Source organism: Diabrotica undecimpunctata, chromosome 6 (assembly GCF_040954645.1).
Source record: "Diabrotica undecimpunctata isolate CICGRU chromosome 6, icDiaUnde3, whole genome shotgun sequence".
Lineage (NCBI taxonomy): Eukaryota > Metazoa > Arthropoda > Insecta > Coleoptera > Chrysomelidae > Diabrotica > Diabrotica undecimpunctata.
This window is the reverse complement of record NC_092808.1, coordinates 11,687,857-11,957,782: the sequence shown is the minus strand read 5'-3', so window position 1 is coordinate 11,957,782 and position 269,926 is coordinate 11,687,857. Positions and strand designations below refer to the sequence as shown.

Sequence of the window (269,926 nt, the reverse complement as noted above, 5' to 3'; positions counted from 1 at the left end):
TCGTTCTCAAGTTGATATATAAAAAATAATATACAGATACTGACATTGTTTTGTTGACCATAGGAAGTAAGATTTATTGCAATCTCATCTCTAGAGTATATTTATTATAATGCTATAAAACTAATTTTTTGGTTATTTTTTAGCATTAATAGCAATACAAATAAACAAGTGAGTAAATAAGTAATACACTTGATTGTTACTGAAAATTGTACAAATAATATGGACAAAGCTTATAACAATAAGACAAGAAAGAAGAAAAAAAAAATCAAAATAAGAATCGTTTGTACTTTTAAATAAAAAAAAACAATAAAATTCTTCCAAACTTAAACATAAAAAATACTACCCAATTAAGAACCTACAAACTTCGTAAAATGTACTTAACAAAAAATGAAAATTAGGAAAGCAGATTAATGAATTAAGGGCTCAAATATTCTACCTCCTTCTGCTAAACAGTAACCAAATCTATCTTAAAGATTTCTCCTCATATTTTGGAGTAGGGCTAGTGTAATGCTTGCAGAGAACTGAAGTATTTTTGCCCTTAATTCGACTAGGTTTGGGGCCCTTTCAAACTAATGCCTATAAATGTTTTCTTTAAGAAAACCGCAAAAAAAAGAAATTGTTAGGCGCTAAGTCACAGGATCTAGAGGGCCATTTAATTGTACCACGTGTACTTATCAGTCGATCAGGAAACGATTGATTGAGAAAGTAAATAGTTGCTCTAGAGTTGTGAGCCGAACACCCATCCTGTTCGAAACAAGCCTCCCGAAAATTAACGGGAAGGCGTCGAACTGCCGGAATGATCTCATTCTGTAAAAGTTGTAAATATTTGGGTCCGATTATGGTTTCCATCGATAAAAAATGGACTGACAATATGGTCGCCTAACATCCCTGTCCAAACATTTAACTTTTGCGGATGCTGCGTTCGCACTACAACACTGAAGTGCTTATTTTTCCGAGAATAATACCTTGCAACGGAGGGATTGTATTTGTTATGTAATGAAAATGAAGATTCGTCAGAAAATAAAATATTTTTAAAAAGTGTACATTTTCATTCTGTTTATCTAACATAATTTCACAAAACTCCATCCGCCTAAAGTTATCTTCCGAAAACAGTTCTTGAGTTGGTTGTATCTTAAAACAGTGATACCCATTCCTTTTGAGAACCCGCTGGACAGTTCGAGCATTCACGTTAACTTCCCTAGCAATTTGTACACTATTGCAGGCTTCACTAGCTTCCTCAAAAGCACAAATATCAATATCTCTGTTTTGACGCTCCTCATCGACAGGTCTAACACGTGGTTTATTACCTTCATGACACTTTTTACAACTGTTTACACATACCGAAGTTTGAAAATTTTTAATGGTATTTTTAACTGTTGTAACATTTGGGGGATCTATTTTCGAGTACCATGTTACAAGTTGCATTTTTCTTAGACGGTATACAACGTAATAGGCATTTTATTAATTATTTGTTTATTCTCTCAGAACTTCGTTTGAAATTTTTAATGTCAATGTGAAAATAATTACGACAATTCGTACCTACTGTGAAATAAATATAGAGATGGAAACGTGTAACGTGTCACAGCGATTGCCATTGGTCAATAAAACAACGTCATGATCTGTATAAACTTATAATAGATATATATGTATTTATATTATGTATATTACGGTATATTGTAAGGTTACTACACCTGTCTCGATTTTTCGAGTCACGATAAATAGGATTTCGGACCCGTGCTAAACATCATACCGAGCGATAAGAAGTATTAATTTTAATACCTTGATTAAAAAATCTGAAAACTAAATTTTGCAAGAGAATTTTTTTGTTAATCATTTTTGTTGTCATTTATCCTTACTGTAGATTTGTCCTCTTTGCTACATTGTATTAAAAAAGTTTTTATTTTAATGTATCTATAAAAAGTTATTTAAATATATTCTCGTCTTGATTTGCATATCAAAGGAACTATCCAGACCAGTTTCCCGTTCCCACTTGATTGTAAAATGTCTACCTTCGCGTAACTTCTTCCCACTCATCAAGTAACTGTAAACACTTAAACCTCAATCCGTACGCTAAGATGTACTTAGAGTCACGTAAGAGGTAACGTAACCACCAACCCCTATCTGCTTTACTGCGATATTATTTGCATCAAAACTATGTTATAAGGTAGCAAAGTTTGAATTTAACAACTTTTTCATTGATATTTGTCTAAAAATGTTCATTTAATAAGTTTAAACAATTAGAAAAGTTGTTTTGAATATAATTTACTGATTTTATTGGAAATGAATTACAATTTTAAAATATGTTTATTTTTCGATTATGTTTCGATTTCAACTTCAGTAAAATGATGAGTTTGTAATTATTCTATCGGCAGATAAGGTTAACAATAGAGAAAAGTGCCTAAAACCGGACACACATTTTGTTTTTCAGTTAATGTGTATGAAAAAAAGCAAAAAAAATATTTTAAAAGTATATACTATTTAATTTATAATGTTTTAAATCATTTATATTCAACTTTCATTAATAATAATTAAAAATTAATATAAACAATATGTATTTTACAAATTCTTGCGTTTGGTGAATTCGGAAAATAGTTGCTAAAAGTGGAAAGGCTTAAAAATTATGAATAAAGTTGTACCAATAATTGGAAAAAGGTATTAAATAAGAGAAAACATAATCTATTTTCTAAATATAAGAATATTGTAAAAATTTCAGAAGTTTTGGTTTCCAATATAATACATAAAATATACAAAAGTATTTTGGACAACGACAAAAATCGCACATGTATGCATCATTATCAGCCCCAGCACAATCCATATGGGTCCACAACGAACACATAAAGCATTAGTTTCTGCTGTCGAAAAAAGTCTCCTGTCGCGGTTGCTTTTGAAACCTTGAGCAAGTTCTTGCTGTTTAGTTTTCATAGCTTCCTTAGCTTTTTTAGATTCCTTCAAAGTTAATCTAAAAGGCGAATATGTGATGCACTGATCTGCCCTGATGATTCGGGTCAAACTCTCCATTAACTTTTGATTCATCCATCGTCATAACACATTTTTCACTGATAGTATTGAAAGCTTCCCTATAAAGCATTGATTATCTGCTGTTTTTTGCTTCTTTAATATATTCAGCATTAGAAAACAGCTCCTTGTTCAGTAGATATATTACTGTGGCTTTAAACCCATTGATTACATAATTAGCTCCATTACGTCAAAAGCTGTAAGTGACCGTTCATTACTTCTTAACCACTGCCTGATTTCCTCACTGTAATAGATTTTAAGAAAGTCCATGAAACTTTTGACCAAAGGTTCAATTTTGTATGAGAAGTGAGGTGGTATCGCCACAATGGTAACATGGGTGGCATTTTGCGGGTGGCTATAATGGCCATCTAAGAGTAACAGCACATATTTCTCCTCTGTGGGATGAACAAAGTCAATAAAGTGCTTAAACCATTGAGTAAAGGAGTTAATGTGAATCCATCCTGAAGGATGCACTGCAAAAATTGTTCCTGATGGAGCTCCTTTTTTCAATTGCTCACTCATATTTTTTCTCGGAAAATTACTAAAGGAGGGACGAATGAGCCAGGGGAATTCATACAAGTAACAATCATTATAAAATGCCCACGATCTCCTGATGTCAGGGCATTAACCTATCTTTTACTTTTAAGGGCTATAACTTGCAATAACTGGGTATTTTAAAATGCACCACGCTAATCCCGCTCTCGTCTACGTTATAGATTCTGTCAGGAGTAAATCCATTTTTAACGTACAAATCCTCCAGAAATTGATGAAATATCTGCGTATTTTCTTTATTGAACCCAAGAGCCCTGATATAAGATGTTGCAATGGGCTTTCTTTCTGACAGTTTTGTTTGGTGCCGGTTAAGAAGTAGATTGATCCATTTTTCACCAGCTACTTCTTCTTTGAATGGATGATTAATGCCATTTTTTTGGGCCAATTCTTCTTAAATCACTACTAGTGAGCTCAAAAAATGATGCTTTCATACACAACAATATTTAACTAGCTCTTCTTCCTGATTTTCGCCCAATATTCTAGGTCTGTCCCTTTCTATTTGTGCTGCTTCGATAGGCGTACTGTACTTAACTTTGCTTAATCTAATCAGTGTTGTCTTCACACCGTTTTTTTATTTCGAACTGCATCAACAGCCTGAGTCATTTTAGACGCACTCCACTTTCTCTGTTTTACCATCTCCATTTAATTGATTTTGAATCTGTAACAAAATTGCAGATCATAGAAGTGTGTACACTTATAACAGATGTTTTAATACAACGTAAAACTTTCCATACAATTAACACACGTTCAGGATAATTGATAAGCTATACGTGACGTAGCTGGCTTGTGCGCTTCACCACTGAGTATTGGTCACCATAACTCTAATATACAATTTGCATCCATTACCGCATCGATTCAAATTAAAACGTACCAAAAAGGCTAGGGGTCCGCTTTAGGAGGAGGGGTCCGGATTTGGGTACTTTCCTCTAATCATCAGTCAATCATTCTTTTCCACTGCTGAAAATAGCTGCTCCATCCTCTTTATATCGTTGCTCCATCTGGTTGCTGATCTACCTCTACTTTTTTTGTCTTCACTGAGTCTCCGCTTAGACTATATTATCTGGCCATTTATTATGACCTACATTATCAGAACTAGCACTTTGAAAATCCTATAATCGGCACGCCCACTTTATGCGCAGCAAAATGACCGGATATTGTCATAGTAATAGAAGTAAACTCGACCTGTAAAATACGTATTAAAACTCTTCTCCCTTTTTGGTGAACTTATATTTTATTAAGAAGGAAAAGACAGTCAAGATTTGATTTCACGTACAGGGTGCTTGCGCATCCGCTTATACGTATTTCGGCCCAATAGGCCTTATCAGAACGGCTTTCGCAATCGCTCTGAACGTGAAATAAATCTTTTCTGACTTAGGAAGCAACTCTAACATGGCTTCGTATAGACACAATGTAGCGACATCTGATAATAAAATTTCGGTTTCGAAAATTAGCCTACGATTTTATTATCAGATGTCGCTACATTGCGTCTATACGAAGCCATGTTAGAGTTGTTTCCTAAGACAGAAAAGATTTATTTCACGTTCAGAGCGGTTGCGAAAGCCGTTCTGATGAGGCCTATTGGACCGAAATACGTATAAGCGGATGCGCAAGCGCCCTGTACGTGAAATCAAATCTTAACTGCGTTTTCCTTTTTATTTCGATATACTCTGTACGAGTACTAGAAACCAATTAGCTCAAGAATTTTGCTTAGTTGAGGAGATATGTTGTGGAATGCAATTTTTAGATTCCCCATGTCTCTCTTAACATCTTTATCAACGTCTTTTTTGCCTTGCAATTCTTAGAAGGCACAGATTAAAGCGGAATTCTTGAATTTGGTTTCGAAAATTAGTCTACGATTTTAATATTTTATTATTTTTTATCTCGGATACATTTAATTTGATTAAATAGCTATTTGTATAACAAGGGAGCAGAGTGCTACTTTTCCTCCCGAGAATGAAGTTTATTGAGAAGGGTGGAAAAGACAGTTTACACCCATGTTATAAATATGATTTTTTCACCTCCCTCAAATAACAAGTCATTTTTTAATTTTTAAATAATTTATTTATATAACTAACAAAATTCATTAGAAAACTAAAACTTATGTTTAATTTGTGGTTGTTCAATTATTTATATTAATGTTAATGTGCAATTTTAAGCAGTGATTATTTGAATAGCACTAGAAGTGAGAGCTGGAACTAACGTAGCTTTCGTGATATTTTCACTAATACTGTTATTGTACACTTGGTATCCCCGAAAGTACTCAATTTGCCTGATTACAATCTACTTCTTTAACTTCATTGACTTCCATAATTCGGTCCGAAATTTTTCGCTTTTTTGTAAGATATTGCTCTACATACCCTTCAGCGATATTCTTAGACTTACAACCTCCATTAAAGAATATTTTCTCCAGAATTTGCAAGTAAACTATAGACTACTTTGCAAGTAGACACCACGAGTAGAATAAGGGTCTCTCAAACCAGACAGACACACTGCGCATGCGTCAACATAGACCAGACCTAGCGTCGGTAAGCATTGGATCTGCATTACCGGCCAACGTATAACTTAGCATGGTTCCGAACCTTTTAGTCATGACCGAAACCATTTCAATTCTTTTAATTATATTTTAACTGTTTAATATTTTAATTTCTGTTAACCATTTTTTATTCTTATATTATTTTTAATTGATTATTTTTTTTAAATTAAAGAAAAAGTCTTTCAGAGGAAGGATTTGAACCCGTATGAAATATTTACTAGACCAGCATACTGCACGCGACACCACGAGCTATTAATGTTATGCGCTATTATAGGCCCGGTATAATAATTTATGGCATTAGGCAGTTTTAAAAATTCTCAAATTTTTGTAGGAATTTTAGCGATAGAATTTTTTTCAACCAGTAGTTTGACATACATTTATATGAAAATACATTTTCCTGCTCTATAGCTGACAAATAAACCTCACTGATCCATTTTAGGCAGTAACGATATATATTTCTTATAAATGTCAATATAATTAGTGTCATTCCCCGGTGAAGCATTTATTACAAACGTTCTTTGCATATTTGTAATAGTATTTGGTATATTTACTATTAAAATTGAACCTTTATCTTTAACATATGTAGCGACCATTTTAACGAGCTCGTCACACCTTCATGCTCGTGAAATTCCGAAAATGAAGAGAACCTAAAAACAAAGAAAAAATATTTGGTGATGCTGGGATTATAACTTGCACCTACAACGCAATATTTAACAGTGAGCGGCGCATCTACTCGTTGAGCTACCTGCACCCATATGTCAATTTTGTGGAATTATGAATGTTTCTGCGGAATTTCTAATACAATATTTGCGTTATTTTTGTAATATAATTATTTAGTTCTTGGTACATTGTCTTCCTAGGGAGAAAAAGTACGATTTTGCCTTCTACAATGATGTCAGGAAATGTATACTTTGGATAGAGGTAGGTGGAAAAATCTTTTGCTTTCTTTGATGGCTTTTTCATACTTCTTTGTTTCAGCTTCCCTAGTATCAAGTTAATCGTATAGATTTGTTTGTATACGCTTCCTCTTTAGCTTTTTACTACTGTTACTTTCGCTTCATTTTTTGCAACTGTATAGTTTTGAAGATTAAATCCTGGAACGATGGAGAAAAAGTTATTTGTATTCATGTATAATAAATAAAATTTTATTCTCTAAACAAATTAAATATTATTTTATAAAATCTAAAAATACTAAATTGTGTGACTGTATACGACCCAGTCTGAACATTTTACTGTGAATTAAACATCCAGTATATTGGGGACTGACTCCCTAATTTCACCTTTATTGTGTGTTGTCTCCTAACTTCGCTTCCATCTAAACAATGTTGATTACAATTAATGTGCTTGGTAAAAAATGCGGGAATGCATTCCAGTTGACCCACAGTCTTTGACCTCAATGGTAGCCGCAGATAGCTCATTCAGTTTTATTTAGGAGCATGAACGTCGATTATATTTTTTAACACAGTTGTGTTTTATTTTTTTACAGTTACAAGATGAAAAAATAAAGGAAAAAAAATGCAGATGAAATTATAAAATTGATATTTCCTTGCTTCACGAACACTAAAAAAGAATAGATAAAAGATGACAGAACATAGATAGATAGTATTACTAAAATAGCCAAAAGAGAATTCCAAAAAAATTTTTATTTTATGTCGATTCTTTAGAATCTATCGAGAAAAGGGGAAGAGTTAAAAACAATGCTACAAAGGGAAAGAAAGAAGATATCAAGAAAGAATATGAAATGGAAAATAAATAATATATTCTAGTTGGTACAGCAAACTTCTATTCGTTCCGCTTTGGAATTAAATAATGTGACAAAGTTCAATAACCAAAAGCTAACAGAAAACAAATAAAAAAATGGTTATTTTTGCGGTGCGTAAATATACAATAATGAGGTTCCTCGACGCACGAACACACGATCTGTAGGTGACAAAACATGGAAACTCCAAGTTAGTTCCACAAACTTAAAACGATTGGCATTACAATTTGTTTATCGTCATTGCAAAAGTCAAACGCACAGGAAACTGTAAAATAAGGTGCTTTTATGTAGGTGGAATGACAACAGCATAGTTACTTTAGCATCGAATTACCATAAAATGACGCCAGATTATCAAGCAAACAGATACTCCTTTGCCAAAGCAAAAAAACACAAAGCAAAAAACAATTAACACAACCACATCTTATTCGGACTTACACCAAAAATATGGGAGGAACTAATCGGATGGATCAAAATGTTGCCTATTACAGAACAAATATAAGATCCAAGAAATGGTATTGGTCTTTATTTATCTGAGGTCTTGATGTCCAAATGCTTGACTAATTTACCGTAGAATCAGAAACATTATCCCTGAACAACCCAAAATGTATTTGCTGGAGTTTCGTCAAAATATAGCCAAAGCCTTGTTGACGATGTTCGGAACACATCCAAGAAGACCTGGTCCATCTCAATTTTCCATAAATAACATTACACAATACATATGTTCGATTCGACAACATCGGCCATCCTTATTTTTACCCAAGAGAAACGAACCCGATGCGTCCTTTGTCACTCAGTAACAAGTGTTTGCCATGTGTTTTGGCAAACACACCTTAACTGTTTCGAAACCCAATTCAGATTTCTGCCTTAACCTGAGCCTTCTAAAAATTGCAAGGCAAAACAAACGTTGATAAAGATGTTACTAGAGACATGGGGAATCTAAAATTTACATTCCACGACATGTCTCCTCAACTAAGCAGAAATCCTTAGCGAATTGGTTTCTTGTACTCATACAGAGTAGATCCGAATAAAATGAAAAAGACAGTCAAGATTTGATTTCACGTACAAAGTGTCTATGTATTTGTTTATACGTATTTCGCCCTAATAGGGCTCATCCGAAAAGCTATTCATACGCTTTCTCAACGTGAAAAATAAATCTTTTCTGTCTTTAAGAAGCAACACCAAAATGGCTTCGAAATGGACGCAATAGCGACATCTGATAATAAATCCGTAAAGTAGTTTCGAAACACAATTCAGATTTCTGCCTTAATTTGAGCCTTCTAAAAATAGCAAGGCAAAACAGACGTAAACAAACAAACAAAAGTAAAGGTCTTCACTTTTCATATTGTCATTATTTATACCCGTAGAATTACCATATCCTCATAATTTTATGCTATTAAAAAACAATAACTCCTGTGATGAATAATAGGAACAACTTTAAAATAATTTGATCGATCGAGCTGAAATTTTGAGTGTTTGTTAAGCACTTCAGGGCTCTCCTTTTGTCCTTTTTTTTGTGCTGACTAGTTCTTTAATTTTAGTTTATCGTTATTGTTTAGTTTTCAGTTACGAATATATTTTTTAAATTTACATAACTGCGTTTAGTCACTTGTAATAATGACTATTTATCTAAAATATTTAAAGTAATGAACAGTGTGCTTTGAAATTGAGTCTAAACGCGATAAATGCAAATATTGTCTTTCCATACCGGACGACATCGGTTCCCCTCATTATCCCTCCGGACTTCACTGCCTGCGCTTAATTGTTTATTGTCTGTTTTTGGCAGCACTGCTCGACGCTTGCTTGTCTCTAGCGTCGTTCTACGTGTTTTGTTAACCAACAAAATAGTTTAATCTTAGCAGTCTGGGCATGGGTATAGCGATAATGCGGCAAATAATAGTCAGAATGTTGCGAGATTGTTCGCATATTTCGGATGAATGTGTGGAAGGCCGTCGAGGTGGGTTAGAAGAATATTAGGGCATCTTATTCAGGATTTCCTGATTTACGATAATATATGGCAGCTATTCAAATTCTACGCAGTTTTTAATGGTAAGAAAACTTTGATGATTCATGTTCGAAAGTTGTCATCTTCTCCTGGCGTTAAACGCTTTGTGAGTTTTGAAATGCAATGTTCTTTTATTCTGGGATGTCGGTTACTTTTTTTCTCCACTACCTGACGTTCATGGCTGATGGTTTACGGTCCTCCTTTATATCGTCCATCCATCTTTTAAGGACCTTCTTTTTGTATTTCCATGGGGCTTCCATTTATGGATTACTTTTACCGCTCAATTTTGTGACACTCTTTCTAAGTAACCAAGTCAGCTTAGTTTTTGGAAATTTATAAATCTATCAATATCTGCAGTGCTCAAGAGATATGCAATATGCTTGTAAAGTGTATTATGCTCCAACATAAAACTATTCATAAGCAGACTTGGATCTCTAATGGCAACTCTACACGGAACCAATTTTACCACGTAATTGTTGATGCTAGACATGGGAGCAATGTTCAGGATGTAAGATGATTCAGGAGAGTAGATGGGAATACAGAACATTTCTGGGTGAGAACATTAATTAATTTGAGAATAATATCACAAAAGCTTAAAACAAACGAAACATTGGGATAACAGGAAATGAAGCAAGATCTAGATATTGTAGACCAGAGCAAAAATGTCGATAGGCTGTAGGAACAAAGGACAAAATCAATTACAGATACAACAGAACTAGTAAGAAAAAAAAGCAAGACGAGAACAAAGAATTTTTTGATAAAGATTGGCAAGATAGACAGAAAAAACGAAACTCTCTTTTTCAACAATAAACAACAAAAAGTAAAGGAAACTATACAATATCATGACGAGAAATAAAAAAACGAAAGGTTTCTTTTTTTCTATAATAGAATATAAAACTGGTTGATAAAGGGGTAGAATGCGAAAACATGGAGTTGATCCAGTTTACTCCAATTAGATTCCAGAATGGATTGTCGAGCAACTTATGATGAGAATATTAAACTAATCTAGATAATTGCCCATGGAGAGAGAAGTTACTAAATTCAAACTTATTCATACAAATCTTCAAGTCGATACAAGCGAAGAACGTCCATAATGAAATTACGGGATATCGCTGTAGTGGATTAGTAGAGAGATATTTAGTAGAAACCCTAGAGATATTAACTAATGTGAGTAATATTTCAGTTGTAATTGTAAATGTCAAGTATAAAGTTGATTTTAATTTTTGTAAATAAGTTTTTTTCGATATCTTCTATAATAACGGATAAATACCTCGAATTACTATTGCAGAATCCTGTATAATACTCAAGTAACCTCATCTTCTAAAAATTCTCACAAACATATAGGTAAAATCCCCATTGACCAACTTTTCTATGTTATGTTTTCCAACTTTTTGGAGTTCAATATAAAGTTGAGCTCCGAATTATTAGAAAAACTTTAATGGCTCCACCAACGGTTCTCAACGTTGAATATACCCAACGACATTATTTTTACAAATTTGTTGTCAACAGAAGTTTCGAGTAGTTTGAATTGTGTTTCAAGTTTTGGGGGTAAGGTAGAGGAAAGTGGAATGTTCGGTTAAAGTGTGCCGTGGACGAAAATTTGAAGTTAAAGAAGTCCAACTATATAATATGTATATATATATATATATATGTGTATGTATATATATATATATATATATATATATATATATATATATATATATATTGTTATGATGTTTTGTTTGTGTATAGATTTATGAGCAATGAGTGTTTTTAAATAACATAAATATAGGGTTTTTATCGCGGTTCTCAAAGAATTAGTTTGTAAGCACTTTTTGAAATTATCTTTATTATAATTATTATGAAACACACATATATATCTAATATAGACAATGTAAATTTTAAATAATCTATCTTTAAATTGAAATTCTTATGGCACTAATTAAATTATACAGACTATGTAAATTTAAAACAAACTATCTTTAAATTGAAATTCTTATGACACTAATTAAATTATATTAACAAAATTTGGTACCTTTCTGTCACTGAATGCCTAAATGAAACTGTTTTCCAAAATAAAGATTTTAATCACCACTCAATGTCTTCGTTGTCAGCCTCAGTTATCCTTCTTTTTGTAAACTTGCATTGCCAAATACACCACAATGTTTTAATTATCAGCTTCCACCATTTTAAAATATTTTTCTTCTTACTAGCATTTATAAATCGGTAAATATTCTTCTTTCTTCTTTTTTTATTTGCTTTTTGTTTATTCTTCTTTCTAATAATCTAATACTCTCTTTCAATCTCCACTCACCATATACATTATATAATTTTAATCTTCAACTAATACTCTCTTCCAATCTCCAATCACCATATACATAATATAATTTTTAATCTTCAATTAATACTCCCTTTCCAACCTCCAATCACCATATACATAATATAATTTTTAATCTTCAATTAGTACTCTCCTAATTCTATTTCTTAATCTTCATCTAATATACTGGATCACTGTAATACATAATATAATTTTTAATCTTCAATTAGTACTCTCTTAATTCTGTTTCTTAATCTTCATCTAATATACTGGATCACTGATAACTGGGTATCTTGACTGAACGACTGAACTATACTAACTGATTATATTGAACATACTGACTATCTTGAATCCAAATCACATCGTATTTATATGATTTTAATGTTCACGAATATTCTTGAAAGAAAATATATTTGAATCCTTCTATTTCATAGACATTACAATGTTCGCGAAGATTCTACTGCGAACAAAGGTTAAATTCTTTCTATTGACATCTTATTTTAGAGTTCTAGATAATTCTTTACTCTTCTATCGAGAATTTTATGCAAATTTAGGCTTTTCAGATCAGAATATAAACTTATATATAAATTACATCTTAAATTTATAAATAACAATATTTTTTAATCCATAATTATATATAAAAGTTCCTACAACCAAACCCACTCCAGTGTATATTTGGTTGCCTACAAAGATGGTGCACTCAAATATATTTATAATATCATATTTATTAAAATAACCAAATACATTGCAAATTAAAAAACTTTTTAAACTTATTGTTACAATAAATATACTGGCCTAACTTTTATGACTAATTATTCTGTTTTATTGTAGAAATTTCGGTGGAAGTCTAGATTCAAATTATGGTGAATTCTCCAACTTGATGTTCTCGACTATTCCAGTATATCAGGATTTCGTATATAAATACAACATTTTTATATGGAGAGACAGTTAATACTCAAGACCCGCGCTCGCGAATTTGTACGTACGGATATAATAAATTATTGTCAGATAAGTTAATATAAATAAAGAAATAAATTAAATCCGTAAGTGTTATAAATATTGAACCTTTTAATAAATTCACAACAAATGGTGTCAGAGTGAGATCGAACATAAATTAGACTTATAATAATAATACAAGTGAATATAAAATAAATTGTGAAAATGACGACGATTTATGAGCTGACAGTGACTACTTTAAGAAGACATCTAGAAGACAGAGAATTAGCTTCTACCGGAAAAAAGGCTGAGTTAGTCCAACGACTAAAGAACGCTTTGCTAGAAGAAGGACTAGATCCAGAGACTTATATATTTGAAGACAAACATGATGCTGTCATCTCGTCGATTTCGAAATTAGAGAACAAAGTCTCTGGCGATATTTCGAAAGTTTCCGGCGACATCGCTTCTTTAGAAAGCAAAGTCACTTCTGAGATGTCTGCCCTGGACGATAGAATATCTTCGTTAAAAAACCAAGTTGCTGCCGATATGTTAGCCTTCGAAGAAAAGATTAAAGAGATGGAAAGGAAGATGGAAGAAACAGGGACAGCAGAGAGAGGTAACAATCCGATTACAGTGGAGATAAAAGAAGACGAGACGAAATTTAAGTTGGAGACACGGCCGAAATTTGAAGGAAGTGGAGGTTCTATTCATGTTAAAGTCCCAACTTTCGACGGAAAATCATCATGGAACAACTACATGAAACAGTTCGAATCAGCCGCAAGAGCAAATGGATGGTCTGAAAAAGAAAAGGCTGTAAACCTGACTATCGCTCTTCGAGGAGATGCCTTAGATGTGCTTCAGACCATAGCCGTAGAGGAGACCGATGATTTCGAACAACTGAAGAAGAGGTTAAATATGCGATATGGCCACGAACATTTGGAGCATGTATATCAGTCACAGCTTAAAAATCGTAGACAGAAGAAAGATGAGGCTCTTCAAGAATATGAGGTAGATATTGCCAGATTAGTACGATATGCTTATCCAACAGCTCCCGAAGACATGATGGAAAAATTGGCCGTTCAAACGTTTATTGATGGTCTTCGTGATCATGAAATGCAGAGAACACTGCGATTAGCTCGTCACAAGACGCTGGTTGATGTCCTATCCGCCGCCCTCGAATATGAGTCAGCTACGCAGGCCTCTGGCGGTTACAGTAAAGTTAGGACTGTAAAAGAGGAAGAAGATGAAGATAAACTTGACCAGCTCTTTAATTTGATGAAAAGCATGACATGCAAGAAAAAGAAGACCATAAAATCAAGAAACTCACCATCAGGAAAACCAGAACGAGTCAACCCTAGGGAGGCAGCTTCGACCCGGAACTCTTCCAAAGACCCTCTTATACTAATAGCTTCTTTGAAATGTCGTGAAGATAGTGTATATGTAGATGGAGACATAAATGGTAAAAAGCATACGTTGTTGGTGGATACCGGAGCGACCAGAACCATTATACGCCCGACAGTTCTAAACAGCCGAAAGAAACTGTTACCAACGAGGTTGCGACTTGGGACCGCTACAGGTGAAAATGCCAACATTCATGGAGAAATCCAGGTACAATTGGGAATTGGGGCAGAAAAGTTTGTCCATACTGTTATAGTTGCTGACATCGAAGAGGATGTTATATTAGGAATGGACGTAATGAATATGCATGGATTCCAATTGGATTTTAAGAATAAGGTAATCAAAGTTGGCAACGAGGAGGTATTTCTCCATCCACATAATGACAACACTGTGCAAGCAGCCATTACAGAAGATACAGTCGTGCCTGCGAGAAGCGAAACGATCATAGTAGCGCGACTACAGGGAATTGTAGACGAAGGGAGACCTGTTATGATGGAGCCTTGGAACCACGACGATGAGGTTGGTCGTGGAATCATAATTGGAAAGGAATTGGTGACTTCGGCTAAAGAAATTCCTGTGAGACTTATCAATGTCAACGACTACCCAGTGACCATAAAGAAAGAGACAAAAGTAGGAACTTGTGTACCTGTGACATCCATAATCCGTCAGGCGACAACATCTGATAATTCCAACGACAAATTCGACCAAATGGTTGCAGTTGCAGGACAGTCTCTAAATCAGATGGAGAAAAGAAAATTAAGGGAATTTCTGCGGCAGTATCGTGATATTTTCGTACCGAAAGGAGGAAAGACGGGAAGAACTACCGTTGTTAAGCATAAAATTGATACTGGTAATGCTAAGCCAATTCGTCAAACAGCTCGACGATTACCACAGGCGAAGAGAGAGGAAGCTGAAACGATTGTTCAGGAAATGAAGAAAGACGGGGTGATAGAACCTTCTACGAGTCCATGGGTCTCTCCGGTGGTCCTGGTTAAGAAGAAAGACGGAACGACGAGGTTCTGTGTGGATTACCGTTTGCTGAACAACGTTACCAAGAAAGATAGTTATCCTCTGCCTCGGATCGATGACACATTGGACACATTGGCTGGAAGTAAATTGTTTTCTACTTTAGATTTGAAGTCTGGATACTGGCAGGTAGAAATGGACCCAGTCGATAAAGAAAAGACAGCCTTCACCACAGGATCTGGATTGTGGCAATTCAACGTTATGCCATTTGGACTTTGTAATGCTCCTGCGACATTTGAGAGGCTTATGGAAAATGTGTTGAGAGGGTTATCTTGGAAAACATGCCTGGTTTATTTAGATGACATAATCGTCTTGGGGGAGACATTCGAAGATCATTTGAGGAATTTAGAAAACGTTTTTAATCGACTTAAAGCTGCCCAATTGATGCTAAACCCCAAGAAGTGCCAGCTATTTCAAGGTAAAGTCAATTATCTGGGTCATATAGTCAGTAAAGAAGGAGTGGCCGTGGATAAAGGAAAAATCGATTCCATTAAGGAATGGCCAAAACCAACTGACAAACATCAAGTGAGAAGTTTTCTTGGACTATGTACTTACTACCGGAGGTTTATTAAGAAGTTTGCAGATATCGCTAAGCCATTAACGCGACTTACGGAGGAAGCAAGAGATTACCGCTGGGATACAGACTGCCAAAATGCCTTTGAGACCTTGAAAAAGCATTTAATAACAGCACCAATTTTAGGGTATCCACTGCCAGAAGGAGAGTTCATCTTAGATACAGATGCAAGTAATGTGGGAATTGGAGGAGTGCTGTCTCAGATTCAAGGAGGACAGGAACGAGTCCTCGGATATTTTAGTAAAGTTCTTTCAAAACCTGAGCGGAATTATTGCGTCACGAGGAGAGAACTTCTAGCAGTAGTTAAATCAGTAGAGCACTTCTATCAATACCTCTATGGCAGAAAGTTTCTAATCCGAACCGACCATGCCGCCCTTAAGTGGTTGATGCAGTTTAAGAATCCAGAGGGTCAGATAGCCAGGTGGATCGAACGACTCCAAGAATACGATTTTAAGATTGGGCACCGAGCCGGAGTTAGCCACAGAAACGCTGATTCTCTTTCCAGAAGGCCATGCCCAGCAGAGTGTCCCCACTGCAACAAAACGGAATCCAAGGAAGCAGCAGTGCTAAGAACGACGATTGTCAACGACGACTGGACGCCTACTAAGATAAGGGAAGAACAAGAGAGAGATCCAGTTATACAGAAAATCCGAAAATGGAAAGAGGAAAACCGTCGACCACCTTGGCAGGAAATATCAAACCTATGCTCAGTAGTTAAGACGTATTGGGCCCAGTGGGACTCATTTATCATCGAAGATGGCTTGCTTAAACGAGTCCTGGAAAATGATGACGGTTCAGAGAAGAGAAGACAGTTGGTGATCCCAAAGAGCAGAATAGCCGAAGTACTTCGTCAGTTACACGACAGTCCATCGGGAGGGCATTTTGGTGTAAGGAAAACCCTTCAGCGAATTCGGGAACGGTTTTATTGGATGAACAGTTCCGACGACGTAAAAGACTGGTGTAAGAAATGTACTATTTGTGCTACGAGTAACGGGCCTCACCGGAAAAGGAGAGCTCCTATGAGACAATATAATGTTGGAAGCCCGTTTGAAAGAATAGCTTTGGACATTGCAGGGCCATTTCCAGAAAGTGAAAATGGGGGCAAGTACATGTTGGTAGTAATGGATTACTTCACTAAGTGGGTCGAGATTTACGCACTTCCAGACCAGAAGGCCGCCACCGTTGCAGATAAGTTGATCCAAGAATATATCAGCCGATTTGGAGTGCCTTTGGAGATCCATAGTGATCAAGGCAGGAACTTCGAAAGTGATCTATTCCAAGGAATATGTGATAGACTAGGCATGAAGAAAACAAGAACTACCGCGTATCATCCGCAATCGGATGGTATGGTAGAACGAATGAATAGGACAGTTGGCAAGTATTTGACAAAGATGGTGTCCGATCATCAGCGAGACTGGGACCAATACCTTCCGTTCTTCACAATGGCCTACAGATCTGCTGTTAACGAATCAACAGGCCAGACACCAGCCAAAGTCCTATTCGGACGCGAAATGCGACTACCTTGTGATCTAGAATTTGGGTGTCGACCTGGAGAAGATGTAGCAGGTGAAGATTATGTGATCGAATTACGAAGAAGAATGGACGATGTACATGAGTTGGTCCGTTCCCACCTTCAGATCGCTAGCGACCGAATGAAGAAACGGTACGATACACAAGCCGAAAAGGGTTGCTTTAAGAAGAACGACAAAGTATGGCTGTATAATCCCAAGAAGCGAATAGGTTGTTCTCCCAAACTGCAGCAGTTTTGGGAAGGTCCATACCTCATCATGGAGAAGATCAACGATGTCATCTACCGAATAAGCAAGATTCCGAGGGGAAAGCCGATGATAGTACACCATAACCGGTTGGCATCTTTCGAAGGTGACCACGACGTAGATGAAGAAGTGGAAGTAAACCAAGTCCAAGATGTGTTTGACCTCACGTTTGAGGAATTCATGGGTGCCTATGGAGGTACCGGTAAAGCAAGACATGGTGTTACCACTGAAGAAAAGCAAGATCTACTCGCGCTCCCCGATGACTACTCGCTGGCCCTTACCATCCCGGCCAGTATCAAAGACGCACCAGGGTTGGCATCCGTCTTTCGAAGGAAGTTTGGTCGAGTTGCAGAACTTCAATGCCAGGTGCCAGCTCCCGGTAAAACCTTGAAACTCCAAGATGCATCACGTTACCTTTTCTACCTGGTAACAAAAGACACTGCCCGTGACCAACCTACCTACCGAGATGTATGGGAAGCCTTACTTCAATTGAGAGAGCACGTACTAGAGTCCGACGTGCAAAAGTTAGCCATGCCAAAGTTGGAGTGCCGCCAATTAGATTGGAGGGTTATCCGAAATATGGTGGAGGAGATCTTTAAAGACACCGAAGTCCAGGTGTTAGTCTGTTGCAATCCGCATAGTTACTGGTGCGGAGAGAAAACCGTCCCTTGTCATTTTTATACAACTGGAAGTTGTAAAAGAGGGTCCAGTTGCCGATACCAGCATACAGTTCCGGTTCCAGTCCCGACAAGGTTCCAGGAGGAACCATCTTTTAAGAGGGGGCAATGTTACAATAAATATACTGGCCTAACTTTTATGACTAATTATTCTGTTTTATTGTAGAAATTTCGGTGGAAGTCTAGATTCAAATTATGGTGAATTCTCCAACTTGATGTTCTCGACTATTCCAGTATATCAGGATTTCGTATATAAATACAACATTTTTATATGGAGAGACAGTTAATACTCAAGACCCGCGCTCGCGAATTTGTACGTACGGATATAATAAATTATTGTCAGATAAGTTAATATAAATAAAGAAATAAATTAAATCCGTAAGTGTTATAAATATTGAACCTTTTAATAAATTCACAACATTATTATTATTATTATTGCAAATTGCTTATTGCTTATTGCAAAGTAAAAAACTTTTTAAACTTATTATTATTCTAATTTCTTAAGAATGCCCTCATATAAATACTTTTTATAATATTCTCTAGTATATAACTTATAAATTATTTCTTTAAACACTACCTTTGTTTCTCCTATATTTAATATTATCTCAATATATAAATATATATATATATATATATATATATATATATATATATATATATACTTTTTTATTTCCTGGGTTTGTCGGTCTGTTGTAAATAAAAAGTACGATAAAACAGATCATACAATCACAAAATTTTACCAAAATATTTATTGGAAGTTGAAAATGTAAACATTTGGACACAAGAATCAAAACCAAGATATGCAGATGCAGATCCGATAGAACACCTAAGGAAACACAAAAAAAAACACATGACAATGATTAAAACTATTTAATTAACATAAGAAAAATATTTAATTAAATGTAGGAGAGGTGGATTATGTAGAGAACGGCTGACCAAAGAAAATTGATGAAATAAGGCTTGGACCATATAAGATATTAAAAAAGATTTACAATTCAATCTTTAAAATCGACAAAGCAAGTAGAAATACCAAATAAAACCGCCTACAGGTCATTAAACTAATTTTAGTGTGAGAAGATAATATGCACTGAACAATTATTAATTCTATGTAAATTTGTCATTCTACAGGAGAAGGGTTAAGAGGAAGAGAGGAGATGTAAAGAAAATCAATATTCAATGTTTAATAATTCACTAATATCTTGCTAAATACAAATTGACCTAAATTATTCAACATTTGATGAATCAATTATATAGAACCATGTAGAAAATGCAGTTAAGATTTAATTTCACGTATAGTTCCCCTGTATATTCACTTATACGTATTTAGTTCTTACAGGACTCATCAGAGCGACTGATTAAGAAGCCCTGAACGTAAAATTAAATCTTTTCTATCAAAGGAAGTAACAATGAAATAATTACTATTTTAATGGGAATAAGCCACAATTAAAGTTTAAAAGAAGTTTATGGACGTTTCAATTTCCACTTCGGAAATCGTTATTAAAATAGAAACATTAATAAAGTGATTAAATCACACACTACAAAGCTCTTGAGATCCAAATACGGGGACATGGGAGAATGGAAAGTTCGCAGGTGATACCTATTATTTTCTCTCATACTAGTGTCATTTCGATGAACCTGCTGGAGAATATCAGACACCTGAGTTTTAGTTAAAATCTCTATAAGACCATGCGAAAAGCTCACAACGTCTAGATGTGTAGATGAAAGTCTAGATGAAAGAGCCCCTCCAGAGCCCAATTTTTTTATAACCATAACTTTCTGGAAAATATAAACATACATGGATACATGTATGTTTATACATGTATACAGGATACATGTAAACGTTTTGACTTCAGTAAAACTAAACATTAAGTTCAAAAATGTTTCCATACTGCTCCAAATTGCAAAATTGCAATGTTAAATTCAAGTTACCCGGTAATATATTTTATTAAGCTTAACATTGTTGGACTAAAAAATACCTCATCGATGTATTTACCAGGTGTACTTATACCCAAATTAATATGTCAGATTTTTTTCAATAGTTGGTTTTGTTCAGTATAATAAAGTCTTTTAAGTAGATGTTTCTTAACAGTTTGGATATTACAGGGGGCAGTAATATATGTATGAATGAAGAATGGATGTGTAAATAATAATATTGCGGATGAGAATAAGAAGAAAGCTTTTAAGATTTTTTTATTTTGACTGCATATTTTCTATACATACTGCTTTAAATATACAACTTTCGTTATCTTTGGTAACATTTATTCTTAGTGGAAAAATCACGAATATCCTGGACAGTCTAAGAGGAAGGAATAAAACATCCAATGTTTGCTTTCCATTACTCAAAACTAAAGAGCAAATAGAGGAAAAGGTAATACGGAAAGACACATATCGGTAGTCCTAATATACAAGTGTAACACGTGGTGAACAGCATTCGGGTGTAAAGGTATCGATCTTTAAAGTACATATGGTTTCGGCGATAGAACTGGAGCCAATCGTTACTTTTCATGACTCGATTCCCTAATATTTCTTCTATTGCTTCAGATAAAAGTCTGAAGTTTGAAACTAGGAAAGGCTAACAAAATTTTTTAATACTTTATTAGTATCACATAAATAGTATAGTATATTTAGTATATTTAGCTCACATAAATATACTCATATTAAAAAAAAGACTGTGAAAGAGGTAGCAGCTCACTAGGCATCCAGAAGATAAATCAATGCAGACTACTCGAAAGAAAACTGACCCAACATAAAGACAATGGAATCAAAAAATATTTAAAGAACCCCTCACCTCCAAAAAAACTTAAACACAACGAACAAATGAATATGCCAATCAGGAAACAAAATGGCACTTGGGCTAAAACTGACATAGATAAAGCAAATCATCTATGCGAGGTATTTCAACCACATTAGAGGAACGTCTCAATTGAAGAAGAGCATGCTATTCATGAAGTCGTAAATGCACCATATCAAATGGCTCCACCTATTAAATTTTTTAATAAATCGGAAATCAAAGAAATAATTAATAATCTGGAAATTAAAAACTCACCTGGATATGATTTAATAATATCTAGTTTAGTACTAAAAAATCTACCCAACGAAGACGTAAGTTTAATTACTTAAATATTTAATTCAATATTAAAAACAGGTTATTTTCCACACCAATGGAAAGTTGCTCAAATTGTTCTTATTTCAAAGTATCTTCATATCGCCCAATTAGCTTGTTGCCTATTATATCCAAAGTATTTGGACGGCTTTTTCTGAGAAGACTGGAGCTTATTTTATATGACAGTAATGTTTTACTGAATTATCAATTTGATTTATAAGCTGTAGTAAATTCAAGATCATGTAGAACATCTAACTGAAAGAAGGAATATAACTCATTGTTGAAGGCATTAAGGCAATTATAGAAGGTATAGAAAAATAAGAGTTGGGATAGAATGGCTGCTCTTGAAGCTAAGAAAGGTTCAAAGACTTGCTTGCTTCAGCATCACGAGCGCTATGAGAAGCACTAAAACTGCAGCAACGAAAATCCATATCATAGTAAAACTAGAAGCAAAAATAAGTTTATGTAAACAGTACGAAAACGTAGGCAATATTTCAGTTAGATGAAATTAGACCCATTGGTTCCAAGATTGAGAATCAAAATACCTTTCAAGGTAGAGCTAACAACAAGAGAGGTATGGAATGACCTCAGAAGACCAGAAATCTGGTGGCTACAACTGGTACACAGATGGATCAAAAGCGGAGGACGGTTCGGAAGCAGGAGTATATATAGTGGTGATAGGAACTAGCTCAGTTCAGTCCCACTCAGAGAGATAAAATCTGCATTTCAGGCAGAGATCTATGCAATCCTGCAAGTATAAACAATATGAGGGATTATGGTTGCTTGGGAGCTTTTGCCAATCCAAGCAATAGTGTAAAGTGAGTGCCCAGTCATCAAGGAATCGACGAATGAATTTGTCAGAAGAGGATCAACAACAAGATACTTAGATCCACAACCCATTCTGGATGTACCGAAAAAGCACAATCAGAAACCGAATAAGAGGCTGGAGTCACGGAAGAACACAAAGAATACTGGAACAAATTCAAATAGATACTCATGGGAAAAGTTTCATAACTCAGACCTATGAAAAGAGAGCTGCAGAATTACTCAAACTGAACAGGAAGCAGCTCAAAATCATGAAAGCGTTACTAACTGACATGCGGCAGTAAATACGATGAGACTGAGCGAAGATGCAAGTGTGTTTGTCCTTACACCTTGTCCTGATGCCTTTGTTTCGGGCACCAGTCATAGGTTCACTTTGTTTACTTATTTGAAGGACACTTAGAAAACTGAGACAAATGAAAGTTTTGAAAAGAACGTTTTAACAAGTCTATTTAAACAATTACAACAATGTATTTTGGACGCCGATAACTTGCTTACGATAGCTGATTTATGAAATTTAGTTGGAATTTATGTGCATAAAACTAGATAACTTCTCGGTGATGCAATATTGACACGAACTGAGTAAACTTATTAATATACCGACTGTGTTAAACCTTCTGAGGTGCGGCTAGCGCGGACAGGAGCCTAGGTCTCATCCAATGCTGGATTCGAACTGATTCCAACTACCTTGAATCACTACGCTCGTAAATCGTTTCTTAAAATTCAGAAATCCCCCCCCTCTGACCCTCGACGCATATAAAGGATATGTTTACATTTAAAATACCTTCGACTTTCCTTTCATTGGTAAAATTACCCGAGAAGGGTATTTTGCAACTTTCGTTAATTTTGGGAATTTTCGAATGACTCAAATCGATACTTTGGAAATCATTAATCCCTTCAATGTTATGATTCTTTGACGATTTTAGAAGCTTATGTCTAGAAAGTTATTTGAATGCAAGTTATCGGCGCCGTACAGATTATTAGATGGTACAAAAGAATTTTATAAATCTAAACTAATATACAGTGTGATATAATGATACGATATAAAATTAAATAAAAATATTAAATATTGTTGTTACGCAACAGAGGCTATTCAACGGAGATCTAATCTGCAGCTTATAAAACAAAAAGACTCACACACTCAAACATATTTTGTGAGACTGCGAGGCACTGGATTGCAGAAGACAAGCAGTATATTATGGAGTCTGCAAACCAAGTCCAAATATATATGGTACCGACCGAAAAAAAGACCTCTACACATCTTATGGTGGCTAAAAACATTCTGCAGTGGGTGTCGTAAAGGATTATTTAAGTTAAGTACAATAAGCCTGAAGGCTACAGCATTACCGAAGAATAAATTTCAGACGATTTCCAAATGAAAAAAGCCCGGATTAAGGAAAAAGCGATTAACACAAAGAGTTTAGGAATTTCGGGAGCAGAAATCGTGAGAAACTTGGACAAAAAAATGTGTCAGGACAGGGACAGACGAAAAAGAAGTCAAGAAAAGGAGCGAGAAGATATATGCTATGCAACCGTGTATTTGTATAGTAAATTCGAGACAATTACATTTAGTGTATTCGATTCATAATTTCGGTACAGTTTCTATTAACAGATTCGTTCAACTTTGACTCACCTCTAATCTTTAGTCTCGGTAAGGCACATCGGCCGAGTCTTGGTATTGGAAAGCACCTATGTATATGTAGCAAAAAACAAATGGCAAATAACACAGCGGACGTCTTAGATTGCCCGCTCTTTTCAATATTAGTTCGGGATGTTTTTGAATTCGAAATCGGGGAGGGGAGCGAATACCGAGGCAGGTTTGAAAAACTAATAATTCTGGATAACACGAGCCTAGCGTTTGAGAAGTACATTTGGCTACGAAAATAGTATCATTTATATTGAACCATACATTTAGTTCCTTTTGTCTGTGACAAACAATTGTACTGTCTTCAAGTAATAAATATTTTTGTATTTTAATCAAATATCTCAATGCATATACTTGGTAAACAACTTACTTAAAATCATTTCTTAAAGAATCTTGTATGTAGTATTCTCAAGAAATGTTTTAAAAAGTGGCTCATTATGCATATTAGCCGGTGCTACTTGCAGAATTTCGCACGTGGTGTTTTAGGTAGGGCGAAAGATGTAGAACCAAGTCAATTTTTTGGAATCTGTCCCGAATTTTGGAATCGATGCCAAGAACCGCTATTTTATGACGCTACCCATCTTGTGGCTTTAGTTCGGTGACGCTGGTCTCAGCATTTTACTGTAGAGTAGAGAACAAAGTAATACAATTCCAGTATTGAAGCTTCGCTTCAAAAAGTGGCTATCTTGGCTTCTAAAGGTAGTAGGACCCCTTTTTTTAAGTTGTGTGTTTTAACCAGCTTTCTGAATATTTTTTGCGATATAATTTGAACTAAATTCTCTGGAGTTATTCTAAATTCATAAGAAAATGAGACCCAAGATAGATATAAAACTACTAAAAGAAAATAACATCCAGAAAAAAGTAAAAACAGAGAATAATAAGAATTTTGCGCAAAATAGTTGACAGACACTATTAGAGGCATAGAAGAACAGTGGAACGAAATGAAGACATCTATTACCATAATTTCGCATAAATATCTAAAATCAAAAGGAGAAAAGAAGCAAGAATGGATGACAGATAAAATATTGCAGATAATGGAAAAGCGAAGAAAATTAAAAGTTAGAAATGACAACGAATACAAAAAGTTGCTTAAGACTATACTAAAGGAGATAAAAGGAGCAAAAGAAGCATGGCTGACGAAGAAATGTACGGAAATTGAAACACTACAACGCAAACATGACGATTTCCATATGCACAAAAAAATTGAAAGTGGTACAGAACACCAGAAAACAACGCAATACATGCATAGTTGTAGACAATGAAGGCCAGATTTTGACTACCGTTGAAGATAAGCAGTACTGCTCTACGGAGTCTAAACACGACCTGATTGGATATAAATAACCAGTATTGCTTGCAATGTAAAAATTCTAAGCAAGTGGGACCGTTCCTTACTCACGGACCGGAATGGGAAAAACTACGAAAATCTGTAGAAGTGGCGTTGCAATCGATTGTTAGTGAACAACAAGCTAGCATTGATAAAACTAATTCTGATTTTTTACAAAGAATAATCTCTATTATAAATTAACAGGAAGAATTGACCGCAAATTTTTAAACTGAAATATATAAATGGACCTTAGAATGTCTTTGTTCAGTGGCTCTAAATAGAAAATTAGGATTTCTGATTCCGTATGGTGTCGCTCCTGCTTCTGATCCAGGTAGGCTTTTGGACGGGATATTTGGGGCCACCGCCACTATCAAGAGACCAGAGTATGGTTTCTACTTCTGGAAATTTATAGAGACACCTTCATGGAAAAATCTTGTTATAAATGTAATTTTTTTTAACTTTTTTCCACAGGTTATTAATATAAGTACATCTTAACATAAAAAATAAGCCACGGATCATTGAGATACATTCAGTGAAATTATCTGGACCGACCTTAAAAATTAGCTTTAAAAAAATCTTATAAAAAAAATTAAATTTCGCAAAAACTTTTCAACCGATTTGATCCATCTTTTGCACGCAATTCAAAGAGGATAAGACCCTTAAGTTCAGGTACATTTAAACAAATTTTAATCAATAGTAAAGACGTTATTAAAAATATTCAAAAACAGCGAGTTTGTTGTTGATTTTGCAATAACTTTTTGTTTATTAACTGATTTTAATTTAGCATATCTCATTTTGTGTCTCTTGTTATGAGACACAAAACCATAACAAATGTTATTTTTAACTTGATTGGTCTATTTTACATGTGTACCTACAATTTCCATTTATATCTTATACTTTTGTTTTACTTCTTCTTCTTGCAGTACCGTCTCCTATCGGAGGTTGGCTACCATCACAGTAATCTTCACTTTGTTGGCTGCAGCTCTGAACAACTGTATTGAACTGCACCCATACCACTCCCTTAAATTTCGCAACCAGGAAATCCTCCTACGTCCCACATTTCTCTTTCCCGAGATTTTTCCTTGGATTATGAGTCTAAGCAGAGAGTACTTTTCTCCTCTCATTATGTGGCCCAGATATTCCAGTTTTTTCGTTTGTATGGTTTTTATGACTTCGCATTCCTTCCCCATCTTCAGCAGAACATCTTGATTTGTTACTCTTTCTGTCCATGGTATTTTCCACATTCTCCTGTAACACCACATCTCGAATGCCTCAATGTTTTTAATGTTTATCTTTTTCAGTGTCCAGGCTTCCATGCCGTACAGCAGAACGGAGAAAACATAGCAGCTTAACATTCTCGTTCTTAAGTTTATATTTATGTCCCGGCTGCATAGGAACTTTTTCATTTTGACAAACGATTGTCTCGCTATCTCTATTCGCCTCTTGATTTCTCTTGTCTGGTGATTAGTATCAGTGAAGCAAACCCCTAAATATTTGTAGGACGTAACTCTTTCAACTGGCTGATTATTTATGGTTAAATTCACATTGGTTTATAGCTTCTTTGTTACAATCATGAATTTAGTCTTTTTGATGTTCAGTTTTAGACCATATTTTTTGGTATGGGTGTTTATGTTTTCCATCAAAAACTGTAAATTTGCTAGGTTATCTGTTACTATTAGCGTGTTATCAGCGTATCGTATATTGTTAATTAACTCTCCGTTAATGTGCATACCAATGTTTTACTCTAGGAGCGCTTCCTGACATATTGTTTCGCTATATATATATTGAATAATAGTGGAGAAAGCACACTACCCTAACGCACACCTCGACGAATCTCAATTTCTTCGGTTAACTCATTATCAACTTTGATTTTTGCTGTTTGTCCCCAGTACAACCTGGATATGATGTTAATGTCGGGACTGTCGATGTTTTTGCTTCTTATAATTTCATACAGCTTTTGGTGTCTGACTTTATCGAAGGCCTTCTCAAAATCTATGAAACCTACGTAGAGGTCTTGGTTTACATCCAAACATCTTTGCATTAACACACTCAGACCAAACAAAGCCTCCCGTGTTCCCAGTCTACCTCTGAATCCAAACTGTGTGGCGCTTATGTCCTCTTCTAATTTATTAAATATTCTTTTGTGAATTATTTTTAAAAATACTTTTAGTGTGTGGCTCATCAATGCTATAGTTCTGTGGTCTGAACACTCTCTGGCGTTATTCGTCTTCGGGATTGTGACAAAAGTAGAGGAGAGCCATTTCTTTGGTATGATGCATGTTCTATAAATTGTGTTAAAGAGGTTCACCATTATTTCAAGTGCGTCGTCGTCTATTAGTTTCAACAATTCTAGTTTTACTTCTAGTATTGCTAAAATATTAGTTTAAAAAGTTGTTCATTTATACTCTTGCATTGCAATATATAATTTTTAGTTTTTTGCTTTCCTTTATCATGGTCCATGTTGATTGCAACAAGTTTTCTCGATTTTTTCTTTTGCTGTCATTTCTTGGTTATTTCGTTTTTTGCATCCCATTTTTTAATTTTTAAAAGTTTCTTTGCTTATCTCCATCCTTCTTTATCCTCCACTTTTGCATTGTTTCGAATATATTTCCATATTTCTCATTCTTTGACTGTTTTAGATTTATAAAAATATATTTATTAAACAATTCCTTAAATATACGAAAATCAAATATCTACAACAGAAACGTATTTTCATTTTATTTTATACGCCAATCACAAAACATTTCATATATTATAACCGAGAACTGGCAAATTCCCGCAAACTTCCATTCATGGGAATCCTCCAAATCCTGGATAAAAAGTGCATCTGTCCGGCAATCAGAAGTGAGGTAATGAAAGTTTAAAGGTACATCGAAAATGCTTTCATTCCTGCCATTCTATATCGACTGGCATTCATCTAACGCTGCGTTGTCATGGCGACCAGCAGCACTCACGTTCGGTACAGTCGACCGCAAAACGTTGCCTCAGTTAAAACTGTTACCACACTTTTACTTTTGAGATTTACTGCAAAATTATGACTAGATGAGTTTTCTTTTGTTAGTTAACGTGACGCCAAAAATCGATAGTATGATAAATTAAAGGATTACGCTACAATGGACGTTTGAGTGTGTGGTAGTAGAGATTTCTGGAAAAATTATCGCATTTCTGTATTTTTAAGTATAATAAATAAAATATTAAGGTGAACTGGGGTAAATCTCAAGTAGAATTTGTAAAGTTTTTTTAATCTTTTATTTTAATGTATAGATTATTTCAATAGAAAGAGGACAAGATGCTGGAGGAGATTAACTTGATCTAAAATCATCATTTTCTTTTATCAAAATATTTTTACAATGCCAAGACAAGTAATTACATATTTATCAAGGAAAAATCAAAGTAAACAATCAAATACTACTAATAGTATCCGATTTAAGCCCAATAATTGCACACAATATTCTAGAAACAGAATTACAGAAACTGGGTGTTAAACTTATGTCTCCCATATTGTTCGTTAGAATTGGCACATCTCGTCCCGAATTTCAACACGTATTACGTTTCTAAAACCAGAAAGAGAAGTACGAGAATTCTACCAAGAGATCAAACAGCTAATGAAGATCACAAAGAAAAATGATGTAAACATTATTATGGGAGATTTTAATGCCAACGTAGGTGAAGGGCGGACCGAAAACGTAGTAGGAAACTTTGGTTTGGGCCAAAGAAATGATAGAGGAGAATTACTGGTCCAATTTTGCCAAGAAGAAAATCTAATGATCGCAAACACCTGGTTTAAACAACCAAAACGAAGATTATATACATGGAAAGCACCTGGCGATAATCAAAACCGCATAATAAGAAACCAGATTGATTATATATTAATTAACAAACGTTATAGAAATGGAATCAGGGGAGTTAAAACATATCCTGGGGCGGACATCGGTTCCGACCACAATCCTGTTGTTGGTAAAATTTCAATTAAACTAGAGAAAATCAAATACAGAGAGAAGATAAAACCTAGCCTCGAAAAACTTAAAGATCCAATAGTACAGGCAGAAATAGAGAAAACACTCAATGATACACTCAAAGAAAAGTTCAATGAAGCACCCACAGAAGCAGAAGAAACAATATTTGGCACATCAACGTCAGAAAAACAAAGAATGCCCAGAAAATCATCCGAAACAAAATCAAGAAAGCCAAAGAAGAATGGATGAGCAGCAACTGTGAGGAGCTCGGAGATTTACTAAAAAAGCATGACTACATTAATGCATACAAAAAGATTAAGGGAGTCACAAATATGAAGAAAAAAATCACTACAACTTTAGTAGATGATAACAACCAAATAGTATCTAGTCCAGAAAATGTAGAAGATATCTGGGAAAAATACATCAAAGATCGGTTTGATGACGAGAGAACAGAACCACAAATGAATATAGTACAAGAAACAATACTTGATATATTAACATCGGAAGTTACAAAAACAATCAATACGGCAAAGCCACGGAGAGCCTCAGGTCCAGATGAAATATACGTAGAGATGATAAAGCTTATCAATGAAGAAAATCTTCAGACGTTAACACTATTATTTAACAAAATATATACCACTGGAATCTTAGCAGAAGACTGGTTTAGATCGACATTTATACCTATACCCAAGAAAAATAAAGCAAATAGATGCTCACAATTCATATGAGCCATTTTCTGAAAATTTTACTCAAAATTGTACATCAACGAATATACAGAGAATGCGAAAGAAACCTGAGCGACAATCAATTTGGATACGAGGGAAGCATTATTTGGCCTCCAGATATTACTACAAAAATGCCGAGATCAGCGAAAAGACGTGTTTCTCTGTTTTATCGACTACGAAAAACGTTTGATCGAGGAAAACACACAGAACTCATAGAAACACAACATGGTATAGACCATAACACTGTAGCACTTATTAAAAAACTATATTGGGATCAAATGGCGTCGATCAAAATAGACAATCGTCTGACAGCAGAATTGCCAATAAAAAGAGGAGTTCGTCAGGGCTGTGTACTTTCTCCACTGTTATCCAATATATATATATTCCGAAAAGAGCTTTCAAAATGCCCTCGAAAATATTGAAGAAGGAATAAAAATCAACAGAGAATACGTAAACAACATAAGATACGCAGACGATACCGTCATTATTGCAGACAGTGCTGGGGATTTACAACGAGTTTTGAATGTCATAACCAGAGAGGGAGATAGCTTGGGACTAAATATAAACACAAATAAAACAAAAGTAATGGCTGTTACACGTGCACCAAATGTCGACATTAATATTTGTATCTATAACAAACATATAGAACCAGTACAAAGATTCCAGTATCTTGGTTGCTGGATAACAAACGATCTTGGCCACGAGGTCGAAATACGTGCTCGTACAGAATATGCTAGGTCCGCGTTTCAACGAATGAAAAAATTCCTAATAAACTCTACGTTATCGTTAGATATCCGATACCAATTTGTAAAAACGTTTATTTATTCCATATTTCCATACGGAGTGGAAACATGGACTCTCAGAATTACAAGTATAAGGCGTATAGAAGCCTTTGAGATGTGGGTTTTTCGAAGGATGCTGAAGATCTCTTGGACAGAGCACGTGACCAACAAGGAGGTGCTAAGAAGAATAGGTACTGGGAGAGAACTCCTAAATATTGTAAAAAAACAGAAAAACGAGTTATCTAGGACATATTTACAGAGGAGAAAAATACAACTTCCTACGACTTATAATGGAAGGGAAAGTGGAAGGAAGAAGAGGTCCAGGAAGAAGAAAATGCTCCTGGTTGAAGAATGTAAGAGACTGGACAGGCATGGACACACATTCGATACTAAGAACAGCTCAAGATAGAGAGCAATTTGCTGTAGTTATAGCCAACCTTCATTAATGGAGAAGGCACCTTAAGAAGAAGATTACGTTTCTGCAGACAGGTATATTATTGCACTTTTAGTCGATCTAATATTTCCTAAAGACTTATTAATTGGTTATGACAATAGAAACAATAGAATTTTGATATCTATACCAACATTAAACAAATTTTGTGATCCATTAAATGCTGAATTCTGGTGTTGAAATTAAAAATACTCATTTTCTGATAATTGCACTTTATCTATCTTGGAGGGACAGTTGGGGACATTAACATAAATATGGAAGTAAACACAGGGCATGTTTGTGAAATTTCTTAATCATGTACGGCTTAAAATATTTCATAAAATCGCCCACAAGTGCTTCACTTACTTAAATCTTTTGCCTTGATATTATATTTACTAATATTAATGAACTCAATTTAAATACAGGTATCTACGATCCTGTATGTTTGCTATTATAAGTAGTAGTTTAAAAAATGTGTCTACAATTATAGAACTAGAAAAACCTACCTGCCTACTTAACAAAATATGGTTGACTGAGTGTTTCCAAAGACTTGGAATAATGTTTACACAATACCTTTTCTTAAACCTGGTAAACCACGTTCATACCCATACTCTTACCGTCCAGTATTGTTGTTGTAGGATGTACAATATGCAAAGTACTTAAAAAATAATGAATCAACGAAAGCCTTGTTCGGATACTCAAGCAAAAATCTTTTCTATCTAACAAACCAAGTGAATTTCGTAAAGATAGATCAACTCTAGACAACTTACTTGATCTTGATTCCGAAATACATGAAGCTTTTAGCAAATAATCAAAGCTGCGCAGCGTTATTCTTTGATATTACCAGAGCATCTGATACGGTTTGGCGTCATGGAATAGTTAAAACTTTACAGAAATTAGGTGTACAAGGATGGCCTTAAGCATGGCCTTATCAAAGCAGTCCAAAGTCTGTATAATGGAACGACTGCAAAAATTAAAACTGGATCAAGGATATCTGAGGAATTTAAGGTCACGAAAGGACTAAAGCAGGGTTGCTGTATTTCGCCTACCCTTTTCAAAATTTATCTGCACTCAAGATGTGGAAAAGAAAATGTAATGGCATGGGAATCCCTCTCAACGACGAGACTACACTGTACACCTTATGTTTCGCTGATGACCAAATACTGATTGCTCAGGATCATGACGACTTGAGTTACATGACTCGGAAGCTAATAGAAGAATATAACAAATGGGGTCTCGAAGTCAACATTAAGAAAACTGAAACCACGTGTATTGGAGGGACAAAGCAGTCCATTATATTAGACGATGGGGTAGAAATTAGACACTGTGATGAATACAAGTACCTGAGTATGAAGATAACTCACGATGGAACACTCAAAAGACAGAAACATACAGGGTAGAAAAGCCATATCCATGAATGGCATTCTCTGGGACCAAACAATATCTAAAGCGAACAAACAACTCATATACAATACCATACTTAAAAGTGTAATCACATATGGCAGTGAAGTTTGGCCAATGAAACAAAGAACAGAGAAACTGTTACTATAATAGCAACAGAAATGGACTTCTGGAGAAGAGCAGCAGGCAAATCAAGAAGAGATCGGATACCAAATGAGAGAATACGAGAAATGATGGGAGTCAAGCATACAATAGTGGATGACATAAAAACAAAACAGTTAATATGGTACGGCCATGTACAGAGAATGCCAGATGACAGGAATCCGAAACAGATTTTGACGTGGACACCACAAGGAAGAAGAAAAAGAGAAAGGCCGAGAAGAAGCTAGAGAGGGAATTGAAAAAGAACTAGAGGAAAGAGAAATCCCTCCAGGCCTATGGTTAAATAGAGAAGAATGGCGGTTAGGAGTCGGAAGGCATCGGAGAACGCTGTGAACCGATAGTAGTAGTAGGTGTACAAGGAAATATTCAAAACTATATCACTGATTTTTTTTAAAATCCAAGCTGTTAATTTAAATGTAGACTATTTTATTTCTAAAACAAGAATATGGTTGGTGCCATATTCTTGTTTTAGAAATATAAGAGGTGCCCCTCAAGAATCATCTATTAGTGTTCATCTTTTTCTTGTGATCTATAGCTGAAAGTTTCTGGTTTACTGTGTTTTTAACCTCTATCTGTTTAGGCAAACCATTCAAAAGTTTGGTTCTTTGTTAATTTTTTTAATCGAAAATTAAAATTTTCCACGACAGGGTTGTGGTCCGATCTAACGTCAGTACCAGTACTGAAATGAGATTCATTGTTAACACAATTAATCTCATTTAAAAATCTGTTTCGGATGAGAATAGAGTATTTGGTTTCTGACGATATTTAATTTACCATACTGCGCTGACTACCAGGTGTAGCCTACAGAGTGGAAGTTTAATCCAAGTGTTCGTTATGGAGAAACTTTTTTCTTTTCAGAATTTTACTAAAGTACCGCGGTCATTGCGTTCTTCCAATCCATACTCACCAATAAAATGTTCCACTCTGCCTTTTACTATCTTTACGTTAAAATCACCTAGTACTATAGTTGGCTCATTTTTCTCAGTTTATTTAAGAATTTACTAATATTAAACATTAAAATTAAGAAATCCTGAAACCGAATAAAAACGTTTTCCGCCAGAAATGTTTTTGTGAAAATTCGAACTTGAGCACTATTCATATTTTTTATATTTTTGCTTTGAAAAGTTAATGAAATTTATTCAAAAGTGTTAAGTTTAGTTTTTTACTTTCAGTTGTACGTAATCTCGAAAACGGTACAAGTAAATTGTTTGTGTATCTTGCGTCATAACCTTGAAAACCCGCATGGTTTGGAAACGTATGTAAATTCTTATGAATTAGTAATTTGGACCCCACGATGTACACACAAGGCAAAGGAAGTATTTTATATTTAATAAATAAATTCTTGCGAGGAGCGCCTCGTCCGTTTTGCTCCGCACATTTTCTGGAAATAAAAAAACTTTATGAACGGTAGTACTTTTACTATTAATGAGGGTATGATAGATGGTTGAAAAACATTTTACTTTCTCCAAAGTATTTTCATATCTGCCTTAGAATATGAGTTGTTGAAATAGTTTTGAGCAGAGTTTATCAACATGATCAATCCAGATTAATAACTTTGCTGACAGATTTATTTGCCCATTTATGAAAACTAAATAAAATATTATGTTGGAGCGTAAACCTGCACAATCTTTATTCTGCTTTGTAAATTTTCGCTTTAAGATCATGTATGTAATCGTGTCCGACATGATATTAATTGTTTGAATGTGTGATTTCCTCTTCTTATTGATTAATAAACCTACTCCGCCATTTCAATCATATATTCAACAATACCAGATATTCGACCAAAATTCCAACGATATCAGTAATTAGGCAGCATCGGTTCGGGACCAAAATCGGTAATTTTTCCATGTAAATCTCCATAAGAAAATCTAAGGTCCATTTTGGTCATTTTTTTCTCATTTCGTGGTGGAGGTAAAACGGCTCATCGGATCGTGTGAGGCATCATCGGAAAGGGGAGGGGGTAACGAATATGTTAACACAAAAACAAAGATGGCGGCATTGCCAAAAGGACATTAAGCTTGTAACGTCTAAACGGCTCAATGTTCAACAATGTGCAAGGTATCGATAAAAAGGGAGGTGGTAACATGTTAAAACAAAAATCAGACGCAAAGACAATGCCAAAATGGCACTATATCGTTTCTCTGTTGTTATTAGTCAGATTACTAAAATAAAAGAGGAGGTGATATCCAATACATTAACACAAAAAACAGATCGAAAGACATTGCCATTGCTCTCTCAACTTTGAAGGTTCTAAAAGGTATATGAGGGGTAGCTGATGAAAAATCCGTGAAGACGTACAGCTGATTTTGCTTTGATTTTGTTTTAAATAATCTTAAAAAGCCAAAAAGTCGTGTTTTTTGGCATATAAAACGTGTCTTATAGCCAAGACGTTGCAAATTTTGCCAGCGCGCTTCAATTTGAAGCTCCAATCTAAAATAAACGGAGCTCGACAGTTCTCCCCTCCACTTTTCCTTGGTGGTATTTTACGAGTACCGCCATTTTAACGAGATGTAACTTTTATGTCTTCACTGTATATGCGATCTATAAGTATTACAAAATTTAGATGTTCAGTTATAATCCTTTCAATTTTCGGCTTTTCTCTCTCTATTGTTCTTTCCACAATACTGAGGATCGTGATTTCTTCCAATATTTCTAATAATTTCATATAAGTGTGTGGCATAAACAATATCAAATTTATTATAAATATTTTTAAGCTAAACAGTCAGCCCCTTTTCAAACTGTTTTGTAATAAAAAAATTAATAAAATGTTTTTAAATATAACCTAAAACTGAATCTTGTTATCAGTTAAGTAAGTTGTTCAATTTGTTTATCCCGGAGAGCGATCATTTACTTGCCCAAACAGTCTAGAGGTATTTTTTATTTATATGACAATGGATTTTTTGAGGCTTCCTTTGTAAGGTATTTTACAAGAATCTCAAGATTTTAACTTAAAAAACAGATTAAAAAAATCTTTGACATTTTTCATGTCATACACGTGTAGGTAGGCTCAATGAAAAGCTGGTGAAAAAACACATTTTTGAAAAAAAAATAGAACCTTCTATGACCAATAGGAAACCAAATAGCATTTTTTTTCTTAAAACCATATTTCCAGTGTTCATTACCATTAATAGTTGAAACTTGAACAAATTGTAAAAGAAGATCTAAATATTATGATCCAACTGACAGATTGCATACTCAATAGAGAAGTACAAACTTATAACCCGTTAAAATGATGGTACTCGTAAATCATCGCCACTGAAATGTGAAGGAGGGAACTGTCCGCTGCAATGTCTCCTTTTTTTTCTTGTTATTGGTCATAGAAGGTTTTTTTTTTGAAAGTGTGCTTTTTCACCAGCCTTTTGTTGAGCCTATTTACAACCGTGGGACATTCAAATAGCTGTATAAGATTTTTTTAGCTTTTTTTCTTCATTGACTGAGGTAATTGTACGGTTTATAAAATTTTAACATTCATTTAATTTTCGCACACTGTAATGTTAAAATTTTTATGTAATCTCTGGCAATGTTCTTGGTACTCGAGACAAATTAATTCAATAAAAAAGTCTATATTGGTATTAAATTATGTTCTATGCTATTTTTTAGTAAGCTTCTTAAGTTTTGATTATCAAATTAGAGGATGATTTCTGATCTAGCAGAACAAGTACGATTTTGTTTTAGTTTTTTTAATGTTTATTAATGATTATTTAAATCATTAGTTTAAAAATTTATAATATAAACGAATTTCTGTGCGAATACTTTCTTTATTCGAATATTTAGACATTATTTTAAACTGACATAACACGTGTGGTAGACGTCTTCGAATATCACGAAATCGCCTGGCACTTGCGTTTTCAGATTTGTTCATATCCACAGGGAGAAAGTTACGCACAATAGATAAATCTAAACAGTGTTTAACAAGGAAATCAAAAGGAAACGTCGAACAACAGAACAGAAACGGACCAACTGACGGACAGGCAGACGTCAGAACAACAAGACCCATCAGTGGAAAACCGTTATCTTTGACAAGCATGATCTCTACCTTATCGACCGTGCCACGACGTCCATTCAAACGCGTAATTCAATAAGACGGTGGCTATTGTACCGGTGACGGGTCGAAATAACACCTTGGGGAGAACGATTGTGTTTGCTCCGAGGAGGAAAATTGAGAAAATGATCTAATAAATGCAAATTTAGTTACTTGATTATCTCGTCATTAAACGCAAATGAGTATTTTCAATTTAAATAATTGAATTATATATATATATATATATATATATATATATATATATATATATATATATATATATATATATATATATATATATATATATATATATATATATATATATATATATATATATATATTATGATCTGTCCTTTTTGCTTTTTTATTTATTTAATTTCTTTAATTAATTATTTAATTAATTATCTAAGTATCGCAAAATTATACATAAAAAAATAATCTCAGGGTGCCTTTTTATTATACAAAAAAAAAATAAATCAGCTTAGGTTATACTTATCTTTTCTCGTGGCTTCCAGTATCTCTTAGTTGTTCCTTATCGGGATAAAATAGGAAAAGGAAATAAATAGAAATAACATAAAAAAACATATACAAATATCTTTTATTATCAAAAGAAATAATATGAAGATTTATCAAATAAATTCCATGGGCTTAACTGTCCCAATGAAAATTGTACAACATAAAATAATTTTAATCTACCAAGTATTTATTGGTTTGTTTTTTATAACATTGATAAAACAACGTAAACAAGAAATTTGGATATTCGTAAAATAATTACATTTCCTATGAAAATTTTGAAAAATTGGAATCTTTGTTCATATGTTTTTGTACTCAAAAATTATAAAATTCTGAATATTATAAAAAAAACTTTTTAAATTTATTAAGCAATATTAATAATTATCCTTTGACGAGAAAATTTTTTTTTATAAAATTTATGGTATTTTAAAATAGCGATTGTTTTTGACTTCGGATGGTATAGAGTCTTTTATTTGAAACATACAAAAATTCTGTCAAAAAAAATAATTGACTGACCTTTTAATTCACACACGACGATGTCTTCTTTCGACCAAAACAGCTCCCTCTTGTTGATTATGTTAGGCTACCAATCAAAGCGTTCTCCGTTCTAAGTATCCTACTATCAGCATGCCAGCAACTCTTTTTCCAAAACACGAACAGGCCTCTTTTACCAGTACTCGTTCAACAAACTCCAAAATTCTCTCCTCTCTTTCATATACTAACAATCTCCTGAGACCCAAGTATTTTTTTACTTGGTGGTAAAATTTTTAATAGTTATAGTTCTTGTGACTTACTTACTTGGACTTTATAGAATCAAAGAGGTATTCGACTTCTCAACTTTGACCTATCTCTCGTTCCACCTTTCAGCCAACCACTTCTCACTATTCACAAACTGGTACTTCCTTCTTAACTGACTACCCAAAACATTACTTGCTTCATTCGGATGCCTATTACATAATAATTCTTTTCTAATCCAAACTTTCAAACATTCACTCTCTTTCATCCCCATTCCAAACTCGCTAACCAATCAAAAATTACTATATCCCGCCTCTCATTTTACATTAGAAAAACCCAAGCATCGCTTCTAAACAAATTTCTTTGAAAATGATAACGGTTTTATCCTATACTTTCTAAATACCAAAACTACCTGGTGGCTTTTACCTTTCCAGCGAAACAAAACAAAAGGCTTTTAAAATATAATATCTACAAATACCGGGAAACAATTGTCTATTCACATTTAAATATTTACTAATGTTTTTCAGTCCTTCAGGGTAAAACTCATTATGGATAAATCCACTGCTTAAAACTAACGTATAACAAATATTTACAAATCGATATACAATGCGTTGCAAATTTATGTGCCCGCGTTCTATATCCAAATAAAATTTTTATTCTATCTTTGATTGATAAAATGAAACATAACGATATATATATATATATATATATATATATATATATATATATATATATATATATATATATATATATATATATATATATAAAAGTGATTATTTAGACCAAATTTTTGTTTTCTAAGTACTCAATATTTCGCCATTTATTTAATAGCTTTCTCAGGAGTACACTGTAAAACAATTAAATATACTTAAAAACACTAACAGAAACTAAAAGATTTCACAAATAAAAACTGACATTAAAATATGTAAAATAATGCATATTAAGATAAAATTGTCTTTTAACAAATAAGTAAATTACTCCAAATCTAAAAAATAACAATAAAAGAAATGTTAGAAAAATGATATTTCTTTTATTAATTATTAAGGTTAGTTGTTATTAAAGTGACTGTTAATCTATCCGGCTATCCCAAACAGATTTTAAAAAAACTAATTTACAGCAGTAATTTCTATAAAGGTCCCGTCCATGATTCTAAGAACAAATCAATCAAATATCAAAACCTCCCTTTAATAATGGTCTAACTCATTCTGTCATATCCATATTCAAAGATGTTCCTAATATCCGTCTTCTTCTTCTTCTCTTTCTTCTCTCTCTTTGTAATCAATTCTGCTTGTTCATTGACTGATTAATACCTCAATGGAAAGTTGTCACTGCATCCTTTGTGCGATCGTTCGATACTTCTTCTGCCGATTTTATCTCAGTATTAATGTGTCTATTTCGTCATATAGTGTTATTAAGGCATCCTGCCAGTCTATTTGCTTCTTGTACTTGATCTCTCACTTCTTTGTCCAGGTCTCCATAGCTAGACAGTGTAATTCCAAGGTATTTTATTTCCATTATTTGTTCAATACTGATCCCATCAATTTCTATTTTATATCTGGTTGGTTCTTTGCTGACTAATATTGTTTTAGTTTTCTGAGATGAGATTGCCATATTAAATTCTTTTGCTTTTATATTTAATCTGTGAACCAGTCTTTGCAGACTAACTTCATCTTGGGCTATCAATATTGCGTCGTCTGCGTAACAGAGTATTTTTATTTCTTTGTTTCCCATTCTGTATCCTCTTCCTTTGTTAACGCTTTTGATGATTTCATCCATGATCAAATTAAAAAGCATGGGGCTCAATGAATCCCCTTGTTTTATTCCGTTGTCTTTTTCTGTAGGTTCTGTAAGTTGTCCATCTATTCTGACTTCCATTTTGTTGTTTTGGTAGATGTTTTCGATAGTTTTTATAATATTTAGGAGAACTTCTCTATTATACAGAAAATGGATTACATCTTTCAGTCTTAATCTGTCAAAAGCTTTCTTTAGGTCAATCAGACACAGAAATGCTGGTCTAATATACTCTAGTGATTTCTCAGTAATTTGCTTTATAACGAATATTTCATCTGTACACGATCTTCTACTACGAAAACCCTGTTGTTCATCTGCTGAACTTATCCTCTGATTTATTAGCACTTGTAAAAGTTTTAGCGTAGTATTTATAACAAGTTATATAAGCCTAATATCTATATGGAATATTTCGAAGCAACAGCCATGTCCTCATCAAATCTCAAACCCACCTGCTGGTTACGGTACGTTCACGACACTTTTGTCATTTGGCCCCATGGTTAAGACACATTACATCTCTTCCTCTCCCATTTGAATGGAATACATCCCAGTATTTAATTTACGATGGAAATTGAGCCCGAAGATTCTTTGCCATTCCTGGATGTTCTTATTCAGAAATATCCACCTCATAGTTTTTCCTATCCCGTGTACCGGAAACCCACCCATACAAACCGTTATCTTAATGCAAAGTCACATCATCACCCCGCCCAATTCAATTCATTATCAACACTCTTCTTTTCCGTTCCAGAAGACTTAGAGACGACAATCACAGATCATCTGAAATCAATTCAATAAAGCAAGCACTCTTACAAAACGGCTAGCATAAAACACAAATCAGTAGGAGCATTCAAAAATATCTAAACCTGATTCTATAAAAAAGAAACCTTGCCGTCTGGTCAAAATCTTTCTACCTTTTATCAAAGTTGTCACTGACAAGATCAGTAAAACTCTTAACCCTCTTAACATCAACACCATCTTCACAACTCCCAAAAGACCCAATCCCCAATGAAGACCATGGTGTCTACGAGATACCTTGTTCGAGTTGCTTACGTACATACATAGGACAGACAAACCGACGAATCCACAACCGTATTTACGAACATTCCATATCTGTAAAACATTCTCTCCTTATTGATTACCTGAATATAACCAAGTCTTGAATTACGCTAAATGATATTAGGTTATTAGCAAAGATTTTCGATAGGAAACTTAGAAAAAACAACATATTACATATGAAAAATATGCCAAAATGAAATTAATCATATGAAAACTCTCTCTAATAAAAACTATGGAGCGAACTTTAACTGCTTAATCCATGCTTACACTCATGAGTTTACAAATTCCGATACCAAATACCTATTTCCACTTCATAAAAATTCCTACTCCTTGAACAATAAGCATTCCTTAATCCGACACATCCTAAATATTTTTAGAAAGAACAATACTTCCTACACCTTAATAAAAAATATCTTTATCAACAAACTTACAAAATTTTCTAACTTCCACCACGTATACACAGACTCCTCTAAAACAACTACTGGAGTTGTAGCAGCTCTCGTTACTTCAGATATTACAGTAGAATATAAAGTACCATTTTTAAGCTGTGTATATACTGGCGACCTATATGGCATCTATCAACCTTTGACTCATATCTACTTCAGTAATATAATCAAATGCTCTTATTATTACCGCGTTCCATCAATACAACTTTACACAACACATCCAATTGCTCTCATCATTAAAAAATAACCTAGCTACTATACAGAACAGCAACCATATTACACAATTTTTGTGGGTTTACTTAAACATTGGCCTACCAGAAAATGAAAAAGCTGATCGCATACTTTGATTTCATTATATTTTCAGGATGTTTTAGAATGTGATCGAGGTATTCCAGCCTGTGTCTGTTTATTATATTGACCAGTTGTGTTATTTGGTTCAGCCGTCAAAAAACCTCCTCAAAAGTACGTTACTCAATTTTACAAAAGCAGCTCGGCCTTGTTCTATTCTGCTTTTAATTTCTACTGTTGGATCCCAACCTCGCGTTGAATTAAAACTTCGCAAAGTTAAAAAATCTGTAAAACCTTGGAAATATCAATTTTCCAACAGAGCTCATTAAGTTGGTGTTACTCGACTTCGCCCCTCGTCGGGACATACCCGACTTACATTCTATATAACATAATAACATATAATTCTTCTTCTTCACGTGCCATATCAGAATTATCCCACGTTGGCGATCACCATTGCGAAGGCTTCTTAATCTTCTGCAATATGGAATAATTGTCCTGCATTTGATATCTGAATCCATTCACGAATGATTTTTAACCAAGAAATTGTTTTCTTCCTACACCTCTACGGCCCTCTATTTTGCCTTTAAGGATGAGTTGTAATATTTTATATCGACTTCCCCCTACTATATGTCCCAGATAAGACATTTTTCGATGTTTAACAGTCTTTAGGAGTTCTCTATCTTTGTTGACGCTCCTTAGTACTTCTTCATTAGTTTTCCTTGCTGTCCAAGGTATCTTCAGCATTCGTTTATGAACCCACATTTCCAATGCTTCAATTTTGTTCATGATCGATACTTTTAGCGTCCACACTTCTGCACTATACAAAACTACGGACCAAACATAGCACTTAACGATTTTTTGTCTTAGTTCTAAACTGAGATGATTATTGCATAGAAATTACTTCATTTTCATAAAAGTAGTTTTAGTCATTGCTATTCTACGTTTTATTTCTATGTCTGGATCTAGTTGGTCCGTTATCACAGTTCCCAAATATGTCATTTTGTGAACTTTCTCAACTTTGACTCCATTTAATTGAAGCTTTGCATCGGGATGTGGGTCACGACTAAACAACAAAAATTTGGTTTTGTTTGAGTTTATTTTAATGCCCATTTCCTCTCCTACTTCGTGAATACTATCAAGCAAAATTTGGAGACCTTCAATATTATCTGACAGAATTACTGTATCGTCTGCATACCTAATCACATTAAGTAGTTCTTCGTTGATTTTTATTTCATATGGTTGTCTCTCTAGTGCCTTTTTAAATAACTGATCCGAGTAACCATTGAACAATGTTGGCGACAAAATGCAACCTTGTCTGACTCCTCGTTGTATGGAGATTTCATCGGTGTAGATATCTCCAATTTTTACGATAGCAGTTTGATTCCTGTACAAATTTTTAATGACACGAATATCCTTTGCGTCTAATTCTTTTGTGAAGTATTCTCAGGAAAATTTTAAGAGTGTGGCTCATTAGGCTAATTAATCTATATTCTGAGCATTTTCTCGCATTGTGTTTTTTAGGTATGTTTCGGTTTTACTACTTTTATGTTAGCATCCTCTATTAGTTTCAGCAACTCAGTTGGTGTATCATCTGGACCACAAGCTTTTCTAATTTTAGCATTATTTATAGCGTGTTCTACATCGCATTTTATAAATTCTGGGCCGTTATTACAGTTTTGGTAGAATTCGGCAATATTATTTTTGTCATCTTCAAACAACTCTGATATATACAGCTGCCATTCTTTTCTTATTTCGGGCTCATTTACAACAATTTTGTTATTATTGTCAACGAGTACAGAGGGATCTCGTTTTTTAAATATGTTACTCATTTCTTTTTATTTTTTGTGTACATTAAATAAGTTAATCCTTTTAAATTAATCCTTTTTTATTCTTTTCTGCAGGTGTCTATATTCTGTTTCACATATAAATAGTCACACTAATTCCACTTTATGTGAAAGCTGTAATGTTCCACTCAGTGTTATGCATGCCCTTGTATAGTGTCCACAATACCAGTTGGAAAGACAAAACACCAACCACATCATCTGATCAACAAGTGAAATCTTACAAATGTAAAATTGAGCATTGGGTCAAATTTCTTAAAGACATTATTATATCAAACGAAATTAGATATTTATAAGTAAAATATCTCTCATGTATGTATATATGTCGCTAATTATCTCAAAGGTTGAAGCGACTATGTTTGTAAAATAAAAAAAAGGAATATCTTAGGGAGGGTTCTATTAATGACATTCTTTATTTCAGTATATTACTCTAAATTGACTCTAGTACTGCTATTGATTCAGTTAATGTTGTTTACTTTAATTTATTTATTTGAGAAAGATCTAAACATTAATTCAAAGAAGCTAACTGCAAGATAAATAGGGGATTTATTCGAATCACTTTGGCACCGCAGTCGGGGGAATTATCGAGACAAACTGTACACATTAGCACAGATGATACGATATAGAAATTGAAGATCTGTGTGGGGAGCACAAAACGAATGAAATAACGTGCATGAAACACCGCCGGATCGTTATACCATACCACCGCAACATAATCAAAGACTTGTCACTACTACAAAAGAAGAAGGATCTCAGCAGGCTAATAACAAAGCAGCATCGCTGACGTTCAGGATATTAAAAAACGCGTCCTCATCATTTCGAGCTCGCTTCAGGTTATGACGGGGAATTGGGAGGGCGAGTTGTGAAGGTCCCGTTGGCATACATTCCACATGCGTCTCAGAAATGACGTACGAAACACTAGAAACCCCTGGACGGGAATCCATGTGGAAAATCACGATATACAGAATGTCATATTAAAAACAATGCTAAATACACAGCGACTATATTAGTAGTTTTATTTAAACGTTTCGTCATTCATACAATAAGCAAAGATGTTCATAATTTTATAAAAATTCATTACAATACGAGTATTACCCAAAAGTGTAATGATTTAAGGCCTGAACATTCCAATTAACAAAACTAGCGTGGTATTACATGAGTATTATTGAAGTAAAAGTTTAACCAACATCTTAGTTAAAAAAGTTCAGAATCTGGTTAAATACAACATCTGTGCACCTTTCCGCGCTGCTGCAGATAAGATAAAGATTGCCGTGATGATCGCCAACATTCGTAACGGATAGGCACATCAAGAAGAAGATTGAAGTATAAGGATCATGTTTTTAGAAATCATTCATCATCATCATCATCCAGCCCTTTGCGTCCATTGTTGGGCATAGGCCTCCCTCATTTTTATCCATTGTGCTCTATCTTGAGCACTTTTCATCCAATTTCTTGACATTTTCTTGAGATCGTCAGTCCAACGAGTAGGAGGCCTTCCTCTACTTCTTTTGTCCAAGCCTCCACTCAAACAATCTCTTCGTCCCTCTTTCATCACTGATTCAGGCGACGTGTCATGCCCAGTTCCATTTCAGTGTGGCAATTCGGGAAACTACATCGGTAACTTCTGTTCTTCATCTTAAGTCTTCATTTCTAACTCGATCATGAGGCGATATACTCAGCATTGAGCTTTTCATTTTCCTCTGAACTATTTGCAGCGTTTTGGAAGAAGAAGTTAAAGATGTCTTTGAGTTTTCCATAGACTCCCCATGCTAGGTTTATTCTTCTTCGTAGTTCGCATATTTGCTTATCTCTTGTGATCTTTATTTCGTGTCCAAGGTATATGTATTTTTCCACCAGCTCTACTTCGTTGTCTCCAATATCGATATTTTCGCTAGGTACTAGGTTTGTCAGGAATTTTGTTTTGGAGATGTTTATTGTTCAGGCCTTTCTCATATGTTCTTATATGTTTTTACAAGCATATTCTATGCCAACGACCTAGCTATATTAGTAACAAGTGACATGTATTGGGAAATCATAGACACTGTAAATGACTGCTTGAGTAAAGTAAATAGGTGGATGACGAATAACGACCTGGAACTTGCAGGCAACAAGACCGAAGCAGTCACCCTGAAAGCCACGAGAGCCGGGCCAGATTTGATATTCCATTTAGGTAGTGATGAGCTTAAATCAACAAACTGTGCTAAATATCTAGGCATTGATTTAGACAGAGATCTATGCTTCACGAAACATCTTTCGAGAGTGGTTAAGAAGGCTTACGAACAGACAGCAGCCATCCAGAGAATAATACCCAATATAGGTGGGCCTAGCAGCAACAAGAGAAGATTGTACCTACACGTTGTACAATTGACCCTCCTATATGGAACATCTGTCTGGATAGATGTACTGAGATATCAAAAGTCCAAAGATATGATCAATAGAGCACAGAGGAAACCCCTTCTCAAAGTTACAAGTGCGCACCAAACCACTTCTACCCTGGCCCTACAGACAATCGCTGGTACGCTCCCCATTTACCTCTTAGCCAAAGAACGGCATATGTTATATGATAACCGGAACGGTCACTTACCCCAGGTAAGAGCGGCCGTACGAGAGCAACTACTAGTAGAATGGCAGAGGGAATGGGAGACACAGACTACAAAAGCTCAATGGACCAAAACGCTAATCCTGATGTGGTGGCTTGGTACAGCTGTAAGTTTAAACGAGTAAATTATTATTTTACACAATTTCTGACCGGACATGAATCTTTTAGGTCTTACACATAATCTATCAAGAAAACCAACGATGGCATATGCTCTACATGCGGCGAAAGGGACGACGCTGAGCATTGCATCTTCTGGTGTAATGTTTTCGACCCCGAACAAAATAGACTTCGTAACAGGATAGGGTTGACAACGCCCAACAACATTATACAGATAGCTATGATCAACAAAGAGAACTTCGAAATCATAATAGACCACATACCGGAGATTATGAAAAGAAACACCATGCTTGAAAGGGCTGAACAAGCCGGGTGAGGGAGGTTTTTCTCGGACTACACAAGGGGATACCTTCAAATAAATTTATCTTTACCTCACTTTTTTCTGCTTTGAATATATCTATAGTAGGTACACCTGTTACCTACAAACAACCTTTTTTCCTAATTCTCTTCGATTTAATACACACAGAGCAGCTACACCGGATATATACGTCACATATATATTAGAATAATAATTAAATAGACAGCAATAGTAAAAATTACCTACGCATATCTACTCCATACAACTGTTAATGTACTTTCCCCCCATTCAGTACTCAGCGACAAGAACTCCTTTAGTGCGAAAACTACAGTAGAAAACTAATCTGTCCTAATCTTGTTCCGGTAGGAACAGGCTTCCATATCGACAGGTAACTAGAGACACTAAGGGTGTAGACTTTTCTCTTTGTTTCATCTTCCTCTAATTCTTCATTCTATAATAACATCAGTTTTCCGAACCCCTTTCCCGTTTTCCTTCCGAAAAGGAATCAGACCCTCCCCTAGATGTGTGCCGTTATTAGGTATACATCGTAGCACAAGTCCTAAGACCTTCTACAAGAACACCCTTCCAGACTGCGCGGGATGTCCCCATGTTTCGTTCTCTAATGAGCTCGTCCGGGGATATTCAGCGTCAAGGAGGGGGTGGTTTTAGTTGGTAGGCGACCTAACAGGGGCGCACGATGGGGATCCGGATTCCGTGTGAACTCTGTGCCGTTCTCGTGTGGTCCTGCCTTCTGGTTGAATCCAACAGTAATATGAACACCTTCCTAGTCGGTTTCGAACCTTTTCACCTCATTCCAAAAAAAAAGTTAATACGTTTGGTTGTCTCTTGTGTTCTTTATTTCATGTGCAAGGTACATGTATTTTTCCACCAGCTCTACTTCGTTGTATCCAATATCGATATTTCCGCTAGGTACTAGGTTTGTCAGGAATTTTGTTTTGGAGATGTTTATTGTCCAGGCCTTTCTCTTCCCAGTTAAGTTTTTACAAGCATATTCTAGTACTGTGGTAAACAGTTTAGGTGATAAGTTATCACCCTGTCGGACTCCTCTGCTGATTGGGATATGATCAGTGTTTTTATGTAGTTTCACCGACATAGTTGCGTTCTTGTATGTATTGTAAATTAACCTTGTATATCGATAGTTAATGAGCATGCTTGTAGTGCTTTCAGGATTATAATGCATGTATAAAAAATCATTAATTTCATTAAATTATGTGAACATTAAACAATATATTGATTATAAGTTTAGATTAACTGAAAGATGTGTGTCACAAAAATATTAGATGTTTGTTATTCTTGTCATCCCTTGAGTATATTTCCCTTCTCTCTTATCTCAGCCTTGACCCATTCACTTCAAAATATAGGCTTCTTTTAATTATTTTTAAATCTTTCTGTTTGGTGTTGTTTGGGTCTAGTTTTTCCAGCGACTCTTTGGATAACGTCTCCCCATCTCCTATAGGGAATTTCCACCCTTCTTTTGGCTGTTGGGCTATGCGACCCGCCCATTGCCACGTTAATTTGGCCACTCTTTTATAAAATGTCATTCTTAAAAGGGTTGTACTCCCAATTTCTTTATTTTTGGTGTTTCAATACCGTATATAAGGACTGAGTAGATACAAAGCTGATAAACTTTTCATTTTAGTTTAATTAATTTTAATTTAATTTAATGACGGTGTCAGATTTTATGTATCCAGATCAGTTGTAAAGAGGAAGTGTTCCATATGGGACGCCTTGAGTCATTTCTTCGTTTACGAGGGAATATTATTGCTGGAAGAATTAATTGGCCCGCAGCATTTATACAGAGAACAAAGGTGACACTGGATCTCCTTTCACTGCTTGTTTGAGTGCCCTGTATGAGTTAAAATTTTGGGCAACCTGCTAGGGACCGTCTGGACACCAGATTCAACCATATTATATATTCTCGCAGGATTGATGTTATTTTTATTTTGTATTTCATCATGGGGAACAGCGAAAAATATGGGTTGCTGTAATTAATTCTACAAGGGAAAGAAGAAGAAAAATGAGGACCAGGAAGACCAGGATTTCCTGACTGAAAAATCTACGTACGTGGTTCAGCACAACCATAAATCTTTTCAGGGCAGCAGTTTGCAGATTGCCGTGATACAGATGGGCACTACAAGAAGAATGAAATTTCATCGAAAAGGGGAAAAAATTAAAGCCTCCCGCTCTGGTGGCTGAGGTAGCCTCAGAAGTTCTAAAAGAAATTTCTGAATGTCTCTTTAGAAAATCTTTAAACGAAGCCGTTCCAGCTGACTTTTTGTTTTCAGAAAACCTGTATTTAATACCGTTCCTCTCTGCAAGCTCGTAGACTATTTCACAAATGTTTTTTTTTTTCGCCATATCAAATAGTTGGTCTTCCATCTCTAAAACACATTCCTTTAAGTAAGTCTCCAATTATTTGGGAAATATTGTAGTGAATCGACCAACGCTATTCGAATAATCTGTTGCCTAAAAGAAAGTACCAATACTGTTCTAACATCGAATAAAGTAGTGTACATTTAGTTCACATACTAACACACTATGATTTTCGGCCCTTTTTTGTGTATTTAAGAACTGCAACCATTATTTCTGTAAAGATGATATACTCACATTTGATTATTATAGAAAATATTCTTCTATAACTCACTTTATTTGGTTGGCTAAGCAAGCTTAAAATGGTCCCCGGAGTCATTTTGCCTCAACATGGAGGAACGATTTTACCTCAAAATCTGAATAAATATAAAAACTAATTTACATAAGTGACTTCTGATAATTAGAGAAATTCTAACATATTTGAAATAAACAGAAAAATGCCTTTTTAAACTACATTAAAAAAATCTACCTACTTTAATTAAAACGCCTAAAAATACATTTTTTGTAAGCACGAAATTAGCAATATTACATGTGTTTGTATATGCTATATTAAAACTAGCCTATAATGCTTCGCAAATCTTCACAGCTTCTTACATAAGTGGCACTAGTAGTACTGAATATAATAAAGAAAGCTAAACGACGCGACGGTTTGATGAAAATTATGAGAAATATATTGAGGGACCATTTTACCCGACTTTCAATCTATAGTCAGATAATTAAAAGCATCAGATGAGAAAAGCGATGAGGCTGATAAGTGTTATTTTCTTTTGACATTGGCTAGTTCAAGAAAAGGATGTCAAAAAGCGAATTTGACAGTATATTAAATGAAGAATTTGACAGAAAACCAGTTGAGCTAATGAAGACAGTAACAATAATGATCACAAAAATAACAAATGAGAAGGTTGTTCAAGTACTTCAAAAGATAAAAAAAGGTAAAGCAGTTGGGCCAGATGATATTCCTAGGAAAGAGTGGACAGCTTTAGTAGAGACAGGATCAATTTGGCAACAGGTTTATTTAAAGAATTATGTGAATGAGACAAATGCCTGACGAATTACATGAGGGCCTAGTGCTTAATACATATTTATTCTCATGGAAAAATATTTTCAAGGAAGTCGACGAAGGCATCGAAACAAAGACAAAGAGAGTGATGATGAACCATCGTATTTATTAGATATTATTCTTAAGAATATACTAAGTGGGGCTTATCAATTAATCCATCAAAAACAGAGTACGTAGTAGTGGGAGGTGAAGGAAAGCACTTAGAACTAGGAAGCAAACAAATTCAAAATACTGATAGCTATAAATATCTCGCTGTAAACATTACAAACAATGGTCGGAATACAAACGAAATAGCTACTAGAATTGGTCGAGGAAATTCAGCAATACGTCAACTGAATAGTATACTTTGGAACAACCACATCACCCGAAACACAAAAATTAGGATATACAAAAGTATCATAGAAAGCATTGCTACATATGGTTCAGAGCTTTGGGTAATAAATAAAAATGACGCTTCCAAAATAAAAGCAATGGAAATGAATTATTGGAGAAGATGTTGCCAACTCACTAGAAGAGATAGAGTAAGGAATACTGAAATCAGAGAGCGTATGGGCATAGACATTGACGTCCTGGAAACTATAGAACGCAAAATGCTGAAATGGTATGGCCATGTAGAAAGGATGAATGATCAACGATGGCCAAAGAGAATGTTACAGTGGATCCCCACCAACCGCAGGAAAAAGGGAAGACCAAGAAGATCGTGGAAACAAGAAGTAAAAGGTGCAATGGAAGATAGGGGTCTACAAGTAGATGACTGGAACGATCGCAGGCGTTGGAAGCTAGGTTGCGAGAAACGGCGGCAGCTGTAATAAACTCGTTATATATATATATATATATATATATATATATATATATATATATATATATATATATATATATATATATATATTCTTCAGGGTCGCATTAAAAGTGGAAATTAGTTGCCATCCTACAAATATATTTTCCGATATTCTAGCGAAAGCCGCTATCACCTTGACGAATATTAACGGCTTGTTACTCGGCCAGAAGTTGCTTTACAAGGTTTCAAACTGACGGTTAGTTACATCCAAGACGACTTCTGAATGCAGTATGTCATTGTTCTCCGTGATGTCTTGTTTATTTCTAGCTTTAGATGTACTTTCTAGATGTCATCATCATCAGTGGCATTACAGCTCGTTATGAGCCAAAGCTTTCTTCAAAACAATCTTCCATTCGCCCCTGTCTCTGGCAACTCTTCTCCATACTTTAACTCCAATGGATTTTAGATCATCCTCTGTGTTATCTTGATATCTAAGTTTGGGTCTTCCTCTGGCTCGTCTTCCCACTGGTCCTCTTCGGTCGAAAATGTTTCTGATCGTTGCATCTTCATCTCGCTTAGTTACATGTCCTATCCATCGAAGGCGTGCTAATTTAATACATTTTACAACGTCAGATTCCCCAAAACTTCTGTATAACTCAAAGTTTTAGCGCCTACGCCACAAACCCTGTTCTTGGACTCCTCCATATATTTTCCTTAGAATTTTTCTCTCGAAACGTTTAAGCAATTCTTGGTCGTTCTGTGTTAGTGACCACATTTCTGACCCGTATGTTAACACTGGTCTTATTAGTGTTTTATATATGGTAACTTTAATTTTTCTGGGTAGTTTTGGGGCCATCTGCTTCCTCAAGCCATAATAGCTTGTATTTCTAGATGTACTGTATATTTATTGCCATTTCTCGATTTTTATTAATTTTTAATAATTTCCTGTCAATGAAACAAACGCTCAATCTCAGTCAGAAACTAAAAATACTTTTAGACAAAGAATAGTTACTGCATAACTTGAATTAAACACTTATTTTGTCATATTTCTCTCACTTAAACGACTTAGATAGATAAACCCCATCGTTTTACGTTACTGACTAAAAACTGACAGGTCTAATGATAAATTATAGTCCCAAAACCGATCCATTACGAAGAATAAATCCATTCGGATAAAATTCTACAAATATTGTTTTTAAATTTATCGATTTCAGATTAGTAACGATGGCCGAATATACCGGAGAAAATGAGCAGTAGAACTTCAGAAAACTGTTTTGAAAAAGTTTGAATGTTGAAAAGAAAATTCCAATTACAGCTAGTTACGAAGTTATATCAAAAGAAACTGAAAAGAACTTTAAAAGGTTGTTATTTACCGTTATTTTTAAACTTATTTATTCAAATTTTATTTTATTTTTTTTATAATTAAGAAGATGTATAAATTTAATACTTTTCAAATACTTACAGCTAGAGTTATATTATGGTATAATTTCACTATTTGAGAGAGTGATTCATCGTTTAAAGGCGCAGAAACGCGAAAAGACGTATGAAAACCCAGTGACGTACACTTACTTTTATTTTAACGTTAATTATATTTTATTTTTCAAATATTAATGTTCGAAATAGGCCACAATATATTTATTTACAAGTTTTTACTGACGTTTCGATCTCTATATCCAAAGGCCGCTTTAAAAGATATAAATGATAGTTATATTTATTTTATTTGTTTATTATTATGTATTTTTAAAATCTTATATTGTTTATTTTCTTTTTTTTTTTCTATCTTTAAAAACGGAATAGAGATCGAAACGTCAGTATATTAAACATGTAAATAGATATATTGTGGCTTATTTCCAACCTTCTCCCTAAAAATACAGAATGCCACAAACAAGAAGCTATAGAAAAATAAATATATCTGTCATTTGTATGTTTGAAAACGCTCTCTTTATAGAGATCGAAACGTCCGTAAATTAAATATTTGAATAAATATATTGTGTCTTATTCCCAGCATTATTTCTAAAAATACAGAACGACAAGCGAAAAGCCATAGAAAATAAATATTACTATCATTTGTATAATTGAAAACGGTCTCTGGATATAGAGATCGAAACGTGAATAAATAAACATATGAATAAATATTTTGTGGCTCATTCCCTACATTCCCCTAAAAATACAGACTGCCACAAACAAAAAGCTATAAAAAACAAATAATTTTGTAGAAAGTTTACTGATACCAACCGGCTGTCGCGGAAGTTACGCTAAAACGTCTTTTGACGTGACCCGTCCTTAAAGAGTTACACAATGAAATTTTTTTAAAACAAATTTTAAGACAGTTTCCACACCACCCCAGAGGTATGTCTTGTGGCGCGTTACTTTTTTTAAATGGGTGTTCGCCAAGAGCCATATTGTCTTATTAAATAAAATGAACAAAACACTTAAACAGTATAAAACAAAACAAAATAAAATCTTATAAAACAAAATAAAATTCTATAAAAACAAAATAAAAATAATGTTTGAGTAACAAAATATTGTACTATTCTATTTAAACACAAACACTATACACACTTACTATGTTCTTCTCGTTTTTTTTTGTTTTTGGTTTTTTTATGCTGATGTTCTTATTAAACTATTAGAAAATATTATTCCCTACCTAAATCTGAAGATCGAGTGCTGCTATCGCTGTCATTATCTTCACCACCTGGTGTTATTATGATTGGCTCTAGTAAAACTTCGATATGAGTGTCAAGTTCCCACATACGATGTTCTTCTTTAATTATGTGGCATATACATTTAGCCCATTTCTCTGGAGTTACATGGAGGATTGCTTGAATCAAAAGTTTCTTAATTTCGTTTAATTTGAACGTTTTGTTATTGCGTGCTACTTCTCCTTTCACTTGCGCCCAGATAAGTTTAATGGGATTAAGTTCGCAATGATAAGGTGGTAGACGCAGAACTTTGACACCATAATCTTTTGCAGTTTCATCTACAGCATATTTAAGATATTCACTTTTCCTTAACCGTGTAATGTCAAGTAGCTAAATTTTGAGCATTGATTCTTCGTATGCAATCCCCTTTTCTGTAAACCATTCTTGAATCCTCCCTTTCAATTTCTTTCATAATCACCTGAAGAAAACCATCATCAAGAAACCCTGTATCACTTCCTATATGGGTGATGATTAAACGCCGTCCCTTACCTGATGTAGCTTTTAATCCTGTAGATCAGCCTTCTATAAATGCTTCACGTTTACTTTTGACATTTAAATCTTGCCAAACTTTTTCAACTGTATGACCTTCGTTAATCCAGGTTTCATCCAAATAACATATTTTGCGCCCAGTGCTGCGAATTTTGCGTATTTCTTCTAAATATTTTTTTCTACACACAATAATTTTATTTTTTTCTAATAGCATACTTTTTCTGTTGAGTTTTACATATCGAAAGTTCATTTCGCGCATGGTCCTGATTAAGACTCTACGAGATATCTTGGGTAAGGAGTCATCGTTTTCGAGCTCTTGAGAAATATTTTTCAGTGTTGGAATTTCACTCCGAAAATAAAATGAATGAATTTTTCGACGTATAATCTTCCTTGCCTCGTCATCCAAAACAATGCTTTTCCTACCTCTAGTTTTACCTTTTTCTTGCTTTTTATTTTCCGATGTATTTTTAAGTATACGATAAATATAGCTAACGGATACTTTTGTTAAACTGATACAAATGTCGAATTAAATGTTAGCTTGGCTAACATTTAATGCCATTTTTCTGCCGACAATTCCTTCATAAACGTTTCGTATCCATTACCTTCTCTTCGGACGTTAACATTTTCCGTCTCTTTTGCGGCTTTTCATTTTTGGAATCAACATCAAAATTTTGCTGTCTTCTCTTGGAACAACTCGGTTTTTCGTCCAACTCCAATAAAACTCAAACCAAATAATCACAGAATATAACTAAAAATTTACTACAAAACGACAAACTATAACACTCGTATTATCAATAACACGTTTTATCAATAACACAAACTTATGGCATAAAATGTATTCACAAAATGCAACACATGCCCTACCCTCAGAAACGCCAATGTAAATGAACTATTGTTGATGGGCACTTGCTCGACAAAAACTAGTTTTACGGCTTTTTGTGGGTCGGAATTGAAACGGAGTTCCGTCACTAATTCCAAAGTTGCCAAAAGATTGAAAAATATTGTTTTAAAATATCGATTTTTATTTTATAAATTTAAATATGTAACAAAACGGAACATATAAATAAAATTTATTTAATTACAATTTTGTGCTTAATTTTTACTATTGAAAAAATCATGTTTTTTGGTATTTTTATGACGGTAATAATCGCTGCGTGGAAGAATACAGGTTTTGTATGACCATAATTACTACTTGTGAACAAGAATTGGCTACACTGTACGACAACTCTTGGTCAGTTTTTCTATAGAGAAGCACAAATAAATATACTACTTATATATTGTGTAATTTCTTATGAGAAAAAGCAAATTGCAATTGAGAAAACGGGTAGTTTTCGAGGGCCGCTGTGTACATTTAAATTTGAGGATATTCAGCGTTTAAACGATGAATCACTCTCCCAAATAGTGAAATTCTACTATAGATACTGTTTACACAGTTCTATAGTACGTCCACTCTTTCTTTTCCCGTGCGTCATGAGTTCATGAGTCCCGTGCTTTCAAATAAGTTAAATCAAAATATTAAATGAAACGTACGTCGGTACAAGAAAGGTAGGAAATCGTATGATTTCTCTTGTTGTTATTAGATAGCTTTGTTACGTCTGTAAATAGTTATTTCGATAATTATTGGCCTACGACGGAATAGATTTTGTTTCGATTCAGAGCAGTGGCATATACCGCTCCGATGAGACCTAAAGAGGTCGAAATACGTATAAGCGGCTTGCCGCTGCCCTGTATCGAAACAAAAATCTAATACCGTCATTATATTTTAACTTAATTTTCCCAAAAATACTTATGTGGTAAAAATACAGCTCTAACCAAACTTTACATTCACAATATTGTTCTGAAGCTATTTTCTTGTGGCATTTTAAAGTAATTACTATTTAAATGGGAATAAGCCACAATTAACGTAAGTTTATTGACGTTTCAATTTCCACTCTCGAAATCATTCTCAAAATACAAACCTTATTTTGTTTGTATTTTGAGAGCGATTTCCGAAGTGGAAATTGAAACGTCAATAAACTTACTTTAATTGTGGCTTATTCCCATTTAAATAGTAATTAATTGACATTCACGTCAAACAATGATTGTCGGGCCATTCGGCGTGATAACTGGGGTACTACCATCCATACATTTATACGATTCCTTGGCCTATTTCCGTTAAGATGTTTTTCGATAGCTCTATATTATTTTCAAAGCAAAATGTTTGCAATATCACAAATAATATTAAAAAGTACATCCCTTACAAGCCTATTTCTTTATTAACTCAAAAAAAGGTCCAAAAAATCATTAAATTATATTCCACGATCACAAAAGAATGCCGAGATATTTAAAATGTCGGAAAAATAACCCTTATTAATCTAATCTCACTTTTCACTCCGAATCCGTAAAATAACAATTTTACTTAATTAAACGCACTTACTTTCTGGATTGTTATCTTTGCTTGAGTGCGAAAATTCCTTAGAGTCCCTATTAGAACAAGAATTTTACATTTAGGTCAGTTTTTTCTTTGCAGACGTTTCAGAGAGACGACAGTGTTTCACGAATTTGCTTGATAATATTTGTCAACCGGCTCGAATGAAAGGGAATCGAAACGAAATTGCCAATAATAAAGTGTAATTAAAATATCTGGGAAAACAATGATCGAATACGCATAAGTTTTTTTAGAATTAACTTAACTAACACGTAAAAAAAAATAGGAACATTTTATAGCTAAAGAATGTCTGTTGAAGCATATTTTTAAATTATTATGATGGTTTAAGGTTAGTAATTAAACGTTAAATATAAATAAATAAATCTCCTCCCTAAGGATAGAAAATGGTATTACCCACCAAATGAACACAGTTAACAAAGACACTTTCTTTTTATCATCGGTATTTCACTTATGGGAACTTGAACAATGCTTTAAATTAAAAAGCAATAAATCTCTTGGTATGGATAACATCTCATACAGTCTGTTACATAAAATGCCCTTGACACATAAAAAAACTCTATTACAGTTATTCGATTTGGACCACCGTGGCCGGTCTCAGCTTTCGTGGAGGAGGAGCTCTGAACTGAGTAGGGGCTCTTCTGTACTTCACGGAAGACAGACTGGGCGGGGTATATCCTCAACCTCGACACGGCACGTCCCATATGGCTGATAGGGAAAGTTCCTGCAGATATGCAGGACAGGTACGAATAAGGCATTGCCAAATAAGTACCCGCGGATCAACTGAGGATATGACATTAGGCAGCAGTAATGTCATTACTGGATTAAGGCTGTGGGAAGTAAAAATCCTGTAGACTTAATTCCAGATACTTACAGGCGTCACTTACATTATGAGTTAAGCGGCTGTGATACTGCGATCTTAGGGCACTCTTTTGTCCTGGAGTTTGAGAAATCGGCTTCGAAGGCGGAGGAACTAAGACTTTTAGTGAACGGCATAAGGATGCAGAAGGCAAGGAGAAGTCACTGCATTAAAGACTTCTTGTAAGTATATCTAGTACAATTATCATGGTGATAAAAAACTTTAAGATTCCGACTACTGATCATGAAAATCGGAATTCAAGATCCGGCTTCTTCTTCTTCTTTTCGTGCCACTCCTAGCGGAGATTGGAAATCATCATGGCCACTGCGACTTTGTTAGCAGCGCGCCTAAAAAGTTCAATCGAACTACACCCGAACCATTCACGTAGATTACGAAGCCAAGATCCGGCAGGGAAGGTAAATCTAGCTCAAACCGTGAGGCCTTCCAGGTCGTTATCAAGAGAAATCCTCACGAACCAAACTACATTCTAGATGATGGATCTCTAGGAGTATTGCGAACAGCCATAAAGATAGGTACATGGAACGTTAGAACAATGTACGAGGCGGGAAAAATCTATAATGCCATTCAAGAAATGGAAAGACTCTCGATTAATATTATGGGAATAAGCGAAATGCGCTGGACAGATACGGGATACCGAGTTATCAAAGATCACAAAATATTCTACTCAGGAAATGTTAAGAACGAACATATAAATGGAGTGGGCCTAATTATGAATAATAAAATCGCCAATTGTGTCAGTCACTTTGTACCTGTATCAGAAAGGATGCTCTTGGTTCAGCTAAACACAACTCCCATAAAAACAAACATTATTCAAGTATACGCTCCTACAACGGACGCCCCAGAAGAAATCATAGAAGAATTTTACAATGACCTTACTAATATTGTCAAAAAGATTCGGAAAAACGAAATAATACTAATAATAAGAGACTTTAATGCCAAAGTTGGCAAAGGACAAAGTGGAAATTTAGTGGGATCCTTTGATCTAGGGGAACTTAATGAACGCGGAGACCGTTTGATTGAATTTGCAACTGAAGAACAGCTCGTAGTGACAAACACCTTTTATGATCTTCCTCCAAGACGACTATATACGTGGAAATCTCCCCAGGATACTCCAGATCACACAGTACGAAATTAAATAGACTATATTCTTATTAACACACGATTTAGAAACTCTATAACATCTGTTAAAGTGTACCCGGGATCCGACATAAATTCGGACCACAATCTACTTATCGCCAAAATGAAGCTTAGTTTAAAGAAAGTTCAAAGACCAAAAATTATGAAGTACGATATTAACCAACTGAAAAATAAAACAGTTAAGGAAAAGGTACAAAAACGCCTAAAAGAAAAAACGTGGGCTCGTACAGAAAAACCATGGGCTCGTACAGAAATTTGCACAAAGTAAGTCAAGAAATAACAGAGAAATACTTAAAACCTGAAAGAACAAATAAAAAGGAATGGATGACGGAGGATATTCTATGTATGATGGAAGACAGAAGAAACGCTAAAGATAATAAGAATTACTACAACAACATAAATAACGAAGTAAAAAGGGCTATTAAAATAGCAAAAGAAAATTGGTTTAGCTCGAAGTGTATAGAGATAGAGTCATTACAACAAAAACATGATTCATTTAACCTCCATAAAAATATTAAAGAAGTGGCAGGCTTATATAAATACAAGAACACTGGATTCCTGACAGATAATCAGGGAAACATAGTACTGGAAATAGAGCATAAAAGGGATATTTGGATTAAATACGTGGAAAAAACTTTTGAAGATATACGAAGTAACACTGGTATTATAACAAACACCAATTGCGAATCTGGACCACCATTTACAGTCGAAGAAGTAAAATATGCCATCAAAAGCACCAAAGATGGTAAAGCAGTAGGCCCTGATAATTTTCACTCAGAATTCTTAAAACTTATGGACTATGATGGCATAAAATGGTTGACAAATATATTTAACAATATATATAATACAGGCATAATTCCCCAAAAATGGTTAGTGTCAACTTTTATAAATCTTCCAAAAAAACCCAATGCGAGAAAGTGCGAAGACTATAGAATTATAAGCCTTATGAGCCATTTACTTAAAACATTTCTAAAGGTCATTCACAAAAGAATTAATTTATACAAAATGTGAGGAACAACTAACAAGAACACAATTCGGATTTCGTGATGCTCTGGGAACACGGGAGGCCCTTTTTGCTGTACAGGTGCTATTTCAGAGATGCAGGGATGTGAATTGTGACATATACGTATGCTTTATAGATTACCAGAAGGCATTTGACAGAGTAAAATATGACAAATTAATGACTCTAATGCAAGAAATTGGAATTGACAACAAAGATCTTAGAATTATCAGAAACATTTACTGCAATCAAACGGCCAAAATCAAAATAGAAGACCAGTTAACTGATAAAATTGCAATAGAACGTGGAGTACGACAGGGCTGTATTTTGTCTCCATTATTGTTCAATATTTATTCTGAATATTTAAGGAAGCTAGACGGTTGTGCGAAAGGAATACTAATAAACGGGGAATGGTTGAATAACATTAGATATGCAGATGACACTATAGTTTTTGCCGATAATCTGAATGACTTACTGATATTAACAAATCGCATAACAGAAGTCAGCAACAGATACGGACTAGCTCTTAACATAAAGAAAACCAAATTTATGACAATTAGTAAAAAACCAATACTAAACGCTCAACTTACAATCAACCAACAGAATATCGAAAGAGTCGAGCAATATACATATCTAGGCACCAATTTAAATAGCCAATGGGACCACTCAACAGAAATTAAACAGCGAATAATAAAAGCAAAAGCAGCATTCGTTAGAATGAGAACCATTTTCAACAGTCGAGACATATCATTAAAAACAAATGCCGTCTATTGAACTGCTACATATTCACAGTTCTGCTCTACGGAATGGAAGCGTGGACACTGACTGTTGCATCTATGAATCGGCTCGAAGCTTTCGACATGTGGTGTTATAGGCGCATCTTACGTATATCCTGGGTTGACAGAGTTACTAATGTGTAGGTCCTGCGTAGAATGGGGAAAGAATGTGAAATTCTCATGACCGTCAAAACTAAAAAGTTGGAATATCTAGGACATGTAATGAGAAATCAAGAACGTTACGGCCTTCTCCAGCTGATTATCCAAGGGAAGGTAAATGGTAAGAGAGGACCGGGAGTAAGACGCATTTCCTGGCTTCAAAATTTACGAAAGTGGTATAACACGACTACCACTGAACTGTTCCGCGCTGCAATAAACAAAGTAAAGATAGCCGTGATTATCGCCAACATCCGGAACGGATAGGCACTTTAAGAAGAAAGATTTGGACCAACAAAACCCTTTATCCAGTAATGTGGAGAGAGTATATCGTAATACCTATTAAAAAAATCTGGAAAATCAGATGGCAAAGCAAGCTTGTATAGACCTATAGCTTTAGTTTCACATTTATTTAAAACTCGTAGATATTAATAAAGATTATGCTTAAATATTATCTGGAAAAGGAAAAAATTCTACCCGATTCACAACATTCCTTCAGAAAGGGTAGATCTTCACTAGAACCTCTTACAATACTAGTAAATATTGTCTACTTAGGATTTACTCAATTTACTTTTGGACTTGTATGATAACGTCCATTTAAATATACTGGAAGAGAAGCTCATCAATATTAGGCTACCACCTTCTTTCCCCAATTTCATTAAATCAGTTTACTTAAATCTTTGTTACCACAAGGTAGTATTCTGGGTCCAATCCTTTACTGTCTCTATACAATAGATTAGAGAATATTTCACAAAAATCCAAAATTGTTCAATACGCCCATGACATCGTAATTTATCCCAGTAAAAAAACAGAATACAAAATATTACACTGTAAAACCAATACCCGTATATTCACTAGAAATAGAAACATCTTACAGTAACAAATAACCATAGATATAGAAACCATAGTTAGAGAATATAAATTATGTATTTAATAATATAATAATAATAATAATAATTGTCTGTGGGAGTTTTTTGTCAGTTATTCTATCAGGGTATTCTGGGTATTCTTAGAACCGATACCCAGAGGGTAGCAGGGATACCTGTCGTGGAACAAAAACTGACACCTGGCAGTAGGTATAAAATGCACACCGACGAAAATGGAGTTAAATAGTTTGTGTCTAAGGTCGCTGCCTGGGGATCGCCAGGGCACGTCTGGAGCTGGCGCTGGACGTGACAGCATGCGGGATGTCGGAGGCAAGGTGCTGAGGAGGCGGGCCACTGTCATACAATCAGCTACAGCCCAACAACAACAAGAACAACCACAAGCCAAACAATACCAAGAGCTCGACTCGCTGAAGGTGCTGCACTGGAATATCAGCCGGCGCTCACCTAAGCTTTTCGATCGAGGCAGCGCATGAAATGGACTGCGTCCATAAATGAAAATATTTTGCGCTTCTTTTACCAAGTGACAAACCTCGGTCAAGAGACGATCGGGTATCAACAAAATCTTTATGCCGAATTTTGCAGGGAGTACAAAGAAATTCAAGTAACTGAACAACGAGTTGCTGATCAATACCGGGTAATTATAAGAAACAATCTGATCCCAAAGACTAGACGCAATACCATCAGAAGCGAAGTCGAACGGGAAATTAATCACCAAGAGGTAAATGTGGATCAAATCCCTAGTGAAATACATTAGCAGATTCTTGAGCTTGCCATACAAGAAACTCAACCTAATAATGCACAACAGGACAATAAGGAGTTATGCGATACCCTGGTAAGCGAAATGGCACTTGCTATACAAGAGTTTAATGGAACAACTCCACTTAGCAGACCACCGCTACCAAAAATAAACTCTTCTAAAAAACCAGTTGTTATCTCAATTATTTCTGTATGTTCGGATATTTCTTCCATTTTGATCTATTGCAATTTACATCTATCCTCAGTCAGTAAGACCTTATAATGGTGTTTCACTGTTTCAGATCTATTAACTGAAAGTTAGATTTTTCCATTCTTTCCCTCCGGAGAGACTTTATCACCTTCCACCCTTGCCCGACTCTTGTTCCACCCATATACCTATCTATCTCTGCACATCTTCGATCCCACATCTCATTTTTACTTTTCACTACTTCTCTTTTTACATCTCGATTTAGTTTTTTATATATCTTGTAATCTTCTTCCTTTCTCGTTGACATCCATTTCTGATAAGCAGTTTTCTTCTTGTTTACTAACATTTGCATATTCTCCGACCACCATTCTTGATTTTTTCTTTCATGTTTGTCTTTACATCCCAAAGCTTCACTTGCAACCTCATGAATGCATTTTTTAAGTTGCTGGTATAAATCTTCCGCTGATATATTTTCTTGATCCACATCACGAAATATACCAACTTGATTGAGTTGGTATAATTCGAAATTAAATCTTTTGCGCCACTGCTCTTGATCGTTTATAGCTCCAAATATTTTGCAGACTATCTTAAACTCGAATATTCCCAGAAGTCTTTCATCCTTCTGCGTTAGAGTCCATGTTTCCATCCCGTATGTGAGGACCGGTCTTAGCAGTGTTTTGTATATAATAATTTTAGTTTTTCTTTGGATATTTCTTGAGTGGAATTGTTTTTGGAGTCCATAGTATGCCTTATTGGTAAGGTTTATTCGTTTTTTAATTTCTTCGCTTGTTTTATTGGTAGTAGTCACTAGCGAGCCAAGGTATGTGAAACTGTCAACACGTTCAAAGATATGACTTCCAAATGCTGTTTCCCGTTCCTCATTGGCTATAGGATCCTTAGTAACCAACATGTATTTGGTTTTGCTGCCTGTTTCGCCGCTGTTTTCAATTCTAAGAAATATTGCTCAACATATCGCTTGCTACGTCTTATTATATCAATATCATTAGCGTATGCTAAGATTTGTATCGAACTATTGTCAATAGGAGGCAAGTCAGGGCATCCCCTTGTTTGAGTCCATCCAGTGCCGGATTAAGGGGGGGGGGGCTATGGGGCTATTAGCCCCTGGTGGTAAATTTTGAGAGGCGGTACGTCGCTCCTATCACGTTTTAATTCTATATGTAGATATTTCTAATTTATGGGGTTGATTTTCTAAAATAGCATGGTAATAAAACTTCGTCTCGTCACCGATGAGGTCCGTACCTGCGGTAGCAGGTCGCACACAAACATGTTTCATGTTTCCGGGAAATCGGCTAGCTCCACTGCGAACATCTTAAAATTTTATTTCAAGAAATTCATTAAGTATGAGAAAGATCGATGATTCTCTGCGGCAACAGATTGAACATGAGACCACATATTAGCGAAACATATTACAAAGAGTCGTTAGTGTCATAAAATTCTTAGCTAGTAGGGGAATACCTTTTAGAGGAACCGAAGAAAAATTTGGTTCTACTAGCAATGGCAACTACCTTGGATTACTAGAGTTGTTGGCGGAATACCTCTTTTAAAAGAACATATTGAAAAATATGCTTCAAAAGGCTGTGGTTCAGTATCTTATTTATCAAAAACGATTTGTTTTGAATTTTGCAAGTGCTTTTGGGCCACATATTAGAAGAAATTGTAAAACAAATTTATTGTGGCAAATATTATTGAATCAGTGTTGACTCTACGCCTGATATAACACGTACAGATCAACTGACATTCATTATTTTGTATTGGTCGGACACCGCAACACCTGTCGAGAGGCTCATACAGTTTTTAGGCAACACTGGCCACAAAGCCGAAGATATGGAAGCCAACATTGTAAAAATTTTGTCCAACCTGAATATAAATATCGAAGACTGCAGGGGACAATCGTATGACAATGCGAATAACATGTCTGTCGTTTATAGCGGTCTCCAAGCTAACTAAGAATATTCTTATCGTTGATGGTTACTAATGCAACTGGTGGAAGATCATTTTCCACTTTAAAAAAGGTCAAAAATTATTTGAGAAATACGATGAGGGAGGAAACATTAAATTCGTTCGCTGTTTTAAATATTAATAATGATCTGCTTACAAAATTAGATTTTAATAAAATCATCGACCTGTTTGCAAGTAGGAAGTCCAGGAAAATTTGTTTGTAAATAATTATGTTAATTTACTTTATAAGTTGTGAGTTTGTGTCGTTGTGGCTTTTTTGTATATTTGTAATAAATTACCTAATAATATTAAAATAGTTTTACTGAATTGTTAACCTAAGACCTACTGGAGAGTGACGGTATAGTATGACTTAGCCCCCGGAAGTACATGAACTAAATCCGGTACTGAGTCCATCCTTTATCTCAAAGGATCGAGAATTCTCTCCCTGTATCCTAACGCTGGTTGGTATGGTACTGTTCTTTTGACACTATCATATGTGGCCTTAAAGTCGACGAATAGGTGATGGGTTTCAATGTTAAATTCTAATCTTTTCTCGAGGATCTGTCTTATTAAATGAATTTGGTAAATTGTTGGTTTTTCTGGAGTAAATGCGGCCTGGTATTTTCCAACTATGCCAACTGTGTAAACTTGTAGCCTTTCGTAGAGAATATTTGCTAGTATTTCGTAAGCTCTACCTCACCTCCACCAAAAGAGACGCTGCTATACTTATGTAAGACAGAGACACAACAAACAACGAAAAAAAAAAAAGATGGTTTCGTCACTTAGCTCTACAGACTGCTTCTTCTCTATTCATATTCCGGTACTTTATACGTAAATAGTTGTATTATTCTAATTTTTCATGATTTCTATATGACCTAGCCACTGTAATTTTCTCATTTTTATAACTTACTGATTTTGAGGCTTACAATATTTTACAATAAAATAAGTAAGTCTTAAGGTATTTATATTTTTAATTAAATTTAATTCTTAATAACACTCTAACTTTGAGATTGATCAAAAACCGTATAAATCGTGATCAGAATATAAAACAACCCCTATCGATGGGTGGTAACCAGTAATTTATCGTAGATGCACCATTCCTAATCCAGTCTGGTAACGTGAACACCGAGACCTAATCCGAGGTGAAGGTTATCGCACACTGTCCTCATTTATCCTAACGACCGGCAAGACGCGACAGAGACTGCATTTCACTACTCCACAAGTTGCCTGTATTCCAGGAAGTTCCAGAGACGCGCAAACTTTCCACTAACGATTTTTTTGTACGAGAGATTACATATTCGGTTTGGTAGAAATAGGAGTAGGATAGTAGCAAGAGATAATAAAATACGAAATTATTTTAAGTCAGTAGCAAAAACGGTATATGTCTATATAATTATCTTTTAATTCCTGGGTTTGTCGGTTGTTATAAATAAACACTTAATTATTGCTAAAATACATAAATATGGCAGGTACTTCAAAATACTAGTGGTTCAGGGTCGTATCATATCTGCCAATGGTGCATTTAAAAAACAACCCAATTTATTAAATTATGATACATATTGGAAAGATCTTTGATATCAGTCATACTATTGATATAATTTTGAAATTTTTTGTGTGAATCATCTCCAAGATGCACCTTTTGTTCTTTTTCCAAAATCTGTATATTTTCAAAATCAAAAGAATGACTATTTTCTAGAGAATGCTTGGCTAAGACTGTAGTGATTAGTTTTTTGGTTTGTACATTATGTTTGTGTGCAACAACTCTTTTATGTAGATACTGATATGTTTGTCCAATATATGTTGAATTGCAGTTACATAGTACACAGGTTACTTACCATATGTGTCCATATAATAAAAATGATGCCAACTTCTTTGATGCTCTGTTGTTCCTATTATACCCGGTTCACAATTTGTTGATAGCTCACTACAAGTTTAACCCTAATTAGAAAACTGAAATACAGAGAGGATAAGTAATACGATATAATAGTAAAAACCAACCTAAAACTGACGGTTTAAGACGTTTTCGACTAACCCACCTTATATCTGAAGGAATACAATACCTTATAATCCTATTACGGGGGTATTTTGAATGGTTAGATATGAACGACCAGTGTCGTAGAGTATATGATTGAAACATTTATTTGAACTAAATAAATATATTTTTTAAATTGTACTTATGTAAATTGTATTTTTTAATAAAACTTATTTATTTTATTCAAAAATAAAAAGTTTCTTGCCATTTGTAAAAGATACATTTATTTAATTAAGGAAAAAGGCGCCAAATGTCGCCTGGCAAAATTTCCAATGTGTTTTAAATGTATCCATTATTTTCGAATCCGGAGAAAACTAATAAATATTTTTGAAAAATTTAAACGCAGAATGAAAGATTACATTATTACTCAGGGCAGAAAGTCCCTGAAAACTTCTACAGTGTTTATTTTAATATGTTATGTAACAGGGGTGAAAATAAAAGAGAAAATATAGTATAATTTTTAATTGAAAATATTGCATGCAAAAGAAACTTTTTATTTATTCTAAAAAATATTTCATTCTGCTTTTAAATTTTTCAAAAATGCTTTTTAGTTTTCTCAGGATTTGAAAAAAAAATGGATACATTTAAAACACATTGAACATTTTGACAGGCGACATTTTGCGCCTTTCCTCTTTAATACCTTACGATTACAACTACTATTACTTACCTTATATAATTACGATTAGAAAACTATTCAAATTCAAAATAAATAGGATCAACTTCGGAATCCGAGTCGTCTTGAGGGTTAATAATTAGGTTAATAATCTCTACGGTCGCATCAATTATGTTATCAAGATCCCACATTTTTTGTTCTTCTTCTATTACATGTCTCACTGCATCTTTCCAGTTTTGTTTTGTAATATGTTATAAAGACTCGTATAACAATTCACGTACAACTTGTATTTTATATGACGTATTTTTTCTAGCCACATAACTTTTCATTTGTGCTCAAATGAGTTCAATTGGATTTATTTCGCAGTGGTAGAGTGGAAGTCTAAAGACTGTGATGTTTCGCCCTTTCCGCCATTTTGTCAACTACGTTGAACGTTGAACTACGTATTTCTTGAACTTAGATTTGTGTTGCCGGGCAATTTTTAAAAGTTCTGCTTTTACCATTCCATCTTCGTAAGGCAGATACTTATTCCGCAGCCAGTCAAGAATATCCTGTTTCTTCCACGCATTCGTTAGAAGTCTTTCTACTAGTCGTGAATGATAAGGTGCATTATCTAATACTATAATTGAATTTGGTGGTATGTGTTCAATCATTTGCTCAAAATACTCTTCGAAAACATCAGCTGTCATCTCCTCGTGATAGTCTTTTGTGCTTTTGGAATGAAATTCCAACAAACCATGCTTAACAAATCCTTTTTCACTGCCAATGTGAGAAATTATTAATCTACTGCCTTTACCAGAAGGTGGGGAGATACCAGTAGACCAACCTTCCATAAAGGCTTGCCTGGAGCTTAATATATTTTTATCTGACCAAATTTGAGTTTACCCACGTTTCATCCTGGTAGAAGATGGGCCTTTCTTCAGCCCGGAATTTTCGTATGAATCTTAGATAATTTCTTCTCCAACATCATCTTCTCCTCCCGGTCAATCAAAAGTGATTTTCGGTCTGATTTCTCCCACCGGAAATTTAATTCTTTTAAAACTTGCCACAATTTAGTTCGTCCGATATGAGGCAAATCCGGGTCGTCTCTAACTTCTTGTAAAATTTTGTTTAGGTTTGGTATTTCTTTTTTGAAAAAAAATCCATGAATTTTACTTCGAATACCATTTTTGGCAAATTCATCAATTTCAATAGACTTTTTCCCTCTCTTTAAGTGTTCGTTTGTGTTTAGGTTAGCTATACCGTGTTTTTTTCTTTCTGATAGAAACCTATATAAAGTTGACTCTCCTACGCCAGTCATGTTGGCACAACTTTCGACTATGTTGCGAACAGTGTTTGTGGGATTCTGAGAAACCAGAGCATCGTGAACATTCAGGACAGTAGTCTTCTCTCTTGGTGAATAGACAGACTTGCTGACTGTACGCAACAGTACCGGTGTAAAACTTGATGATGAAGCCATCACAAACAATCCAACAAAACGAGCACGAGCGAAAGGTACGTATATGTTCGTAGGTATATGGAATAAAAAATCACTCACGCACTGCATATAATTCGCAAAAGAAATATTCGAGACGCTAATTACTGCCGTAGACGCGGAAACACCGACGAGCCGTAAATTACATGCGATCAAAAACGTACTAAACAAAAAAATTGTTTTCGTTCGTAATAACTTCACTCTTTCAAGTTAAGTTTCGAATATAATTATATTATTAAAAATCTGGGGAATTCCATCTTAATTATCTTGCAACGAATAGTACCTTCGGATATGAATTCCAGGTTTTCTAGTAAAGTGATTAAACGCGAAGATTAGTATTAAAATATCCAAAGAGATAAGGTATTCTTATTTACAAAATTGTTAATGGTTAAATTCTTATTTTTATTAATATAATATAATAACCAACATTAGTCGTGAAAGTTTTAATTGTTTTTTTGCTAAATATATTAGTATTTAAATATTATCAATATTATATATAACAGTATTAAAACATTATATTATTATTTAATGAATAAACACCTTAGGAACGCCTATGATTTACGACCGTTTTATGAGTTTGAGGCATATTTCGTGCTCTCAACAATTTGTGAACGAAGAATAGTCAAGTTTCTATTTCCTGTTTAAAAAGAGTTTCTATTACCGGTGATTAATTGATAAAAGAAATGAAATTTAAATCGATAGGAATATTTTTGGTAAAATATGAAGGTTAAGAAACTGACAAAGGCCACCAGAAGGCCTTTCAATTTATCCAAATGCATTAAATGTTGAGATCATTAAGCCCCTTGCGAAAAACAGCAACATGATACAATAGATAAACCATGTATTGCTCCGTTTTTATGCATCTTTCTCATCTTTTTACCTTGCTTGCATTTTATTAGCATTTCGCAAGGGAATTGCTGAATTTCATTAAAAGATTGTTTAAAATCTATTGTTTCCTAATCTATTAGTCAAATAGTCATTAATATACATTTCAAAATTCTGTAATAGACACACAAAAAAAATATAGCTCATGATAATGATAACCTACACTATATGATTAGAAAACTAAAGGAGCAAAAATCACGGTGTGGATTAAACAGTGGCACATAAAAACTAATAAAACCATCGAATAACCTTGAAAATAATAAAATAATTTAGCCATAACGTTTAACCATTTTTAAAATGATAACAAAGATTAGGAAAGGAATAGGCAATAAAGAAAAACTATTGGTTGTCTTAATAGTGTTGTTCATTTTTTTATCTACCAAACACAACACTCTATGTTTCGCTGTATCAATTCCTATAATTATCGACCTCAATTTCAAATCCAGTTACCTTAGCCAACCCTTAGTACTAACTCCTACTTCAACTATAACTCCACTATCAAAAAACAGACATTTTTTGGACAATGAAAAATAAAATCGTTTGCTTAACTGTTGGCTCCCCTCTGATTTTTGTTCCCGTTTAGAACCGACGTTATCCTCTTCTGATTTCAAATTGGTCCTCCTGAATGATTCTTCTTCCTTCTGCATGTTTTGTCAGTCTTCTCTAGATGATCGTCTCCAGTATTTTGCCTATTGTTGCCAGTAGTAATATTGGTCTGTAGCTTTCCGGTCTTCTTCCGTCCTTCTTTGGTTTTAGTAGAGAGATGATCTTTGCACGTTTCCAGTTGTTCGGAAAATGTGTTTTTCCAGGCAGAATTTGAAGATACAGTAGAGTTGCAATACTATTTTCTTTGGTAGTTCCTTGAGAGCTATGTTGTGCATTACTTAGGTATCTGGAGCTTTGCTTCCTTTTAATCTTCTAATGATTTGAGCAACTTCTGTTGGATTGATGTAGTCTTCTTCCTCTACTAAAAATTCGTTTTTTCCTTTCATCCTTTGGTATTCTGTGTTGACTTCCTCAATGGTTCTTGCATTCGACATGTTTTGGTTTTGCCTGTGTGTTGCTGCCATTCTTTTTGCAATTGCATTCACTTTTTCCTGGGTTATCGAAGTGTGTCCCCTCGTCATCTATTATTTGCGGCATCTTCTGTTTTCCTCTTCGTTTGGCCTTCAGCATTTTCCATACGTTTCCCGGTTTTTTTCTGCTTTCCGGATGTTGTTGAGCCACTTGTTTTCTGTGAGACTTCTAAGTCTTATTTTTATTTCTTTGGATAGTTCATCTCCGTAATCCTGGTACTCCTGCCTTCGTGTCCTTTGGAATGATCTTCTGGTCCTCTTGCCTCATTTCGAGTCATTTTACCTCATGGACCATGGTTTAAAACGGTCCCTTTAGAGCTTTTCAAAAATAATGTTATTTTTCTGTTAATTGCAGATTTAAATATAATTTTTTCACAGAAATATATTCTGCTATACCCCTCTTATTGTTTAATTAGATTTTACTTAATTATTTCGTTTTTTGTTATTTTGAGCCTAAAACAATGTTACAGAGGGATCTTTGCATTTCAGGGATAATAGCTTTCTTTTTAAATAATAGTTTTGGAAAAACACTCTTCCTTTCTAAAACGCTCTCTAATGAAATACATTTAAAGTTATTAAATTATGGTGGGTTCTATTTCGCATATTTTTTCTACATCTGATGCATTTATTTGATTTTCTTCAACTTCTTCTGTTATTTCATTTTTTACAATCTACCCTTTTTTGTTTCAATAGGAGTAGAACTCTGAACTTCCAATTTGATTGCTGAACTTGTTTGAATTTAGGTAGTTTAACTAGGAGGGATTGTGATCTGATTTAATATCAGATCCAGCATAATTCACGTCAACGTCACCATATATATATTTTATACGTATTTCACAACGCAAAATTTCAAAAATCTCACTTTTCAACGAATCATCCTTGTTTATGTCAAAACATTTCAACTTAACCTTATCAAAATTAAATAGACATTAATTTTGACCCATATCTAATGTTCCTTATCGTAATTCGATATATCGGTTTAGCGTTTTTGAGAAATGTTTAAACGACGATAAAGTTCATACATTTAAATTAATTTTAATCATGGCATTCAAACTATTAAAAGAAACCTTCGGTTTTTACAAAAAACCAACAATATTGTTAATTTATTTGGTTAGTTGGTTAGATGTGTTTGTGTCATTAAGTCGTTAGAAAACCATTAAATAATTGTACAAAGAAGAAGTAATACAGTGAGTGTTTTGTTATTCGTGTATTTGTTAAATAAGTGTAGGAAATTGGGGCACAAAGTTATTACGTATTCTTATTGGAAGACCCATTTTATCGTAAGTTTAACATGTATATTATTGCTAATTAAGTAGCAAATTGAACACTTTTTGACATATTTTGATATAGTTATAAGTTTAATAGGAAAAAACTACTATAATTACATGGTAAGTTTAGCATTTCAACGCCTAAAATTAAAATTAACTTTTTCAACTTAAAATTTTAAATTGAACCACGGAAGACACCTTCTTCTTCTTTATGTATCATCTCTAAGAAAGTTGGTAGTCGTTACGAAAATTCCTATTTATGATTCAAATGTTCTAAAAAATCAAGGTAATTGTATTTAAAAAAAAAGTACATTTGACATTGCAAGATTTTTGATTTATTATTTTTTTACTTAACTGACCTAGCCTTATTTTAGCCTCGATTTAAATTGTTCAACAAGGAAATTGGTGTTCTTTATCAACTTTGCCTTCCCTATATTTATTATTAGCATTATTATTTGATGTGTACCCATCTTGGTGTTCAAAATTTTATTTTCTTTTTCTGTGTTTCACAATACCGCGAAATTTATGACCACCCTCCCAATTTACTCTCTGTATTCTTTATATCTTTGTATTATATCTTTCTGCGGTGTTCAACGTTTCGTCCCGAAGAAGAATACGCAGAATATCTATGATTTCAGCAGTCTTATCTTTAAGCCATTTTTGCCTTAATGTATTTCTTGATTGTCATATTATGGTTTCAAATTTTTCCATGTTTTTAGAATTTTCCCTACTTATTGGCAGATCTTTATATCTTTAGATTTGTTCTTCATGTTTCTGTTGTCTAGTGTCTTCATGTTGTAACTAACAATATGGCTAAATTAATGGAAATCTGGAAAAACCATTAAAAACTCGTCGACGATGTTCAAAAAAACCATTAAATATTTGTCAGAAGCTTGGTTTCTGAGATGACATATTCGGTGGTATCTGTGAAAACGGTACTTGGAGAAGTAGCTACAACTATGACGTATACCACAAATCTAAACAAATATCTGGTGGTAAAGACGTGGTACCTCTCATAAAAATAGAAAGAATAAGATCTAGCAAGGACACCTAGTAAGATCATAACAGTGTCAACCCTGCTAGAAAACAATCCTCGTGTCACAGCCTTCAAAGTAATCCAAAACTTAGATGGAGGAATGGTTTGAAAGGTTGTGACGATAGGGTTGAACGACGAAATAGACTTGGGAGGATCGCGGATCCATTTTAGGGCTGTAACACCATTGTTGGTGATAATTGTTGGGTAAATTTATTTTATAGCTTTCGGTTTGTTTACCTGTTATTCACATCAGTATCAATGTAAACATATCTTGTGGTTTTATCAACACGAAAAAACTGGTTGAGAGTAATGGCATATTTTTATTTGAAGAGCTCCAACCTAAACCAGATCAAAGCTGGCTTCAATGCTACTGGAATCCAATCGTTCCGAACCTGGTTGAGTCGCACCATTTTGAATGTATGTTTCTTGTGTTCTGAGACTAATGCATCTTTTGAAGTATCTCTGAATTCTGAGCAGTCATTTTTACAGGTTTCTGCAATGCCCTTTATGTCGGTTTTTACTTCTTTATTATGGTCTTCAATGGCTTGAACTTTCAGGCCAAATATATAACTTTTTTTAAATATTTCATGATTATCAAATCGGTTTGAATTTTGCTCCATTCTTATCACACCTTATTTATATGATTGTTTTTTGACTATTTATTATTTTCTGCTTAGCTCCGCTATTTTTTAATTGTTGCTTCCTGTTTTTCTGGTAGGTAAAGCATAAATATTCTTTCTTCCAACTAATTCTAAGGTTTTTCCTGACATTGTTCTTTTGTATTTTACACGTGTGCATTTTTTTTCTATGTGCTGAATGTCTATCTTCTAATATTTATGAGTTTTCCTTGTTTATCACTTTCATCTGAAACTCTTCCGCATTATTTACCCTTAGCTGCTTTATCTTATGTATTTTTCCAATTGTGTATAGTTTGACCCTGCAGTTGATTTTTAGCAGCTTATGATCTAATCCACAGTGTGCTCCAGTCATAGCTTATACGTTTATTAGTGAGATTTTCCATCTTTTTCGCACTAGTGTGTAGTCGAGTTAAGTTGTATCTGAAGCATCTGTTGAAAAGAAACTAATCTTTAATTCTTTGAGTTTGACAAACAAGGTAAACGTTGAAAAATGAACGACCTATGCCCGTATTGGATTTAGGACAAGTGTAACCTGGTTATAAAAATCGACCGGATTTTAGCCAGAAGTTTGACTAAAGTGTCTACTGCAAGACATTTTGATTGCGTCGATGTGAAGAAAAAACGCGTTATTTTGTTTTGTTTGTTTGTTATTTGGTGGGGACAATAACTGGATACAAGAAGGTGTACGTGATTTTAAATATCTAGCTTTCTAGATTCATATCTTTCCAAAGCTTAGATTTATTGTCGGGATAAAACGTCGTCCCATAGCTTCCAGTAAGCTTCGATTTGCGGTACACCTAATTAGCTATCGAAGAAGTCTCCTAACTTCTTGTTGCTATACATATAAGTATATACGTACATATACAGGTCCCTGTTAGCTGATCAGGCGTGTTCTATAGCTTAGATATATTGTTGGGATAAAAAGTTATTTCGTCCAATTGCGTCCGGTAAGCTTCAGTACTAAACCGCTGGAAGGAGTGTCGTGGTCATCGTGATGTCGTGTATTGTCCGTCTTCAAAGATCTCTGTCTCTGGTCATTTCTTTTAACTCATGCATAGGTCTTTTGCACATTCAGGTAATTTGGTCGATTCGTCTTGTTGGGGTTCTTCCTCGTGATCTTCGACTTTTTACCTTTCCTTGGCTTAAGGATAATAAGGATAAGCCTTTCCATGTTTTCTGTGTCTGTCCCCTCATAACATGTCCAAATTATTTTAATTGTTTGAGATGGACTTTGCTGGCAAGTCGTTTGTTGATCGATTTGTCACATTAAAATTTCTTTGTTTGTAAACGTCACTGTACATATGATAAACACAAACTTGTTTTAGTGTTTATTGGTTTAAACTAGTTTGTTTTTATTTTGCATTATCGGACTTAAAAAATTATGTTACTTACATTTTCAGAATTTATATATTTAAATAAATATAAACATTTCTTAAAATCATTGTTTATTGAATAACACGTAGGAATAAAAACAGTTTGTATAAATATGTGGGTATTTTGGAGATATTGAAAAATGCCAAAGATCGCAATATTACGAGAATATAAGATTAAGGTTGTGTACTATCAGCAAGCATGCATGGAACTAAAATATAAAAATAAAAAATAAAAAAAATTTATTGTTCTAATAACATATGCATTGCACAGATATTTATAAAACATTTCAGTCTTCGTTTCTATTTCTGCCAACGTTTTGGCAGAATGGATTTATTTCGCTTTTCTTAACCGTTCTTTACCGCACATTGTAATTTAACACTTTGCCTGTTCCTTTTCCCCTTCAGAATGATGGCTTCGGTTTTCTCTGCCGCAAGTTTCAGTCTGTGCTGCGTCATCTATTTCTTTACGACGCGGCCTTCGTTCCGAACCCGGTATTTGAGATCTGGCTCATCCCGGGCCACTACCTGTACAGCGAAGTCATCCGCGAATGCAAAGAGGATTGTACCCTCTCCGTATTCACAGTGTATAACCCCGTCATATGCCAGGTTCCATAGCGTCGTACCCAAGACAGATCCCTGGGGTATCCCGGCCGTCACGCCCAAGATCGTGCCCTTTTTCACCGTAATCCTTCTCGCGGACAGATACTCCGCCACCACATTCATCAGGTAACCAGGACATTCTATCTCCTCCATTACCTTGATTACCTCGTTCCCTGCAGCTTATTGAATGCATTCTTAACATCAAACAACAGCAGGGCCGCCCAGCGATGATCATCCCCTCTGTTGCGCAATGCTTCGAGTACACTCATGATTGCATCAATCGTGCTTTTCCCTTTACAAAAACCAAATTGCCTCCGAGATAAACCACCTGACCTTTCAATCACGTCGTCTAATCTTACTCGCAACATACTTTCATACAGCTTACTGATGCATGGAAGAAGACAGATGGGGCGATACTTTTCCCTAGCCTTGGGGAGCAGTATTAACCTCAATGTCCTCCAAGGCTCAGGAAAGGTTTGTGCTTCCAGCAGTGCATTCATGTGTTCAAGAGGCCACGCAGGCTCCGCCCGTCCTAGACCCTTCACCGCCTCAGGTGGTATCTGATCCAGTCCGGGGGACCTACGCGTCTTGAGTGAACCCAATGCCTCGACAAGTTCATCTATGGTAAAGGGTGCAGCCCGATCAACTCCTTCATCTTTCCATACACCATTCCATCTGCCGTCCGGAAAGAGCTAAGGTACCTAAGTAAGCAAAATACATTCTTACGCATAACAAAATGAACAGAACTCTGACTGCCATCTTTTGGTGATTTGCGCAAACTGAACAAAACGTTCACAGAAATATTTTTCAAGCATTTATTCCAGTTTGGTTAAATATGATGGATTTATGTCAGTTTGCTTGGTCTTAAAATGGGATTTAATGCATTTTTGTTTGGTTTTGAATTATTCATAAAGGAATATATATTGGATTTAAAGCGCATTGCCTGAAATGAATAGTTCACAATGTAGATTGAACTAAACCAAGTACTTTGTAGTCTTTACTTAAAAAACGTCTAAAACTTAATTTATTGCTTTTTGCTATTTAGTTCCTCATATATTTAGTAAACGTTTCGTTCATATTTGCATACAATATATGCTCCAAGACCTATTTATTTAATATTGATTGTTAGCTACAATAGACGGGTCCTTGAGTCGAGTGCATGGGTGGTTAAGCATCCGTTTATATTGAACCTAACCTAATATTGATTGTATTTTTCAGAATTGCAGTAGAAAAAAAATTGACCAGAATGATATTAAAAATAATTTTATCCTGTTCCATTCTCAACGTTGTGTGGTGTATTTCCCGCCATCCAATCCTTATTGTAATTTCCTACGACGCATTCAGATATAATCTATTTGACACCAAACTACTGCCAAATATGGAAAGTCTGAGGAAAGCAGGAACTTACGCAGACTACATGGTAAACATATTTCCTACAAAAACGTTCCCCAATCATTTCTCAATAGCTACTGGAGTATTTGCGGAAACGCATGGAGTGATTGGAGCCAGTTATTTTGACTCAGCTACACAGAAGGTTGTAAAAAAAGGTGCAGAAATGTTTCATTATAATGAAGATGTTGTGCCAATTTGGGTAAGTCATTGTCTATGAGGACAAGATAAACAATCCTTTGGTCTTTAGTTTTATTCACAAAATACATTTATTTCTCAATGTTTTAACAATATTTTTTGAAGCAAGAGACTAATTCGCTACTTCATACAGCAGAAAATATTATTTTCCCGGAAAATCCTTAAATATAGGAAGTACATAATAAGTACATAAAGCAGATAATGGGTTACATAGGTCTTGTATTTTCAAAAAATAAATTTCATATGAAATTATAGTACTCCAAGAGAAAATTCACACTAAATTTAAAGTAAATTCAAGCAATGTTACCGGACTTAAAGAGTTTTGAATACCGCGCGGTCAATTTCAAAAAATTTAAACGCGTTTTTCTCTAATGTTTTTTAAGGAATTGACCGATTTTGCTGAAACTCTGCGCAGATCATCTTTATAGTAATGTTTCATGATTGAACGAAGGGATTTTTAATTGGTGGACTCGTTCTTTTTTTATACGAAAAAAATATTGAGAATTTATTTCAAAACTTAAAATTTTATATTTTTTTTCTCAACTTCTTCGTTCAATCACGAGTCATTGTTTCTTTGAGCAGTATTTGGTAGGTTGCTAACCTTGCCAATCATCCTCCACATTTTATCCGGGCTTGAAACCGGCTGTGGTAACCGCAGAGCTACTCAATCCACCCTGCAATCACAGCAGTCAGTGTTCATCCTGAAATACTTCACAACCAAGAGAGCGGCTCCAACACAAACAAAAATCAAAGTCGAAGGACTAAATACGGAATCCATAGAACACTTATACAGGAAAGAATAATCCCGAATGGAATTCATTCGCACTATTCCCATGTAGCGCAGTAAACCTAGAAACTGTGCAATTTCCTTTCGTCGCGTCATCGGACACATCGATGATGAATATGGTGTCCGCTCGTTTTGAACGTCTCCGGGGGGCCATGGCGGATACCGGTGACCGCTCTATTTTTTTAAAAAGCTGTTGAAAAATGCGGATTAGATGTTAAAATTTTGTTTAATATTGCCTTGGTCCAGGGGAACATAACTAAACATAACTAAAGAGAATCTAACAATTAGTGAACAATGGGAAGTGTAAAAATTACATTAAAGACGCAGCAAATAACATTCTAGTGCCGCAAAGACTACCACCACGCAATGAGTGGTTCGATGCTGAGTGCGAGGACATTACAAGAAGAAAGAACAATGCATATAAACTGATGCAGCAAAGAAGAACCCGAGAAAAAGAACAAAAATATAAAGATCTCAGAAGAGAAGAGAAGTACATCCATCGAAGGAAAAAGCGAACTTATGAAAATGGAATATTAGAAAAACTTGAGTCATTAAAAAAGGAAAATCAAACAAGAAAATTCTATAAAAATCTAAATAAAGCAAGAAAAGAATTTAAACCAAGGATCAGACTATGTAAGGATAAGGAGGGGCATATACTCAATACAAAAGAAGAAGTATTGAAAAGGTGGGTGGGACACTATAAAGAACTACTTACTATCGAAGTAGAAGATCCAAATCAACTACCCCCAGGAGCAAACAACAATACACCATTGGAGCCTCCATCAATTCAGGAAGTACGGGATGCAATAAAACACCTAAAAAATAATAAATCTCCAGGAAGTGATGGTATACCCGCGGAACTTCATAAATGTGGAGGTGCTACTCTGACTAATCATATATATATATATATATATATATATATATATATATATATATATATATATATATATATATATATATAAAATCATACTGAGAGCCTGGCATGAGGAACAAATCCCAGAAGAGTGGTGTATTGGGATCGTTTGCCCGCAACACAAAAAGGGCGATGAATTAGAATGCAGAAACTATAGGGGAATAACCCTCCTTAATACAGAATACAAAATATTTTCGAGTATTTTATATGGTCGCCTGAGTGCATATCGCACATCAAAGTGGTTTTAGGCCTGGTCGATCAACAACAGACCAGATCTTTGTGCTAAGGCAAATACTGGAAAAAACCAGAATTCAATATCGACACATACCATCTTTTCGTAGACATGTTGGGCTGCGACAGGGAGATGCGCTGGCGTGTCTCCTTTTCAACATAGCTCTGGAAAAGGCGGTCAGCGATGCCCAAATAGACAAGAGAGGAAACATTTTTAATAAATCATCCCAAATTTTGGCATATGCAGATGATGTCGACCTAGTTGCCCGCACAACACGCAAGCTAGAAGAAATGTATACCACCTTGTCAACCGCCTCAAAAAATATGGGCCTACAAATAAATGAAGATAAAACTAAGATAATGGCATCAACACCCAACAATAGAGCCAGAAACATCGGCCATCAATTCATGGTTGATAATTCTACCTTTGAAGTGGTGGACAAATTCACATACTTAGGGTCCCTGATCACCAAGGAGAACGTCATGACGGAAGAAATCAAGCGAAGAATAATCCTAGCAAACAAATGCTATTTTGGACTGAGTAGACATATGAGAAGCAGAAACTTAAGCCAAAAAAACAAAAATAACCATATACAAAACCCTTATACAACCAGTGTTGACATATGGATAGGAGACATGGACCATTTCCAAGGCAGATGAAAATCTCCTGCTTATATTTGAACGAAGGTTCCCGAGAAGAATATTCGGTGGCATCTGTGAAAATGGTGTTTGGAACAGGAGGTACAACTACGAGATATATCACAGATATAAACATATGTTTGGTGGTAAAGACATAGTATCCTTTATAAAAATAGGAAGACTAAGATGGGCAGGACATCTGGCAAGATCACCTCCTAGAAGAATCTTTATGTCGCAATCTGTGGGAAGTAGAAGTAGGGGTAGGCCAAAACTCAGATGGAGGGATGGTGTAGATGGGGATGGTAGACAAATAGGCGCAGCAAACTGGCAACAGTTGGCAATGGATAGAACTGACTGGCGTAATAGACTTGGGAAGATCAAGGCTCTTTTATAGGGCTGTAGCACCAATGATGATGATAATATGTATATTAAATCTTGATATAATATTATAACAAACTTGAGTTTTTTAATTAATTTCTAGTGCTTCCAAAACATATGTCCTTCATAAAATAATAAAATTTTTTAATTCGAAAAAACAGTTAAGTAGTTACTTATCTCCATTTATTTCTTTTCTCACTCTTTTAGCGATGGAATGAAGCACAAGGAGACGGTAGATATTCTGCCTCATTTATGTGGCCAGGTTCGGATTTTCCTTACCAAGGTAAAGACATAACGTACAACCAAAAATTCACCAGAAATTTCACACATGCTCAAAAAGTCGATAAGGTAAGCATTTTTATTATGTACCTATTCTTTTATTATCGAATATATTTCACATCTGAAATAATTTATGAAACTCCTCTAAAATTGCAAATTTTAGGTGATATCTTGGTTAACTGATCCAGTGAAACCTGCAAATTTAGTTATGCTATATGTTGAAGGAATTGATTATCCATCACATGTCTATGGTTCAAATTCAACACAGTTCATGGAGGAATTAAAAAAATTAGACACTCTCACAAAATATATTGAGGTACTCATTTCATACATAACTAGTTTTTTATTAAAAAAATTAAATTAAGATTTTTACTTGTACTCATATTCCTTGACCAAACACATTGATACTAATGTTTTGATTGTTCTAATCTTTCGTTTACTTAATCTCATTTACATACTTCTTCGTCAGCTATTTGCTTAGTAAATTTAACATCGTCAGATTTTACCTCCTTTTTTCTTCTTAAGTTCTAATCTTTGATTGTTGCCTTATTAATTTCTTTATTTAGATCTTGCATAATAAAGATCTGCTCGCTTATTAATATTTTTTTTTATTTGCGGCTTTTTTTACATCGCTTGTTATTTAAAATCAGATCTTTTTAGACAATAAGTCTAATGTGACATGATGTCTGGTACTTGTAATCCACTTCTTCTTCTTCTTCACTGGCTTTACAACTCGGGGTGAGTCTTCGCTGCATTAACTATCGTCCTCCATCTTCTACGATCTTGCGCTTCTATTTCCCATTGTTGTACCCCAATTCTAGTTAAATCAGCTTCAACATCATCCTTTCTTTTTTTTCTCGGTCTGCCTACTGATCTTCTACTATCTGGTCTTTCAAAAAACACTGTCTTTAACAGTCTATCATCCTCTGATCGTACCATGTCACCTGCCCATCGGTTTGCCTTGATATGTCTATGTTTTCAGTTCCATACAGAGTCACCAAGTCCGCATTGCGGCGTCTTGTCCAATCTCCTGTGAATTCATCTCTTTGAGAGCCAAAAATTATCTGAGATCTGAATTATCTCTTGGTCTTGGATTTTTGGTTACTACCATCTACCATGCCATATTTCGTCTTTTCTTTATTTATTTGGAGACCCCGACTACCTGTTTCCTCCTCGAGCTGTGAAAACACCTCTCTCACGTCTCTTGTAGAATGCGTGACTGCATCTATATCATCAGCAAGGGCCAGCAACAGTTTTGATCCTTAATCAGCAAATACTCCTATTAGCTCAGACGATATTTTACTTATTCCATATTCTAAAGCAAAATTGAACAGCAACGGTGACAAGGGGTCCCCCTGCCCAAGTCCTAAATTTGTACCAAATGGCATTGATGTTCTGCTTCCTATCTGTACTTGCGCATTTGAGTCTGTCACGCACATTTGCGCTAATTCAACTAATTTTCTTGGTATTCTAAAGTATAATTATACTTTTTATGGAATCATATGCTTGCTGGAAATCTATGAAAATTTAATGCACATCGCGGTTGAATTCCCAGTTTTTCTCTAATATTTGTCGGATGGTAAATATCTTATCTACAGTTGACCTTCTAGCACGAAAGCCGCATTGGTGGTCGCCTAGAATATCTTCCAAATATGGTGTGAGTCTCTTTAGTAAGATTGAAACTTGTAATCCACTAGTTCTCTAGTTTCTTTATCTTTATATGATGATTTTTGTAGGAACAATTAGTAAAACACAATTTATCAGAAAAAGCTAATGTGGTGCATCTAAGCGATCACGGTATATTAAGTGTACCAGTTTCTAAAGTAATTAACATAACCCAGTATATGAAATCAGGGACATATACCCTGCTGGGATCTAGCCCTATCTTTCAAATCTATCCAAAGAAAGGTAAGTGCAATATTTTGTTATAACAGTACAAGTAAAAGATGTATAAAGAAAGTAAAAATGGGTGTAAAATGACGTGGTACATCCAACTAAGGCGAAAATTTCTACGTAATTCTTTTCCGTTTTGTAATTTCCTGGTCTCTTGTGCTTAGAGACTTTATATTCCAAGTACCGATGTGAAGTATATTTCTCGTTTTCCATAAACTCGTTGTCCTCTTTCTCGTGTTATTCGTAACGAAATCATTCCAATTCCGAGGCATAATCGTGATTCTATGAGCTCTATGGTGTTAAAGTCTATCAGTAGGGTGCTAAATAACAATTAAAGTATATGAAGGAACAAAATCAGTACAAATAAATAGACACGTGAGACAGAGAGACACAATATCACCGAAACTTTTCAATCAGGCTCTGGAAGATATTTTTAAAAGATTATAATGGGAAGAAAAAGGTATAAAAATTTGTCGACAACGATTGAACCATCTAAGGTATGCTGATGACATCGCATTGATTACCGATAAAAATGAAGAATTATTTAAAATAATAAAAGAACTGGACGTAGAAGCTGGAAAGATAGGCCTTAATATGAATTACAGCAAGACCATAACAAATACAGATGGAGACATCACAATGAAGATCGGACAAGATGAAATAGAACAAGTTCAGGATTATATATATATCTGGGCCAAACTATAAAACTTCACTAAGAAAACCAAACAGCAGAGATAAAAGGACGAGTTAGACTGGTATGGGCGGCATTTGGCAAACTAAGCTACATTCTTAAAAACAAAAGATATCCACATCATCTTAAGACCAAAGTATACAATCAATGCGTACTCCCTGTTCTCACTTATGGTTCCCGAACGTGGACATTTACAAAAGCAAACATGGACAAAATCATAAAAACCCAAAGAGCAATGGAAAGACAAATGTTGCACATAAGACTAATAGATAAAAAGAAAAACGAGTGGATAAGAGAGAAAACAAAAGTGAGGGATGTTAGATAAGAAGTTGCAAAATTGAAATGGAGATTTGTCAGACACAATATAAGACAAAAAAAAGACCGATGGAACAAAATTCTTATAAGTTGGAGACCGTGGGAATATAAACGAAGCAGCGAAAGGTCCGAAATGAGATGGACAGATGATATCAAGAAGCACGTGGGCTCTAGATGGATGACTGTAGCGACAGACAGAGAAGAATGGAAAAGGGTTGGGGAGGCCTATGTCCAAAGATGGACAGAAGAAGACTAATTAGATAGATAGATTAATGAGATTGTAAAATAAAGAGGCTCGATAAACAATATAATATATTGGATATATTATTGAGAGGACTTGAAATATTTATATTATAAATTTTTGATAATAATTCTCTGGTGGAACTCTGCATTAAACTTGTAATTAATTAATATTTTAATAACTAAATTAAGGCACCTGTTCATATAATTTATGGCGTTTAAATCATATAATCAATAAAATGGTGGACGAGCGCCATTTTGTAGAAAATAATACCTCATTTGGAAGCTTATTTTGAAATAGTTTTAAATAACACTTACCCAATTACAATTTCTTGAAAGGCATTAAAAATACACTGATTTTATGAACAGCATTTATTAGTAGGTATATTATTACCCACATTATCTTTTAGGTTTTGAACTAGAATTATACAATTCATTGAAGGAGGGTTCCCGACAAAACGGACATTTTAAGGTTTATAGAAAAAGGAGTTTTCCCAGACGATGGCATTATAAAAATAATACACGAACACCTGATATCCTTGTGATGGCCGATGTTGGATATGGATTGGAAGATTTAATAATTGACGCTCGCAAATACGGCCGAAGACATAATTTAACTTGTAAGTATAAATTCCTTATTAGAGTTTGTTGACTATATTACATTTCATCAATTTTATTTTTTATTCAATTATTCATAATCATCTCTCTCTATCTATCTAAATCAGCTTCAATAGCATAGGACATAAGCATCCAGTATTTTTTCTATTCTTCTTTTTTTGTTGCTCCACCTCGAGCGTAAGAATTTTTTAGGTGGCTTGCCCATCTTGGTCTTATTTATGATCTTTCTTGTCTTCTTCTGTTTTCCCAAAATACCTCTGTATGATTAGATTATTCACAATCTAACAAGACTCCAAATCTTAACTAGTTTTTACTTAATAAAGTTGGTAAATTTTGGGCCACCGGTTTCAAGGCTTACAATATTTGCCACATCATCAAGCCCCAGTACGTTAGTCTTAATTGTATTAAAAACTACAAGATATCAGATACAGGAAAGCTCTATAAACTAAGGTATTCCTGAGAATCACTTTCCACCTTAAGGTCTGTATTCCTTAATGAGTACAATAACAATAATCAGAAATAGCCGAGTTAAAACGACCGGATCCATCTTCAACAATATGCATCAATGTCTGGCCTTCGATGATGATCTTACTATTCTAACGAAAACAAGAAAATAATTAGAAATGTTATAAAAGATTAGAAAAGGAGGCAAAATATTTTGACCCAGAAATAAACCAGGAAAAGTAAAAGTACATGATACTCGGAAATATAGAGCAAAAAGAAGAGGGACAGTTTACTTTCATATCTAATGAATCACAGGGAATATAATTTCGAATGTAATTCATTTTAAGTCCATTTTATGGAAGAGAATTTTCGAAGAGAAGATTACGAAGAGAAAGTTCAAGAAAAATGGGAACTGAATGCCAGATTGGCAAATGGAAATAAAAAGATGGAGAGCCTAAGACCACTGATGAAATCCAAATACGTATCGAGATCAACAAAGTGGGGGACATATAAAACGGTAAACTCTGAAGGCCCTCAGTGAAGTATGGTAGTGAAGTATGGACAATAAAAAAAGCAAATACAAAGAAATTGGAAAGATGACAAAGGAAAATGCTCAGAGTTACATATGGAGGTAAAAATACGGTAGAAAGTTGGATTTGACGAACAAACAGGCCGCTAGAGGAACTGTTTAACGAACCCATCATCAGTCGCTTCATAAAGGCACAGAGAGTGAGATGGATGGGACACGTGATAAGGAAAGGAAAAGGATGCCAAAATGATTCTAAAATAAGGCCCAATCACGAAAAGAAGAAAAGGACTACCCAGACAAAGATGGTTTGATAGCCTACAGGAAGAGCTCAGAAAAGAGAGAAATGATAGTTGGGAAGAAAGAGTAACAACAGGGATGAATGGAGGATAATAGTACGTCAATTTAATTGGCAAGAAGCATAATTTCACAAGAAGCCACCCCACTTAATATACGTTTTTTAATATTATATGAGTATGATCGTTGATTGAATAACCCAAATGAGTTATTCAATCAACGGTATTATATTCTGTAATTATATTTTAGCCGTAGCCACCAAAGCCTGTTGAACTTTGAAAATAAATAAAACGTGGAACTTACATACCGCTATGCAAGCGGATGATCTAGAACAAGAACTTAAAAAGTTGTAGAGAATCTCACAAGACATACAAGAGAAATTCCTTAAATCACCAAAAATGAAAAATTTTAAATATGATAAGCTGAAAGTTCAAAGATAATAGTGTCACAGACACTCTTAAGCATTCCTTATGTGAACCGGATGATTAATTTTGACGTTATACGTAGAATTGGGAAAGAATGGGAGATCTTTGATACCATCAAAGAGCACTAATAAGAATCATCATTATCATCAGACCATTTTAAGTTTACTGCAGGACATAGGCCTCCCTTGTTTGTATCCATAGTGCACGGTCTTGTGCAATATGGATCCAATTTTCTTCATCTTGAAAGATGAGGAAAAATATGAAGAAAGATGATTAATAACAATATTTGTTATTTAGGACGTTGTTTAGGACAAGGTTTTTTGGAAGAAGAGGACCAAGGAAAAGAGGTCTTTCTTGGCTTCAAAATCTAAGAAGAACTTAGAAAAGAACAGGAAATATAGACTAGATGTTTTTAAGTATGTGTATCTTTTACGTACAAGTTTTCCACTATTATTAACTTTTGTCACCTTCCCATAATTTTCCTTTCAATATAAAATATATTTAATTTCTCTATTCCTTTTAATACATCTCTAGATCTGTTTCAGCTTCTTGGATTTTCTAAAGTTTCTTGCTTTGTTTATTTGTTGATAGTATTTTTAATTTTGACGTACTCAACCCGCACATCAATAAAAGAGTCCAAAAAGCCAATGATTATGTCTAGCAAACATTTCTTGTAAATCAAAGATTTTATGTTTTAATTATTTAAAATTATTTTCTTTACCTCGTCATCTATTAATGAATTAGCAAAGTTTTGTATGGCGATCTTAAAAGCTTACAGTTGTCACGATCTCGCATAGAAATTGAGATACTGGCCAATAGAGGGCACCATTAAAAAAATTAAGAGTAGCTGCAGTAAAATGTAAAAATTTATCAATTTAAAAAAAAAAAAAACAAATATCTCCGTTATAATATTTAAGTTTTTACTAGATTTAATGAAACTATTATACGTTGCCAAAGTACAATAATTATATGATTTCAAATCAATAAGCAATTTAAGCTTAACATTTCAGTGGTTGTGTGTAGAGGGCGCTTTTAACAATCTTAAATCATTTAATTTCTTAGTTTTTAATACGTCGCGGTAATAATGGATAAAAAATCTGGAAGATTCTTCAAAATATCTGTAACTGTGTCGGATCAAATAGTCCTAATACAAATAAAAGCTTAGATCCTGAACATAATTGTAATCATTAGCTCAGCAGCAGCAGAGAGTTAACACAAACTAGTACGTACTAGCAAAAATAAGAATGAAAATAACACCAAAACATTTTCTACAGGAAATCGCCGAGAGAAATTTCAATGTAGAATCACTGTGGAACGACTCTACAAGAGAAATGTACCAAAGGAGCCTGGCACAGATGATACAGCTGAAACAAATAGACGACATAGGTTTAAACAGGATATAAACAGGAGCTGGGCAAAAATTAAAAACAACATTGAAGAAGCAGTAACAGAAGTTCTAAGAAAACGCAAAGTCATACTGAACAAAAGAAACAACAACAATACACCATGGTTCAGAAAATAAATAAAAGAGACATGTAAAGAGAAACGAGAAGCCTACACGAAGTATAAGACATCAAATACTCCAAAATCCCGAGACACCTATAGAAGAACACAGTTTTCCCTTGTCCTCTCCAATGATTTTTTTCGCGTTTGAATTTCTCCTGGGGGGTGAATATTTAAAAGGATTTATAAGTACTTGGTAGGAAGTAGATCTCTCTTATACCGGAATCATATGAGAGTATCTACCAATTGCAAGCATGTAGAGATAGACAGTTAATATCAAAATTAGGCAGATGACAGTTTTCATGCAAAACTAGTTATATGTTTAAAATTAAAAATTTCGTTATTTATTCCTCTGAATTAATAATTTACTACACTTCTTTTTAGTAACAAATAGTACCGAGTTTGGAGTCCATGGTTATGATAACATAGTAGAAGCTATGAGGCCGTTCTTTATGGCTAGAGGACGAAGAATCAAGAAACAGCATCAAGTTCCACCGTTCCGGTCTGTTGATTTGTATAACCTATTTACACAAATTCTGGAAATACCCAAAAGACCGACGAATGGATCAATGTGGCACATTGTAGATATTCTCCGTGATTCAGCATTGCAAAAAGAAACCAACGAAAATAAAAATGTTAGCTAAGACAAAAATATGTATTTTTTTTAAATAAAATCTAAAAATATTGATTCGTTTTTGTCTTTTAAATTCTTTGTAAATGTCTTTTGATATATCTTTTTGATGTCACTATTATTAATCTTCATGTGAGTTATTCGAACCCAGTTTTGCTTTTCTATTGCCTTACAACAATCCTTACCAAACCTATCCTTGGGCATTTTTCATTTGTCTGTTGGTACTTGCGATTACTAATCCAATAGGGATAGCATTGACCTTGCATGGCAAGCTGCCCCAAATTTTAATATTCTAACCTTTAGGAGGGGGCAAATGGTATTGTAAATTTAAAAGCACGACTGAATTCCGTCGTTGCGTCAGCTGCCATCTTGATTTTAAAGAAGAACGGTTTTGCTCAATACCTCCACCATGTTTCACGTTCGACAAAAATGGTAACCACTGAAATCGTAGCAAATGCAATTTCCTACAATTTATTATTTACGTTCATCACAATCAATTTAACGGAGCAAGACACCCTGGCATCTTTCGGCCGAGTAACATACTAGAAGACCCCAGGGTAGTGCCGGATTAACCGTGGTCTGGTTAAACCCTTAACCACCGTTCCAGAGTAGTGGTTTTACCATTCAATAAACAACTAAAATCCATATATTAACCGTCACCTTAAAAGAAGAAAAACTATATTATATTAAGGAAAAGCTTATAAATAACTATACCTATTATAAACCATAAAAAAACTGTTTAAGAACTGCCTATTACCAAAAGAATCCAAAAGAACGAAAATATTTCCGTGAGGCCATGAACTAATTTTGGTAGTCATCGGTTCTTGGTTCTCGAGAAAAAGAAAAAAGATTTCTGATCCTGGTTCAATTTTCTCCTCTACCCTCCTGCTCCTTCAATTTTTCCTAACAATTCTAAGTCTCCAGTAATTGAGCATGAAATTAGCGTACTAAGTTTTCGAAGATATTTAATGTTTTTTACTATATTTTATTTTATTGGCAATATGAGGTATCAGAATTAAAATAATTCTAAAATTACCGCTGTTTATGTAAGAACTTTTAATATTAATTTTATTTTAATTCACTAATAATTGTGAAAATAGACAATTTCTAAGCAGTTAGCTGTGCTGTGATGACGTCACTTGTGACGTCCGTTGAGCTTTCCATAATTTCCAAAGGAAACTGTGTATAACAGCGTGACATTATAAAAGAGAATGATGTTCTCGTTTTTATTACGAATTTTGTTATTACATACACCACTTTCGTGTGTTTTCCTTAGTTTGCATTGGGTTAAAAAATAAAACGCCCATACCAATAAACTTTTATTTTCAAGTAATAAATTTATATATTACCACAAGACGCATTTTACTAGAGATTCGTCAAATTTTAATGCACAGCAGGATCTATTATCTCTTAATATTAAATGTTTTTCGTTGCGCTTTTTAACTCCCAAACATATAATTGAATCGCTCGTTTCAAAAACGACTTAAGTAACTTTTTTACGAAATTAATTTTTTACCTCGAAACGCCTCTATATTAGAAAGCGTATGTTCCCAAAAAAAAATTACACAACTGCCATTTATTCTTACAAAAATAACGCCACATCCTGTGCTATGCTCATTAGGATGGGTCACTTGTATATGGGAAAAAATGTGTGCAATATTGTTTTGTAATACTTATAAAAGAGTGCTAAATGTAATGCTAATTTGACAGTGAAAAATTTATTTTAATTGAAAATTATCTTCTGCCTCCGGATTGACCTTGAAATATCAGAATTATGTGGAAAATCATTCATTTATTGTAAACGCGTAAAAAAATATGTGAAAGTTATCAACTTCTAATAGTGCTAAAATGGCACGGTTTTGTACCTAAAACTCACCTTTAAAAGTTTTTAGTTGTTCGATGTTATCTTCTGCCTCCGGTTTGACATTGACAAAATTTGATGATATTAACAAAAACGGAGTAAACAATTAAAACCAAAATTTCAAAGAAAATGTGTGTATTAATACAAAAAAGACAGATATTCAAAGAGATACTATAACTAAGTAGAAGCAAAATCCTTTTTGCTATCAAACTGCGGCATTACTCTGCGAGACTCCAACTTCGCCTTAATTAAGCCTTCTCGTTCCGATTTTGTACACAACGTAGTGGATGCTTCTGTTACAGTCTTCACAACTCTCTCTACTGCTTGAGTGTGGCAAGGTAGACGTAAAAACGACAATTCACTTTCCCCTGCTTTTGCAATGAAGGAATTAAGACTTTCATCAGATACTTTTCTTAGTAGTGGGGGTTCAGGTATTTCTTGTTGCCAGTCAATTAGATCATAATAACATTGTGCATCAAAGTTTATAGTTGAAACTTCGAATAACCCGATTATGTTGTGTTTTACTTTACGAGCCTTCAAAATACGACGTGCAGCTAGTTCCCTAATATGCTTTTGATGATCAGTTAACATTGCCAATAATAAATTTTCCGGATGCGCGAAATAACTATTTCTTTGTATCACAGGATCAATTATGGCTTTCAGTTCAGGTGAGAGGTATCTTGACATTGAAATTAAGGCCCATAAGTGTCGTGCTCCATCTTTACATGTGGGATGAGTCTTAATACGAAACCAAGTTGGAGCATAAACTTTCACAATATAAGTGGCTAAAATAACTAGGTTTTCTGAAGGAACCTTTGTCGAAGCATATAGACGAAGAATGCGATTAGCACGAGTCAACCATCTTGCATGGGACATTTTTCCTGGTGATTTATTGGCCAAGTGTTCCGGAAATTCTCCAGTCATAATCGCAGACACAATTCTATGTAGATATAATTGATCAGTACTTAAATCTTTCACTGTTACTGAGGGTAAATTACCACTAATTTTTTGAAATTCAACAATAGGATTTTTTGCACAAGTTTCTAAAGCCTTCCTCATTGTACCTGAAAAAGTCTGTGGTCCCTCTGTAGTGCCGTCAATAAATTGAAACAAATGTCGAAGTGGCAACTCGTTCATATGCAACAAACAAATTATCCACTGTAGGGGTTTATTTAACCGCGTTTCAAGTAAACTTACAATGCCACCATTTTTTCCAGTGTTCACGTTTGTTCCATCACAACCAACAGCTATTAAATCGTCAAGAGACATTCCCTCCATTCGATAATAATTAGCTAACGAATTTTCTATCGCTTTGGACGTACCAGAAGATGGAACAATATAACCCAAGAACTGGGAATCTGGTTCTTTTATAAGCGAAATATGCTCTTCTTGAATAACGTCTCGGTAGTTTTTGCCTCCTTGTTTTCTGATTACATACGTTTTATCTTTTCGTCCATCGAAGTATAGCGCATGTACTTGTCAAAATTTTCTCCTGCGATATAAGATTTTTTCTAGTTTTCTTTCTTTCCCTTCGTAACTTGCTCTTATCAATCACTGGCACATTAGATTTGGTGTCATGCAAAACTGCTGAAGCAATGGCTGCCGTGGCCCTATCAGACACCCCATATCGGTCACAAGTTTTGGATAATGTAGAATAATGAATAGTTTTTGCAGTTTTTTTCTTAAATAATTGTAATGGAGTCGCAATATTTACAGAAGTGGGTTTAAAATCAGAACACACAGATTCATCTGAAGATGACGTTGAAACATCGAGTGTAGACTGGTAGGAAGTTCCGGGCTCATATATGCTTTTTTTCTTTTTAGACAAGGCTTTTTCATTTGTCGCTTTTCTTTTCACAGTTTTTTACATTTGTTTTGTAGCAACGAAATATCAAATAGAATTTTGCTGTTGTGACGAAAATCTTCTAACTTTTTCGTTGGAACATTAGGATGTGATTTAAGTATGTTCTGGCACTTTAAGTGATAAGTTTTTAAGATTTGTGTTACTCTTGTATTTGAAACAATTGGAATATTTGTTTTTGCCCATCTTTCTCGAATTTTTATTGTCACAATGTCTGCTATTTCACAAAAAACAGGCTCTTTTTTAGTACCTTTTTTCGATTTCAGTTGATGTCTTGTCCAGTAGTAAAATTTCATCACGTCTTCATAAGTAGGAAGCATATTGTCTTTCATCTCACCGATTGCACCAAACAACGGACTTTCTAACGCTTTTCGAGTACGTTCCATTTCAGCGAAAACGAAAACAGATATACATAAAACAACGACTCCTCTGATAAGCAGCAGCTACACTAACTCACTGACTGCGTTGACGACCGAACACAAAGCAAATGCTGTCTAAATTTCAAGACGACGATGGAGGGAGGTTGAGAGAGGGAGAGTCTCGCGCTGATGCATTCATTTCAGTACAGTTGTGAACAAAACATCACTTTTGTTTGGTTTTGGGAATGCTCTCCAAGGTCTTAACTTTGCACAGATCTATACAAAGTGTAGTGGAGAAAAATTAAAAGCTGTATAAAACACCTTGAAACAAATTTTCATAAGCTCTCATTTTAGCACTGTTTTTCTTGATTTTGTGAATACTGAATGTTATCCCGGAGGCAGACGATAGTATTCAATTATTACAAAATTTTATAGGGGTTATAAATCAACAGGTACCATCGTTTTATCACTATTAGAACTGACGGATAGTACAACATTTTTTTCTCTCACTTTTTTATTAGTACACTGTTTTTCCCAATTTTTTGAATATTGAACGTCGCTCCGGAGGCAGATAATGATATCCAATTGTTTCCAAATGTTATAGAAGATTATAAAACAACAGGTACCATCGTTTTATCACTATTAGAACTGACGGATAGTACAACATTTTTTTCTCTCACTTTTTTATTAGTACACTGTTTTTCCCAATTTTTTGAATATTGAACGTCGCTCCGGAGGCAGATAATGATATCCAATTGTTTCCAAATTTTATAGAAGATTATAAAACAACAGGTAACATCATTTTATCACTATTAGAACTGACAAATAAAAAAAATATTTTTTTGACCCATCCTAATGCTCATGGCAAAAAAAACACCATAAGTCATTGATTATGTAGTTCTTACGCCGAATATTTTTGTGTAAGAGTGGTTATGGAGCGGGATCGCCGGTCGATAATATGACACAACGCCATTTTTGAAAGCCTTGTATTAGTTTACTGAGAACCGTTCGTAGATATCGAACCTGCGTTGTGGTGACGTATGTTTTAGTGTTTTAGAAACGAGCAATTTAATTATTCTAAGCTTAAACATGCTTAAAATAAATTTCTTGTTGAAATTATTGCGATGTAAATTGCCTCCAACTATTTAACACGATAGAAACTACAATAAAATTGACTAAACTCCAAAAACGAAATATTGGTTACATGTATTGTAAGTTTCTTACAAGTGCGTCGAATCTATCAAGGAGTTTCTTACGTTACTATTTCGCAACTACACCAATTTATTTATCTGTATAATTCGGATGCCATCGAAAGCATCGTTCAGTGAAGTCTTATATGCCTCTTCAAATGACTTCTTCTCACAAATCCTTTGTCACAAGTGCTGCATTTATATGGCCGTTCCCCGGCATGCATCATCTCGTGGATCTTTAGCGAATGGTTCGTTCTGAAAGCTTTAGTACATTGTGTGCATTCGAATGGCTTGACACCCCTGAAAAATTACAAACAATATAAAATTGTACTTAAAACAAGACGTTTACAATGATAAATTACATACAACCATCAAAAAAGTAATTAGAGTAGTCTATGGAATATACCTTATACTGACAGGAAACTGTTTCATCAAAATCCGTAATAATACACAGGGTATTATAAAGTAAGTTTTAGTCAATTTCCGGTATTCCGGTCCAAAAAAGCACGATTCGTCTCAGTACTGTCTTATAGACATATAATTTTGCTTTTCTTGAATCATTCTTTGATGTAAGTATCTTATCTAACGCCCCAATCATCGAATTATCAGGATATTTGACGAAGAGTTGACCGTAACTCCTCCGGAAGTTGCAGGAACCACAAATAAAGTGACGTTAACCATATTGCTCGAAATGAGTAGACCCTTGTATTAAAGAACTTGGTCCGAATTGATTGTGTGGTGCAATAAAATAAATATCATACCTAATTCGGAATCCTAGTAAATCTAGACAATCTAAGTCGCTCATTTATCTCAATAATGATTGAATATGGCATTAAAACTTGTTTCTAAGCAAAAATCAATACCAATTTGTCAGGTCTATTACTTACTTGTGTATGTTCAGATGATGCTGCAGCGTGGCGTTAACAGTAAACTTTTTATCACATAGATTGCAGCTAAACGGTTTCTCTCCGGTGTGGCTCAAAAGATGAACCTTCAGGTATGCTTCTGAATGAACCTCTTTACCGCATTCTGGACAAAGGCATCTAAAAATGAACAATGTAGCAATGTTAACAAAGGCATTTCATAAATAGTTATTGTTGTACGCCCTTCCTTGAGTGCTTAATTTTTTCTAAGAACGAGAAAATGCGCAAAATTAAATGCATTTAAATGTCTAAAATTTAAAAAGCACAGGAATTCAACAAAATCAGATCCAGTAGAAGAAGAAAACCAATTGGGAAAACTATCCTGCCCTACATAAAGGGTACGACAGATAAAATCTGCAGAGTTATAAGGAAAAACAAAATGGAAACTATATTTAACACCGACAAGAAAATCTCAACCATATTACCAAGATATAAGTCAAGGAATATACACCATTCTTTGTGAAGACTGCGACAAATCGTACATCGGGCAGACCAATAAAAGAATACAGGTTAGACGAGAAGAACATCGAAATGCCATCGAAAGAAAAGACGCCATTCCTAAAACAACATGTCATAAGCTTCTTCTTCTTCCTGCTTGTATGTAGTCTTTAAAGCCTGTTTCTTCTTTAATATTAGCCTCCTAAATTGTTTAAATTATCGCACCATCTTTTTCTTGATATTGTTCTGAAGCTATTTTCTTGTGGGATTTTAAAGTAATTAATATTTAAATGGGAATAAGCCACAATTAAAGGTTAAAGTAAGTTTATTGACGTTTGAATTTCCACTTCGGAAATCGTTCTCAAAATACAAACATTAGTTTAGAACAATAACAAAAAGCCAAGAAGACTATTGATAGCCAAGACTAGCTATCGATAGTCGAGCTCAAGTTATTACTAAAGATTTATTCGGTAGATGCATTAGAATAAGCGATTCAGAAAATATTGAAGCCAACACGTATACTACAGGTGGTAAAAAAGTCTCGTCAATGCTACGAAAATTACCCAATCCAACAGAAAAATTAAATCATTGCCTGCTAAGAAAAAGGGAACAAAAAAACAATAATTTTGGTTCTGCAAATTATGCAAGGAAGACAGAATGGTTGATATGAGACTATGTAGCGTATGTAGCACTTATGTCCACGAAAAGTGCATTGGTCTCACAGCCAAAGTCAAAATTGATACATTCTATTTTATTGTTTTATGTGTTAAGTTTCATAGTTAGAGATACAAATTTACTTATTGTAGAGTGGCCATACTGCCGACACCATGTTGGTAATATGGCCAATAGCAGTATTTTTTTAATTACGTCATAAATATTGTATTTTTATCAATTTTTGAAATATAAACAAATATACGAGGCATGTTTTTTGAGTAAGTACCGTTTTGCGATTCCGCCGCCGCAGCGCTACGGTCGGCGTTCCGCGCATGAGCGCTGGTTACCTACATCTCTTGTCTACGCACTGACGCCATTACAGTCTGATTCTTCATTGTATACTTGTTTACCCCAGTGTTTAAGATGCCTCCAACAATCGTGAGTCACGCTGATTGTGAAGTACGGGCTGTTATAAGATTTCTTAGTGCTAAAGGCGTAAAACCGATCGATATTCATCGTAAGATCGTTGAAGTTTACGAACAAACATTATGAGTGATGACATGGTAAGGAAAAAGGAGAGAGCATTTAAAGATGGCCGCACAAATGTGCATGATGAAGAATGGAGTGGGCGTCCTTCGGTCGTTAATGAAAATTTGGTGCAGAAAGTGGACGAAAAGGTGAGAGAAAACAGACGCTTTACAATTTCATCATTGTCCGACTGCTTTCCTCAGTATTCTCGTAGTGTTTTGTACCGCATTGTTACCGAGAACTTGAATTACCGGAAATTGTGTTCACGTTGGGTTCCAAAAATGTTGACGGATTTGCACAAAACCCAACGTTTAGGCAGTGCATTGACTTTCCTTGAGCGGTACCACAGTGAAGGTGAAGATTTTTTAGACCAAATTGTTACTGGTAACGAAACGTGGGTGGCCTACGTCACACCAGAATCGAAACAACAATCCATGGAATGGCGACATTCATCATCACCCAAAAGAGTGAAGTTTAAGCAAACAATTTCTGCCGGAAAATCATGTGCACAGTTTTTTGGGACAGAAAAGGAGTATTGCTAGTGGAGTTTCTGCCTCGTAATGAGACAATCAATGCATCGTCTTATTAGAACAAAAGACGTGGCAAGTTGAGTAAGGGTATCGTTTTGCTGCATGACAATGCCCATCAACATGTGGCTAATCACACCAAAGATCTCATCAAATCATTTAAATGGGAAACTCTAGATCATCCTCCATAAAGCCCTGATCTGGCGCCCAGCGACTACCATTTGTTCCAGCACTTGAAGAAACACCTGGGCGGTCAGCGCCTTCAAGACGATAACGAAGTCAAAACATTTGTGATGCAGTGGTTAACAAGTCAGGCGGCAGAATTTTATCAGGAGGGTATTCAAAAACTGGTGCCACGTTATGACAAGTGCCTCAACATTCACGAAAATTATGTAAAAAAGTAGATTAAGGTACAGGCTTTCCTGTAAAAATAAAATTATTGCCATATCTTTGCACGTCTTTTTTTAATTCCAAAACGGTACTTACTTAAAAAACACGCCTCGTATATTCAACCTTATATCAAAATATATATTTAGATAACTCATATAACTGTGATAACAGTTACTTTTTAAAAGACTTATATTTGGTCACAAATACAGACAAATGTTCTTCTTCTTCTTCACGTGCCATCTCCACGACGGAGGTTGGCAATCATCATGGCTATTCTGATCTTAGATGCTGCTGCTCTGAATAGTTCAATTGATGTGCATCCGTACCATTCCCTCAAGTTACGCAACCATGAGATTCTTCTTCTTCCTACACTTCTCTTGCCCAGTATTTTCCCTTGTATAATCAATTGAAGTAGGTTGTATCTCTCATTACGCATAACATGCCCCAGGTATTGCAGCTTTCGTGTCTTGATGGTTTCCAATACTTCCATTCTTTCGTTGATTCTTCTCATGACTTCGTTGTTTGTTACATGCTCGGTCCATGATATCTTCAGGATTCTTCTATACACCCGCATTTCAAATGCTTCTAACTTTTTAGCAGTCGACGCGTTAAGTGTCCATGCTTCTATCCCATAAAGCAGAGTCGAGAAAATATAACACCTTGCCAGCCTAACTCTTTAAGTCCAATTTTGTCCACCAAATGTTCTTAAGGTGGCCATATTAAGTGCACATACCTTAGTTCAAATAATTCAACCACTGAATTCAATGTAGATTCACAGAATCTAAAAATATTCCATCAAAACATAATAAATGATTAAAATGAATTCAAAATAGAATGTGCTATAGTAACAGAAAGAAACGACAATATTCATTTTAGGTATTTTCTTCCTATAATCAATTTCAAAGACTCTCTAATGCGTTTCTTCACGTTTTCTCGGTTGATATGAGAACCATTTTCTCCAACAAAACTTTTGATGTTGAATTCTGAATATGTCTTGTAGATTTGGTTGCGCTAATGACTTGGCGCACAAAACTAAAGGATCATTTTTTTATAAATATTTATTTCTATCCAATGACCTCCTACATGACTTTTAACATAATGTCATAAAGAAAACTCTACCATCGATGATAAAAACATACAAAAAAGTATATAATCTTGTTTATGATTAGAAACTGTATGGTACATATTTAAAGATATTCTAAAAATTAACTTACTTTTTAGCCTCTTTTTTCCAACGTCCTTTGTCCCCCATCAGGTAGTAACGTAAGTGTTTTCTTAGATACTCTCTGTCTTTGAATCTACGTCCGCAATGGAAACATAGATGTGGATCTACACCTTCTTCGTGACATCGAATGTGGTCAGTTAGTTTTTCTTTTCGCGTAAATGTTTTTCCGCAAAGATTACACTAAATTATAAAATATAAATGTATATAATATTATAACTTTTCAAACAACTACTACAAATTTATCTTTCAATGTTCATTACTAAGGAGAGATTTTTAGATAAACACATTACTTACTTGGTATGGTCTTTCCTTTGTATGAACTAGTTTGTGTCTGCTTAATGCTTGTCTTTGTGTAAATCCTGACCCACAAATTTGACATGTGTACGGTTTTATATTATCATGGATTGCCATATGATTTCTTAAATATTCTCTTCGCTTAAACTCTTTACCGCACAAATTGCATAAGCAGAGCTCCATTCTAAAATAATTAAGAGCATATATATATATATATATATATATATATATATATATATATATATATATATATATATAAGTTATGAATATTGACATTGAGAAAATCTGCAATCAAAATCTCAATGTGTTTCACTTGTTTTGAACAAAACTGATGTACATCAAAGTCTACAATTTTGCTAATACTCTTTAATCTAATACAGGTAAGTCGAAACACAAATTCATTAACCCACAGACCACTACTGTCCTTTTAAAAGGCAATCGATCTATTTCCTTTAAATTGATAACTTAAAATCCACAAGGAATCTACGTTCCTGTATTTGGCTGTATACCATATATTAAAAAAATTTATTAAAATCCTTTGTAAAAGGTATATATTTTTAAAAACCCAAACGGGCTATTTTAGACAAAACGTTTTCGGAATCCATCATTCCATCATCAGTGTCTAGGAGTACATGAATGTAGCCACTAAATACATGGGTAAAAACCCGTTAACAAATAATTAGTTACATTTGTTTTACATTATATTGTATAAATTATTAGGATGTTAAAGTTACCGTTGGATTAGGTAACATGGTGACATATGACTCCACGTTGAAGTTGCAAGTCCTGAGACGGTGTGTCTACGAGGACTTAATGGAAGCAACTCTTTCAGTTGCTTCCATTAAGTCCTCGTAGACACACCGTCTCAGGACTTGCAACTTCAACGTGGAGTCATATGTCACCATGTTACCTAATCCAACGGTAACTTTAACATCCTAATAATTTATACAATATAATGTAAAACAAATGTAACTAATTATTTGTTAACGGGTTTTTACCCATGTATTTAGTGGCTACATTCATGTACTCCTAGACACTGATGATGGAATGATGGATTCCGAAAACGTTTTGTCTAAAATAGCCCGTTTGGGTTTTTAAAAATATATACCTTTTACAAAGGATTTTAATAAATTTTGATAACTTAAACTTACCGTTGACAGATGGCGCCTGTGGGGTTTATTGTCAAACATATCGATCAAGATATTTCATCAGTTGCTGGCTTTAAAAGTTTGTTTAAGTACCGGCATAGCAGTGTTTTGTTTTGTTTTTTAATTAAACGTGGATGTTGATAATTGGAGGTAAGTTTTTTTTAATTACAAATCAAATGTGAGCGTTTTACATGATTTGCTAGTCATTGCTTTACTTACGTGTAATTATAGTGGAAATAATGCGAGTTTTTTAGAGTTTTTTGTTACTTTCTTGTGTACGGCCATTTTTGTTTTGTTCTTTTAAAAGGACAGTAGTAATAAGCACTACAAAATGGTTATTTTTTTATAGGAAACCGTTAAAATTACATGAGTTAATTGCAGAACTTGAGACAGAATAAGATTCCAACGCCTCCTGATGGTATAATTATTTTTCCTCCAGACAATGAAAATGATAATATAGCAGATTGCGATTCAGGAGACGAGGATATCACAACGATAGACCATTTACCAGGAAGCCAGCTGAGAAATGACGTGGAGATTATTTTCGACAATTAAGATCAGAGTGCAGAAGAATCGGATTCCGACGACGACGATGTACCTCTTGCCACACTACGCAAAGAAGAAACAAAACCTTCGATTATTCTCGAAAAACCAGGATCTGCACAATGGCTTATAGGTGATCTGTACCAGCACCCTAAAGATGTTTAGTGGAAACCAGAAATCGGATCTAAACAAAATCGCACGCCATTACAGCCCTACAGGCTATTTTTTGACGACAACCTATTCAATATGATAACAACATATACAAATACATACGCGGCACAAAAAAACTTGACTAGTGATGTTACAGATAATGCAATTAGGTGTTTTGTGGGTGTGCTTACTTTGAGTGGCTATGTGGTGTTACCAAAAAGATATATGTATTGGGAATCGTGATGATAGTCAGAATGAAAAAGTCACTGGAGCTCTATCGAGAGATAGATTTTCCCATATAATGAAAATTCTTCATGTGTGCGATAATAATAGTTTGGACAAAACAGAAAAGTCTGCTAAAATACGGCCATTATATGATGCATTGAATAAAAATTTTTAAATCACGCCTTTCGAACAAGAACATAGCCTAGATGAAGCTATGGTACCATATTTTGGAAGGCACCCTAGGAAACAGTTTATATGAAACAAATCCATTCGTTGGGGTTATAAGTCTTGAATAGGTACTCTCCATCTAGGATGTACTGTATGGTTTACACCGTATCAAGGCAATTCGGTGCAAATACTTCAATCATGCTTGCCAAAAAAGAGATTCCACCTTTTTTTTGATAAATTTTTCGCATCCATGCATCTACTAAATGAGTTAAAAACTACAGGTCTTTTCGGTATAGGTACAATAAGGGACAATAGAACACTAAAATGCTCCCTATTCGCTCCAACAGCTATGAAAAAAAAAGGAAAGGGGAACTTACGATTACAGATTAGATAAAAACAGAGGAATTGTGGTTTGTCGCTGGCACGACAATAGTATCGTCACAAATGCATTTAACTTTTGTTCAGTAAAACCACATCACCTAGTCAAACGGTTTTCTCATAAGGAGAAGAGACACATTTTTGTTTCTCAACCAAATATGATAAAGCAATACAATTCTTTTATGGGTGGCGTAGACCGCTGTGACCAAAACATTAGTCTTTACCGGATCTCTATAACAGGGAAAAAATGGTACTTTCCGCTAATAGTACATGGAATTGACATGGCTATTCAAAACGCGTAGCAATTGGACCAAATAGACGGAGGAAGCCTTATTCAGCTTAAATTTAGAAGGCAAATAGCTTGCAACCTTCTGGAAACCTATAAAAAAGATACCAAACGCGGCCCAACAAGACGGAATCCCAACACGGTCTTACATTCAAGATATGATTTAATTGTTTATTAAGAAAAACAATCTCGTTGCTGACTTTGCAAGAAAAAAGTTTTAATTTTTGTGCGAAAAATGTATAATACCCTTACACGATAAACAATGTTTTAAAGATTTCCATACTTTGTAATTATTTTTGTATTAATAAAGTTTTACTTTCTAATATATACTGCTTCTTACTGCTGTTCTTTTAAAAGATCCTGACATATTTTTACAGCTAATGCAAAAAATATTATTTTAGTATTTTTTGTTAAATAAAACACATTTCCTTATATTTCCTTTAATAAAGATGATATTAAAAAAAAATAGTTTCAGTAATATGTGAGTTTTGCTCAGTATATTTAAATGCAATACCCTGTATTTTATATCACCATCATAAACTTATACTTTTAATTTATAGATATTTTAAATTGCAGTAGAAAAAAGAATCACAAAAATTGGTTACCCTGTATATAGATTGTTCATATTAAAGAAAAAGATGCAAAATACTAATTTAGGGAAAATAACAAAACAAGAAAGTACTTACCTTTTCTTCTTTACTTTGGGAACATCTGCTTTCACCTCTTCCTGTGGCTCCGTAGACACTTCCACTTCCTTCTTCGGCTCATCTTCGACATTTATAGCTTCATTTTCATCATTTACCCCTGGTGCTGCCGGTACTACCGCTGCAGATTCAGCTGCCGTTTGATTATCGTCAAAATAGATCATTTTATCCCGCTCAGTTATTATAGAAGAATGCTCTTTTGTAGTTACTTTCGGATGAACTTTTTTGATGTGTTGAATTATTTGATTTTTTCTGACAAATAATTTACTACACAAATTGCACTGGAAGGGTTTTTCGCCTAAAAAAATTTTAACACATTTTTAGTTTAGTATCTTTTCTACAAACGGGTGATTGATTATTGTGAGGAAGCTCAGTAGATCTGTTATAGTGAAATATACACAAAAAAAAGTTATTTATAAAAAATTGTAGATAGCTTTAAACTCTGTATTTTAAAATTAGTTACAATCTTACAGGGTTTTTCATAACGGCGTGCCAGATCAAAGTTAAATATTTTTTAAATGGAGCATCTTATATTTTATTCTAAATTTGAAATCTTCGTTTTTAATCACAGCAATATTATATGAAAATCGTATTAAGTTGAGTAATGGATAGTGATATAAAATACATGATGATCCATATACAATTACCAAGAAAATGATATGTAATTGCATTTTGACTTACATTGGATTCTATGTAATGAATATTATCAAAATAAATCATTTTTATAATTTTTGACTATTATTAAAAACTATGCTTGCAATAAATCATTGTTCCCATAAAAAAATTAATTATACAGGGAGTTAAACTTGATATGATATTCATGTAATATTGGTTACAACTCTATATTGCCATGATAAAGAACTGAAGCAGATTTCAAATTCAAAATAAGATACATGGTGTTCCATTAAAAAACAACTTTGATCTGGCACACTGTTATAAAACTTATATCCTGTAAGACTGTAACTAATTTTAAAATTTGGAGTTTAAAGCTACAGATTTTAACAGATCTACTGAGCTTCTTCATACTAATCAATGACCCTGTATATAAAAATTTATAGTATCTTATATTTACCCTACTTTGCTCAATATTACAAAGTAGAATAATAATTTCATTATATAGAAGGGCCAGAAGTTTTACCCATTTGGATTTCCTCTATTGATTTATGTCGAAGATCAAAAATGTTAAAACATATTATTTTTATAAAAAGTAAAATGATTATTTAAATAAATGATCTATTACAAATGCCATATTGTATTGTATTGTACAGTTAATAATATTTACCTGTGTGTGTTAACATATGCCTATCAAGGGTTGATTTCTGGGTAAACTTCTTATCACATCCTTTACACTCATATGGCTTGATCCCCAGATGTATTTTCATATGCCTCCCCAATGCCCCATACCTTGAAAATTTTTTGCCACATGTTTCACAGCGACAATTCTCTACCCTTGATTTACTTGAATTTCCGTTTTTTACGGATTTCCTCGATTTTGATGGTCTGCAAATATTAAATTCATCAAAATAATCAATGCAATTCTGTCAATATTATTATTGATTTTTGATCAAGAAAGCGAAAAGATCTTTCAAATATTGCTAATATTTATGTTACAGGAAAAAACAATACAAGGTGCATCAAACTAAAGTGATGGCAAAAATTAAGTCATGAGATAAATATACCACATTCATCTTGAGCATTAGCAGTTCAATAAGTAGCAGGATCTGATAGTTGGGTAATCGACAAATGGCAAACTACTAAAAATATCAATCAACTCAAAATTAACGGAAAAGCATTGATAAAGAAAAACTGATACCGTAAGAAAGATAAAGCTCCTATAGCTACTGTTAACATAACGTCCTGTATATGTGTTCATAGCTTGTACATTGATAGACGTATTAATATCCAAGAAGAACAGTTTTTGTTTGGTGCAGATGTAAAAGAAAACCATTGCAGAACTAGAAATAATAAGAGACTATCTTAGAGAATCATATTCAGCATGATGTTCCTTTGTAATTATCTCTGGAAAAGAACACCATGAGCCCCCTCCAACTACTTTCTGTCACCAGTTTCATTACCAAAAAGAAAAGACAAATCCATTAGGAAATTGATTATTGTTACATTATGCTTTACAACTGGACAATTAATGTATTCCAGTCAAAAATATTAAATGGAGAGAAGAAAATATAACCTTGGAAGCAACAAAAATTACTTTTCAAAAATAACAGTTGAGAATGTTCTCCAAAGCATTAAAAGTTATAACACCTATATTTAAATCTGGTAATGCTGGTATCGTTGAGAACTATAGGCCTATATCTGTCATCTATTCAATGGCTAAGATATTCAAGAATGTGCTTTATAACAATATTTTGAATTATTTGGAGATAGGTTCTGCACAGAACAACATGGTTTTTTACCAGGGAAGTCCACTGTGTCAAATTTGTGTGTTTTTACAAGTTTTGCAGCAGGGGCCATAAATAATAAAACTCAGCTGGATGTACCAAAGCTTTTGATAAGATTGATCACTCTATACTTATTGAAAAGCTAAGCAAATTTGATTTTGATTCAGAAGCATGTATGTTTATGAGATCATATCTTTCTGATAGGTTAAATCAAGTTAAAGTGGAGAACAGTTTATCTAAGCCATTTATGTCAACATCAGGTGTACTACAAGGTAGCAACTTGGGTCCTCTTCTGTTCGTTATATTTATTAATGATTTGCCTCATTGTGTGAAGTTTTCAACAAGCGATTGTAAGATTTTTCAAAAAATTTCAACTCTGCAGGAATCTGAAATGCTGCAATGTGAGCTGAACTCAGTAAGTCAATGGTTCGATGATAACAAAATGTTTCTAAACTTCGAAATGTCATGTTTTTACTATCACTCGAAAAACGCAATACATGCAGAACCAATACAACATTTCTAGCACTGTACTTGGAAGAAAGAACCCTTGCAAAGAAATTGGAGTAATGCTTCAACAAAATTTGAGATTTAATGAACATTATTTGATCATCATCGGAAAGGCATACAGAACTCTTGGCTTCATAATTCGTAATTCAAAATTTTTTAAAAGATTTGAAACTCTAATATCATTATACAATGCACTGGTAAGACCTCACTTGGAATATGCCACTATTATATGGGCACCACAAGCCTAATACAATGTTGATTAGATTGAAAAGGTTCCTTATGTCAGAAAGTTTGGTATCTATCAATGCATGATTTCCTATAATGCTATGTTAACTTGTTTTAAAGTTCAGCGACTGAATAATAGGAGAAATTTTCATTCATATACTAAGATATTCGAGAATGTGCTTTATAACAATATTTTGAATTACTTTATTATATTAAAATAGATAACAAATGGCTGTTTTCAACTAATAAGACTGATTGTTCACCAATAAATAAAATGTTAGAAGAATGTAACCATGTGATAATTAACTGTGATATAGTCTTAAATTATTCTGTGAAACAAATAAAAGTTGCTTTTGAAACAAATTTCTAGTCTGCAAAAGTTGTTGTCTTAAAATTTAATTTAGTTGTATAGTGTTTTTTACTTGTTTTTATTCTGTCTAGGTCTAGTTTTTAATATAGTTTAGTTTTTAGCAGTAGTAAGCACTCTTTTAATGTAATAACAATCATTTTGTGTTTTAAAGGAGGTTAAAAAAACACCCTTAAAGCAAATAATTTAAGAAAAATGTGTATATGTGCCAATTATGTACTTTAAAAAAATACTGTTATGCACAGGTGTACTGTGTCCTATACACAAAAAGGGAGACATGATGGTGTGTGATAATTATAGAGGCATCACTCTACTCAATATGGCATATAAAGTGTTGTCCAACGTATTGTACAAAAGACTCCTCCCCTACGCCGAACAAATAGTGGGAGGATATCAGTGCGGTTTCCGTCCTAATAAATCAACAACGGACCAGATATTTACAGTAAGGCAGATCCTTGAAAAAACCCTAGAGTTCGGCGTCGACACCCACCACATATTTGTTGACTTCAAAGCCGCATACGACTCCGTTAATAGAAATAAACTTCTACTTGCTATGGTAGAATTTCGCATTCCATTTGATCTTGTCCGGTTAACTGAACTTACACTCACAGGTGCAGAGAGCATGGTAAAAATCCAAAACGATCTCTCAAGACCCTTCCATTGCAAAAATGGACTAAGACAGGGTGATGGACTATCGTGTCTCTTATTTAACCTGGCATTAGAAAAAATAATTCGAGAGTCGCAGATTACTACGAATGGTACTATCTTTAACAAATCAGTACAAATTGTCGGATACGCAGATGACATAGACATCATAGGTAGGTCCACAGAATCTCTGACTGAAGCATTTCGGTCGTTAAGAGCATCTGCACACAGAATGGGACTAAATATAAATGTTCAAAAGACCAAATATATGTGTTGCACTAGGTCAAGCAACCCGACACCTACACGAATAATAATTGATGACCTAGAACTGGAAGGTGTTGACACCTTCATATACTTTGGGTCGCTGCTAACCAAAGATAACAACGTCAGTGAAGAAATAAAAAGAAGAATAGTGCTCGCCAATAAGTGTTATTATCGATATATATATATATATATATATATATATATATATATATATATATATATATATATATATATATATATATATATATATATATATATATATATATATATATATATAATCGATATATAATCGATATTTTTACCTCTACCAAAAAACAACAATCCCAAATCATGTAATGATTATAGATTGATAAGCCTAATGTGCCACCCTTTAAAGATTCTCTTGAAAATTGTTCAAAACCGAATTTATAAGAAATGTGAGGAGCAGATAGATGAAACTCAGTTTGGCTTCAGAGGAGGCATGGGTACAAGAGAAGCATTATTTGCGTTGACGGTACTCTTGCAGAAATGTCGGGAATATAACAAGAGTACATATGTATGCTTCATAGACTTTAGGAAGGCCTTTGACCGAGTGCAGCATATGAAGTTAATAGATGAATTAAAAAACATCAATTTAGACAAAAAAGACATTGAGTTTATTAAGGCTATATACTGGAACCAGAAAGCAGTAGTAAAGGTGAATGATATAGAAACAAATAATATACCGATTGCGAGAGGGGTTAGGCAAGGATGCGTCTTGTCTCTGACGCTTTTCAATGTGTACTCACAGGTCATATTCAGAAAAGCCTTATGGGAAAGAAAAGAGGGAATAAGAATTGGTGGAGAAATCATAAACACCATGAGATTTGCAGATGACACGGTAATTATGGCTGAGAGTATAGAAGAACTACAAACTTTACTAGATGCAATAAATAGTGAATGCATTCAAATGGGACTTGACATCAACACAGATAAGACCAAATTTATGATAGTATCAAGGAGTCCAATAAATAATGAACAACTAACTCTTGGTGGACAGCAAATAGAGAGAGTGACAAAATATAAATATCTGGGAGCTTACATCAACACAGAATTAGATCCAGACCAAGAGATCCGGGTACGAATAGAAATGGCAAGGGCAGCGTTCTTAAAATTCAAACAATTGTTCTGTGACAAAAATCTGAATACTGCGCTGAGACTGAGGTATGTTGAATGTTACGTCTGGTCGCAACTATTGTACGGGGTAGAAACATGGACACTAAAAGCGCAAATAGTTAAAAAGATTGAAGCCTTTGAACTTTGGATATACCGGAGAATGTTGAGAATTCCATGGACTGCCAGGGTCACCAATGAGGAAGTGCTGAGAAGGATGGGTCGAGACAAAAAATTGTTGAGAACGATAAAAGTACGCAAGACTGCATACCTTGAACACATACTAAGAAATAATAAATATAGTCTTCTGCAGGTCATGGCAGAGTCGATGGCAAAAAGGGAATAGGTAGAAAGAGGAAGTCATGGCTGCGAAATATTCGAGACTGGACAAACATGACTGTAGACGAATTATTCCACGTTGCAAAAGACAGAGAAGCTTTTAAAAATGTGGTCGCCAACCTCCGTTAATGGGGACGGCATAGGAAGAAGAAGAATAAGTGTTACTATGGCTTAAGAAGACAGATGGCCTCAAAAATGCCTAGAAAAATTAAACTGACTGTATACAAAACACTAATAAGACCAGTGCTAACATATGGTTCAGAAACTTGGACACTAACACAGAATGACCAAGAATTGCTCAAACGTTTTGAGCGAAAAATACTAAGACGAATATATGGAGGCATAAAAGAACAAGGTTTGTGGCGCAGGTGTTACAATTTTGAGTTGTATAGAAGATTTGGAGAACCTGACGTTGTAAAATTCATTAAGGTAGCACGCCTCAGATGGATAGGTCATGTAATCAGACGAGAGGAAGATGCCATAGTCAGAAAAGTTTTTGACCGAAGAGGGCCGATAGGACAATGAAGAAGAGGAAGACTGAGACTTAGGTACCAAGACAACCAAGAAAATGATTTGAAGTCTATCGGAATTAGAGCATGGAGAAGAGTTGCCAGAGACAGGGGCGAATGGAGGATTGTTCTGAAGAAGGCTTTGGCTCATAAAGAGCTGTAACGCCACTAATGATGATGATGATGAAACAAATAAAAGTTGCTTTTGAAACAAATTTCTAGTCTGCAAAAGTTGTTGTCTTAAAATTTAATTTAGATGTATAGTGTTTTTTACTTGTTTTATTCTGTCTAGGTTTAGTTTTTAGTATAGTTTAGTTTTTAGCAGTAGTAAGCACTCTTTTAATGTAATAACAATCATTTTGTGTTTTAAAGGAGGTTAAAAAAACACCCTTAACGCAAATAATTTAAGAAAAATGTGTATATGCGCCAATTACTCAAAAAAAATACTTCACTTATATTGTAAAAAAAACTAAAGAATTTTTTATTTTCCCACTAATTTGTGAAATATAGACTTACTTAAATTCATCATCTTCATTGTCATCATCTTCAGTATCATCATATTTACCATCATCAGGAAAGTAATCATCATCACTTTCTTTTTCTTTGGTTGTTAACCATTTTTCTAAATATTGTAAACTACTTCTACAGGTCTGTATAAAGCTAGAGATGTCCTGGAGTTTGTTTGAACATTGCATACACACAAACTGAGGGAATCTATCTTCTTTTTCAAACTTAAAATATAATATAAAAATCAATAAATCATTCAAAATATAATTCAAAAATTGTGGTACAGAATATAGGCAACAGAATAGTGAGACAATAAGTGAAACTTAAATTGTATGTGATACTAAGGGAATGAATGTAATAAATCACTGTAACAGTCCACTCCGTAGATGTATGTATTTAATAGGTGTGCAGTTTATTAAGTACATTAATTTGTTATGAAAAGTTATAGAAGGAAGGCTTAAATACCTATCAATGATGAAAAACATAGCATAATAATAAAAATACATTTCTTCAAGAAATGCCTCCAAGAAGAAAAAGCCTTTGAAAAATTATATAAGAATTAAACTTAAGGTAGGAAAAGCATGATCAAAGGTCTTAACTACTCAACAAGATGAATTGTATATATCGACAGTGAAATTATTTAAGAAAAATAAAAGATTTCTTGGATCAAATTAAGAAATTACAATATAGCCAATTAATCAAATAGACCATGGGCTCATAGATGATAAACATATATTATGAAAGTATTAGAGATATTTGGAAGCATAAAAGAATTTAAAACGAAACAAGTAAAATCTACAAATAATAAAACAAACTATACTATACTATAATACAAAAGTGAAAAGATATAAAGGTATACTATTAGAGAATGACAATATTACTAAAACATTCAAAGAGCACATTGAAGGGAAATGTATAAGCCAAAAAATGGTAGGGGATATAGAAAGCAGATGAAAACAGCTCAAAAGAATTAGTATTATCAACACAGACTGGAAAGACTGTACAATATAAGTTGATGACAAAAATAACACCAGAATAAATAAGTAGTTTAACAATACACAATATTAAAGTAGAGAAGCATAAGGCTGAAAAACGAAATGAAAAAGATAAAAGTGATACTGATGGAACAAGGTTAACCACGGATTTTTACAATGAAATAAAAAGCAAAACAAATATGAAACTAATTAGATGTTAATAAAAATACCAAAAAAAATCAAATGTATTCAAAATACAGATAGACTAAAATGGATAAATACTCACAATAACCAACTGAGAGTCAAATAGCCTTTATATATTGCCCAAAAAGAGTTAAAATAACAGCAGGAAGCAAGTGCTCTATGATAAGAGCTAACAGAAGAAATAACTGAGAAAAACTTAATATAAGTTAAACAAACAGTGTTACTGCAATACATAGAAATACTTTTTGGATCAATTGCATAGCAAAAATTTAAAGTATTAGTTAATTTACCTTTAATTCAGTTAATTGGTTGTATATATCATACAAAGAGGACTTTAATTCTGCCTTTACATTATCTGAACCCAAACAAGCTCGACACAGAGTGGCTATATCCGTATTTTTCGGGATTTCTCTGGTATCCATATTTTACATCAGACAAAGAAGCTATTTAACTCAAACAAATACAATAGAAATTATTGTCGGCATATCATCTCATCATAAACAAATAAATAAGTTGTACATAAATATTTTGACAATAATTGTCAATTGCCGACTGACTGACAAATAATGACAATGACAAGTGGTACATAAACTAAATTATGTAACCAACAATACTGAATATGGTAGATAGGTCATTGGAAATTAAAATAATGGAAATTGAAACTTTACAACGACCAACAAAACCGACGTAATGCTATATATACAAATATTACAACCCTTAGAATGTAAAATCAAAACCATTTCCTATTAAAATAATTGACAAACTAAATTTGAACAAAAAGAAAAAATTGTGTAGTGTGGTTTTTAAGCCGTCGTCTTAAATTGTTTTTTCCTAACGTTTCGACTACAACTGCGGTTGCTTAAAAGCTTATTAAATGCTTTGTAACAGGCGTAACCTTCGGTCGATAATTGATGATCTATCTGGAGCATCTAGATACTCTATTTCTGTCCCAGGATCTATCAGTTGGTCCGAATCTATGTGGATTGGAGGTTGCTATGTTTACTACTTACTATGTGAGAAGACTTAGAACATTATAAATAGAAAGTCATAGAGCGAACAATTCGAGGAACTTTATTACCTAATATAATTGTAACAAACTTATGATTGATATAGGTAGGCGAAAGGGGGAGGGAATAATGGTCGCCTAAGCATTTTGGTTTATTTATACTGCTAGATAGCTTTAAAAACTATACTGTTGACGTAAATAAAACTTCAAACCTTCAAACTTTATTTACGAAAATTTTTTAAACAGAACAGAAAAACAATTAAAAAGGTTTTTCAGACTTCTGCTGGTTGCCATATTTACCCGCTGCCGAGGGGTAGAAGTGGCCACTGCCACTATTACCCCCATTTAAAAAATAATTAAATGCAGAAATCGCAAAATGTAAATTTTGCCTTCGAACCTGGTACAGTCTTTGTGTGCCCATTGGCCGCAAATGCTGCATTGGATCCAGAGTTCTCTGTTTTTACCGAATTCGCAACAAATTGTGCAAATATCTGTGTTAACGTCCCTATCACGGTTATCGTCATCATCCTCATCTCAGATGATATATGTTCTGTGTTCTTATACAATTTCTTTTTGAACTATTCGCGGAGGACTGGACTTTTCGATGCCTATTTTTCGTTTGGTTCCTTTGCTGGCTTTATTTCTCATTTGCTCTTCCTTCTTCCGCTGTTTTTCTTCTAGAAGTAACTTCATTGATGTTGATGTCATTATTTCGGAATATTGCTTCCTGTTGCTTTTGTGGTTGGATCTTTTATTTCCAACTGAGTCATCTTTAGAGCATCCTGGTAGTGGAATTATGTTAACAAAAGATACTTTAAATTTTTTGTCATGTGTCGAACTTTCTTTATTCCCCTTAACTTCCTTATTATTCTTCTCCTTTTCTAATCCACTTTTTTTCTCTTGGTCTAGTGCCTTTTTATCTTTTTCTTGTATGAATGATTCACCTGGAGCAAAGTCTTCATCGGTAAAATTTTCAGGATTATATGGAAATATTCCTGTATTCTCAAAATCTTTAATGGCTTTAACTGGTGTGGCTACGCGACCGTATGAATTTTTAAATATTTCAGCTATTTCAAATGTCGTGATACGTTTATGAGGATGACTTCGAAGATAATTGCCACATTCAATGTTATACGCTGATTTTAACGATGAGTAAAAAGCTACATCCAGCGGTTGGAGTCGATGCAATGTGTGCGGAGATATGGTTAACATAATAATTCCTCGTTCTTTACAGAAATTATATGTCTCTAATGTACAGTGGCTACTGTGATTGTCGACGATTAACAAAACTGGATCCTCTTTTGAAGGTTTTACAACACTGTAAAAATGCTGGAGCCATTCGAGAAATATTTGCTCATTTATCCACCCATTATCGGAGCAGCAGTAGACTGCACCAGGTGGCCCATTTTTCTTTAACTCTGGTTTCATCCTTTTGCGGGCATAAATAAACAAAGGTGGAATATATGTTCCTGAGGCTATATATGTTTTAACTTATACTCTGAAGAAATTTTCCAAAACACGCTCAATAATATCAAAGCGGGAGTTACCGTAACGTTGACGGAAAATTAATTAACAACTTACGATATGCAGACGACACTGTGATCATAGCAACGAGTATAGAAGATCTACAACATCTTATCGAAAGCTTAGGTATGAATAGTGCTGAGATGTGAATTATTATAAACGCTAGAAAAACGAAGTACATGCTAAAAAAATGCAATTTAAAAAGAATCGAGGCTTTCGAATTCTGGTTATACCGCAGAGTATAAAAAATATTATGGACTGATAGAAATACAAATAAAGAAGTACTGGAAAGGGTTGGTAAAGAAATAGAACTAATCACCACTATACAAACCAGAAAACGGAAATACCTAGGCCACGTGATGAGGGGACCAAAATATGAAATTTTGAGACTCATAATACAGGGAAAGATTCAAGGAAGAAGATCTGTTGGCCGAAGGCAGAACTCATGGTTGAAGAATCTACGTGATTGGTATCAATGCAGATCGATTGATTTCTTTAGAGCAAGTTCAAAAATAAAAATAGCCTTTATGATTGCCAACCTCCTTAGGGAGATGGCAATCTAAGAAGAGGGACCTACCTGGAACAACTTCGCAGAAATTTGGCTACGCTGACGACTGGGCCATTGCAGATATATAATAACATATATATTACAGAAACAATACTAACGAAACGAATGACCTTGCAGTTATGGGAGAATACTTTCGCAAATGGAGGCTATGGCCCAATGCAACGAAAACCGAAGTGTGCTGTTTCCATCTGAATGATGCCCAAGCCAACGAAAACTCTCTGTTTACTTTGAAAACAGACAGCTCACTCATAACTCAACACCAAAATATCTTGGAGTCAGCGGCGCACCCATGGGTTTTGGGTATTCCGACACTGTTACTCACAAATTTTAAGGACTCAAAATGGTGGTAGCATCATAAAAAAATTTCGGTGCCCAACCAAGCAAAACTCCCCCCCCCCCAGAGGAAAATTCTAGGTGCGCTACTGCTTGGAGTGACTCTGGACAGAACATTACGTTTTAAAGAATACCTACAAAGAACGGCAGCAAAACTGAAAAAGCGAAGTAATATAGTCCAAAAGCTATGTGGCACCACATGGGGGTCCTCAGCTTCCGTACTCTGATCATCTGCTCTCGGACTTGTATATTCGGCGACTGAATATGCTTCCCCCGTATGGCTCAATAGCAAACACACGAAGATTATTGACACCTAGTTAAACCAGACAATGCGAATGATCTCAGGTACAATTAGACCCACACCGAACTATTGGCTTCCCATTCTGAGTCACATTCAACCGCCGAAACTGCGAAGAAATTATTCTTTTCTAAGAGAATATCGAAAAATCGAGGCCTTCCATCAACTACTCATTCACCATGATAAGCTTGATATAGAAATAAACGGACTGCGCTCCAGATATCCTCGATTGCTAAGAGCCAACTTCTTACATCAGAAACATTTCAATCTCACCAACGCTTGGAGAAGACAATGGGAGAGCGACTCTCCACAGGAAGCACACCAAATGGTCCGTATCGATCAGAAACCGCCAGGCTTTGAACTGACCCGCAATACATGGACAACGCTAAACTGAATAAGAACAAGCAGCGGTAGATGTGCTGACAGCTTATATAGATGGGGAAAAGCCCTTACTCCTAAGTGCGAGTGTGGTGCGCAACGACAGACAATCCGTTAAATTGTTGAAGAATGCCCCCGAAGGCGATTCCCTGTAGTTTTCGATGAGTTCCTGAACGCGACCGAAAATGTTTTACATTATATTAATAATACATTAGATGTTCGTTTGTAATACTTCAGGTAACGTTTTATATTGATTTTTAATTATGTGTTCTTATTGTATGCCATACGATAAATAATAAATAAGTAGCAGCCGATTTCAACTACCATCATGTTACTTGCTAGTATAGGACTCTATTATAAAAATATTGAAAACAAAACTAGCGAGAAGCCATGGGTCCATGAATTATTAGCTAAAAAACTTGTATCGACACTATGTAGACTCAGATTCAGATTTCACCATGCCGAAAACCCCGAAAACCTCTTTAAATTAAAACTGATCACCAGATTATTCTTGCAACGAAATGGGGAGAATACAACATATGATATTGAGTTGTAAAAATATAGCTACTGATCAATGTGTTGACAAGATATAAAAATTTAAAGAAATCTTCTAATCAAGTAAAAATTTTAATGACCGAGGACATCGCACTTTACAATGCACTGTTTTAATACATATTGAGAATAAAATTGAATGTATAAATTAAGTATTCTTTTGTGTCTAATGTTTCCCCAATTTATTCGTGGAAATTTGCTGAGCATACATAAATTGTAGTTTGTCCTTTTGTGTTCAGAAGAACGTTTGTGATATAATATGCGTTTTTAAAAGTTCTCCTTGTTTATCCGACGTAAACTTTTCTTTTATGCACTCCGCTTTTTAACATTTCTTAGTAATTGCTTTGCTGTGTTTTCTATTTTTTAGATACTTATTCAAATTTTTATAGTAAAGCATTATTTAAAAATAGAAGTAGTAATATGCTACCGCTTCATAAGATCTACTATATTAACTCAATAATTAGTGGGTTTCAACTGCCCACATTTCAGATATTAAACGAGATGTTCCACATTTCGAGGCACATTGGCCTTGGCGGCGTTTCAAGCCTCACTAGCCATATAAATTTATGGAATTTACAAAAAAACACGAGATTATCTTTAAGCCACGAAGCTCTTTAAAACAGGTACTAGTACCTAATCGTGAGCCAGAAGCCGATGTATTCACTTTATACTGGCCATACTATAGTTCTTGTGAATCGTTAAATGTAGAGAACCCCACCTGTAATAGAGGTTGCATTTGGGGGAGAGCGGCACAAAATGATCAATAAGCAAATATTGGTGTATATATGTATGCTATAATAGCTGTAAGTGCCTAGTATACCAATGGTTTGGTTGCTAATTCTCAAACATACCTATTTCGTCTTATTATGGTTTCCTTTTTTGGTATTTCGGTGCCCCACACATCTATCGACAATCTAGACCGAGGAAATAAGATTTCTCTCGGGACTGTGACTAATACAGATATCTGACAATTTTTTTACTTATTATAGACCTATATAAAGAAAACCTATACGTTTTCCACATAAATGTCGGAGTCTTTTTTTAATTATTAACAATTTAGTGTAAATTCTTTTCCCATTTTTTGCTTGCCATTGAAAAGCTTAATATTTGCATTAAAATTAAAAACTAAAAAATTAACACCTTATCTTTTTAAAAGTTGTAAAATTAATTTGTTGCTTCGAAAACTGAAAAATAAGGCAACAACGTTATTTTTTTATACTATTGTAATAATCAACCTAGGCATTTGATATTCCGCCCAAAGTTGAATATTGTGGTTTTTAATAAACCCTCAAAATTTCAAATCCATCCATTAATTAGTTTAAAAGTTATTTTGTTTTTCTCAGAGATCTTTTTTGCAGTAACATTAGTCAGAAAATAATGAAGATACCTACAGTAATTCTACGAATAGCAAATGAAAGTTTAAGAGTTAAACTATCATTGGATATCAAAAAAATTTTGACATCGCAAAACCCTTTTATAAAATTACGATTATTTTTTATTTATAAACATTTAGAATAACTTTTATACTACTGCTCGCAGATAAAATCTTTTTTCATATTCGAAAAGCTGACATTTTTACACGAATTTTACACGAACTAATTAGGTTAGTTATTTTTTAAATTCACAGCTAATTTGTTAATAACAATTAAGGAATGTAATTTTCGGCAATCTTCAAAAGAATCTCAGTTTTTGTACAAAAAATTGTACAACCATTGCACTATAACATAATGGTCTGTGAATTGTCAAAAATATGGTTCAAATTAAGACTAATAGGGGCGAGTGAAGGAGGAATTCACAAATCTACGTGTTCAAAAAATGCAAACGCATCTTCAACCCACTAAAATTGTTTATATCCGCAGATCTACTCAACCGATTTTAATCTTTCTTTTTTTAATTTGTATGTACTCTTTGCGTACATATATTGGTAATTCATTGAAAGGTACAACAACAGCAGACATCAATATATTGAACAAACAAATAGTCAACACAATGCAACAGGCTCAAACTAAATATTGTCCGACAAGCAAAAAAGATGAAAAACTGAGTCAACCCACGAAAACCCTTATGGAACTAAGGCGACAAATGAAAGGAGATAACACTACACGCAAAGAAGCGATAAATCAAATAAATAAGACAATCACAAAGGCAATAAGAAAAGACATAAGAAACTACAATGTAGAAAAAACAAAACAGGCAGTAGAGCAAAATAAGAACATGAAAGTTTTGAAGAGGAGCGTACAAAAGGGGAAAATAGAAATTAACAAACTGAGAAACAGAACTGGAGAAGAAACAACGAACAGAGATGAAATATTAAGAATAGTCGAAGAGTTCTACACAGAGTTATATAGATCAAGGAAAAAAGATAACAATACGGAACCTCCAATTACACTAAAAACTGGGGTATTAAACCAAGGATCAGATTTAATGCCCGATATAACAAAATCAGAAATCAAAGAAGCCCTGAAGAAAATGAAAAACAATCGAACCCCGGGTGAAGACGGAATAGTATCAGAAGCACTAAAAATTGGAGGGGATGTATTACTCGAAAAAATTAAACAACTTTTCAATATCTGCCTTCACAGCGCCAATATTCCAACAGGCTGGAACAACGCTACTATGATTCTATTACACAAAGCAGGAGACAAAGCAAATTTAGAGAATTACAGACCGATTAGCCTCCTCAGTCATATATATATATATATATATATATATATATATATATATATATATATATATATATATATATATAAGTTGTTTACGCGAATACTAGTTAAGAGAATGGAAAGAAAATTAGAGACTTATCAACCAAGGGAACAGGCAGGATTCCGAAAAAGTTACGGAACAAATGACCATTTACAAAGTATAAAAACCCTAATAGAGAAAGCAATGAAATACAATAAACCTCTAGTTCTAATATTTATCGATTTTCACAAAGCCTTTGACACAGTTGAGCTGAGCAAAATATTACAGGCACTTAAAGAATGCAGGGTAGATTATAGATATACTAAATTATTATACAAAATATACCTGCAGGCAACAACCACTGTCAGATTACATACTAACAGTAATCGCATAAAAATATAACGGGGGGTTAGACAAGGAGACCCAATGTCACCTAAACTTTTTAATACGGTGCTAGAACATGCTTTTAAGAATTTGGATTGGATGACAAAGGGAATAAAAATAGATGGAGAATATCTAAACAACTTACGTTTCGCCGATGATATACTTATAATAGCTGAAGATCTAGGTATGGTAAGAGAGATGGTACAGGAACTCGTTGTGGCTACAGAAAGTGTAGGTTTAAATATAAATATCTCGAAAACAAAAATCATGACGAATTTGGTACCCAACCAGAACATTAGTATTGGTGGGAAAGAAATAGAACTCGTAGATAGATATAAATACCTGGGACATGAAATTATGATTGGCAGGGATAACCAGACTCATGAACTGAAGAGAAGAATCGGTCTTGGGTGGGCAGCATTTGGAAAACTGAGAGAAACTTTTAAAAGTGAGCTGCCCACATGCCTAAAGAGAAAGGTATTTGATCAGTGCGTCCTCCCAGTCTTGACGTACGGAGCAGAAACACTTACCTTAACAAAAGCAGCAGCTACCAAACTGAGAGTCATGCAGAAAAGAATGGAGCGGTCCATGTTAGGAATAACTCTGCGAGACAGAATAACCAACGAAGACATCAGGAGAAGCACCAGAGTGACTGACATCATCGAGAAGATAGCCAGACTAAAATGGAGATGGGCAGGACACATAGCCAGAATGACAGATGGGCGATGGACAAAGAGGTCATTGGAATGGAGGCCAAGGGAAGACAAGAGAAGCGTCGGTCGACCACCTACAAGATGGACTGACGATTTAAGAAGACTCAATAAAAACTGGATGAGAGCGGCGCAAGATAGACGGGGTTGGAAACATGAGGAAGAGGCCTATGTTCAGCAGTGGACTCTTGAGGCTGGTTGATGATGACTCTTTGCGTACATTACAAATATTTAATATGTTTATAAATTAATTAACTAATAAATAGTGTAATTTGTTTAAACGATTTATGAAAAAAAATCCCTAAAAATCAATATTTTTTGTAATACTATCTTTGTTAACTATAGGAAAAGTTAAAATACACTTTCTTTAATAAATTATCTTTAATAAGTAATTTATTATTACATATTACTTGTGTCAAATATACCTATCAAGTAAAAGGGTCTTTAAATTTCTAACACATATGTAATAGCTTATTTTTACTTAATATTAAGTAATATTAAATTATTTATTAAAGATAATTTATTAAATAAAGTGTGTTTTAGCTTTTCTTATATATAACAATGATAGTATTACAAAGAATATCGATTTTTGGGGGGAATATTTTTTATTAATTGTTTAAACAAATCACACTAGTTAATTAATTTATAAACAAATTACATATTTATGATGTACGCAAAGAGTACATACAATTAAAAAAAGAGATATTAAATTCGTTGAGTAGATCCGAAAATAGAAACAATTGTAGTAGTTTGTTCCCCCTCCACTCGCTACTATACGTCTTAATTTAAACCACATTTTTGACAATTCACACAGGATCCTGTTATAGTGCAATTGCTGTACAATCTTCTCTAACAGTCGTGTAATTTAAAGTTTAAGCGGTCTTCTTAGGTGAAAAATCCTATAGCATCTGTTGCCTTTATCAAGAAATCATTTTAGCTTGGAAAATGCCTCGAGTCTATTTTTATGGAGTTTGTAATCAACACGGCATTCATCATTCCGGTTATTTTCCAGTTTGATTTCACACTCACGACAATAATCACATGTCAGTCTTCGGTTTTTTGAACGTAAAATTAGTTTCTATGAAAAACTTGAAATAGGCTTTGTATTTTATGGTAAGATTATTTCCAGTAGTGTCCTTAAAAAATTTTTGAAACTGCTCAAAAATGTTCTTAATCGTTAGGTTTGGGTTGTCGAAGTACAATCTGTTTGTTTTTTCAGATGTGTAATGATTTGGTTTATGTGAAATAGATTTTAAATGCTCTATAGCCATAGAATAAACATCATTTGAAATTTGTCTTTGGTTTCCGTGTTTTTCAAAACAAACGCTTTTGATCTTGCGAAGTTATTTTTGCAAAACAGTTTTCTACACAACACGTGCGGATAACAGACAATACCTTAGTCTGTAACGTTTTTCCCTTAAATTTTGACACATACTCCTGTCCACTCCATCTCTTAGATTTTGCCACATTGTCTTTACAATGGTCTTTCTGAATAATTTTCTTTTTGGCACCGTTTGTCATCAATTCTGACAATCATATTGTCAGAAATTCACCACAACAGAGTTGATTTAGAGGCACAAATCTTTCTCAGCTGTGCCAACACTTCACTAAAAAAAATCGTAACGTAAAACCAACGTAAAAACCGTAATATCGTAGAAAAAATTGGTATACTGACAGAGAACAACATAAATAGTTCAACTCTTCTCCGGAAGAAGGGCCATAGGCCTATATGCCCTTATTCTATCTACTGTCTCAATAGGGATGTTCACAAATTTTTAAATATAGTTAAATTCAATTAAATTCAATAGATTATAAAATATATAAAAATATAGTAAACATAAAATTGTTTAAAAATATATATTTTTTAAGATAAATCAATTCTTAATTTTAATTTTTATGGAGGCTAGAAAAACGGCTTCTCGCAACGAGGCTACGGTGTGTGACGTCAGCAGTCGTATCGACAACTTGTTGTGTATACGTATTTACGAAGTGTAACCAGTTCTTTAAGTATTTATACGGTGATAATGAAGCCAAATAAGTGGTGTTTGCTACTTAGAGAGGGAAAAACTAGAAAAGGCAGTTATTAGAAAAGTTAGAAAAAAAAAAAACAAATGCAAATATCTGTAACTCGGAAGGAATCAACACTATGTTCATTTTTAAAACTTTATAGAAGAGCAGTTTTAAACTTTTTTTCACCAAAAAGTATTATTGCTGCAGCTCTTTATTAAGATATCGAAACAATATTTTACTAGAACATTCTGTTTATTTACATAATACATTTGTTATAATTAAAAACAAATTTGTTCCTGTGTTTTTTAACCCTTTTAACGGACATGGTGTTGTAGCCATCTAATAAAGTTATTGTACTGTAAGAATTAGTATGGGGTATTCAATAACAACTACAATCCTATTTGACTTTTACTAACAAAATTTATTTAACCATACAATTTACCTTTACAAATACAAATATGTATGTAAAAATGGCATTTTAGGTACAAACCACTCAGTCATCCTCAAGTAAGGCTCCTTCTGGATAGTCACTATTAGTATTACTAGTAGGTATGCTTTAAGTTTTGATAAAAATCATGGCAAAATGTAGGAACATTTCACAGTAATGTCAATAGATCGTTATACTTTTGTTGTGATATAAGTATTGGACTTTGTGATACCAGTTGCAAATCTTTTGGCAATGTAAGGTGTTGCCTTCGAAACCTAACAAGGTCAATCTCCTGGTTTTCGTCATGAAAATTACTTTTTAAAAACATAGTTCCAATGCTGTTTTGTTTAACTTGCAGTTAAACATAGTTTGACAGAAGAACTTGTTGTTTGTTAATGTCTCTTTTCTATTAATCAAAGGCGGATTTTAAGATGTTTTGATATCATACAAAGACCTTAAATTTTTAAATTCTTTTAGTTCCATAGTATGTACGGTATATTTCATTGAGGTTTGTCTGACTAACTGCTGCCAGTTCCAGGGCGTGTAAATAGAAATGTTAAGTTTTTTCTCTTTCGCTCTATCAGCGCATGGACAGTATCCGCCTCCATGTGGGTATTACTCTTTAGTAGAAACTTTTGGATGATAATTTTTACTTTTTTAAACAAGTATTAATGCTAACATTTTTATTCTGGCCGTAACATTTGTAAGACCGTAGTATGATTTCTTCTATGTTACTGTCAGGGATGACGGTATCTGACCATTTTAGTAATGCAGATCTTATTTCATTTCCACTACGAATAGTTTATCAGAACTTTTCTCTATATCAGACTGATCTTCGTTATCGCAACTCAAGGCATCTCTAATAATATGCTCTTCATTTAAAACATCATTGCTTGGTGTATTATTTGATTCTGAAATTAAACAAGGCGTATAATATTGGTTGTAAAAGATTTAATAATATTGCTAGTCTAAGGTTGGTATCAAATCACTACATTATCCTTTTGAGGTTATGTTTTTTAATAATTTAAAAATAATGAGCAAAAAGGTAGCTTACCTGTAAATGCAGTAGAAGAATTCGCAGAACTTTTTAGTAGGTACTTCAAGAATCTTTCTCATACGAGAATTATGGTTCATTGTTCTTATTATTAGTAACAAACCACTGTAAACACACCATAAATAGCAAAAGTATTATTATTACATCACTAACAGTCTACCTCTCATCATAGAGATATGCGCGGCGGTAATTCACATGCGTAGAGGGACAAAACATTAAGTCCACATGGTGTTTTATCCCTCTAAGTAAAAATGGACTTGGTGTTCTTTTAAAAGTCACTTTCTTTATCAGCAAATGGTTTAGTACCTAGTGCTCTATTCCTTTAAATAAAGTTATAAAAGTTAATTATTAGTCTGTAAAATTGTCAAAATTGAAAAAATGGACATAGTGTTGTAGAGTATCCCTCCGAGGTACAGATATAAAAACCTGTGGTTTGACAATTTTATGTGAATATGGTCTTAAATTGTTTGGAACTGTAATAAAAATCTTCTCAGAATTGTTTTTAGATGTATTTAGACACCCAGGAACAAAACACCACTTAATTGGCTTCATTATCAGTGATTAAATACTTAAAGAACTGGTCATACTTCGTAAATACGTATACAAAACAATTGATTTATCTTAAGAAATATATATTTTTAAACAATTTTATGTTTGCTATGTTTTTATATATGTTATAACCTATTGAATTTAACAATATTTAAAAATTAGTGAACATCCCTATTGAGAGTCCAAACTACCAAAAATAACGTTCAATAAACAATCTACCAAACACTCTACCAACACTATTAGGAAAAACCTGTCCAGTAAAAAACTTTAATTTAATTAAATTACCTAAGGTCAAGCAATATCCGAATCTAAACTTATTGTTAAGCTTTGTTTACTGAGTAACGCCGCTAATACCCTGTTGGTGGGTGCGGCAACTTTGCTTTAATAAAAAAAATAATAAAATAAGTGTATAAGCCGAATTATGATAGAAACATTAACTTTGGTGAATTAATAGAATGTAAATAATAATTAAAATTAAATTAATTTAAATTAAAATTAAAAAAATATCGGAAAAAAAGAAAATATAACTAAGTTTTTGGTCCCGCTTACCCCTACCGCAGGTATACTCGAGTAGTAACTTCTTGAACGTCCTCATGGTTCCGTTACTTGGTCAGTCTAGTGAAGAAGCCAGCGCTTCGTCATCTACTAGATATATGTGTGTTGTAAAGTGAAATCGTGTAAAATCCGGTCGATAATACAGACATATTTCCAAAAAGAAATAATCCCACAAACCAAAAAGACTTTCATTAGCTCGTAATAATCGGAACTCCTAATAGTGTTGAAGGATCTGAAGAAACAACAGTGACCTAATTTTTTTAAAACTCTGTGTATGTGTAAAAATCTCACGAGTCGATAATTCGAAGTTAATTATTGATGTAATCAACAGTTAGTTACTGTTTTTTTTAAACACGCTACATTGATCTTGACCAGTGATTTTTCAAATCTTCGTGTGAGTGTGGTAGGTCAACGCGGCATATTTTCCAAAAGTTGCCAACTCTAGACGTTGATAATGAGACTGGTGATAATCCCTTGACCTAGAACAATATGGCCTTTTCTTCTTTTTGGACTACAAGAAGACTGATACTGTGTGTGATTTGGTTACTCCAATGGGAACATACTAATGGTAAGTGTTTTGTAATTTTCCAAGACTTAACCAACAATCAGATGAATATATCAATAACAGGTAGATAACTTTTGACTTCCCCTCTTAAAACTCTTTTAAAACCTATGATTATATTACCATAAATAGCGTTCTAATGGTTCTCAATCTATAAATGTATTCTTGTATTCTTTACATATCGGCAGATGGATTTTGGTGTTCTTCCAAGGTTGTTATTGATCTTTCGACTTTGGTCCTTCATCATTCTCTATATCGCATTGCTCGAACCACACTTGCGAAGTTTGTATCTATTAGTTTTTCCATCGTGTCACTTCATCTGGTTTAGTGATTGCACTTTACCTCTCTTCCTCTCTGATTTTTTATGAACCATTAATCTTCAACGTGAGTTATAAGGAATATGGGCGAAAAGGGTAAATATTTTTCTTAATACAAACAACGAATGTAGATACATGTCTTTATTTGATGCAAAGCTAGAGATACGCCGGGGTTGTTAAACCTCTCAAATAGTGATATGTTTGTCCTTCTAATATTTGAAACATTCTTCTCCAACCCGACTTAAAGCCCGTAAACATAAATCTTGTAAAATAATTAAGCCAACTAATAAATCAATTAAATGAAATAATTGCATAGCCGTCGTATCAACATAGTTATGTTTATTTTTACTACAGGGAACTAAGCAAAAAAGACACCCTGTTCGGGACCGTGACTAATCCAGATATCTGGCAATTAAATTATTATAGGCTTATATAAAGAAAACCTATGTGTTTTCCGCATAAATTTCGGCGTATTTTTTTAATTATTAACAATTTAGTGCAAAATATGCCATTTTTTCCATTTTTTTGATTACCTTTCAAAAGCTTAATATTTAACGTAAAATTACAAAACTTTATCTTTTAATACATAAAAATCTGTAAAATGACGATTTCTAAAAGTTGTAAAATTAATTTGTTGCTTCAAAAACGACAAAATAAGGCAAAACCGTTATTTGTTAAAAACTAATGTAAAAATCAACCTAGGCATTTTTTATTCTGCTCAAAGTTGGGTATTGTGGTCCTTAACAAACCCTCAAAATTTCAGATCAATCCATTTATTAGTTTAAAAGTTATTCTATTTGTTTATCCCAGAGTGGGTTTTTTGCAGTAATATTCGTCAGAAAACAATGAATATACAGTAATTTAACGCATAGCAAATGAAAGTTTAAGTGGTAAACTATGTACACAAAAAAAAATTGAAAAAAATAATTTTTTACAACCCAAAATCCTTTTGTAAAATTACAGTTATTTTTGATTTATAAACATTTAGAATAACTTTTAAACAATTTCTCGAAGATGAAATCTTTTTTCATATTCGAAAAGCTGATATTTTTACACGAATTGAAAAAAAAAAAGTTGCTCTACGATAATTTGGAGCAAAGTTAGATTTTTTTTTAAATTCACAGCTAATTTGTTTTGTTAAAATTAAGGAACGCAATTTTCGGCATTTGGAAATAAAGGATTCGTAGTTTTTGTACAAAAACTTGTACAATCATTGCACTATAACATAATCCTGTGTGCATTGTCAAAAATATGGTTCAAATTAAGACCAATAGTGGCGAGTGGAGGGGGAACCCACAAATCTACACGCTCAAAAAATTAAAACGCATCTTCAAACTACTACAATTGAAGAGGTGGATTCCAAAAGGTCTTAAGTCAAAAAAGTAAATTTTTCAGGAACGAATTTTTTTTATGTTTAAGAATATAATTAAATGTTACTTTGGAATAGAATGAATAGTCATGTAATTTGCAGGTTCAAATTCTTGTTTCAAGACAATTGAAAGTAAGATTTGAACACAAAAATCATGGCTTTTAAGAAGATAAACATTTGGTTTTTTTTTCAAAACGACTTTAAGTCAGTGACTTAGCACTTTCGGAAAATTCATGACACAGACACTTCAGAGCTTGTTTTTAAGATCTCAGCGAAGGTTTAATAACTATTTAAGTAGGTACATAATTAAAAATTAATTTTTATTCATCCAAATCAATTATTCACATTTTTGTCAAAATTTGAAAAGTAAAGTTGAAAAATCTTTCAAATAAAAGGCTCTAGTTCATCATACACTACAGTTTTATTATCGTTGGAACCATTTTGCACATTGGTAAGTGCAGTATTATAAAAGTCTTTTGAACTTTCAGGTAATGAAATACATTTGAGAAGGTTTTCCACATATTTTTCCTTCTTGGTACTTACATGATTCACTAATGGCATAGACTTTACTGTATTGTATACTCCCAGCAAATTGCATCCTTTTTTTATAACTTTGAAAGTACTAGAATCACCACAGTAGGTATTTTTAGCTTCAATGTCTTTATTACTTTTATTTGAAAATGAAAAAACTCGTTGTTCACGCATCAAAAAGGGAGCTTCTTCAATAAAACTCGTTTTGCAGCATCCATGAAATCAAAAAGTTCCCAGTCTTTTCCTAAAACTTTAACTGTAACTGAAGATGCAAACACTTTGTAGTACTCCTCTGGTTCAACAATTGTTTGTTTTGCGAAAACTCCAAATTGCGTGGAATGGTAATACATTAGAACACACACCAACCTATATATCTTGGAGTAACTCTGGACCGGTCCCTCACCTACAGACATTGCATAAAAACGAGAGGGAAAGTAACAACTAGGAACAGCATACTCAGAGAGCTAACGAGAAGTTAATGGGGCGCACGTCCTGGTGTTTTAAGAACAATGGTACAGGCACTGTGTTTCTCAACTGCTGAATATGCGTGCCCCGTTTGGGGTAGATCTGCCCACAACAAACAAGTTGATACTGCGCTAAATAAGACATGCATGATAGTAACGGGGTGCATAAAACCAACGGCATTCTCAAATCTATATAAAGCAGCGGGTTTTGCAGAACCCTCAACACGCAGAGGCGTTGCAGAGCACGCAGAGAAAATTAAACAGATCGCGGACGAGCGGCATGACCTATACAAAGCTCGAACACCACGAAAGCGACTAAAATCTAGGAAAAGCATCCTTGGAACAGTGCAGAATAAACCGCCTGAGTATTTTCCTCTTTCCCAGGTTCAATGGACCAGCCAGTCCATAGACTTTAAAACGAGGAAAACTATGAATAGGATAAGAACGTGAGTCGCTCCAGTAAAATCAAACATGACAAAATGAGGAAAAATCAATCAAGATGATGTGAACTGTGACTGTGGAGAAAAACAGAATATGGAACATCTTCTTACATGCAGCTCGCCAACAAAGATGGAACCGACGTACCCCGATACTGGGCCGAAATTTTATGAATGACAGGTCCAGACACGATAAAGTAAAGTAAGTTCGTCTGTAAGATTTTGAAGAACTCTGAGTAAGATGCAAGTGACTTCTGTTCTTTTTGAGTCTGTTTCCAAGTTACTTTAATAATTTTATGAAATCAATCATTGATTAAGCTGTACTTGAATCTTATGGTTTTATCCTAGCTCCACCTCGCTATTCACGAGTATATTCTCCTGACTCTTTTAAAGCTTTTTTTATTGTTTCACCTCAAACAGTCAACATATCCAAAAACTCACAGCAAATAGATGCTGACAGCTGGAATCGCGCATGCGCAAACACTCAACAGGTGACTTAAGCCTGTTTGGAAAAGAACAAGGCATGACTAAAGCACTTTTGGAAAACATTACTGGTTTGTAATCTGTATAGTATACTTGACTTAAGCTGTTATGGCATCAATTGTTTTTCTAATGTTAGAAATGATGCTCTAGAATCAGATTAAACTAAAACCTCAAAATGTGAAAAAAAACGACTTAAACCCTTTTGGATTTCACTTCTTCAATTAGGAAAGTAAACGGTGACTTTTAAATAAGAGATATTTACAGGCATTGGTGTAGCAACATCATTATAATAGCCAATCTTCATAGGGTCTTACAGTCTGTAAGTTACAGAAGAGGATTTTTTTGTGGGAATTAACTTAAAAAATATTTTGAATGGTAATTAGTTTTATTGTACAACCTCGTATAGTAACAATAATAATAGAATGCCATTCCAGTTGATGAACATCAATAAAGTCGTCGTAAGAAAGTGTATCACGACTTACAATTTCCAATTACACAGCAAGCACACGTTCACGGATGTCATTTTGAATTTAACGAGAGAGAGTTATTTTGCAACTGTTAAGACATTAACAAATTAGCTGCGAATATGTTTAACAATATGCATTTGAAGGTATTTCCAAAAACCGTGCCCAATGAGGGATCCTAGAAAGTTTAATTAAGTAGTATTTCAGTTATTTGTTTATAGGAAATGGTATTTTTGTGAAAGCAACAATTCGCCTTCGAAATTACTAATTAAGAAAAGTTAATTATTATTTAAATATAGCTAATTTCGATACAAGTATATTTATTAACAATATGTAAATCGTTAAACAACAAACGGAATAACGGTTGGTGTTTTTTCTTAATGATTTACAAAATGATTACATTAGCCCAAGATAGGGAAGAGCCGCGAGTGAGTGAGATAAAAAATAAGTACAAGTAGGAGATGCAGATCTTTAGCAAATTCACCCATTAACATACAATTTGTTTTTCAAATTTCAAAATGTCATCTTCCTCCTCTATCCTTTATCCTTCTTAAATATATGGTGACGTTATGGTATTTGAAGAATGGTTGCTATCCATTCTTCTCTCTCCTGGGCGCGGTGTGCTGCCTCAGACAGAGAGTAACCGGTAGTGCACTTTATTTGGTCTGACCATCTGAGTGGCGATCTTTCTCGAGTGCTTTTACCATCTACCTTGCCTTCAACCACCAACCTCTTCATGCCTTTCGTCTGGTAATGTGTCCAAATGCCATAACTATCAGTAATATTGTTCTTAATATGGAAATATTCATAAAATTGTTTTATATATTTGCATTTTTGTAATTTGACTTGTCCTCTAAACAGATCACTATAAAACTAAGCGTCTGCATTGGATGCATCGTACGCATTAATTAAGGATTTATATACTGCGTCCACTGTAGCGGCAGCGATCGGATTTGCTGACGTGTGTATCGGCAATCGGATTGCCGATGCCACTTCATTCGGATTTTTGTAGTGATTGTATATACCTGCGGAAAGTGTTTGTGAGAATGGAGGAAAGCGATGAAGAACAAGTCATTATTGCTTGTTTGTTAGCAGAAGAGGAAGAAGAAAAAAGGAAATCTAGAAAAAGGAAGCATAATTTTTCGATATACAACATATTCAAGAAGAGATCGGAGCATAGAGAATATCACACGATATTTCCTGATTTGTTAAAGGATGACATCAAGTTCTGCCAATATTTTCGTATGTCTCAAGCTAAATTCACTTTTCTTGTTGATATCCTGAAACCATACTTACTGAGACAGAATACTACATACATGGATGCTATAGGACCAGAAGAAAGGCTTGCTGTGTGTTTAAGGTATTTATTGAAATTAAACATTATAGGTAATGGATTTTGACAAGAGCTATGAGCTTGTAAATAACAGGTAAACTTGTGTACTGTATCGGCATGGCTTATAGCTCTTGTCAAAATCCATTACTTTTAGATACAACATAGATCTTATTTAAAATGTAAATATATATATATATATATATATATATATATATATATATATATATATACAAGAATTTCCACAGTTTTCACTGTATTCCTTTACTCAACCGTTTTCTCCAATTTTTCCTGTTTAGCCAGTCCCCTTCCTGTAGGTTTCTTCTACTCATTGCTTCGTCCACTTCATCTCTGAAAGATCTTCGGGGTCTGCCTCTCTTTCTTCTTTCTATCGGGCTCCACTCTGTTATTCTATTTATCCACCGATTTTGGTCTGCTCTTCTGACATGTCCGTACCAGGTTAACCTCTTCTGTTCGATGTAGTCTATTATGTCGGAGTTCATTCCCATTCTCCTCTTAATCTCCATGTTATTTATTCTATCTCTTCTTGTTACTCTGCAGCTTCTCCTTAGGAATTCCATCTCTGTTGCTCTTATTTTGTTTTTGGTTTTCTTATTTATTGTCCAATTTTCACACCCATAAGTGAGGATACTTCTTGTCATGGTATTATATATTTTTTTCTTTGTTTTCATGCTGATGTTCTTATCCCATAGTACCGGGTTCAATTTTCGTATGCAGTCTCTTGTTTGTCCTAGTCTATTTTTTATATCTTCCTCCGTTGTTCCTTTGTTTGATATTATGAAACCTTAATACTTATACTTGTCTGTTCCTTTGATTTGTTTACCTTCGTCTATTTCCAGCTGTTTTATTTCTGTATTCTCCGTTGTAAGGTATTCAGTTTTCTTTAGGTTTATTTCCATCCCATTCTTTGTATATTCCTGCTCCAGTTTTCTCATCATAAAACTGAGGTCATCCTCGTCTTGTGCGATCACTATTTGGTCGTCGACAAAACTTAGCGTATATAGATATTCGTTCCTTACTGGTATACCCATTCCTTCGCACTTTCTTTTCCATGGTTTCAGGGTTTTTTCCAGGAATATTTTGAACAGGGTGGGGGATGTGGAGCAACCCTGTAGTAGTCCCTTTGTCGTCTTAAATGGACTGCATATTCTATTGCCCGTTTTGATAGCTACTTCGTTATTCTTGTAGAGTGCTTTTACCGCGTTTATTAATCTTCGTGGAACTTCGATGTCTTCCATTGCTTCCCATAGCTTGGTTCTAGGTATTGAGTCATATGCCTTCTTAAGATCAACAAAAGCCAGATGGACCGATCTATTTTTGGCCATTCTTTTTTCTATTAGTTGTTCGACCGTGTAAATGTGATCTAAGCATGCTTTCCCCGCTGTGAAACCTGCCTGGTCTTCTCCGATTTTATCTTGTATATATATTTCTAATTTTTCCTTTATGGTCTTTCCATACAGTCTGCCTATAGACGATATAACGCTGATTCCCCGATAGTTTTCGCAGTTTTTTCTATTTCCTTTCTTGTATATTGATGTCATATATGCTTGGGTCCATTCTGCCGGTAAGTCTTCTCCATTCAGTGCTCTCTCAAACATTTTATGTATCATACGGAATAACTTTTCCGATCCGTTTTTTATCAATTCATTTGGTATTCCACCGGGACCTTCTGCTTTTTTGTTCTTTAGAGTTTTGATCGTTCTTTTTACCTCAGCTAGGCTTAATTCGATTTCGTCATGTGTGTAGATTTCTATTCCGTCTATTTCTGATTGTTTGAATTCGGGGCGGTCTTCGGTTAGCAATTTTTTATAGTATTCTTGCCATTCGTTTTCTTTGATTTGACCGATCTTGATTTTCTCTGTCTTATTTCTTTGGAGCGACTTTCAGATGCGCCATGACTCTGAATTTCTCGTTCCTACTATGTGCTGTTCTATCTCTGTGCATGTTTTTTCCCATCTTTCATTTTTTTCTTTGCCACTTTTCTTTTCACTTCTTTATTTTTTTTTTCTGTATAGTTCCAAGTCCTCATAGTTTTTTGTGTTCAGGTATTTTATATGGAGTTCTTTTTTCTCTTTTATGCATGTTAGTGTGTCTTCGGTTAATTTCGTAATTTGGTGGGTGTATTTTTGGTCCACTTCTGCAAGAGCTTATAGGGCTGCTGTCTTCATGCAGGTTTTTATGTGTTCGTATGTTTGTTCTAATGATTCATACCGAAACTCTTCTAGCTTTTGGTCCAATCTTCGCTTATATAGGTCTTTTATTGAGTCTTCTTCTAATAAATTGATTTTGAATTTCTTTTCTTGTGTTGAGCACGTATTGACAGGTGTAGCTGGAGCCGTAACTTGCTCAGACTCTCCCTGGGTCGGTTTCTGTTGGGTCCATATAAAGGGGAATTCCATCCACGCGATTACTAGTTTGTGATCTGTGCCGCATTCTGCGCCTCGCTTTACTCTCACGTCTTTTATTTTTATCGAGCTTTCGATATGAATGTAAATATCTTATTTAAAATATCAATAGTGACCCATATTCAGCGAATTTGGATAAACTGCATGTAAACGTTTCATATTGTTGTTAAGTATGTTTCGCTATTCAGACAAGGAAACATCGTTTCATCCATGGGTAAAGCATTTCTTTAGGTGTAGATGAACGAAAAAACATTGGATACACACGTCGGCAAATCCGATCGCTGCCGATATAGTGGTCGCAGTATAAAATATTAATCCGATGCATACGATGCGTCCGATGCGTACGATGCGACCTATGGAAGCTTAGCTTAACGGGATATATACCGATGAAAGTTTCTTGTTGCGTTCTATGAGGGTAAAGTCTCTGTCACAGGGCAGAAAGCGGTGCCCACTAGTTAGAAACTTTTGCTCAATTTCGGTAAAGTATTTTCTAACAGTAGTAGTCGAAGTAATGTTATGACTTTCCAATTTTTATTTTGGCTGACACATCTATCTGACCAAATAACAAGTTTTCTTTCTTGGCCTGTATCAATCCGATTGAAGTTTTCAGTTATATAAAGTAGCAATGCTGATGCTATCTCAGTAGAGCCTCAATGGGCCATTACTTCGTTCCACAGAATCATTGTAGCGCAGTATGACTCCCCAACAGCGTAGTTATACGAAGAAATTTGTCGCTGGTAGAAGATTGATGAGTGAGTTAGATTAGGGCAAAAAAGAACTTGTTGCAAATCAGTACATAAAACGATATAATTAGCATTTACTTTTGCAATTTCAGTATCTTGTCTTAATGTTTTGTAACCTGCTTCCGCTCGCATATGATGAATTTTACTTTCAATTTCTATTTTCTTTCTTTCACATTCATCGCTAGCAGAAGAAAGTTTGATAAAGAGCTTGTCACAATATGAACAAGTATCGGATATGGGAAGTCTAAAACGCAATTGAATTTACTTTTAAATGTCGTGGTATGTTCGTAGAGAGATTTTTGTATCAGGATACATTTTTAAAAATAAATTGTACATTTTTGAGATGCTTAAATCAGCTGGGAGGCAACTTTTAGAAGAAGCATTTCTGCTACAATGATTTTCTTGCAGCAGAAATGACCTAATATCTTCGCATATTTTCTCTGCATCTATTATCATGAGTTTTTTGGGACGATTAGGATGTTTGCCACGTTGATCATTTAGATTTACTCCTGCTTTCATTTTATCAACAAGAGACTGTAGTCTTCTAGCGGTTATTGAAAATATTTAACATACCGTTGCTTTACACACCCTTATGTTTTCTACTGTATATTTCACTGTACACTGACGACGAGATGTTGCTTCCCCAACCCTTCTGTTTTTGGCTCTTGCAACGAAAGAGACTGTGATAAAAATTTGATTTGGCCATTGTAGTTCAGTTCTCTAAACGTTTTGAATAATTTTGTGTGATTATTCACGTGAGTTTAGATTACTTTACCTTACTTCATCTGGGCAACTTAGAGCTTCTTTGGATACTTCTCTAGACGAAACTTACGAATCACCAGTATTGTACATGTACATCTTAGTAAATTTGCTGTTATAACCTTGCATTTTGTCTTTGTTGGGAAAATTAACATGTTAAAATACTTATTTGGATTTGGAAATAACCGAGCCAACTCAAGTATAATACTGTTTTACATCTCCGTCGGAAAACCTGAAAACGTTGCCATAGGAATTGGATCCAAGAGGCACAAGATCGAAACAGACAGAAAATTCTGAGGTAGATCTATGTATGTCCAGCAGTGTACAAGCGAAGATTAAATAATAATGATAATGATGGCCACCCTAGTTGTCTAGTTTCAACCCTGTCTATAGTTGAATATACAGTTATTTTCCTCCTTCTAATATTTTCATTTCTTATATGATGGTTTTTGGATATACCACAGTCTCTCCTGAGATAATCCATTTCAACTATCGATTATAATCCTATCCTTTTTTAACAACTGAAAACATTTGACCCATAAATACTGATAGGCTCTATAAAGGTTTGATAAATTGTTCTTTTGGTTTTTTGTCTATCTTTAAACCATAGTAAAGAGTTCAGAATGTATATCGCTTTTATGCCTTGCTGTGTTCTATTATCCATGTCTTTCTTCGTAGTTCCTTCTTTGGATATTATACACACTTATTTTAATGTATCTCATATCTAACTCTGAATCTTCCTCATTAGTCCTTATTTTTAGATATTCCCTTTTTAACATATTCATTTGAAGATCCCACTCTTCGTATTCTATCTTTAATTTTCTGAACATGTAGTCCATGTTCTCGTCATCACCCGCTACAACTACTTGATAGATAACTAAAATAACACTACAATAATAATTAATAATTTTTTTGAATGAAACATCATGTATACTTTTAAATCTATGCTGTAATTTCAATCTGAAACTAACAATACTGGTCAAATAAATATGTCTTCATGATTACTTTAGATTTGTTAATATCATTTTTTATATCATCTCCAATCTTTCGAAGTTATCACCGTTATTTCGAATTCCTATTTCATTTCCACATACTATTTCATTTGTTGGTTAATCAGCATGTCGTAAGTACTTAGGAAACAGTGATACTAACAGCTGAAACAGAACTCAGTATGAGGGTATTGATTGAATAATAAAATTTAGAACAATTGATTAACGGCATTGTTAAACTTTTGATTGCCATATACCAGTGACAGTGAGTTTATATGTCTTGGACAGACACATACAAGTTGTACCTCTTCAGATTTTATACCGTAGTAACTGCATACCTTTTTTATTGTTTCGTAACTTTTGCTTTCGTTTACTTATTAAGTTTCAAATAATTAAGGTAATGGTATTGTTTGTCTTTGAATGGTAGTTTCCTGGTTATGCAATATAATATAAATGAAATCGACGATACTATCATAAGCTGTTTGCTACAAATAATCATGGACGACTATTCAAAAGCTATATATTGGGCAAGAAATATTATAATGCTGTTATTATAGTTTGTCCCAAACCCTTCTTTCAGTGCGTCATAGTGGATCGAATTCTCTCTAACACATTAAGCTAGAAGTGACAGAAAAAACGTAAGTCTGTGATAATTATATATAGAACTTAGAAAATTATTTATCGTAAAGCTAATTCTACTTACGGATGTATAATTGGTTATAGTTTAGAATACGCTAAATAGATATCCAATCAATGATGCGCATAAATATAATTTGACTCAGATTGTCTCGATCGTGACAATACTTTCACAATGTCAACCATCGAGTTAGAATCTATGAAGAAGCTATACTCCATTCGCTTAGCTCGGGCATATTTTGACAGATTCATTGTCGGAAACCTACAACACAACAATTCGTACTTCTCAGTATTAACAGCTCAAGTATCCTACAATTGCAGACTTCTCTCTTTAAAAAAAGAAGAATTATTCTAAATAGTGGAAGTGTATACTAAACCCATCAAATTTTGGGTAGTATATATTTAAAAAATATATTTTAGTTGTTATAATTTAACATAACTATTTATTATATGGTGCAGATAAATAAATATTGATTGTCGGTAATTCGCAAAGTTCTATTTTATTTACTATTTAGTTTGTTTACTATTAATATTGGCTATGAGTACGTGTGCTTGATTGTATAGTAATTTCCAGCCACTTTTAGTCTGTCAAAAAGTAACTAACTTCGCAAAAAAATAATTACTAAATTCACTAGACAGTTCGGACTGACTATATCGAATCGAGTATATGAGCATATTAACGTGTGTATTAAAAACGGCGTAGGTAGGCGTGGCTAACGATGATACCAATATGGCGGTGGGATCATAACCGGACTCAATAATATTAAAATTACTATAAAAATATGACTAGTTATTCAGAAGATTTAATCATAATCTAAAAAAGTGCAATACATTTTTAATAAACTATGATTTATTTATCCCGCGGTAAACACTAAAAACACAATATATTATACATAAAGCTAAATTAATACAGTCAAATACTATTAATTTATTCTCTGAAGTACGGGCCATTACTTTGTTTACATATTTGTATACTAACCTGTAGAACGTTATTCCTGAAGATTTTTTACTAACATTGCTTCTGCTACTGCAACTACGTTGAGGACAAAAAACCATTATTATGCACTATCACAATATATTATTACAGTTTCTATAAAAATATTATAAAACTAAAAATATTCGAAAAACAACAAACGTAAACAAACATATACGATCTGTCAAAAGTGTCAAAACAATCTTAACAATATGGCCGAAGTGAGGTCGTTTTTAGTCACGTGATGCCCTCTCCATAGATTCTAACTCTATGATGTCAACTGATAAAATGATAATTGTCATTCCAGGTTAATATTATCAGACATTTTACAGTGACAATTTAATTTTGTATTTATTGCCATAAAAATATTTTAAATATGCCGAGATATATCGAGAAAGAATAAAGACTAATATTAAAATTATTAAATTATTTTCAATTAGAAAAAGAGAGATTACGATCCTGCAACTGTTAAATTTAACTAAAATGTCATGCAATAATTCTCGACATTCTTAAAATCCTATATGACGTCAAAATTAGTGACGCACTGAAAGAAGGGTTTGGGACAGACTGTACATTGAATATTGTAATATAGTAATACCGGGTGTTGTCAACCTGAGATGTTTGATCAAATTATTTATATGAAGAATTAAATTTTAAATGTTTGTCTTTAATATTTAATAGTTTTGTTCAATCATTTAAATGCAACTTCCTTCTGCAACCCATATTCATTCACACTTGGATATATACCTCACTCAAAGTTCTCCAATGATTTCTGTCATGTGTTTTACGAATCTATTATTTACTGTTGTAGTTCGGATATCATCTACCCATTTTTTGTGAGAATTACCTCTATCTTCTCCTGATGCTTCAAAAACTACATGTCATACAACGTTTTTTCTAAAACCCGTAACGAAATGAAAAGTTCAGAAGACTATTATTCATTCCCTAAAACGAAAAAAATCTCCTGGCATAGACAACGATTTCCGTCGATCTGTTTAAGATAATTTCCAATTATGTTGTTGATCCGATAACTTGTTTAATAAATAAAATATTTGAATATGGTACATGTCCTGACAATTTCAAAAAAGCTGTAATTATACCAATATTTAAAAAAGTTGGTACAAAACTGAATATAAATGTACAGAAAGTTCGGAAAATACTGGAAAACCTGAAGAACAGAAAAGCAGCAGGTAAACACGGGATACCAAACGAATTACTGAAATCTTGTGGAGCAGCAATGACAGAACATAACATTAATTAATAAAATTATAAAACAGAATAAAATATAAAACACCGGAAGAATGGAGAACGGGGAACTAATTCTACTATTCAAAAAAGGAGATAAAAAACAACAAGGGAACTACAGAGGCATAAACTTTTTATTAAATACTACGATAAAACTTACAACTAAAATTTTACAAGTGCTAATAAATCAGAGGATGAGTTTAGCAGAGGAACAACAGGGTTTTCGTAGTGGAAGATCGTGTACAGATGCAATATTCGTTATAAAGCAAATTACGTTATAAAGCAATTAGAGTATAAGAGACCAGTGTTTCTGTGTCTGATTGACCTAAAGAAAGTGCTTGACAGAGTAAGACTAAAAGATGTAATCCATCTTCTGTATAAGAGAGAAGTTCCCCTAAATGTTATAAAAACTATCGAAAACATCTACCAAAACAACAAAATGGAAGTCAGAATAGATGGACAACTTAGAGAACCTATAGAAATAGGGAGCGGAATAAGACAAAAGTGTTAACAAAGGAAGAGGATACAGAATGGAAAACAAAGAAACAAAAATACTCTGTTACGCATACGACGCAATATTGATAGCCCAAGATGAAGATAGTTTACAAAGACTGGTTCACAGATGTAACATAAGAGCAAAAGAATTTAATATGACAATCTCATCTCAGAAAACTAAAACAATAGTAATCAACAAAGAACCAACCAGATGTAAAATAGAAATTGGTGGCATCAATATTGAACAAGTAATGGAAATAAAATACCAGGGAATTACACTGTCTAGCTATGGAGACCTGGTCAAAGAAGCGAGAGATCAAGTACAAAAAGCAAATAGACTGGCAGGATGCTTTAATAACACTATATGGCGAAACAGACACATTAACACTGAGATGAAGTCAAGATTTATAAGGCCAGTGTAAGACCAATAATCAAAGTAATCAATAAAATACAAGTGGCACAGATAGCGATGGAAAGGTCAATGCTGAATATATCCCTCAGAGACAGAGTATCAAATACAATAATTAGGAGAAAAACTGGTGTTACTGACGCAGTTCAAAGGATTACAACATTGAAATAGAACTGGGCGGAGCATGTTGCCAGATTAAAAGATGGAAGGTGGACGAAGAAAATTCTGGAATGGAGACCTAGACACGATGCTTATTGTAATCGAAGACGTCCTCCAACAAGGTGGTCAGATGACATCAAGCACATTCAGCACAACTGGATTCAAGGTGCTCAAGATAAAATGCATTGGAATTATTTACGGGAGGCCTATGTCCAGCAGTGGACTCAAAACGGCTGATGAAGACCAATAATAACATATGCCCCAGAAACAAGACCCGCCACAGCCACAACGTCAAGGCTACTGGAAACGGCAGACATGAGAGAACTGAGAAAAATTGCAGGAAATACGCTGAGAGATCGAAAGAGAAGTGAAGATATTAGAAGAAAATGTAACGTACAGTGTATAAATGAATGGACACAAAATAGAAAAAAATAATGGAATAACCACATAAGCAAAATGGAGAGACTCATGTTGTCAAAGTAGCCAGAGATAAGTCACCAATCAGTAGAAGAAGTATTGGACGACTGCGCAAAAGATGGAGTAAAAACCTTCCATAGAGGTATTCTTCTTCTTCTTCTTAGTCGTTGACCTGATGCAGGTATCGTGATATCATGAAGCTATTAGCTAAATTTCCCAATGTTCCTCCACGTTTTTCTATCTTCTGCCATTCTAGCACATTCTGACACTGGAGCGCCAATGGTAGCAACAATATGGTCCGTGTATCGTGTGGGAGATCTACCTCTATTTCTTTTGCCTTCTACTTTTCCCTGGATGGTAAGTTTTTCAAGACCATTTCTTCGAAGCACATGTCCAAAATAGCTTATTATTTGTTCTGATATTTGTGTTCTTAGTCTTTTCTTTATGTTTAGCTGGTCCAGTATGGATTTATTTGTTCTTCGGGCCACCCATGGTATTCTCAGCATTTGTCTCCAGCAGTACATCTCAAATACATCTATGTTCTTTTTGTCTTTCTCAGTAAGGGTCCAGCATTCCGATGCATAAGTAAAAACTGGAAAAACTAGACTTCTTACTAGTCTCATTTTTGTATCGGTAGTTATTTCATGGCTTTTCCAAATTTTTGTTAATTTTGCCATAGCGCTTTTTGCGATTGCTGACCGCCGCTTTATTTCTTCAGTACAGCCTCCTCTGTTGGTTATTAATGAGCCCAGGTACACAAATTTATCTACAACAGCGATATTGTTTATCATGACCAGATGATTTTGATTGTTGTTAGCTCTGTCAATTATCATGATTCTCGTTTTATCTCTGTTTATTTTAAGGCTCATCGTTAAGCTTACGTCTTCTATCCGTTGTAGCAGGTGAATCAATTCAGCTTCAGAACTAGCGAGGATAGTAGTATCATCTGCATATCTCAAGTTGCAAATCTTCTTCCCGCCAATGGTGATGCCACCGTTCCAGTCCTCAGTAGCTTTCCGCATTATCCATTCACCATAGATGTTAAATAGAATTGGGCTTATTATGCAGCCTTGTCTCACGCCCTTTGTGACCCTGAAACTATCGGTTAGTTCCCCATTTATTCTAACTATGGCATAATTGTTATTGTACAGGCTTTTAATTAGCAGTATCAGATGATTGGGGACTCCCATTTCAGACAAAACCTGCCACATTTTACTCCAGTTGAAAAAATCGAAAGCTCTACTATAATCTATGAAGCACAAATATGTTGTGATGTTGAATTCTCTGGATTTTTCTACAATCTGCCGTACGTTTAAAATTTGTTCTCTAGTACCACGTCCGGGGACGAAACCTGCTTGTTCCTCCGCAATGTTAGGTAGTAAAAAGGGCTTTATCCTCTCGAGAATTATGTGTAAGAGTGTCTTACTGCAATGCGCAATTAGAGCAATTGTGCGATAGTTGCTACATAAATCTTTCGCTCCCTTTTTATGTATGGGAATATATAGTGATTGTGTCCAGTCCTCAGGCCATTTACCTGTCTCCCACACTCTTTGACAAATTTGATGTATTATATCCACTCCAACGTCATCTAGGGCCCAAATCATTTCAATAGGTATGTTATCTGATACCATAGAGGTATTAATCCGCCAATAAACAAGTAGAATTGCTTATAAAGAGAAAGAAGAAGAAGAATTCTATTACATGATTTCTTATCATCCATTCTAGTTTTTTTAAAGACGTCTTTTAGGCCTAAACTAAATAGGTTTGTTGATTTATTGTTACGTTGTAAAAATCTTTGTTGTTCTTATTATACCGTTAATATTTTTATGTCTATGCTTTGATTAAAAATATGCCAAAACCTTTATAATACCCCAAGGTATTTCATTTGTATACTACAGCATGTAAAATATATTTCCGTCAATTATAGCTTCGTGTCACAGATAAAATGTTTTATATAATTATTTGATGTCGTCTCTGCTCAATGATTCATGTAAAATTCATTCATGTAACATAATTTTCCGATGATATCGTATTAAATATAAACGTCTTGCCTAATATTATTCCGAAAATATATTCTGCAATTCTATTAACCTTAAAACCGAATGATTCACTTCTACCAAAAGGATGTAGGAGTTCACTTTCTCTTGTATTGTTAAACGCATTCACCTTACACTCGGGTAAGAGTACCTGGAACTCGGTTATAGCGATTTGCAGTTTTAATAGGTAATAAAATATGAAGATAAGTAAAATTGATAATAAAATGTAGAAAATAACTTTTTTTTATTTATTTTAATAGATTTTAATTTTTTATATTCGCTGAAGTTTAGTAATAAAACTCTGGGATATTTTCAAAAGAAAAGAAACCGAAATACTAGTATTAGGAACATGAAAGTACGACCTGTAAATACATATCAAACGATATTGCGTAGGAAAGGTATCGGAGGAAACAAATAAGCAAACACAACAAACTCTCTAGGAAATATCTTGTCGAAAAATTGAAATACACCAAGATTTTTTGCGAAGGTCATTAGTTTCTAGATATGCTAAGTAGAGAGCTTTGTTTGATTTAAAGATTATAAGTCTATTCCTGTAAAAAAGCGGAAATTTAAAAAAATAATAAACGTGGGAACAAAGCTACAAAGTTATTTAATCGATGACTTAATCGTTGAGCCACTTCACGTTGCGTTAACCCTTCGTTGATCCACCTCACAATCTGTTGCGTTTGGACAATATCTAAACATCTTAAAGGCATAGTTTATAAGTAATTAATAAAAATACTTCACTATTTAAAACAACTGAACTGAAATTGTGTGAAAATTAAACAACGTACTTTTATTATTTATTTATTTTTTATATTTTAAACAAATTCAATAAATTATTATGTTTGCTCCTAACTCCACCTGTTAACGTATTAACAAAGCATAGGTACGCTGTTTACTTCTGACATACCTGTCAAATTTAGACGTGTATTTTAACTTAAGCTGAATTTTTATCACAAAGATTTCTTATTAGGTTAACTAGGTGGTTATGTACTCTCATATTTTCCATTATACTCCAGAGGGGATCTCATTTTATTGAATCAAAAGCCTTTGTGTAATCTACGAAACAGAGCAGCATTGGTATGTTGTGTTCTCTCGCATTTTCTATTATCAGTCTGGTGTTCAGTATCTGCCCTCGCGTTCAGAAGGATTTTCCTTGCATGAGGAATAAAGGTAATAGTTCTTTAATTGCTGCATACGGTTAGTGATCAATTTTTATGGATAGGTGTAAAGGTTGATTCGTACCACTCACCAGACCATTCACCTGTGATCCACATCATGTTGCACATATCCAGTATTACATCTACGCCAATCTTGCCCATTGCGTTTTGGTATGACATCGATCCCTGGGGAATTCTTGTGTCTTAGTTAGATGAGAGGCTTCTCTACTTCTACTCGTAAGATTATTAGTTCTGCCTCTCTGGCATAATATATTTAATATTGGCAAAACCAGGGATATCAATAGATGGTTGGAGCGTGGCACTGGCCCTGTTAGCTTCCTTGTATACCGTAGGGCCAAGGGATAGAAGCTACCATGCTCTAATCCCAAAGCCGCGGTATAAAAGAAGACTATGTTTTCGTTGGACAAATCTTGCGGGAAAAATAATATAATATTCTTCGATTAATTACGATGGGTAAACTCGAAGGACGTAGGGGAATTGGTGGAAAACATGTCTTGTGGTTGAAGAATTTTAAGGAATGGACCGGGATACAGAGAGTCAAACAACTGTTCAGAATATCTCAATATAGATATAGTCTTGCCGTATTAGTCGCCAACGTCAAGAGGACTTGATAAATCACGTTAGAAAGAAGAAGAAGCGAGGGAAATAGTAGAAGAAAGAATTTTAAATGGAAAGGAAATCAGTCGTATGGCATGAACAGAATTTTTGAGAAGCAAAAGTTAAGCAAAAACACAAAACTAAATTTGAACAGAACCTTAATAGCAGACTTTTTAAGTATGCTATACAAACAACGATAAATAAAAACGAGAAAGACATAAGTGCTATGAGGGTTATATATTGAAATACTCAACATAGCGACTGAAAAAATAGAAGCAGATAACCACAGCTGCAAAACACAGCAAATTATAATTAGAATAATCCACCTATAAAAAAATATAATTATACGCTAAGGCGTAAGCCATAATCACATGAGATTTCGAGGATGGGATTCCTTATAATGTTTTGGAATTGATCTAGCTCAATTTTTTAAAATTACTTTACAATCGAATGTTTACTAAATATAGTTCGCTTAATTTCCACTAGGAGGAACTACTGTTTCCTGGATTCCACTGTTCAAGGTCAATATGTGTGACTAATTTTCTTTATTGTTTGACCATTTTCTTCTTTACGTGTCATCTCCGCAACGGAGGCTGGCAATCATCATGGCTATTCTGATCTTAGATGCTGCCGCTCTTAATAGTTCAATTGATGTGCATCCGTACCATTCCCTCAAGTTACGCAACCATGAGGTTTTTCTCCTTCCTATACTTCTCTTGCCCTGGACTTTCCCTTGTATAATTAATTGAAGAGTGTAATTCATTTTTTTTTAGTACTCATTGTCATGATGATTGTACTAGAGATATCCAATTGGATCTTTAATGCAGTGGTTTCTCCTTGCCTTTTGCATCCTTATGCAGTTGACCATTTACTTGATTTATTCGCCTCTGGTGCTAATTTTTTAGCCAGGACAGAAGAATGCACTTACACTTACTAACTCATCCGCCCGAAGCCGTTGGTCAGTAAGTTGGTATTGCTTATACCGGCAATCGCTTAGTGGAATTTTCGCCATATCTGGCTACCCTCACTTAGTTTAGCCTCCAGACCAATGCAGTTGCCCGGGGTGTGGCACGTGGCACCATAAGTAAGAGTTAGTTGTCATATCCCTTACGCTCTCGAACATAAATGATTTTAAATATTGAGTTAAAATTTTAGGATAATGTTAGTTTATGCCTTGATAAGAAGTAAAATTTTTCGCATAATTTTTAAAGTGACATTTGACAGGATTCAAGGGCTAGCACAATTATGTCATACAGTAGCACACAGATAACTAGCACAATTGTAATAATGAAACCAATTTGAGAAAAATGAAACCAAGTTTATTGAATAAAGTTATTTGCAATGAAATTGAACAAAACAGTTTTGTTTGTTACTTAAACAAAGATAAACATCACACTTACTACACCTTATTCTTGATCTACTTTGACAGGTTTCTAGACGACATGTGTTAGGATTTTTTTGATTTTAATGAACAGGCCAATGATCAAACATATCATACCTTTTGTCACGACAGGGCATTAAAGCGTACTTAACCCTTTTGATACTGGATTCTTCTATGTTATCTTCATTGTCTCTTTCTGGTCTTCTGGTTTTTGTTCCTTCTTCTTCTTCCTATGCCGTCTCCATTAACGGAGGTTGGCGACCACATTTTTAAAAGCTTCTCTGTCTTTTGCAACGTGGAATAATTCGTCTACAGTCATGTTTGTCCAGTCTCGAATATTTTGCAGCCATGACTTCCTCTTTCTACCTATTCCCTTTTTGCCATCGACTCTACCCTGCATGATGACCTGCAGGAGTCTTGCGGGGTTTGCAGTCTTGCGTACTTTTATCGTTCTCAACAATTTTTTGTCCCGACTCATTCTCTCAGCACTTCCTCATTGGTGACCCTGGCAGTCCATGGGATTCTCAACATTCTCCGGTATATCCAAAGTTCAAAGGCTTCAATCTTTTTAACTACTGTTCCACAGATCAAAAATTCACCCAAATTTAACCGAAATTGTAGCAGGTCCAAGATATCTTTTGTTTTGTATTTATTGTTTTTACAATCTTTTCGATATTCCATCTAGCTGTTAACGATGGATAAATCAAATAAGTGAAGGATAGTTTTAAAAGTCCATTTACGAGTTTTAAAAAAGGTTCTGTAACATTCAATCATTTGATCGCATACATCGACACCTCCCAGCTTTTCATTAGTTACTTCGACATGTTTTTTTTCTTGTTTGTCCCATCTCTTGATGTTTTGTAAAGGTTTTACTCCAAAAGCCGTGGAAGCCATAATTACGGATTTATTATCTTTTCATTTTGTCAAGCATACCTTTTTGTCACTTCTTACGTATTCTTCTGACTAACCTCTTTTCATTTCTTTGTCTTTTTTAAATACACATCCCTTTGTTCCGTTTGGCATAATTGTTCCCGTTCCTTCTATTTTCAGTTCAAGCAATTTATCAAATAAGGACAAAGTCGAAAAATATCTATCAACGAAGACGCAACTTTCCGGAGGCAAGGTTTCTACTAGGCGAAGAACGACCGACGGTCCTAAACCGAGTTCTTTATTTTTCAGCGGAGTCAGAGAGTAGAAGTACTCTACGGAGGCACAGAAGTACTGTGCTACAAGATGTCGTCAAAACAAAATTTTTTAGGCCAATAGGTCTCGGCGCTTATTTTTAAAAAATTGTCGTATTGGAAATCGGCCCAAAAAGGCTATCATTTGTTCATCAACTGAAAATGACGTTCCATTTTAGTCTCTGAATTTCTAAACATCTTTTTCTTACTCTATCTTTTTTTTGTTGTTTTATCTCTTCAGTTACCGATAAATTATCTAAAACGTGAAAGTTTGTGCGTTATTTGTAAAATCTGTCTCGATTCATTACATCAGCTATGATTGGTAGTCGGTACTTTACACTCCAGTAAAGGTGTATTCTGGGAAACTTAAAACATCCCATGACCGCATGCATACCAAAAAATTGTTTGATTTCTTCGGGACAAATATCTGGTTTTATTTCCTTGCCAGTCTCTTGCAAATAGTATTGCGAAGTTAGTTTTGATCCCATTTCAAAAAAATCATCATCTGAATATCGACTGAAATAACCAAATGGACTCGTTGGAAAAAGGTCGTTGATATCATCAGTCCCATTGGATTTGTCCGAAATATTCTTGCTTGCGAATTAATCTTTGGTCCATTTTATGCCTACGGAAGGTAGATTTTTGCTCGTAGAAGGTTCAGTATTTTCCTCTTCGATGTTATTTTCCTCATCAGACTCTTCATTAGCGATGTTTGGCTCAAAATAATCATCATCATAGTCGCTTTCAATCTCTAAATCGGACCCACATTCATCTATCAGTTCATAAATTTTATCCGGATTAGTTCGTCCAAGTTAACCTTTCTTGTATCTCCTGCAACAAAAAACATAGCTGGTTCTGCCTGTTTTTTTTCTCGATTTTTAATGTGTTAACTCCCGAACCCCACAATTGTGATCTAGCGCCAAAAGTAACTCATAAGAACATAACCTTTAATACATTTAATCATTTTTGTACGAAACTTAGTGAAACTAAACCTATTTAAAGCAATAATACCTATCAAACATGTTTTAAACTGATTCTTAGTAAAACTTACTATTTTTTGCCATTGCAGTACACACAAGTCTAAATTATTACGAAATACGTCCGTTCATACTCTAATCACGTCAAAGAATGAGAAGGGACGAAGAGAGACGAACGGTACCGATTCAGCGTGACTACTCACACCTAGCACAGTCATGTCGTGCGGGAGCGATTAGACTCACACAAAAAACAGCATTTGGTTTAGACTCACACAATTGTAATATCATGGAGCATAAGGGTTATGAGGACCAGTTATCAAGAACCATCTCCCTCTATCGATGTGGTCGTTCCGATAAAAGGTGCTACCTCTATAACACAACTCTACACCCTGTTTGACCATCTTCTTCTTAGAGTGCCATATCCCTACGGAACGTCGGCGACTACCATGCTTATAATATTTTTATACTGATCTCGGTCTTGCGCTACGTGTAGCAATTGGTCCGCTGTCAAACCTGTCCACTGCCGCAAATTCCTCAACCAAGAGAGTTTCTTCCGTCCTATCCATTTCTTTCCTTCGATTTTACCGTTGAGAATTAACCGAAGGAACTCATATCTTGGTCCTCTGATTATATGTCCAAGATATTCTAGTTTACGCCTCTTAATAATATTTAATAGAGTTCGTTGATGTCTCATTCTTCGAAGAACTTCTTCGTTTCTGGTTCTGCTAGTCCATGGAATTTTAAGTATCCTTCGATACAACCACATCTCAAACGCCTCGATTTTATTCATGATATCGGCGTTTAAAGTCCAAGTTTCACATCCATACAAAAGTACAGACCACACGTAACATCTTATAAACTTTTCACGGATTTCCAAATTTAATGAGTTATTGGATAATAGAGGCTTGAATTTTTGAAATTAGTTTCTTGCCTGTTCAATTCTACATCGAATTTCGAAGGATGGATCTAGATTTTGGGTAATCCAACATCCAAGGTATTTGAATCTCTGAACTCTCTGCAGCGGTTGTTGGTTTAATATCAGTTGGGTTGCGCCGATATCCACTTTACTGGTCACCATGTATTTAGTTTTATCAATATTTATCGACAGTCCCCAATTTGTGCATTCCATGTCAACTCTATTGATTAGCTCCTGCAGATCGTCGATGTTTTCAGCTAGAATCACAGTATCGTCGGCGTACCGTATATTGTTAATTATATACGAAAATGGTTGCGTTTCGATTTAATTTGAGTTTCTTACCACTCCCTGACACGTGTTTCTGGGTCTTCCCGTCATCAGAGAGAGCTTGTAAGAAAACGCAATGTTACTCGACGCAATCTTACTCGACGCAATGAGTACAAGAAAGATGGTAATTTATATAAGTAAATTGTTGATGCATAGTGGAATATAAATATTCCCAGCATCGCTCTTAATGGCTTGATTAAGCGTGAGTATACAGTTTACTTTAATTGCTATCGACACATTTAACTTCATTTATTGTTAATTATTTCTCCTCCTATGATAATTCCTTTTTGATCTTTTAAAGCTTCCCTAAATAGATTCTCAGAATACACGTTAAAGAGGGTGGGAGATAGTATACAGCCTTGTCTTACGCCTCGTTCAATACTGATTGGCTTTAATTCTCTGTTGTTGGTATTAATAATGGCTGTTTGGTTGCAGTAAAGTTTGGCAATAAGTTTGATGTCTTTCTCATCTAGTTGGATGCTCTGCAAGGCGGTAATTAGTCTGGTATGCTGAACGCGATCAAATGCCTTTTCAAAATCAATGCAGCACATATATACGGGTTTTCTTACCTCCCAACATCGTTGAAGAAGTGTTTGCATAGAAAATAGTGCTTCTTTAGTTCCAAGGCATCTCCGGAACCCAAACTGCTCTTGACTAATTATTTCTTCGCACTTGTTGTTAATTCGATTTAGAAGAATATGCAACAGTATTTTAACGGCATGGCTCATTAAACTAATGAGTCTACAGTCGCTACATTTCTTAACGTTTGGTTTCTTAGGTAGAGGAATAAAGATCGATTTTAACCAGTCCGATGGAATTTCACTGGTATCATATATTTGATTGAAAAGTACAGTGAGTTCTTTTATGTTGTCATTTGAGAGTAATTTTAGCCATTTGCTGTATATTTGATCTGGTCCACTGGCTTTGTTGTTTTTGGCTTGGTGTATGGCTTTTTCCACTTCACCTTTTAAGATTGATGGTCCTGTATTTGCACTTAAGTTAGGTAGTGATCCTCGATCATCCTTAAATAATGCTTTAATGTAGTTTTCCCATTCCTCCATTACTTCGTCTTCTAGGGATAGTGCATGACCTTCATTATTCTTTAATGTTATGGGTGTATTTCTTTTGTGTACTGTAACTTCTTTTATTTTCTTATGTGTGTTAAATTCGTCATGTTTTCGTTGGAATTCTTCTAGTTCCTCACATTTTGCTTGCATCCATAACTCTTTGGCTTCCCTGATTTTTTTTTTCGAATCAGATTATGCTTTCGTTTATACTCGAGTTATTTCTATTTTTAAGCTGTCTTCTTTCGTCCATCATTTCGATTATTTCATCTGTCATCCATGCTTGCTTTTTATAATGGGTGACAGTTCCACTTTGCGTTGCTGTATCGATGATACCATTCTTTATGTTATCCCATCTTTCTTCGACTGTTGGTTTATTGTATACTTGTGTGATGTTGTCTCGAATTTTTTCGTTCATTGTCTCTTCAAAGTGATGTTTCAATTCTTCTTTTTTTAGTTTTTGTCTATCGTATTTCTTTGTAATGGAAGGATTTTTGATTGTCTTTAATTTTAGGTTGATTCTAGATGCCAGTAAATTGTGATCGGTGGCTGCGTCGGCACTTGGATATGTCTTAGTACATTTACATGAGTTTCGAAATCTATTGTTAATCATGATATAATCTATTTGGTTACGCATTACACTACCATGGCCATCTCTCGGTGATATCCATGTATAGAGACGTCTTTTTGGTTGTTTAAAACATGTGTTGGTGATAACAAAGTTTTCCTCTTGGCAGAACTCTACCAATCTATCACCTCTTTCGTTTCTTTCCCCAAGACCGAATCCTCCAGTAACTCCGGGAGTTATGTCTTCTCCTACTTTAGCGTTGAAGTCTCCCATTATTACACAAATTTCGTGTTTTTTTGTGTTATTTAGTGCTTGCTTTAATACATGGTAAAATTCATTAATTTCGTTGTCTGTACTGTTACTTGTAGGAGCGTATACTTGTATTAAGTTTATATTAATCTTACTTTTAATAGTTATCATCATTATTCGCTCTGAAAGAGGAACAAATTTGTCAACCAGATTTTCAAGTCGTTCCTCAAGAATTATAGGAACACCATTTTCATGAACGTCATCCGTTTTTCCGGAGTAATAAGTAATATAACCTCCACTTTTTACAGTTCCCGATCCGGTCCATCTAGCTTCGCTAATTCCAAGGACCTACTTGTTTGACCATAAGTTTACCAAATCTATTAATTTGGTTACCATTTTAGTAGTACACATTTTCATCTTCTTTAATTTTATTTCGTATATTTATTTTACGAGGAACAAAATTTTATAAAATATTAAACTACACACTTTCTATACTACTATACAAAAACTATTATAAGTAGACAGTTAATTAAAGAAACAAACAATTAAATACACTGTCTAAAGTCACGTATAAGAATGACCAAAAAGGTTAAAATTCATAATTAAAGAAGCAATAACCTTTAAACTTTTTTTAAATCGTCGACCAAATCAGTCGTTTTCCTAACGGACATTCACGCCGGACCTGAACCTCATACATATTAGCCTATTTCGGGTGTTATTAAAAACACTAACCTATGGGCACACCTATGGCACGTTTGTAACGGTACTAACGGTACCAAAAATAGTATCCGAATGTTACCTACGCTCTGCGATCTGCGATGGCATTCTTTCGAAGATTCTTAACGAGATATCGATACGATTTTATATTTTGTAGTATGTATTGTTGCGTAATATTGTTAACGAAATAAATAATTGTATGGATTGTTGTTTTCGTTAAATACTTATATTATACTAAAATTATAATTAAGATTATTTTTTTCTCTTGATTTTGTATGACTGTGGACCTTACGGTCCATTTGGTTGATTTCATTTTTGGAAAAAATCCTTTCATAAACCAGGTTTTTTTGGAATTCTTTCTTAATTTCTTTGTAATATTTACCTTTTTTAATGTCTTTATCTTTTTTCCACCTTGCTTTCCAAAGGTGCTTAAAAGATTGACTGCCAGTCTCTTTTTCCTTGCATTGCCAACGAGTCATTTGAGTACTCAGTCCAGAAGATAAGTTCAATTATTGAGCGCGTCACTCGGCTGGTACATTATATATGGAGAAAGTTTTGACCTCAGAAAACCGTTCCATGATTTTAGGCCGTAGCTACAATGTACGTTGTACATCGTATTATACTTTTTTTAAGGTTGTTTATCAAAGTGTAATAAAAACGCTTTCTTAGCTTAAATATTTATTTAACAAGCAAAACACTTTGTCCACACACGTGGAGTCTCCTTTGTGCTGTTTGTATTCCATGCTTGGTAATAATATCCCTATAGCATTGGCTGCAGCGGTTTCTTTTAAGACATTTTACTAAATTGTGTAAATTATTAGCAGGCATTACATAATCGTATTTAATGAGCATATCTTTGATAATTTCCTCTCTTTTAGTACATTTAGTAAAATATCAAAGGCAACTTTTTGGTACCATTTCAATGACCTTGAAAATGAATTATACGAATTCATTTGATCCGATACATCTATGAAGGATTTTAGTGCACTATATTCTACTACAACCTGCGGTTTAAGTTTGTCTTCTCTTCTTTGTATCACATTCATTTTTGGAAAAAATCCTTTTTTCAACCAGGTTTCTTAGGAATTGTACCTTTTTTAATGTTTATTTTATCTTTTTTCCACCTTGCTTTCCAAAGGTGTTTAATGTCCTTTGTTGTACATTCATATTTTGTGTCTTCAGATTGATATACGTCTCTTTTAGTTAAGACATTGGCTGTTTCATTGCCCAGTATTCCACAATGACTCTTATTTTAATGTCTTTTTTTTTGTTGTTTCAGCTTTGGAAGATATTTATTCGAACTCATTCATATCACCGAACTCAGCAAAATTTAATGCTGAAGATGATCAACTGCCAGCTATTCGAACTTCTGAAGCAAAGGATATCTTCGAAGAGACGTCTCGTGTTGCTAGATCGGCATTGAGAGACGAACCTTTAGATAAAGAGGACCACCAAGTTACTTCATCCGCTCATAGAGTTGCAAGATCTATGGACCACATTTTATCGAGTACAGCGATTGCAGATGATTATAATTTATATAAAAATGTAGACGAAGCTTTAGAAAGTAACGATGTGGAATTATCAGGAAGACTTGCTGGTTATATTCAACCTTCAAAAACGGTATGTATGCAAATTGTTTCGATATAATCGTTGTTTTTATTATTCAAAGCGTTTGTTGGCGAAACATATTCAGATTAAATAGTGGGTTGCCGATTTTATGAAAGCTTTCTCTTTTATTTCTTTGTTGATTGGCTTGTTTACGTTTTTTAATGTTTCGACATTTTTTGTATTGTCCTTTTTTATATAAAAATCAAGTACATTTTAATAGCATTATAAGAGAGTGGGATAAAATAATAGGGACAGGTAGGTATACAAATCAATCAACATGCACAAATAAGACCAATACTTTTTGTCGATTATTAGCTGATAATACAAAATCTTGAAAGTGAACTACAACGAACTATCAAGTGCGTAAGAATTTTAATGTAAAAATATCGATCAATTATACAAAGTAGTGGCGTTTGAACGTAAAGTGAGTAAAGTTATTTTCAGTTAACTTTAAATTAAAAATAAACCAACATGATAAAAACTATAAACCATAAAATACAATATAAAGAGACTACACGACGAAAGTATAAAATACTGTATTAGAATTGCCTAAATCAAAAACTGTGTAACAGTTATCTTACGTCTGATACCCATTCATATAACATAATCATAAATTAACGTATAAGGGAGAATCGGCATCTTTTAAATAAATGATTAGAGACAATAGAAATAAAACTTGGGATTCAAAATGCATTGAGACTGACTACTGAAGGGTCAAAATCAAGAGAAGCATGAAAAGTAGTAAAATCTGTGGAGGGGAGTGGTGTAAAAAACACGTAAAATGAACATTACACAGAAAAAAGAGAAAAGTAATCTACATTATCCCCTATATGTGTTCACGTTCAATGAGAATATATTAATGTAAAAGCAGACGTGATAGAAAAGCACTAAAATTCATGAAAATTAATAAGGCACCAGGGCCCAAATGTATAGCGGCAGAATTACTAAAGAATGGAATACCCAAGTTGACGTCCTATCTGAAAGAGTTATTTACGAGATATTTAAAGAGGAAAGAAATTCCAAGGAGTTTGAGAGAAGCATGGATTACGCCCATTCTATCATCTATCTCGTTCTATCTTTGTTGCCACTAATCTTTAAGTGTACACCAATGGGGAGAGTTTCTGCATGTAATAAGATGTTTTGTATTTTTTATTTCCTCACTGTCACCTTTTACATCATCGCCTATTTCCCCCCATTTTGCCATTTTATTGGAGATTTTAGGTTATAATCCAACCCCCAACCGGTCCAACATTGGACCAAACCAAGAGACTGGTGTAGAAACTACAGATGCGTCTCAGTGACCAGCATCTTTTGTCGACTATATGGAAAAATCTTTAAAAAATTTTATTGAAGAAGAGTATGTGCTGTATGAAATAAAACAAAAAGCAGGATTCCCAGCTGGTATATCATGTCTTGATCATATTTTTACTATAACTCAACTAACTGAAACAAAAAGAGAAACGAAATGGGAACCAAGAGATCTATCTCTTATTTGTTGATCTAACAAAAGCATACGATACAGTACAGTAAAAAACTATGCTAAGTCCTGGAAAATTCTGCAATAAATGTTCAGATTATTACAGCAGTAAAGCAACTGTACAAATAAGCCACATTAAAAATTAAAGTAGGAACAACCCAATCCATTGCAAAAAAGATTTTTTCTCTGGAATGGGCGTACAATAGAATGAGGAGAATACTTTGTATAAACAAGACGTAGAATAAATGGCTAAAATGTTATTTAAAGAATATGAAGAATGGGAATCAGAAAAATGGGAATACGTGCTTGGCAGGGGAAGGCGATGGATAAGGATGATTGGAGAGAAATTCTTGAGAAGGCAAGGACGCATGTAAAGCCAGAATGATGATGATGGTGAATGGGGTCTATAAGTGAATCGGTGAAAAATAGAATATATGTATGTGCGTTGGAAACCCAACAGGAAACTTTATCACAATTGAGACCACTGTAATTAATGCTTGTAGAGAGTATACATATTTAGGTACAACAATTAACCATAGCGAAAGCACTAAAAAAGCAACGAAACAAAGAATAGTAAGAGAAAAAAATGTTATAGAATGTCTAAATTCATTTCTGTTGTGCAAAGATATATTTCAAATTTTTAAAAATATCATACTGTATGAATGCGAAACATGGCTGCTAAACAAATCCCTAGAATGCCGCTTATTGTTCTTAAAAATGGACTTCTGGTGAATATCTTCAAGAAAATCAAGACTGGAAAAAATACCCAACGTTCCAATGTCCAAAGAATGGATAACAGACTACTTCCTAAGCAAATAATAAAATGGTACCAGTTGAAAAAAGGAAAAGAGGAAGACCTAAACGGACATGATTAGGAGACATTCAAAGAAAGGAATCAGAGACAACTTGTGGCTATCATTGTTCCTCGGATTAGTTAATTGGTTTAGCATTGTCGAAATATAATGAGTATTTGGCAGATTACCAGTCGAAATTAAGAATAATAGCGGTGAGAATTTGTAAAGCACTAGTCTAAATTAAAAATATTGTTTGTATGGAATATAAAGAAACTTTGCAGAGCACCGGTCGAAAATAAGACACTGAAGAAACGAGAAATACAAAAATTAACCAGAGATATTTAAGATAATTATAATAATCTTACCTAATTAAACAAGGGGGTCTCCTGACGAACAGAAGTGGTGTTACACCTTCTTTAGCTGTAGACGGGAAATGACTAGATCTGACAATTTAGCTGTATTTATAGTGTCAAAAAACTACCAAGATGAGTTAACGATTTTGGGGATTACGTTCAACTAAAGTTGAACAGAGTGGTCGAAAAGGTAACGGTGCTCTTTGCGACATTTTACAAGGGATTATTTAGAATATTTCAAAATAAATATCCGGGGCTAACGGAATGTTCTTATTACTGCAAAAACTTGCAAAGTCGTTATAAAAAATATTGTGAGAAATAATTGAATATATGGAATGTCTCACCAAATTATAAAAATATAGAGAAAATAAACAAAAATTGAAAAATTGAAGCTTTTTGACACAAGACTAAACACTGACACTTCGGAGAACAAACTTTAAAAATGAGAAGAAATTGCAAATGATTGGAAATAATAATTTGTAAATAACGTTACAAAAACCAAAGAAATAAAAAATGCGAATAAATAAGGTAACAATAGATACTGAATTTGGAAGATATGTAGATGTAGTCAAGTATATTGACACCCTTTTAAAGGTCGTTTTTTTAATAATTAAAAATGAATTACGTAACTTAAAAACTGCTTACAAGTTTTTAAAGATTCACTTAAAATTATAAAATTTCGTCACACAAACCGGCGCTGTTAACGAAGCATATGGGCAACTGTCTGGTCACGTTTTTAAATTATAAAATTATTCTATATTATACAGAATTTTTACAAACGCCATTCACAAATCAAAACCGTTATACTCTGGGACTCAAATTTTGTCCTTTGACATTGTAAATTTGTATCATAAAAGCAAATGTAATGTAAATTTTGCACATTTCGTTTGGCGCAAAGGACAGAAAACAATAATTAATAAATTATTTACACTGAAGTAAAACACTTCTAGTGAAAAATCATATATATTAAAAAAATTTTAAACGATGGTATACAGCCAACCACTGGGATTTTCTCTTTTATTAGTTAATAAATAAATATTTTTGTTCATGACCACCAGACTTACTTTACTTTTTCGTGTCTGGATCCGACTACAGTTTTTCTGCCCAATATCGGGCTACGTCTACACCCTTTGTCTTTGCGAGCCATAAATCATCGAGGGTGCACTGTGATGGGCAAAGTCTGCATACTCTCAGGTGCTTCACGTTATGTATTTCCCCACATTCACAAAGTGCGTCGCTGTCTGTCTTGATGCTCCATTTAATGAGGTTCTGTTTTACAGGGGCAACACCTGTGCGTATGCGATTGAGTGTCCGCCAGGTTCTCCAGTCCAGGTTCATTCCATTAGGTCGTTCTGGATGTAGGGGAAACAGTTCGGGTGGTTCAACGCTGACATTTCTCATAAACATTTTCCTTGATTTAAGTCGGCTGATTCCTGGCGGTTCGTCAAACCCGTATAATCGGTGCCTTTCATCGAAAGTTTGCCTGAACTTCTCCACATATTGTGAGGCGCGTCTACGGTCATCTGGTGATGCGAATGCAGCTACCCGGTACAGTAGGGGTAGAGGGGTAGGCTTCATACAACCGGTAATTATTCTACATGTTTCATTTAACGCCGTGGTGACTTGTTGGGCGTGTCTAGATCTACCCCAGACGGGACAAGCATATTCCCCTGTTGAGAAACATAAGGCCTCAGCTGTTGTCTTCAAGACCTGGGGGTTTGCACCTCACTTGCTCCCTACAAGTTTCCGGAGAAGGTTGTTTCTCGTAGAAACCTTTTGTCTTGTGCTCTGACAGTTGAATTTATACGTTAGTGACCGGTCTAGTATTACTTCAAGATATTTGGGCCTATCAGTATATTTCAAGCGTTGTCTCTCCCAAAAAACATTCAGTTTTACATGCGCCAGTTGGTTGTTGAGATGGAATGCACATACTTGGGTTTTAGTAGGGTTTGGCTTTAATGAGTTTTGTTTGTAGTAAGTTGACATCATGTTTGAAGCTTCTTCCATTGTCGACTCTACTTGTGTGACTGTTTTTCCCTTTACGGCTATACCAAGGTCGTCAGCGTAGACAAAACTCTCAGTCTGAGGGTGCATTGGTTGGTCGTTGATGTAGATGTTAAATAAGGACGGCGTCAGAACGCTTCCTTGAAGTAGGTCATTTTTTTGGGTTCTCCGTCTGCTCTTCTTTCCATTTAGCACAACGTAGAAACGTCTATTACACAACAGTGATCTAATGATATTTACCAGGTTATAGTCAAGCACAGTGTTTATCGTATCATAGGCCGCTGTGAGTTCTATCAAGGCTACTCCCACTATCTCTTTCTGCTCAAATCCCTCCTCTATGTATTCTATTAGGTTCAGCACTTGGCCTGTGCATGATTTACCTGGTCTGAAACCTGCTTGTTGTGGGTTTTGCATCTAATGTTTCCTGGATGCGGTTTAAAATGAGGCGTTCATACAATTTATACAAATGGCATAGCAGATATATCGGACGGTAGCTACTCGGTAGTTCAGGGTCTTTCCCAGGTTTCAGAAGGGCTACTACTTTTGATTTACGCCACAGTTTTGGAATCTGGTAGGTAGAGCGACAGATGTTAAATAGATCAAGCACCCATTTTCTCGCTTTTTGCCCGAGGTGTTTTATTTGCTCTGTTAGGATTTCGTCCACCCCAGGTGATTTTCCATTTTTCATACAGTCAATACCATTTTTGAGCTCTTCGATGGTAAATGGGTTTCGTAAGAGAGTTGTTTCCTGGGCTTGAGTTCTTATAATCTTTGGCGTTTTGCAACGATTGTTTGTTTTGCCATTCAGAAGCAGTTGGTGGACTATCTTATTTGGCGTTATTGCATATAGCTCTTTCATCTCTGTGGGATCACCATTTAGTTTTTTTATCATATTCCAAGCCTGCTTACTACTGTGCGTCATATCCATTTTATTTAAAGTCTCACTCCACCGTTGTTGTCTGGAGGCACTTAGTGTTTGCTGCAGTCTCTCCCCTATCTCTGCCGTAACTTCGCTAAATGGGTCTTTACTATATTCTTCGGAATATAGTAAAGACTTACTTACTTACTCTTACTATATTCTTCGGTGTACTTTGTCATAATGTCTTTTGCTTCATCGTTCAGACCAGATATATAATGTTGTTGACATCCTCTGAGTATGTGTTTACATGAGATTCGTTTTACAAGTTTGATGAACGCGTCATAGTTTTTGGGCATCGGGACTATATTTTTCACTTGTGTTTCCAATTCATCAGCAAATTTTTCCCAGTTCGCTTTTTTGAAATTAAACCTTCGTTTGAAAGGGATTTTGGGAGCTTTTATGGTGCTGTATACAGTTATTCCCCCGAGCCTATGTTGCGTCTTTGGTATAGGCTTATATACCTTCCTAACGCAACGGTCCTCTAAAGACATGCTGATGAAGGTGACGTCATGATTGTAACCTTTCTTCCATATTTTGCTCTGGAACGAATAGGGCAGTTTTGAGTCATGTAGAAGTGCCAGGTTGTTTTGTTCAGCCCACGATTCCACAAGATCTCCATTCTTATCAGTTGAAGCGTAGCCCCAATGGACATTATGACTATTAAAATCACCCAGAATGAATCTGGTTTTTTGAGAAGCGAAATTTTTTGGAGGGGAGAAAACAAAGTTTCTCCAGGGTGGTTTATACACAGATGTCACCGTGCAGGTCTTTATTTCGACGGTCAGAATTTCAATGTCGTTGTAGCATGTTTTTTCAGCTGATGTTACATCAATATCTCTTCTCACGAACATGGCGCTTCCATGTTTTGCACTTGAATGTTCAATGATAAGCTGCATTCCCTCAACGTTAGGTCTATGTGCTGATATGTCATGGTGAGTCTCTTGTATACATAATATATCACACTTGTGGATTTTATAGTTCAGACAAAATTTCCTGTTTATTACAAGTAATACCCTCAATGTTTATGACCATCAGAGTAGTACAGATACGGAAAAAATTATGGTAAGTATTACAAAATTAGTAAAAGATACTAGCATTATGTTTTCACTTCATAGAGAGAGATCAAAATTATATTTCCTCCTAGTCTCCCGATTAAAACCCGAATGTTTCTTATCGAATTTTTGTTTGTTTATTATATTTGTTTGTTTATTTGCCGTGGTTAGTTTCTTTTGCAAAAAATTAAATGTATTATTATTTCTGGTTAAACAATAACTTTTTTTAAAGAGAATCGAAGGACCACCAGCCAAGGGATGGAATGAAAAACAGATTAAACACTAACTAACACGCGTAAAAAAGTTTATAAAGGGGGAAGTAGATAACCCTCATTTAGTTAGAATTTAATTTGATAATTTATCCGAAAACTATAAAAAATACTGAGGAAAATGAGTTTGTATATGAGAGATTTGAACTCGCGTTAGCCCAATTGCAGAAATTAATTGAAAATTTGTCTACATCAAACAAAATAGTTGATAGTGTTTCAAATCTAAAGTTGCCTGATATTGTCGCCAAGGTAACCAATCACGACAAAGATTGTTATTTTGGCCGGCCAATCACAGCGCTCGTTATTAACTATGCTGTCATTGGCCTCTCGGCGGAAGATCGCTGCAATATCTCAAACACGATGTGTATAAAAGAGCAGTACATCTTCCGATCGGGATCCAGTCGTCATATACTACTAGCCCCGCTAGACCTTGTTGGCCTGGTGTGTTACCACGCTACTTTGAGTTTTATTATTTAACCAATATCCTACTATCGTCGAAGATGAATAAAAGCCCCGACGGGGACTTGTAATTGCTTTTCCGATCAGGGTTGAGCTGTAGGAAACTATAGGAAATACTGTTAGCGAAAGGTAGTGACACACACGAAGCAACGGGCAGTAAGAGGAGTCGATACGACCGGCATTCTTGTGCCTCTCCCGAGGAGAGAAAACGCGGCTACACAAAGTGAGAAGGCCGGCATCTCTGTGGAATTTGAGACATACACCACGCGTTGTTACCGATAAAAAAAAAGGAAAGCTAATTGTTGCACATTAAAAGGGAAAAGCCAGAGATGGTGAAGCCAATATTAGGAATTTTTAAGATTTACGGTTGAATAAAATTTAAAATTAATTAATCATTATTTTAATAAGGTTAAATAAAGGGAATGTAACCAATACAAAAGAAAATATAATATTTACTTGAAGTACTACAACGGAATAGGCTTAGCTCAAGAGAATGAGAGTAGTGCTCAGAGAGGAGGTTGGCACGTTTGCTTGCCTGTAGTAACCTAAGATAGTTAGATCAATCCTAAGATGATCTTGAGATGGGCGCCAGGGTGAATTTTGAATATCACACCAATTTGGGGTATATGTAGTTATATATTAACTGAACAATAGAAGATGATAGGAAACAAATAAAAATCAGAAATGCTTTATACACTATATTCGAATCTTATGTACTATCCCAACCCTATACTTATATACATTAACCAATTATTAAAATATATCCCCAAAATATATATTTACAAAAAAAAAGACAGTTACCTAGAAATATACCTAACCCCAAAATATAATTATATACAAAAATTTGGTCTACCCAGTTCTCTAACAATGAGATATAATGATCTGGGATTACAGTTTAGGATAACTCACTTGGAGTAAATAGTACATAATTAAAATATTAGAAAACAATTAAATACTTATACAAGTTGCAAAAAAGGCAGTTTAAAAATCTGAGACTAGTCAGTTAAGACCCCAGAACAATACATACATCAATTTGATATATGAGGGTATATACAAATTACCATAAAATTGGATAATATATCCTGACCACCTATAAAGTGTAATGTAAAATATTAATAAATAGATAAATTTAAAGTAAATAAGGAATAACAAAATTAAAGCAATTGAAAGGATTCAAATAGTTGAGGGTACTAACCAGGGATTGTGCACAAATCTGTTTCGTAACCCACTTAGGCTGAAGGCCTAAGTATCCGAGGATATAATATGTAATATATAAAAAATTTAAATTTGAATTATTAACAGCTTTAACTAGAAAGTAAATGTCCTTAGTAACCCTTCTGCTGGGAAGGCAGTTCCCTAATCCGCTGTCCAGGGTCCAGGTAGTGGATGGGCACAAGGAAATCGATTCTATTGTAAATCGATGTATAAAATTGTATTATAAATTGCCTACTTTTACGGCGGCGAATTAGTAGCTATGTAGGGATTCGGTTTCAGTATTTGAAAGATTTTGCTAACGTTCGAAGTGTTAGACTATTAACGATCGTATCGTTACAGCGTCAGACTTCTAACACAAATATTAAGTCATTGTAAGAATACTGTCTGTAAGAAAGCTCGAACTGTTAGAGAATTCTGATTGCCGGTGTCCCCTCACCCATCACAGAGGCTCGGCGAAGCTTCTTATACGTAGAGGCCGGAATTCCAAATTAACTCCTTGAAACGAAAATTGACTCTCAAAACTTGAGATCCTCTTCGAGAGCGGCGGTCGTAGAACGTCCAGAAACCCCAGAAAACCAGGAGGACGCTACGGCCGTACGACAATATTAATATAAGACCGTTTTTTGGAGATCCACAAGAATGGATGTCCTTTTTTGATTTATTTTCTTCGCTCTTATTGAACAATCCCAAATTAAAATCAGATAGTGAAAAGTTCTACTATCTCAAACGTTTACTTAGAGGGCAACCGCTTAGCTTAAAAGAGTCTCTACCTGACAAATCAAAACTTGAATGCCGCTATTTCCATGCTAAAAAATAATTTTGAAAATAAGAATAAGTTATTAAATTCCCTGTGTCAGACGTTACTGGATCAAAAGCAGATAAATAAATATAATGCTAGCGAAGTACGGAATTTCTATGTTACGAGTAAAAAAACACTGGATTTAATAAAAAATCTTAGACTATCTGCTCATGTTACCTTTGAGACGCTTCTCGTATTTTTGCTAGAGAAAAAACTGGACTTTCAAAGTCAAGGAGTTTTTGAAGGTAGGTTTTGACGAAGATATATTATTTGAATTTTTAAAAAAGCGCTATACGATACTGGAAAACTTGTGGATATGTTCGGCGGTAGCTCAAAACCTGGTAATAGTTTTACTAGAAACTCGCATAAAGATTCTCCTAAGGTAAACTTTCACGCGAATGTGTCTGATTCGACTGCGAGAAACATTAGTTCCAATGGTAAATATTGTAGTTATTGCAATAAACGATCGCATTCCACATACGTGTGTACAAAATTCTTAAAGTTATCGCTGCAAGAGAGACATGGATTTGTCAAATCAAAATCTCTTTTGATTCAAAAGCTTTAATTTTCTGTCAAATATGCATATCTTGTCGAGTTGCAAATATTTGTCTAGATGTCAGTCCTGTGGTAGGGATCATCATTCGCACATTCATTTATAAACTAATTCGCCACGAGTTGGAACTCAGCAGGGGGTTCAAAATGTATCACAAAATAATCAATCTTTGAGACACAATTGAAAAAGAATTAACGTTTCTACTAGGGACCCTCATTTGTCCAATCCTTCTCACACACAAAATAGTACCTTTCTTACTCAAAATTCGCCCGATACTTTATTGGTATCCGACACAACTACAGCTAGTAGTCAAGTTTGTTCATCTACAGGTACTACCAATTTATCCGCCCTGAGTAAAAATAATTGCCAAATCCTTTTACTTACCACTCAGGTAAAAGTATATTCATGAACGGGTAAACCATTTTCTGTCAAAATAATTGTAGATTCAGGAAGTCAGCAAAGTTTTATATCGAAAGACTTAGCAAATCAATTGCAGTATTTCACTAGGCCATAATCAATCCACGCTTCTAGAAACTGCATCCGGTCGAAGGACCAAATGTATGGTTAAACAATAAAAGAGAATCGAAGACCACCAGCCAAGGGCTGGAATAAGATTAAACACTAACTATATTTAATGCTAAGATTAAATAGCAATTTCTGATAGCTGTCCGGAAACTCTGTGTTATGGGATATTGCACTACACTTTTCACTGAGGCTAATTTCACTATTATATATAATTACAAGTAGAATTGCTTAGCAGAATGTCGTTTCTATGTTAATAGGGAACTACTGGCAACACTGATGGTTTGAATAAATGTAGCGTTTAAATTATAACTGCGGTTTTAGGAAACACTGATTACTATGAATAATTGGCTTAATAATATTTATGAATAATAATGCGATGCGAACTACTTAGTTACAAATATAATATATTAATAACCGTAGCGAATATTTTGCAAGCTAGCGATTTTAGCCTACGAGATTTTGCGACGGACTTCTGTGATGGTTTTTTCTTAACTAACTTAACTTAATCTGGTAATAACTAGATTATATAGGCAGGTAGCGGCGGGCTCTTACCTCAAGAAGTACCGTTAAATATCTTCCTTTATTCCTTCCAAGAATTACAATATCGGCATGGTATATCGAGTGAAACGAAATTTCACCAATTTCTACTTTGTTAATTTTTTGTTCAATAGAATATAAGTGAGTACGAAAATCCATACTACAAAATACGATAATTTGAACAAAGGCATACGATTTTCTGACTTCGTTTTTATAGGAAAAGGATTCTGTTACAACAGAGAGTTACAAAAAAACCGAAGAATTGTCGGGGGAATTAATAGGGACTCCGCACCAGGCACGGTCACTGCCTCTGCAGGAGTCCCAGCAAGTCAAACACAGTGCCGCGATGACATCGACGACGGCTTTTGCTACCCGATCCCTTCTGCCACCCAGCCAGGCACGACAGGCCAACCCTGATATCCAGGATATTATTACTGGGATTGTCAAACTGCTAAACGGTAAGTTTCATTACTATTTTAAAAAATGTTTCAGTGGTTCTTTTTTTATCTATTTTAGAAATAAACAAATTACTTTACTTCTAAAATGAAAATGTTATTTGTCAACTAGTATACATAAATTTCCAAGTTTATGTGTTGATTATAGAAAAACATTAAATCATTTCAATTACACCACTTTCAATCTGTTCAATTTTTTTTTAATTTGTGCGTTGAGATTTGTGCTTTTAAGTAATGTGTCTGATGAGTATTAAAATGCCATATTATGTAAATATGTAAAGTCTATGTCGTTATTTTTATAGAAAACCTTTTATTGTATACGAACAATACTATCACCTCTAGCAAAATCATAACTACTTATATACAGCTTCAAACTTTATGTAGCTCAATGTCATACCCAATTTTAAGCGTAGTAAGCTCCTTTGCATATGTCTGCGCTGTGTATAATTAAGTATACACAAATATATCCTATTTCTGCAGCTTTACAAACGATTCCAGTGAAATCACTTTATCACTTCGCACAGTACTCTTTTGGATCTGATTTTAACTAAAGATTCTCTAACAAAAGTCAGCCAAGCTAAATATTATTTGGTATCAGCAGTTGTTCATCCACTTCTTGGCATCATTGTAAGATCAAACTGTTTGGATCATCGCAACATCAAACATGTTCATCTTCTCTATCATCATGGCAATTCTGAGCTTGGTGGCTCCTGCCCGGAACAATCAAATATAACTGCAAGCGAATCATTCCCGAAGGTTTCTCAACCAAGATATTCTTCTCTTTCTTATGCTGCGCTTGCCTTTAATCTCTCCCTGCATAACCTCTTGTAACATTTGATTATTATCTCACATGTCCTAGGTATTGTAATTTTCGTATTTTAATAGTCAATATGTCAATTTTTTCATTGTTCATCCTGTTCATCATTCCTGTCGAAAAAACATAATTGGCCTTAACTTAGAAAGATTTTATAGGGATTTTAAATCTGCAAACGATCACGAAACTGCATCAATCATTTTAAGAACACTTTAAACGATGTTAATATTTTGTATTAAATTATTTTTCTTGATATTGATATTGTCGTAGGCGGCTAAATCCTTTAACACATTCAATAAACCGTTTAACAAATTAATACATACTATTAATTTGTTAGTAAATTTTGTTTTATATTTCAAAAATTATTTCTAATATTTTGTGTAGGTAATGTAAATGTTCAAGCGAATACTGGCCCAGGTATTGGCAGACCTCTAAGGCCTCTATCTACAAGAATTAATAATCGAGGTCCTCCTAGAATTACAGATATGCCGGCGCTTCCTCCAGATTTTGATGTACCAGCTCCGCTACCTCCTCCACCTCTTGGTAAGTAGACTATTTAAAAATTATAATAGTGTTAAAACAAACTTCAAATAAAAATTAAGTCATATGCTACTTTCCGCATATCTTATGCAAAACATTTATATTCATCTTAATTTGTTGCTACAAACATAAGATACTGTTTTTAATATTAAGTCAACTGAAATCAACCCAAATTTATAGGATATTTAGGAATTTAAATAGGTTTTAGGTTTATAAAACGACCATATCAAAGTACAACTGATGCCTCCAAAAGCGGAAATTGTGTAGCAGCTGCAACTATTTACCTAGGGAGCACCTCTGTCACCCGCCTTGCCAAGGAATGTAGCATATATACTGGAGAACTGCAACCAATCTCCAACTCACTGAACGAATATACCAGCAACGATATAAATTTTCTTATTATATCAGATTTTCTAAGTGCCTTAAATGGTATCAAACAGATGTATCCTACTCATGCCAATTTAGCACAAATAAAAGATAGGCTATACAATGCTCAAAAACGTGGTAGAAACATAACATTCTTATGGGTACCATCCCATGTTGGCATGAGGAGTAATGAAATTACAAATTTGGAGGACGATATTTAACTTATTAATGGATAAACAATATGAAAAAAGAATAAATAATCACAGAGGGATCTATATTCAGCAATAGCAGCAACTAGCTTATCATTTGAAGGAAAGAAGGAAAGAAAGAAGAAAGAAAGAAGGAAAGGAGAGATCATTGGTTATCAGAACTAAATACTGGAAAGATGGGCAGAAAATTGTTAAGACAGGCTAAAAGTAATATAGCTGGAAGATATGGAAGGCAACAGGAACAGAAATAAGCATGGCAATTAAAAAACTGAAAGAACACAAATTGCCCAAATCGAATTTTAAAAGTACAATTGATACAATAAATTGGACTAAATTGAAAGAATTAGAGCATCTTGGGAGAAGTTGTGGTTTATAAAAGGCAAATTTCTTTTGAGCGATGAGAAATCGACTGCTTTGGATACTCCTGTATATTCTCACGTATAGCAGCTATGATTTAGATCTTATGATTCGTCGACGTACATATATTAGTTAATTGTTCAGTGAAGAGAACTCATTATCAAACCTGTCCTTATCTATGAGTCAGAAACATGGAAGTTGACGAACGGTAATAAAAACCGCTTACCATGCTTCTTCTTTTTCCTCTTTATGAACAATTCTGCTTGTTCTATGGCGGTTGATTAATATCTCTATGGAGGTTGTCACCCCATCCTTTGCGCGGTCGTCCGATACTTCTTCTTTTTCTTCTGCTCACCCTCCTTAGAACGAAAAATTCTTAGACATATGTGCAAATGCTTCAGATCAAGAGAAAAAGAAAGGAAATAAATGCCCAGAAGAGCTTTCCTAAGAATACAAACCTCCTTTGTTAATGAGTTTAAACATATACTGCAATACTATATAGCATGGGACCATGGACATTGAAAATCAGTCCAATGTGACAACTGGAAAGTTTTCAGATGTGGATATTTGGCCATATGCTGAAGATTACTTATATATACTATGTCAAAAACGAAGAAGTTCTAAGACAGATGAAGATGGATCGAGAATTGCTAGATATAGTGAAAAAGACAAAAAAACAACTTTTATTGGCACGTACTTAAGCACAATATATTATTTACCTTATATAAAATAAATAATTGTTTATGCATTACTTCCTTATATACATGGTGTTGATTGCCTAGGGATTTCGAAATAAAAATGGTCATAACTTGTTAAATACTCTGTATAGTTGCAAAGCCCAATATTATAAGAACAAGAATTATGAGAGGAATGTAGATGTAAAAAAATATATCTCCTTCTTCTTATGCCGTCCCCATTAACGGAGGTTGGCGACCACATTTTTAAAAGTTTCTCTGTCTTTTGCAACGTGGAATAATTCGTCTACAGTCATGTTTGTCCAGTCTCGAATATTTAGCAGTCATGACTTCCCTTTTTGCCATCAACTCTACCCTGCATGATGACTTGCAGAAGACTATATTTATCATTTCTCAGTATGTGTCCAAGGTATGCAGTCTTGCGTACTTTTATTGTTCTCAACAATTTCTTGTCTCGACCCATCCTTCTCAGCACTTCCTCATTGGTGACCCTGGCAGTTCATGGAGTTCTCAACATTCTCCGGTATATCCAAAGTTCAAAGGCTTCAAAGCTTCTTAACTATTTGCGCTTTTAATGTCCATGTTTCTACCCGACACGTAACATTCAACAAACCTCAGTCTCAGCGCAGTATTCAGATTTTTGTCACAGAACAATTGCTTGAATTTTAAGAACGCTGCCCTTGCCATTTCTATTCGTACCCTGATCTCTTGGTCCGGATCTAATTCTGTGTTGATGTAAGCTCCCAAATATTTATATTTTGTCACTCTCTCTATTTGATGGCCACCAAGAGTTAGTTGTTCAAAAATATATAGAATGTCCCATTTAAAAAATTTTATATTTGCTATACCATGTAATTATTGACCGCTCTGTAGAATTCCACATATTTTTTAAGTATGGAGAATATCGTTGCCTACATTTTTTCTAAATAAGTTTTTTGGATATCTTGTACCACAATGGAATTATCTGCTATCTATAATATATATATATATATATATTATATTATATATGTATATATATATATCTATATATATATATATATATATATATATATATATATATATATATATTCTCTATTTTGTTTAAAATTTATATCTGGTGTTATGTTTTTGCCTACAGGTCAAAAACCACCGCCAATGTCGACAACTCGACTACCTACACCATATCCTTTCGACGTACCTAAGCCTAATATGTCCCCAATTCGTCCGTTTACCGGAAGTGGTACCAGCATTCCAATTTCGGACCTATCAATGAACAAACGCCCCGGTCTGTACCGTCCACCAACTGTTCCTCCCTGGAAACGACGCAGGCCACCTAATAAAAGAAGACCACCGATACCTCCATATAAACCTATGCCGCCATTTTCCACGGAAATGATTAGTTTGACTTCAGAGAAGCCCGCTGAGGATATCTTAACGTTGGATTTAGGATCTCATCTTTCGCCGAGTGGGGACGACAACGAATACTATCCTGAAGAATTGGAAGATAAAGGAAATTCAACAGATTTTCCCGAAGTAGAGACTGATGTTGTTCCTGACACAAGTGAAATTGACAAGGAAATAGCTGATTTTGAAAAGAATAAAGAAAAAGTAAAGAATGTAAGTATTACTAGATAAATAAATAACTCTTTTTATTGACCTAAATAAAATGGATTGTGGTATTCATTACATTAATTTCAAATAACTATTTTTTAGGTAACGAAATTAGACAAGTACACCAGCAAAACCACCATTGTAACTCCTACCGTTAATTCTGAGGCAAAAACCGAAGAAAGTGCTCAAAAAACAGAAGTACAACAACCAGATATCAAAACTTCTTCAACTACTATAGAGACATCGTCTTCCACTTTGTCTGAGACAGTACTATCTTTAATAGAACCAACCAGTACTTTGGTTGCACCTTTACCAACGGAAACTGTAGAAGAAACCATACTCAAATCTAATTCCAGTACCAGCGTACTCAATACTGATAATGCTGAAGATACTTCAATAGAATCTTCAATGAGCGAGATCGTAGACTCAACTAGAGATATTTTAGGAGAAAGCAGTACGTTGGCTAATACAGCAACCGAAACTTTACCAATAGTAACAACGATAACTTCTAGTACTTCAAATGTTGTTACAGTGGGCGCGTCAGCTACACCTGGTAAGATTATAGCTTTCAGTTAATTAATTCATCCGTTGATCTATTTGTTTAAATACAGTGCATAAATATTATGATATTATAAAGCACGTTTCGTTTGGCAGTTTTTATTCGAATCTAGAACAATTCTTTCAAAGTTCTTGACGCCTTATTTATCTCTGTAAAGTTGTATCTGTAGCTGAATATCTAAGGGTTTGATGTCACCTTTACGTCTCTTAGTACGTCTGATATCTCTGACGAGATTTTCTTCGAGCTAACTGTTTGAGTTTTTGTTTCATCTGCTCAAAACACTATGCACAACTGATTAAGCGATACATTGGTATCTCCGAAGACGATCGTGAGAATAAGATCTGCTGACAGAGCTTTATTTGTAATGCCCCCAATTTGTTAGTATCCAGTGCCGTTTTCTGACTGTTTCATTTTAATTTTTTTTCTACTAATTTACAGTTTGTTAGAATGATCTAGCAATTTAAATATTTTTATGTAAAACATGTGTCGACCAAATTAAAGATTATGACATGTTTTCATACTTATCATAAACACATTATTGATTTGTAAAATACTATTACTTAGTACCGTTTTTATTATAGCGTCTACTGTGAGCAATCAGTCTACATCATCTTCCGGTTTTCCCTACTACCCATACAGACCGAGACCAGGTATCGTTTTAGACGATACGGAATACAAGCCAGGTGGAATTAATCGACAGCCTATAATCACCAGACCGCCTATTGGACAAATCGGCGACATTTTTGATGTAACTGTTTCAGCTATTCAAGGACCGGGATCATCAGCTGGAGGAGGTCAAGGAAAACCCTATGTAATACCAGGTAAGAAAATGGTATATTAATAAGTAGAGCAAATATTAATATTTCAAAAAGATATATAAAGTAACCAAAGATATTTCACGTGCACTGTAAGTATACTACTTTTAACTATTTGCTGATCAAACCGATGATGTTTTATACTCCATATTCAATGTGATGGTTAGGTTATCATTTTAAAAGCATAAACTGCAGAGGGGTTTGCGATGAGAGACGAGTTCACTTCAATGGTAGCGTCTTAATTTATTCTAATCTGGGACATCATTCTAAGAACTTGTCCATTAACTTTACATTCTTTTTCAGTTATTTTAGAATCTTTAATGGCATATTTGCCATATTCAAAGTATCAGGTCGCCATTTTCTTATTAATTGACATTTGATTGTAGTTTTCAATGATTAAGAGTAATATACATAATTTTATATTCCTAATTTAACCTTTGACATCAGTTGAACTGATATATTTAAATATTTCACATTCAACAGTAAATACCCACTGTTTTACAAAAAAAAAAAGATAATCTTGTTACATGTACAATATTCTATCGACATAGGACGAAGAATCTCTTACATTAGGGCCTACATCGTCCTAAATTATTATTTAAAATACATATTTGTGCTGATTTCCCCCCAGGTGCATAAAAATTTAATTCACCATCAGTATCATCTGCATCAGAAATCATCTGGAATCCTAATATTTCGGGTATTTATTGACCCGGGAAACTAGTACCTAAGAATCCCTTGTCGAGGGTCACGAACGATGTCCACAACTACATCCTTAACGGAGAAGAAAGTCTTCACAACGGTTTGGAGGGCGAAACAACTGTCAGCTCCCTGGTTTTAGCGTGGGTATAAAATCAAACCTGAAAATCGGCAGCTGGTTTTTCAGTATTTGTATTGATGAATGTCACTTCATGGACGGCTGTCGTGGTCGTTGCCGTCCTTCCAAGACGTACAGTACCAAATGAACGCGCGCACACACATCGATCTTTGTCGACTGACCAGAGGACCAGTTGCGTTTTTTGAACGTAGTTGTGGATTAACAAACGTCATCGAATAAATGTTGTGTAGTGTGCGTGCAAAGCATCATCGATAAAAGTTCGATCGAACTTTTATCTAAGAAAGAGAAGTGATGTATACGATTAAAAGGAGAAAGTTAGAATATCTCGCACACATAATGAGAAACGGCACTAAATACAGATTACTGAAAATAATCCTTCAAGGCAAAGTATTCGGAAAGCGAGGAATTGGGGGAAGAAGAATATTATGGTTAAAAAACCTGAGGAAATGTTTCTCCACAACAAGAACTAATATATTTAAAGCAGCAGTTAATAAAATACCTAAGAAGAATTATTATGGCTGAGTAACTAAATGATGGCCCCAAGTACGGGCGAAGACTGAAGAATGAATAAGAGAACGACTTAATACTAAAATAGTACTACAATAAATATAATTAGACTGGTCCAACGAAGACTGTAGTAACTAATTTTTTATGTAATTGAGATAATTATAAAAATGTATTTACACTGTTACCAAAATTCATTAATCTATTAAATGGATGTTTTTATATCATTAAGTGATACTTTTAATAATGATCTTACAAGGGTAAAACAGATTTAAGACAGAATTGGTCATAAGTGACTTTTGAATAAGTTACTATAGTTTTCGATGGAGATATTTTTAAAGTAATAAATACCAGAATTATTTGTTTCTTAACTTTATTTATATAAAATGCTACATTTTTAAGAAGCTACTGATATAATTTGCAGTTTTATATTTTAATTCAATTTTCCTCATCCGACTCTTCTTCGCTTCAACTGAATCAACTTCGAGCTCGACTTTAGGAGGTACATAACTCTTTGAATTAAGATTTTTATAAAATCCATGGTACATTGTGGGTATTTTGCCGGTATTACACAGCCACAGTAATCCTTTTAGCTTTTTTTCTTCAATTGGTAATGGTGCATCATACAGTTTCGGTGAAAATTTGATAGTAGTGGAAGGCCGTCCTCTGCATTTTCGATTTAATTTTATGTCAAAACCTCTAAAACCATCATCGAATTCGTATTTAAACATTATAGAATTTTGGTGTTCATGCGAAAATTTTATTTCTCGTATTTTGCTAACTTTTATTGATTTCTTTTCGTTGTCAAGTTTCCAATTCTCGTTATCAGTCAGTTTTTTAAAATTAAAAAAATTATCTTGGGACATTTCCGTAACATCATAAACTCTTCCTGTAGTTTTAGCCATTCTAATTAATGTAACCCACTGTTCTGGCACATATACAACCGATTGCCTTTTCTTTGCATTTTCGATAACAGCATGCATACTGTCACCCTCGTTCTGAGTGTGGCCTTTTTCCAGAAATCTGTGAACAATATCAATATGAAAATGAGCAGCAGCAAAAGCAAACATCTAAAACACAAAACGATTCCTATTTTGTCCCCCACAGTTTTCTGAGTAGAATATTATCGTTTTAACACTTTGTTGTGCCTTGAGATCTAAAAATTTCCAGAGGCAACTGGCAATTTCATTTGGACCTCTTTTAGCCACCTGCTCGTGCCATACATAGCAGTAACCCTGATTATTTCCAACATCATAAACTGTAAAGTTATATGTAGAGTATTTGCTTTTGTAGTAAAAATCACTTACGTTAGACAAAGAGGTAGCTAAAACCTTTTGAAGGTCAAAGCAAGCCACACACAAGCTCTTATCATCTAGTGCAAGCTGTTTGTCTATGTCTTTTAAGTTTCTGATAACTTCTTTGTTTTTCATATGGGACTCATATTGTTCGAGCAATTTTGCTTTTTTAGCATCACTAGCCATATTAAAAACAGAACAAACAGAACACTGGTCCTTTTTTGGTTTAAAGAACCCAATATTGAACTGTTCATTGAAAATATCTCTATACTGGCGTGACGTGGCAGCTGTAGTAATGTTATTTTTTTCGCAATGCTCGTTGTACAATCGGTACATGTTCTGGATAGTTAGCCCTTCTTCAAGGTACATCTTCATCGTATTCTTACGGGTATAATGGGAAGGTACTACTACAGGAAACTGATTTATGTGATTCATGGGTCTGTTAGTGATCCAAGTTTCTGAAACGTTAGGGGTTTCCAAAAACATAGTTTTGCAAACACGTTGTTTTTCATTGCGAATGTAGAAGTAATATTCTCGAGAGTAATTTCTTCGAGACCGTTGTTCTGCAGTAATAGTTACTTGTTTTTTGGCAACCTGTCTCACATGACCAACAATAAAATCCCACTTTCTCGTATGATCTTTTAACTTCCAAAATTCATTGAAAAAAAGGTCTCTATCTTCTTTAGCTATTTTGGTAGCACATTTTAGTCTACATGTGTTTGCGCATGGTGCACCCATCTGTCTTCCTTTAATTTGAATACCTTTTCGATTTTCATGTTCAAGTCCCAGGTTTAGACTTGTTTTAGATTTTTCATCCGCCCACTTACTAACGTCTCTAATTCTTTTCCTACTTACTCTCTCTATATTGCCTCTGCTTCTTCTCTTTCTATTTGTGGTTGCTTCAGTTATATTCTTATTAGGTTCAATTATTACTTCAGGGATGTTTTTGTCTTCTGTCGGAATGTAATCTGGGTATCAGAGTCTACATAAAATGGTTCCTCATCGCTTTCCTTCTCAATTATTTCATTTTCATTCCTATTGGCTTCATTCTCTTCTAAGCTTACTAAAATTAAACAAAAATGAGGTAAATGCCTACGTAATATTTTTTCATGCGGAATTTAAACCAACCTGTAGAACATTCAGGATTAATATCAGTCTCGTGGTCACCAGGATCCTCATTCGCCTTTTTGTATTTGCTTTCTTCTACAATACTTTCAGCAATATGTTTACCTTAAAAAATAAGTAGGTTTTTACTTTGCTGTTATTATTTTAAATAAAGTTTATTATAAATTTACCTTCAAAAGAACGAATATTCGAAAATTCCAATATTAACTCACTTCTGGAACACATTATGGCAATTATAACAAAACTAAACTTTTGAACATAACCTTAAACTAACGCAGAATACCGTAGTAACTCATGTTACGATACCTATGCTATCGCCTCAGATAACAACGAAGACTATTGTAACTCAAGATACGATGATTTTCTACGGTTGTTTTTCATAAATCGGAGATACTATAAAACTCTTACAAGTAATATTGGTTGCATAACTACGTTTACTGAGATACGATTCTTTCCTGGGGAAGATATCATTATGTTTATTGTTTTGCGCTCGTAACTCAAAAAGTGGAAAAGTTGAGTTACTACAGTCTTCGTTGGACCAGTCGAATTGTATCAATTGTATCACATAAAATACTTAAATTAAATGTTGACAAATGCATGTGAATTTAAATTTTATTTTTGTCCTTAGTGGAAATTGAAAACGTCCATTCAGGTGACGTGATCACATCCTCGTCCGGATCAGAGGGCTTCGTTAGCATTGATGGTAAACGAACATACCTAAATCTATTCGGAGAATCGACATCCACTGGATTGCCAATTAAACCAACAGCCACTGTACCAGAAAGCAATCAAGTCACCGGTACGGGATACGCTGTAGCTGAAAACGAGAAAGTTCATAGACCAGGCTCTGTGGGTAAGCCCACACAGAGACGACCGATGTTTGGAAGACCAAGACCTAGCCAACCGCCTGTAAGGTAAGTCATTTAAGGAATTTGTTCAAGGTTTAATTTCTAGGTTTAATTCTCATTTAGATCGAGAAATTTTAAGATCAGTGAATATCAGGAGCTTATTTCAACTATTACATAGTTGTTACAAATATTGTTTTTTTTTAAATTTTAATATTTGTGTTCCTGTTTTAGGATCGATACTTGCATTGTCGGAGATGACTCCACCTGTGATGGCTCGCAGCACGAAATTTGTCGAACGGAATCAGGTGTAAGCGCCTGCCACTGCAGACCTGGTACTGCTAGACGTAAACACAGAGATCCATGTCGCAAAATAGTGTCTATATTGGTGTCGCTTAGAGTTGACAGATTGTATGATCGAAAAGTTGTGTGGGCAAGTGAATTGGGCGATCGAAGCAGTGATAGCTACCAACAGTTGTCTTTCGAAGCGGAAAGAGCTGTAAGTATCATAAACCTTAGATTTAGAAACTAATTTATAAGTTAGTACCAATAATTATATTCGAATGAGGTACTTCTAAAACATCGTTATTAACTCGTTATTAAGTACTAAAAAACTTGTTTGATTAAGTTTTTAAACTAAAACAAACAATCTTTTTGTTGTTTACAAAGTGAAAATGTTTTTCTTCTTAGACAATATTTTGTAGATTCGTGGATACATTAATTTTTTCTATTCTAGTTGGAATCTGCAATGTCGATGACTCCATTTAGCGATGAATTTCTAGCAGCAAAGGTAAACGGAATATACAGAGGTGAGAGGTCTCAAGGACAGGCTGGAGTGTTTGTCAACATCACGTTGCAATTGGACGAGAACGCTGATACTTCTAGACCTACAGTTAGAGGAGATATTCAGCGACATCTGTTAGGAGTTATACAAAGAAGAAGTAATAACGTAGGTGATAGTGCCTTGTGGGTGGATAGTCCACCGGGATCTGTCTCCAATTTACAAGGTATGTTTGTATTTTTTTTATATCACAATTCACGTCTCTACAACGTTGAAAGAGAACTTGTATTGCAACCAATGTATTTCTGAAGCCGAATTGTATTTTTCATGTGTTCTTCACACTTTCTATATATTGTTTTACGTGTAATTTTAAAAAAAGTTTTCAGGAGATGGCTCATAACAATTATTATATGATAGTCTTCACATTTTTTTGCATTGGGTTTTTTAGTTATTCTCATGAAATTTAATCTAAGCCACTGTTGGAGTATTTTTTCACTTTGGTTTATATTCTTGAAGATCATGGTAAGTCTTTTTACTGCGCCTGCGCCCCTAATTTTCAAAAATTCTGCCTAGAAATTATCTAGCCCTGCGGCTTTTTCCTCCGAAATGCTGTTTATATGATCTTCTACTTCAGTTTAGAGAATAGGTGGTCCGGTATCCTTATTTTTATTTTTTGAGATAGTGAAAATCCTATTGTCTTCAAATGTTGTTGTCACATAGTTCATACATGCTGTTTTTATTTCTTCAAGATTAACTATTGAATTTCTTTGAGCTTCTGTTAAGTGTTTCGGCCTTTTTGATTTATAGAGGCTCGCTGCTTCTTTGATGTTTTTGTGAAGGTTGAACGAATCCTGTTCACGTTCCAATACCTCGATTTCTTCTCACTGTTTTTTCAGAATTCTGTTTTTAGCTTCATAAAAAGCTTTTTTTAAGATTTACCAGACAATAACTTACAGTGTTTTTTGAAAATATACTTCAGTTACAGGATTTCGGTTTCAGAAACGTCAAAGAAACGTACGAGCACGTCAAACACAACATAAAAAAGGCGACATTAGATGCTTTGGGGAAACTTGAGAAAAGAAATACCCAACACAAAGTAAAAATAAACAAAGAAACCAAAAAATGTATTGACGAGAAGAAAATTCTATATATGAAAAGTATGAGCACACAAATCCTCAGAAGACACACAGAAGTACAAAGAGAAAAACATAGAAGTAAAACGAAGAAGGGCAAAAGAAAAGAATGAAGAATGGGAAGAAACATGTGCACAAATTGAACAATACATAGGAGGAACAAGGAATTCGGAATCCTGGAAAATACTGTAATCTTTAAGGAAGAATAACAACGAAAAGGTCCAAATACAATACATATCAGAAAAAGAGTGGGAAGACTACTATAAAGAACTATTCACAGAAAATCGCCCAGATTTCATAGAGACAAACACATAACAGGAACAACAACAAAATCAGAATGAAGAACAGATTGAGATAACATTAATCGAAGTAAACAATGCCATAAAGACTTTAAAGAACAAAAAATCAGGGTGACCAGGAGGAATCGTTAATGAACTAATTAAGTACGGAACGGACAAACTATACAGAATTATACATGAAATGTTCAGTAACGCTATAAACCTGAACGAAATACCAGATGAATGGTCCAAAGCATATATAACCTCGATACATAAAAAGGGAGATAAAAAGAAATGCGGGAACTACAGAGGCATCAGTGTGATAGCATGTATGGGCAGGTTATATGGAAAAATACTGAAAGAAAAATTGGAAAAATCTATCTCAAATAAAATCGGAGAAGATCAGGCGGGGTTCACGGTAGGAAGATCTTGCATAGACCACATTTATACACTCCAACAATTAATTGAAAAAAAAAAATGGCAAAAAATATACCAGTACACATGGCATTCATAGATTTAAAAAAAGGCATATGACACGGTCCCCAGATAACAACTATGGAACACGATGAAGAAAATCGGAATAACTCAGAGGTTAATAGAAGCCGTAAAAAATCTTTACAATAACAACAAGGTAAGAGTTAAAACCGGCAATAAATACTACAACGAATTTAAGACCACAAAAGGTTTATTGCAGGGATGCTCTACATCTCCGACACTGCTTAAGATATTCCTCGAACAAATCTTAAAACCATGGAAAAGGAAATGTGAAGGGATGGGAATACCAATCCGGGACAACTTCTTGTACACATTAAGCTTTGCAGATGACCAAGTGGTAACGGCTCAAGATGAAGAAGATATGTGCTATATGCCCCGAAAATTAGAAAAGGAATACAAAAAAATGGACTGGAAATAAATCTAGAAAAGACAGAATATTTAACAACAGAGCAAGAACCAGTGAGAAACTTGGAAATGGACGATAATAGGGAAATTAACGGCATTGACAAATTCAAATATTTAGGATTCATACTCTCAAAAAATGGAACAACCAAGCAAGAGATAACCAGCAGATTAGCACAGACAAGAACATGTATTAAACAAATCAACGGGGTACTGTGTGATAGACAGATTACCAGAAATACAAAGAAGAGAATTTATAACACCTTGGTAAACAGGTCCAAAATCACAGCAACTGAAATGGAGTTCATGAGAAGAAGCTGCAGAGTGACAAAAATGGATCGCATCAGAAATGAGGAGATAAAACGAAGAATGGCAGTAGAACAAGACATACTCAGCTACATCGAAGAAAAACGTTTAATTTGGTATGGACATGTGAGAAGAAGATCATACAAGGCGGATAGCAAAGATTTCGGATTGGAGCCCAATAGCAAGGAGGAAAAGAGGTAGACCCCGAAGATCATGGAGGGATGAAGTGGACGAGGCCATGGAAAGACGAGACCTTAGAGATGGAGAATGGCAAAACAGAAAGGACTGGAAACGTTGGCTGAAAGAAGGAAGGTGGCGACAGCTGTAAAAATCCTTATATAGATAGATAGATAGACTTTAAAATCCCCATCAATTTAAGGCCTAATTCGTCACATCCACATAAATACCGTCAGGTAGCATTTCTAAGCATAGTCTATAATCTTTTTGGAATACTGGGTATATGCTATCTAACAACACATACCAGTGGAACAAGCGGGAAAGGAATTCGAGCAAACCGCAGCTACACAGATCAAGTATTCGTGCTAACTGAGTACCTATGTGGAAATAGATTTATAAAAGGAACTAAAAACATCCATTATTTAGTTTATTTATCAACGGTATATGACAGACTACAATGACAAGGAATGATATATAAATTTATACGAGCTATGCCATGAATAAGAGCACTCATTTCTGATATTATATTTTGCCCTTGCATTATTGTTGTACTTCCAGATTTAACTAGGTATTTTTCTTATTTTTAGAGAATCTTACAATTTAATATGTACCTAAATTGAATTTAAATGTTCTTTTTTAGACCTGGACGAATGTTCTTCACCTGACTTACATGACTGTCACTCGCTAGCGAGATGTATAAATATTTTTGGAGGGTTTAAATGTGAGTGTCTTGAAGGATATAGAGACCCTTGGCTAGACAACAAACACCGAGCAGGCAGACACTGTGAGCAATGTTCTTCGCAACATTGTAACAATAGGGGAGAATGCAGGTATCAAAATGGGCAAGAGATGTGCACGTAAGTATAATTTATATAATTTTTATGTTTTATTTGGTTCTTGCAAATTTACACGTACAAAAAATAAACACTAGATAATAATAGACCAGCATTTCTATGTCTAATTGACCTAAAGAAAGCGTTTGATAGAGTAAGACTCAAAGATGTAATCGATCTTCTGTACAATAGAAAAGTTCCCATAAATATTATAAAAACTATTGAAAACATCTACCAAAACAATAAAATTGAAGTATAGAAATAGGCGGCAGAATAAGACAAGAGAATTAATTGAGCCCCATGCTCTTCATTTTCACCATGGATAAAATCATCAACTGAATGAATGGACACAAAATAGAAAAAAAGAATGGAATAACCACATAAGTAGACTGGAGGAGACCCGTGTCGTCAAATAGCAAAAGATAAGTCACCAATCGGCAAAAGAAGTATCGGACGATCGCGCAAAAGATTGAGTGACAACCTTCCACAGAGGTACAGCTTGTCAAATTTAGGGTGATACTTGACAAATTTGTCCACTTGCGTAGAAAATTAAGTGAGAACACATTCGGAGGAAAAGAGATACATAATGCGCTCGGTCTCTTCGCCTCGTTGGTATACTCCATACTACAAGTTTACAGAGAGTGGTCTCATTTATTAATGGAACTTCTATGATATGTCTATATTTTATGTTTTTTTGACGTTTCAATTTTTCCTTCGGAAATTTTTCTCAAAATACAAAATATTTTGTTTTGTTACTTGGTAAAAAAATTCTTCTAATAATTATATTTTATTTGACTCATTAATATTGACCATTCAGTTATGTTGAAGCGGCAGTTTTTTCGAACACTTCTATAAATCTTTCGTTCTGTAATTTAATAAGAGGAATATTGGCAGAGATGAAAGCTTTACATTTGCGTTACAGTAAACTGTATAAGAATAAAAGAACAGTAGTTAATCTTATACCTGGAACATACCGACGAAACAATTTATTACTTAATTTTTATACTAGAGTTGTCGTAATATTTTATTTTTTATTTGAAACTTATTTTAAACTAAAATTGTGGCTTATTTTCAATAAAAATAGTAAATTACATTATTATGCCACAAGAAAATAGCCTAAGAATAATTTTTATTTTAAATAAAAACACACACACACACACACACACACACACACACACACACACAAGCGTACAACCCAGCTCCTACAGAGATATGTGTTCCAATGGAATAGTGGGACCCACATGTCTGAAGATCAAACCGGTCACACTCCCTTCGAGTGGAACCTATCTGACCCACAAGCTATCCTTCCACCCCTCCCCCTCGCAGAGGAGACTGTACTCATTTTTTACTTTGGAGACCCTGTTTAATAGAACATCTTCCGTATATGGTTAAGCCACCTAATTTTAGGGGTAGCTGGAAGAGCTTTTCTCCCTTTGGATGACTAAAAACTGAATGACTACTTAGGACTCATGTTCCCTAAATGTGTTGTCCAGACAGTGGGCCATCGCCCATCGACCTGGGTCGATGTCTCGCTGTCCAAACTGTGTGTTTCGGTCACTCAGTCGTCGAATTGGCAAAATGAATTTTGTTCTCCTCGGCGACTGGGTGCCCAAAAGGCCTGTCCATCCGCCTACGTCTGTCGGTACGTGACCTCAATGCTCAGTTTACGCGTCCTTCAGAAAGGTGTTTCGGTGCCACTGGCGCTCAAACTCACTGATTAGTTTGATGTCTAATACTACTTTTAGATACAAATTACTTGACTACACAAGACACTTGAGATAATTTAATTTATAACTCACTACAAAAAAAAAACGATTAAAATAAAGTTCGTCTTCTGTCTCCGAACTACTATTTTCTAGAGAATCCACACTATCAGTGTCACTATCTTTCTGCAAATATATTATTAAATCGTCTACAATTAAGTCTAGAGCTGGTTCCTTTTCCATTTATTAACGCTCATAAGAAATAGCATGCTCGCAATATTTTTTCCACTCATCTTGGGAAAATTTGCAGAAAAACTCATCACAATATGTTTCAACATTTTTAAATTTAAAATTTACATTTTTATTTGCCACATATTGTTTTAGACCAGCCCACACTAACTCAATTGGATTTAAGTCCGGGTGGCAGGGTGGTAGTCTTAAGACGAGAGTGACCTGCATTATTCATAATCTGATCTATTTCATAAGTTTTATTTCTGGGTTTGTGCAAGAGGAATGAATATGAGTTTCATCCATGTAAATTATGGGCCGATTTTCTTCCCTATATTGTTTAATATTTCTGAGAAACTTCCTCCGGGGCACTTGTATATTGGGTTTTTCCATTAGGATTTTCCTGTTATTCTTCGCTTTCTTCCATCGAAATCCCATATCTCTCATCACTTTTCTCAAAGTTTCATGCGACCATGTATAAATATTTTCTTCATTAATTTTTTTTTGTAATATGTTGCAATGTAGAAACTCGTTTTTCCGTGACATAATTTATTATTATACGCCGAAGTTAACCTTTGTCAAAATCGCCCAAGTTGGATTTTGGAGCAGATCTCATTCTTTTGTTGCTATCCGTTTTATAGTGGCTATACTTACTCCCGTTGCTAAGGAAGCACGCTCTTGAACTTTTTTAAAATCTTATGCGGATTTTGCATCGCTTCTCTCTGCATAAAAATAATTACATTTACTATTACCTCCCTCGTCTGTCCAGACAAGACTTTGCCTTCTAATTTTGAATGAAAATCCATGTTTATAATTTAACATACTTAACAATAATTATTTACTTAAAAAGTCAAATCTATTGTAATACGATATTTCTTCAACACACAGTAACTTTAAACATAAGTAAAATAAAAAAAACTTTGTCGCAGACTATACAAGTACCTTGTACTTCGAAGGGCCAAGAAATAATAAGGACGAATTGTGTTGTGGTCGAATGCGCATCGTGGGTGGAGCCTAATTTCAAATCGGCCAAGTATCACGTTAAATTTGACAAGCAATATTAATACGCCAATGAACAAGCAGACTTGTATATAAAGAGGAAGAAGAAGAAAAAATAAAACGCTTGAAAATTATCAAAATATGAAAGTCGATATGCGTCTCAATATTCTAATAAGAACCACGTAGTGAGTTTATTTATTATTGCAATAGAGTTCTTATATTCCAGTATCCGTAATTCCTTTGATGGAGATATTAATGCATTATAAAACGAAGTAAATTTATTTTATTACTGTTTCACACTTGATTCTACATGTCTTAACTAAATAAATCGAGCAGAGGCGGTATTAAATATGTCATCCCACCAGTTAGACTATACAAGTGTTTTAATTAGTTATCGTAGTTAGAAGGCGGAACCATTTTCTTACTAATCGATTTTTAACTACTTCTATTTAATTTTATGATTTGTCACAGTTTTAGAAATACCTATCCGACTCTATGATTCACAAAGAATTTATTGGATATGAATGTGTAGAAGGTTTGGCCAGTTAGACTATACAAGTGTTTTAATTAGTTAACCTAGTTAGAACGCGGAACCATTTTCTTACTAATTAATTTTTTAGTAATTGAAGAGCTTCTTGCAAAATAGTGGTAAGCCACAAAATAATAAAACCGAGATATTGATATTTAAAGTTTTAAGAAAATCTAAAAAAAATTTGCTTTAAATGTAAAAACCTTAAAAAAAAGATGTTTATTCGAAAAAAATGTGGCTTAACATGTTCTTAAATTAAAAAAATCATAACACAAAAAAAATAAACTAAGTTATGTTTCTACAATTTCCCCTTCTTCATTCACATAGTCAGAAGCTTCGTTTAACTGATTATAAAAAGTATGGTAGACTGGCGGAATATAAGGTAACAAGCTTTTCATATTTTCCAGTTTATTTTTCGCAATTTTCAGAGGCTCGTTATATTTCTTGAGAATATTTGACAACTCTATTGTTACAGGTCTGCCTTTCCTTAAGATATTAACTTCTTGATAGTCTCCATTGACAGTATGTTTGACAAAAATTGACCCCACTTTTTCTGATTTAAATTGAAAGCTGTATATTTTTGCAAAATTTAAGCTCTGCTTGTCTGGAAAACGTGCATTTTTATTAATATTATTGAGAAGAGGTTCAAAACTGTAAAAATAATTTTGGGTCATCTAGGTAACAACAAAAGGATTCTTTTTATTTGCTTTTGTAATAATATCTACCCAACCTTCTGACGAATAAATAATGGGTGCACGGTTTCTCTGACGCTTCTCAATTTGAACAAAATCTTGGTCTGATGGCATAATAGAATGGCCACTAACCAGAAAGTGATGCGTTATTTGTTTAAATTTCTTTTCCCTGACTAACTGCAACCAAAAAGCTATTAACTGCCAATTGTTGTTCTGACCAGGACAGTTATCGGTAAAAACAACGAGTTCGTCATAATCTGACTTGTTCTTCAAAAATTTCAGATTTCAAACAGAAATAACCTCATCTGCTCCGCGCTTAGCTTGATCTTCGGTCCATAAGTACATGTGTCCTTTATCATTGGTACAGTCGTGAATCCCCAAGTTATAAAGCCACAGTTTTCTGCAGTAAAATGCAGGACCAGTGCTTAATTTTGGCAGCCACATACTTTGCTGTAAGTCAAACGAGATTACCAATTTTGATTTGTTTATAACACATTCGTTTTTTTCAGTTTTTAGCAAAGTTTGCATTGCGTCAGCTCGAGCAATATGTACGTTTAAGAAAGTAGTTAGCTCTTTTTCTTGTTCTTCGTTATTAACGTCTTTTGATGCCTGAATTTTAATAGTCGTCTCATCACAAGTCTTACACGTATCAGAACGAGGTAATTTAAACCCTATGTTATAATGAGTACAAAATATTTTTCTGTATGCACTTTCTTTAACTGGCGTAATATTCATTTCTCTACACCATGGCACATAAAAATCTGTACATAGTCCTGTAGTAGTACTATAGTCAGTTTTGACTGATTGAATCTGTTCCTCTGAATGTTTATTAGGTCTGTTTGTGTGCTTACCTCTCTTATTAGGAATACGAACCATAGCTCCGAGTGACTTCATTTTAAAAATATTTTCAATTCTTCCACGAGATTTTTGAAGACCATGAACACTTAGGAATTCAGTCTTGCATACTTTAATTTCCATCTCCCCTACATTAACCAAATATTCAGCGGTAAATTTTCTTCTAGAAATGTTGCGTTTTTGTTTTTTCTTATACGATCTATTCTTATTTTTTACTCTGATACACCCAAAGAGATATCTATTTTGAAGGTCGAATGAGCCCAAATCCCAAAATTTCTTAAATAAATGTTCATGATTACCTTGCAGTTTCTCCCTACATTTATTTTTACATTCACACGGTTCGCCAATTTCACGTGAACTAAAAATCGTCTTGGTTTTCTTCGAAGTATACTGCTGTCCAGAATTACGGCTTCTTTTTCTGTCATTTCGATCATAGTGTTCCTCATTTCTTTGTCTCCATCTTGGTTGGTTTTCTTTTCTCTGGATTTACCTCCTTATCTTCAAAAAGCCTTGGTATTGGTTCCTGCAATTCATCCTAAATTACAACAAAAAATGACTGCATTAGACTCTAGAATTTGCGAATATTTCAGAATTTTTATATCAACAACTCGATAAGCCACATGGCATACCATATTTTTCCATGTAATATACACGAAATATTTTTGTGCAAAAACATGATAAGCCAAAAAATCAGAAAAAAAAGCTTACCTCGCTAGATTGAGACGAAAAATCATCGCTACTGGGCCTAAAATCTTGCTACACTATCATCAATAAAATTTACATTTAAAGTGCTATTTTCGCTTAAAACCGCTCTTAATTCAGCACGTGCACCTGATGTCGACGCCATTTCGATGTGGCTTACCACGGTTTACGCGAAAAAGTGAACAGAAAAGGACGATTGCATAAACACGATTCATCAATAACTCCGCCATCTATTGCAATAATTACCAAATAATTTTTGTGTTGCATAACATAGGTTTCTTTAATACGTAATGCAATAAAATAGAATTCTGTAAAATTTTGGCTTACCATTATGTTGCAATAAGGTCTTCAATTGAACTGTCACAGTTTTAGAAATACCTATCCTACTCTATGATTCACAAAGAATTTATTAGGTATAAATGTGTAGAAGGTTTGGAGTGTGTTTTTTTTTTTCTTTTTGTAACCGTTAGATAGTCCTCACGTATATTATAAACAAGCGGCTCCAACCACTAGCAGAAAATATTATTGGAGAGTATCAGACGGGCTTCCGAAGGGAAATATCGACACTGGATCAAATATTTACAGATCTTGAGTAAAACATGGGAACATGACATTGATGTTCACAACGTGTTTTTAGACTTCAAACAGGCATACGACTCAGTCTAAAGGAATAAACTCTACAATATATTGACTTAATTGGCAATACCACACAAGCTAATTAGACTCATTAAAGCCACAATCGATGAAACTCAGGCATGTGTACGAATACAAAATCTCCAGACAGACTTTTTCAAAATTTTGCAAGGACTAAAGCAGAGAGATGGGCTGGCCCCAACTTCGTTGGCTGGCACTGAAGTATGCGGTTAGGCAAATGCAAACTGGACGAGAAAACCTACTGACCAACCGAACGGTTCAACTGGCTGCTTATGCCGATAATATTAATATTATGAGTAGAACATCAACAGGAGCACAGGAAACATACGCAGAGCTAAAAATGCAAACAAAAAGCTAGGTCTGGAAATTAACACAGAAAAAACAAAAATAATGATACAGACGAGAAGAAATATAGTACCACAAAACATTATACATGAAGATGACATTAAAACGGTTGGAAAGTTTACATACCTGGGAGTAGAAATATATGCCTACGGATCAGAAGATGAGAAATACGGAAGAGAAGGTATATATAGGTAATACGTAGGCAAACAGAGCCTCTATTTTGCCCTCTCCCATATATTTCGGTCTAAAAATGTCCACCGAAATACAAAGATGAGAATCTATAAAACCTTAATTCGACCAATAGCATGCTATGGCAGTGAAGTATGGGTTCTGAAAGAAACATCCAAAAGCAAACTCGACACATTCGAAAGGAAAGTACTGAGGAGAATACTAGGACCTGTGAGGGAAAATGGAATCTTCAGAAGTCGATACAACAACGAGCTTTATCAATTTTAAAAGGAAGCACCACTGTCAGACTTCATTAGAATACAAAGATTGCAATGAGCCGGACATGTGATAAAAATGGAAGATGATAGGCTACCAAAAAGAGCACTGAATGCTAGAATGCAGGGAAAGCTAAGAAAGCGCTGAGAAGACACAGTAAACAGCGACGCACAAGCCCTTTTAGGAGTCCGTGTATGGAGAAGACCAGCCACAGACAAGCAAGTGTGGAGGCAAAAAATAAAGGAGGTGAAGGCTCCATTTAGACTGTAGTGCCGTAGAAGAAGAAGAACCGTTAGGAAGTAACGGATCACTTTTTTTAGTTTAATTCGTGATATTTATTGTCTATTCTGCAGGCTAACGAAAATATTCTGCAGACCATTATAAAGGTCATTGTAGGGAGTTTGCAAAGAAACATAGAGTGTTCAAATAATTTTGTGGTCAATATTAATGTAATAATTTTCTTAATCTAATCCAAATAAAATTAAATTTGCAGATGTACAGGAAATTACTATGGAAGCCAATGCGAACTTGATGGTGAAGTATTAGGTGTTGCTATTGGAGCCAGTGTAGCTGCTATTATTATCATTGGATTGACTTTGGTCTGTTTAGTAATGTGGAGGTGAGAATTATTTTTATATAAATTTATATACTTTCATAAGCTACAACTATTTGAATGCATGGGAGATTAATGCTGTTGAGGATTCCTCTTCAGGACAAATTGTCTCAAAGTCACATTCTTTTTAATCCACTAAACGTCTCTCTATCTCTCTGATTGCCAACATTCCCACTGTCTCGCATGTATTTCATACGATATTTTCACATAATGTGTTACTACATACTTTAATTGTAACAAATATTTTTTTTAATATTATTTTTTTAGTCGTCGATGGAGCCGAGAACAAAAAGCAGCTGTTGGCAGCCCTGTATTCGGCTACATGGCTACCGCCAGTAACACTGCGAAAACACCAGTGGTTGGTGCACCTCCATATCAACTTACTTTAGAAGATAGGCTGAGATGGGCTCAAATTGCTGACGTTATGGCTCAAGCTAATCATTATGCGGTATGTATCAAACTAAAATATTGCATTTTATGTCCAGAATATCATCAGTTAAACAATATATTTATATACAGATTGTCCAAAAACGGTTTTTACAAAGGAAAAATAAAAATTCTGGTAATTACTATTTAAATGGGAATAAGCCACAATTAAAGGTTAAAGTACGATTATTGATGTTTCAATTTCCAGTTCGGAAATCGTTCTCAAAATACAAATATTAGTAAATTTACTAGTAAATTTTAAATTAGTAAGTTTACTAATGTTTCTATTTTGAGAACGATTTCCGAAGTGGAAATTGAAACGTCAATAAACGTACTTTAACCTTTAATCGTGGCTTATTCCCATTTAAATAGTAATTACTTTAACATGCCACAAGAAAATAGCTTCAGAACAATATTAAAAATTCTGAAAATCATTTCATGCCAATTTGACGTAAATCTAGGGTGTCACGCGGGACAAGGGACAGGATCTTGTCCCGTCCCGTCTCCCTCACTTTTCCATCTGTCCCGTCCCGCAGTTATTTTAGCTGTCTCGTCCCGTGTCCCGCAGGACGTCCGGCTATTTCGCGAAGCTAAAATTATATTTTCTAAATAAGTAAATATATACACTCGCGATCATAAAATCCGGGTCATCTTGAAAATTTCAAGTTTCTTAAATATTTTTGCCTCTGGTGCAGTAATAACCTTTTTTTTGGCTAATGTATTTTTTATTTCTCATCAATGTTTGATTTGAAAGAAAAAAAAATGGTTTTTTATTGTTTTTATTGAAAAAAACAGAAAACAAATCAAATTGTTGATAAAACAGACATACGAAAAGAAGAAATGGAAAATACAGAACGTGGTAAAAAATCAGTGAAATTTCAATGACCAATATCGTGTATTGCCTCCCCTTGCTCTAATAACCTCTTGCAGACGACGGGGCATACTCTCAAATTTTCTCCGGATTACATGTTGTGGTATGTTATTCCACTTTCTCACTAACAGATCCTTAAGCTCCTGTGCGTTGTTAGAAGGAGGTGTATGGGTTTGAATACGTTTTTTCAAATCACCTCAGAGATGTTCGATGGGATTCAGGTCCGGAGACCTAGCTGGCCAGGGTACCCTCGTAATTCCAACTTCGTCCAAGTATTACATACTGACCCTGGCAACGTGCGGTCGCACGTTGTCCTGCATAAAAACGGCGTTTTCTCCAAGCCCTGACATATTGGGCATAACATGTTCTTCCGGAATCTACGTAATGTACCTTCGTGCAGTTAGGGACCCATTTTCGATGAAGGGTAATTCTGTGTGGAAGTCGGAAGATATACCTCCCCAAGCCATGACCAAGCCTCCACCAAATGGCATTCTTGGAGAAATGCAAGCTTGTGAAAATCGTTCACCGGTTCTGCTCTAAACTCTTACACGTCCATCGGATCCAGTTAGGCAGAAACGGGATTCATCTGAGAATAACACTTTGCTACAATCGTTAATTCCCCAATGCGCGTATTGTCGAGCAAAAGCTAGTCGTGCAACTTGAGGCACCCGGCGAAGTGGCGGTCCTCTAGCCATTACCCGAAAAGATAGTCAAGAAGAACGAAGTCTTCTCCTGACTGTTGCAATGTTAACATTGCAATTTCGTACTTCCTGTAGGCAATTTCGATGCATAACCGCAGTTGAGGTCCGGTTTCGTAAAGCCTGAAACACAAGGAAACGGTCATCTCGTGCCCTGGTCGTTCTTCTTCGTTCAGAGCCAGGTCGTCTGGTTAGCAAACTCGTCTTCTGAAAGCGTTGAAGCACTCGTTGAACCGTAGAAAGGCTGACGCCAACAGTTCTTGCGACTTGCCGTTGAGTGTGACCTTTTTCCACAAGTGCAACAATTTGTGCCGTTTCAACAACAGTCAAAGGCATTTTTGTCAAAAAATAACTACTAATAAACACTAATGGTGGTAATAATAAACGTTTGTCCGTTGCATTTGAACAGAAAGTCGAAGTACAAACGAGATATTTAAAACAAGCGGAGTTACAGGTAGCGTTCATTTTGGGAAGTGTGCAATTTACCGCGAAATCGGCACTATTGGAATTCTTTGTTACAAAGGAAACCGCAACCATTCTCAGAAACATGTATTAGTTTGTATTTGTGTTATTATTATTTACGATAAAGCTCGTTAAAAATGAAATATCGGTGATTTTCAAGGTGACCCGGATTATATGATCGCGAGTGTATTTATAAGAATGGTATAAACACAAATTTAATATTTATATTTTTTTCTGAGTATATTTTGTTTTTAAAAATTGTCAACAATTATTAAACATTAAAATTATATTAATAGACCAATTTAATAATAACTTCTCTTTTTAAGAGTGGCACCTTTCCCTTATCCCGTATTTCTTTTTATTTATCATGTTCTCGGTAAGATTCAAAGGTATAATCATCTGGTGGTGTCGGGTGGCGGTTTATTAGGAGGACCTACACCAAAATCAAAACAATTTTTTTCATACCAGGCGTGCATCGCAATAAATCAAAAAGAATTGTCCAAAATATTTTAAATTTTTTTTTTATTTTATTAACTAGATTTCACCAATATAAATTGTTAAAAACAGAATACCTTTTAATTTTTATAAATATTTATACGTTGCAAACATAATGCAGATTACCAAATTATTCCAATAATAATAAAAGTGCAGTTTTTGCGGGACGTCTCGCGGGACAAAGCGACAGTCCCATCCCGCGTCCCAAACCGCAGCAAAAATCGCTGTCCCGTCCCGTGCTGCGGGACCAAATGTGAGACAAAGTGCGGGGCGGGACGTCCCGCATGCAAAATGTTTCCTAAGGGAGCTATACCTCTTTAATGATGGCAAGCTTACTTTGATTTGTTCCAAATGTCTTTAAAACAGTCTTTTAAGTAATAGCATTCTGTATATTTATTTAGTGAAATGTTTGACATGAATGCGGTCTTTTAATTGCAGTCATAACCTTGTCATTTATAACTTTTTGGTCTTAATTCTTAACTAAAATAATAATTGTATTAACGTCAAAGCAATTTACAAAGTAAAACACCGTGTCGTTCGGGACAGTGTTGTTAAGGTCCGGATTATTTCTTGAACGACTTATCACTAAACACAACATTATCCCCCACCACTAATTTATTTTTATTTTATTTAGCCTGAGCCTGGCCTAACAGCTCCGACTCGGCCGTCTTCGGCGTTGTTCGGTTATCCGAGTCTTCCAATGGGAGGTACCATGTCACATCATGGCCACGGCACACTGCCTCCAGTACCCTTGCCTAGGCTCACTCTACAGGCGCAAATGGCCGCTAGAGCTGCAAGCATTCACAGTGCAAGACACCAGGATAACTCCAGTTCTAGCGAAGAAGAAGACAAGGCTGATTTATTAGGTAGAAATTTCCATGTACCTAGACCGAAAAGTCGAAGTAATGCGTCCATAGCCGTAAGTATATTTGAAATAAAAAGTAATATTTGGAACATTAAAAAGTTTAATAATTATTTATGTAAGGGTACAGTGTTTATTAAATGCAAGTGGAAATTGTCTGCGTTAGGCAACGCATAAAGTGCAATAAACACTTCTGCATGAGTTGCATACAATATTTTTTCTATATAAATATATAAATAGTCCATTATTTAGTAAAATAAAATAAAGTAAATGTACGATTTGCAATTTTCAATACGAATATTTCTCTTTCTAGTTAATTTTTTTAATTTCTACTTCTTGGTTTGTGATTTATCTAAATGCACTAATACTGATTAATTGCACATTGACATTATCTTCGGGTTGAAATACTTATTTTCAACATTGAGTTCATTTGCAAGTTATCGCTCTACGTATTACTATAGTCTAATAAAAATGACATTAGTCGTCCAAAATCACCCCCCGTAAGTGGTGAAATGTAGCCGAAATCACGTGCCCATCATGAATTCTTGTAAATTTCGAAATCGATCATTGGCGTCGACAAGAAAAGTGTTTCCTTGCTGATTATTTTACATCGTAACAATAAAATATTATATTTCTGCTTGTAATACTAAAAATAATACATTAAGTCTAGTTTATAAAAGAAGTTTTCATGAATCATATTATTACAGATATAATCCTTTCTGCAATTGATTCTACCTATTCGGCAGGAAACAGAACGAAAGGCAATTATAAAGATTCGTTTATTTCTGAGAAAAATTTAATTCTGTTTAGGTAATCCATCTAATAGCTGAATTAATCAATGCCCTAACATTATGTAGAAATGGACACACAGGAAAATACACAACAGATGAATCAACAGCTGAATTAGCAGCTAAATCAACGATTTCTGCAACTACACAACGAAGCAAATACATTAATTCCAGAAGCATTTATAAAAAACTAAAAATTCCTCCAAAAGAAGAACTGAAATACAAACTAAACGTCTAATTTGCATGGTATGAAACAGGAATGGTAACAAAGTTCAACAAAATAAAAAAATTTGGTGCTTGAGAAATAACCAACTTTAAAGTTTTTTTAGGTCTGATTTCAAAAATGTTTTTTCTTCCATAGTAGTTTTTTGCAATCGATTGTATAATTTTAACTTCGTTCAAAAATATATAAACAAAGGCACCTGGAAATCAACAAACGGACTTACAGCAAGTATGATAGATTGTAGACACCAATTGAATGAAATAAAAGTCCCGAAGAGGAGCAAATGTGGATTCTGATCACTACTGGGTCGAAAAGTATGGTATAAAAGCAAATAGGTTCTAAACATGAACGATACTACTAGAAGGGCTTAAAGATAAAAACAAAAATAGAGAATATGAACAAAATATAAACACCAAATCGGAAAACAGATTTAAACATAAAAAAATGAAGTGTGGGAAGGGTGCTGAAACATCATGAAAGAAGCAGCTGAAAAATTACTAGAAAGAAAAACACAGAATATATTTACTGATGCAGCAGGGGAACAGAACTCGACAAACAGAGGACGAACATAAATAACGATGTAAAGAAGAAAAGAAAATCCACCGCAGAAAGAAGAGAGAAAATATAAACAAAGAATTTCAGGAACTAAGTAAGCCAACAAAAACAAGAATATTTAACCAGAAACTGAACAAAAGCAAAAAAAATCAAACAAAAGAGGTGAGTAGATAAGGAGAGGGTCATATATTGACAGAATAGCAAGAAAAACTAAGAGGATGAAGTTCCTAAATGCGACCAAGGAATGTTGTAAATTATATACTCCATTTTACGGTTATACTCCATAATAGAAGTATAGGTCATTCGCAAAACCACGTGTGTGTTTTACTTCACAAAATGACCACTTTTTCCCATTCCCAAACTTTAAAAAATGACTCGTACGGCTTCTTAAACTACTTTTTACGCAAACTGACGCATAGCAGTTCCTGCATCTCTTGCTAATGGGCTGGATTTTTTTGACCTAAATGACCAATGGGAACGTCACGTGGTCGATAAACCCGGTTCATTAAAAACAGATGCCAGCACTGGAGCACTGCTTTGCGTCAGTTTTCTCTGTCACACTCGGGGAACGGTAATGTATTGCAGCGATCAGTCTATTTGTATTAAATGTATATGACTGCTTATTAATGACTAACCTAAATAATATTTTATATTTTTTAGAATCAAAGTGGAATTTACTATGACGTCGACTATGATCAAAATGAGATTTACAAACAACCTGGTGGTGGTATTCCCCTCAGCACGTACAGCATGGGTAGACAACCGTTCTTCAGGAATTAAAAGCAAAAGTTATAATTTTATTGACAAACTGTTTGAATTTCTATCCATCTAAAAAATAATATTAGAGATTGTAAAAATAAATTATTGAAAGAAGAAAATCATATCTACTTATGTATTTGTTTAAGAAAATTTAAATACTTTAAAATATTATGTGTTTACTGGTTTTAGAACATTATCGATTAGAACAGTATCATTTTAAATAAAAGAAAAATATTGTTAAACTAAAATAAAACGAATAGTATTGTAGTTTTTAACTAAAACAGAAAAAACTTCCCTTTATTCTGTTTACAAGGTTTGTTATCGATTTTCTTCGTTTTCTTCCTCTTTACAAGCAATTTTGATTGTTCATTGGCGGAATAATACCTCTATGGAAGGTTGTCATTCCATCTTTTGCGCGGTCGTCAGATACTTCTTCTGCCGATTGGTAATTTATCTCTTGCTATTTTGTCCAAACGGGTCTCCCCCATTCTGCTTATATGGCTATTCCATTCTTCTTCTATTTAGTGTCAGTTCGTTTATACACTATACATTACATTTTCCTCTAATGTCTTAATTTATCTTATCGATTTTATTATGTAATATTCTGACATTCTTCTCTGGGGTATGGACAAACTCTATACTTCGTTCATTCTGCTTTTGTTAGAAATTAATTTTTCACCAATGACAAGCAAGCTCCGACATGACACACCCACTGATTAGTGCTACCTCGAGAATATTGAAAATGAACGTGGTATAGAAACGTTCTGGGAGGATTTATTCAAGCACGAATTACTCTTACTATAGCATTATAGCCATTCTATGATTGATTATTTCAACTTGAACATATTGATGGATGGTTCTTGTATGTTGAGACCGGGTATTGTCGTCCATATATACAAAATTATTACCAAAATCTTCTTTCTACCATTTATCATCAAAATGGAGAATTTTCTTGAAGGAATCTAACAGCAGTAACTGTAAAATGTCCGTCAGAGATAATATCTGCCCAAAACATGGTGCCATCTCTTGCAAAAAATGACACAGCATGTCGTCTCCAACTATCATTTATTAGACAAACCCTGGTTTCATCGGAAAACCTGACAATCCTTCAAAATTGTTATTGGAGTACAATAGAGTATAACGGAGTTTAAGGCACCGTGAGAGAATCCTCGACTTGGTTGATTTTAAAATTTATGGATTTAAATTAAAATTAAACTTAAAAAAATCAAAAATAATACTGATTTACTTTACGTGCATTGGAATTGAGATATGAATAACTTTGCCTTTCAGAAAAATATTTAAACCGGTGAACAAACGTTTGTAAGATCGTTAAAAAAGTATTTCTCTAATTTATTATTAATTAATTAAGAAAAATATTGTTTAGGTAAAAAGCTGTATTTATTTAAAGTACCTTAGTATTGACCAGTACTTGGGCATAAGATATAATGTATGACTTATATGCAAGACTTTAATATTTTTAGTATTTTGTTATTTAATGTTATTGTTAATTTATTAGTCGTTAATTATATTTGTTGTATATAGCACTAAGTGTATAAGCTGTAATACTATTATTTTAGATTTAGTTTTATACGTAAACATTTTGTAATAAAATTACGTTTATGGTATGTTGTTTTTTTTTCTCTGTTGTAGCCTCATAATTTTTGCTTGTGCTTAAGATATCACGATGAAAATGTTTACAATTAATAATCTGTTTGTATTATTAAAATTAATGATAAAAAATATATATAAACAATGCATCAAACTTACACACAGGTTAGTTTTGGGTGAAATCCAAATGCTTAAGGATAATTTATTAAATCCAGTACCGATTCGAACTTCGTACAATTAGGACGTTAATAATTTTGCTCCGTTTGTACACAGAACCAACCGGTTTTCGATTTATTTGGGTTTTTAGTTTAGGTGTTAGTAAATAAAAATATACATTTAAAGTTATACAGTTTTGTTTTAAAAGACTCCCCTAATGGGGGAGTCTAGTGACCCTAGGACTTGTGCGGGTGTGTTTTTGATAAACAAAGAGATCAGTGCAGTTGAAAACCAAATTCATATTAGTAACGTAGAAATGGACACGGATATAAACTCATTAAAAGGCAATCAAAACATGGGAGAAAAAACTTCTGATAAATCACACACAAACGAAACTCGTCTGTTCAATGTTTTGTCAGATAAGTATAATTTTAATATTGTTCATGTTTATATAGAAAGTATCAACAATGACAATCTAGGACGTTTACATCCCTTATCAATTGGCCATATCCTACATAAAAAATTAAAAGTGCCAAATATAATTGAAATAAAGAGTATTGGTAGAAATAGGATTAAAGTTATATTAAAAAATTTAAAGGATGCAAACGACTTAGTACAAAATTGTAATTTAAAAAATGATAATCTAAGAGCTTATATACCGAATCATCTTTTGGAAGTAAAGGGTGTTGTACGAGGTGTAGATACACAGTTTGATATGGATTACTTGTGTGAAAACATTGAATCGACAGCAAAAGTACTACAAATTAGGAGAATGCACCGCAGAGTAGAAGAAAATAATGAGATAAAATATAAACCTAAACAAATGATTATTGTCACATTCGAAGGAAATATTTTACCTGGACAAATATCTATTAACAGAGTCTTTTTTCCAGTTGAACAGTTTGTTGGTCGTGTAACACAATGTTACAATTGTTTGAAGTTTGGGCATGTATCCAAACAATGTAAAAGCACTTCTTCCTCATGCATTAACTGTGGTTCAGAAAAAAATCAAAATCACAAATGTGAACAAAAAGATAAATTCTGCATACATTGTAAAACCAGTGGACATGTATCTATAGATAAAAAATGCCCTTATTATGACAACCAAAAGAAAATTAAAAACATTATGTTTAATTATAAAGTTTCATACACTGAAGCAAAATCTTTTAGTGAGTCTTCTTTTGCCGGCTTTACAGGGAATAACAAATTCTCACTTCTGACTAACCTTGATGAAAATTTTCCTTCTTTAACTGCAAATCAACAATCTCGTTCATCCGAACCTATTTGGCCCAGAAAACATCGTTTACAAAATAATATGTCTCTAAGTCAACCTAGTACATCTAGGAATATAGATCATTTTGAAAGCACTAGAAAGAAACGTAAAGCAGGATCTCCTATCACGTTATCTCCCACTCAACCTCCTTTATTTCCTTTTCAATTTGGTCCATCTAAATCACTATCATCCAATCCACATAAAACAAATACTAATGATATCGAATTTATTAAAAATAACTTGTTTAAATCTTTATTTACATATTTTGATAATTTTTTTAATAAAATACAAACTATCGATGATATAAAAAATATAAATAACGAAACTCTTAAGCATGATATTAGTCTAGTATTGGAGGATACTTTTACAAATAAATAATTTTCTTGAAGATTATGCAATGGAATGCACGTTCTGTAATATCTAATAAAAATTCTTTTATCCAATTTTTATCAGAAGAAAATGTAGATATTGTTTTATTGAGCGAAACTTGGTTTAAAAAAAATGTAGCGTACAGTTTTAAAGATTTTAATCTCATCCGGAAAGATCGTGATGATGGCTATAGTGGAGTAGCCATTCTAGTTAAAAATACTCTCAATTTTAAAGAAATAAATATCCTTAGCAATTTTAATGATGAAATTCTAGTTTGTGGATGCGCGGTAAATTGTGGGAAAAATTCGATTAATTTTTTATCAATTTATCGAGCACCAAAAACTAAAACTAAAACAGATGATTGGGTTAAAGTTTTTTCTCAAGTAAAAGCTCCCCTTATAATAGGTGGAGACATGAATGCACATAATGTATTATGGGGATCTAAAAAAAGTGATAATATTGGAAAGCAACTAGAGATGGTTGCAGATGATCTAGAGTTAGTAATATTAAATACTGGTGGACCTACATGTTTAAATCGGCCTGGTGTTAATGATTCTATGTTAGATGTTACTTTCAGTTCTTCAGATATTGCAAAACAAAATTACATGGTCTGTTTTCTTAGATACACTTGGTTCGAACCATTACCCTATTTTAATAACAGTTGCCAACGCCTCCCATTCAAATGAAAAGATTTTACCTAAAAGTAAATGGAATATTAAAAAAGCAAACTGGAAACTGTATACAGATGTTGTAGACTCTCTCTTTGAGAATAATATGGAATTTGAAAACACTGGCGAAAAGTATTGCTTTCTTATTAATAGCATAAATGAGGCTGCAGAAAAGGTAATACCTGCTTTTAAACCTTTCACTAGCAAAAATCATCTTCCGCCTCCATGGTGGGATAATGAATGTAGTAATGTTGTGAATAACAGAAGACAAGCGATTAAATTATATAAGAAATCTCCTACAATGGCCAATTACATACAATGCCAAAAACTTGTATCAGAAGCCAAAATATTTCTAAAAAATAAAGCCAAAAAGAGCTGGATTGATTGGTGCTCAAAGTTGAATAAAAATATACCATCAGCAAGCTTATGGAGTCAAGCTAGAAAATTAAACAGAAAACCAATTTCTTCTATAAAATGTTTTGACGATTCCTTAGAAGAACAATTTTTCGATCAAATTGCTCCACCGTCTGTAAAAAATTGCAAAACTTTTGACTATTCTTCCAATAAGCAATATCATTTTTTGTTGGAATCTTTTAATACATTAGAATTGGAATTTGCCTTAAAAAATCGAAATAGTACTAGTCCAGGTTTAGATAATATTAAATATCCAATGTTACTATATCTTCCCAAAAGTGCCAAAATTTTACTATTGGAAATATTTAATGATATAATCATGAATAATTCAGTAATAGCTCAATTTCAAGATGTAATCATTATCCCCATACTCAAAAAAGGGAAAGATCCTAATTCCGTTCACTCATATAGACCTATCTCACTTATGTCTTGTGTCCTGAAAACATTGGAACGGATGATTAAACATAGGTTGGAATGGTGGTTGGATAAAAAGAAGTTACTTCCAGATTTGCAGTTTGGGTACAGAAAGGGCTGTGGTACCATAGATGCACTTGCCACATTGGTAACGGACATTCAGAATTCCTTCTCAAGTAATATTTATTTACCGACAATAGTATTAGATATAGAAGGAGCATATGATAGTGTTTGTCTCGATATTTTAATGGAAAAATTAATAAAAAATTTTCATATACCACCACAATTGGTAAACACTATTCTTAACTTTTATTCGTGCAGAAAAATTTACCTGAGAACAAACAATAATAAACTTATAGGTCCTCGTTATAATAAACAGGGACTACCTCAGGGATCAGTTTTAAGCCCTCTATTGTTTAATATCTATACTGCAGATTTGCATAACATTTCCATTAAAAATCTCAGCTTTAAAATAATACAGTATGCTGATGACTTTCTTATGTATTCTTCTACCAAAAAATACGATAACTGCATTCAAACTTTAGAAAAAATACATGATAGATCCAAAAATTGGTTCAAACACAATGGGTTTGAAATTGCATCAAGTAAATCAAGTATTACTATTTTCACTCGACACAATATCACAAAACTAAATCAGATAAAATTGAATGGGTATGATTTTAATTTCAGTTCTTCAATTAAATATTTGGGATTGATTCTCGATCGCAAGTTAACTTGGAAACTTCACGTTGAGTTTATGTTGGATAGATGTAAGAAGGGTCTAAATTTCCTCAAATCAATTACAAAAACATGGTGGGGTGCAGATGTGGAAACTTCTTTGCTTTTCTTCCGATCTTATATTAGATCAATTATCGATTATGGATGCATATTATATGGTTCAGCAAGTAAACATATTCTGAAAACAATAGATGTGTTTCAAAACTCAGCATTGCGTATTTGTTTGGGTGCCATGAAATCGACGCCTATTAATGCTCTACATGTGGAAGCTCTAGAAAATCCTTTGGGCTATAGAAGAGAATACCTCAGTCAAAAGTTTGTTATTAATATACAAAATCGTAACACTACTCTCTACTCAAATATCAGAAAACTGAACGAAGAAGATTTAACTAATCGATATTGGAGACTTAAGAACTCACCTCCACTTTGTGAGGCTTTTAGAAGCCTGACAAATTTTGATTATGACTTCAAATCAGAGGATAATCTTCACATCGAACATTTTTATACGTGCTTGCAGCCCATTACTGTGATACAACCGAATTACCATGTAAATTCTTCTGTTAGCTCGAATATTTTGAGGTCCTGTTTATCTAGTCTGTCAGACTCTTTAGTTATTTATACGGATGCCTCAAAGTCTATGTTTGGTACTGGGTGTGCTTTCTACATTCCATCAACTAATACAGAAAAACTTTGTCGACTAAATCCTAGTTTTTCAATCTTTAGTGCTGAAGCTGTAGCAATATATGAAGCATTAAGATACTTTGAAAACACTCAGAATACATCTGTTACAATAGTATCTGACTCATTGTCTGTTATGTTAGCAATTGAAACTTTAAGTTTTCCTAGTAACAACTCAAATATATATGTCTTTCAAATTAAAAAACTTGTTTATGACCTTCATAAAAACCGAAGAGTTGTTCATTTTTTGTGGGTTAAAGCACATATAGGTCTTAAATACAACGAACATGTTGACCTATTAGCTAAAAAGGCCATTGATACCGGAACGCAAGCTGATCACCAAATCTGTAGACAAGACGTATTAACAATAATTAAAAATAATATCAATAGTAAATGGAAACAATCTTGGCATATATATAGTACGCAGTCTTCCTCGCAATATGCTTCTATACAGCCTTTAATCCCAAGTGATTATTGGTTTAAAAATTATTCTGTTCCACGAAGGTATATAACATCCATAATTAGAATAAAATTTGGACACGCCTGCTATCCTAGTCATCTGTCCAAACTAAAAATTGTAAATTCAAATTTATGTCCAGACTGTCAAAAAGAAGGTGATCTAGATCACATTTTCTTCGAATGTAAAAAATACACAAAACAAACTGAAGATCTAATAAAAAATTTAGTCAACATCAAAATGTGCTATCTGCTATCTCTAAATATAAGAGCTGTAAATGAGTGTTTGATGGAATTTATTTGCAAAAGTAAGCTTAATATTTAACTGTATATACTTAATATTAGAATCCTTACCTCTGTTTTACCCCATTTGTTATTACCTTTTATCCGTGACCCAATCTAGTTTGTCTTAAAAGCAATGTCTTGATGGGTCCCTAGACGAGAAACGAGTGTCCATGTTTTATCTCTATCCTATCCTTAATAATAATTTTAATGCTTAAAATTTGTAATGCTACTTAGTTTGAAATTTATATTATCTTTTTATTCTTTCTGGGTAGAAAATTTTCATGTTGTGACTGGCTGTATGGCACTTGCCTATGCCATTAAAAAAAAAAAAAAAAAAAAAAAAAAAAAAAAATTTATTAAATCCTAGACCAGGGAAGTGAAAATTTTTAAAGACAGCCATCAGCTATTAAAAAACACGTTATTTTGTTTATTTTCCTGGGCTGGGCGAATTATTCAGACATCTTATTTATCTGATATGAATTCATAATAAATGATTTTCCTTTAATAATAAAAGTAGAAAAGCTATCTAAGATCAAAATTTGTTAAAATTTTAAAGTTACCGTTTTTTATGTATAAACGGTTTACAAAATACAGTGCATTCATTATCCCAACGGTCTCTTAAAAATGTTGGTACAGTAATAAAAACATGATATCACTCCGGGAATGATCGAGGATGGAAAGCATAGCTTGCTTATTGCCTAAGCACATAGTGATGTTTTTTAATTTATTACTTACACTTATAACTTACACCTCTAAACGATTAAAGGAATTAACAGAACACTTTCGTTGTAGTAAAAGGCATGATAAACTGCACTGGTGTTCTTCATAATGTTTAATACTTTGCTAAATTTTAGGTATAAAATAAATATATGTCATTAACCCGTTGTTAAAATTTTTGCATATTTTCTTATATTTTTTTAATAAATAGTATTCTTGCATAATGTTATTTAACATAAATTTCTTTCACCTACTTGTTTAATAACTATTTTCTGAAACAAATACTACTGTGCTAAGGATAATTTATATTCAAAGTAGGTATATATACAAAGTACTAAAATATTACTTTTAATCTTTGTTAAAAAATACTTAGGAGTAAATTAGAACATTTTGTCAATTTAAATAGTGGTTGTTAGATTGACCATATGTCTGTTAGAGTGTACCCTTTTTGAGACATCTACGATTACGGGTTGAAATTAGGGTTTTTTTAAAATATATTTAACTTTTTATTTTCAAATGAAAATACTTATACTAAAAATAAAATAATTGTGGTAAACATTTTAATTTGTTTATGTACGGTTTTCAACGATTTCTTAACTTTTTATAAAACATAATTAAATTACAATCGGCATTCCTAATGATCATTAGGTTAATTTGCTTAATGTGTTTAGGATCTTTGTAAGCGGTTATATTATATTTTACCTCTCACGCACAACACTTAGAAAGTTTCTGTCATGTTGATCTAAACTCTTCTTCTTCTTTAAGTTCCATCTTCTATCGAAGGTTGGAAATCGTCATGGCTATGCGGACTCTGTTGACTGACGCTCTAAAAAGTTCTGCACTACTGCATTCAATCCATTCCCTTAAGTTTTTAAGCTAGAATATTCTTCGTCTTCCCACATTTCGCTTTCCTCGGATTTTGCCTTGCATAATAAGTTGTAATAATGCGTATTTTTGCCCTCTCATCACATGTCCTAAGTACTCAAGTTTTCGTCTTTTGATAGTTAATATTATTTCCGCCCCATTTCCTATCATTCTAGTTACTTCCACGTTTAACATTCTTTGAATCCATGATATTCGTATGATTCTTCTGTAACACCAAAATTCAAAGGCGGCCAACTTATTCAGATGAATCCATGATATTCGTATGATTCTTCTGTAACACCAAAATTCAAAGGCGGCCAACTTATTCAGATGGACTTGTTTTAGTGTCCACGCTTCCAAGCCATAAAGAAGAGTAAAAAACACATAACATCGAAGCATTCTCAGGCGTAGTTCTAACCTTATATCCCGACAACAAAGAAACTTTTTAAGTTTAAAAAATGATGCACGTGCTATTTCAATGCGTGTCCTAATTTCTTTGGTTTGGTCCACATCTTCAGTTTGATCTAAACTCAGTATATTGTAATTCAAACGTGTAGTTTCAAATGACCATCATGCCTAGATGTAAGTTTGATATTGATGAATTAATTGCAAATGTGCAATACTTTACCATGGAAAGAGACAATGGTGGACCTTTAAAGTCATTATTATGTATAAATTAAATCAACGCGTTTGTGACGCACTCGGAATAAGTAAAGTAAGCTAAAAACTATAATGGAGACTGTCAGAGATTCTCAAGACAATCAACATGTCAGTTTAGATACTTTACTGGCCAAAATAAGACAAAGACAAGTTTCTGAAATTAAGAGGACTAGCCTTTGGAAAGTGTTGAGAGATTTAGGATTTAAATTCAAAAAAGAAAATAATAGGTTACTTTTATGCTAGTAGTGTAGTTCACAAAAGAATTAAATTTTTGAGAGACTTAAATCTGAAAATGCAACATTCCTACACTTAGATGAGACATGGATATTTGCAAAGGATGGAATTAAAGAATTTGGCAAGACAACAGCATAAAATCAGTAAAACACACAGATAGCGAAGGCAAAAGAGACATCATTCTTCATGCAGGATGGAAAGAAGGCTTTATAGAAAACGCAGATTTTATTTTTTCTTCAAAATGAAAATCTGCTGATTACCATGGAAACATGAATGCAGATATGTTTGTTAAATGGCTTGAGGAGAAACTGTTACTTAGTCTGAGTGAACCATCAGTTATAGTTTTAGATAATGCACCTTACCATTCGGAGATTTTGGAGAAACAACCAAAACATTCGTGGAACGTACCGAGCATAAAAAATTGGTTAGTTAAAAATAATATCAATTTTCCGGAATACGCATTCAAATCAGAGTTACTGAAAATTTCCAAACGTAATGAAAAACCAACAGTTTATATAGTTGACCAAATTGTATCAAGCTATGGACATCAAGTACTACGGTTACTACCGTATCACAGCCAGTTTAATCCCATCGAACACATCTGAGGTGTATGTAAAACGTATTATGATAATCACGTTGGATGCAGTTAGGGAAATGTGACAAGAAGCTCTTAAAACTGCAACTCCAGAAATATGGGCCAAAACTGTAAATAAATGTGAAAAATTAATAGAAGAGTGGTGGATCCGAGAAAATAAAATTAGTGAAATTAATCCAGTGATTATAGATTTACATAATGATATAGCGGTAATGGATTTAGTGACGATGATTTATAAATTTAAATAATCAGTAAGTAGACATATTTACAAAATAATTGTACACCAGGTTAACCATTATATTTATACATTTATTATTAGCCAAATAAATAATAATATTTAAAATTCCATTTGAATTTTTGCTCCTCATTTTATACAGATTAACTCTAACTGATAATACATGCAAAAATATTCTAAACAATGTAAGTCATTAAAAATATTATGGAGACCTCCAGTGCAGTTTACCGTGCCTTTTAATACAACGAAAGGTTTTCTGCGAATTCCATTAATCGTATAGAGGTGTAAGTTGGTTGAATGTACTGTACGCTTCCAATAATCCCCAGTTGCAAATCTTCTATTGTTGAAAATGTGTAAGATATTAGCACCGACTTAAATCCTAAGTAAATAATTCTGCAAATTTTTAAGGTTCTAAATTCTAAAAATTTGAACTTTGTAAACGACTTAAAATTTATAATTGTTTACTACCTTGTTATTGGGGTTAATTTTGGGGCTTTCGGGGAATTTGTGTTTAAAGATTAATCGGTAAGTTTACCTGTTGTATATCGTAAAATACAATGTATGTCGTAGATGAAACACAACCAGTTGGAAAATAATCTTTGAATGAACAAGTTGTTAGAAGTTGTGATATCAAGTGAAATATTGTTACAATGTGGCGTCCTTGGAATTGTGATAAGGCATTATATTTGTGAATGTACCTTACATGAGTGTACAGAAATAAAACACAATGATTACAGTAACATTATTTCTCTTTCCAATGGCGCTACAGCCCAAATCGGGCCTTGGCCTCCTCCAAACTATGCCTCCAACCTTGTCGGTCCCGCGCCGATCTTCTCCAGGTTCTCACGTCTAGCAAATTTTGCGCGTCCGCTGCCACTTCATCCTCCCATCTTTTCCGTGGGAAAATCTGCATCTGCATTTTACTATCTAGGGCTCTTTTCGGCAATCTTTCTGTCTCCATTCTTACTACATGACCAGCCCAGCGAACTCTCTGAAGTTTAATGAATTCTGAGATCGGTGTCTCTTTGAACAGTTCGTAAAGTTCATGGTTGTACTTGGATCTCCATACTCCGTTTTCGTTAATAGGTCCAAATATCTTTCTTAGGACTTTTCTTTCGAAGACTTCCAGTTTTCTTTTTGTCTCTTCTGTCATCACCCATGTCTCGCATGCATAACATACAATTGGTCTGATAATAGTTTTGTAGACCCTGATTTTCGATCTCCAGTGTATGTTTTTGGAGCGGAACATATGATCGAGTGAAAAATAAGCTTTGTTTTCCTTTACTATTCTTATTTGGAAATGTAGAGGACGATATTGAAACGGTAGAAAGTTTCACATATTTAGGAGTTGCATTAAACACAGATGGAACAGAAGAACATTATTTATTTAAATGAAATTTATTGGTTATTTGTTTACAATATTAATACGATTACATTAATAAATTAAATAAATAAAATGTAAAAATTATAACATTCTAAGGACATCTACTTAAAAGTTGATATTTAATGTTAAATCCCTGTTTTTTCTCTTCATCGGTAGTGAAATTCGTCTTCTGTGAATTGAAATGAACATAGAAAGGACCAGGAGCGTATGCTAAAAAAGATTACATAGGTCAATTATAAATGCAAAAATGAAGTTAATATTAATTTACATTTTTAAAATCAACAATTTTGACAATATTTAAAAATTGATTATACATTTTTTCTCTAAGAAGATTGTGTTTTCTAGTTTGGTTATTTGCTTCGTTTCGAATGTCACTTTTCGATTTTGCTACGTATTTCTGCACACACTATATACAGTACCGTAAGTTTTAACTTAACTGTACTGCGGGCCGCCAGGCAGACACGAATTAAGGACCAAAATGAAATTTTAAGTAAGGGTTTACTTTTATACCCGAAAAAATCGCACGAAATGAGGACCAAGACTTCAAGAAGGTATAAAATATTATTAAAAGTACGAATATCAATAATCGTAGATATTTATTGCCTATTTCAGAAACAATATTTTAAACATAAAAGGGGTACACATCTTCTTCTTCTTCGTCTAGCCATTCACGTCCACATCTGAACATAAGCCTCTTCAAGTCTTCCTTTCCATTGTTTTTTATTGTACGCTACTTGTAGCCAATTTTTCCCGGCAGTCCTTTTCAGATCATCTGTCCATCTCATAGGAGGTCTGCCTCTGGGTCTTTTGTGTTGGTATGGTCTCCAGGTTAAAATTGGTCTGTGCCATTTGTTTAGATCGCTCCTAGCTACATGTCCAGCGTATTCCCATTTCAACTTTAATGATTTTTGCACCACGTCGGTGACTTTGGTTTTCTGTCTTATCCATGTGTTTGTTTTCTTGTCCTTAAGTGATATACCTAGCATTGCTCTTTCCATCGCGTGTTGAATGACTCTAAGTATATTCATATTCTTTTTTGTGATTGTCCATGTTTGTGCCGCATAAGTTAATATCGGAATAATGCATGCATCAAAAACTTTAGATCTAAGATGTAATTGAATTTGTTGATTTCTGAGTATATAGTTCAGTTTACCGAATGCTGCCCAAGCTAACTTTCTTCTTCTTTTTATTTCTTCAGTTTGAATTTCCCTATTTAGTATTATTTTTTGTCCTAAGTATATATTATATTCTTCAACTTTTTCTATAACTTTATCGTTTATTATTGTCACGGTGTCTTCGAAGTGCATGACTTTTGTTTTGTTTAAATTCATTTTCAGTCCTATTTTAGAAGATTCGGTATGTAGTTCTAAAAGCATGGTTTGCATTTCTTGTAGGTCAGTAGCTATCAGGATTATGTTATCTGCAAATCGTAGATTACTGAGGTAGCGGCCATTGATGTTTATTCCCTTATATTTCCAATTTAGGTTTTTAAAAACGTCCTCCAAAACTAAGGTGAACAGTTTGGGTGATAAAGTATCTCCCTGTTTGACTCCCCTGTTTAATGGTACAGGGTTCGTGTGTTCATTTTCATTTAGGTAGTATGTAGCTGTAGCTTGGTTCATAGTTTCTTTTGTTAAGTTAATATATCTGCTGTCTATTCTACAATTTTGCATTGCGTTTATTACGGCCGTGTGTTCTATGGTATCGAAAGCTTTTTCGTAGTCTACAAATGCTAGGAAAACTGGAAACTTGTATTCGTTACATTTTTCTATTAATATTTTTGTGGTTAACAGGTGATCGGAAGTTGAATAGCCTTTTCTAAAACCTGCCTGTTCATATGGTTGGTATTCGTCTAATTTCCTTGTTAGTCGAGTAGTTATGACTTTGGTGAGTATTTTAAACAGGTGTGACAGTAGGCTGATGGGTCTGTAGTTTTCCAGTTTTCGACTATCACCTTTCTTGTGTAATAAGATTACTTTAGAGTTGTTCCAGCTCTTAGGGACTTTGCCCTGATGTAAACAACTGTCCACAAGCTTAGTTACAATTGCAATTAGTTCCTTACCTCCTTCTAATATCATATCTGTGGTAATATTATCTTCTCCTGCAGCTTTATTTCTCTTCATATTTTCCAATGCTGTAGTTACCTCTGAAATTGTTACTTTTGGCATTATTTCTGATCCAACATTTTTTATTAATTTCCGTGCTGGTCTCATCTCATCATCTTGTTGATGTGTTCTGTAAAGTGCTGTGTAAAATTCTTCTATTCGTGTCAGTATGTTTTCTCTAGTTGTGATTTCATTTTCGTCTTTTCCCATTAATGATATCATCTGACGTCGTCCTAGTGTCGGTCTGAGGCATTTCATACTCTTATTTTTTTCAATAGTTGTTGTTATTAATTTTTCGTTTTCTTTTATTTTTGTTGTCTGATTCCTTTTCTAATCTGCCTATTAAGTTCTCTATATTCGTCGGTTCCCCTTTTGTTAGATTTATTTAAGATCTTCCTTCTTTTTATTTGTTGTAATATTTCTTTGTCTAATTCATTTTATGTTGTTTTTGGTTTTTTCAGTTGCAGAAGGCTTTTATTCACTGTTTCGGTAATAAGGTTATTCAAATCATCAATATCATTGGAGTTTATCTGCTGCATGCTAACTTGATTTAATGCATGCGCTATCTTTTTATTAAATTCACTATTTTTGATTTCTTCAGATGTCCATTTGTATCTTTTTTCATGTATTCTTTTTCTTTCTAGTTTTTTGTTAATTATTAGTTTTGTTCTTATTAGTCTATGATCGCTTCCTAGGTCAAACTGATTTAATACTGATACGTCTTCTACTAGGTTACTATTCTTCGTTAAGATATAATCTATTTCGTAGCCATAGTTACCAATTAAATGTTATGTCATCATAAAATATTTCTACTTCTTCATCGTCGTGGCTTTTGGTCGGAGCGTACACTTGGATTACTTTCAGAGTGGTTCTTTTATTAATCCTGATGATGAGATATGCTACTCTGTCTGATATGGGCTTGAATTCTTCGATACACTGTGTGAGGCTTTGTTTTACCAAGAATCCCACTCCCGTGTATTCGCCACCTTTATGCATAAAATATGTGCCATTTTTTAGTATTATATACTCATCACTTTTTCTTCTGGTCTCGCATATACCAAGGATATCCCATTTTATATCCTTTAGTTCACTTTCTATTTCTGGGAATCTATTGTCGTCCGTCAGTGTTCGAATATTGTAGGAGCATAGCCAAATTGTCATCTTGTGGCAGCCGGGTCTTACCCAGGGATTCTTAGCACCCCCCCTTCCGTTAGTTGTTTGATCGCTGCCGTGATCAAGTCTCTGGGAAGTGCTGGGCACTGGGGGCCTTTTCTTTTTTGTCCTGTACATTGACTTGAAGTTTTGGACCGTTATCTCCTCACGCTGGTCCAGTGCGGGTTGAGGAGGGAGGGGAAGGATTTGGGTAGGTCTGGGTTGGTGGGTAGGATTTAGGGCTTAGGATCCGTTTCTCTCCCGAAAGAGGATTGGGAAAAAAAAGCCGAGCTCGCGTGGGCAGGGGCGCATCCCTGAAGCAGACCTGTCTTTACCGGGATCGTAAAGAGTGTCTACCCGCTACCCTAGGGGGTACACATATTTACATTTAATATTTATACTTTCGTATCGGAAATACAGGTTGGTAAACGCGGTTGGATTTGACGTCTCTTGTAATACATATTATTTCTTACGTAGGTAATGTCTTTTCTTGTCAAATAATTCATAGCATCACTGTTTTCCCTTATTCCTAACCTAACCTAACCTAACCCAACCTAACCTAACCTAACCTAAACTAGCGTAAACAATTTTGCGTTACATTTATTTACCGTACATGTCCAAAACTTTTCACCACTTTTAAGCACTTTTTTTTCACGACACTTATAATCATCCAACACAAGTAACGAGTTTCATTTAAGATCATTTTAATTTCACTCATTTTGACTACCTTTCAAGACGCTCAAAATAAACTAAGTCTAAAATAATATTTTATTATTAAATATTGCCTTACTCATTAAAATCTCGTTCGGTCCGAATTCGGTGCACTTATTTTGGCTGTGCAGGTAGAGGTCCTCAATTCGAGAACACCGGATTTGTCATTATACAGCGATAACAGCGTAGATTTTTAATTTATTAACATATCAGCTAATACACCCGCAGAAAAAGTTCAAATAATAAAATGGTTTTATGGTGTTAATTCTGGACAACAGTGTGTGTTTATAGATTTATTTTCTGTGTTTTTTGAGGGGAGACCAATTCTTTGCGTACAGTCAATTCATAATATTGTTAAAAATTTTGATAGTTGTTATTGCCTCAAAAATTTCAGAAAATATCACGCTCAAGAAGTGTCACCAGAGGTAGATTCAACACGTTCAAGACAATTATTTTCGAAGAATGGAGTTTTGTGAAACTCTAATAAGGCGAATGACGAACCAAATTTTAGTACTTAGTTAGTAGGGAGACAGAATCCTTCCATTTCGAGGTATTGAGAGCGGGAAAACCAGCACAGAAATGTTGTTTACCGAACTCAACGTCCCCAAAAAGTTAACGTCTGGACTGGCATTTTAGGAGACCACATAATAGATCAATTTTTTATTCAGGGCAACTTGAACAGTAAAGTGTACTCAGGAAGAATGTTCTTCCCGCTATTCTCAATCTTCCTGATGTAAATCTGGAGAATGTTTGGTTTCATCAAGACGGCTGTTCACAACGCTCGAATAATCATCATCATCATCAGTAGCTCGACAACCCTCTCTGGGTCCTGGCTTGTTCTAGGATTTTCCGCCATTCTGTTCTGTTTCTTGCTTTGTTTTTCCAGTTGGTAATCTTAAGTGTTTTCAGATCTTGTTCCACTTGTTCCATGTATCTAAGTTTGGGTCTTCCCTTTGACCTTCTCCCTATGCTCGAATAATTAGGAAGTATTTAAACAACACTTTCTCGAATCAAGTTATCAGTAGAAAAAGCGATATTAGGTGGTCTGCTTTTTTGAGGACATTTAAAATGCATCATCTACGATCATCCTGAGGCTAGAGCCCAACATTTGGATGAATTAAAAAATCGAATAAGGGAAGTCTCCAGTTCTGTTACAGCAGAAACTCTTTCATCTGTCCTCAGAAGTTTTTATGACAAATTGGGATACTGTTATTGTGATAACTGTACTTATATGTTCAGCTGTAGAAGGTCAAATATTTGAATCATTTCTGTAGGGCATAAAGAATTATTTCTTATTTTATTAGGAATTATTTTTTATTTTTAATAAGAGTATATTTTTGTTCTATTTTTTTTTTAAAGAAATGTGCTTTTATTTTTAATTCAACCACAAAAAATTATTCACATTGTTGAAAACCGATACAAATGCACAGCCGTCGAGTTTACTCTAAGAAATGAATCGGTTATACGTAATGAAAACAAAAATCGAAGGACGGAGATGTATTATACGTCTTGTTGTGAGCTACTAATTTTAGCGCTTCATGTAGTGTGCACTATCTAATCCAAAACTTAACGTACTGTACGTATTAGTAGACAACACAATATTTCTCTCAGGGTTAAATTGGAATATAATCGATTGTGTCACGAGTTTTACTTATCTCGGAGCTGCGTTAAACAAAAAATGGGATTGTGATAAAAAAGTAAAAGGGTTAAAACCACATTACAAAAAATAGAAATCTTATTTTTTGTAGGCAAGTACCAAAATACGGGTTCTGTTTGGTCTACTGTGCTGAATGGATTCGAAACCTGACTACTTAAAGTGAAGACTTTGAAGGATCAAAACTGAGCTGGTGACCCTGCTGTATAATGCGTGGGCTGCTTACCTCACAAATGATGACGTTTTGGAAAGGATTGGCGCAGAAAAACAATTGTTAAATACGGTAAAACATTGTAAAATATCTTTCCTGGAACAGGTGTTGAGGGGATCTCGATAATAAAACTAATATTACAAGAAAAAATTTAGTGAAAACGGAAACTTGGTGGAAAACAACATCCCTGAGTAAGAAATATAAGGGACTGGTGTGGAATATCAGACGCCGCTACTATATTTAGACAGGCTAATGAGGGTGTTCTGGTCATCTTACAACCATAGAAAAGAATTGTGCAGCTTTGCACATGATACTCAAAGTAGAAGAAGTTTGATTTGTTAAAAGAAATGCAGCAATGATCAAGTCGTACTTTAGGCGTTTCGTTTTTGACTAGAACTTATTCGCTCCGTGCGTGACTGACGTGACACCTACCGCCTTCATCTGACTGTTTTGGACCTACCAATTTTCAGGTTAAACATATGACATATGTTTGACATTGTTAAATACAGCCGAAATTGACAATTATTAATAATTAACTTTTTAATTATATTTTTTCAGTTTATGTACAAAAAAAATGTAGTATTAAAAACTGGGTTTCTCAAAATTCATCATCATCATAATATATCTTTTTAACCCCAAACGGAAAAGAAAGGGAAAAATCTAGTACTGGCAAATCAAGTTTTTCACATGAAAGAGCTTATATTTATAAACAGTAATAGTAAAAGTTATGATATAAAAGCTAAAGTTATCAGGCACTCTGCAGTTAGCTTGAAGCCTTATAAAATATCATTTAAGGTAAATTATTTAAATATTTCCTATTTCAGTTGCATAAAAATGAGGTTATGTGATATTTACTTTTTCATATTAATAGCACGGATTCATCTTTTTCTTTTCTCTAATTTATATGTAATCTTTGGGAACCTATAAAAACTACACTTACTATTTTTGCTATTATTAGCACAATTAAATACGCAACATGTATTTGCACACATTTTTGATAAAATTTATGCGTAAAAAGATTCCATGATTCCAATTTTGTCATATTTTGCCGCTACGCACGCTGGCATCGTTTCAAGGTACCCCTACCATGGTCACGCACGGAGCGAATAGAGGGGTGATAAGTTTGATACTAATTGTTTGCCTTTTGACGTGACAACGTCTTAAATTAGGTTGTGGCTCGGAGTCATTCATGAAAAAGTGTAACGCCCACTCACGTCTGTTACGATGAGTCACCGAACGAGAGAGAGGCCCGCCGGACCGGCGAATGCCTTGCGTCTCTCTCCCACTCAAACATGATCGGTCCGCTGCGCGCGCAGCACTAGAGAATTAGGCGCGTTGAATTGGTGCGTGCTTGTGTCTCTGTCTTTCTCGAGCGTTCTTGGCGTTCAAGACACATTACAGCAGAAACACTTCCTTTCATTTCATATTTCTCCTATCATCGTCCTATCCTCAACAAAATCACTCAAATAGAAATTAGTTAAGTTTAAGTTTACATGTACAATGTTTTAGTAAACAAAATATATTTCTATAGTTAAAATTTGTGCAATTCTTATTTTCATTCAATTCCTTGTTCCTATTGTGCAATTTAATAATATTCATATCAATAAATATTCTACCGAGAAAAAGACGTTGTCACGTAAAATCTTCGCCCGTAAAACCGACTTTATAGGCAACCGATTTTTTTTTGGTTTAATTTATATCATTGCGCTTAGGTGCAGACTATATTCCTTACGATTGATGTTCAACCGGGTATTCTTGGATATTTACACGTTTCATTTGAATATTTACGCCGTAAATACATTAATCTAGGAATTCAAGATTTTGCTTCTATACTATTTACTATTTTTACTGAGAATAGGCCTCAATTTTACGTTAAAATAAGTTTATTTGGACGTTTAAATTTCGAATTTCGAAGTCATGAACGATTTTTGAAGTGCAGATCGAAACGACAATTTATTTTACAGTAAAAATGTGGCTTATTCTCAGTAAAAATAGTAAATTGTAAATTGGTAAGATGCCACAAGACAATTGCTTCAGAACAATACTTCTTTGTTATAGGATAATATTAAGATGAAATTATTAAAATAATTATATTAAAATGATTTTACTTTAAACAGATACTTACATCTGAAATCTTCAGGTTCAGTCAGACAGACTTTGGAGATTAGGCTGTTGGACGTTGACATTATATCATCAAAATATAGTTCTGGTACATATAAATAGTGCATACAGTCGTTGTCTCCGTGAAGTCCAAGGGAATTATCGTACGGTAGGTACATATAGTCGGGTACAAATCTACAAAAAAAAAACAATTTAAGAAATGTAAATGTACTGTTACGACAAATTTCTGTAAACATGTTATTATTCTAACAAGAATGTTCTCGTAGATTCTCTGAAACCTGTCTGGTGCCCCCTTTTCTTCGACAAAGGTCAACATCGCTGCGAGCCACGATGAGACCGGTCTTCCTCCATGGTGTTCGAGCCAATTCAGGTCAACATCCGTCTGTTCGAAGGAAATCGCCGAAATTCTGGTCTAACGGTTGTTTAGCATAAATATAGAGACCTTTTATTTAAGGGACAGTTAGTTTTTGAACATCGCGTCGAGTTTTTAAAATGTAACGCACGTATTGTAATAAATGTAGATAAATTATATAATTATTAGTGTGAAATAAATTAGTTATATTGTACAAATAAAAACGTAAGTGTTATAAGTGTAGAACCTTTGATAATAAATAAAGAGAATAAATTAGATTAATAAAAATATTACAGTACTATTCAACAGGTTGCTTTCTATAATAAGACCATGCGGAGGACAGTTCTTTAAATATGTATGCAAAAGATCGAAGATAGCGTTGATCTAGGTATCTTTATAACAAAACACTAATAGCCGATGTTAAGTAGTGGACATAATAAATCTAATCCAATAGGTAGATGTTACATTATAATGTGATTTATGTGAAAGAGCTAAAATAACTAAGGCATTGTTTAGTAGTAGTGTGCGTGAAGTGGAAAACTTGTGTCGAGCAGTGAACGAATGAATAAAAGTATTGAAATAACTTTGTACATTTTGATGTATCGCTGACATTTATCACTTATCAGATCATTTCTTTTTGACTAGTTAAACCGTTTATATAAATGATGTTTACAATGTTTATGATTTTTTTACTTCATCCTGTATATTTTCTTACTTTTTTTGTGGCTTTAGCACTTAGCTATTTAGCTAGATACATGTTGAGAAATCAATAAATTAAAAATTACTAATAATAATATTATAATATAATTAATAGGTACTAAAATAAAAAAAGGCGGAAGAACCGAGAAACTGGTCAACGGCATCAGAATGCAGAAGGGAAGGAGAAACTACTGCATTAAAGGTTCCTGATGACATCTTTAGTACAGCTATCATGGCAAACACAGCTAAAGTGGAAACAGCTACTAATCATGGAATACGGAAACCAAGATTCGGCAAGTGAGGTGATCCACCTCTAGATCACAGGGCCTCCCAGATCGTAACCCAGAGAAACCCCTGTGACAGAACTGGAGAAGTCTCTTTGAAAACTTCAGAGTTGATTATCAAAATATGTACCCGGAATGTGAAGACAATATATCAGGCTGGAAAACTTCATAATACCATTCAAGAAATGACCAGACTTGGAGCAGGTATAATGGGCATAAGCGAAATGGGGTGGCCAAATAGTGGGGCTTGTATTGTTGACAACCATATGGTATACCATTCGGGAAATGACGACTGTCAACATATGTATGGGGTTGGAGTAATCGTATCTCCTCAATTACGTCAATATGTTACAAATGCCATACCTGTTTCTGAAAGATTAATAATAATCCAACTAAATACTACTCCGGTCAAATTAAACGTATTACAAGTGTATGCCCCAATCAGCGATAAACCAGAAGAAGAGGGAAAGCAATTCTATAAGTTGTTGATAAATTCACTTAAAAAAGAAGATATAACTATTATTATGGGTGACTTGAATTCGAAAATTGGTAAAGGGAAAAGCAGTGAATGAATTGGTGATTTCGGTCTAGGGAAGAGAAATGAAAGGGGAGAAAGATTAAAACTATTTGTAGAAGAAGAATAATTTGCAATACTAAATACGTTCTTTAAACTACCATCAAGACGTTTGTATACTTGGGTCCCTCAGCACGATCAATCACAAAACATAATAAGGAATCAAATTGAAAACATAATGCCGAACAAGAGATTCCGTCTTCTTCTTCTTTTTGTGCCGCTCCTATCGGAGATTGAAGATCATCAAGGCTATCCTGACCTTGTTTACAGCTGACCTAAAGAGTTGATTAGTGGTACAACCAAACCACTCTCTCAAATTACGCAGCCATGACATTCTTCTACGGCATGGATTCCGTTTTCCTTCTATTTTTCCTTGCATTATATTTTGAAGTAATGCGTATTTATGTTCTGTCATCACGTAACCCAAATATTCGAGTTTTCTTCGTTTGATCGTTGACAAAATTTCTGGGTCTTTTCCTATCCTTCGCATTACTTCAAAATTTGTAACTCTTTCAACCCAACTTATCTTCAGCATTCAACGGTAGCACCACATCTCGAAAAGTTCAATATTTTTTATATTGTTCTGCTTGAGAGTCCAGGCCTCTACACCGTATAATAGCGTGTTAAATACGTAGATCCTTAGCATTCTTAATCGGAGAGGGATGCTTATACCTCTGTTGCAGCAGAATTTCCTCATCTTTATGAAAGTGGCCCTGGCAATTTCGATACGTCTTTTTATTTCATTGTTTTGGTCTCCAGTTTCGTTTATTGAAGTACCCAAGTATTTGTAACTTGATACTTTTTCAATTTTAATGCCGTTTATACTAATATCTGTTGGTTGTGTCATGTTCTTACTGAAGACCATATACTTAGTTTTTTGATATTGATACTTATGCCATAATTGTTGCAGGCAATATTTATATTTGTAAGTAATCGTTGTAATTCTTCTACTGTTCTTGCAACTAGTACAGTATCGTATGCGTATCGAATATTATTTACAAATAAACAGTATCCTAAAGAGAAAAAAGGATAAAAGTTATCCTGGTGGTGACGTATCGTCAGATCATATTCCTATTATTGGTGGTAAATTTAGGTTTAGATTTAAAAAGGTTACAAAAAAGAATAGTAACAAAAAATGTGATATGGAAAGACTAAAAGACAGGGAAACAAAGGAGACAGTCGCACGGATTCTTTCAGAAAAGCTAAGCAATATATGATCCAGAAGAATCACTCTAGAATATTTTGTTTTATCTCCTGCAAACTGTCCGAATGTGATTTAGGTTGTTTCTAAAATAAGCGATTCCGTTGTTTTGTTGAATTATTGTTTGAAATTTTTGAAAAATATCTTTGTCAGTATCACCTTTAACATTTTTAAAAGATGAGCTAATTTCTTTTATTAAGGCTATGCTTTCTACCAATGAGAACTTTGGTGATTCTAATTGGGTAATGGTTTTTTGAAGCAAATTAAAATTTGATTTAATAAATGAAAGCAGAGATTGTAAACTTTAGAAGCAGAAAAGAACAATGATACTCTTTTTTGAATAAAAAAGCGTTAACTGTTTATTTGTTAAATGCTTTTCAAAAGATATATACTAATTTTTAAAATATTTGTATTATTTTTATTAGATTTATAAACCTAATTTCCTTGTTTTATTTGTTTTATGAGACTGTAGCAGTATAGTACAACTCTAAGTTTATTCATTTACCTTATTCCACATACGCCAATTTCCCTTTTGAAACCAATAGCATATGATTGCCCATAAGTATAGCTCTGTTGATTACTCACAGAACCATCAAAACCAAATGACTTAATATATCCAGTAGATTCAGAAAAGTATTGTATGGCACCCAAAGGAGCTAAAAACACACAAAATTAATCTATTTATAAGTTGTTTTTACCAAATTCTTACCTAGTAGTGGAAAATCTTCGATTACATCTTTATTATCTCCAAAGTTGAGACCAGAGCGATGGCCTGGACACTCAAGTTGTGTAATTTTAATTCTCCAAGTTGGCGAAAATAGTAGTGGGTTGTAGTTTCTGTTTGCCAAAGCCATCTGCAACTGGACTCCTTTGGTTACTCCGTCAGTCTGGTTAACGTGGATATAAACTGGAAAACAAAACTTTATTTCATTATATTGATCTTAAAGACACTTGTTTTTAACTATTAAGATTTTACAAAATATTCATACATACATAGCGAATTTGTTACTGCCCAAACTGTTTCTTATTTCCTTTGCACAAGCGATTTCTGTCAATCTAGTCATTTTGACCTAATTACCTCGCTGCCATTGCTTCTTGGACCTCAACATTACAAGTCCTCTTTGATAGTCCACGTTTCTTTCTTCCAACGAGAATTCACACTCTCTGAAGGTGTGCATACCACATAAGCTGCTTTCTAGTAATAGATTAATAGTATCGAAAATATTGTCTCGTACTTGCATCCTCCGTCTGATTTCATTATTTTTGTATTCAAGCTTGGAGATCCCACAGCTACTTCTCCAGTAATTCATCTTCATAGTCTTTAATTTTTCTTTGTAACTCTTATTTAGTATCCAGACTTTAAATCCACAAATAGATCTACTTTCTACTCATAAATTATAAATCAATTGCCAGTAGCTCTCTTACCTTGAGATACTTTAGTATTAACGTCTATATCACAGGTTCCTGTAATAGAGAATGTGACTCCTAGATATTTCAAATTCTCACAATTTTTAACCACGCCATTCTTAAGCCTGTGTTCTTCTTCAGAATCACCGATCACCATATGCTCAGTTTTCCCTAAATTAATTTCCAGGCCATATTCAGCCAACTGTTCTTGTAATTTTTGCATCATATATGTATATGATGCATCTCCAGATCATATATGATCTGGAGATGCATCATATCCTGATGATCCCGCTATGATAACCTGATACAGAAAATAGAACAGTGTACAGTATCATGTCTCCTATTGGTATTTCCATACCGCCGCATTTTCTTTTTCAGCCTGATAAGGCTTCATTCGTGTTTATTTTAAACATAGTAGAAGCAATACAAAAGGTGGAGTTAATTTTGCACCCATCTTTAGATCGAAGCATCCATCTTCAGAAGGTATAGATTTTACAGTTTTTATAATTGTGTATTACAGTGGCCAGAGTAGTATACTATCATATTATGACGTTTGGTGATCCAGGAAAATAATATACGGGATTTTTTTCCCATTGCATTCTCTAAACGCAAAACTTTTCCATTAATTTTGACGATCTTTTATAAGTAAGGCAATAAAAATATATTACTTACCATGTTGTTTATCATTATTTCCACAAAGATCTGGAATGTTGAAGGGGTTCGGTGTTATTCTAAATATGTCATCAACACATCTGTATGATTTATAAGATGCGAATTGCGGTGTGGTTAGAGTGGCTGGTGCTAAGTTAAACTTAATGAAGTCCAACCTACGTGAAAAGATAAAATATATTAGTAAAATTATTAACTTTTTTATTGTTTTTACTGACAGAGATAAAAGATACTAAGCACACAAAACGATTGTGAGGTAAACTAAAGTTGTTTTCAATGTAAAGACCTGTATAGAAACCGTTGCAATCTTTTGCCATAAAAAGTGGTATTATACATTTCCAAATCAACTATAGTAGAATTTTACCAGTATAATAGCAACCCAAGTATCAGCGCTGGTAATCAGTGCTATGATTTATAATTTAAGAGGTTTTATGAATGTATTTAGCGTCATTGTAAATCACTCGACGGAAACTCTCTAGATGCCGTGAGGGAGATGCAAAAAGCAATATCGATAGCGCCAGTGTTCGGGAAATCATTTGCTTGTCATCTGCCGCTTCGTATTACGCTGAATATGTAAGATTTTGTTGTGCACTAGAGAAGAGAGGAAAATGCAATACTTGAGTCATGTGTTGAGAGGCGAAAGATATGAATTACTTCAAGTTATACTGGAAGGAAAAGTACAGGGCAAAAGATCAGTAGGAGGACGCCAGAACTCGTGGCTGAAAGACCTGAGGAGATGGTTTGACCGCTCATCCGCAGAGATCTTTCGCGCAGCAGTTTTCAAAACAACAATTGCCATTTGGATCGCCAACCTTCGAAAGGAGACGGCGCAATAAGAAGAAGAAGAGAAGAGTCGCTATTCTGCTATATTCTTAACACGTGTCTTCGCTTTCAAAATGGCAACAATCAGTGTTAAAACGCAAGAGAAATGGTTTAACCATTAAACAAAAATTAGGAATTTTCAACAGAAATGAAAAGAGTGAAAGTGTCGCATCATTATCAATATCGTCGTTTAGCGTCCTATTTAAACGATCGTTCCTATTTTGTTATTTTTGGTTGCTGTAGATATGACGAATAATTGCAAAAGTTTTCATTAATTAAATTAATTAATTATTACCTTTACACAAAGTTGCTTACCTTACTTGACAAATATTTTTGTTCCTGAGTTGAACTATATATTCACAATTGGTTTGTCCATTAGCCAGTTCAGTTGTCTCAAAGTAACTTACTTTGGCGTTACTGGTTTTTCCACAGGTACTTTCATCTAAAATAAAGTAAAAAATTAAAGCTGTAGTCACACAAATGCTATAAAATTATTGCTTGTCAAATTTAAGGTGATACTTGACAAATTTGCCCACTTACGTAGAAAATTAAGTGAGAACGCATTCGGAGGAAAAGAGATACATAATGCGCTCGGTCTCTTCGCCTCGTTGGTACACTCCATATTACAAGTTTACAGAGAGTGACCTTATTTGTTAATGGAACTTCTATGATACGTCTATATTGTATGTTATTTTGACGTTTCAATTTTTCCTTCGGAAATTTTTCTCAAAATACAAAATATTTTGTTTTTGTTACTTGGTAAAAAATTTCTTCTAATAATTATATTTTATTTGACTCATTAATATTGACCATTCAGTCATGTTGAAGTGGCAGTTTTTTCGAACACTTCTATAAATGTCTCGTTCTGTAATTTTATAAGAGGAATATTGGCAAAGATGAAAGCTTTACATTTGCGTTACAGTAAATTGTTTACGCGTCCTTCAGAAAGGTGTTTCGGTGCCGCTGGCGCTCAAACTCACTGATTAGTCTCATGTCTAATACTACTTTTAGATACAAATTACTTGACTACACAAAACACTTGAGATAATTTAATTTATAACTCACCACAAAAGACACGATTTAAATTAATATTCGTCTTCTGTCTCCGAACTACTATTTTCTAGAGAATCCACACTATCAGTGTCACTATCTTTCTGCAAATACAATATTAAATCGTCTACAATTAAGTCTAGAGCTGGCTCCTTTTCGATATAATAACGCTCATAAGAAATAGCATGCTCGCAATATTTTTTCCATTCATCTTGGGAAAATTTGCAGAAAAACTCATCACAATATGTTTCAACATTTATAAATTTAAAATCTACATTTTTATTTGCCACATATTGTTTTAGAGCAGCCCACACTAACTCAATTGGATTTAAGTCGGGGTGGTAGGGAGGTAGTCTTAAGACAGAGTGACCTATATTGTTCATAATTTGATCTATTTCATAAGTTTTATTTCTGAGTTTGTGAATTTTTATTAGATTTAGCTAATTATTTAGCTTGATCAAGGCACGAAAGATTGGATACCTGGGCCACATTCTGAGAGGGGAAAAATACGCAATCCCTCAACTAATTATCCAAGGAAAGATTGAGGGCAAGAGAGGAGTAGGTCGCAAACAAATGTCGTGGCTGCGAAATATAAAGAACTGGACAGGCGTAACTAACACTGGCGAACTTTTGCATGCCGCAAAAGACAGACGTCTGACCTTAAGATAATTCGCCAACGCACTATAGGTGCACGGCACCATAAGAAGAAGAATTATTTAGCTTATTATATTATATAATTCTGCTTTTATTATTTCGTCTGATGTTTGTCTTAACCGTTCCTTCATTTCGTCTTTTCTACACCCCATAGTGGGACATTTTTGCTCTTGGACATTGTGGTATGATGCATTGTCTATAACCAATACATTACGGGCTGGTATATTAGAAATAAGTTTTTCATGAATCCATTTTCTATAATTATTATAGTTCATTTCGCTATGATAATCTTCAGACTTCGTATCAGATTTAAATGTCAAACATGCGTTTTTTATGAACCCCATTTGGCCGCCGGCGTGAACAATAATCAGCCTTTGCCCTTTGGACACTGGCTTGTGCAAACCTTCGGTGGTATTGTCTCCCCAGTATCTGTCATGGGTATGAGAGGAATGAATATAAGTTTCATCCATGTAAATTATGGGCCGATTTTCTTCCCTATATTGTTTAATATTTCTGAGAAACTTTCTCCGGAGCACTTGTATATCGGGTTTTTCCAATAGGATTTTCCTGTTATTCTTCGCTTTCTTCCATCGAAATCCCATATCTCTCATCACTTTTCTCAAAGTTTCATGCGACCCTGTATAAATATTGTCTTCATTAATTTTTTTTGTTGTATGTCGCAATGTAGGAACTCGTTTTTCCGTGACATAATAATTTATTATTATACGCCGAAGTAAACCTTTGTCAAAATCGCCCAAGTTGAATTTTGGGACAGATTTCATTCTTTTGTTAGGCATCGAAAATGATGTAGAAGCACCTTCTTCTATATTTTTCATTTCACAAGAGATCCGTTTTATAGTGGCTATACTTACTCCCGTTGCTAAGGAAGCACGCTCTTGAACTTTTTTAAAATCTTTAACATGTGGATTTTGCATCGCTTCTCTCTGCATAAAAATAATTACATTTGCTATTACCTCCCTCGTTTGTCCAGACAAGACTTTGCCTTCTAATTTTGAATGACAATCCATGTTTATAATTTAAAATACTTAACAATAATTATTTAAAAAGTCAAATCTATTGTAATACAATATTTCTTCAACACACAGTAACTTTAAACTTTGTCGCAGACTATACAAGTACCTTGCACTTCGAAGGTCCAAGAAATAATAAGGACGAATTGTGTTGTGGTCGAATGCGCATCGTGGGTGGAGCCTAATTTCAAATCGGCCAAGTATCACGTTAAATTTGACAAGCAATACCAACAATTGTAGCTTACAATATGCCCCTCAAAAAGAGTATACAGAATATTTTTTTGTCATTTAAAGTACCTTATTCATTTTACACTTTTTTATTTAAAAGGAAAAATAATATTCAAATCTTTTACGTCAAAGTATTCGAACGTGCATATTTTTCTTTATATATTTTGTTTTTAACCCGTAGATATACCTTTTATAAGAAAAAAAAATCAGTTGCAGCTTTTGTATAACTTAAACTTAATCTTAAGTAAAATAGTTAAATTGCTTTTAATCAATGTCCACATTTTAAAGTAAAAATAAGGATCAAGTGTTGAAGGCACGTTCGTTTTCTACTGGTTTACCGTTTTATCAAATAATATTTCAGCTTTACTGACACACCTACAAAAAACAATACATTTACAAGCGATTCGTTAGTGGTATGACAAGTTGTTCCCAAAAGTATTGATTCACCAATAAAAATGTAAGAATTTAAAACTAGTTTTACTGATAAGGCGAGTGAAAAACCTGTCCTAAATTTAAAAGACTAATAGCAATATTTGGGTGTTATCGATTTATAATTGGTTTTGATTTGGACGAATCACAATGGCAGTTAATTATTTTAGAATAATTTTCTTTTAAATATGAAATTAGAAATTGTTCTCAATTTAAATGGTCAATGTCATTAAAATAAAACAAACTATAATGTTTGTTGAGGTAGTTTACGTTACGAAAATATTTAAATGCAAATATTTTTTACAAATGTGTCACTCGTAACTGCATAACCTGAAGCTCGTTGCGTCTAGTTTTGACAGTGGCGCACCCAGGGGGGATTTAAGGGTTAACAGGACGTAAAAAGTTAAAAAATATATAAAGAATAGTAGGAATATGTAACTTTTCTTTCACACACAATACAAAAATGTGAAAGGTTATTTTCATCGCTAAAAGTACTAAAGACTTATTTAAGAAATCGTATTAGCCAAGAGAGACTAAATGGTTTAGCTTTGATGTTTATCCATCAGGACATTCAAATAGATGAAGAAGAGGTAATAAACCATATGGCTCTAAAGCAGCGCCATTTGGACATTTTATTATAAATTTAATTTGTTTACAAATTAGTATTTAAAATACAATTTAGGATTTAAATTAATATTTTTCATTATATTTAGATATAGATACCTAATATGATGCTCATGATAAGAGTAAACAGAACGAGTCTATTGCGAGTAGCATGCGCCTACAGGACTGTATCTGCGGAGGCCTTGTGGACTATCACAGGTTGTGTTCCCTGAAAGTGTTAGCAGTAGAAAGGAGACATATCTATGAGAGAAGGGAGCACTTGACAACAGCCATAAAAAAGAAGAAAGGAAAATATCTACGGAAAAATGGCAAGAAGAGTGGAACAACACGGAATATGTTGCCCAGTGGACCAAGATGATGATCCCGAGCCTAAGGAATTGGGTAGATTGTCTGTTTTAGGGCGTATCTTCATAGGTTCAGAAAGACAGATACAGATAAATGCCTATATTACTCTGACATTGTTACTCACACAATGCTCGAATGTAATAATAGATGTACAGTGGAGAGAAACAGAATGTATAGAAAAATAGGTATGAACCCTGTGACTGTGAGAGAGATAATCGTGAAGATGACGAAAAGTAAGGATGGATAGAATACTGTTCACAATTACATCCGAACAGTAATTAAAAAGAAAGAAGAAGAAGAGAAACACCAGCCGGACCAACGACAGAGATAAGATCTAGATAAGAGAAGGAGTGTTCCAAAAATGTCGTCAGCCTTACAGCGGCCATCCCACTTTCGGAGTACGGTACGTGCGACAGTTAACTGCGCACAAGTAGGAGAGGGTGGTTTTAGTTGGTAGGCAGGATAACAGATACCTGAATCTTTGGCACTGGTATCTTTAGTACTTTAAATTAAACTAAAACCCAAATTTTAAGGACTCAAAATGGAGGTAGCATAAAAAAAAATCAGTGCCCAACCAACCCCCACCAGGAAAATTCTAGGTTTGCCACTGACTGTGGAACATATGCGTTCCTCAAACCTTTTTTTTATTGAACTGTTACAATCTACTAAGTCACATTCTGAGTATTAAATAAACTGGTTGATGATGATATATTGTGGTTGTTGCCGGCATGTGCCTTGTTTCATCTAACCAGATCTTCTGGTCACTGTCTCCTTAGTCTTTGCGCTTTAAAGTGATACATAAAATTAGGAATTTATTATATCGAGCTAATGGTCCTTAATTCGTATTTTTGTTGGTATTACACTTAAGAAAAAGAGAGAACAGGTAATATTCATTGCATGTGACGTGCATGACATCAGGTGCATGTTTTGTGAGTGTACGTTGCCCATTACTACCTTTCGCAGGGTTACCAGGTCTACTGATTTTTCAGTAGATCTACGGATTTCAACTTCAATTTACTGATTTACTGAAACACTATATCGATCTACTAAAAAATAATGTAATGATAAAATTATGTTCAAAAAGTGATCATTATGTCAGTGTTCAATTATAAATTTAAAAAAAACTATTTATTGATATATATCCATTATTCTCAATCTACTGAAGAAATAAAATATGACCTGACAACTTTCCTGGTGCCGGTTGGTACCAATTTAGGCTTCAGTCAATTCCATACGATTATGCGCTCCCTCTCTTTCCTTGTCTTAGGTATTAAAATTCTATATGAGATCTTTTTAGTGTTAGGGGTTGATACTACATGTCAATTATACAAGCGAGTATACAAGTAGTTCATATTGTAACCAGTCACTATTATTATAATAAAAACTTTATACTTATTTGTCATAATAAATATTCCATCCAGGTACCTAGATTGATATTTTGTTCATGTTGTTGCATTAAATGCGTTATATTATCTAACAGCAGACAGGTATTGCACCTCCTTAGCACCTGTATTTCTTATAAAAGAGTTTAACACATTGGCTGCCACAAGGATCACCGCCGATCCTAACTAACAGATTACAATTGTGCCATTAGGATCACCAGTGCGTATTTAACTTACAGAATTATTATAACAGTTTCAACAGTCACAGATAGTTTTACTGTGGCACACTAGAAACCCATAGCTTGTTTATATTCTTGGTTAGGCGCGATAATGTCGCTCTAAGGTAGCTTGTAACGACAGCGAATAAGGCGTTTTAGAAACGATTAGTGGCATTCATTATCAAATTTTTCTATGGAATTAGCAGTTTTTTGGCGAATTTGAAATATATGAAGTAAGTATATGTAGTTTCGCCACGTGAAGAGTGGCGAAAAATGGGAGAGACCTATGTCCAGCAGTAGACAGAAGAGGTTGCATGATGATGTGCAGTTTATTCGTTTTAAAATCTTGTTGCTGGATTATTTGTAAGGATAAACAAAATATTACAGTATTTATTTTACATAACCTCAAATGTTTTTGCTTACATTTAATTAATGAAAAACGGTGATAGTAAATTTACTTTTTTTAATTGGAATTTGTCTTTCAGGTCATGAATAATTTACTAAGTACAAGTAAAACGCAGCGTATGCCAAATAAAAATAAAAAGTTGACAGCGGAGGAGTTGCTCCAATTGTTAGAGGAGGAGGATTCTGATGAATTTTTGTTATCTGGTTCACAATACAACCCGAGTGACGAAGAAGAATCTCATAAAGGAGATGAATGTAACAGAGATTCATGCTTATTGGGTGAAAATGCACAACAATCGGTAGAATCTAACGACCAGCAAAATAATGACGATGAAGGGTACGAAGTTGACTACTTATTTACGTATCGATGATGAAATTTTACAACTTATTGTAGAGGAGACTAACACAAATGCTGCGCAAGTAAAAAATGCACAACGTTACAGCAGATCATCTAGAATTCATGCATGGAAACCTACCAATAAAGTAGAAATTTTAAAATTTTTGGGTTGTGTCATGTATATGGGAATTGTCAAGCTTCCCAAAATTGCTGATTATTGGAGTAAGTCACCATTGTATAATTTTACTTTTATTTCTTTTGTAATGACCAGAAACAGATTTCAGTTTCTTTTGAGATTCTTACATTTTGCTGATAACACGGCTGTTTTACAAAACGATCGTTACCATAAAACAAGAAAATTATTTGAAATGACACAATTATGTTTTGCCCAACAATGTAATCCTGGCTCAATACTAGTTGTTGATGAAAGTATGATTTCCTTTTGAAGAAGAATACTTTGCAAACAATATATACCTTCAAAGCGTCACCGCTATGGCTTGAAGCTGTTTAAATTATGCAATCCTACAGCTTACACTCTAAAAATGATTATGCATACCAGCAAAATGGTTAATAAAGGGCAGGATTTATTGGGAAAAATTGTACTAGATTTACCAAAAGACCAAAAGACTATTTACAAAAAGGAAGAGTTGTAATAACCGATAATAAGTACACATCTGTTTCTTTAACAAAACAATTATTGGATGCTAATAGTCACTTATTAGGGACACTACGTAAAAACAGAAAATATATTCCAGAATATATACTTTCCGCAAAATTAAAAAAAGGAGAGATGATTGGAAAGGAACATCGTGATGGCATTGTAACAGGCAAATGGCACGATAAACGTGATGTCTTCTTCTTGACGACCAGACATGGAATCGACATGAAAGAGACAGGTAAACATCAGAAAGATGATGTAGTTATAATTAAACCTGAAGCAATTATACACTAAAACAAAGGAAAAGATGGTGTTGATGTCTCAGATCAACTCGCAAGGTATTTTTCACCTCTCAGAAAAACTGTTCGCTGGTACCATTAAGTTGCAATTGAAGTTTTATTGAATACGGCTGTCATCAATAGTTTATTAATATATAATTCCTTCAACACACCAAAACAGCAAGATATCTCATTTCGGGAAATGCTAATCTTTAGTTTAGTCAATTACAGTCCGATGCCTGAAGCTATTACTACTGTAAAGCATATGCTTGTTACAATTGACGCCAAAACTACAAACAATAGGAAGAAGCGAAAACGTTGTCACCAATGTTACACTGAAATAGTTGCAACAAAAGGCAGTAAAGAAGCTCAAAAGAAACCCAAACTTGTTTCTACATTTAGAAATGTTTGCGAAAAATTTTATTGTGTGACATGTTTGACTAAAACGCAATAAGTTGTTTACCATTTTACAAAAAAAATTGTAAGAATGTAAACTTACTTTGTATTATTAACCAGTTGTATGAATAAATATTGTTTTGTAAGAATTTTTCAGTTTGGCACCTGGGGAACTTACCTAACAGTCTTATGGTGGCAGCCAATGTGTTAAAATCTCTCTCGACTCTAATCGGCGTTGGTGATCACTAAACAACGAATTATGATGCCGATCTGAGCCACGCGTCCAAAACACATTATTAGTGTCATCATATTTTTACGTCGCGGCCCGTTTATATAAAATATTATTAATTAATATAAATATTTCTTCAAATTTGTTTTGTACCTATTTGTTAACTGTTTTTTCAGCTGCTTCCTGATTTAGCAATAGTTGAATGACATCAATTTTAATTGAAAAATTCTTTTCTATTTCTCAATTTCCTAAATACACACTTTTCAACAATTAGTCTTAACAAAGCAAGATCAAAATACAGTTAGCTACCATAAAATGCAATATTAGGAAGGTTCTAAATGCGTATTTGAGTGCTTCATAAATATTTTACGACTACACGCATCTTTTGTGTTTGCATTTCAAAACGCATATAAATTATTACAGACGAATTTATTTTATAGTAGACATAAAAAAGTATTGTCCATTGGGACATCTGGAATTATAAAGACTGCTAAAATATTTGACTGTAATCACTTATTATTTTATTCTGTTGTAAGAAAAGTAACGTTATTATGAATTTACGAGGTGAAGGTGACAATTATTTTTGAATTCAGTTTTTTATTCGTGTTTATGCATACTCTTGCGAATGACTGGGCAATTGTATCCACTGATATAGCAAGTGCCACTGGAAAACTTCAAAAATATCTCAATCTTCCACAAACATGAGGAAGCATATATGTACATAATTAAGAAGATTTAGAGCTGCAGTTCCACAACACAATTGCAACATTTGCAGTCGACATATGCATTTTAGCAGTCGGAAAAAACACGAGAAAGCAGCACTCAAATTACAAACCTCTGTTAGACAAATTAATATATGGACCAGGCGATGGCGTTGTCAAATTGAATGAAACAAAATATGTTCCTGTCAATTTGACTTACAAAAGGCAATAATATATTCCAGTCAGTATAATTTGGAACCAAAATACCTTCTGCATTAAAGCAATGAGTCATTATGTTGATATGTTCATCAAGTGAATCTTCTGATAGCGATACTGACCTAATAAACTTTACATCAACAACATCTATCCAATTAGATGGTATGGAAGAAACGCCAGTAAAAACAGACAGATCGAGAAAAAGAATGCGTAATCCACAAACATGGAAAAGGAGTGTTGCTAAGCTAAAAAGGCAACAAGGCCAAATGTGTATTTCTGCTACGGGTAAACATATACCAGGAGTTGCAATGAAAGATCCGTGTCCAATTAGCTGTAGACGAAAATGTAGTGAAAAGATCTCGCACGAGAAGAGTCTGATGGTTTTTAGAAGATACTATGGACTCGAATCGTATGAAAGAAAAATGGATTTTATCCACGGCAATACCGAAAAGACAACAAAAAAATGGCACACTAAGGAAAACTCAAGACGTAACAATACGATAACGTTTTTCTTACCACAAAATACTAAAAGAATTCAGGTGTGTAAAACAATGTTTGTTAACACACTTAGAATTAAAAAAGGGGTCATAGATATTGCCATGCAGTATAGAACGAATGAAAATACAAGTTTAGACGACAAAAGGGGTAAGCATGTAAAGAAGGTCACACGACCCGAAACATTAGAAACTGTAAGATGACACATTGAGAAGTTCCCAGTAATGCCAAATTACTGCTGTGAGAAAACAGAGCGAAAATATTTATCTTCTGATTTAAATATAACTTTAATGTACTCGATGTATGAAAAAGAATGCGCTGAGAAAAATCAAGAAGTTGCTAGTGTTTCTATTTATAGAAAAGTCTTCAGTGAAGAATACAACTTTGGATTTTACCGTCCAAGAAAAGATCAGTGCCGCATTTTTATGGCTTATAATACCCCTAAAAATGACGAGACCGCCCTGTAAACTCAATATCAAGCACATTTAGTAGCAAAAGACAGAGCTCGAGATGAAAAAAGATCACGAAAACAGATGGCAGAAAACTCTAATGGAAAAATTGTGAGTTGTAATTTCGTCCTTCAGCAAGTTCTTCTTGTACCCAGTGATTATACCAATAAAGCATTATCTTATAAACAATGTCTTAGGACATTCAATTTTACTATTTATAATGTTTTTTCGAAACAGGGAGATTGCTTTATGTGGACAGAAGTTGAAGGTAAACGTGGCAGCTGTGAGATTGCTAGTTGTCTTTACAGCTTCTTCAAATCTTTACCTAATTCTGTTGAACAAATTTCTTGTTTTAGTGACAGATGTGGGGGACAAAACCTTAATAAGTTCCATATTAAGTTCCATATTAATTTAATTTGTGGAACAAAATGTCGTGTGAAACGCAGTCAAAAGCCTTCGACAATTCGCAAAGAGAAATTGCTATGCGATTGCCACGTTCAAGCCCTTACAATCACCTCGCTCACAACATTAAATACCGCGTTCGTAGTAGAACCAGCACTTCTGAATCCATATTGTGAGTTGCTAAAGTAATTATTTGACTCAAAGTATGAATACAATTGTTATTTGATAACCTTTTCAATCATTTTCCCAAAAGTAGAAACAATGCTTATGGGTCTGTAATTGTCAGTTTTTGAAAAATCACCTTTTTTGTAGATAGGTAGTACTTCTGAATATTTTATTACTTCTGGAAATACTCCAGTTGATAGAATTAAGTTAGTAAGATGAGTGCTGGGTGTTAAAACTATTTGGTAAGCTTCTTTTAAAATTTTGTTATTAATTTCGTGAAAGTACCTACAATTAGAACTTATTATTTGGGAGACATCTTCTTCCACAACGGGACGAAAAAAAGGACTTGCAAGGAAAAAAATAATTTCTATAATTAAAGAGGACATTGACATTAATAGTGGGAAGAGATGTAATTCTATCCCCTCCAATTGTAGTAAAAAATTGATTTATTTCGTCTGGAGGTAGATCAGGTTGTGCAGTCTCTAGATTTATTATTGGAATTAGTAATAAAATCACAGTAAGCTGACTTTTTAGCATTTGGTAATTGCCGATTATATTCAAATTTTTGTTGATATTATACTTTGAACAAATCGGGATCCTTAGTGGCATCTACAATGTGTTGAATAAGAGAAAGATTAGATCTGTAGGACCTTACTTCATTATTAAACTAATTGCAAGAGGGACTAAGAAGATTGATTAAACCACTCACGTAGATTAGGCAGGATTTCTGTATTTTGCTGTTTTTAACCAGTCTTTTGGTAAGATTCCTGTGTAGATTTCATTGCAGAAGAAGAGCAATCGTTTAGTGTTTTTCGTATATAGTTTAATTAGTAGTAATGCAGTATATCATCTAACCCTAAAATACTACAGACCTTGTGTGTCAGAAGACGTACAGAGAATACTTAATAGGTGGTAGCTGGAATAAGCGCTTCTTCTTACAGTTTATTTGCTAAATATAATTAATTATATTAAATAAATTGTAAATCGCAATAAATGTAAAAATATATATACCAAAAATTTTGTGTGTATGAAAAAATACTTACAAACACAACAGGTTTGGAGAATACCACAAAATCCGTTCGGTGTTCCTTGCGAGAGAAGACAACTAGCGTATGGGACGCACTGGCCATATTTGATACCATTTTGTGTTTGAACCTGACATTCTGTTGTTTTCAGTTTTATTCCTAAAAAAATATAAATCATAAGTTAGTTGTATACAAAGCAAAAAGATATCTTCCACCAAATGCATGTAACTCAATGAGCTGAACACATCTTGGAGGATGTGTTACATTAAAAGTTACAAAATTCTAAGTTAAAAATTGTGTTTATATTGGAGTAAGTTACAAAAATTATTTTAAAAAGGGTGTATAACCGACCAATTTGTTGAAAAGAGATCTTAATCTCTAACTTTAGCGGTTATACACTCTTTTTCTTTTTGACAAAATTTTTAAATAATCTTTTCCGGAAAAACGATTTTCGTAGTTGAAATTGAAACGTCAAACGTCAAAAATAACAATTATAAAATGCAATTTTCATTACAATCAAGTATGGCTTAATCGCATATATACAAAATTTTTAACTTATACTTAGACATGCTACAGGAAAACAGTTTTCAGGGCCTTATTACAATTCTAAATCATACAATAGGTACAAACCACATAATTCTAAAAAGAAGATAAATATTATAAATAATAATGAATATATACGCCATCAGAAAGTGCATCAAAAACAGATAAACAAATATTCTAAGAAACCTTATCAGAACTAAGAAAATATAAATGGCAGCTGTACTGCTGGGAGATTTTAACGCTTGGACAGGAAAAAAACCAAATAAAGAAGTCGTAGGCAAATACGGAGATGCAAAAATTAATGAAAATGGGGAACATTTAATCCAATTCTGCGAACAGCACTCTCTGAAAATACTAAACGGATTCTTCATTATCATCACTTTGGCTTTAAACTCTGCGTGGGTCGTAGCCTCCTCAAGAATTTCTCTCCAGTCATCCCTATCCATCGGCTTTCTCGGCCAAGCACGTATTCCGATATTTCTCCTGTATTCATCGATGTTATCAAGGAACCTTGTTCTGGATCTTCCACTTTTTTCCTGACCAATGGATCTATCAAGGAGCGTTTTTCTATCTGAGCCATTTTGTTCCATACGCATTACATGCCCTAACCACCTCAGACGTCCTATTTTAGTATGTTTTACAATATCTGGATCTTATTATATTCTATCAAGTTCGAAGTTGTATCGTATTTTTCACACTCCATTTTCATTCACTGCTCCATAGATTCGCCTTAGTACCTACTTTTCTTTCGAAACATCCTAACATGTTTTCATTCATCCTAAACGGATTCTACCATCATAAAAATATTCATAAGTATCTTATTCTTCTTGATGTGCCCATCCGTTACGAATGTTGGCGATCATCATGGCAATCTTTATCTTATCTGCAGCAGCGCGGAAAAGCTGCACATATGTTGTATTTAATCAGATTCTGAGGTTCTTTAACCAAGATGTTCTTCGAGATTTGATGGTGGTTAGTACCTCTCGGTTCTTATTCATTCTTCTGAGGACCTTCTCATTTGTGACTCGGTCAGTCCACGGGATCTTAAGCATTCTCCGATATAGCCACATCTTAAATGCTTCCAGTTTTGTTGCTTCCAGTTTTTTCATGAGTATACCTGGATCAAACCAATAAGAAAAACCAAGTCAATTATAGATTATGTAATCATCATAAAACAAGAAACACACATACAAGTCGAAGACGTAAGAGTGTTAAAAGGACCGGAGTGTGGAACTGACCACTATAAGATAAGATCAAAATCTTACCTACAGTGTCGACCGCAACCGCTACATCGAATTGACAGCCAACCAGTACAATCAAAATCACTGGAAATGAGTCCACCCAAATACAATATTGATGCACTGCAAATCGACTCAACATCATCGCAGTTTTAGAGGGGAAGCCCGGGGGTAGGAGTGACAAACTTTTTTGCATCTTTTTAGGGCCCAAAATTGAAATTCTTAGCAAAATTGTGCTTGTTCGTATGATTTTTAGAAGTTCCATGACATGTTCGTGTCTGATGATGGAGTAAATTTTTGAATATAGGAAATCACTGTCTCCATTAAAATAATGACCAAAACGGAAAAATTGAGGCACCAGAAAAAGAAGAAAATAAAATGGTTAAAACCACAATTAGAAAAATAAAGGTTTACAGTATAAACCACAATAATTAAGGAAAAAATACTATCAAAAAAATCCACAAAAAATTAAAAAAATTAAATAAAAAATGTCAAATTAGATCTCCAATTGGAAATCGGAAAACGGCAAATCAAGAAATCACTGAAAGAAATGAGAAATACCAAATCACTAGGAAAAGATGACAAATAATAATCGGGTTTTTGTACATCTTAATGAATAAAATTATTAGCGAGAAAAAGCAAAATTGTCTTTGTAAAAAATGTTATTGATGTGACCTAATGTAACCCACTACTGCTCCGCATCAACTCCCAGTTTTTTTAAATAGCAAGTGGGGTCAAGTGGCACATCATTTGAAAGGTAGTTTTTTTTCTGTACACCACACTCCATTTATTTTTTTATTTACGTAATAACTTTGAGGATAATTTAAGATTTAACTAGTTCATTGGTTGAATATCAGTAATAACAAGAGAAACATAAAATTTCACCAAATTAACCAATTAAATGATCTTAGTGAACTCCAATACAATAATTTAATCAATCTGCAAATCGATATCAACACGTCACTGTGGTGAAAATAATTATTTTTCTTTTTGTAAAAATATTTTACAATAATAATCCTTATCTAATAAATGTTTCTCTGAAATTTTAATATAATTTTGAAAACATTTTTCTTAACACAAAAACAATTGAATTTATAAATAAGTTAGAAAATAAAAAAATAAAATAAATTTTCTAATTTATTTATAAATTCAATTGTTTTTTTTTTGTGTTAAGAAAAATGTTTTCAAAATTATATTAAAATTTCAGAGAAACATTTATTAGATAAGGTCATTTTTATAGTAATTCTTTTTGAAATATGTTTGCAGCAATTTGTATTAACCAAACTAATTTTATTTGGTGATTTTTTTTTCTTTCTAGTTCAACTTTGTAAGATATTTTGTCTTTTTTAGTAGCTCTTGATAATAATTGTAAACACAATTGAAAGCTCGAGGTAATAAATAGTTAACCAATTGCCCTTTTATTGACTCCAACCCATCCAAAACATTTATATATATATATATATATATATATATATATATATATATATATATATATATATATATATATATATATATTGGTATTTATGGCTAAATTTAATAAATCTATAAATATAATTTATTATTATTTAATATTGCGTACTTACGTTCGCCTTGCGGCCACACAGAATTTAAAGGATCTTCATCGGCAAAGTCAAAAATCTCCCCGTTCGAGAATCTCAAGAGGACCACTACACAAAAAAACAGCAACATCTCAATCTGCTCCCTCTTACTTCAAAAGTCTAACACGCAATGGCCACACTCTGCCCACAGGCTCTATATATTACCTCCGCTGGTAATGTGTACATAACTGAGTAATTTCTTTAACCAAGCCCTAAGGCTCACTCTGATAAAGATTAACGGTTATTTGAATGGTTTAGTCAATATTTTTTTAACTAGCAATATTTCACTTTTTAAACAAAATTATTTCGAATTGTTTATAGGAAGTAGGTAATCGTCAAAATAGCTTGACACTCCTTTAAGATCTATGATGAATAAATGTACAGAGTGGCCCAAAAATATTAGTTTTCTAATAGTTATACATTTAAAGCCTTTCTTGAATTATATACATTTCAAAGATAGAACGAATTTGATATTCCAATATAAGAATTTATAATTGCGTCGTTTAATAATTACTAAGTAAAAGAATACAAAAATTGATTAGGATGGACTACCGAAAGCATAAAAGTAAAAAGTCAAACAAACGATTGAAGATAACAAGAGCCTCAAAGTTCTAAGGAGAAAATTAACAAATGGCAAAACAAAGATAACGAAATTAAAAGATAAAGATGGAAATATCCTTACCAACAGTAATGTATTATTAAAGCCTTGTTTTCATTAGTAAAGTTAGCAGTCGAGTAATCTGGGCAAGTACTGGGTAACTATTTCTGCAGGTCTACAAATAAAAACGTAATTGGTCGAGTGGAGTACTAGATTAGATTCAAGTAGAGTAAGATTGCACGGTGGTAAAGTAACTCCCCCACTCGACTTTCCTGACCGTCGTTTTCTACTTTATTTTAGTATCACTCTACTAATAAAAACAGGCTCACTTTATAGTATACTGTTTAAGGTGCGTTTCCACTGGTCGATCTGGGTTGACCGATTTAGGTCGATTATTAAATCGAAAGCAAATTGAATGGTTTACAAACCATAAACCGACTTTTGATGGACGATTGTCGCCGAATCGATATCGAACGACTGGAATCGAATGTGTAAACACGTCGTCGAACGGAAACACAACGTAACGAAAGCCGAGTAGAGTACTTCTAACGTGTAAGTTGTTGTTCTTAGTGTGACAAGCTGTAATTTTGGGAAAAAATGACTGAAAAATGGCCAGATGCAGACATGGCAAGATTTTTTTATGCTGATCAAAACTATGATGTATATGGAATCCACAAATCGAGCTTTATCGCAATCTACAAGCGAGGCGAGCATCATTACAAGCAATTCTACAACATATGAATAAACCCGATATGTCTGAAAATGGCTTGAAAAATAAAATAAAAAATATACAATCTTGAATTGAGCAAAGTATTGAAATCAATGAAGAGTCGTTCTGGACTTGACGACTTATATGTACCGGTTCTAATTTGGTTTTAAACATACTGTTAGTTTTCTGAGAACAGTAACGATGGGAGGCAGAAAAAGCCAATCAAACGTGGTAGTTAGATAATATTTTTTTAATTAAAAAAATACATTTTGCCACGGCACTGAACCGGGGCCCACAAAAGTGTCCCGGATTTCTGCAGCTCTTTTCGAATAGTTGTTACTTCCCATATGTGTTGTAATTGCGCCTAAATTTCTAGCTCCTCTGTCGCTTCTCCACGATTCTAAAGTAATCGTACTAGTATCCACATTTTCAACATTCACTGTTCCTATAGTAATATAATTTGTAGCAGTTGTACGAAGCCAATTATGCAACTAGCTACTAGAACTATCACTAAAATTGCAATTAATCCTTCTAAAATAGGCTTAATAGAAAAAAAAAAAGAAATATACGCGAGATTTTCAACACAAGTTCAGGTAATCGAGCATTAACTAAGTTGAAGGAGATCTTGACGAGCTCAAACATCGAAGAGGAGTTTGCAACATTTAGCAAACTTTTTGCTAACCAATTGAGACAGTTGCCGTTGCAGAGAGCTTTAGAAATTGAACAACCAAGATGCACCATGGATATTTCGTCTTACAATCCACGGTCCGTCCACCACCTTCGTTTTTTTTTCTTTTTGTTTGATTTAGCGATTTCTTCCCGAATTGCACAACAAATTAACTGCACACCTACCATAATCATTTCAGGTGACACCATTTTGTACCACAATTAATTCAACATTCATCGCTTGTCGTGTAAACCTTTTTGCTTTCCACACAGATCGAATTATGGTCGAATGATCCAAATCAGAGACTATAAAATTAGTTGAGCTGTATGGCCATTACCAATGCCCTTGGAATATTACTATTATCGATTACAAAAACAAGATAGTTCGTAAAATGTGCAAAGAACATTTTGGTGTAGCTGTTCAAACAAAAAATAAAAAACCTTATGAGCACATACAAAGAGGGATTTATGAAAATAAAAAAATCAAACAAATCTGGCTGTGAAACTAAAGACATTTATAAACCGACTTAGAAGTGGTTCCCTATAATAGATAATTTCATGAAAGAAATAAAAGGCAGCAGTGCAACTGAGGAATACTTACGCCAAACAAAATCTTAGGCAAAAAAACTTTATTATTTATTTTTTTTTCCATACAGCGCGGAATATATTCCATTAGTAAATAGAAAGCATAAAATCAGGTATTAATAATTGTATTCTGGATTATCTGTATTTCTGTATTGTTTAATGACTGCTTTCCCAATACGTCTTATTTTCTTAGTAAATATGTCTATATTACCATGGAACAGCTCCCTCATTGCTGAAGTAGCCCCTCAGACGGTTAAAAAATTTTTTCGTGAGTTTGTTAGCTCCAGTAGCATTATTTCCTTCCAAAATTTTCAGTTCTACTATCTCTGACCTCCAGTGACCTGGAATGATTTCTCCAGTATCAGTATTTTATTCATCAATGGAACCAAACGGTGATAGTTAAAATTTTTTCCTGGGATGTTTCGGCAGAGTGCCTTTTTCAAGTTCAGTGAAAGACACTCTGCCAAAACAGCTGTAGTGATCAAATATTATAATATATTTTGTGGAAGTTTTGAAAACAAAGTTTTCAGTGTGTTTTAATGTTATATTGCCATTTTGCCCTATCCTGAATTTCTTAATTCAACAGAAACAACTTGTATATTCAAAAAACGGGTTGTTGTAATGGAGGTGCATTTAGAATATGATTTTAAACTTAATATACATATGTTCAAAGATGTTTAAAGCGAACCTAGGTATATGAAGGTGTCTACACCGTGCAGTTCTAAATCGTTAATTATTATTCTTCTGGATGTTTGGTTGCTTGAGCTACTACAACACATGTATATGGTCTTTTGGATCTTTGGTCTTCTTATTTATATTTAACCTAATAAAGAATAAAAACTTCTCATTTTTTTAACAAAATTTATTTTGTTCTCTTTAAACATGATGATTTTTGTTTCGCTGCATGTATAGCTTAATTTTATATTCGTTTGATATATTTAATTCCTGCTATAACCAATATAACACATGCTGCCAACTTCACAACTAAAAATAAAAAAAAATGTCAATTTATGTATATACTTTGGTGCATACATAGGTTAATATATAGTTAATAATTAATAAACACAGTGTAAAGTTTGTTCAATTTTTCACATGCGAAAAACAATACTATATTTTTGCCTTATCAAATCCCAAATCATCACCTTCAATTTCAGATCATTACCTAAGCTAACCCTTAGTAATAATAATTGCTCCTACCCAAGTACAGACATTCTTGGACAATGCAAACTAAAACTCTCTCTCTCTCTCTGATGTTAGCTCCCGGAGACAATAGATGCTGTGTTCGCCTCCTTGATTTTTGTTCTTGTATAGAATAGACATTGTTCTACAGTATTCACTGCCTTGCTTCGCTCAACCGTTTCCATCTCTCTCTGTTATCCCATTCTTCATGGTTTAGGCTTCTTTTACTCATGGCGTCGTCTACTTCGTTTCTCCAGGATCTTCTGGTCGTCCTCTTTTCCTCCTTCCTATGGGGCTCAATTCGGTTATTCTCTTTATCCATCTGCTATCGCTAGTTCTTCTTACATATCCATAACACTTTTTATTTTTTTTGTTCTATATATGTTAGTATGTCTGTTTTTATTGATGTTCTTTGCTTTATTTCGGTATTACTTCTCCTATCCATTCTTATTACTCTGCAGCATCTTCGCAGGCATTCCATCTCTATTGCTACTATCTTACTGCTGTTTTCTTGTTTATAATCCAACTTTCAGCCCCAAACGTCATAATACTTTGCACTAGCCAAATTATCAGTGAATTATATCAGCCACGAATGGAGGAACGAAGATTGAAGATGACTTGGCCAGAAGACCAGGTTACATAGGTGAAAACATAGTGTCGCTAGACAGTACCCAAATCAAGTCAATATTGTCATCACATTTACTAATTACTCAATGTACTGTTTATGAGTAGATTGTAAATATGCATTTAAAAATAAAAAAAAAGTTAATTAAAACTTAAATGCATTATCATAAACCTTAAAACAGTGGTTTGATTGCACTACAAACGAACTGTCTAAAACAGTTAGAAGGTCTCTGATGATATACCATATTCAAGAAGAGAGCATCATAAAATAGAAGGAAAAGAATAGACGGTTGGATAAGACATAACTGGGAATACTAATATATTTAACATGTCATAAACATTGGTATTAAAATGTCCATGACCATGGTTTATGATGTAGATAGATGGTGGGATTTTAAGGGATTTTACTAACCTGGTTACCATATAACGTACATAATATAGCGAAACCAGTTAAATTCTATAATACAATTAATTAGTTTCTTAAAAGTTACTTACGCCCAAGAAGCATTTTGGAATGTGCGTATTTTATTTTCAAGTGTTCAAACAAAAGGAATACATAAAATTTTATATTTGACAACAAACGAAGCTAACTGACATTGACATTTCTGGCTTTTATAAATACAACATATATTATTACAGTAGATCCGCTGGATCTTTGCACATTGTCATCCAATAATAATTTAGGAAATAAACCAAAACAAGCCAGCCAAACTTACGTTGGTCATAAGAATTAGCAAATGGCTAATATAACAATAGGTGTTTATATACTTCTCTTTTATTTCATTTATTTCAATATGAAAACTGGGTATACATTTATAAACTTGATTTTTTAATTGTTGGAAATCTACACAGGCTGTCCAATAACATCTAGAGTTAACAAATATTTAAACCATAGCAATCAGAAATAAAAGTGTTTTCATTGCATATAAAAGCAAATAATATATTATGGGTTAGGATCTAAAAAACTGAATAGAAATCTACCTCACGGCTCCTTCATCTTGATCATTTTGTTTATTCTTTTCTTTTTATTGTGTCAATTTTAAAAGCATACATCTTAATTGATTGAGCACCGAATTACTTACTGGTTATAGGAGTATCTAAAAGAAGAACTATAATTTAAAAAATACAAATTGTCAATTTCATTTGTTGTCATGTATAAAAATTTTTGTAATCATTACGTTCAAATAATTGAATATAACAAATAAATATTTCGAAATGGATGACCGGGTATTTCGCTGTAAGTAAATTTTATATATCTCTGCATTTATTATTTATTTATTTAGTTTATTTCGTTGTTGTGCTTCGAAGTGTATTCATTGGTGTTTTATGTTTAAGTCAGACTAGTTTACATAAGGCGGTGGTCTCCAATAAGCGCTGTACACCGCGTATCGCGTTATACAGCCGTATATATGCCGTACTGCGCGTCTGTATGTTTGTACAGCAGTTGTACGCTGCGTTTAGCGTTCAGCGTACAATAAGAGACAATTATAGCATAGATTAGCATACAGAAGCGAGGTATAGCGTAATGCTGCACGCGGTGTACGGCGTTTATTGGCGACCACCGCCTAAGAGTATACGTTGCATATAAGCAAATTCCTTATTTTTAGTTGTGGTAGGAGCGTGCGTTGTATTCATTATAGCAGGCATTAAATATATAAGAAGTTTATAAAAATATCATAAACACAGCTAAACAAAATGTAAAGTTTGATCATTTAAAAGTTGTAGAAAAAAATAAAGTTTGACAAAATAAAGAAAATTATTAATTACAATTGTGATAAAATTGGTTAAATAAGTGTTGGATTTGAGTAAAATCCTATACTGTTACTTGGTAACATCTTTACATTAATATTGAAAGAAATATCTTATCTTTTGGGGTCTGTAGCGTTTTGGATTTTACATTTTAGATCCATAGCTGTTAAGTAACTGTACCAGGGACCTGACAATTAGCAGTAAATTGTAGTGCTCAAAAACCAGTCATCCAAGTTACTATTATACATATTGTGAATAACTCCTTCTTATTAAAGGATTCATTTACAATTTGTATATTATGGTTACGGACTTGTTCATGAGTTTCATTGGTTCTATATGAATTTCGTCATACCCATATACTTTTAGCATATTTTATTATTTCTTTCATTACGTTTAGGTTTCACCCTTTATTTGGGATTGATTGTTTTTATGGCTTACATATAGGATAGGGTCGCCTTTAATCGACAACAAGTGGTGCTATCCGTTAATATCAACTAGAACTACATCCTTAAATCTGAACACGCGTGCAGCTGTAAACTACGGTTGAGAAAATATTAGTGTTTTGGTGATTATTTAACTTCCGATACTACTACTTACCTTTCAAGTTATTTAGCGTATGGACTTTTACAGTACGATAAATATACAAATACAATAATATATACATATATATTAAATATATTATTTAAACACTAAAGATAGAATGAATGACACTAAATACTAAATATTAATGTCCAATTTACATATCCATTCAATTGCTTCTGGGGAACATTCCGCAAAGTCCTGGAGGTTTCCATGGTAGGCACGATTCAAGCAGTCTGAAACACAATGGCTTATGGTCTGTCTAGATTGTCCGCAATCGCACTGTGGACTTTCTGCACGACCCCACCTGAACAGCGAATCAGCACATTTACCATATCCGGTACGTATACGATTAAGCCTTGCCCAAGTGGACCGGGGCAGATTTGATCCGATGAAACCCTGAGTTGGGGTGGATATCTTAATATAGTCCGATTCTACTGTTGGCATCCATCTTGTTGTTCATTGCCTATGTATATCATAGGAGTTACCAATTTTTCGGGCAGATCGTATTGGAGGATTTCTAGATCTCAGTCGCTGGTGCTCTTTTGAGATGTCTGGGATATCTTGATGTATTGGTAATTGTACGTTGGCTACAATTTTCTGGTACTCTCTCACTAATGTTGCTGTACGGCGTAGATCTGGTGGAGCAATATTGCTCAGAGTAGGTAGCCATCTCACTGGCGTTGGTTTTATTGTTCCAGTGATTATTCTCATGGTTTGGTTAAGTTGGACATCGATTTTGCTTGTATGTGCACTATTTAGCCATACTGGTGCACAATATTCTGCGACTGAAAAAACCAAAGCTAGAGCAGAGGTCCGAAGAGTATCTGCAGAAGCACCCCAAGTTGTTCCAGCAAGTTTTGATATTAAGTTATTTCTTGTTCTTAGTTTACCAGCTGCGTTTGTAAGATGACTTTTGAAGGTGAGTGTTCTATCAAGTGTGACGCCTAGATATTTGGGGTTGTTGTTATGTTTGATAGCTGTATCATTTAGAGTTACATTGAGAGTATCGCCCGCAAGTTGATTCGACAGGTGAAAGAGACAGGTTTCAGTTTTGCTTGTGTTAGGACGTAAGCGCCAGTTCTTAAAATAGTTACTTAGTGTAGTTAAGTCCTCGTCTAGAGCTCGTTCTCCTGCTTCTTTACTATTATCTTGGAAGCCAATGGCCAGGTCGTCAGCATAAGCAAATTTTCTCGATTTTGTTTCAGGTATATCTGCTGTATAAAGGTTAAATAATAAAGGAGCTAGCACTGAGCCTTGAGGTAAGCCGTTGTTAAGTTTTCTAACGTTACTCTGTGCATCATTCATATATACCTTAAACAGTCTGTTAGTCAGTAGATTGTTTATCAGCTGACAAGTTTTGAGGCAAGGTATGATTTTCATCAGCTTATAAATAAGGCCCTCTTTCCACACAGTGTCATACGCAGCCGTGAGATCTATAAATGTTATGGCAGATTTTTCGCGTCTTTCAAAGCCAGCTTCAATAAATATAGTTAAGGACAGCACTTGGTCACAGCAACTTCGTCCTCTTCTAAATCCAGCTTGTTCAATTGGTATCGCATCCTTAATGGTGTTACATATTCGGTTATATAAAAGTCGTTCTAGTAATTTATAACAGCAACTGAGTAAGGCAATAGGCCTGTAACTTTTAGGCAGCTTGTTGTCTTTGCCAGGCTTCTGGACTGCGATAATTTTTGTTCTTTTGAATTCTGGGGGTAGCACAGCTGTATTCACAATGTCGCTAAAGAATTTTTTGAGCCACTGTCGTGTTTTTGTACCAGTGTGGACTATAAACTCAGGATACATTCCATCGAAGCCTGCTGCTTTTCCTGTTTTAGTTTGGTTAAGCGCTTCGTTTATTTCATCCAATGAGAAGGCAAGTGAGTATTCTGATGTTGCGGGAGTATTTGCTTTAAGTTGTTTAAGAGCTCTTTTTACGGTAGAGGTATGAGTTTTCTCAGATGGAGCTCGGGAGTTCTCAATTATTCTATTGGCTTTTTTATTTGGCTCAATTGTTGATTTGTTTAAGTGTTGCGCTCTGCTTGCTTCGCCCAGTTTGCGGATCAGTCCCCATGCCTTTCGACTGGAACGTGAGAAATCAATATGTTCTACGGTAGACTTCCATTTATTAAGTCTTGTTGAGTCCAGTGACTTCAGTAAGTTGTCACCAATTTCGGGATCTTCTGATTTCAAAAATTCGTCATATAGTTTTTGGCTTTCTTCCGTCCAGCCTGGGATGTACTCCTTTCGGAAACCTCGGGGGATATGTTTTTTGGCGATAGAGATAACCATTCCTAAAAAACAGTGATAATTGTTGGCCTTTGGGTCAATGAAGCGAATGCAGGTGTCCAGCTCTTTGGTGAATTCGGGCCAATTTCTCTTTCAAGTAAGTAATCACAACATTTATAATATCTTTATTTCTCAAAATTCATTAAAGACGCTATAGTTTAGGGATTATTTTCGTGCCCTAACCTCCAAATTGGTAAAACTCGTTGTGGGTGAAATTTGATATTGTTTAGCTTTAGAACAAGGTTTCCTAAATTGGACCAGCAATTGACCGATCCAATTTAGGCAACCGTATTGTAAATTAAACCAGTCCCATTTAGTTCTTGATAGATTTATTTTGTATTTCAGAATGTCATCACGTGGTAAATATGGCAAGTAAAGCACAGAAGATTTAAGCAGTGCTACACTTTTCGTAATGGTTCTAATGGGATTAATGAATGTGCAAGGTTGTTTAAAGTAACTAAAGCTACTCTAAAAAGATATCTCGAAGAGAAAAACAAACGTCAAATAATGCAATTTAAAAAATGGGTAGATTTACTGTATTAAATGAAGAACTTGAAGCAGAATTGGCTAAGCATATTTTAATTTTCGACGAGCGAATGTTCGGGATGGGTATACGAGACGTTTACAAACTGGCGTTTAAATTGGCAAAACGAAACAATTTGAAACACAATTTCAACACAGATAAAAGTATGGCAGGCAAGAAGTGGTATTATAGCTTCATGTCAAACGGTAAAGAAATACCGTTACGGCAGCGGGAGAAAACATCAATGGGAAGGGCTGCAGGATTTGGCAAAGCACGAGTACTACGAGAATGTCAAAAAATATTAGCCAAGAAGGAAAAACATCAAATTGGGAGCATTTCTAGTGAAGAGAGAGGGGCTAAATACTACTATGGTTTGTTGTGCTAGTGCAGTAGGATAGTTTATACCATTCATAATAATCTTTAAAAGGAAACGTTTTCAAAAGGAACTTTCATTAGGTGCTCCGCCTGGCAGCATTGTCAATATTAGAGATACTGGATATATCAGTGGCAATCTTTTTGTGACATGGCGTAATCCTTTTATTAAAACAGTTAAGCCGAGCCCTGAGGCCCCTGTTTTGTTATTGTTGGACACACAGTAAAAACCTAAAAGCTATATAAATTGCCAGGGGTAATGAAATTAAGTTATTGCAGTTACCAAGTCACACCACACACAGACTTCGACTGTCGATGTTAATTTTTTTAGAACCTTTCAAAATGTTTATGTACAATGCATTCAAAAATGGTTGCAGAACAACGTGGGTCGAACTGTATCAATGTTTCAGGTTTCCGAGAGGCTTTTGGGTTTGCTGCAACAGTGAGAAATGCACAGAAAGTTTTTCGTGCTAGTGGCATTTGGCCTATAGATTTGACATTGCATCAAACTCTAACCATGACTCCCAACAGAAAGCATCCTCTTCTGAAGAAGATAATATTCCATTTGCAGAACGAACGAAGAGAGCAGCATCAACTTTCCTAAATACTATTTCAGTTCAGGATATTTCGCCGTCCCCTATAAAGAAATCAAAATCATCAAAGGTTTGCCGCACCCAGGACGTAGTTGAATTGACTAGTTCTCCGTACAAAAACGAACTTAAAGCACGAGCTAAGGCATCTAAAGTAAAATCCATTAAAACTACTTTAAAATTGTCAAAAATTGGTTGTGAAAAAAGGGAGCAAATTTAGGTCTAGCTAAATCTGACAGCTGATATTGTGAAATATACAGGTCTGAATCAGTCGAAGAAATGATCCAATGTCTTAAATGTAAAAATTTGGTTATATGCAAAATGTGCCAATGTATTGCTAGGAACTAAGATATTTTATTGTTTAAATTGTAAAATTGAGATTCATAATATTACATGACAATACAGATTTTTTACATTTAGGTTAAGGTTATCAGTTACAAAATATTGAATAATAGTATATGTTAAAAAATAAAATATAAACTATCATGTATCTATTATTTGTGATTTTTTGGAATATAAACAGTATTTTGTAAATGATTTTTATGATAAAATTTTGAAATATTTATTAACGTGTGTGGAAAGATTCGAACGTAGTTATAAGGATCAAATCGTTTTGTAATGTCCCTTTGTCCGCTTCTTTTCGATCGACGATGATAAATCCCCAATTTATAATCTCACAAATAATGTATATCTCAGCACAGAGGTTATTGCTTCTATCATACTAACAAACTTTGAACTATGAGCTTACAATATAATTTAATCTAGGCCGTAATTGCAACACTTAGGAAGTTCAATTGGAAAATATATTATTCGGCAATTTATTTAGTTGTAGGTAAATGAACTAATTATTAAAATATTACACGATATATTTTCACAATGTTTCAATTATACACGGTGAAACTATAAAATATTAAAAAATTAACGAATTATGTGAGATTACAAATTAAGGGATTAATTTGTGATTGAACAGTGTGTAATACAATATTATAGCTATTTGAAAAATGGTCCAAATTATTAACTCTTTACGTATTTATTTAATACATCTTTGTAATGTGTTTTTTGAGTTTGTGAATATTTTTTAATCACTTTCCTTAAGTACAACAAACTTTTCGTCAGGATTAATATTACCTCTTTTATTATTGAGGGGTCATATTTTCTATCATATTTTTTAAATTTTTTATCTCTTTATATTGTTTCTGTACATTTTTTTTAAACAAATGCTTTATTTTTAGTTGTGAAGGTGGGAGCCTGTGTTATATTAATTGTAACAGGAATTAAATATATCAGACGTTTATAAAATTAAACTATACATGCATGCAGCGAAACAAAAATGTAACAGATTAATGTTTGTAGAGAAAATAAAGCTTAGTATTAAAAATTTCACTTATGTTTTAATTGTAAATATGACAAAAATTAATAAATTATTAAAAACAGAATATTTAGTTACCAATTCAGATGCAAGGTTTGAAGTGTTGATAGACGAGGACGTGGAAATCAAACAAGTGAAAAAATTTTAATATTTAGGTGCACTCATTGATAAGAACGGCTTGGGAGAAACCGAAATTAATCAGAGACGTAAAATTCTAGGATGTCTGAACTCCTTATGGTGGAATCGCAACATTTCCAAAAGGAACAAAAAAAGAATAGGGCAAACCATGGTTGAATCAGTTCTTTGCTCTATGGCTCTGAAGTATGGACAATTAATGCAGACCTGAAGAGAAGATTGTTGACAGTTGAAATGGATTATTTGAGAAGAAGTGCTAGAATATCAAGGCAGGAAAGGAAGACTAACGAATCTATAAGAAATAACATGAATGAAAAGGTCATTGACAGAATAGAAAGAAGAGGTTTAAAATGGTTTGGACACCTACTGAGAATGTCTGACGAATGTTGGCCCCAAAAACTTCACAGATGGAAGCCACCCGGAAGAAGAAAAAGAGGTAGACATCGACATTCATGGAACGAAGAAATTAGAAGAGCGATGGAATCGAGAGGTTTGGAGGAGGAGCATGCCATGGACCAGGAGGATTGGCGGAGGAGAACGGGAATACGGCGATAGCCGTTTCCAAAATTTATTGTATTTAAGCAGTTTAATGCTTTTCATTTTGTTGACTTCTGCCTGCATTTTGACGATTCCAAGATTCTCCAGGGAAACAAATAAATGCGCAATACACTCGACATTTTAAAAACAATGTTAAGGTATTGCTCGGCAATATCTTTGCACTAATATTAAAAGAAATGTTACTTTACCTTTTGCCTCTGTAGACTTTTAGATCCATAGCTGTTAAGTAACTTTACCGGGGACCTGACAATGAGCAGTCAATTGTAGTATTCGAAACCGTTTGTCCTCCTGGAAACTGGGTGACTGAGGTGCAATCGATTCATCATTTGTGATATTATGGTTAGGAACTGGTTCATGAGTTTTATTAGTTCTATACGAATTTTGTCGTTCCCACTTGCTTTTCGGTTTTTAGTTTACGTTTAATTCAGTTGAGTATTTACTATATCTTTGTAATGTATTTTTTTAAGTCTGTGATTATTTTTCCATCACTTTCGTGACCTACACAAATCTGGCATTTCATCTAAATTCTTATTATTTTGTTATGTTTTTTATACATACTTAGTATTTCTATATTCTTTAGTAATTTTCTATTTCTTTACTTTGTGCCTGTATATAATTTTTATGAACATTTTTTTTTATTTTTAGTTCTGAAGGTGGGGGCATGCGTTTTATTAATTACAGCCGGACTTAAATGTTTAAGAAGTATATAAAGTTAAGCTTTACATGCAGCGAAACAACAATGTAATATTTTATGCTTGTAGAGAAAATTAAACTTGATATAAAAAAATTTCACTTATGTTTTATTTATAAATGCACTGCTAAATATTTGTTACCATTTTAGTAAATTTCCATACCGTTACTTGGGTTCTATTTCTTCTGCCTAAGCTTGCGTCTTCAAGAATCGTTGTTCCTTACTTTTCATCGCCAATCATTTCTGTCCTTCATGTCTTCTTTATTTAAACCTTTTTCTCCCAAGTTCTTTGCCACACAACCCTTCCATCTTCTCCTGGGTTTTCTCTACCTCTTCGTCCCTCAACTTTTAACAACTCTATCCTTCGTAATACATACTTTTCATTTCTAAAACTATTACCATTATGGTCTTTATCCTTCAACTTTTTTTAAGACTGTAGTCACCTTGGCGCTTTCCATAATCACGTGGTTCCTGATCTTCTCCCTTCTACTCATACCCAATATCCAACACTAACCGTTACATCACAATACTCTTGTACATCTTTTCGTTCAGACCTTTTCCGATTTTTCGATAACAGAGTAACCCCTAATTCGGTTCCAGTTAAAAAACCAGCTTGTAGGCAATTTTGCAATCTAGTGTTCCATTTTCCGTTACGTAGCAGACAACAGATTTAAATTCGCCTACTCGTTTTAGTTTTTCCCCAAACAATTCGATGACCTCAACCACTCTTGTTCCTCCTAACTAAATTTTTCAAGTTTTAGACCTGACAACCTCCTTCCTTAATAGCCCTTCTTCAACCCTCCAACTGTTCGTCATACATTTCTTTGCTCTAATTTTCGAACACGATATCATTTGCAAAGAGCGTTGGCCAAGGAGACTCCTCCCTTCTTTGTAAGTATATCAGTAAAAAGCCTTAATGCGAACCAAGAGTCACTAGAAAACTTTCTATCAATCCGACATAAGACCTTCATGAGCCTTACGTACTTCTCAAAAACCCATTTCTCCCTCGTACATCTCCATAGCTGTTGTCCAGGGATTGTAGCATATGCCTTCTCAAGGTCTATAAATACCAAATGTAAGCTCTCTTTTCTTCTCGCTATATTTCTCTACCAACTGTCTCAAAACAAACAAGGATCTGTTGTCCTCCTTCCTAGCATAAACCCAAACTGTTCTTCTCCTAATCGATGCCCTCATCGACCGGTGTTGACTATGCACTCACTCTTTATTTCTTCACAGTTGGTAACCGCTTGTACCTGCCTTATTCTACATAGCACAAAATCTATTGGACTTTCCTTTCTCTCGCTACTATAGGTAGCATACTGGTCGGTCTTCAGTCTTTATAAAGAACATTTTAATCACAGCCAAATCTTATGCCGCTGAAAAGCCAACTACGCTATTTTCTTTATTATTTTGTATTCCCATCCTTAACATCTATGAACTCTTTCTATTCTTGCTCTTTCTCTACCAATATTTCCGTTTAAATCACCTCACATAAAACACTTTTCGTCTACAGGAATCTCGAGTATCTAGCAATCAACAGCACTCCAAAAACTCTTTCTTTTCCTGTTTTTCACACCCTAGCTGTAGAACAGAGGCACATATGATGTTCACGTTGGTGTCGCCTGTATTCAGTTGGACCCTCAATATTCTATCACTTCATCCAGTTACCCTTACTAGATGTTCCTTGCACTCGTTGTTCAAAATAACACCCTCTCCATTTCTGCCATAACTGTTCGCTCTATACTATATATTAATTTGTATCTATCTCCACAATCTCTTAATTTATTACCTTACAATGAGATTCTTGCACGCAAACTACACCAATCCTTCTCCTCAACATTAAATTGGCGAGCACTCTTCCTTTACCTGTTATATTCTCAGGACTAGCTGGTTTTTCGTCTTCTAAGGCTAGTTTTGGCTAACATTTCGCAAGGGCAGGCGAGACCGCAACTGCGCATCGTTTACGGGGAACGTCCTAGCCTTTAAACTGGTTTTCGTATTCTTTCCATAGTTTTAGCAAGATTTTTACTGTCCGAAGCTCTTTCTGCAATTCAGCTCTTTAAAATTTTGCTAGACACATAAATAGTATTATTATTAAGGTTTTTAAGTTACTTACGTCTATTATTAAAAAAACTATTAACATTTATTAAATAGGGTAAAAAAAAAAAGATTTTTGCAATTATTTCAACAAATTATGTATTTGAACTTATAATAAAAATTTAAATTAATCGTTTTTTATAATACAATAGTTTCCCAATACAAAAATTACTCCTAAGGTAATCAAAAAATGCTACACGTGAAAAATTATATTTTTGGATTTTGGTCTTTATTTATAAATAAAATAGGGCCGATCTGATGGTACCTCAATACGTATTTTTCATTAAGTATGCCCCCCCTATGACTTAGAATAATCAGATATCTGCAATATTTCATTCTCACCTATATTTTTTTCCAATTCTCACGACCAAGAAACGCAAAAAAGAAGACGAGCTAGACAGAAATGGTTAAAAGATGTAGAAACAAAAATGTTGATACAGGTTCATTGAAATAATTTGAAGACTCCCGTGGTCATTACAATAGACGAATATATTAGAGTTAACAGTATAATGGAAGAAGTATTCGGGAGAAGAAGAAAAATTATAAAATACAAACTGTCAGTTAAGAATTGCTTAAGATAAATCGTCAACGAGACGGAGAATTATAGGCCGGGGTCGGCCAACAAGGTGGAGCGACAATCTGAACATTGATGCAGTTGAATGAAGTTTGAATAGGCGATTTCCTAGAATAAAAAAGGGAATAACGAGACTGTCAAATTTGATAACAACTCAGGTCAAACTTGAAGCACGGTTTTTTGAAGAAAATCTTAACAATTTGTCGATTTTGTCCATCGAAAGTAGGAGAGAGGTTCTGTCAAACTCATTTGAGGTTGAGGGTTGAGGCTATCTTCGGTTTCCGTGATTGGCTTTTGTGGAGAGAGGTTGTATTATAATAGTTCTGTTCCTATCTTTATAAACTTTAATTTAATTTTTAGTTGTATATAAATAATTTTTATTGTTTAAAATCAATTGAAAAAAAAAAAAGATTTAAAGAGGTTTAATAATGGGGGATAGCACAGGGGGGGTTGGTCCTCCTAGTGTTGAGATGGTAATAAGTAAGAGAGATGATTCAGATATAGAATGTAATATAAATTTAGACAAAACATTTGTAGGAAATAATGATAATTCGGAGACCACTAATCAACATGAGAGTAAAAAAGACAAAAAACAGTATTCTTATCAGTATACCGACACTGGCCCATTTGAGGTCTATATGGAATCAAAAAACAATAACGTCGGAAATTATAGTTTTTTAAAGCTAGCAAAATATATACATGATAAGAAAATTGAGAATATACAAAAAATTAATAAAAAGGGTAAAAACCGAATTAGCGTTATTTTTAAGAAATGGGAATGTGCTAATAAATTTGTTTCAAATATAGAGATTAAAAATGATGGATATGAACTCTTTATTCCTGCTAATAAAGTAACTTGTAGGGGTGTAGTAAATAATGTTGATGCAAGTATTTCTGATGTTGAATTAATTAGTTTTTCGGGTACATCCTCAGTAAATATTAAAATTTTGGAGGTAAGACGTTTTAAAAGAAAATCAAAATATGATTCAGGCAAATACATAAATACAGAGACAGTTGCTTTTACCTTTTCAGGAAAACAAATTCCAAAAGAGGTTTCTATATATGGGATTCCCTTTAGGGTAAAGCCATATATGATTCCGGTGGTTCAATGCTATCATTGTTTTCGTTTTGGCCATACAAAAAATCAATGCAGAGGGGATAAAAAATGTAAAAATTGTGCTGATAAAGCACATGAAGGTGAATGTATGATGAAATGTCTCCATTGTAGTAGTAATTTTCATGTCAGTACTTTTAAAGAGTGTCCTGAATATGTCAGACAACAGAATATTAAAGCTGTTATGTCATTAGATAATCTCTCTTATTTTGAGGCAAGTGAAAGGTATCCATATGTCTCCAATAAAAAGTTATCAAAAGAAAATACATTTAGAGTAAGCCAGGACGAATTTCCACCTCTATCAAATCAGGTTAATACACCTGACAGAATTCCAATTAATGAGCGATGGATAGAAAATATTCGAAGTAACCCAGAACAGTGGTTTAGCAAAAAAACAGAAAATAGCGGGAACAAAAATAAAAGAAAAATTAACGAGTCAAATAAAACTTATGACAGAGAGCTTCACAATCAGAATTTAATATCTCCAAATGGCAGATTTGAAGAGGGAACCTTCTCTGTTAGTTCTAAAATTCCTATCCCTGGATGTTCACGTACAGAACAACTAGAGAGGGAAACGGAAAAAATATTGAATGAAATACTAAAAAAACTGAATTGGAGACATAAGGAAGACCTAATCACCTACTTGAACAAGCTAATTACACATGAAACTTCAACAAATAGAAAATTATTAGATCTAGATGGATCCCAAGAATCCATACATCCTACAATGGAACATAAAAAGTTTAAACAGTAATTATAATAGTTTAAAGATTTTTATACACGATTTTAACCCTAAAGTAATATTATTAAATGAAACATGGTTAAAAATAAATCATCATTTTTATTTAAGAGGGTATAAAATACATCGATTGGATAGATTAGATGGTTATGGTGGTATTGCTACTGCTGTTGATAATAGTTTGGATCATAAAGTAGTATATACTTATAACAATAATAATAGTAAAATTCAAATTTTAGCAGTTAAAATAATTGATTGGGACATAACAATAATTAATATTTATATTCATCCTGGGGCAAAAATAGATTTAAATGGATGGGTTGGGCGAATAGAAAAAATCAGAGGCAATAAAATTATAATGGGTGATCTGAATGCACATAATGCACTTTGGGGAAGTCAGGTAACTACTAATGCTAATGGAAGAATAATTGCTGACTCTCTAGAGGATTTGGATCTAGTTTGTTGCAATGATGGAAGATCCACACGGATTACACTCCCAGGTCAGAATGCTTCAGCAGTAGATCTAACACTAATCTCCTCGGAAATAGTGAACAGATGTCAATGGGATGTGTTAGAGGACTCGGGTGGTAGTGATCATTTCCCAACGATGTGTAAAATCCAGACACAAATTCAACATACATCTATCCAAAAAAGTTACAAAAGAAACATTAAAAATGCCAATTGGGAAAAATACTGTTCAAAAATAGAAGAACTAATGAAAAGTGGGTGTAAAGAATATAGCACCTTTACGCAAATTATGGAGAAGGTGAGTGATGAAGAAATACCCTTTTTGGAAACAAAAAAGCACACAGGAAAAAAGAAAAGTCCTCCATGGTGGGACACGGAATGCTCAAATTTAATTAAAATGAGGAAAGAAAAAATCAAAAAATACAAAGAAGATGCAAGTACAGATAATTATATAGAAATCAAAAAAATCTTTGCCTATAGTAAAAAAATATTTAAAAATAAAAAAAGAAATAGTTTTAGATGCTTTTGTAATGGACTAAACAGGGACACTTCTCTAGCAGAAATATGGCGAACTGTTAAACAGTTCTCCACATATCAAAATGCAATAATTCCTGCCAAACTTCCCAGCAAACACATAGCTTTGGATATATTAAATAAATTGGGAATTGATATAACAGATCCAGAATTTACTGTTATCCAATCCAATGACAATGTGGAGGACATTTCCAGAGAGGAAATAATAAGTGTCATTAAAAAAAAGGATAAGGCTACTGGCTTAGATCTAATAACATATAGTATGATTGGCAGACTTCCTCAGGTAGCATTAGAATCACTGTCAATAATATTTAATCAAATAATGAACAGAAAAGCTGGATTTCCACAAGAATGGAAAAACACTCTTGTTATTCCTTTCTTAAAACCCTATAAAGATCCATTATGTGCAGACAACTATAGAAATATTGCCCTAGAGTCATGTGTGGGCAAAATACTCCAAAATATAATTAAATTAAGAATTGAACAAATAATTGAAAAAAATTGTATATTGAATCCAAAACAGTTAGGATTTAGAAGAAATAAAGGGTGTAACGATAATTTAGCTTTAACAATAAATTATATTAGAACAGGATTTAGTAAAAATTTAAATACAATCGCAATTTTTTTGGATATTAGTAGGGCATATGATACTGTCAATACGTTTTTGCTATATAAATATCTAATAAAGTATGGTATTCCAACAACCTATACAAACCTAATTATGCAATTCTTGCTCAATAGAAATATTTATATTAAAGATAAATCAAACAATATACTAGGCCCAATCCAAGCATCAACTGGATTGCCACAAGGGTCTCCTCTCAGTCCAATATTGTTTAATTTGTACTCTAAGTCTTTACATGATTTAATCAAACCTGAAATGGAGTGCTTCCAATATGCAGATGATTTTGTAATTCTGGTACAAGGGTCAGATATCTATAAATCAATTAATTGCTTAAATACTTACTTACAAAAATTACAGGAGTGGTTTGAAACACACAACTTTAAAATCTCAGCACATAAATCAAAAGCAATAATATTTAGAAAAAGAGCTCAAGCTTATAACTTCCCCCACCTTATGTACCAAAACATGGAAATCCCATGGAAAAATGAAATAAAGTATCTGGGGTTCCATCTACAGTGTAACTTGAATATGACAATTCAAATAAATGATATGATAGCTAAAGCAAACAAAGGAATTAATGTTATGAGAGCAATTTGTGGTACAAAATGGGGATCTGACCCAAACATTCTTTTAAGCTTATACAAAGGGATAGTAAGATCTCATTTAGATTATGCAGCCAATCTTTTAAATCCTTGCAGTAAAAGTCTGATGATGAAGTTGGAACAAGTACAAAATGTGGCCTTAAGGATTATAACAGGTTGTCTACGTTCTACACCAATTTTAATATTACAAGCGGAATGTTCAGTATCCACACTAAAAGTTAGAAGGGAAATATTGGCTCATAAGTATATATTGAAACAAATGTCTGAAAAAAATAACATAGTAATAAGAAGTTTAAATAAGTTAAATGAAGCTATAAACGCAAATAACCAATTTTGGAAGAATAAAGCTATACCAGACTACTCATTAGCATATACGGACATACTCAAAAAATCAAAAAATATAATCCGATACAAAATTAATCCCATATATGAAGTAGAAAGAAAAATTCTTTTGTATCCTATTACAATTAATAGCCTAGAATATAAAAAATATGAAATTGAATCTAATGAAATGTTTTTAGCAAAATATGGTGGAATATATAGTAATCATACCTATGTATATACAGATGGATCTATCGACCCACAAACAAACCAATCTGGATTTGGAATTTATATACCACAGATTAATTACAAATTTTCATCAAGGCTCCATAATTACACACAAATATGTACAACTGAAATGATAGCTATATATAAAGCTATCTCTGTGTGCATTGAGAAGGGGATCATGAAAGCAGTTATCTTTGCGGATTCAAAAAGTGCTTTATCCAAAATTTCCAGTCTCAAATGGGATCAAATGGATTACGTAACCATAATGACCAAAAAACTATTGGTAGAAGCTAATAATATGGGATTCTCGATAGGAATAGAATGGGTACCTGGACATCAGGGGATTAAAGGTAATGAGGTAGCTGATAGGCTGGCGAATATTGGGAGAGAATTAAGAGTACCATATAATATAAAAAATGTTAGTACAGATATCTTTTGCGTTACAAAAAAAGACATTTTAACACAGTTCTACAATGAATGGCATTCCCAAATTAAACATAAAGATCCAAACTATTGCAGATTGCAGTGTGATTTCCCCATAAAACCATGGTATGCCAAATGTGGGTATATGGGCAGAAATACCATAACAAATATTAATCGTTTACGTAGTGGACATTGCAAAACTCCTTGCTATCTCTACAAAATAGGTAAAACGGAAACACCGATATGTGAATGCGGAACCATTGGAACAGTGATCCATATCTTCTTTGAATGTCCCATAAACAAACACAAAAATATGGATCTGTATTTAGAACTAATAAAAGCAGGAATAGAGAGTCCAATATCTTTACATAGTATTCTATATAAACCCTCTGAGAAAGTTATAAAAATAATTATTAAATTCATCAAATTTTTTCAAATCGATCTATAAAAAATTTTTTTTTTTTTTTTATACTTGTCAAAATAACAAAATAAATCTAGAAAATACTGGAAATATCCTAACATACAAAAATGTACGTCCTTAAAATCCTTAATCCTAACCGAAGGTAGCATTACCCATATACCTAATGTGACAATGTTTGGAAGCTACCCCCAAACGAGAAAAGTCTAATCTAACCTTAAATGAAGAAGATAAACAAATGGAAAAGCTAATCTTTCAGTATCACCCAGTTGTCAATTAGCAGTAAACAGTAACCTTAAATGAAGAAAATAAATAAATGGAGAAGCTCATCTTTCAGTATCACCCAGTTGTCAATTAGCAGTAAAAAGTAACCTTAAATAAAGAAGATAAACAAATGAAAAAGCTGATCTTTCAGTATCACCCAGTTGTCAATTAGCAGTAAACAGTAACCTTAAATGAAGAAAATAAATAAATGGAGAAGCTCATCTTTCAGTATCACCCAGTTGTCAATTAGCAGTAAAAAGTAACCTTAAATAAAGAAGATAAACAAATGAAAAAGCTGATCTTTCAGTATCACCCAGTTGTCAATTAGCAGTAAAGTAAACAGAAGTAGAAATTTATCCCTGGTTGTGCATTGCCTAGAGCAAGACGAGCATAACCTTACATGTACTGGGTAAATGATTATATAATCGAAACCCAAAAACAAACGAAGAAGAAGTAGAATAAAAAAGGAAGAAGAAGAAGAAACTGTCAGTTAAATTTGTTGACATGTATAAAATTATTTGTACTATTTCTGTTTGAAGACTTATAAAATAACAAATAGATAGCTCAAAATGGACGACAGATTATTCCGCTGTAAGTAACTTTTAAGTGTCTCTCCATATTCTATTTCTACAGTTTATTTCAATGGTAAGTAATTGTCTTAATGTATGTATCTCCTGATGCGCACTGAATATTTTCCTTGTATTTGTCAACAGTGTAATAAATTACAAGATTTCTGAGCTAGTAAAACTTGTTTATTTAACTTCACTAGAAAAATAACTTTCTTGAAATTGTATAGTATATTGCAGGAATTTGCGACTGTTTAGGATTATTGCTAAATATTTGACAGACAATGTCCTCTCTACTGAACAGCATAAGAACTACGAAACTAAATTGATCTATTAATGAAAATATGAAAAGTAATTTCCAAATTTAATTAAAAAAAAATCCTTTTATAGAAAGAATTTTTTTCTAACAGTTTTAATAAGAAGTTATTTACAGTAAATCCTTTTGATTTAATTCATGTGTACTGAACAGTTTACGCGGAAATGTCCCAGAAGTTTTACCTTCTTTGCTCAGAATTAAAGACCGTTCGTTCCTTGTTAATTAGCAAAGTTATGAAAAGATTTAGATTTTTTAAACATTTGGGTTTGATCATTCGAAGAAACTGATATCACTGTTTAGCGATATTCTCAAATCGGTTGAAAATTAATAGTACCCTATTCATAATGAAAGAAAAGAACTACCATTAAAAACCACAGAAGATACAGGACCACCAATATTACGGGAAGAAGTCATCTATGCCATCAAAAACACAAAAGAAGGCAAACCTACCGGACCAGATGTGCCCATCGAATTATTAAAACCCATTGATGAAGATATTATTGATGCAATGGTTGAACTAACTCTTTCTTCTTCTTAAGGTGCCTTCTCCATTACTAAAGGTTGGCTATAACTACAGAAAATTGCTCTCTATCTTGAACTGTTCTTAGTATCGAATGTGTGTCCATGCCTGTCCAGTTTCTTACATTCTTCAACCAGGAGCATTTTCTTCTTCCTGGACCTCTTCTTCCTTCCACTTTCCCTTCCATTATAAGTCGTAAGAAGTTGTATTTTTCTCCTCTGTAAATATGTCCTAGATAACTCGTTTTTCTGTTTTTTACAATATTTGGGAGTTCTCTCTCAGTACCCATTCTTCTTAGCACCTCATTGTTGGTCACGTGCTCTGTCCAAGAGATCTTCAGCATCCTTCAAAAAACCCACATCTCAAAGGCTTCTATATGCCTCATACTTGTAATTTCGAGAGTCCATGTTTCCACTCCGTATAGCAATAACTAACTCTTTAATCTAATATATCAGACTTCCACAATCCCTAGACAATGGCTGCAATCGACCTTTGTGGCAATGCCCAAAAAGTCAAGTGCAATATCCTGCTCAGATCACAGAACAATTGCTTTAATGAGTCACACACTTGAAACATTTAAGAGTTGACAACCAAAACACCTGAGGTATCAAAATACAGAGAGGAGTCCGCCAGGGTTGCGTGCTGTCACCTCTACAGTGAAGCGACATTTAAAGAAGCGCTCTCAGATTCAATAGAAGGTATATCTATCAATGGAGAAATTTTGAATAACTTGCGTCTTGCAGACGATACAGTAATAATGACGGATAACAACAATGATTAACAGAACGTAATGAATGCTGTCATGAATACGGACTAAGGCTGAATTTGAAAAAAAAAACTGATTGCATGATCATGACTAAATCAGCAGATGCAAACATCCAACTGATCGTTGAGGATACTCTAATTGACAGTGTGGATACCTACAAATACTCAGGAACATAGATAACAGCAAATATAGGCCAAACCAAAGAAGTTGGGACACGTATTGAGATAACACGTGCATCATTCGTTAGTAAACTTAAAAAGTTTCTTTGTTGTCGGGAAAATGGCGTATTTAGATATAAATCAAGTGATATTTAATTTGCATGCTTATTTTACTACTGACAAAGCTAATGGAGGTACTTTGCAACCAGTACAATCCGTGCATACACGTGTATGTGATGTATTGTGTAGTAGTGGGACAAAAATAAGGTTTTAAAAAGTGTAAATAGTGAAGTAGAGGTCGCACAATAAACTATATAATTCGTAAAAAGAAAGAGTTTCTACAGATACGCTGTTAAAAAATAAAACTGTAATCTAATTTTTTAAATTTTGGTTTCAGTTACCAGGCTCGCAATATGCACCATAATCATCGCATTCTGTATTAAAGCCCTAAAGGAATTCTAGAAACAATAGTTATTCAAGATGAAAAACCAAAAAATTTTTATGTGTTTTGTAAAAAAATAAAATTTGTTCGAAAAAACTAGTTTCTTTTATTCCTTTTATTCTTGTAAAAGTTAAAGTTTTGCTTTAGATTGAAGATGTGTGTGGCCTCGTAGTGCTTTGGACACTGTGACCTGAACGGGACATTTTGAATATTTAAAATCAGTTATTAAACAAATGATCAATCTCTTTATTATGCCACCTAGGCATAATCATATCATTTATGTGACTAGACCTATGCCTAGTCACATAAATGTCACCTCATACGTCTAATGTCACGTCCTATTACGTTCTACATCTCCTGTTATATAAATGTTACGTCATACGTCGAATGTCACGTCCTGTTAGGAAATATACGCAAAAAAAAGAAGAAGCATTGAAAGTTGGCATTGTTTTTGTGCCACCACGGCTTTGATCTCATTTTGAGACATCTCACACGTCAAAATCAAAGGAATAGCAACGAAGATACGATATAGAGCCATTTTGGCAATGTAGCCATCTTTGTTTTTTGTCTTAACGTACTCGTTACCCCCTCCCCTTTCTAACGAGCCCTCATACGCCACGATCGGACCAATAGAAACAAAGATACGGCGTAATGCCTTTTGGCATGCTCCGATGTGCATGGTATATATTGCTTTCAATCCCATTTTTCATCCCCTTTCCAATGATACCTCATACGATATCCTACGTTAAGCCGTTGGGATTTAGGGGATGGTCTCAGATCCCCCTATCTTATCTACTTATAACACTATCAGTTATAGACTTCTTGAACAGGTCAAAGCATTAACAGGAGATAAAAAAATTCACAAGCGTCGTAAAATAATTGCTTGAAAACAGGATTCTATGTCTCTTTTGAGGGGGAAGAAAAGCCGATGGCGGAAACAGAAGAATGGCCTAGCGCAGAGTAGGGTAATACCACCCGTAAGGTTTACACTAACGACCAACCAATAATTCAAACTGCCGAGCACTTCCTGTATGCTGAAGACCTTGCTTTGGCCGTACAGGACAAAATCTTCGAAGGGGTTGAAACTAGGCTCGAGGAAGCACTTCGAGAATTTACTATGATAGAAACTCGCTAAAGCCTAACCACACCAAAACCCAAGTCTGCTCTTTCCACCTAAGATCGAAAGAGGCACAAAGAACGCTGAAGATCAGATGGAACGGATACCAACTGGAACATCCGGAGCATCCAATATACCTCAGAGTAAAGCTGGACAGAACACTCACATATAAAACACGTTGCCAAAACACCACTCTGAAGGTAGTATTCCGCAACAACGTACTTAGTAAACTCCGCTACTCTAAATGGGGCGCCCAGCCGAAACTCCTCTAACTACAGCCAAGGCTCTCAGCTTCTCCACAGATGAAGTGGCCCTAAACGAAGCATGCTAAATAGTAACAGGGTGCTTAAAGGAACGCCACTAAAGAAACTATATCAGTGTGCGGGAATCGACTGACCGGACTTGCGAAGACGAACCACGGAGTACACCGAGTACTTCAGGCAGTCATTTGACAACAGACATGTGATGTTCGGTACGGAAGAGCACTTGTGGCTGAAATCCAGGACAGGTTTTCTTAGTGGCGCCCCCGTGGAACCTTCAGATGGATATCCCCGAAACCATCTGGTTTGAACTGGAGGACATAGGCAATACTGAACCAAATGAGATCGGGTGGTTGATGTGGAGACCAACAGAGCAACATGGGGCCAGCTCAATAAAAGTGATACCTTATGTATGTGCGGCCAACGACAGGATATGGACCACCTGCTCCAGTGCAACCAATGCCCGTTTCGATGCACGCTGGACGACCTGCTGAAGGCTAACACCAAGGCAATAAACTGTGTTCGATTCTGGACCGAACACTTGAAATGATCACGCTTGGACATAAAACAGTAAAGTAGGTGAATAAATTTAATATAATATCTTAGCTTAGTAATTCTTGGAGAAAAAAAGATTAAATTATTCCTCCAAGAATTGTTTTCCAAGTTGAAACTAATAGTGAGGAAAACAGAGATCCGGAAACACCAAAAGCCACTTAACTAAAGATATTGGAGAGGCGTAGATAAACCTTCACTCAGAAGAACGAGTTTACTTTAACATAATGATGGTCAACCGTCAACTATACGCGAAAACCTTAAAAAAAACGGGTGTGGCAGTCCAGTGGGACTGCCGGTGGAAGTTACACTTCTATAAGTGCACGCATTCGCCGTTACAAATTTATTTGGGACTCAATCTGCGCAATCATTACATATGTAATTCTATAGGTAAGACATAGCAGAAAGATAAACAGAATTAATAACAACTTACTAACAATGAAGGATTGAATCAATATTTTGATGAAAATGTATATTTTTATTTTCATGTATAAAAGGAGTTGAATGCAAAAATTTTTTTACACATACTCGGCAGTAAAAATCATTGTTTATTTTGTTATTAATATAATAATACAATACAAATTAAACTGCAATATTCATACGTATTTAAAAATGACAATAATATACATAAAAAAACTACACTACAATACAGTGCAACATAATTCCATATAATAATACAATAGAAATTAAAATGCAATATCCATAAGTATTTAAAAATGACAATAATGTAATAATATTATTAAAAAAGTCCTCCCCGACTGGGAATCGAACCCCGGTCTCCCGCGTGACAGGCGGGGATACTGACTACTATACTACCGAGGACATAACACAAAGGTATTTCAAAATTGACAGTTCTGGATCATATAGTGATTTATTGAGATTATTATTTTGAAATACAAAAGACTAATATATTTATGAACATTTAATAAATAATACAAAGCATATCACATAAATAATAATATTAATAAATATTTTATTATATGTATAATATTATATGTATATATATCTTTATACAATATATATAATATTAAATACATATATACAAAAGGAACATTTTTATATTCGAGAGAGGAAGAGAGAGAAAATATATCTTCTGTCTCTCTCTTACTCATTATCTTACATATGTAATGATTTCACAGATTCACTCCCATACAAATTTCCAACGTGGAGCGCGCGTATAGAAGTATAACTTCAAAAAGAAACTAAAATAGACTGATCGAAACAATACCAAATGAAACTATATTCTTTTAAAACTCGCTTTAATAAATTTAAATTTAAATCTAACAAGTTTGCTAATATTATAGCAATAAAAAACCACTGCAAAGAACCTAAAAAACAAAAACAAGAATAACTTATTTGAAATATTCTAAATTCTAAATAAAATTTGAGCCACCTAGTACATCTACATAAGTTATCTCCGATGAGTATACTAGATCAATCGTATCGATAATTTAAGTAGGTTTTTTGTCTCATTGCGGTGAAGCCGGTGATTCAAATGACTTTGTACGGGAAAGATACGATAATTTTTTATAGTTCGAACTAAATTATACGTATAGATCATAAAAAGTTGTTTATTTAGCTAGACTCGCATTTGAGGAATTTTGTAATCATGTTTTGTAGGAAATTTTTAAATTTATAGATTGATTTGGTTAATAAATGCTTTTGTGTTTGCGCATCGGATGAACAAATTCTATACATTATTTGTTTGCTGCTTTTTCCATTAATTATTCATCATCCTGATGATTATTCTGTAGCGCTATTATAGTACGTAAATCCTTATTAATTTCTTCTTAAGGTGCCTTATCAGGTCTCGTTGACGTTGGCGATTAAACATGGAAAGACTATCACTGCGTTAATCCTTAATTACTATAAGTAAAAAGCAATTAAATAATTTTTATAAGTGGGCGAATTTTTTTATATAAAAAACAAACAATTTTTTTTTGATATTTTTTTTATTTATAAACAAAAGATTAAAAAAGAAAGTAGCATAAATGGTTTAAACACAAATTAAAGATATTCTTTGTCTTTGTTGCATACTTGAACACAACATTGTAAACATACAGGCATTTTACATTTTGCGCAAACATAGTTGGTTTTTCTGTCTTTATTGGCTGGACAGAGATGACATCTCTTTCTTTTTTGATTCCTACTTGCCCGAGGAGGCTTAGGACATTATACCTTAGATTTTCTTCTAATGTTTTCACTTCTCTTTCGATCTCTCATCGTATTTCCTGTAATTCTTCTCAGTACTTTCATCTCTGCTGTTTCCAGTAGCCTTTGAGTTGTGGATATGTCGAGTCTTGTTTCTAAGGTATATGTCATTATTGGTCTTACACTGACTTTATAAATTCTTGACTTCATCTCAGTGTTAATGTGTCTGTTTCGCCATATAGTCTCATTAAGGCATCCTGCAGGGCTATTTGCCTTTTGTACTTGATCTCTCACTTCTTTGTCCAGGTCTCCATAGCTAGACAGTGTAATTCCTAGGTGTTTTATTTCCATTACTTTTTCAATAAATTTCTATTTTATATCTGGTTGGTTCTTTGCTAAGTTGACATTTTAGTTTTCTGAGATGAAATTGTGATATTGAATTCTTTTGCTCTTATGTTAAATCTGTGGACAAGTCTTTGCAGACTATCTTTATCTTGGGCTATCAATATTGCGTCGTCTGCATTACAAAGTATTTTTATTTCATCCACGATCAAATTGAAGAGCATGGGGCTCAATGAATCCCCTTTAGCCCAGTCTGGTTAAAAAAAAAGGTGGAAAAATGTTTCGCAGATATCTGAAGCTTTTAAGACATAGGTGGGGGATACTAGATGATGAATAGATGAAAAGATACTCCTAGTTTTACCTTGCGTTTTTTTAAGCAATAATTTATGGTCACAATTTGAATTTTTGTCTATAAATTTTTTCCCTTATATTTTAAATAAACAGTATTCATGTCATTTTTTATGTCAAGAATATCTTTATTTTCCCGTTTTTTTAATTAAAATTGATACATAATTTACAGAGATATTTGCAAAAAAGCAGTTTTTGGCACTAATTTATAAATTTTATTAATTTTTTTATTAACAAAATAAAATGGTATTAGTACATTTAAACATCAAGGAATTACCATCTTTTAGATTTGTGCGAAATTTCCCCCCGATCAGTCAAATATTTTATAAGTTATTTAATTTGTTTATCCCTGAGGCTAATTATTTAAACTATTGAGCTTGCCCTATGCATGATACTAGACACATTCAGCAAATTTCATAGGTTTCTTTAAGACTTGGACTATCTCAGAAGTTAAATGCATATTGAGTTTTCATCGAAATTATTCACAAAATAAACGTTTGAAAAAGGGGTATGTTTCTTACTTATAAACAATTGTAATAACTTCTATATTTTTCAAGCTACAGACTTGTACGTACAACCATTGGATAGCTGGTAAAAAAGCTCACATTAAAAAATAAAAAACCTTCTGGATGACCAATAGGAACGAAGTTAGTGACTATTTTTAAAAAAATCATATCTCCATTGTTTATAAACATTAAGAAGTAAAATTTGCACAAATTTTGAATGAAAATCTAAACTTTATATTGAAACTTATAGCTATAAAATTTATCTAATTTTTCGAAAGGACGGTACTTTCGAAAGATCGACATAGGAAAGTGGAGAGGATATCTGTTTCAGCTCCGTTTTTTTTTTCGGCATCTGAACTTCAAATTGCAACACGTAGGAAAAATTTACATTATCTCGGCTTCCTTTGCAGCTGCAAGCCTCTTTTTTTTATTCTGGGGTAGCTCGTCGAAATATGAATAACTACTTAGTTTTCACTGGCCAGAAAATATGGGAAAACTCGGAAAAATTGAGTCCATTTGAAATTCACCCTAAATACTTACTTTTTTTAATTTGCTCGAATAGTCTGTCGCAGTATTAATAATGTTACATATGTTTTTTCATTTTATATCAATGATGTAATAATACTTATATATTTTATAAATTAAATTTCAGGTAATTTTTTACACATTATATTCCTTATATTAATTATAATTGTTTGTATTTTTATAATTAACAATATTGATTTTTATTCTATTTTTCTTACAAATATGATATACAATATTAATCTAATCTGCCTTACTGCTTTGATAAAATAAGTCGATTTTTTCATCACTTGCCTTATTAAATTTTGCAATGTTTACTGAACTTTACTTTTTTTATTTTCTTTACATACATTGGTTTAAAAGTTAAAATTTGGTTCATTTATTCGACTTCACTTTCAGGTCTGAACCTTTTTATTGCAGGTTGTTTGTATTCACTTATTAAGTCAGTCTTTCCATACATTAACATATTAATGGGCGATCTTAATGCCAAGGTGGGCCAAGGTAAGGTAGGAGAACAAGTAGGAAAATATGGGCTTAGAAACAGAAATGACAGAGGAGATCGATTGATTCAATTTTGCCAAAGTGAAGACTTCGTAATAACAAGTACCTTTTTCAAATTACCTCCTCGACGGTTATATACATGGACATCTCCACAATATACCAAAGAAAAAATAGTGAGAAATCAAATAGACTATATTATGATAGCAAGGAGGTATCATAATGCTGTTAAATGTACTAAGACGTACACAGGAGCTGATATAGGCTCAGATCATAACCTGGTAGTTACTGTGATAGAGGCGAGACCAAAAAAGATTAGAAGACCACACAGAAAGGCACTAGATTTAAATAAACTTATAAACAAAAATATACGACAAGAAACAGGAGAAGAAATAAATAAAAACCTCCGTTCAGTGCAGCAACAAATTAACGATACAGACAACGTTAACCAAAAATTAAAGTACATAAATACAGCTATACAAACAGCAGGAAAGAAACATCTTACAAAAACAACAACAAAGAATAAGAGGTGGATGACACAAGATATACTAGACTTGATGGAACAAAGAAGAAAGATGAAGAATTACCCAGACAAATACAAAGAAATAAATAAACACATAAAAAAACAGAATAAAAGAAGCCAAAGGGGAGTGGATTAAAGAACAATGTGAAGAAATGGAAACCTATGAGAAAAAGTACGATGCGTTCAATATGCACAAAAAAGTAAAAGAGATAACAGGAAGCATAAAGAAATGCCAAATAGGTAAACTTAAAGACAAAGATGGAAATCTTATTGTAGTTCTAGAGAATAAAATAAAAAGATGGACAGAATACCTGAATGAATTATTTGAAGACGATAGAAACAACTTAACTCAGATAATCAATGCAACTGGGCCAGACATATTGAAATAAGAAGTAGAATACGCAATAAGAAACGCTAAAAATGGAAAAGCAAATGAACCTGATGAAATTCCTACAGAACTGTTGAAGCTTTTGAATGATAAATCCGTAACCATAATATTAAATTTTGCAGCGAGGAGCTAAAACAGTTTCCCCTCCACTTTCCTATGTCGATCTTTCGAAAGTAACTTCGTTTCGAAAGGTTTTAAGTTTTGAAAAATTGGATGAATTTTATAGCTATAAAATTCAATATAAAGTTTAGATTTTCATTCAAAATTTGTGCAAATTTTACTTCTTAATGTTTATAAACAAGGGAGATATAATTAACAAAAAAATTGTCGCTAACTTCGTTTTTATTGTTCATAGAAGGTTTATTTTTTTTGTTATATGTGAGTTTTTTTACCAGCTATCTAATGGTTGTACGTAAAAGTCTATAGCTTGAAAAATATAGAAGTTATTACAATTGTTTATAAGTAAAAAACATACCCCTTTTTCAAACGTTTATTTTGTAAATAATTTCGATGAAAACTCAATATTCATTTAACTTCTGAGATAGTATAAGTCTTAAAGAATCCTATGAAATTTGTTAAATGTGTCTAGCATCATTCATAGGGTAAGTTCAATGGTTTAAATAATGGTCAAACTATTTGACCGATCGGGGGGAAATTTTAAAGGACGGTAATTCCTCAATGTTGAAATGTATTAATAACATTTTATTTTGTTAACAAAAAAAATTAATTAAATTTATAAATTAGTGCAAAAAAACTGCTTTTTTGCAAATATCTCCGTAAATTATTTATCAATTTTAATTGAAAAAACGGGAAAATAAAGATATTCTTGATATAAAAAAATGATATAAATATTGTTTATTTAAATTATAAGGGAAAAAACTTATAGATAAAAAATCAAATTCTGACCATAAATTATTGTTTAAAAAAAACGCAAGGTAAAAATAGGAGTATCTTTTTATCTATTCGTCATCTAGTAACCACCACCTATGTCTTAAAAGCTTCAGATATCTGCGAAACATTTTGCCGTGAAATCGATGATTTTTGTATAACCAGACTGGGGTAGTAATCCTTAATTACTATAAGTAAAAAGTAATTAAATAATTTTTGTAAGTGGGCGAATTTTTTTATATAAAAAACAAACAATTTTTTTGAAATTTTTTTTATTTATAAACAAAAGATTAAAAAATAAAGTACCATAAATGGTTTAAACACAAATTGAAGATATTCTTTGCCTTTGTTGCATACTTGAACACACCATTGTAAACATACTGGCATTTTACATTTTGCGCAAACATATTTGGTTTTTCTGTCTTTAATAGCTGGACAGAGATGACATCTCTTTCTTTTTCGATTCCTATTGGCTCGAGGAGGCTTAGGACATTGTACGTTACATTTTCTTCTAATGTCTTCAATTCTCTTTCGATCTCTCAGCGTATTTCCTGTAATTCTTCTCAGTACTTTCATCTCTGCCGTTTCCAGTAGTGTTTGCGTTGTGGCTGTGTCGGGTCTTGTTTCTGAGGTATATGTTATTATTGGTCTTACACTGGCTTTATAAATTCTTGACTTCATCTCAGTGTTAATATGTCTGTTTCGCCATATAGTCTTATTAAGACATCCTGCCAGTCTATTTGCCTTTTGTAGTTGATCTCTTTGTCCAGGTCTCCATAGCTAGACAGTGTAATTTCTTGGTATTTTATTTCCATTACTTTTTTAATCAATTTCTATTTTACATCTGGTTGGTTCTTTGCTATGTTGACTACTATCGTTTTAGTTTTATGAGATGAAATTGTCATATTAAATTCTTTTGCTCTTATGTTAAATCTGTAGACCAGTCTTTGCAGACTATCTTTATCTTGGGCTATCAATATTGCGTCGTCTGCGTTACAAAGTATTTTTATTTCATCCACGATCAAATTGAAGAGCATGGGGCTCAATGAATCCCCTTGTCTTATTCCGCTGCCTATTTCTATAGGTTCTGTAAGTTGTCCATCTATTCTGACTTCCATTTTGTTGTTTTGGTAGATGTTTTCGATAGTTTTTATAATATTTAGGGGAACTTCTCCATTATATAGAAGATGGCTTACATCTTTGACTCTTACTCTGTCAAACGCTTTCTTTAGGTCAATCAGACACAAAACAGCTGGTCTATTATACTCTAGTGATTTCTCAGTAATTTGCTTTATAACGAATATTGCATCTGTATACCATCTTCCACTGAGAAAACCTTGTTGTTTATCTGCTAAACTTATCCTCTGATTTATTAGCACTGTTGTAAAATTTTCGTTTTAAGTTTTAGCGTAGTATTTAACAAGTTTATACCTCTATAGTTTTCTGGCTGCTTTTTTATCTCCCTTTTTAAATAATAGAATTAGTTCGCTCGTTTTCCATTCTTCCGGTATTTTATTGTGTTTTATAATTTTATTAATTAATGTTGTTGGTTGTTCAAAAAAGTATTTTTGAAAGTACTATTAATAAATATGTAGGAATATGAGAAACAGTATTTCTAAGAAAAAGAAGTAACTTTTAATTAAAAAAAATGTATAAAAAAATAAAAATTTATGTTTTTAAAAAAATGTTTTTCATGACATTAATATATTACTTTTCAATTGCATTATATGAAATCTTGGAGCGAAAAAAATTATAGCATGTTATAACTTCTTCTTTATAAGAAATATTTCGTAAAATATAAAATTCTATATTTTAAGTAAAGAAGAAAAAGCAGCATACATAATAATAAAAGTGAATATAGTTATAATTTGATTTTTCTACTTTTTTTGCCATTAATCTCAAATATTGTCTAAATTGACGTCAATATTCCAGTGACACGACAGTAGGGCAAGTCCAATAAGCCTTTCATTACCGTTTATATCCCTAAAATAGGTTTTCACTTGCTTCATACTTGAAAAGCTTCAACTAAGTGCTCAACACTGGTCATAGTGAATAGTCATTAAAGTTTATTGATGTTTGGAAAAACTTTTTATCACAAAACTCCAAAACCTCAAAACTTTTGTATCAGTCTTCAAAGCTCTTATTATTTTACACCGTATGAAATACTCTCGTGTCAGTTCTGCGAGAAAACATTTATCTTCAAAATATGGAGATAGCTTTGTTAACTGCTTAGTTTTATCAGAAGATGCAAAACCAGGAAGGAGTATTTGAAATACAGTCAAAATGTTTTCATTATTGATTAGTATTTCTTTTAAACTAGAAATTAGATTGTCTAAACATGGATTGAACGTAGACACTTTAAAATATTCTTCAGCAGGTTGTTGGATGATTATCTTTACAAGTCTGTCTCTTATTATTCTTTGAAGCTCAGTACCAAAAATATATTTCTTCTTCTTCTTCTTGATGTGCCCATCCGTTATGAATGTTGGCGATCAACATGGCAATCTTTATCTTATCTGCAGTAGCGCGGAGAAGCTGCACAGATGTTGTATTGAACCAGATTCTGAGGTTCTTTAACCAAGATGTTCTTCTTCTTCCTGGACCTCGTTTTCCAAATATTTTTTCTTGCAAGATGGCTTGAAGAAGAGCATATCTGGATTCATTTCGCATAATATGTCCGAAGAACTGTAACTTTCGAGATTTGATGGTGGTCAGTACCTCTCGGTTCTTATTCATTCTTCTGAGGACCTCATCATTTGTGACTCGGTCAGTCCACGGGATCTTAAGTATTCTCTGATATAGCCACATCTCAAATGCTTTCAGTTTTCTGCACATATCTTTGTTCAAGGTCTACGATTCAACGCCCAAAAAAGGAGAGAGAAGACGTAGCATCGCAGCATTCTTACTTTTATATCAAGAAAGAGGTTGTGACTCTTGAAGAAGGCCCCCATCCGATTGAAGGTGGATCTAGCTTTTCCGATGCGTGCTCTAATCCCCTGGTTGTTGGTCCATTCTTCATTTATTATGGTGCCGAGGTATTATAGTACGTCACTCTTTCTACAGAGAATTGGTTGACGTAGAGTTGACCTTCTGTTATCCTTTTCTTGCTAATTATCATAAGCTTTGTCTTCTTAACGTTTACATTGAGTCCATATTGTTGACTGTAATACGTGATTTTGTTCATAAAAGCTTGTAGGTCTTCTAAGTTGTCCGCAAATACTATGGTGTCATCTGCATATCTGATGTTGTTTAGCCGCTAACCATTTAGTAGAATACCTTTTTGAGTTTCGTGCAAAGCTTGAATAAATATTCTTTTAGAATACAGATTGAAGATTAGAGGAGACAAAATACAGCCTTGCCTCACCACGCGTGATTTTCACATAGTCAGTGTGTTCACTTTCAACTATGAGATTTGCTGTCTGATTCCAGTAAAGATTTCTAATTATTTTCAGATCTTGGTTGTTAATTACTGATTCTTTTAGTATTTGTATCATCTTGACGTGCTGGTTTCGATCAAACGCTTTCTCGTAATCAATCAGACATGCGTATACGTCGCAGTTGACGTCTCTGCATCTCTGGAATAAGACTTGTACTGAGAACAATGCCTCTCTAGTACCAACAGCATTTGTAAACCCGAACTGGTTGGGGGAAATTTGACTTTCACACAGCTTGTAGATTCTCTTATGAATTATCTTTAGGAAAAATTTTAGGAGATGACTCATGAGGCTTATAGTATGGTAATCTTCGCATTTTTTGGCTCCTGGTTTATAAAAAATATATTTAGGTATGCAGAAATAAACAGTTTTTCAAATTCAATTTCGGAATTTTTTCTTAAATCTTCTAGAGTAGTGATAATATCTTTTGTAAATTTAATAGCACTAACGAAATTGTAAGAAAAACTTAAAAGAAATATAGATAATGGACGCGTACGTTTAAGATCCTTCCACAAACCAAGGGAAAAATTAAAAAAATATAGCTGTTTCCGAGCTTTCGCAACCAGAGTTAGTTATAAGTGCTCAATGCTCATATTATAAAACACATTCTGAAAAGTTTTCAAATACTGTCTAAGACTAGTATCTATACACTATTTAAAATAGTTTTAGAGGCATTACTTCCTATTAAAAGGTTTTGTGAATAGAACAAATTTCAATTTGCATATTCACAATGATCTTCAGAAAAATCAAAATATTTATTAAATTTAAAAATAAAAATTTCAAATAAATATTTGAGATTTTTCTCAATGGAAAAATTATCTTTATGGAAAATTTTCCATGGCAACCTATTTATTTATTTATTATTATTGATTAATTTAACACTTTATAAACAAATTATAAAAAAATATATTTTTGCTCCAAAATTACTTTTTTTAAGAATTTAAGTTATTATAAGACGTAGGTTATTCTCATATCTTTTTTCGTAAAATATTTACTTTAAACGTAAAATGCAAATAAACAATTAAAAATGCCAAAAAAGCCAATTTTAACGTTTTTCGAGGCCGTTTTTCAATAGGTTGGACATGGAATTTAAAAAACAGAAAATATGAGGTGAGAGTTTACAAATTAGTTTTAAAATGCACAAGTTTATTTTGATTTTATATGGCATAAGTCAGTTTAAAATATCCATTAACAAATTGATATACCGTTGCGTTTCGGGATATATAGTTTGATGAAGATGTAAACTTTAACGTTCAAAACACATTGTTTAATTTTTAACCCACAAGCTGAATCTTATTTTCATCTACAGAATATGTAGCTACAACATTACAGTCAAAAGTTTACCCAAAAGTTTACCATGGGGAGCTGTTTATTTATAAAAAATTTTTCAACAAATAAAAAATTTCATTTTTATTGGAACTACACTCAGGTGCAAAAAAATCGATCCATTCCTTATTTCTTATTTATTTGAAGTTGCATAATTTTAGAGACATTAAATTACGTATGTAAATTTAGGTGTACCCTCGTATACGAAAAATAAAATATTATTTTTAATATTGCTTTTTATATTTCTTAAAACAAATTGGTATTTCAGGTTTTTGTCAAAAAGGGTCTAAAGCAAGTAGATATTTATTGAATGTTGTTTTTAATTCAACAACCATCCTAGTGTAGTGATTTTATTTTCAAAACGTGTTATCTTTTTATTTAATTATCCTTCCTAAATGTCTCTAACTCCGACAGATGCTGCAAGGGCGGTGACTTTAGTTCAAGATGGTCGTAGCCAATATTATGCAGCTGAAATGTTGGGTGTTAGTCGATCTTCGGTTCAAAGAGCAGTTTGGCGTTTTAGTGACACCGGTAACTTCACAAGAAGACCAGGATCAGATCGTAGAAGGGTAACATCCGAAAGAGATGATCGATTTCTGGTCTCATCATGTTTGAGAAATCGGCATCTAACTTCAGTTGAACTGGCAAATCGTCTGAGCGAAGTGAGAAATGTTGATGTAAGCAGATGGACAGTTCGTCGACGACTTGTAGAAGGTAATTTATTATCCAGAAGGCCAGCCCTATCTCCAATACTATTCATAGAACATCGCAGAGCTCGCCTTGCTTTTGCAAGAGAACATGAAAACTGGAGTGATGCAGATTGGAGCAATGTATTGTTCTCAGATGAGTCCAGATTTTATCTAAGGTCACCAGACGGCCGAGAAAGGGTTTGGAGAAGACACGGAGAGCGATATTTTCAATGAAATATTGCGGAAAGAATAAATTATCGGGGGGGGGGGCTCCGTTATGGTTTGGGCTGGTATCAGTTCAGAAGCTCATACTGATTTAGTTATTGTAGATAGAGGTTCTATGACTGCTGCAAGATACCAGCATGTGGTACCTTTTGC

At 34.0% G+C, this 269,926-nt stretch overlaps 4 protein-coding genes and 1 long non-coding RNA gene across 6 annotated transcripts; 3 read left to right on the top strand and 2 right to left on the bottom strand.

The window, feature by feature from the left end:
• Positions 1-71,195: 71,195 nt before the first annotated feature.
• On the top strand, positions 71,196-87,625 carry LOC140443132 (bis(5'-adenosyl)-triphosphatase enpp4-like). 2 transcript variants are annotated; one of them, XM_072534219.1, is made up of 7 exons: positions 71,196-71,646; positions 76,392-76,764; positions 79,916-80,056; positions 80,151-80,303; positions 81,724-81,895; positions 83,537-83,746; positions 87,324-87,625. In XM_072534219.1, exons 2-7 carry the CDS (start codon positions 76,420-76,422, stop codon positions 87,581-87,583), a joined length of 1,281 nt encoding a protein of 426 aa, XP_072390320.1. In that variant the 5' UTR covers positions 71,196-71,646; positions 76,392-76,419; the 3' UTR covers positions 87,584-87,625. The 2 variants fall into 2 exon arrangements, with proteins under 2 accessions (XP_072390320.1, XP_072390319.1); XM_072534218.1 differs by having other exon boundaries at positions 71,197-71,538.
• A 1,251-nt stretch (positions 87,626-88,876) lies between these two features.
• On the bottom strand, positions 88,877-110,038 carry LOC140443131 (uncharacterized). Its single transcript, XM_072534217.1, has 8 exons — positions 109,784-110,038; positions 108,325-108,539; positions 102,705-102,922; positions 101,405-101,720; positions 97,821-98,004; positions 97,516-97,706; positions 93,729-93,884; positions 88,877-93,141 (listed from the first exon to the last, which is right to left on the bottom strand). The coding sequence occupies exons 1-8, from the start codon at positions 109,913-109,915 to the stop codon at positions 92,973-92,975; spliced, it is 1,581 nt and encodes a 526-aa protein (XP_072390318.1). The 5' UTR covers positions 109,916-110,038; the 3' UTR covers positions 88,877-92,972.
• A 12,541-nt stretch (positions 110,039-122,579) lies between these two features.
• Positions 122,580-192,432, top strand: pwn (calcium-binding EGF-like domain-containing protein pawn). The gene is made up of 15 exons (XM_072534216.1): positions 122,580-123,091; positions 150,208-150,548; positions 161,710-161,950; positions 163,146-163,304; positions 166,046-166,524; positions 166,621-167,071; positions 167,659-167,898; positions 172,283-172,568; positions 172,734-172,998; positions 173,236-173,506; positions 176,712-176,928; positions 184,549-184,674; positions 184,936-185,116; positions 188,255-188,539; positions 190,709-192,432. Exons 1-15 carry the CDS (start codon positions 123,013-123,015, stop codon positions 190,826-190,828), a joined length of 3,741 nt encoding a protein of 1,246 aa, XP_072390317.1. The 5' UTR covers positions 122,580-123,012; the 3' UTR covers positions 190,829-192,432.
• A 10,117-nt stretch (positions 192,433-202,549) lies between these two features.
• LOC140444744 (uncharacterized) lies at positions 202,550-231,760 on the bottom strand. Its single transcript, XM_072536506.1, has 8 exons — positions 231,599-231,760; positions 228,253-228,393; positions 216,833-216,959; positions 215,699-215,853; positions 214,329-214,526; positions 214,125-214,275; positions 210,514-210,683; positions 202,550-202,765 (listed from the first exon to the last, which is right to left on the bottom strand). The coding sequence occupies exons 1-8, from the start codon at positions 231,702-231,704 to the stop codon at positions 202,647-202,649; spliced, it is 1,167 nt and encodes a 388-aa protein (XP_072392607.1). The 5' UTR covers positions 231,705-231,760; the 3' UTR covers positions 202,550-202,646.
• Positions 231,761-237,092: 5,332 nt separating this feature from the next.
• LOC140444743 (uncharacterized) lies at positions 237,093-243,459 on the top strand. Its single transcript, XR_011951330.1, has 2 exons — positions 237,093-237,211; positions 243,309-243,459. It is a non-coding gene; the product is annotated as an uncharacterized lncRNA (long non-coding RNA).
• Positions 243,460-269,926: the final 26,467 nt, after the last annotated feature.

Coding starts and splice junctions, on each gene's coding strand:
- LOC140443132 (XM_072534219.1), top strand. CDS start 76,420: ATGATATTAAAAATAATTTTATCCTGTTCCATTCTCAACGTTGTGTGG. Junction 80,057..80,150: donor ATGCTCAAAAAGTCGATAAG/GTAAGCATTTTT, acceptor TGCAAATTTTAG/GTGATATCTTGGTTAACTGA. Junction 81,896..83,536: donor TCAAATCTATCCAAAGAAAG/GTAAGTGCAATA, acceptor ATTATCTTTTAG/GTTTTGAACTAGAATTATAC.
- LOC140443131 (XM_072534217.1), bottom strand. CDS start 109,915: ATGGATACCAGAGAAATCCCGAAAAATACGGATATAGCCACTCTGTGT. Junction 102,923..108,324: donor AATGAAGATGATGAATTTAA/GTAAGTCTATAT, acceptor TAATATTTGCAG/ACCATCAAAATCGAGGAAAT. Junction 98,005..101,404: donor CCCAAAGTAAAGAAGAAAAG/GTAAGTACTTTC, acceptor TAATTATTTTAG/AATGGAGCTCTGCTTATGCA.
- pwn (XM_072534216.1), top strand. CDS start 123,013: ATGGCCTTTTCTTCTTTTTGGACTACAAGAAGACTGATACTGTGTGTG. Junction 123,092..150,207: donor CCAATGGGAACATACTAATG/GTAAGTGTTTTG, acceptor TTGTTGTTTCAG/CTTTGGAAGATATTTATTCG. Junction 167,899..172,282: donor AAAACCCTATGTAATACCAG/GTAAGAAAATGG, acceptor TTTTGTCCTTAG/TGGAAATTGAAAACGTCCAT.
- LOC140444744 (XM_072536506.1), bottom strand. CDS start 231,704: ATGTTGCTGTTTTTTTGTGTAGTGGTCCTCTTGAGATTCTCGAACGGG. Junction 216,960..228,252: donor TCTCCAAACCTGTTGTGTTT/GTAAGTATTTTT, acceptor ACTTTATTTTAG/ATGAAAGTACCTGTGGAAAA. Junction 214,527..215,698: donor AAATAATGATAAACAACATG/GTAAGTAATATA, acceptor TTTGTTTTCCAG/TTTATATCCACGTTAACCAG.